This window comes from Mixophyes fleayi, chromosome 2, assembly GCF_038048845.1.
Source record: "Mixophyes fleayi isolate aMixFle1 chromosome 2, aMixFle1.hap1, whole genome shotgun sequence".
NCBI lineage: Eukaryota > Metazoa > Chordata > Amphibia > Anura > Limnodynastidae > Mixophyes > Mixophyes fleayi.
In genome coordinates, this window is record NC_134403.1 from 324643016 (window position 1) to 324931373 (window position 288358).

At 39.7% G+C, this 288358-nt stretch overlaps 1 protein-coding gene across 1 annotated transcript; it reads left to right on the forward strand.

Annotated features, from left to right (window-relative positions):
- The first annotated feature begins 13105 nt into the window (after positions 1-13105).
- WSCD1 (WSC domain containing 1) lies at positions 13106-193522 on the forward strand. The gene is made up of 9 exons (XM_075196776.1): positions 13106-13378; positions 82090-82802; positions 95990-96104; positions 104012-104196; positions 128218-128333; positions 184292-184469; positions 190208-190372; positions 190572-190772; positions 192779-193522. The coding sequence occupies exons 2-9, from the start codon at positions 82364-82366 to the stop codon at positions 193129-193131; spliced, it is 1752 nt and encodes a 583-aa protein (XP_075052877.1). The 5' UTR covers positions 13106-13378; positions 82090-82363; the 3' UTR covers positions 193132-193522.
- The last annotated feature ends 94836 nt before the right edge of the window (positions 193523-288358 follow it).

Here is a 288358-nt window from a genome sequence, read left to right on the forward strand (position 1 = left end):
GTACCAACATGCTTCACAGGCATAACTAATCACTATAAATTTCAAAGTATTAAAAGGGGCGTAATTGCCAGACCACTCTTTTTGGATGGGACAGAGGAAAAGGGAAGACGTGGAGAAAAGGAAGGACATTTTTTTTTTAGGTGGGATGAACCTTGGACTTTATTTATTCCATTGAGCGTATAGTGAAGTTTCCTTGAACTCCATCCAATCAGACCATAATAGATGGAACGCCCTAAATTTATCTTCTGAAGAATATATCAAGTCGTCCATGGGCATATAAAAATCTAAACGATCGAACCATTCATTAATAGGAGGGGCTGCTGAAGACTTCCAGTGGACCGGTATCACAGCCTTTGCTGCGCTACTAAGGTATTTCACAGTAGATTTTTTGTATTGAGGAATGGGAATTTTGGTATCATTTAGTAGCCAATAAGTTGGACAGTTTGGTAGAACGGAACTCACTATTGCATTCGAAAGGAGTATGACAGTATTCCAAAAGGGTCTAAGAGACGGACACGTCCACCAAATATGCAATGGGGTGCCCGGCTCTGATTGGCATCTCCAGCAAAGATCTGGGGTTCCTGGGAACATTTTAGCTAGAGTACTGGCACACCGGTACCACCGTGATAGCACTTTATATTGTGTTTCCACTACACGCACACACACAGAACTGGCTTGAGCACGTTGGAATATGTCGCTCCAAACTAGCTAGTGAATAACAATCGCTAGCTCACGTTCCCAGTCATTGCTGAATTTCAGAAATTTACAGAAGGAATGTTCAATTAATATACTATATATGGCGGATAATGTGTGTTTTGGAAAAAATAGGAAATTCTGCGCTTCCCAAGGGGTGTGTAGGCAGCCAAGGGGAAAGTGTAAAGGGGAATGGTCCCAACCCCTTAGAGATATTAGAACGTGGATTCCCTGGCGTGGGAGGGGTGGGGGGTAAAGGAGAGGATGGGGGCCCAAACCACATAAATATTTGGAAGGCAAGTAGTGCATAAACAAGTAGACCAGCCGGCGTACTTGTGTTTATTTTAGGTAACATCCTGAAATATAAATAGGAAACACTGAACAGAAAGGAACAATGTCATGCAGATCACAATACAAGGAGCCGTATGTCTTTGGACAGGGTGAGTGGCTCATATAATTAAAGCCAGCCGGCTTAAAACAAACAATAAACAAACTGAAATGTTCAATGTAAGTGCCCGCAGGGTATATTTGGAGGATATTGTAAGTAGTCTGTGAACTGTGTTCACTAGTTATGAAGAAATATTCAGTTCCACTTAGGGTCTTGAAACCCCGATATGAGTTCTTTATTACTGTCAGACAGTAAGACAGGATATGTAAGTCCAAAAATAATATTTATCATAAAGCCTCGAAAAGTATCTTGCGGATAGGGTGTGTTCGTCCGCTACAGTGTGAAACAGAGAGGCAGACACCGGGCAGGAATCCGAGACAGATTGAGCTATGGGTTTCTGTCTCGTAAAGGAGAAATAGTGACCACTGTGTAACTGTAGGTCGGTATATTGTAACCACTAGAAAAGTGGGTTCGGCAGGCAGAAATCAACAGCTGGGAAAATAACAGTCCTCAAAATAAATAATAACTGCCTTATGAGTGGAGTCCGTAAACCGGACTGGTGGCTTCTGTGTACAGAAGTTTGAGAACGAGGGATCCAAGGTTTGAGTTGGACAGTATTACAAGAAGAAAAAATGGCAGTGCACTTACCCTGCTCGAAAGAGCGAACTCCGGTTGTCCTAATCCCTTGATGATCCTTACAGTGAATGCCGCACATGAAGTGTGTCTACCCGAAGTGGTAGAAAACAGCTGACGGATGGTTGAAGTTCTGTAGCGCATGCGTGATTACAGAAGCGGGTGTGAGGCGCCGCGGAAGGGGAGCCGAATGCTGTGTGGTGGATATCGATGCCAGCAAATAAATGAATAACCAACGCGTTTCACCCCAATGGGGCTTCCTCAGGGATCAGTAATCAGCAGTTGAATGAGGGATAAGGCAAACAGTGCCTAGATATAGCGCTCAAATTTATCTAAACGCTCCGTGATTGGTCAGGGTCTTGAGTGACGTTATGAAGTCACGCCCATATTCTTTACTGAAGTCTGAATGAACTTCTAGTATATATCAAGGGAATACTCGTTTAAGTGAGAAACAGGCAGTTTAAATAAAAAGATACACTGTTGTTTGAAAAGTACCGTAAAGTGAGGTTAAAGGAAGGTGTTTAAGTCAAAATCAATGTTCAGACCACTCGGTGTTAAAGTTTTCAGCGTGTAGATGTATTTAGCTTCTTCCTGTGAGATTAGTTTAGTATAATGTGTGTTTTGGGTATTGAGGGTTTGTACATAAAGACTTAGGGGTATATTTACTAAGCTGCGGGTTTGAAAAAGTGGGGATGTTGCCTATAGCAACCAATCAGATTCTAGCTGTCATTTTGTAGAAGGTACTAAATAAATGAAAGGTAGAATCTGATTGGTTGCTATAGGCAACATCCCCACTTTTTCAAACCCGCAGCTTAGTAAATCTAGCCCTTAGACTGATTGTCTGAGCATATTTGCCCTTTTTGCCTGTGGAAAATTTGGTCTTATCACTTGATCTTCCTCATCTGACCACCTATGATCATGGTATATGAAGAAATATTTATTGACCACTTGAACTGATAACATAGGCCAGCCAATCCATAATTTAATGTTTAACTGTGTTATGATCCTGTCTGGATTTCCCCTTTACACTAAGCATACCAAATTGTAACAACCTTTTACGGGCATGCTCAGTGGCTCTACAGGGTGGAAGAAGCATAAGTGATGGATGTGGATGAAAAGATAATGGCTTCTCACAGTGAAGTTTGATTGTGATGGTTGTGGGTGAAAAGATAAAGGATTGTCAGAGTGAGTTGATAAAGATTTTGGATGCAAGATGACGTAAAAATATTTACAAGAGGAGATGGTGCTGGATGAATGGTGTACCAGATTTTTCTTTAAGGCGGTACATGGTGTGAGAAAGCAGATGGATGTGGTGTTGGATGAGAATTGATGTGAGGTGAAAGATGAGCAAATGATGGATGTGATTGAAGAATTTTATGAAGAGCTGTATAAGAGGAAGAAATCTGATGAAGGTATAGTAAGTGAAATGTTAGATGCAATTGAGCATGTGGGTGAAGAGGATTGGCCGGTGCGTGTGAGGGATATATCTCAGCATGAAGTGAAATAAATAATAGAGTGTGTTTGTCTATGTGGAGGTATAAGATGAAGAGTATGAAGAGAGAAAACGTAGTGAAAGAGAATGAAATGTTGATTTATTTTTCTGGATGTTGAGGTATATTTAATAAATAATTATATAGTGCAAGTGGATTGATTGAGAAAGAGAGCAAACTGGCATGCAGGCTGAAGTATATTTCCAGTTGTATGTTGTGTGTGTTTAAGTGTTATGGAAGATATTTGAAAAGATCTTTGGCATTCGGGAGATACAAGTGGTATGATATCATTGAATCTTTCATCAGAAGGAATTAATTCATTTCGGTATGAAAGGAGGAAAGAATGATTTGATTTGCTGCATGACAGAGGGAGTGTTGATAATATTGTTATGCTGAAGGAAAGTGAAGTGACTGGCATGTGGAAAAAATGGAAATGAATGGCATGAGACATAGGCAGAGAGATGTGTATGAATGATGTATTTCCTGTGAGAGTGGATGAGTGTCCTACAATAGGATGTGAAGGGAGCAGTGGTCAAAGTGGGCTTGTATACAGTAGAGTATGAAGTATGGAAGGTGTTCTTTGTAAGGAGTTGGCTGTATCATATGAGATATTTATGTGTGGAATAAAGAGTAGATAAAGGGGAAAGGTTATATGAGAACACATTTCTTGGGATGTTGTATGCATGTTATGAATGGGATAAAAGAGGAAAGACAGGGTTGGATTATGCAGATGACTGATAGAATAACTATCTTTTCCTTCGCCTTGACACTTATTTTTATCTACATACACTTGCATATCTGTTTATTCTTATTGTTTCTAACCATAGAACAAAATCTCCACCACTATTTGGGCAACAAGGTGGCTTTGTCGTTAGCACTTCTGCCTCACAGTACTGGGGTCATGAGTTAGATTCCCGATATCTGTGTAAAGTTTGTATGTGCTCCCCGTGTTTGCGTGGGTTTCCTCCGGGTGCTCTGGTTTCGTTCCACACTCCACAAACATACTCATAGGTTAACTAGCTGCTATTAAATTTCCCTTAGTCTCTCTCGGTCTGTGTATGTGTATGTTAGGGGATTCCGATTGTAAGCTCCTGTACCTGGAGATAACCAACTCACCAAAGGCTACATACAATAGATCTGAACAAAGGGGCATAATCACTAGAGATGCAAATAGCAGTTGTACTCTCCATGAAGTCTCATTGTAGCTGCTTTAGAGTAGTGGCTCCCAGGCCCATGGGTAGAAGTGGATACCAGCCCCAAAGGACCAGATGCACTACAACCCAGGAGATGGGGAAACCTTCAAGTAGGCGCAGCGGATACTTTACGAAGATTGTCTTTACGCTGACACTCAAGACAGTCTTTGTAGGTTAGGTTACCCCAAAGTGGCTACATTTTTTTTAAATAATACAGTAACAAGACAGTTTTCAAACATAGCCCCATATTAACACTGCTACATGATAACATTATCACAAGCCTGGACAGCTAAATCTTTATAAAAAATGCCAAATACCCACTTCCCATCACACCTGGTGGACAAAGGACCAAATTGTACTGCAAACACATCCTTGTGCCTGGTGAGAAAGAGGAACCAGGTGTATAGGGATACTCTTAACCCCTCATTTTGCCACACAAAGTTTGACACATTATTTTGGGGGGGGGGGGGACTTTTCTTTTCTTCACACCCAGTCGTCATTCTCTATAAAAGTAACAGATTGTCTGCATAATAAACTTGAAATTGGTTCTTCCCAATACAATAAAGACATGAATTATATGGGATGTACAGACTGACTAGTGATGATGACAAGTGAAGATTTTTTTTCTTTGCATAAGTGCATTGTAAAAAGTACACCGCCCATACAATGTAATGTAAAAAATAGGCAGATTTTTAGCCAAGTTATATACCAAGTTATATACCAAGGGTGCACAGAACAGAAGTGAAGATAAAGAGTAGAACTGTCAGAGGCCAGACCACGGATTAACCCCACATATGTGACATATGTTTTCCCCTAGAACTATTCAAGAAGAATGAGTGGCAGAGGGGCTGTAAGCTCCATTTATAAGGTTGAAAACATGGGACATTTATTGATAGTTGATGAATGTATGTCTAGTCACTATCCAATAACGATTGTCCACTTTAAGTGATGTGGTTCCAAAGCACAATGTGATTTAATAGCAAAAAGTAGCAGAATAACAAGTCAGAATAAAAAAAAGTATAGCCGTTACTATTGCAGGCGTCCTGGATCCAGCATAAAGCCATTCATTCCTGAAGTCTGTGGTCAATGTGACTGACTACTGGTCCCAGAGCCCCTGCTTATATACAGTCAGTGATTCATTGAAAACAATACAGATGATTTGGCATGTTTCCATAGGTTCAGGCTTCAGGAAGGTCCAGCGTAATGCAGGTCATTGGACAGTTCAAATGATGCCATCCAAGGGTGGGAGTTAGCTCTCCAGAAGATGCATACTTAATCTTCCCGCCAAGAACTAGTTCAAACTGGTCTATTAGCATTACACACACAATACCATACATGATCATTTATTCCCTACAATCCATATCTAGCATACGCAAGGTGCGATCTGTTCAGTGATAGAACCAGACATCTGCGGATAAATAGGGGATTAGAATGATACCAGATACGATATCTTTCCTGTGACCTGAACCTTAGATCTCACTAACGTGTATATACCATTATGATATTTCACCATAAACTCTGCTACATTTCAGTACAAATAACTATGCTAACTAGCTAATTACAACTGTATATGTTCGTGTAAATGCGTGTATAAGTGTCTGCACATGTTTCGGTTATTTACGCTCCTCCATGCCATAGTGTACTAGTCGTATAACTTCAGACATAGACAATAGGATTGTTAGATATTAATTTGCGATGACCATATCCAATTATCTGACTTCGACACATGGGACATTTATTGATCCTTGACGAATAACGGTTGATTCACTGTGATTAGCCTGATTCTCCAGTGGCAATAAAATATTCTGCGATCTTTGGGTGATTCTGAAACAATTCAGAAAATTATGAAATTGGATCCACTTACAACTCTCCTTCCTGAAGTGCATACTTAAACCAAGACCCCACCATCACCTGTCCCAACCCTTGCCATACACCTTCCCCCTCCTCAAGTCTCCCACCTATGGTTCTCAATCACACCACACTTTTCCTCCTTCTCCAATTCCTACTCACACCATGTGTCTTAGTTTTCCTTTATACCATCCTTCAATCTTCTTCTCTCAACCCAATTCATCCAACCCATGCTCCCTTACTTTATGAGTTTAATGTGGGAAGTGTAACTGAACTGCTTATTTTGTACATTGCATGATGAGCAGAAATAAATTCACTGGAAGTAACTGTCCACCCCGTATTAATGCCCTTGATCCCTGTTAGATGAGCTAGACACTTTGCCACTTCCATGGCTCTATTACAATACATTCCCTTATTGGCAGAACCTTTTGGTTTATGTAAGGTGTCAGCAGTGTTGGATAGGAATGTTAGAGCACACAGCATTAAACTTAACCAAGTTGCTGGTTTATTGAGAACAAGAATAACAGCAGTGATGTAGGTACACACAGGGTTAATGGCTGCAGCAGTTGTAACAGTTATAGAATGCAGTTAGTCATAGTATGATACAGCAAGTTCATAGGGTCATACAGAAGCAGGATGCTGATGTCATTAATCACCATCCCCTGCACCAGTTGACACTAAAGGACCAATATAGAGAGTGTGAGGGAGGAGACAGCATACAGAGCACAATTTTCCTTAACATCCCTGACCTAAGCTGGCTCCCTTCTGTTGGCCAATGCCAATGAGACTCTTAGGACATTACACCTTTTACCATGACCTCTACCACTGTGGTAGAAAAGATCCACAAGAGAAAGCAGGGGTCCATTAAATATCATGCCATTGGAAGGGAGTGGCCAGTGTGTGGAGGGTCTGACTAGGCCGCTTTTAAAGAATCTCCCTCCACCTTGATTTTATCCATGTATGCCACATGCACCAGTGTTGATTAGGCTCAGATAACTAGATCAAATTGTCGCAGAGGAGAAGTTCAGAAGGAGTTGTGAGATAGGGGCAGGCCTATTCCCCCGTTGTCACACAACATGATCATTACACAATTCTATTACACTCTATCTAGACAAAGGATGCTATATCTACCTAACATGGACTGACCAGTGAATATGATCATAATGCAAGTCTATACTACATGCAGTCTGAAGACCTTACATCTACTAAAGATGCAACTGGCCACTGAACAGGGTACTATTACACTCTATACAGGTTATATGAAGACAAAAGACACTATACCTCACATCATGACATGACCATTGGATGTGATCATATTATTTTGTATTATACACTATAAAGATATATTTCACTACATCTACGCCAAATGCATTCATCACCACAAAAATGCAAAGTACTGTAGCACTGACCAAGTTGACAATATTAAAATATGAAAAACCAGGTACATTGCAAAACAGTTTTCTGGGACAATTCTTCACAATCTGTGAGAGAAAAAATTGATACTCCAGTATGCACATATTAAAAATACATAAAGTTGTACTTGAATGTTTTTTAATTAGCTGACATATTCTAGAACCCATACTACAATAAACTAATAAAAGCAAAAGTCTGCTTGATAGCTATGGATTACAAGCCATTTGTGCTGTTTGCACATATAAATATTATTTTGCTCTTGGACTAGAATAGTTGAATCTATAATTCTACTTTACTTTAAGATATTTTTCGTTACTCCAGGTCTTTATTTAATGTAGCCAGTACACGAATGTCAGTTTTTGCTTCAGACTGTTTTGAATAAAGAATTTAAAAAAGCACAAGCATTTTTAGAAATGCGATTGAAGGCATATAGAACGGCGCTATTCAAAAGATAAGGTTTTTGAAAGGTATTGCACATTTAAAATCCAAAATAAAAAGGTAATTTGAAAGGAGCCATACCAATAGAGACAGCAACAGATGGTCTCTGTAACACTAGAGGAGAAAACATATTTTCTCATCAAATACAGAGGATTGGTTTTTCATACAACACTTTCAGTATTTCATCTATAATGAACTTTTATGCTTATCCACTAAACTGTAATACAGACTATAATACAACCAACTACCTCATGTATAAAATGTATTTTACCCCAACATATTCCAATATAACTGGAAATATTCTGGGAGCTATAAAGTCCGGAAGTTCACATGTACTACTTATATTCCAAGGCCTATTGAGGCTCACCCTGTAAGAACAAGCAATGCCAGATTAATTAACTCACTGTACAGTACGTCTCTCAGAAATAGGCAGATTATCAAGGGACTGGGGAAAGCTGAAGCTCCAAGTCTCATTAACAAAATAAGACCAGCAGATGCTATCAAGGAAACACATTTTTATTTTCAATTTTGCATGCTAGAGGACATTAATAGACTCAAACCCACCCACCAGCAATACTGGGTGGTAGTGCAGTCACGATTATTTTCGTAAAAAAAAAATATTATTACATGTAATTACTTTATTTGGAAATCTTCTCATCACATATTCTTGTCAACCACAAATAATAGAAATGAGGTACATATTGAGGAACCATGATTCTTTAAAGCCTGGGACTATCCTTGGAAGTCAGGAACTATGGTTACTCTTACCCACTTTTTTGCTGAAACGTTGCAAGCTATTAGATGTAAGAAAACCGATTAATACACTAATGAGTTACAAATATAACAAAAAATACGGCTGTTCCAACCAGTGAGATGGCATGATGAAAATTGTAGTCTGTCCCCAAATTTCTATGTTTAGAATCAGGGGCGGAACAGTGTATTACCAGGCTCAATATCAAAATTTAGGTAAAAGGCTCAGCAATGCCACTCTAATCCCCTTAGGGAACGGATATTGTTTCAGGAAATATGATCCAGAAGCATATATCTATCTATAATATATATATATATATATATATATATATATATATATATATATATAAAAATGTGTGTGTGTGTGTATATATATATATATATATATATTATCAGTAAGCAGCAAATCAGGTAAAGGACGTTGTCCTCTGGCGCAAAGCCATTTACAGGCTCCCCCTTCTCCTCTGGGCCCCGTAGTGGCCACACCCCCTGTAGTTCCGACACTGGTTAGAATACAATAAACAGCAAACTATAAATGCAAGACTCAGAAGGTATGCTTAATCCCTATGAGTTCATCAGTGCAATAAAAGTCCCATCCATCAACACTGTCAATAGTGTAACAATATAGGTAATTGAAAGTTATTATAGTCACTGTTAGTAGTGTAACAATATAGGTGACTGAAAGTTATTGTAGTCAATCAGTTTATTTGAAAAACCTGGGAGAAGCAACATTTTTTGTACTTATAATTCCTGCAAGACAAGGGTCAGGACAGTAGGTTACAATAGTAAGATAGGTGAGTGAGGAACCAACAGGTAAGCAGGGGAATGGGAGGGGGGGGGGGGGTGTTCAATAATACATTGTCTGTTCTACAGGAAAGTGATTGCAGTGAACTTATTGAAAGAAAAAAAATCCATCCTGTTGTGGGAAAGGTTTGCAGTCAGTTAGTGCCTTTAGACCTCTTGGGACTAACCATTTACATTCCAGCGCCTCTGATGTGTGCATACAAATATCTAACCTAGCTGTCAAAGTTCTGATGAGCTCTGTATTTGCACTACCCCATCATGATATGTGTGTGAGATTGTGTCATGACAAGTAAATTCTGTTACTGTGCAGACAAATCATTGTAACACCATAAGCACATGGCTTAATTTTGTCTGCATACATCTCTAAGCTAAATTGAAAATGTGAGTTATTCAGATGTACAGGTTATCCGTGTAAGTTAATGGATTTGTCTTAAAAAAAAAAAAGTTTACAGCATTACAGTGCCATTTATAAAAAAGAAAAGAAAAAAAGTAACCTATTTAAATGCTTCCATATCATGACAGAACTTAAATGCTGTCAATATTATTTATTCAAAGTCCAGTGTGAAAAAGACCAGGGGGTAAATGTATCAAGCTGGGTGTTTTCTGGTGGGTTTGAAAAACCAATCAGATTCTAGCTATCATTTATTTAGTACATTCTACAAAATGATAGCTAGAATCTGATTGGTTGCTGTAGGCAACATCTCCACTTTTCAAACCAGCCGGAAAACTCTCAGCTTGATACATTTACCCCCAGGGGGGGACTTGAAAAATGAAGATGTTGCCTATAGCAACCAATCAGATTCTAGCTATCAGTTATTTAGTACATCCTACAAAATGATAGTTAGAATCTTATTGGTTGCTATAAATAACATCTCCACTTTTCAAACCCACCAGACAATCGCAGCTTGATAAATTTACTCCCAGGAATCTCTTTGAATGTATACAGTTTATTTAGATGCTCATTAAATACACAGGTTCAGGTTCAAATTGTGTTTACTCTGTTTTCCTAAATTGTTTTTACTTGTCTTATCTCTGTTTTAGATGTCCCTCAGTTTTATAGTGGTAGTCAGGCATCCCAGCATTGTAAAAAAACAAACACAAAAAGAGTTAAAACATTTTTATTTTTAAATACACACACACACAGTCCTACTTGGAATGTGCCATTTGCCAGATCCTCTGAGGCTGCAGGTGGTTAAAACGGAGCAATGCCACTCTCCTCTTACTTTTTCAGCCAAGCCCCTCCCACATAAATATTCCCAGTCATTCCCAGTTGGCAGGGGTATTAACATCTACTAGGCAGGGTGAGCTCTGGGGCCTATCTGTTTGTACATTAAAATTCAGCTGTATTTTTAAGTAAAGTTGAAATGTATTTATTATTTATAAGAATAATTTATTGTAGATATCTGCTGTTTTGCCTTTTTCATCAAACTCCAAAGCAGTCCCTATAGATGTCTATAGGGACTGCTATGTTATAATTTAACATCTGGGGTTGGCGTTAGCTGATGAAGCCTGTAGGGAGAGCATTTGGTAGACTGATCTTCGAATCCCTCACCGCAACTTACCTCTTCTCCCATCCAGTCACTATCGCAAAGGTGACCACTTTGCGATAGTGACCATAGGAAAGATAGGAGACAGGTCTTCACAGGAACAACAGTTTTATGAGACTGCTGTACCTAGTAAAGATTTTTAATAAATAGACATAATATTTCAAACCTTATCTTTGCGATAAGGATGGAAATGGATCGTGTTACAAATGCAGTTAATAATAAATCTGTCCCTTAAGAGGAGAGAACATGTAGGACTGTAATAGCCCTTAGGGACACCAGCAGAGATAGGATTTCATTTTGGAACTTAATTTCCTGAACAAAGTTTTGGGCGAAGTTCCTCATTAATTTCAAAAAATAAGTCACTTGCTAATCTTTGTGATCTAGCATATTTAGTATATTCTCCTGAAGTTTTATGAAGCTGACGAGTTCCTCGCACACTAGTGCTGATACGCTTTGTGAGGGCACCGTTCATAGAGCATATAAATTTTTATTGAACAACTACTTTGTGCTGCTGACACTGGCTGCTATGTGCAGGCAAATAAGCGCCAGATTCCCAGGGCTAAATATGTGGTCATACAAAGTCCCCATGTGCCATTAACCTCATGCATATTAATCGTCTTACTGAATTCAATTCAAATGTGCACTGGGTACTACACACTTGTGTCTTAAATGACCACCTTCTAAAGCTTATTACATAGTAAAGCTTATACATAGTAAACATCTATGCATTATCACACAGGATTTATGATAAATAAATGTAATAGCTGGTTCATGTATCATTATTATTGTAAAACCACTTCTTTACCAAGGGAATGTTTTTATTTAGGTGGGAGGTGTACATTTTTTGGGATAAAAAAAATAGTAGACCTTAGTCTTTAAACGTTTTAACTATTTAAGGTGTATGTAGCTATGGTCTATAGGGACTGGTCACTTATTTTATACAATCCTCATCTCCTGTTTATCTGGGATGTCTCTATCTTTTTAAGTGGAATAACATATAGCCAATCAGATCTTCATAGTGTTTGTCACCAGTCCACCCATAAGTACATTACCTAGGTCAGAATCCTAATGTGAGCAGGGTAATGTAGGCCAGCAGGATTCAACATAACAACATAGTGGGAGAAGCAGTGTCCCTGAACACAACACAATTTAGTGATGTGAGGCACATGTTCATATATTAAACATGTTTACATATTTACTAACCTAATAAAAACCAACACATTGCCTGTGCACAAAAACTGGATAATGCAATGCCTCAGTGAATCGGGGCCAATGACTTACAGACTTATGGCTACCTAGAAAGAATGTAAGAAGTCAGATTAAGTGTAGATAATAATGTAGAACATCGAATATGTTACCTTATTTACAGCTTATTGTTGAGAAATATCTATCTATCTATCTATCTATCTATCTATCTATCTATCTATCTATCTATCTATATAAAACACATTACACATATTTCTGGATCTGATAGTATTTCCTGAAACACTAAGGGGTCTTAACAGACATCATAATTATAAGATAATGAATAGAAAAATAATTACAAGCTAATTATAGCTAATGACACTTCTGTGCACTTGACTGCATTAATCACTGCATACGCATCTGCTCTATATCTAATATACTTTATAACACTTGATAGAGGGGAAAAATGAAGAAGAAAAAAGCATTTGAACTTAATGCATTAGCGATATGTAAACAAGTGCATTCAATGTATTTCATTATAAAAGTGACCAATTGTGCTGAGATACGCAGAGTGCTCCAGACACACAGTATACAGGTGCAGCGTGGTACCGCAGCTGGAGCACAGCTGTATTGGAGACTGTGTCATCTTCCACTGCATCTTCTGTGCTGTGGTCAGCAGTAGTCGCTAGGACCCCGCAGATGTCTGTGAGTGGATAGCAGCAGCAGTGAAGGGCAGCACTGAGCATGTGCGGATTGGGGCTTCTAGCTTGCTGCTCGGTTAGTTACTGATATAAACAGCTGGAGGTAGTGAAACACACAGAATGAACGCAGGCAGAGAGCACTGTATGGTTACCGAGCAGCTCTCTGCCCACATCCTGAAACTGGAGACAACAGGCTGCTATGGAATACCAAAGGGTTCTGGATTTATCGTCTGATTCCTCATAGCCTATTGGAGTGTTCAGCGCTTACTTTCCCCCCCCTCTTATTTTTTAACAGGTAAGTTTTATGTGGTTACATCTCTGTGCTCTTGTAGATCTGTGGATATTGTCAGACTTTGATGTGTTAACTTATGCATTCGACCGTGGCATGGTGTGATACTGTTTGGAATATTATACTTTACATTACAAGTGACGTAGTGCCACAATATTCCACTTTTATACCCTGTTCTGTAGTGAATAGCCTAGGCAGGAGTTTAATGATGTTTCATTATGTACATTATTGTTCTCTAATGGTGTATATTATTTATGTTACAACCATACTATATTATTAAGTGTGCTCCTAAGTGCACTGGTCTAAGTGAATGTACTCTAAGTGCATGCTTAATTTTGCATCATCTGTTTAAAACTCCCCCTCCCCCACTCCAAAAAATAAATAAATAAGGCACTAAAGTTACATCATCAGAATTTCTCTTTAAAAATAATTGCATAATCTATTACATTAAATCCCAAATACATATTTTCACCTGGAAATGCTGTTTGAAGCTATTAAAACTTTATAACTTAAAATATATTAGTGTCTCAACTCTTAATGACAGCTGGACCAGTGATCTGTTGAACAGTTGCAAAAATACTGAAACAAAGAAGAAAAATCATGATTATACAACACATTCAGAGGGCATAAAATTAATGGGCTTGCTTTGAATAACTTATTTCATTAGTACTATGGTATTGAGCAAGTATACTATGTATATTGTGTTATTGCTGTGGTTTTGTTCAATCAGATCTTGAAGTTCAGTATAACCTGTTTGTTACTGAAGATGCTGTACTTCTTTCTCTTTTCCTGTTAAATCAGCTTATGGCACACTGTAAGTGTATTCATACTCAAAGGCATCACCGTCACAGGGTGGGTAGGGAGATTGTTCCCACTCAGTAGCAGGGTCTGTTAGCTCCTTGTATTTACCATTCCCATCCAGCATTCATTACCTTGATAAGCATTCCCAGGGTTTGAATGTGTGGCTGTTGATTATGCAAAGAACTATATACAGTGCAGGCTGACACTACATAAGTAGAATGCAAATTTTAATTACAGATCCTGAGCGAACCATGAATAGGAAAGAAATTGGTAAATGCAGTTATTTTGTTTCATAGGATAAAATATTTATGCTTATTTTTTTCTATGACCTGTGTTGTGGCTGTTCTGTGTCTTTAAGGGGCTGAAGCAGCAGGGAAGCAGTACAATAAGACAACTGAATGTATTGATTATAACACATTCAGAGTGCTTTTTAACCCCTTATGTGTTTGATAGACCCAAAGGTTATGTAGTCCATGTCCCTATCAGGCCTCTTTAATGCCAAGAATTTTAACTCATTTGTTTCACTTTGCTGTTTATAGTTCCCCTGCATTGTGTGTTTGTACAACATTTCTAGATGTACAGAACATGAGTATGACTATATATTATTATTGAGTGACTAGCCACGTTCTCTTTAATTGACTGGGCATTATTCAGTTATGAACAATATAGCTTTTAAATATAAGTGGTGACTTTGGAAGACCTCCGTGTTGTACTTGCTAAAAGACAAAGGAAAAATCCATAACTTAAGAAATTGTTTTAGAAAAAAAATTGACTTGCTGAGAGGTCATCCATTAAGTCGTTGTTCTAAATCATATTTAATCCCTCCATTACATGTAGGTTTTGATTTACTGGTTCTGGGCAAGACTGTAAATTAACCTTCTTAAACAGTATATGTAAAAAATTATTTGGCAAAATGAATTACAACACAAGAAATATATTACCAATATAAAATGAGCTCAATGTGCCAGTTTTAAATTGCCTTACAGAATACTGGAGAACGGGAAATGATGATAATAATATGCATTAATTTGCTTTTCGCCTTGAGAACAACAACAAATGGTATTGCAATGAGAAAAACACTATATACAGCAATCCGGGAATCTGTTTCTCCCTATTCAAACTTGTTCCTTTGAAGTGAGCATAATGTATATTGTTTACCAATATAATAGATTTTGATCCTTAAATGACATGCAAAGACTCTTTGAAATGTTACTACATAAATATATTGCTTAGTATTTTGCTATGCTACACATTTTATATATAATTTATGCTTTTGAAACTTTAAAAGATGGTCGTATAATCAGAGTATTCCATTCTCCTAGGCCTCCTGTTTGGCACACATATATATTTAAGATGACATCAGGACAAAAATGGTTCATCTTATCTATAGTCTTATTTCATTGAATTGTTACAGAGCCTAAATCTATCCAATGTTTTTTTTTATTTAATCCATTCAGTAGTCTCCAGTTCACCTACACGGTGGCGCTTTTGTGTATCCTTCACCTGTTCTTTCTAAAGTACTTTTTTGTATAAAGTGACAGTCATTCCCTCTCAAACGTCACTTGTCCTCAAGTTTAAGCAATCCTCTTCTGAGAAGTGCTTTCCTACTGGTCCATTAATTTCCTTGCTACGTTTGTTTCTGTAAAATCATTCTCCCTTCTAATCTATACATAATATACTTTCCTTGTGAACAGATCAATCAAATGATGAATGCAACAATCCCAATCAAATGGTAGTTGCTAGCCCATACGCTACTGAAAATGTTGATGCGTGCTGTCCTTTACTGTAGTCAGTGTACAGTACTGTTTAGGGCAAGCACAGTAGTGTTGCAATATCTAGAACAACTCAGGTGGGCTTCTCATGCAGTTCCAATCTTATTTTCTTTTTAGCATATCCAATTGAACATTAAACCAAACACCAATTAAAAACTGTTGTTTGTTCGAAATTCATGCCATGTATTCAACCAACTTGAGATGAAGTCATTGACCTCAATGTTTCTTTTTTTACACTTCTATATTTAAAATAAAAAAAATAAGCTTTAATATAATTGGATCATGTAAATTAAAGTAGCCCTTGCTAATACAATATGAACTTGCATTTAAAAAGCTTTTTGTACTGATTGCTTATAATGTATTTGCTAAATTTCCTCAAAATCATAATGTGATTTGTAATGAATTACCCACAGTGCTGCCAGTAACAGAGAGTGAATTTATTAAAAAATGATTGGTTTGCTTGGCCAATTGCTTAGTTTTTTTGTGATGCATTAAAATTGTAACTAATTGTTTGACTGGGCAGTCAAGTATCTGTTGATGCTCAAATGACCAATCAACACTCTGAAGATGGGTATGTATTCAAACCATTGGAGAACTACATGTTTAATTTGTGTGTAAGGGTCCTAATTTGTTGCTTGAATAGAAGTGCAGCCAATTTGTTAAAATGCTAACAGAATTATGATCAGTAGATAGGTCCCACGTGAAAGTTCCCATTAATTTGACTTGTAAATCTCCTGATTTGGTTGGCAATTTGCACAAATATATATTAATTTAATGAATCCATTCATGCAACTATGCTGACAGTATCTTATGATACAGTACTTTTATGTATAAGATCGGGTAAAACACATCTTTAAAATGCAGTATGTGCTTGAATAGTGTATAAATATAAGTACAAGAAATTGAAAGGAAATGAAAAATAAAAATGTATTTTAAATTAGTTTGGTGGTTCTATTATCTCAGAATAATCAGAATATCATTTCATAATTGGCCTTCCTCTTGGCTTCGGCCTGCTACGTCAGATTTAATGGTAATTCCACTTCTTTGATGTATCCACACTGGTTAAATATTATCTTGTAATAGTTCCCTGCCCAGCAGTTACAGTATTAGACACTAACTTGTAACTTGAATTTTTGTGAAATATTTAGTCATAGAAAATATTCTGTTGTCTTAGAAACAACTTTGTTCTCACTGTTCATCATCATCATCATCATCATCATCTATTTATTTATATAACGCCACTAATTCCGCAGCGCTGTACAGAGAACTCATTCACATCAGTCCCTGCCCTATTGGAGCTTATAATCTAAATCTCGTAACATACACAGACTGAGAGAGACTAAGGGCAATTTAATAGCAGCCAATTAGCCTACTAGTATGTTTTTGGAGTGTGGGAGGAAACCGGAGCACCAGGAGGAAACCCACGCAAACACGGGGAGAACATACAAACTCCACACAGATAAGGCCATGGTCTTAAATCGAACTCATGACCTCAGTGCTTTAATGATGCCTACATTTACCATTACTCCTAATTTGAGACTGGATAAAGACACTAATAGATGGATGTATAAACATTTTATTCCTCATCATGGAATGCATACATGTCTCTCACATTAAAGGCAGCATGGTGGCACAGTGGTTAGCACTTCTGCCTTACAGTACAGGGATCATGAGTTCAATTCCCGAAAAGGGCCTTATCTGTGTGGAGTTTGTATGTTCCCCCTATGTTCGCGTGGGTTTTCTTCAGGTGCTACGGTTTCCTCCCACACTCCAAAAATATACCAGTAGGTAAGTTGGCTGCTGAGAAAATGAACCCTAGTATATGTGTGTGTATGTGTTAGGAAATTAAGTCTGTAAGCTTTAATGGGGCAGGGACTAATGGGAATGACAAATATTTTCTGTTCAGCGCTGCAGGGAATTGGTGGCGCTATATATATAGATGATGATTACCTGTTGATATACCAATAATTATTTTTCATCTCTTGTATATGGGAGAAATGGCATGTTGTTCTCAGGAAGTTAAATCCCTCAGACAGATACAAAACTATTAGTGTATCAGATCTGCTGTAGTGTATTTAATAAGTTAATCTTTTAGTACGAGAGATTATGATGATTTTGTTAAAGAGCAATATTAATTTTTGTACCATTTAAATGGTCCATTAAATTCAATTAAGTTGTAAAGGAAAACAACAGGCTGAAAGTACAAGTTTATTTGTTACTGGGGATTTCCAAATGCAGATAACTTTAATTCATTATCATGTACTTCTTCTGCTGCAATTTCTGAAAAATAAAATATTTAATATTTCTGCCTTCCTTCTACAATTTTTAGCCATGTCTTTAACTTATCAGGAAAAGCTGTTCATTTTTGCTGGTCATGAAACGTCTCTGAATAAAACCGTACCCAATGCAGGAACAACTGCAGAGTTCTCCTATCTAGATGCAGTGGCAACAAACAAGCCTAATTTATTCAATACATACATGACTGAAAATCACAGAAGGATAAATCTTTATAATTAGCAAACATTTCAAGAGGGTATGTACACGCTAATGAATTAAAGCTATCTGAGGGTGGAAAACTATGCAGAAACAGTTTTTGCCTATGGAACGCCTTATTCCAACAAATGTAACCCAGAATTGGGATCAACATAAGTATAGAGATGCTCATGTGCTGCCACCTGAATCTGATGCTTCTATAGGTTTAACAGTCTGGAAACATAATTGGGAAGTTGTGCACAGCCATAGTGACAATAATCTACTGTGGTAGGTTTTATTAATACTTTTTTACCTTGTGGACCCTCAGACTTCTTATTCACATTGTTGACGGCAGAGAAGGACTGCAAAATTAAATATTTCTCATGTATTTATATCAACAGACTAGTATGGGAAAGAATGCATGGATAGCCAATCATGATGAGCCGTCAGCCATGTTGTTGAACTTCATTCGACAGTAAAATCAGTTTGGTCAGCGATCCTAACAATCACATTTATCAACCGACTTTAAATATTAATGTGGTGTGTAAGTGTAGTCATTTCCATTTGCATTCCAAGCATACAGGATCATCCCAATCTGGTTTTATTTTTGCAGTCCATCCACACATGATGCAAAAATGTTCATAAACCTCATCTGAGTGCAATGACATGTGGAGCCACCATAAATCAAGAATCAGAATTAAAAGGCAGATAAGAACCACACAACCCATTCATTTTCTCTATTCATCATCATTATCATCATCATCATCATCATCATCATCATTTATTTATTTATATAGCGCCACAGATTCCACAGCGCTGTACAGAGAAGTCATTCTCATCAGTCCCTGCCACATTGGGGCTTGCAGTCTAAATTCCCTAACATACATACACACACAGAGAGAGAGAGACACTAGGGTCAATTTTGATAGTAGCCAATTAACCTACTAGTATGTTTTTACTATTGTGTTCCTAAAGACCTCAGACCTTATTAGATCCTTAGATTTCTTACAGATTTAGGATAGTGTTTTATCTATCCCAAGAATATTTAAATTGCTAACCATAGTAGCCCTTTACCATCTCTGTTGGAAAGGTACTAGACGTTCGGCAAAGTAACTCTTTCTCAGATTTCCGCTCAATCTTCAAATGCTTATCTTCCTTTGTAGAATGTTTTCCTCCTGTACCTTGTTGAAACTCTAGACACATATGAAGGCTTCTATCATAAACACCCACACATACACACCCTTCTCTGCTCCAAGCAAAACCATTTTTCTGTTGTTCAGTCTAGATCTTAATGACACATATTTGTTCTATGTGACATCTGATCTGACTGCAGTCACATAATTGCAAAAAAGACAATAGAATTCTATGATAATTGGATGGTTCCAAATAATTTATGTTTTACCACAATGCAGAAATCCATCCTGGGGGATCACACATTCACCCAAAAAACCTTTTTTATGCTGAAAAGTACTAGATCTATAGCAGAAATCACTTACCTCTTATTTTTAATGATAGTGTAACGGTATAATGCAGAGAGACAACTGGAAAGGCAGTAAACTAAACATGGTTGTTAGAGATTTAATAGGTTTTCAGTATTTGATTAGATGGTATTTGTAAACACATACTGTTACCATTTTTATGTTTTCTAGTTGCTTTCTCATTTGATTACTCTCCAGTATCGGCTCTATTGTTCTTGTGAATAATAACAAACTGCTGTCAGTGGGAAAACATCACTATTGAAATCATATGTGTTTGTTCATGTTCCCTGCTAAACACTTGAATATATCTCCTAAATAAGAAATTTGTTAAACTGGGTGAGTACTTTCATGAAAGCTCATCGTGTAACAAAACAGTGATGAGACAATCTGCTTACAAAAGTGTTGTTAGAGGGACATTAAAGTGAAAAAAACACGCCTTTTGAAAATATGTTTTGTGAGTCCTTCTTAGAGTGTGTGTGTGTGTATGTATATGTGTATATATATATATATTTCATATATATATTTTATATATATATATATTTTATATATATTTTATATATATATATATATATATATATATATATATGTATATATATGTATATATTTTATACATATGTGTGTATATATATATATATATATATATATATATATATATATATATATATATATATATAATGCATGAGATGTGCGCTGACCTTTGTGTTTTGGTTTGAAAACCGGTGTCAATTCTAACCCAACTTCGTGTTTCGGATTTGCTACTTGTTTTGATGAACAGACGCGAAATGTTTTGGTTTTGAATCTGGAGTTAATTGAAAATTGTGAAAAAAAAGGTAAAATAATGTCATATTGAACTGTTTTTGCTTCTATATTACTATTTATAGCAGTAACATTCATTTCCAGTCTGTTTCCTATCATTCCTTCTATTTCCTTCACAACGGTCCCAGTTTTCACCAATGTTGGCCACAGTCTGCAGCGAGCTGTCTTAATGAAGGATTTTGAAACTTTGCCATCATTGCATTTGCTTTCTTTGATTCAGTTCAAAAAATAATAAACTACATAGTGTTTATATCTTTCTTTCATTGCACCAAACCTCCTTCGCATGTTCAGACTTACTATTACTGTAATTGAATGAGTAAATAAACCACAGGGACACCAATGTAAATCTGGCAAAAGGTCCCAGTTTTAATTTCAACAAAAATGGTGGCAGAGAGAGCAATGCGAGTCAGCTAATAACTTAGCAAAAACAAATAGTGGAGGGTCTGATTGATATCATCATCATCATCATCATCAACATTTATTTATATAGCGCCAGCAAATTCCGTAGCGCTTTACAATTGGGAACAAACATTAATAAAACAATACAGGGTAATACACACAGAGAGGTAAGAGGGCCCTGCTCACAAGCTTGCAATCTATGGGACAATGGGAGTTTAAAATGCAAGGGAACGTGCTACATCATATTGCACATCGGACCAGCTAGAATGCAAAGGTAAAAAGTATTGAGTGGGCTGTGTGATCATTTACACAGCAATGTTGGTCAGAGGGTTGTTGTCTTGTGTTAGCTGTGTAGAAGGTGGTAATAGGGTAGCCTAGGGAGATTAAGATGCTGGTTGAGGAATATCATAAACTTGTCTGAAGAGGTGGGTTTTCAGAGAACGCTTGATGGTTTGAAGACTAGAGGAAAGTCTTACTGCGCGAAGAAGGGAATTCCACAAAGTGGGTGCAGCCCAAAAAAGTCTTGTAACCAGGAATGGAAGGATGTGATGAGAATGGAAGGGAGATGCAGATCTTGTGCAGAGCGGAGGTGTCAAGTTGGTAGATATTTTGAGATAAGTGAAGAAATGTATCTCGGTACAATTTTGTTGACGGCCTTGTATGTTAGTAGAAGGATTTTATATTGGATTCGTTGAAAAACAGGCAACCAATGTAGAGACTGACAGAGTGGCTCAGCAGAGGAAGATCGGTTTTGCAAAGAAAATCAATCTAGCGGCTGCGTGCAAAATAGATTGTAGGTGTTCAAGTCTGACTTTGGGAAGACCAGTAAGGAGGGAATTGCAAATGCGGGAGATGATGAGTGCATGAATTAAGGTTTTTGCAGTGTCTTATGTGAGATATGTGTATATTCTGGAAATGTTCTTTAGATGTATGTAACATGATTTAGATATAGAGTCCAGGTGGGGAATAAACAATAGTTATGAGACAAGGATTACACCTAGGCAGTGAGCTTGCGGGGTGGGATTTATGGTCATGTTATCAATAGAAATAAAAATGTCAGGTAGGAAACTTCTGTTTTTGGGTGGAAATATTATTATTTCAGTTTTTTAAAGATTGAGTTTGACTTGGAGAGAAGACATCCAAGATGAAATGGCAGAAAGATAGTCAGTAACGCAAGACAACACAGATGGTGAAAGATCAGGAGAGGATAGATAGATTTGCGTATCATCCGCATAGAGATTATACTGAAATCCAGTATCTTATTCTTTTTCCAATAGAAGTGGTGTAGATAGAGAATAGCAGAGAACCTAGGACTCAGCCTTGTGGTACTCCACCTGATAAAGGAAGCGGAGCAGAGGTGGATCCAGAGATATTAAAACTGAAAGAGCGACTAGATAGGATGAGAACTAGGATAGGACAGTGCCTTCAAGACCTAGGGATTGTAGCATTTGTATGAGGAGAGAGTGGTCCACAGTGTCAAATGCAGCAGAGAGATCCAGGAGAATTAGAAAAGAGATTAATGGCCTTTTCAGTTTTTGCTGTGATCAAATTATTGACAACCTTGATCAGCGCAGTCTCTGTGAACTGTTGAGAGCGAAAGCCTGACTGAAGAGAATCCAGTAGGTTGTTTGCTGTAAGAAAGTGTGTGAGGCAAGTGTAGGCAATTCTCTCTTTTAGGGCATGGGAACTGAGAGATGGGGCGGTAATTTGAGAGAGAGTTTGGGTCAGAAATTCGTTTTTTTCTAAATAGGAGTAATCACTGCATACTTGAATAGTGATGGAAAAATGCCAGTAGAGAAAGAGACCGGAACCTACCAAATTGTGAGGGTATGGGATCAAGAGGACACGAGGTAGAGTAGGAAGATGAGAGGAGAGTAGAAACTTCCTCTTCATTTCTGGGATCAAATGAAGAGAGAGTGCTACAAAGAAATTGAGCTGATTGCTTGTTGAGGGAGATGATACCATTTCAAGTCTCATCTTATTTATTTTGTCATTGAAATAGGAAGCAAGATCCTGGGCACTGATGGTAGTCAGAGGGTTTGGGGCGGGAGGATTGAGAAGAGATTTAAATGTGTTAAAAAGGCGTTTGGGGTTAGAAGCCTGAGCATAGATAAGAGATTGGAAGTATGTTTGTTTTGCGGTGTCCAGAGCATATCTATAGGAGTGGTAGATACCAGTATATGTGATGAAATCATTAGAGGTACAAGATTTATGCCAGTGATGGTCTGCTTTGCGAGAAAGTTTTTGTAGAGTTTGTGTTACTTTAGTGTGCCACGGTTGGCAGCGTAGTCTACGTGGAGTATGTAGAGTCGCTGAAGCCACTTGATCAAGGGCAGTTGCTAGGGTTTGGTGAAAAAGGGGTACTGCCCTATCAGAGGAGGAGAATGTAGAATTTAGGGAGAGAAGTTGTTGAAGAGAGATGGAAAACTGCTGAAGATCAATAGAGTTGATATTTCTGTGGTTGTGAGGAGGCTTGGGAGAGTTTGACACTGGGGAGGGTAAAGAACTGGGTGTGAGCGAGTAGCTAATAAGATGATGATCCAAGAGGGGGAAAGGAGTGTTAAGGAAATCAGAAATTGAGCATAGTCTAGATAAAACAAGATCAAGACAAGTGTCCATCCTGATGAGTAGCGGATTCAATCCACTGGGAGAGGTCAATTGAGGATGTTAGAGTATTTTGGAATTCCAGTACTTATTTATTGGTTGCTGCTTCTTAACATGTAGATATATTATAATCTCAATAAGTATTTTGAGGATTATACTTTTATTGTATTATACACATTTTGTAGGTAGATGGCATGATCATCTGCTTGTGAAGCAATATGCCAATCATGATATTAAATTAGATAAAATTTCACCAATCTTATTAAACTAGAGTGTCAGCTTTTGTGCCAAAACATTTTCACTTCAAGCATTCTCTTCCTGAAATCCAGAGTAAGCATCATTTGGTAAAATTGTATTTACACCACCTCGTGTATCAGTTTCTTGTAACAACAGTAAACTACATACATGTTTATGCAAGTTATTGCTTCTGAGATCTCTCTGGCTAGAGATGAGCAACATTCTTCTTGTGTTTCTGTTGTTACCCAACTGCACCAAACCACAGAACAAATTGAGTTTCAGCTCTGTTTATAGACCATAAATTCTGCAAATTCTGACGTTACAAAAATAGAGGGAGATTTAATACGGTTTCTCCAGAACATCCAATGAGACCCTCTGCGCCGATGTTATTGGTGGAACCTGCGCTCATTTTTTCTCGCACCCCATAGAGGTGGGTGAAAAAATAAGCGAAAATTCCTATTCTAATTGCTGGCAATTAAATGACTGCTTGCCACATCTCCCCTATAATCTGGAACAGAATTGTGCAGATTAGTGAAACAAGAGCGAACATCGAAGATTGTATCACCTGAATTTTGTATCTTTGCAGAACTGGATTAGCGCAAAATAGCTGATCTCTAGCACTGGCAAGTCAGGAAGAGAAGTCAGCCAAATTATAACAATCATCATGCTACTTTTACATATTTACCAGGACAATTACTATGATTATTTGCAGCAACACACACTAAATATAGAGTATAACCTGATTGTTTAATTTCCAGAATCTATTATAGTGTAGTCACCGTTCTTCCCATTGCTCAAGAGCAGATTCATCAGCATTATAGCTTAGGCTTTATTTTCCTAACTGTACCCAATAAGAGAATTTAAAACTATATCTTTCTTTAAAGTAGATACTCCATTTTTTCTTCAGTGGAATTAGTTGTGTAATAAATGTATACTGTATGGTAATGGTATATTCATATTTTAAGTAACTTGCTACACTGCTTCCAACATATTTTATATGCAGGATTCTGGGTATAATGAGAAATACAGGATAAATGAACCTAACTACTTCGCTTTACATTCTCGTCGCAAAAAAGCTTCTCCTTCTGTTACTCTATTGTTTTTCATGCTGTTAGAATGCACAGATGTGGTTATGCCTGGCACATCTACCAAAGGACAAACCAATTGTAATTGATTTGCCTTTTAAAATGCCCAAACAAATTACGTGAATTAAATTAAGACCTTCATGGAGAAACAATTGCTTAGAAAATCTACTTTGAGCTGGAATTGAGTTATTTTGCAGGGATTTCACATTAAGTCTAGCCACGTCTTTGTTTAACCAGTTATCTGTCAGGTTCTAGAGGACCAAATAAAGGTGGCAGCAGGTGTACTGCAGGCTGTTGGAAGTGAGGCGATTTGAGCATTGTTATGTTTGAGTCTGAAGGACAAATAGTAATGACTTAAACAATTATATCTTCAATCGCAATTTGATTTGCTATGATGTTCGACCAAACAAAGGTAATTTAAATAATGCACTTGCAACATTTATGTTTTTCACCAGTAAATGTAGGTTTGTCAAAATATGTAAATATAGAAACATTATATTTAGTAAAGATATGGAATCAGCTTAATTGAACAAAACCAAGATTTACATATCCGAGTCAAGCTTGGACTGACTCTAAATTGCCTGTGTTCTTTGAAAGTGAAGCAAAACATTATTTTTACATGATCAAATCTCATCTCTCGTGAGATGTGATTGCCACAAACCCAGACTATTGACTTCTGAAAGTTTTGACCTTTTCGTTTCTCTGGGCATAATGTTAAATAATAAGCACAACTACATTTCCCAGAAGCCTGTGCAGAGGTTATATGGTATTATTGGGTCAATCAGTGAGCAGTAAATGCTGGACTCTTCAGAAACAGAGAGAACTTGTCTCAGGTGGTTAGAGATATCTAGGTAACCTGCCCTGCAGCAGAGACCTGCAGGAGGACTAGCATTTCATGTCTGTTGGAGCAAGACAGATATGTGTGTATTTAACTTTCCATGGACAGGTGTGGTGTGCACCTGCTTCTGGTGCCCGCTATATTTTATTTGCTAGGAGGTTGCTAAGGGGCAGCCTAGCGCTATACACGCCCACTGTGATGTAGATATAGCCCACCATGACATGAAATCACCCCCATTGTGCTCCCTGGCACTATTCCGGGATCTTAAATGTTGGGGGGGTATGATATATTGTGATGCTGATGATGATGATGATGATGATGAACTGTGCATATATAATGCTAATTATTGTTATATTTGTGATGCAACTTGATATCATATAACTATGCTTATTGTGTAATACTGATTATTGGGACACTTCTGTTGATGAGAAAAACTAGGACAAGATCATACATAGAGTTACAAATGTATGCAACTGCTTCCATCAACAAAGCAGAGTGTAATGTGAGAAATTGTGGTAGCATAAACAGGAAATCTGTCAAACAATAGAAAATGAAATTATGTGCTCTATATACTAAACAAACTCAAGACAACATTGCATGATTTTATGTGGGTTTTTATTTTGGCACTTTTCATCAAATTTATACTTTTTGTGAAATCCAAAACCAAAAGCTAAACGAAAGTCAATACCAACACTAAAATCACAAGGATGGTTTTGGAAAGAAAAACAGAGGTTTCATGCTCATCTCTAATATTTAGTTCACCTAGTTTGCTTTTGCTTTGGATTTAGCAAATTATTGTGATGTAACTTTAGGCTTCCCTGTGATATAGTGACACAAAACACAAAAGACTTAAACAACAAAGTTGCTCAGCTGCATGTGGTCTTCAGCAGATGGGCTTATCTGCCCTGCTGGAATAATTTGACAGATCAGAATTTGATCATCTAGGAACGTTTTGAAGTACACGCACTTGTCTTCCAATTTGGTGCAAAATCAGAACTGCTGATTTGCGCCACATAGGTTTATTAATGAGTGCAAATTGATAAGGATTAGCAAATGCCTCCTCCTATAAAATTGAGACAAGAAGTATGCTTTCCAGAAAACTTTTTATGTGCTATATAGGCTAAATGAGACCTCATACTTATGGGCAGTTAACTTCTGTATGCTTTTTTTTCCTCCCAACTGTTCATAACATAGTGAGTGGTACTAAATGCTAAATGAAGCTTGTATTAGGAATCATTTATCCCTTTGTGAATTGAAAGTGGCATACCCACTGTCATTACAGAATATATATACCGTATATACTCGAGTATAAGTCGACCCGAATATAAGCCGAGGCACCTAATTTTACCACCAAAAACTGGAAAAACTTATTGACTCGAGTATAAGCCTAGGCTGGGAAATGCAGCAGCTACGGGTAAATGCACAGCCTAAGGTCAGCATCTGTAATCCAGGTGACAGAAGTAACAAAGGCCAGGAGACACTTACAGAATGATTTACTGCCACCCAATGAGGTTATCTTCTGTCAGTAAGAAAGCTTCTGTCTAGCTAGAAAGAGATGCAGGTGCAGTTACTTCCTGTTATTTGTTATTCAACAACAGCAGAGAGGCACAAATGGCAAACCTCTGAAATAAATCCTTTTCCCTACTACGGCCTACATACTGCATGAAAGTTGATATTTTTTTATTTAACAGTTTTTATGAGAGAGAGAGAGATTACATTTTTTAGTGAAGGTGAAATCTTTCAGTGTAAATCCTACACTATTACTTGTAGAGATACTTTCACCATGGTGGCCACTGGATAGGAGTGTGCTATCTTAGCATGCAATAGCTGTATGCAAAAGTCTGGCTGAATTGCTACCGCATTATAGCAAAGCTAAGCGTCAAATGTTTAAAAGTTCACTGCTTCTCCGTCCAGATAAACACTGTAGACCGGCTGCTGTTGAAAAGACTCACACATCCAATACCATTAACAATGGGAAAAAGGGATATTAGTTATTTATTTTTTTTGCACAGTAAACCACGTCTTTGTACTCTAGCAGCTAGACGGGGATAAAAGACAATACTCCAGTTTTCCATCTCTGACAATGTTTATTAAAGGAATCTCGCTACCGCCAACGATGCTGAGCCCCAGCTCGATGTAGGGGTTGGAGCGGTGAATTTCAATCGTAGCATTTGTTCAGTGAGAGAGATATTTCACCCTTGTACTTAACCCCGCAGTGGAACGCATGTGCGTTCCACAGACAAGAAGTTCGGCATTTGCGGAACTTCCTGTCTGTGGAAAGCACATGCGTTCCACTGCGGAAGTTAAGAGCTGAGGGACCGCCGACCAGGTAAGTTCACCCGTGTATAAGCCGAGGGGGGCTTTTTCAGCATAAAAAAATGTGCTGAAAAACTCGGCTTATACACGAGTATATACGGTATATATAATATATATATATATTAATATTACATAGAAATCACCGACCCTGATGCAATCTGATTAGTTTTAAAACCATGTCAAAGGTTAATTCCACCTAAAACTAAAAATTTCATTTTTTGATGGAGTTTGATCAATTAAATTTTAATCTAAAATATTATTTATTAGCATCCAGCTTTCCACCAGATCCAGTGGAGGCCCCAATGTCTGCCATAGTCTGGAGATGCATTCTCGCTCTTGCCGAGGCACTGGGGTCATGGGTATGATTCTAACCATGGTCTTATCTGTGTGGAGTTTGTATGTTCTCCCATGTTTGTGTGAGTTTCCTCCGGGTGCTCTGGTTTCCATCAATACTCCAAAGGCCTATTCATAGGTTAATTGGCTTCTGACTAAATTATTGTGTGTGTGTGTGAATATTAGGGATTATAGATTTTAAACTCCACTGGGGCATGGACTGATGTGAATAATTAAATATTCTCTGAAAGCGCTTTGTAATATCTAGGCGCTATATAAATAATTGTTGATAAATAAATAAACTGTGGCAGACAGATTTGCCAGATTGGGCAGCATGTCACACTGCAGGTAAGCAATATTCCAAATTATTCTTTAACTTGTTGAGCTACATCCAATATTGAATTTTCAGTTTTGGGAGGATTTGAAAATTGTAATCAAATGGGATGATCAGTCCCCTGCATATTATTATACCAGCAGTGTTGTATTAGTTTATATGAGCAGTGTCTACCACATATTCATACCAGCAGGGCAACATAAGTGTTTACAAGTACAATGTCTATGAAAACCAGTACACAAGCTGGAGGTGCCCAAGTGAATATATATCAGTGAGAGCTGCCATTTAAATATTTACTAGCCAGATAGTCCAACCTGGTTATATACCAGCCAGAGTTGTCTGCATGATTAAATAATTGTCTTAGGTGTCCACTTGTTTTAATCTATTGTAATTCAGGTATAGCTGTAAACATAAGTAAACACCATTCCGAGATACCTACATGATTTTAGGCAAAGCAGAGGTGCCCACAATATTATGTGCTAGTCAGATGTACCTGCATTATTATATACCAGTTAGAGGTACACACATATTTCTGTATCATCCTTAGGTGCCCATTATACATTCCTCAGGTATCAGTTTTACTACATACCAACCAGAGGTGAATGCACAATTAAATATAAGTTAGAGATGCATCACTGGTATTTCCTATTGGTATGACATCATTGCGCTGACATTCAACCACTGCTCTACAGAAAAAATATGTAGTCTCTAACTCTGGTACCTACAGGCTCAGAGATACCCTCTTTTGTGTGCTCACCAGATAAAAGCACCCTACACTACAGAAATGAATTAAGAATTCCAGGTATAGGGGAAGATCTCAGACACCATCCTGGCTTCAATGAACTTCAATGAATTTGAAAGATGGGCATCCCCTCTTTCAAATGGTGTGACCCATTAGTAGTTATTGTTCAGTGATCACTTGTGATCACACCTAAACTACAGAAAACACTAAGCAACCCAGGGATGGGGAAGGGGTTTTGTAATACCCAGTTCTCACCCATCCTGGCTCTTAGAAACCAAAGAGGATAGTCTCCTCTTTCAAATGATGCACCCCATTAGTAGTTATTGCATACTTGTCCACTCTCCTGGAATGTCCGATAGATTCCCAAAGTCTGGGTAGGTCTCCCAGAAGAAAGAAGACCGTTCACCCACATCCTGCGGGATGGGGGCCTCGATGACACAATTTGCAAGTACAACTTATTGTCTAGTGAACACCAGACAATAACACACTGCACAACAGAAAGTTTTAAGAAGTTCAGAGATGGGGGTTATAATGCCAAGATCATATGATGCAGTAGGTTGTCTATTTGGGCTACCCATATTATCCCTGCACAAATTATGCATTTCATTTAAGACAGTGCAAACAAGCAAAAAAATCAAATGTAGGTTTTGTTATGAAAAGCTATGTGTAGAATGCTGATTTTTGCTGTTTTGGAAAGGTGAATAAATGTCATAGCAAGAACCACGATGTATTTCTTGGTGGTGATTGCAAAAAAATCCACACATTTGTTTTCAGTTAACTCTCTTGCAGTTTCAATGAAAAAAACAAAACACGTTGTTGACCATTATGGGTAGATTTCCCATGCAGTATGCAAACTAATGGTATTGTCTGCAAATTCAATGTCTTCTGAAAAAAAGCATGGTATAATATTAGGGATGTGCACCGGCGACTTTTGAGGTCTCGTGTTTTGTGTTTTGGATCCGGATTTTCGTTATTTTTGAGGTTCGGATTTGTCTCGCAAAACACTTGACGAAAGGTCTCGGTTCGGATTTAAGGTATTGGATTCGGATTTTTTTTGAAAAAAACATAAAAAGTTTAAAAATCAAGTTTTTGGGCTTATTTTCACTCCTAGGCTATTATTAACCTCAATAACATTCAATAACAAGCATTTCCACTAATTTACAGTGTATTCTGAACACCTCACAATATAGTTATTAGTCCAAAACGTTGCAACAAGGTATCTTTCTGGACTGCGTAGAGGAGTGGGTCACCACAATATATATTAAAAACCCTGAACTTTTATGATTCGCACCAATAATTGTACCTGGACTGCGTAGAGGAGTGGGTCACCACAATATATTAAAAACCCTGAACTTTTATGAATCGCACCAATAAATGTACCTGGACTGCGTAGAGGAGTGGGTCACCACAATATATATAATAAGAAAACCATCAACTGGTTTGATTCGCACCAATAAATGTACCTGGACTGCGTAGAGGAGTGGGTCACCACAATATATTAAAAACCCTGAACTTTTATGAATCGCACCAATAAATGTACCTGGACTGCGTAGAGGAGTGGGTCACCACAATATATATAATAAGAAAACCATCAACTTGTTTGATTCGCACCAATAAATGTACCTGGACTGCGTAGAGGAGTGGGTCACCACAATATCTTAAAAACCCTGAACTTTTATGAATCGCACCAATAAATGTACCTGGACTGCGTAGAGGAGTGGGTCACCACAATATATATAATAAGAAAACCATCAACTTGTTTGATTCGCACCAATAAATGTACCTGGACTGCGTAGAGGAGTGGGTCACCACAATATATTAAAAACCCTGAACTTTTATGAATCGCACCAATAAATGTACCTGGACTGCGTAGAGGAGTGGGTCACCACAATATATATAATAAGAAAACCATCAACTGGTTTGATTCGCACCAATAAATGTACCTGGACTGCGTAGAGGAGTGGGTCACCACAATATATTAAAAACCCTGAACTTTTATGAATCGCACCAATAAATGTACCTGGACTGCGTAGAGGAGTGGGTCACCACAATATATATAATAAGAAAACCATCAACTTGTTTGATTCGCACCAATAAATGTACCTGGACTGCGTAGAGGAGTGGGTCACCACAATATCTTAAAAACCCTGAACTTTTATGAATCGCACCAATAAATGTACCTGGACTGCGTAGAGGAGTGGGTCACCACAATATATATAATAAGAAAACCATCAACTTGTTTGATTCGCACCAATAAATGTACCTGGACTGCGTAGAGGAGTGGGTCACCACAATATATTAAAAACCCTGAACTTTTATGAATCGCACCAATAAATGTACCTGGACTGCGTAGAGGAGTGGGTCACCACAATATCTTAAAAACCCTGAACTTTTATGAATCGCACCAATAAATGTACCTGGACTGCGTAGAGGAGTGGGTCACCACAATATATATAATAAGAAAACCATCAACTTGTTTGATTCGCACCAATAAATGTACCTGGACTGCGTAGAGGAGTGGGTCACCACAATATATATAATAAGAAAACCATCAACTTGTTTGATTCGCACCAATAAATGTACCTGGACTGCGTAGAGGAGTGGGTCACCACAATATATTAAAAACCCTGAACTTTTATGAATCGCACCAATAAATGTACCTGGACTGCGTAGAGGAGTGGGTCACCACAATATATATAATAAGAAAACCATCAACTGGTTTGATTCGCACCAATAAATGTACCTGGACTGCGTAGAGGAGTGGGTCACCACAATATATTAAAAACCCTGAACTTTTATGAATCGCACCAATAAATGTACCTGGACTGCGTAGAGGAGTGGGTCACCACAATATATATAATAAGAAAACCATCAACTTGTTTGATTCGCACCAATAAATGTACCTGGACTGCGTAGAGGAGTGGGTCACCACAATATCTTAAAAACCCTGAACTTTTATGAATCGCACCAATAAATGTACCTGGACTGCGTAGAGGAGTGGGTCACCACAATATATATAATAAGAAAACCATCAACTGGTTTGATTCGCACCAATAAATGTACCTGGACTGCGTAGAGGAGTGGGTCACCACAATATATTAAAAACCCTGAACTTTTATGAATCGCACCAATAAATGTACCTGGACTGCGTAGAGGAGTGGGTCACCACAATATATATAATAAGAAAACCATCAACTTGTTTGATTCGCACCAATAAATGTACCTGGACTGCGTAGAGGAGTGGGTCACCACAATATCTTAAAAACCCTGAACTTTTATGAATCGCACCAATAAATGTACCTGGACTGCGTAGAGGAGTGGGTCACCACAATATATATAATAAGAAAACCATCAACTTGTTTGATTCGCACCAATAAATGTACCTGGACTGCGTAGAGGAGTGGGTCACCACAATATATTAAAAACCCTGAACTTTTATGAATCGCACCAATAAATGTACCTGGACTGCGTAGAGGAGTGGGTCACCACAATATCTTAAAAACCCTGAACTTTTATGAATCGCACCAATAAATGTACCTGGACTGCGTAGAGGAGTGGGTCACCACAATATATATAATAAGAAAACCATCAACTTGTTTGATTCGCACCAATAAATGTACCTGGACTGCGTAGAGGAGTGGGTCACCACAATATATATAATAAGAAAACCATCAACTTGTTTGATTCGCACCAATAAATGTACCTGGACTGCGTAGAGGAGTGGGTCACCACAATATATTAAAAACCCTGAACTTTTATGAATCGCACCAATAAATGTACCTGGACTGCGTAGAGGAGTGGGTCACCACAATATATATAATAAGAAAACCATCAACTGGTTTGATTCGCACCAATAAATGTACCTGGACTGCGTAGAGGAGTGGGTCACCACAATATATTAAAAACCCTGAACTTTTATGAATCGCACCAATAAATGTACCTGGACTGCGTAGAGGAGTGGGTCACCACAATATATATAATAAGAAAACCATCAACTTGTTTGATTCGCACCAATAAATGTACCTGGACTGCGTAGAGGAGTGGGTCACCACAATATCTTAAAAACCCTGAACTTTTATGAATCGCACCAATAAATGTACCTGGACTGCGTAGAGGAGTGGGTCACCACAATATATATAATAAGAAAACCATCAACTTGTTTGATTCGCACCAATAAATGTACCTGGACTGCGTAGAGGAGTGGGTCACCACAATATATTAAAAACCCTGAACTTTTATGAATCGCACCAATAAATGTACCTGGACTGCGTAGAGGAGTGGGTCACCACAATATCTTAAAAACCCTGAACTTTTATGAATCGCACCAATAAATGTACCTGGACTGCGTAGAGGAGTGGGTCACCACAATATATATAATAAGAAAACCATCAACTTGTTTGATTCGCACCAATAAATGTACCTGGACTGCGTAGAGGAGTGGGTCACCACAATATATATAATAAGAAAACCATCAACTTGTTTGATTCGCACCAATAAATGTACCTGGACTGCGTAGAGGAGTGGGCACTGGGCACCACAATAAAATATATAAAAAACCTTCAACAGGTCTGCATTACACTACACATACGGCTGCTCCTCCATCCTCTCCATCATATACATGTTGGAGTTTTAGCATGTGACAACCTCTTGTTTTTGATAATGTCAGTGCATTTTGAATATTTTTCAATTTGCCCCACACCACTGAATGTACTTTATCTATGATACGCATCTATCTATCTTGACTGCGTAGTGTGGTGGCCCCGGTACACAATTTGGTACCGGGGCCACAATAAAATAAATACACCCTCCACGTGTCAGAATTCCACCAAACAAGTATCTGGACTGCGTAGTGGGGTGGCCCCGGTACCCAACTTGATACCGGGGCCACAATAAAATAAATACACCCTCCACGTGTCAGAATTCCACCAAACAAGTATCTGGACTGCGTAGTGGGGTGGCCCCGGTACCCAACTTGATACCGGGGCCACAATAAAATAAATACACCCTCCACGTGTCAGAATTCCACCAAACAAGTATCTGGACTGCGTAGTGGGGTGGCCCCGGTACCCAACTTGATACCGGGGCCACAATAAAATAAATACACCCTCCACGTGTCAGAATTCCACCAAACAAGTATCTGGACTGCGTAGTGGGGTGGCCCCGGTACCCAACTTGATACCGGGGCCACAATAAAATAAATACACCCTCCACGTGTCAGAATTCCACCAAACAAGTATCTGGACTGCGTAGTGGGGTGGCCCCGGTACCCAACTTGATACCGGGGCCACAATAAAATAAATACACCCTCCACGTGTCAGAATTCCACCAAACAAGTATCTGGACTGCGTAGTGGGGTGGCCCCGGTACCCAACTTGATACCGGGGCCACAATACCTCCTCCAAACATGCTACAGACAATTCGTCATTGAGATCCCATTAAGTATGTTAAAGACAGACAGGGTCCAAGTGTTATTAGTTGACTTTGTAAAGAAAAAAACTGTCCCTGTTGCACATAGTCGTGCAATGAAGACTTACTTTTTCATTTAAAGGCACGATCTTTCAAGTGTAGTGTTTGTAAGTCTAAGTCATATTATACTTTTGGTAAAATTGGTTTTTTTGGTTCCTCTTTATGTTAATTAATTAGTAATAGAATTAAAGTAGGAAATAGAATTAAATAGAATTAAAGTAGGAAATAGAGTGGTATAGAGTTGTAGTGTGGTATAGATAGAGTGGTCCACACAATATAATAATAAAACCCTCAACTGGTCTGAATTCCACCAAACAAGTATCTTGACTGCGTAGTGTGGTGGCCCCGGTACACAATTTGGTACCGAGGCCACAATATAATTAAAAAACCCTCCACGTGTCGGAATTCCACCAAACAAGTATCTGGACTGCATAGTGGGGTGGCCCCGGTACCCAATTTGATACCGGGGCCACAATACCTCCTCAAAACATGCTCCAGACAATTCGTCATTGACAGACCCCAGACAGACAGGGTCGTAGTGTTATTGTTTGACTTTGTAAACCCAAAAAAATGTCCCTGTTGCACTTGCACATAGTCGTGCAATCAAGACTGACTTTTTCATTTAAAGGCACGATCTTTCAAGTGTAGTGTTTGTAAGTCTAAGTCATATTATACTTTTGGTAAAATTGGTTTTTTTGGTTCCTCTTTATGGTAATTAATTAGTAATAGAATTAAAGTAGGAAATAGAATTAAATAGAATTAAAGTAGGAAATAGAGTGGTATAGAGTTGTAGTGTGGTATAGATAGAGTGGTCCACACAATATAATAATAAAACCCTCAACTGGTCTGAATTCCACCAAACAAGTATCTTGACTGCGTAGTGTGGTGGCCCCGGTACACAATTTGGTACCGAGGCCACAATATAATTAAAAAACCCTCCACGTGTCGGAATTCCACCAAACAAGTATCTGGACTGCATAGTGGGGTGGCCCCGGTACCCAATTTGATACCGGGGCCACAATACCTCCTCAAAACATGCTCCAGACAATTCGTCATTGACAGACCCCAGACAGACAGGGTCGTAGTGTTACTGTTTGACTTTGTAAACCCAAAAAAATGTCCCTGTTGCACTTGCACATAGTCGTGCAATCAAGACTGACTTTTTCATTTAAAGGCACGATCTTTCAAGTGTCAGAAAGAGAGAGAAGACACAGGAGAGGAGAGTTGTAGCTGGGGACCTGGGGTGGAAGCTCCCAGGCTCCCCCAGCATTGCCTGGAAGTCTGAGCGTGGTGACTGAGCCAGGGCAAGGAATGTGTGCCCTGGATGAGGGGGAGAACTCCATGCCACTATAGTGAACCCAAGAGAGAGGGGGACACTGCACATGGAAGAGGCCCTGGAGTGAGGGCTGCTACAAGAGGCATGGTAGCTGTAGTGTCAGATCCTGAGGCTGAGAGTACACAGAGTGACGTGTCAGAGCACAGGAGACATTATCCCCGCAGAGGAGGGATGAGCTGCAGTTGAGAGGTCTGCTGTTGAAATAGGACATGCACACTTTAACAAACCAATCATTTCAGCGACAGGGCCTACCAAACAACTTTGACTGAAATGATTGGTTTGTTTGGGCCCCCACACCAAAAAAGCTATTCATCTCTCCCTGTACAGACTAAACAGGCTCTACTGAGGCAAGATGTCGTCCTCATCCTCAACCTCTGATTCCTCTCCCCCTACAGTGTCTACTTCCTCCTCATCACACATTATCAATTCGTCCCCGCTGGACTCCACAACCACAGGTCCCTCTGTAGTATCTGGAGGGCAGTGCTGTACTTCATTGAGGAATTGATTATTCATTTTTATAAACATCATTTTTTCAACGTTGTGAGGAAGCAACCTCCTTCGCCGCTCACTGACCAGGTTCCCCGCTGCACTAAAAACTCTTTCCGAGTACACACTGGAGGGGGGACAACTCAGGTAAAATAGAGCCAGTTTGTACAGGGGCTTCCAAACTGCCTTTTTTTCCTGCCAGTAACAATATGGACTGTCTGACATGTCTACTTGGATGGTGTCAGCAAAGTAATCATCCACAATTTTTTCTATTGTGACAGCATCCAATGCAGCGAGAGTAGACATGTCTGCAATGGTTGGCAGGTCCTTCAGTCCGGACCAGATGTTATCAGCATCCCCGCCAGTGCCTCTTTTGGGAAAACTGAGCTTTTTCCTCGCAGCCATAGATGTGGAAGAAAATGAGGGTGGAGCTGTTGGCATGTCACGGTCCTCTTCAGAGGACAATCTCCTGACCAGCAGGTCTTTGCACCGCTGTAGATTTGTGTCCGCCGGAAACAGAGACACAACATACGCTTTAAACCGAGGATCGAGCACGGTGGCCAGAATGTATTCCTCTGACTTTAAAAGAGTGACCACCCTCGGATCCTGGCAAAGCGTACGAAGGGCTACATCCACAAGAGCTACATGCTTGCTGTAATCGCAATGGCTTACCAGCTCCTCCCTCACTTTCTCCAGCTGCTTCTGCAACAGCCTGATCAGGGGAATGACCTGACTCAAGCTGGCAGTGTCGGAACTGACTTCTCGTGTGGCAAGTTCAAATGGCTGCAGAACCTTGCACAACACGGAAATCAGTCTCCACTGCGCTTGACTCAGGCGCATCCCCACTCCTTTGCCTATGTCGTAGGTGGCTGTGTAGGCCTGAATGGCCTTTTGCTGCTCCTCCATCCTCTGCAGCATATAGAGGGTGGAGTTCCAGCGCGTCACAACCTCTTGTTTGAGGTGATGGCAGGGCAGGTTCAAGCTTTTCTGATGTGCCTCTAGTCTGCGGTAGGCACTGGCTGAATGCCGAAAGTGTCCAGCAATTTTGCGGGCCACCGCAAGCATCTCCTGCACACCCCTGTCACTCTTGAGGTAATGCTGCACCACCAAATTAATGGTGTGGGCAAAACATGGGACGTGCTGGAAATTGCCCATATTTAATGCCCGCACAATGTTACTGGCATTGTCTGACACCACAAATCCCCATGAGAGTCTAAGTGGGGTAAGCCACTGGGAGATAATTTCCCTCATTTTCTCTAATATGTTGGCAGCGTTGTGCCTCTTATTAAAGCCTGTAATGCACAATGTTGCCTGCCTTTGCATGAGCAGCCATTTTGTAGATGCTGCTACTGATGCAGCTGTTGCTGTTGCTGCGGAAGGGGATGCATCTACCCAGTGGGCTGTCACAGTCATATAGTCCTTCGTTTGCCCAGAACCACTTGTCCACATGTCCGTGGTTAAGTGGACAGTGGGTACAACCGCATTTTTAAGAGCACTGAGGACACTTGATCGTACTTCTCTGTACATTTTTGGTATCGCCTGCCTAGTGAAGTGGAATCTCGAGGGGATTTGGTACCGGGGACACAATACCTCCATCAACCCTCTAAATCCCACTCCACTGATGGCGGACACCGGGCGCACGTCTAACACCAACATTGCAGTTACAGCCGCAGTTATACGCTTTGCAATAGGGTGACTACTATCGTATTTGGTGGTCATGGCAAACGACTGTTGGACGGTCAATTGTTTGGTGAAAGACTTAGCGGTCTTACGACTTCCCCTCTGGGAAGATGACCGACTAACAGCAGCAACAGCAGCAGTGGCAGTAGTAGGCGTACCGCTGCAGGATTCCTCGGATGAATCCCGTATTGAGGAGGACTCAGTCTGGCTGGTGACTTGGGCTGCAGGACTGAATCTGATGGAGATTGTGGAGGAAGTTGACGAGGAGGGTGTTGCTGGTGTGTATCCAACTGGACCACGGGATTTAGGTGTCCCTGTACCGATGAGGGTCCTAGCCCCAGTTCCTGAACTAACCACTGAACTATGAAGGTTATTCAGGTGACGTATAAGGGAGGATGTTCCTAGGTGGGCAAGATCCTTACCCCTGCTTATTTGAGCTTTACATAAGCTACATATTGCCATACATTGGTTGTCTGGATTTGGATAAAAATAACTCCAGACCGAAGAGGTGCATTTTTTGGTCTTCTGACCAGGCATGACGATGGGCTTTTTCATCCCATGGACATCAGCTGTTTCCCCCCCTGGTGCCTCATTTACAATAACCACATCACCATCCTCATCATCAAGTTCCTCCACAGCGCCAGCTACATCATCAATAGCCTCCTCCCGAGCCACCTCTTCCCGTACAGTGATGGGAAGGTCAGGCTTGACAACCACCAACACGCTTGGACTCGCCTTGGGGATTTGTGATAATTTCTCTTTAGAAGGCAGAGTTGTTTGCTGTTTTGTTGCTGACAGCATAACTCTCTTCAATTTTTTGTAGGGGGGGGGAGGAGGAGGAGGGCTAAGATCCGTGGGTGAAGCTGAACCACTAGTCATGAACACGGGCCAGGGCCTAAGCCGTTCCTTGCCACTCCGTGTCGTAAATGGCATATTGGCAACTTTACGTTTCTCCTCAGATGATTTTAAGTTTCTCTTTTTGCTACTTTTTCTTAACTTGGGCTTTTTGGATTTTACATGCCCGGTACTACGAGATTGGGCATCGGGCTTGGAAGACGACGTTGATGGCATTTCATCGTCTATGTCATGACTAGTGGCAGCAGCTTCAGCATTAGGAGGAAGTGGGTCTTGATCTTTCCCTACTTTATCCTCCAAATTTTTGGTCTCCATTATATGTAGCACAAGATACTGCAGAATGTGTGAACTTGGTAATATTGCAGTACCAATGGACTTATAATGCTGGATTGGTTTTGCAAATTTGGTTATAATTATTATATATATTTTTTTTTTTTTAAATTTTTTATTTTTTTTTACTTTTTTTTTATTTTTTACAAACTTGGGAATAATGGGGAAATAACTATGCCCTTAGAAGCACAGAGCACAGGACACAGCACCACTGGACTGAACAGGACACGGCACAGGACCCAGCAGCACTACGGAACTCAGCAGGACAGAGCACAGGACACAGCACCACTGGACTGATACTGCAGAATGTGTAAACTTTGTAATATTGCAGTACCACTGGACTTTTACTGCTGAATGTGTGAACTTGGTAATATTGCAGTACCAATGGACTTATAATGCTGGATTGGTTTTGCAAATTTGGTTATAATTATTATATATATTTTTTTTTTTTTTAATTTTTTATTTTTTTTTACTTTTTTTTTATTTTTTACAAACTTGGGAATAATGGGGAAATAACTATGCCCTTAGAAGCACAGAGCACAGGACACAGCACCACTGGACTGAACAGGACACGGCACAGGACCCAGCAGCACTACGGAACTCAGCAGGACAGAGCACAGGACACAGCACCACTGGACTGATACTGCAGAATGTGTAAACTTTGTAATATTGCAGTACCACTGGACTTTTACTGCTGAATGTGTGAACTTGGTAATATTGCAGTACCAATGGACTTATAATGCTGGATTGGTTTTGCAAATTTGGTTATAATTATTATATATTTTTTTTTTTTTTTAATTTTTTTATTTTTTTTTACTTTTTTTTTATTTTTTACAAACTTGGGAATAATGGGGAAATAACTATGCCCTTAGAAGCACAGAGCACAGGACACAGCACCACTGGACTGAACAGGACACGGCACAGGACCCAGCAGCACTACGGAACTCAGCAGGACAGAGCACAGGACACAGCACCACTGGACTGATACTGCAGAATGTGTAAACTTTGTAATATTGCAGTACCACTGGACTTTTACTGCTGAATGTGTGAACTTGGTAATATTGCAGTACCAATGGGCTTATACTGCAGGATTGGTTGTGAAAATTTTGTGGTAATTAAAAAATATTAAAGTAGTTTTTGGTATTTTATAAAAAAAACTTTTTTTTATTTTTTTAAACACAGGGGAATATTGGGGAAATAACTATGCCCTTAGAAGCACAGAGCACAGGACACAGCACCACTGGACTGAACAGGACACAGCACAGGACCCAGCAGCACCACTGACCTCAGAAGGACAGAGCACAGCACACAGCACCACTGGACTGATACTGCAGAACACAGCACAGCACAGCACAGCACAGCACTAAACAGCACAGCACTAAACAGCACAGAACTAAACAGCACAGAACTAAACAGCACAGAGGACCACCTAACACACCCTCCCTCTACCCTGATCAATGCCCGAGTGAAGATGGCGGCGACTAGCGGGGAATTTATAGGATCCGAGTATCGCGAGATCCGACAACGGGATTATGAGTCAGAGCCTCAGTTTCACTTTTGAATTTGGCGCCAATACCCGGATCTGTCTCGGATCCGACTCGGATCCGCAACGTTCGGGTGGGCTCGGATTTCAGAAATCCGAGCGCGCTCATCCCTATATAATATGAGTGGGTACTGCATGATATTGATATGGAAAAAAATAGGTTCAGCACAGGGGAGAGAAAAGCCTCAGTGGTGAAGAAGTTAATTTTAATTGCAACAAAAAAATGTATTGTAGTGGCATAAAAGTGGATATGATGACTGTGTTTCCCTGAAATGGGACTATTAAAAATACATTTGTTTAATCCAAATGTGGAATCCAATGTAGAAATAAAAATTAAAATACATTGCACATGTTGGAACGATTAGGAGACTGGCAAATAATATTATTCTATTTCTAGTAATGAAAAACAAAATATTGTGATTTACAGCTTACTAGAGATTTGTGTGCAGACCTACCTCTCCCACATGAAATGTATTATACTTATGAAAGTAATTCTTTTACAACTAGCAGTGAGTGGAGGGTGTGGGAACTGTGTTAAAGAAAAGATGAGCCAGAAAGGGAACCACCATGGAAACCTTATTTTATTGTGTCCTAATGGGAATTACACACAAAGGGGAACACATTCCTTGTCTGTCTCCTGTGTGTAAAAGAAACAAGAAAAATTCTTGATAAAGTGATTGTCTCTTTCCCCTTTTAAGGCAGAGGCAGGAGAGAACATGTCCAGCAAAAGAGTTCAAATAACTCATACAATGTTGTTTGCTCTTGGCTTACTGTCAAATGTCTAAAGATATCAGATAGCGTTACTCAACAATGCTACTGTATTGCCAAACCCTGGGAAATTTGGGGGATTAAATGTCGGAGAATATTATGAAGTCTTACATGGAATACATCTAAGTCTACATAATGAAACTGAAGAGCGTCATATAATTTGCTGACCCTGCTGATTTTTAGAAAATTAATTTTATACTTGCAAAGTTTAAAATACAGGGTATCCAAAACAGCAAAATGAATCCAACCAGTTTCATGTAGGCTCATGAGTTTTATCTAGTTTGTCAAAAATCAGATGCTGCTATATGAATACACTTACGTGGGTTAGTTTCCAATAGACCCTGGATTTTCAGAATTGCTTGCGAAACCAATATTGTAAATTGTATATTGTATTTGGGTCCAGCAACACAGAATTAAATAAATATAATTTAAATTAAATAAATATAACTTTACATGTTTAGCAAATTTTTTATATTTTTTGTTTAGACTATTGGTATATTTATGAACTATTTATATGGTGTGGTCCATCCATTAATGACCCTATGGAAAGTAAAATAACTTTGTTTTACAATAATGTGCAACCAAATAGTCACCCACTAAAGAAAATTTCAGTCAACGTCATATGCAGAAACATTTGGAATGTCTGACTTGTTTTAAACTATTAGGACAGACTACCACTCTCATATTGGCAGATATTTGTCAGGTAACTAACTATTTGTAATGATTTTAATGACATTTACTGACACTGATCTGTTTACATACTATGAAACTGACATTCAGCACTTTCATAAGAGATGTTGTTTTGGCATAGTCTTAAATAGCTAGAAATGTATTCATTTGAATTCACCATCTGTGTTCACTTCCTGTTTCTAAACATGTCATTTTAATTCGTATATACGCACATATTTTTTTTAAAGTTTCCTGAAACGATATATCAAGCCGTATATCCGCCTATTTTGAGAGAGCATTGTAGGGAAACTTACTATAGCAAGTAGGGCCATTATAATAAAAGGCGGATATATGCCCTGGGCACATTGGTGCATGTAGCACAGCACTAGAAATCTTAGTACTGTAGCCTGAATAGGAGGGCAATAGAAGGGCTCCTGTCTTGGTGAGGTAGGAAAGCAGAGAGACCCTTATTTCAAAGACAATAGCTCATCTTATGTTGATTAAGGGTCAAATAAAAAATGTAGGAAAATACTTTATCCTTACTTCATATACATAACACAAAATTAACTCGTCTTAAATGTTAAGCTTTAACCTTATACTTAACATGCCAGAATCGTGACCAAATTTGAAAATTGATCTAGGTCCGTTAATGTCTTAATTTACCTACAGGCATTTAAATGTTGTGAATGTGGAAAAAAGAAAATAAAAGATTATTTTGCTAATAGTTTTTGATTCCATGATAAAGGGCCTTCAAACCCCCAAATTATAATGTTAAGCTTTCACTGCAGCTATATTTAAAAGTAAAGTATTACCTTCCCACTCTAGACAACTGAATCTCCTCACATATATTTAGGACAGTATTCTGATGACGTCTAATGAGGTCAAAAAAGTTGAACCTGCAGCTCTTTGAGCTGCTGTGACATCACTAAGCTTGTATGAATCAAACAAATCCAGACAGTGCATCCCTACATGAAGTCTGGCAAGCTTTTACTTCATATGTATTAATTGCAAGTTGAGGCCTTGCTTGATCTTTAAATTCCATAGTGATGAAACCCAGGGCATCAGATCTAGTGATCTATGGGTCCTATTGAACCAAGCAGATATCTCTCTCCAACCACCATGTAAAAACCTGCATATAAACCAAATCATTATGTCAGGTCAGATGCAGTGTGACCTGCACCAGGGACATAGCAGACAATCACTTTCCCAGTGCAATATATACATCTCACCTGACACTTGCCCACAATCTGAACTGCAAATAAACACAACAGGCTGCAGGTTTTGATTCAGCCAGGCAGAATATAATGTACTCTCTTTGCTCATAGTCTTCTAACACTGTGTTGTTCTACTATGTGTGATCTAAGGCATGAATATACTATTTTTTAAAAAAAGAAAGAAAATCCTTGTAATCCATGTATAATTGTGACAAGTCAAAGTACAGTTAATGACGCCTTTATTTCTATTTGATTGAAATGCAATATATCAAACAGTTTCTATGTGATTTTCTAAATGGATTACAAAATATAGTTAATCAGTTAATATAATAACACTCTGTATTATGAAAGATTTAAATAAACCCATTCTGGCTAACCATTTCCTATGCGAGTTGTGTGTGTATATATATCTACTATATAAATGCCTAGTGGCGTGTGTGTAAAAAAAAAAAAACCAAGCTACAGCGCCACCTGCTGGGCAGAGTTATACACTGACCTATATATTTCTTGAAGGAGAAGTGACAGTTGGGAGTGGTTGGTGGTTGCCGGGGGTGACAGTGGGGAGTTTTTAACACCTTAAGTAGCTTGATGAAGGAATTGGAAGTCAATTAGCACCTGACATTCCAGACAAGAAGTACAATATAGTATCCAACGGTCATAAATATTGTTCCTATAAAAGACTAGACCGATAATTGTGTTGGGGAGGGACTAGAAACTACCATTTATGTTAATTTTCTTTACCTTTGCATTCCACAATTGTTTATTGAGTATTCATTCCAGTGATCTAGGTTAGCACAAATGATGAATACAGATATATTTGCCATATGAGTTTATCTTATGACTTGTACAAGCGCTCCTTTTCATTAGCATGGTAAACGCAGCTGACTAGAATGGATGTAGGGCACATGAACTGAGTCTGCTTGTACAAGTCATTGCTATGTGCCTTACATGGGAAATATTGGCATTTGTTTCTGTACATGCTCCTGGCTACAAACACATAATCCAATATTCAGATAGGAACAGCTCAAAACACTTAAATCGTTAGAGCAGACCTGTTCAGATCTTTTATTTGACTGCTTTAGTTTCTACAGTTTGTGGGAAATAAACAGATGGTGGATCAGTTCTGCTTAACACAGCCTGCTATATTTTCAATAAAACCTATTTGCATGTTTTGCTTTTGCACCTCTGAATTATCTGGTAAATATTCATACATTTGCTAAAGTATTGAAACATGTTTTCAGAATATATGAATTCCTGTTTTTATTGGTCTGTATGGTATCACTCACAGCATAAAAAAGTATTAACAGAATAGGGATCACCAAATCTTTGCCTTAACCCATTTATACTGCATGCACAGCAACAACATGCACAGTAAAATAGCAAGCATAGTTTAGCATAAACAGAATATTTGACATAAGTACTGTAAATAACTTCATATTATCGTCATCGTTTATTTATAAGGCGTCTCAAACCTCTGACGCGCAGTACACTCAGTACAACAAATTGTGGAAAAAATAAATCATACATAGAATCAGAACAAGGACATGCAGGGTTGACGGAGAAGATGCAGACATGAGACAGAGTGGGCATTGCCCACGAGAGCTTACAATCTATAAGGGGAATGTAGAGCAAGTATAGTTATCCTAGAGAACTGGGTCCCAAATGCATAAAAACATTTCTAGTTGTAGTTCGTAAAATCTATGTTTGTATTTTTATGTGTTTGAAATCAGATTCCAAAGACTCCTTAGCTAGAGCAATGTCTCTCAACCCTGGTCCTCAGCACCTGTAGGCAATGCATGGTAACATATCTCCTGTCTGGTGCAGAAGTGTATTACTTAATGACTGGTTCTTTCTAAAGGGTCCATAAGTGCTACTACTTATATTACCTATGATCCTGTGAAGCATGCCCTATTAGCTTTCAACAAGGGCCAGATTTGATAAATTCTGAGCTAGATAACCTAGAATTTACAACAGCTTGTAAACCAATTCCTCTAATCAGTTTTTATGTAAGTCCAGTCAAGAGCATAAGTGAGGACTCTGATTTCAGCACACCAGCTGTGAGATAGCAAAGTGGCAAATGTAGCCCATCAATACTTTTGAGGACCAGTTGGTAAAAGAGCAGAGATGCAAAATTGATTGTTTTATATTTACCTGTATCTCAACTCATTCAGCAACCGGATCCCAGAAGTATTGGTTGACTACACTTGTCATTCTAGACAGATAGTAAGTATGCGATAACTTGCCCAAAATACACCATAGGATAATATATTTATTGTCATCTTTCTTAATATACCATGACAGTTAGACATGTTCTATTAAGCAGGATCTGCCCATCATTTTCCAATTGCATGATTTGACTATCTCTTAAACCACATGAGGTCCACACACCTTATATTTTCTAAGAGGGTTTCATTCACTGATTTTAACATACAGTGGTTATTTACTACTTAAAGTTGTATTCTGCTGTTACATCATCTGTTGCCTAGGTATGGCTTCTCTCAAACTTTAAAATGTCTTCTGGCACATTAAATTAAAATGAAATGAAAATGAAATTCCTGCACATAACACAAAATTACTCTGTCACTTGCAGGTGATGCATATATAAATATGTATTTTGCCAGGTCTCATGTATATGCTTGGATGATTCCTGATACTATTCTGAATGTGAATTAACATAGCATTTTAAAATACTCCTACTAGAGTGAACTCTTACATGCCAAGTGATTGCTTAACCCTTTGATTTGTTCTGTGTCATATACGATCCTGCTGCCACTAACATATATTGCATATATTTTTGTACAAATGATGTCACAATGATGCATTCAAATCAAATTAGTTTGCAATTCCAGGGAGGCGTGTTACACTTACATGTACAGAGCTTACTCTTGCCTGCTCCCGCTCTGCCTTTGTACGCATAACCTGAAAGTCTAAGAAACCTACAGATCTAAGCATGTATTTTGCAGTACATGTGTGTATGTGTGTATGTGTGTATGTGTGTATATATATATATATATATATATATATATATATATATATATATATATATGTATGTGTGTGTATATATTTAGAGACAATTATGCCCCTGCAGCTAATTACCCCCCCCCCCAAGTCATGATCTCCCCTCTGACCCTCATATAGGAAAAAATTATTATCTCCCTGCAGCTTATCCCCCCCCGCCCCTGATTTATGATCTCTCCTCTGGCCCCCATATAGAGAGCAATAATTATTCCCCTGCAGCTTATCTCTACCCCCCGAGTCATGAACTCTCCCCTGGCCCCCATATACAGAAAAATGATTATCCCCCTGCAGTCTACCCCCCCCCCAAAGTCATTATCTGTGCCACTGCCATCCCCCCGTAGAGAATAATAAGGCCACACAGCCTATTCACCCTCTCCCCCAGTTTTTAACCCCCCGGGCAGCCCATAGAGAATAGTGCCGTGTTTAGTGTAACTTACCTTGGGGGCTGGCGGACTGTGATCTCCTCTGCTGTTCGGGCACTCCAGCTGTGATTCTTCTTTCAGTGCGGGTGCGGTCTGTCTGCTCAGTGTGGTCACGTGACATGTTAACATCTCACGTGACCACAATAAACAGCGCACTGCCCTGTGACGGCAGCTAACAGCTAATCAGAAGCTGTCATCTGCCATCTTCTGGATGCTGATTAGAGTTGCGTCGATCGAGGTGAGGAGTCATAAGTGGATTCCACAGACCAGGGGCGGCCCCCATAAGGTAGGCAGTGTTTGTTTTTTGGGGTGGGGGATATCGCTGAGAAAAAAAAAATATATATTTTTTTTTAGTTTGCCAGCGCTGCGCCCCCCGACCCAGCACCCAAGGCTGCAGCCTGATCAGCCTATTGGTTGATCAAGCCCTGCGTGTTACAGTGCAAGAGGTGCAAATTAGTTTTCTCTATAGTGAGTATTTGTGTTAAACCTAATAGTAGTTTCTTGGGCACTTACCAAGAAAACTAAAGCATTCATGGCATCCATTCAATAAATCATATTGGGCAATAAATGCTCTTCTCGTGTTACAAAGACATAACAATTTGCTACAACATCCGCTCATATGTGATTTCCAAATTAGATTAAATTATACCTTGGCTATTCTTGAGAGCTGGCATAAGAAAAAAGCCATCAAAGGTTTTGGTATAATACATCCAAAATGTGTTAACCAAGGCCATGGCAACTAACAGAGAAAACATTTGTAATCTGTTTCACTCGTTTAATGATGTTACTGTTACTGGAGAGGATTGTGAAATTAACAACATTTTAACTATTAATTTCCTGTTACATCAATCATCAATATATATGCAGTAGAGTAATGAGGGTGATCAGGGCAACGAGCTGCTGCCCTCTTCAGCCCAGTGATCACAAACACGTACATCATTAAACCACAGGTGTACTCGCTGGTCACATGGGTTTTACTGATGGGGGTCAAGAACAGATCACTAATGAGGACTTAACACAGAAAATTATATTTTAAGTGATGATGAGAATCATCCAAGGCATACATTGTGCTGTTTTACATGTAAAATGAAAAGTGTAGTAAAAATATAAAGAGAACAAAGCATAAATATCAATAAGTAGAAATAGACAATTATTTATTTGCAAATTTGCTGAATCCATGGGCCTGATTCATTAAGGATCTTAACTTAAGAAACTTCTTATTTCAGTCTCATGGACAAAACCATGTTACAATGCAAGGGGTGCCAATTAGTATTCTGTTTTGCACATAAGTTAAATACTGACTGTTTTTTCATTTAGCACACAAATATCAACTTTAAATTTCAGCGTCCAAATAAGCTATCAAGTGTTTGTGTGCTACATGAAAAAAATTTACAATTTTTAAATTATGTGGAAAATAGAAAACTAATTTGCACTCTTTGCATTGTAACATGGTTTTGTCCAATGCCTCTTTTTTTTCTTTTTTTTCTTCTAACCAAAGCCCCACGTCCGCTGACAATCAAGGATCTTCACCATTTACATTTTTTTGTATACTCATCCCTGCCGATAACCCGCTTGCACTGCTGTAGCGCTTAGAGAACTTTGATATTACATATATTGTAAACTTGGATCCTACTTTTTGTCATCAGTGTATTTTACTGGTCCCTTCCTAATGTTTAAAACCTGCTAACATTTGCCTTGGATGAACTTGCCATTGGCTTTCCAAAAGAACAGATCTGACACTTTAACTCATAGTTAGTACTTTTTAATGTTAATAGTTGTGTACAGTGAAATTAGTTTTAGGATAATTTTAATGAGAACATCTCCTGAAAATAAACAAAGGTATGTCTTTAAATGCATTAAAAAATAATGTCAATTACACAATAAAATATATATGAATGACATATAAATAATGATTAAATAACCCTTTTTTTTTATAAAAGGTTAGATGTCCTGTTAGTAGTAAGCAAATATTTTTCTTTTTTCATAATGGTTTGATCACCTGGCTGCACTGTACTGCATCTATTATAGATGATAATACTTATATTAATAGATCCAAAATGCTGGTAAATCACATTCTATGTGCAGGACAGTGATGACTCCCCCTTAGATCGAGCCTGCTTATTGCTTAGGATTATTTCAGTTACTTGGCAAAGTGCTAAAACAGCATGCCCTATGTATAAACCTCCTAAAATAACTGGGACCTGCTGTGTTTTGAACCTTCTGCTGTGTCCGGAGGGAGTGCCTTATGATCTGAGAAACTTCTGTATAGACAACAGAAACCTGCATTTTCCCATTTACTGTAATATTTGTTAAAATGACAAAGTCATGTGCCCTGTACAGTGGTATAAAAATAAACACAATTGATTTCAGAATGTCAACCTGGTATTTGTGTGATTCACTTGTATATTGTTGAATTTCAATTGCACATTGTTCAGCTTTCAGGTTATAATTTACCTGACAAACTGAATAGGTACCCAAAATGCTTAATGGTTATCGTGTTAACACAGTAGAAGCTTATTCCAGTGAAACAGATCTTGTGTTGACAGCTTGTAATCTTTGTCTTACTCCCGGAGATTGAAAGTATTTACATTTTAGTTCCTTTCCTTCCATATGTTGCTTGTATCAGCCTACTAATAAATCTAGTAATCCTGTGTCAGTTGAGCTCACTGTAGTGGCTGATCTGGGCAAACCTTCTGTCCACATAGGAAACTTCAAACTGAGTACTACTGCTGTATGTGTTGTGTTGCAGAGTATTGTACATTGCTGGCATTATAGGGAGGAACCAACCTTAAATTCACCTTTGGCCATGTGCCATTATCTAATCATGAAATGGCATATAGGGGCCAATTTATTAAGCCTTTAACCATGCGGAAATGGCTTTTCTTGCATGGTTTAGGCATTTTTAAGTAAGATAGCCATTTAACAAAAACCTAACGCAGGACATATCATAAATATCTCCTGCATTATGGTAAGTATAACATTAAATCGCAGTCCCCATGATTCTCAATGGTCTGGGCGAATTTAAAGAGCTCTGAAAAACCTAGATTTTTTGGAGCTTGACCCAATGGCTAACACTACAGAACATAACGATAGCCGTTCTGCATTACGGGGTGAGCATCGCAGGAGAAGGATCTTCGGATCCCTCTCTGGCAGGTTTTGTGCTCTCCCCTCCATTAAATAATGAAAACGACTTTGTGCAGGCCGGCGCATTAATGACTCTGGGTCAGATCCCAGAGTTATTGTTAAAGTAAAAATATCGCCGGTCTCAGATACGCTGTCTCGGAGTGATTTTTTAATAAATGGCTGTGTAATATCATCTTTTATCGTTGCGATAAGGTATGATAATTAACTGCGGTAAATGCAGCCATTAAGAAAAAGAGTTCAAATTAATTATTTCATAATAACTGTGTCACAGCGGTTAGCAGTGCTTCCTCACATTTTGATAAAGTTCAGTTTGTCATTAGTTTATTGTTGTTCTTAATGGAGTCCTGGGTTAGATTCCACCCAGAATTCTATCTGTGTTGATTTTGTATGTTTTGCCCATGTTTGAGTGAGTGTCCCCCAGGTGCTCGGGTTCCCCCAACATTCCAAAGACATACTGGTAGGTTAATTGGCATCTGGCAAATTGGTCTAAATTTTAAAAGTAATCATGTGAACTGCAAGTTTAAAAACGCAAATTCGAATTAGGTCTAATGATGATATGTTAGGGAATTTAGACTGTAAGCTTCAATGGGGCAGGGACTGATGTGAGTGAGTTCTCTGTACAGCGCTGCGGAATCAGTGGCGCTATATAAATAAATGATGATGATGATGATGTTTATGGGTCATTGAACTGATAAAATTCAATTGAATTTCAAAATGGTTCAAATTTTCAAGCATCTCTAGTCAGCAGGTTTGAATTCTTCATAGGGGTACGTGTTTAACAAGCCTTGTGATAGTTTGTCTGACAGAGGAAATCGAATCAGTCTACCTGTAAATAAGATGAAGCAATATATTCAACAGTCATGCACCCTGCATAGTTTGTAGCCTTTGTTTCACTATGACATTTGTATTTACCATGCAGATCTGAAATATGCTAAAGCTACAGTGACTGATGGAAGGCAGTATTTTCGTCTTTAATCATCATGTCTAATTCAGTTTAAAATACATTTTGATAAAGTTTAGTTTGTCATTAGTTTATTGTTGATCTTAATTGTAGAATAGTTGCTAGGTACAGCTTGCTTTTATCATTGCATACAAATAGGTTAGTGACAGACTTTTAAATGGTCTAAAAGTGAGGCATTGTGCCAATATAATGAGCTCTCTAACAATAACAATTATTGAGCCGTAATTATTTTCTCAGGCTGTTAGAATAGTAGAAACATCTATTTGTTACAGCATTATTTTAGGTAATTAGTTAAATTCCAGTGAAATTGCTTAGAAATAAAAGAAAACTGTAAAATTGCACACAAGGTTTTGCGTTGCCCTAAAAGTGGTCCTTGATTAATCTAATTATACCTCAGACGTATTTCACCAAGAGCTGATCTAGGGCGATAAATGCATTCTTTTGGAGAACAGGTTTACAATGGTGGACATTGGTAGAGTGGTTAGACACCGTCTTTGATCTGGAAATATTTTTTGAGCAATGAAGAAACTGTCTAGCTTGAAAAAAAAAAAATCATTTAAGGTAGACACCTTGTTCCTGCAAGGTAAAAATTGCCTAAAGTAGGGGCTATGCAATAATAATGCCCGAATTGGATGGGTAATTACCCCTTAAGTTACTGTGTTACAAAGAGCTATGAGCCAGGTGGACGTTTAAGTAGTTCTAAGAGGCTTGGCTGTAGATTTGCTAAAAATTGTGTTTGGTTTTAAGCTCCACACATCGCCGACGGTTTAGTGCTCTAAATCGTCGCATTTACTATAGGGCGGTTTGAGGCTGCGATGTTAAATGCCTGGTGATGTGTGGCAGATTGAAAACAGCTAACCCACCAGCAGTTTAGTCAAAACCACCGCTGGTTTAGTGAAAACTGCCTTCAAAACCGCGAGAAAATACCTGCTTCTGATTGGCTATATAGCTCAAACATGCTGTTTGAACTGTCTTGCCATTCAGAATTTAAGAGAAGGCACCATTGACAGTTTATTATTTATTGATCTAGGGCAAAATTAATTTATAATTAATTGATGGTCACTGCGGATTCTGTGGAGCCATATAAGAAATTAAGATAATGGAGGCACATTTTAATTTTCATTACATGAGGCAATATTATTGTATTATATTATGGTGGTAATATAAATGTATTATTATTAAGGGGGCAGTACTATTTTATTGCTAATGGGGGTGCTTTCTGGTGTACGCATGTAACACTACATATTGCTACCATAATATATTAATACAATAATATAGGATGGCTGTGAAGGTGCGTTAGTGTGGGTAGTATAGATGGCAGTAGGGTAAGCCCTAATAAAGAGATGGGTTTTCAGAGAGTGCTTAAAGATTGAAAGGCTGTGGGAGAGTCTGATTGGCCATGGTAGGGAATTCCATCAGTGGCACAGGAGAAGTCTTATAGGCAGGAGTCACAGTGGGTTACCAGAGGTGAGAGGTCAGACGCATGTCAGAAGTAGATCTAAAAGGGAGAGTATTTGGAGATGAGATTTGATATGTATGAAGGGGAGGTGTTATTAAGCACTGTATGTAAGTGAATAAGTTTAATTGGATTCTGGAGGACACAGGGAGTCAGTGTGGGGAGAGTGCTGTGGCAAATGATGGATTGAAGTGTGGATAGATGAGTGAGGGGAATGCTAGATAAAAGGAGGTTGCAGTAGTCAAGGTGGGAGATCACGAGAGAATGGATAACAGTTGTGTTAACATCTTGGGTAAGAAAAAGGCTATTCTAGTAATATTTTGAAGGTGGAGACACTAGGATCGGGAGAGGGACAGGATTTGAAAAATAAAGAGGGCGGAGTCAAGGCAGCGAGCTTGGGATGTAATTGCAGTGTTCTTGATGGTGAGGAAGATTTGAGGGAAGGTGGTGGCACACAGCAATTAATGGATTTTTTAAAATTAATATTGTGCACATCCATAAAAAAATAACATTCGGTAGCAAACTCTGTACCTAACAAACAAAAACATACATCAAAGCAAAAAGTACCAATCCCCTATTCAAGCTCACTTTGTTGTATCATATCTCCTGAAAAGCATCACATTTTTGGGGGGAGAAGAGAAGCACTTAACAATACATAAACATTTATAGACACTTTTCTTCTATGAATTCTGTATCAGAAATTTGAATTCTAGATAAGTTATCAGTCGATACATTGGAACAATCATAGGGGAAATCAGGGCAAACCAGAGCTCCATACCTGAGTGGTAGCATCTCTTAAATGATAATTACTTAATTTCCATTTATCAGTTGCAGAAATAGAAGCAGTGTACCACCTTGCCAAAGAAAATTATACAAATGGACATTAAACTAAAAGAGACTATCTGGTCTAAATTATGGCCCTGATTTAGAGTCAGACGTAGGTCCAACTTCCAGGCACATAAATCTGCTTTAATTTACTGCGCATGCATCATCAACTTTATCATTTTTTTTTTCCAAAATAATTTTATGGCATCGCAACAGACAAAGAGGAAAATCCCATGTATTGAAATAAGAAACAAGTAAACTACAGGTTTAACAGGGAATGGAGTATTTTCTGAATGCTCAAAACTGCTGTGAGCATGTGGTCAGTCTGGGTCCCAAGATATTGACAATTATACCCATTTTTATTTATATATAGAAACAGTATATACATAGGTAAACAGTCCATCTGAAAACTGGAGCAGATGAGGAAAAACAAACTAAAAGCTACAGTTAGGCTATAACCAAAAAGTAAAACTAAAACAGAAACTAGTGCTCACCGAAGCTAGAGATCACCGATCCATCAATGAAACTGGATGTGGGGGTGTATAGAGGTCACGTGTGAGAGGTGAAAGAGGCCAGTGCAGGGTGATGTGTAATAACAAGTGAAAGATGTCAGAAAGTGATAGGCGTGTGAGCCGCCAGAAAGTGATAGGCATACCAAGAGGTGTATTGAAAACATTTTTCAATTGCAAGTTTTGTGTGATGTAATGGTGTGTAACTTTCCCCCAGCCTTACAGTTTTTTTTAAATAAATATAGAAAAATGTCTCCATGCTAAAAAAACAAGTGGTAACTATCACCAGTGCCTATTGCCTGTCCCGTTATCACTAATATGGGAGGGGAGGGAGAGCGTAAGCCCCCCTCCCCCCACATGCAAAAACTGCAACCCGCAACAGGTCATGGAAGGCTGGACTGGTAACACTATGGGGTCACCTTGCCATAATGTTCTTCAGCCCCAGCCTGGTCAGCACAGGGCTGAGTTCCTTAGGGCAGTCGGGTCTGCAAAAATGTTGTCTTTTTCATAGGTATGACCACCCTGTGATGCCCCCTTCCCCCACAGAAGTACAATAAGGATGGAAACAAGGTTTTTCTAAATCTGTATTTAAAGCAATTTAATCTATATTGATTTGTTTATTTATTATTACTTAAGTGTGTAGAATTACAGGTGGCCAATGGCAAGCTGGTGCTTGTAGTTCTAGAAGCAACAGCATGCGCATGCAGTTAAAGGCTTCCTGGCTTGCTGGGACTTATAGTTCCACACACTTGCATAATGATCATCTCACTTTTACCATTTAGCCGTACCTCCGCTGCCCAGAGATGGTGGGAAGACTATTCAGCACAGGGAAGGTTTCCCTGGGTGTGATCGGAGGCCTGATTCTCCTAGGGAATTCAGCCTTCTGCTGATCAGTCTTGGGCAGGAGCATATTATTTCAGGGGACTCCCTCTTATGGTCTGACCAGTTCAGTGTGGTGCTGGTTGCTGTTTTTTAGAGAGGGAGACCACACATTTTGTTCCCCCGCATTACTATTAACCAGCTCATCCTAACACAATTTGTGTTGATTACTATTTTTGGGGGTAAATGCATTCTTTTTTTTAAATGTAATAATCTTTTTTAACTTTAACTACTGTCAGTCACATTAAGGTATGCTTCAAGGCTGGGGCTTTAAGCGTATCTTGATGCTGTGCCTTACTTACACAGCTGTAATTACCTTAAAATACATACGTTAGATCAAAATCTTGCGGCCAGAATTTTACGTTTACATTTGGAGTGCAAAATTGCATCCTGCTCTAAATCATGGCCCAAATGTGTAAAGTGGCTACTTGTGTACAGGGGTGCTCTTCTTTCATTTATACAGTGTATGTTCTCTGCTGAATCTTTTGTGGTTTATATTCATCATGCTTCTGCTTTCCAGGTTATTTTAAGATAATCTTCTATGTAAAACTATAGCCTTGATTTAATAAAATAAATCTGCAGGAGGATCGGATTAGGAGGAAAATATGGTATACAGAAATGATTAGAAAAACTGATGGGATTTAATTCCCACATCAGTTTGTTACTTTATGTCCATTGTTTTCTTATAAACCAACAAAGAAAACAATTAACCTAAGCATACCACGCAAGCCATGCTGGGTAATGTGGACCGTTTGGATTTGCAACACGATTTCTATTCTAATGCTGCGTTTCCCATATAGATTGCCAGCATTATGTGCTCATTTGGTCATAATGCTGTTCATGTTATCTCTCGTTTACAGGTCTTGGTAATTTCAATATTAGTCACTCTGTCATGATCTCTTAGCTATCAGAATAATGAATATGTAAAATGAGGAAAATCTGGATTTACAGCCTAGACCAAGGACAGCAAACTTCAGCGTGCGACAAGCTACCTCGTAAGCTTCTGCTGTTGGTTTATGTTGACAGACTTCTACACTCACTAATCCATAAAAAAAAAGCTTGACAAAATAACTGGCCTGTTATAAGTACAGGAACTACAAGGTAAAGTAGCAATATAACATTTCTATAATATATATCAGTGGTTCCCAAACTGTGCGCCTAGGCTCCCTGGGGTGCCTCGGAGATCTCTCAGGGGTGCCTTGGCCAGGGCCAGTGGTAAGCAAGCGGGGGACTACTTGGAAATTATTTTGGCTTAGGGGTGCCTTGAAAAAATTATGGAGACCTTAAGGGTGCCTTGAACTGAAAAAGTTTGGGATCCACTGATATATATAATAAAATTGATCTTATTAGGCACTTCACTAAGGTATGCTGCTCTGTGTGTACTTAGAAATTTCCACAAAAATTCATAGAATACATATATACTGAAAAACAAAATAGTAGATACACTTGCGCTCCCGTTTTTGTCTATCAGAGGATAATGTAGATGACCCCTAATTCATAGAGGATTGTGGAATGCATGAATACATAAAAAGCACAAATTGAAGAAAAACATGGCATAATAACGTTTGATACCAAACTAGGAAAGAGTCCACCACCACGATGTGATGTAGAGTGATTCTCAATAAATGATGCTGAAAACAGCCCATTCCTGTTAAACACCCGTGGTTCTTCCTTACTTTCTGCCCCTTTGGGTATATGCTTACATATGGAAGCTCCAAAACACGCTTGTCAGGATAAATCCTATTCTCCTTCCTATATACAAAGCACGTTCATCTTCCCACTCCAGTCCGTTGTATGATCATAGAAAGAAGCAACAAAGCAACCAAACTAGTGCATTACCTCCATACATAATTTAATCATCAATAAAACAACTTATGAATGTAATTCACCACACTCAATAACAATAGCCCCGTACCAAATATCCAAGTGAAAAACGCCTGTAAAAGATGAAGCTGCTGCAGCTCGAATCAACTGTGGATTAGCAATTACACCTGGGCACTGGTTTTCCGGGTCTCTATCCAACACGTTTCAACCCTGTGTTACCTGGGTCTTTGTCAAGGCATGATAAAAGACCCAGGTAACACAGGGTTGAAACGCGTTGGCTAGAGACCTGGAAAACCAGTGTAATTGGCCAAACGCACTCACACCTGCCTGCTGCCATTCCTGAGCAATCTCTGTACTGGTGGTGCCCTGATCCCACAGCTGAATCAACTTTAGGAGACGGTCCTGGCACTTGCTGGATGTTATTGGGCGCCCTGAAGCCTTCTTCACAACTATTGAACCTATTTCCTTGAAGTTCTTGATGATCTGATAAATGGTTGATTTAGGTGCAATCTTACTAGCAGCAATATCCTTGCCTGTGAAGCCCTTTTTTTTGCAAAGCAATGATGACTGCACGTGTTTCCTTGCAGATAACCATGGTTAACAGAGGAAGCACAATGATTTCAAGCACCACCCTCCTTTTAAGTCTTCCAGTCTGTTAGTCTAACTCAATAAGCATGGCAGAGTGATCTCCAGCCTTGTCCTCGTCAACACTCTCACCTGTGTTAATGAGAGAATCACTGACCTGATGTCAGCTGGTCCTATTGAGGAAGGGCTGAAATGCAGTGTAAATGCTGTTTTTGGGGTAAAGTTCATTGTTATAGCGAAGAGGTTTTGAAATTAATTGCAAATCATCTGATCACTCTTCATGACATTCTGAAGTATATGCAAATTGCCATCATAAAAACTGAGGCAGCAGACTTTGTGAAAAATAATATTTGTGTTGTTCAAAAAACTTTGGCCCATGACTGTACACATCTGAGAAAATCAACAAAACAATAATTTTTCCAGTTCTCTTCATTAGAGGAATGCACGTTCCTCTTCAGGTGTGTTTGGGGATGAGATTTTACAGACAGCGCCTGCTCCCACTTTTGCACAGGTGTGTAAACTTAAGTGGAAATATACTCTACATGGAAAAATTAAAATCCCCTTGGTCACTAATTTAAGCCCACCCAAACCTTACCTGACCCTGGACCATTTGTGTCACATTTGCAAAAGTGAAGTGTTTAATTACAGTGGGGTATTGGGAGAATGTGTGCTGGGAGGAGGGAGGAACAGCAACTAGGAGAAGTGGTGCTGGGAGGGAGAGAAACAGCAGACTGGCAGCAACACTGTACTCACAAGATGAAGCCTCTGTCACCCAACCAGGAAAAGAAGAGAAGGCACTACCCATGAGACTGCTGCTAAACTCCACTTGTCAGCGGAAAGTGACCGGTACCTTATTGTTTCAATCCATATAAAAAGGCTAATCATACTTCTAATAAGAAGAGAAGTGTGTCCCTCAAACTAAACGCAGTTAAAATCATGCGGGTGAGTGACTTACCAAAGAACCTATTATCTGTGGATTCCTGTAAGTTTCAGCCAATGAGTGCAGGAAGGGGTTGGGACTTATACACAGTTATAAGTCAGTGTGCAGAGGCTTCTGCCCTTCCTGCTTCCGGATTCCTCCCGCCCTCCCTACAATTGGTTACATATCTTTGAACGGAGTTGTTGAGAGTAGGAGAACAGTGCAGTCTGTAACTGTGCATATGGTGCTTGGGTGATCTTGTCATAGGTCACTACCCCACTGCGGTTATGGTGTCATACCATGGTTGGTCCGTTTTGTTAGTAGGACCTTTGGGCCAGTTTTGTATGGTTTATACTGGCGGAGTTTATAGGGGGTGTAGTCTTGCCCTTGGACTTGATCTTAGCACCGGCCAATAGATAAGGTATGATCCTGGGTTGGTGGTAATATGGTCTGACCTTTCCACCTTATTGGTTTTGCGTTCCTGACTGCCCTGCTCTCGTCCGCCTTACAGTCCTATTAGTTTAAAAATAAGTAAATACTGTCATTCATTCCAACTTTAATTTTGTGTCCGTGTCTTTATTTGGTCTGGAATAAAGGTTTTATCACAGGTGTGTTATTTGGGAAAACTTCCCTGCTATGCATTTTAGGAGTTGAGTACTGTTTCATAATGGATGTGTAAATTATTTTCTGAAATGCCAAAAGTTGCAAAAGTTTCTGCCAGCTGCAGAAAACAACTTTGGACACTTGGAAAAGAACAAGAGGGTCATTGTTCAGTTCCTCAAGATAATGTAGAATCAGCTTCCACTTGCTGTTATCAGAGGTAACTGCTGTCTATGACAACAAATGGTGGCTCGCATGTATTCTGGAGTAAGATGAAAACATTGATGAAATGAAAGTGACATTTCTCCATCAAGCTGGTCCATAACTATCTTTCTTTATCATACTCAAGGAAGCCGGATGTTCTATGGATTACTATGGTAGATGTTCTGTGTCAGGTGAATCCGTTAAGTCCAATGAGTCACATATACACCCTTTCTGAAATGGAAATACTATAAGCAAATTAAGCTTTCAGCTAGTTCCAACCCATCAAATAGCAGCATCAATCCATAGCAGCAGCACCAAATTGTAATGATATGCAGTAAGCTTTCTTTAACTCTGTAAAAGTCATAAAATTATCATAAATGTTTTAAATATTTCAGTATTAACATACTGTCATTGTACATCAAAGGGATTGTTTAAGGAGATAAATTAAAATAGAATAGCAAATTTTTCATTAAAAAAGTCAACTTTAAAGGCATATAACTTCAAAAATAGTCAGTTTGAAACCCTGTGTTGATTTGATGTGGAATGACCCAATGGCAAAAACTCAAATGAGCCATCATGTTCCAAAAATCAAGACAGATGTTATATGCTGTGACATTTTGGAATGATAAAGAGACCGTTTCCATAATATTTCCGGCACATACATCCCCTTCCCATACCCCATACATTTTCAAGACATACTTGAAAATGAGAGGTGACCCTCACTGTTTTTCTCTAGGAAAAACATTTTATAAAAAAAAATACTAAGCACAATATTATTTTTCCCACTTAATTGTATTCATAATACCTAAATAAAACTTATTAAACTCATATGAAATGACTCACTATCCCAAACTGAGTGCTCCTCTAGATTTAGAGAGCAGTCCCATAGTAGGTGTCGCTGATCGACCAAGACATCATAGGTAAAAGCTCAGATCCTTAGACACATAAACCATTACCAAATTACTATGCATCATAGACAATTAAACTCACCTAACAAGCTAAATGTCCACAGGGCCGGATTAAGGGAATGGAGGCCCCTGGACTAAGGGGGCCTCCATTCCCCCCGTGAGGGCCCCCCACGCCGTGATCTGAACTGCCTGCGCCCCCCCCACCGTGATCCAAGCTGCCAGCGCCTCCCCCCAGGCACTTACCTCCTTCTCCGGCGCGCTGTACGCTCTTTACTGAGGAGATCTCGTGAGAGTGAGACTCGCAAGATCTCCTCAGTAAGGAGACTACAGCGCGCCGGAGAAGGACCGCAGTGAAAGTGCTCAGCAGCACTGATCGCGCCGGGGCGCCCCCGCCCCCGACCGATCAATACTGCTGCTGAGCACTTTCAAGGGCCCCCTGGATGCCATAGGCCCCTGGGCTGTAGCCCAGTTAGCCCTATGGTTAATCCGGCCCTGAATATCCATGGTGATGGTTACTACATGGATACTTGCAAAATCCTATTCATATGTAAAATATTTTAATGTACAAAATGAAATGCAATTGTAAAAATCTAAGGAATTGTCACACTTATTGCTCCACCTTCCCTATCAACCATTTCTGGTGATCCTTTCGCCCTACCTCTGAAATCCACTCCCTCATCCTTTTTCTCTCCCCCTTCTACCTGCAACCTTGATCCTATCCCATCTCACCTCCTTCGCTCCCTCTCCCTTACTGCCTGCTCCTACCTTGCACACCTCTTCAATCTGTCACTCTCCACTGGCATCGTCCCATCTTCCTTCAAACATGCCTTTATCTCTCCCATCCTCAAAAACCCAATCTTGAGCCCTTTTCTCTCGCTAACTACCGGCCTAACTCACTTCTCCCCTTTGCCTCAAAACTACTCGATAGGGTTGTCTGCAACTGCCTCACTAGACACCTCTCCGACAATTCCCTCTTTGACTCTCTCCAATCTGACTTCCACACCCCTTCATTCCACTGAAACCGCCCTGGCTAAATTTACTAACAACCTTCTCTCAGCCAAATCTGAGGGTCACTTTTCCTTGCTCATCCTCCTGGACCTCTCCACAGCCTTTGACACTGTCGACCACCCCCTTCTGTTGCAAAATATCCTCTCTCTCAGTCTCTCTGGCTCTGTCCTCATTTTGTTCTCCTCTTACCTCCCCAACCGCTTCTTCTATGTATCCATTTCTGGTTCATCCCCCTGCCGCCCTTCCTGTAGGAGTTCCTCAGGGCTCGGTTCTTGGCCCTCTACTCTTCTCACTGTACACTACCTCCCTGGGTGATCTCATCACCTCTTTCGGTCTCCAATACCATTGTACGCTGACGACATAAAACTCTACATCTCCTCTCCCGACCTCTCCTCCTCCCTTCTCTCTCGTGTATCTGACTGCCTTTCTGCCATATCCTCTTGGATGTCTTCACATTTTCTCAAAATCAACATTGCCAAAACTGAATTCATTGTATTTCCTTCTTCTTCATCCCATCTCGATCTCTCTCTCACGGTCAACAGCACCATCTCATCTGTTCCCCAACTCCGCTGCCTGGGCATGACCCTCGACTCCTCCCTCTCTTTTACCCCCCACATTCAATCTCTCGCCCAATCCTGTTGATTCCAACTCCGTAATATCGCCCGCATCGGGCCCTTCCTTTCCCAGGATGCCACCAAACTACCATCCATACACTCATCATCTCCAGTATTGACTGCTGTAACCTTCTTCTCACTGGCCTTTCCCTCTCCCACCTCGCCTTTATCAGGTCTATACTCAATGCGGCTGCAAGACTCAACTTTCTCTCCTGCCGCTCCTCTTCTGCCTCCCCTCTCTTCCTCGCCTTTCACTGTCTCCCCTTCCCTTACAGAATCCTTTTCAAACTCCTCACACTCACCTACAAGGCCCTCTGTCACTTCACTGCCCCTGGCATATCTAACCTCCTCTCCATTCACACTCCATCCCGTTCCCTGCGGTGAGCCAATGACAGTCACCTCTCCTCCACACTGATCACCTCATCCCACACCAGAATGGAAGACTTCTCCCGGGCTGCCCCTCTTCATTGGAACGACCTCCATCGCTCCATTCAACTGTCCCCTAATTTGGGCTCCCTCAAACAGGCACTCAAAACTCATAATTTCCTCAAAGTCTACCAGAAATCCTCCTAACCTTCTATCCATACTTGATTACTTTACCCTCTCTCTCCCACTCTCTTGCGCTTAATCCCCTCCTCTAGCTCCCTTTGTGCCTCTCGTCTGTTTACCCTCCCTCTAGGATGTAAGTTCTTATGAGCAGGGCCCTCTTCCCTCTTGTTTCCCTACCTATTCTTCTCCTACCTCACTATGCAAGCTATGTTTGGAGTATTTGAAATCCTGGTAGCATTTGTTTAATGTTCGGTACTATATCTACCCTGTTTGGTCTTATGTGTGTCTCTGTAAGGCGCTGCGGAAACCTTGTGGCGCCCTATAAATAAAGGCTACTAATAATAATAATAATAATGTCTGTATCAAATATAAAAATACTCTGAGTTCATGTCTATTTTCTATAGTGGGTAAATCAGCATTAATATGTAATAAATGTCTGAGGATCAGAGATCGCAATCATGCACCAATGATGTGATTGACCAAACTTCCACAAATTCATTTGAAGAAAAATACTAGGAGAAAAGAGGAGATTTATGTTCCCCATCCTCTCTTATATGGGATGAGTAGTTTACTACCGTATCACAGGTATAGAAATGAGTGCTCTTAAAATCACTATGTAGAATGATACAATGTATTCCTTATTATACAATTACAGCTGTGAGGGCAATTTAGGTAATCTATGTTTTAGTTTTACAAATATCTATATTAGCTTTAACAATGCAGTCCCATAAATTTAGAGCCTGCTTAATGCCTGGCATAGGAGGTTGCTGACATTTAGGTACATCAGGAAATTAACATTTCAACAAAGACCAATGTTTTTAGAATACTAATAGTTTCTGAACTCAAGGAGAAAATATAGTAATCAGAAGTAACTGATTTTTTTTGGTCTGTGCCCTCCTAAATAATAAGACATTAAAACAAATGGTTAATTACAAACCTTAAACTGATTAACCATTTCTTGTAATCTTGTATATCTTGGATACAGCCCTCTTTTGACTTTTCAATTGTGATATAGGAAACAATTTTACTAATGATTTGTGTGGATGAAAATGACTAAAATGTAGCAAAATATTCTGACCTGTTTCATTACAATAGTTCAGACTAATACCTAATTGAGGGTTCAGGCAGCCCTAGGCTAGAACACTTATGGCGCCCCTCACCTTCCATGCCAGACTAATATGCAGTGGGTAAAAATGAACTCACCCTTTATTTAAGATCCTGCTTTCTTCAAGCCCCCCACCACCTATGTTTATGACATTGTGGACAGATTTGGGATCACATTCATCCAGGGGCGGACTGGAACTAAAAATCAGCCCTGGCATTTAAAGTACACAGGCCCACCTCAGTTCCAGCAGGAAAGAAACTGTGTGCCGCCGCACAGCAGTGGCACCGAAAAGGGTGGGGCAACATTGTGTTGTGGGTGTGGCCAACACGGGGCATTGATACAAACCTTATATTATTATTACTATTATTATTATCATTTATTTGTTAGGTGCTACAAGGTATCCGCAGCGCCGCACACAGTACTAACAGTAGACTATACAGGGTGAAACCATACAGAACAATGAACAAAAAGTACCAATACTTCAGAAACTCCGGCCAGTCATATGCGGTAAAGACGGAGCGGAAGAACAGGTATGGAGACGAGGGGAGGGGGCTCTGCTCATACGAGCTTACATCGTAAGGGAGGGTAAACAAATCAGGCACAGAAGGGAGCTAGTTGAGGCAAGAGGAGAGAAGGGAGGACGAGCAAAAGGGAGGAGATGAGGGTTAAGTAGATGGTTGGTAGGCTTTGAGGAAGAGGTGAGTTTTGAGTGCACATTTGAAGAAGCACACCGTATAATAAAATATTACATTTATCATGCCCTCCCAGCCACATCACGCCATCCAACCAGGCACATTATGACACCCCCAGCCCACTGTACTTATATATGCTTTTGGTGCTGCTGACATCCATCAGGGTAGGAGCTTCCTGTAGAGTGAGCAGGGAAGCTCTTAGTCTCACGAGATTACCAAATCTTGTGAGATTTAGAGCTCCTCTGCTTGCTCTGCAAGCTGTGTCCTATCCAGGGATTGGGAGCAGCTATTCGTTCCCTCCTGCTAAACAGAGCTGGATTAACGCTCGGGGGAGGCCAAGGGTTTTTAAGACAGGGGGCCCCTATTATGTAACATGGTTATCATTTTAGATAAATACACAGGCAATACTGTATGCACTACTGTTGGTTGCACGCAGCTCTGCCTTCACAAGCAGTACGTTGTGAAGCGGGACATACCTCCCTTGTAGTCAGACCAAAATTCGGGACTTCCCCACCAGATTCAGGACAGTTGGCAGACTGTCCTGCTCTCTCCTACCTGTTCTTATCACTTTCACCACCTGTGATTGCTGGTGTCTTTAGTTGCGGCTTGTCTGGATCCTGGAATGTTGGAGTCCCTATTTGGAAAAAAAATGGTTACATGTAATTTAGAAAACTGTAACCGCCCTGGTGTTTAATCAATACAACCCATGTTTTATAATTAGGCCTCCCTCCAGCCCCAACATTAAAATACTAGTATTCACATTTAATAAATAAACCTATTCCCCTCCCTCCAAACAACCCCAGCAATAAATTAAATAGCATTTACATTTAGTAACTATACTTATTTCACGCAACCATCACTGCCATTAAATAATTCATATTCACATTTAATAAATTTACGTTGTTTTGTTTTTTTTTCCAAACAGCCCCACTTTAATTTAATGATAGGGTGGTTTGGGGCCTATTAATTGAAAGGTCCAATTGCCTCTTCTTAAATTGCTAGGACCCAACATTAAATTAAAGTGACCCACATCACCCCACAAATAAAATAGTACCAATTAAATGATTAACCCCCACCTAAACTCCACCATTAAATTAATAGTCTACCTCCCACATTATATTAACACTCTCCCCCTTCCCTCATGCCTGAGTAGGTAACCCCAATTGATATTAAGCCACTATAGAGCCCACAAATCATATTATGCCATACAGTTGTGCCCCCAAATCATGTTATGCCACAATAGTGTCTCCAAAGCATATTATGCCACAATAGTGCCCCCGAATCATATTAAGCAACAATACTCCCCCCAGTTGATATTATGCCACAATAGTGCCCCAGTACATATTATGCCACAATAGTGCCCACAAATCATTTTATGCCATACAGTAGTGCCCCAAATCATATTATGCAGTACAGTGTTGCCCCCAAATCATATCACGTTCCTCTTCCCCCCCCCCCCCAGTTTTCTGTTTTAGTGTACTTACCTTCTCATCTTCTTTTCTCTTCTTGTTTCTGACTTCTGTTTTCTTCTCTTGTCTGCTCCTCTGACAGCGTGCAGGACCCAGCCAGATTTGAATGTACAGTGCTGCGTGCGGCACATGTAGTCAGCTGGCTGGTTCCTGAGGAGGAGCCAGCCACCAGGAAGCCTGTCAGTGTCGGTGCACTGACCGTGCACTGACTGCCCGGGACCTGGCCCATCTGACCTTCGGCCCTTCTGGCATTTGCCAGAAGTGCCAGATAGCCAGTCCGGCCCTGAATTCATCTATATTGGAGGCTAGAATTCCTTATTATGTGAGTTCTATTCTTTTCATTACAACTTATCCTACTTACGTTCAGTTGACTCTGTCCATATATGAATTGTACCTGCTCTGGTTCAGCGCTATATTTATAGCTTACCATTTGTAAATTCCTGGATTCTTCTATGTTTGGAGATTTTGGACACTAAGTTACACTCACACAAGCAATTTTAGATCTTGGTTAGTCCTAGGAATTTGATATATTAGCCTAGCGGCTTTCATTTTAATGTAGTGATAGAGACTTTTCTCTCTGATAAGTGTTCAATTGCATTGTTTTATTGTACTAACAGGTATTCGTAAGAGCAATCCTTGCTGTTGTTTTTATATTTGTAGTTGTATAAATGTAATTTATTAATATATGCTGGCTTATATTGATTATTAATCTACCTTGGGTCTAGTAAGATACTTTTAGCATGGCTGTTTTTTATTTTTCTTACGACTGCTATTGCATATATTTCATCGGTCGGCAGCTTTTTGTGTTCAGAGATCCAATTTAATTATTATCTATATATAATTGTTTAAGGTCATTACATCCAGCCTTAGGGGCATATTCAATTAGGGTTCCGGTTCGCAGGATCGCGCCGGAACGGGCTGCGTATACTTAATCCACGTTACCGCAATAACGTGGATTTTTGTTCGCAGCCCATAGGGTTGCGAACGAAAATCCGCGTTATTGCGGTACCGTAGTACCGGCAAGAACGCGCACTTTTCGCGGTAACGCGCGTTACCGCGAACCGGAACCCTAATTGAATATGCCCCTTAGAGTTGTTGTTTAAAATCTTTATTTTTGACCCTGAATATATTTACACATGCATTGTTAACTTGGTCACCCCTAATTAAGCTTATTTTTAAGTAATGAAACTTGATTTTTTGACGCCTCTATTTATAATTTAACCGTTTGATTTATTAACTAAGATGCCCACCTCAGCCCTCTCAAGTTCTCCTTTGTCCTTCTCCAAACTGGTACCAAAAAATTACGTTTGTAATGTATGCTCTATATTTAATTTTATTTGTTATCACTACTGCTGCTTTAATCCTTTCTGCCTCTCTGTTTTTTCATAAAGTTTTGCCATTCAAGATTCCTCCATGCACTTAAAAATGTATTTCTTTAGGAACTAGTGCATGGGAATTGACTGGAATTCATTATGCAAATTTTCTCTTATGCGCTCATGACTTTGATGAATAGACCACACAGTCTTTGGAAAGGGGAAGAAATGAAGGCAGTGCAGTGATGTGAAGCTGGACAAATTTTTGAAGTCATAATTTAGAAAGCTAGACTCTGACAAAGATCCAGGTACAAGCTTACAAGGGCCTTTACTGTGATATGCGACAGCAAAACATTTGTAAGAGAGATATTTGTAGATGGGTGCGACAGACGCTGGTTATATATGGTGATATTAGTGTCACGTTATGAACCTACATATTTTAACAATGCAAACGGCACACTAGGGTCCCCAGCTACATTTCACAGATTTTTTTTAAACTCTTTATTTTCATCAAGAACATAAGTTCTAAACAGTACAAAGAGGGAATATTGAGTCAATTTGAATGAAACAGATCGACATAGAAGGAAAAAATAAAAAAAGCAAAAAAACAAACAAACCCATAACGTTTAGCCTGATACAACAGACAATATACATTTCCTTAAATATTTTTAAAATTAAGGACCAACATCGACGTCCTTGTAGAAATAAAAAGGAATTCTCCTTAGTGATGCAATTATTTGTTTTGAGGTTCCCTGACAATAGGCCTATGGGGATACTAAGGAGATATCTAATGTGATCTGTCGCTATACATTAAAGATCACTGTTATTGGGAAATACTATGTCGCTGTTTTTCCCTTTTCTTGTTCTCTTCTCTCCCTCTCTATTCCTTTTAGGTATTTTTAATCTTGTGATGGAGAAAACGGAAAAGTTAAAAAAAAGAAAAAAAGAAGGGGGAAGTGAGGGGAATAGGGGAGAGGACGGGAAGAAAGAGAAGGTAAAGAAAAAGTTAGGGAAGTAAAAGGTAGGAAAAAGGATTCGGCATTGGCCCCACGAGGGAATGCGACCAGCACATCAACCCTCCGGGAGCACGCAGGTCCCATCTTCAATCTTTCACAGATTTTATTACAATATCAAAGTTTTCAGGGTGTTTTCACAATAAGACAGATAGAGTTTTTGATAATCTAAACAAATTTTTGTTATAACTGTATATTATTGTTGCTATTTAAATGCACACAAACAGTGTCATCGAAAATTGCTGATTTATTTAGTAGCGTTGTATGTTCATGGCTTTATGAGTGACTTTGTTCTTATTTTTGACAGCTATGGAAGAAGGATGTGTGATCATGTAAGCTCCTGTCAGTGAAATACCTTATTATATGTTTGCATTTGATCAGAATTATGAAGTCATACTGTGAATACTACACTATTAGGACACTGATGTTACATTTACAACAATGGAACTAACAATCTGCAAGCTTATCAGATACAAATATATCGTGCTCTGTTAGTCTCAATACTCTCATTTCTTGTCTTACCCATTTTTTTCCCAGGAATATAAAACCAATACCATGTAGCTATAGCTTAAATTGTCGTATTGAATTGTATTAGCTGATGATTAATTGGATGATAATTGAAGAGGAGCTGAACATCAGGTTTTACTTGCGTTCTGCACATTTCTATGTATATTATCTGCCAATGTGGCCACTTTCAATCAAACAGGCAGGCAAAATCCATTCAGACATAATTGAAATATTACATGAGGGTAGAAAATCCAGGGGTCATCAGCCAAATGCTAACCTCAGCCATTTAATAAGGATATGTTTTATCCACCTACTGAGTATGTGTCTGGTCAAATTAAATTTAGTTCTGTTTGTTCAGTACTTGGGCTGCATGACTGATCTGAACACATGTGGTTATCTTAGGTATACTGTCACTAGGGCCAGTGCCAGCTCTGTGGGTGCCCTCGGCAGCGTCCCTCTCTCCTCGGAAATGGTATCTTAGCAGGCGGGAGGTCAGGCATCCTTTGCTCCTCTGGCTGTGACATCATAGCCAAGCGAGGCATTCCCAGCCCATCACAGACACGTAGGACGAGCAGCTTCACTGGTAAGAAGCTTCCTGCTGCTTCTCTACCATGTCAGATGATGGTGCTTTATGTGGCATTTTGTCACTCGCTCAGTGTTTTAGGTCCTCCTAACCACTGACACCACAGCCAGTCATCTAGGTTCGCCTTATGCTAGTGCCGGTCCTGACTCACGCAATTTGAGATAACTGTGGACCCATCTTATCGTCCTCCCACTTATGTTTCAAAAACATCTTTATCTGCTCTCCATGACTATGGACAGACATGGATAAAAGCAATCAGGGCCCATGGTTAGGAGTGACATAAAGAGGGAAGACAATAGATGACCAATAATTGTAAATTGTGTAAAATATTATCTGTCTATGGGAACAAATGATTCTGACTGTTTTACCCCTCACAGAGCTGTCTCCCTATTCCCTTGACAACTATGTTGTTCTGTCATGCTATAAATGTTATTTCCTATCCTTGTCACAATTTTTCTAATGATGCTATGCTACAGAATATATAAGGATTGATAACCATGTGCCAATAATCATATTGTACTACAGTACAGTGCTACGTCATGGTTTACCAATGGGAATTATTTGTACCCATGCAGCATGTTATCTGTGCAAGGGGCTGAGTGGGCTGAGGGCCGGGCATCTCCCACTGGGCCAGTCCCTTAGTGGACTACCTTGGTTAAGTCATTGGGCCACCTGCATTGTTTATCCCTTTTTATTTTCACCCCCTAGGTGAAAATTTTCCAGCCAGTCCCTGCACCTGTGAATATGTTATACCCTATTGCGCATCATTCAGCTTATCCAAATTTACCCTATCCAAATTTTATTAAGTTCCAAACATTCACCAATAATTATTTATTTCTAATTTCCCTTCTTGCTTCAAACCAGAAACACATCACATGACGAAGTACCTAATATCTCCATTATTCTCCCCTGCTAGACTGCAAATCTCTAAATAAAGCCTACGACCCTTTGTATAGCTGTATATCCGTACAATAGTCAATGGAGGGTCAACCTAAATATCCTGGTCGATAAAAGAATAGTTTTATGCATCATGATGGTCACTTGTCAAAGTCACTGCTAAATAACATCTAAGTCTGCCTTTGGGGAAAGAAGCTTATCATGAGGTGTGGAATAAGTGTATTAAATGTGACCATGTCAATCAAAACATAGCCATCTCTTCATCTGTCTTCTTATTTATCTCCTAAGCCTCAGAAAGCAACATTAATGTAATAGCCGGAGGTTTTGCAGCTACTGTTTCAAATGAAAGGAAAAGAAAAATCCCCCTTTTTTTTTTGCTCAGCTCAGTTGTTCAGCTGCCAAATGTTGTTTTCTTGTTCTTTGTGGCCCATCAGAAATGTGGCTTGTTTCTGTCAGCTACAATGAGTTTTAGGAGTGTAAATCAAATCTCCCAAGAGATTGTGCTGGCTTTGCTACCCTGGTAGTGAGCAATGAAAAAGTGTTATTGATGTTCAAGGTTTATTGTTTACTCCAGAGCATGGAGACAACATTTAGAACTCCAGCTGTTGCTGAACCAAATCACCCATGTTGCTCAACCAGCAATCTGAAGTGCCAAGGGCTGCCCATGTTAGGAAGGGGTTAAACATGTTTTGTTTTTTTTTCTAACTAAGCAAACATGTAATCAAACAAATAAAGAAATGATAAAAGCCACCAAGTATATTGGTCACAGTATGTGTGGAGTATAATCCAAATACAGCAATCTTTAGGCACTTGGACAAAGTGCTAAATAAACAGGTTGCAAACTTCTTTTTTTGCACATAATTATTTTCAATCCTTATTTTCATATTGATGTAAAAAAAACCAGTAATTATATAGTATTCTATAATGTTGAGTCCCAGAGTCATAAAATTCTATGGTGGGAATTCTATCCCGCGCAGGAGCCTTGTGCAATGTGAGCGCACTTCCGAATATTAATTTAAGTAACACATCACAGATTGAAAATCCCATGAGGCTCCTATGGGAGCCTGCACTGAATTGATTTCCCCCGTGTTTGAAATTCCATTTGTATTCGCACTCATGGTAAAGTGCTGAATCAACTTGGTTGTTAAACTGTTGGTAAATGACATTTTCCATGACGCTTAACTGTCAGGTTGATTTAAACACATAAAATGAGCACATGGATGTTGGCAACATTTCATTAGACATAGCTGATCACTTTAAGAAGATCTGGGGGTAAATTTATCAAGCTGTCGGTTTGAAAAAGTAGATATGTTCCCTATAGCAACCAATCAGATTGTATTTGTTCTTTTGTAGAATGTGCTAAATAAATGATAACTAGAATCTGATTGGTTGCTATAGGCAGCATCTCCACTTTTTCAAACCTTAAAAAATGTACCCCCTGGACTTGTCATTTTAGTACTCGCCATGTGTAACTTATGTATGATATGGATTAAACACAACAACTGTTGTCAGTAGTAAATATAGCAATCCAAGAATATGCAGATATTGTATCTTGGATACCGTGGAGTTGTCTGAAATAAGCTAAAATAGACCAAAACCAGTGTGTCATTATGTAGTGACTGTGTAGGATGGTATAATAATGTATGATTATCAATATGACAGTGTTTGCGTTGTCATTAATATGAAGCTAAATGATTTATAAAAACATTCGCAAAGAAATACTGTGCAAAAATAAAGCTTTAGGAAACAGGCAAAAATGTCCTACATTAGTAAAAACTGTTACTTTAGGTTAAATAAATGTCCCCTGCCTTATGCTTGGTCTAACCGGCCATAGGATGAGCACCAGTTTTTTCTTTCTAGGAATCAATACATTTATTTGCAGTTAAACTCTGCCCTTTTAAAAAAAGGATAAAGACACCCTGTTATTGCGACGGACACAAGGGATTTAAAGCAATGCCAGTAGGTAATCAGTCTTAGGAAGCTGCCTCTTCTGCCTATCCTTAGTTCAGACACTGCTGCACCTTAATTTACAACCTCATACATTATTAATATCAGAATAAAATAAACAAATTAACTTTGTTTTTACATTAGACAATTTTCTCATTGTCTGGAAGCTAATTTCTGTTCTTCACTGGATAGCAAATTGGTTTTTCAGTCGTTGCAAAGGATAAAAAACAAGTTTATGAAAGCATTAGAGAAACTAAACATTGGCTATTTTATTCAGCAGAGAAAGTGTCAGAGGGAGATCCACTTCGACACGAGGTGTCTCCGGAACGTTTGCTGAGATACCTTGCACCGATGTTCTGCCTAGAATCTCTGCTCAAATTTTCCTTGCACCCTATCGAGGTGTGAGGAAAAATGAGTTCGATGTTTGCACATCACATCGCTAGCAGTTGAATCTCCTCCTAAATGTTATCAGAACATAGGTTATTAGAGTGGCAACATGAGTAACAAGCAGAGAAGGGCTGGCAAATTTTAGTCCAGTGGGCAAGACGTGACTTATTAGCCTACTAGGAACATTTTTAAGGAAAAAACATGCAGGTGGCCCAGTGACCTAGCCCAAGGTAGCCCACTATGGGACCGGCCCACGGGACAGATGCCACCCAGGCTGCCACTGGTGGCAAGGGATTTTTATTTGTGTTTTAAAACTTGTATCACACTTAATACTAGCTTTATTTTACAACCCTGATTATGTTTACAGGTAAAAAAAAACATTTATTTAAGCTGTTTATAAGATGTCTACTTATGACCTAGAGATTTTAGATGAATTGTATAAAGTGAGTTTAAAGTTAATAGTCACAGCACTCACATCACTTTCCCTTCCCTATTCACTACAATAATTATTGACAGATGTTCAAGACTGATGCCGGGTTTTTAATTTGTTGTAAAAATGTTGTTACAAGACAAACTCCTCTTTCTGCAGAGATGCTGACAAAAATTCTGTTTTTCAATCATGAGGGTGTGATGAGAAGCCATAATGTCTGAGATTATGGCTTCTCATTGGTGCTCATGCTCACACCCCCCCTTCCAAATTGGCACACACCCCAGGTTATTGGCCAGAACTGAAACACTAACCACGGAGACCCCTTTCTATGGGCTTCAAGGAAGGGAAGGAGCTAATCAGCTCTTGGTGGTAGTGCAGTTTTAAAAGAACATAATTATTTAATTTATTATTATTATTATTATTATTATTATTATTATTATTATTATTATTATTATTTATTATTATTATTATTATTTAAAAAGAACATTCTTAGAGTATGCCAATGTTGAATTTTTTTATTGACAAATGATTTTTTCTTTTTTCTTTTACATCTGCATTTAAAATGCATCTTTTGCTTATTCTGTTTCTTTCCATGCAGGAAATGTTACATTTCACTAGCTCACAATGCCTTCTTTTTTCAGTGTTCTAAGAGGTAAGAGATATACTACATGAATATCCTATCAATGACATGAACAAATATACCTTGCTTTAAAGCTCAAAAACGCTGCCTTTCGTTATCTGTGGCGCTCTTGTTCTGGATAAAATGAATAGCCTCTTTGCAGCCTACGGAGACAGAAACCCTCTATGAGCTATACAAAAGCTGGAGCCATTTTCTCCACTGCATTTATGCTGAAAAAATTCTCTCTAAGCTTTCATGGTTTCACAGAAAGGGAATAGAGTTGGACGTAGGGAGGGGACCTAGTCACCCCGGGCATGATGCCGGCTTTTATTTCCAATAAGAGGTGAAAGGTCCCCTCAAGCACAAAGAAGCTCTTTTTTTGCTTGGACAATTCTATCCCTGTGAGGAACAGATATGCTAACAGTCTCAGCAAAGCAAACTTGAAAAGAAAACATTACCCAGTCCAAATCATTTAAAACAAGCTTTAGATTTACTGATGAAGACAGATGCGTACACATCCAGAGCTGATTAATCAAAGTTCTCCTCTCATTTTAAAACATCAGGGTTTACAGTTTTGTTTTCCTTGCCGAATGTAGCTGGAGATTTCCATTATGTGATTGATAGAACACTACTTTGGAATTCAGTGGCTAAAGCTCATGTTAATACACTTTTACTGATTAACCCATTTTATTTTGTTGTGAAGTACCACTAAATAAAGATTCCAAGTTGTTTCAATATGATGCATTTATAAATATAGAAGTAAACATTTGCATACTATGACATTTACAGCTGCTATGCGGTATTCTAGTGCTTTCTTTTGTGATCTAATTGAGGTTTTGCAAGAGCCTCCACATTCAGCGTCGGACCTGCCATGAGACAAGGCGAAAACCTTTCCTAAGTGGAACTTTCTGCCAGATTGAAGGGGCGGCAAAGTAGCATTCTTCTCAGATGACTTTGTTCTGCAGGAGGCTGGCCACCTAGCAACAGCTGGCCGGATTGCAAGCATCCCAGAGAACTGAATTGCATCAATTTTTGTACTGTCCTTCCCCCCATACATGGACTTATGAACCTAAGTGTTTATGTCTGATCGCTTTAGATTTGTCTTTAGCGAGGACAATGGCGGATGCAGTGTCAGTTAGGGCAACTTCTGTTCTTTCCTATGTCCCACTCTAGTGAGTTTAAAATAGCTGAAAGAAAGAGGACACATCCTATTTGCCCTTCCTCTGCATCATATTCAGGGAGTGTTACAAAAACAAAAAAAAATCCTGTCAGAAATGCCTTTGACAGTGATTCATCTCATCTCCGTTATCTCTACATTTGAAACAAAAAAGACATCAGTCGTGCAACAGAGCTAGTTTGAGGGTTACTAAGGATACTTGTCATATCCTGTTGTTACACCCTGTGTATTCTTCCTCCTGTTGTGCTCCTGTTATTATGCTGCATTGGGATCTCAACATTCATTCTGCTGACCTGTTTTCATCTGTGAACCTGGTATTTCCCTGTGCATCTCCCTGTACTTGCTGCCTGGAATCTTTCCACGCCTCCTGTTTACCTGCAACTGTGTATACCTGGTAATTTCTACAAGACCATACTACATCATCTGTTCAGTCTCTTCAGCAATAAACTTGTATGTTTATCACCATTATTCATGGCTCCTTAGCTGTATTTCTATATTGATCCGTGACAATTTGTACCCCTTACATTGTAACATGGTTTGTCCCAGAAAACATTTACTCCATTTTTTGCCTTACTTTCCTTAATGACTCAAGCCCTAAGTCTGAAGTATTTGATTTTACACTATTTTTTCCTATTTCATTGGCATATCCAATATCTAAGCGCCACTGGCATCAGCAATTGACCTGGCTGTGGTAGCATTAGTGGGTAAAAATGTATAGTCAGAAACTGACTAGCTCCTCTGCAATATCTTCTTTAAATTAATGTATATTGTAGGTCCCCTCCTTTTTACTCTGGATAAGGATAACATTACTTACCTAGCATATCATTTGACTGTTAATGGCTAGTGATTTCAACCCTGTTATAGCTATGTAGGTTTATATCCTGGATAAGCACCACCATACATCTCCTCTCTTGTCTAAAATTATCTCCCAACTCGGCAAGTCCATTCTGCACAAGATCTGCGTCTCTCATCCACCCTCATTACATCCTCCCATTCCCGGTTACAGGACTTTTTTCAGGCTGCGCCTACTCTATGGAATTCTCTCCCTCGCACAATAAGACTCTCCTCTGGTCTACAAACTTTCAAGCGTTCTCTGAAAACCTACCTCTTTAGACAAGCTTATAATATTTCTCATCCACCCTCTTAACCTCACTACCTTACCCTATTACCATCCGTTACACAATTTCGCACACAACAATTTCCCCCTGACCAACATTGTTTTGTGACAGGACCATTTAGCCTATGAGTCACTTTTACCTTTGCAGCCTGGCTGGGCCCAAATGCAAAATGTTGACTTAGCCTTAGCCTCATATGTCAAACTCCCATTGTCCCATAGATTATAAGCTTGCGAGCAGGGCCTTCTCACCTCTTTGTCTGTTTTACCCAGTTTGTTTATTAGTTTACTATGTTTGTCCCCAATTGTAACGTGCTACGGAATATGTTGGCGCTATATAAATAAATGATGATGATCTAAAGTTAATTTTACCAACTAAATTAAACAAATGTTGTTCAGTTCTCATTATGAATTTAAAATACATTGATAACTAATTCTTTAGGTACCACTTCATACATTTAATTATAGACATGTGTAATTATTTTAAGGAGCTTTGACTTTATATAAAATATTTATGGTCTAGACTTGTGCTTTTAGCAAATTGGTCCTAATTGCAAATGTTTGATGCACTAAGGTAGGCATAATATCTTACTAGGAAAAAATAGTTATGGATAAGATAGGCTAAAGTTGATATACACTATATGGACAAAAGTATTTGACCACTCCTGTTAATTATTGAATTGAGGTGTTTCAATCAGACCCATTGCTAGAGGTGTATAAAATCAAGCACCTAGCCATGCAGTCTCCAATTGCAAACATTCGTGATACAAAATGAAGAGATCAGTGACTTCAAGCGTGGTACTGTGATAGGATGCCACCGTTGCAATAAGACGGTTCATGAAACTTCAATCCTGCTGCATAATCCATGGTAATAAGTGATATTATTAGAAAGTGGAAGCTTTTAGGAACAACAGCAATTCAGCTATGAAGCAGAAGACCAGGTAAAATCACAGAGCATGGTCAACAATTGCTAAGGTGCATGCTACGTAAAAGTCGCCAATGCACTGCTGATTCCATAGCTGAAGAGTTCCGAACTTCCACTGGCATTAATGTAAGCACAAAAACTGTGCAGCAGGAGCTTAACAAATGGGTTTCCATGGCCGAGCAGCTGCATGCAAGCCGCACATCACCAAGACCAATGCCAAGTGTCGGAAGGAATGATGTACAGCACATTGACACTGGACTGTGTAGCAGTGGAAACGTGTTCTGTGGAGTGAGGAATCACATTTCTCTGTTTGGCTGTCAGATGGGCAACTCTGGGTTTGACGGATGCCAGGAGAACGTTACCTGCCGACTGCATTATGCCAACTGTGAAGTCTGGTTGAGGAGGGATAATGGTATAATTCTGTTTTTCAGGGTTTGGGCTAGGGCCCTTTACTCCAGTGAAGGACAATCTTAAAGCTTCAGCATACCAAGTCATTTTGGACAATACTATGCTTCCAATTTTGTGGCAACAGTTTGGGGAAGGCCCTTTTCTATGACATGACTGTGCAACAGTGCACAAAGCAAGGACTACAGATACATGGTTTGATGAGTTTGGTGTGGAAGAACTTGACTGGCCCACACAGAGTCCTGACCTCAACCTCATTGAACACCTTTGGGATGAACTGGAACTGAGATTGTGAGCGAAACCTCTTCGTCCAACATCAGTGCTGACCTCATAAATACTCTACAGAATGAATGGGCACAAATTCCCACAGAAGCACTCCAACATCTTGTGGAAAGCCTTCCAAGAAGAGTGGAAGCTGATATTGCTGCAATAGGGGGACCAACTCCATATTAAAATATATATATTTGAATACAATGTCAATACAGTCCCTGTTGGTGTAATGGTCAAGTGTCTGAATACTTTTGTCTATATATGGCCTGATTCATTAAGAAACGTAAGGCAAAAAAAATGAGTAGGTTTTCTCCTGGACAAAATCATTTTACAATGCAAGAGGTGCAAATTAGTTTTTTATTTTGTTCAGAAGTTAAATGCTGTCTAAATTTCTGTGTACAAATAAGCTATCAAGTATTTGTGTGCTACATGAAAAATCAAAGTTGATCTAGGACATGCTCTACCCCAACTATAAATCTGCCATTACATTTTAAATTTACAACCGCCTCTAATGCAACATGGCCAAAGTGCAAAGTTACTCATTTTGTTGCTTTAGTTTTCGTAATGAACCAGGCCCATAGTGTAAAAAATAGTGGTTTAAGTGCACTTAATAAATGCTTACAATAATTGAAAGAAAAACATTACTTTTTAGTGTTCAATGGTCCTTGTATCCAAACACATTAAGTATAAATATTATTTATTGCAATCATTTTATAACCCATTTATAAATAACGTGTGTCATGCCAGGCTCTTAGGTCCTGTTACTTACCCCTCTGCTGTCTTTCTAAGCTGTCCCTGCACTCCACAGGCTCTGCTGTTTTCGTATCTCTCTGGAGGATGCTGGCCAGTCTGTCTCTACATACTAGATTGTCACCTGCTGTCTCTTAGCCAGTCAGAGTGCTGCTCCAGCTCAGGTGCCCACAGCCTCCAATCAGAGCATAGCAGTCTCAGATTTCCCTCCAAAACCAGAGCCTGGGCACCTCCATTGTGGATGCAAGCATCTAATCCATCTCAGCCAGTCAGGGTGCTGCTCCAGCTCAGCTGACCGCAGCCTCCAATCAGCGGATAGCAATTACAATTAACGGACTTCCTGGAGCCCTAACCTGTTTGCCACTGCCAGGTTGATTACTCAGATGCCAACCTGGTTTCTAGCAGTCTGCAGTCTACTCAGTTCCTTCTGCCCAGACAATGCAGCTTGCATTCCAGTTCCATTCCAGTCCAGTCCAGTACAGCATTTTGGTTCCAGTCCTGTCTTCTTTGCTAATCTGATCCCCGTCTTGCTAATCTTGACTACTGTTGACTTCTTGCCATTCTCCTGTGTCACTCACACTTAATAATCTCCTGAACTCTCAGCAACCACCGCCTGCACTTGTTCTTTCCCTCTATGCAAAGGAACCTAATCAGGCCAGCCAGCATTGCGCACATAGCCACTAGTTCAGCTCCAGAGACACAACTCAGTCTCAATTACAGACAAATCTCCAGGCGTGACAAGGTGGAAATATGATTTATTTTCCCTTTATTTTCTTAATAATTAATCAGATATAAATTGAGCAGAAGTTATGTTATATTTCTGGATACCTGTTTGTTTTGTTGGCCACCAAACATTTCCTCTTCATAAGCCAAGTTCATCATCCTCACCAAAAATATTATAGATAGAGATGAAAGTTTTCAGCATAATCCATGCTACTTCAACTGCCAGTGTTTTTAGTTGCTGAATCTGTGATCAAGTTGTGATAGAGCTGTGGTAGAACTGTGGTAGAGCTGTGGTAGAGCTGTGTTAGAGCTGTGGTAGAGGCTAGAGCTGTGATAGAGCTGTGGTAGAGTTGTGATAGAGCTGTGGTAGAGCTGTGGTAGAGCTGTGGTAGAGCTGTGGTAGAGTTGTGGTAGAGCTGTGGTAGAGGCTAGAGCTGTGATAGAGCTGTGGTAGAACTGTGGTAGAGCTGAAAAGGTTTTGAAGTTCAGAAGAAGCTGTCTTCTAAGTTTTTTTGTACACAAAGGTGTTTCTAAAACTTCTTATTTAAAATAATAAATAAAGAAATAATAATGCATTCAACAAATCTACATTGCAAATCACAATTGATCCTCCAAAAAGTCTTTTTAAATAAATGAATTTATCAAAAACATTATTAAAAGATCTATGAATCTGTTTGTAGATATCAAACATTTGGGCCAAATTAGTGTATTGTCCTTTAAACTAAACTAAATATCTCTAATTATGGAAATCTCACCCAGGAATCAATCCCGAGAGGTAGCCTGTCCACTAACATTTTATATCACATCTATAATAAGTAAATATATTCACAGCACTATCTCACACTGTTCCAATGATGTAATATTAAATGGAAAACCGCAGACAAGCAGCAACATTCAGTGGCAGTGAGAAATTTACTGGATTAAATACTAGTCAGCCCTTCGTGTCCCTTTATCTCTGTGGCCCAAGTGTCAAAAATATAATGCAAGTTTGCTGTATACCATTTTACGCACCATATGATGAATAATATCGGAGTCCTGTTGCAACAACATTGTAACTACATTTTAGTAAGAAGTCAAATCCCACCAATATATATATATATATATATATATATATATATATATATATATATATATATATATATATATATATATATATATATATATAATCTACTATATAAAAGCCTAGTGGCGTGGGTCTGTGTGTGGAAAAAAAAAAACCAAGCTGCAGCGCCACCTGCTGGGCGAAGTTATACACTGACCTACTAAATTCTTAGTGTGTGTGGGAAAAAAAATCAGAAAGGGCTGAAATTTGCTGCAGCGCCACCTGCTGGGCGGAGTTATACACTGACCTACTAAATTCTTAGTGTGTGTGAAAAAAAACTCAGAAAGGGCTGAAATTTGCTGCAGCGCCACCTGCTGGGCGAAGTTATACACTGACCTACTAAATTCTTAGTGTGTGTGAAAAAAAACCTCAGAAAGGGCTGAAATTTGCTGCAGCGCCACCTGCTGGGCGGAGTTATACACTGACCTACTAAATTCTTAGTGTGTGTGGGAAAAAAAACTCAGAAAGGGCTGAAATTTGGTATACTAATATGTTTTTAATTTGTTAATTTAATTTGTTAATTGTTAAAAGTGTTTATAAAGATTTTAAAAACATATATATATATTTCTTGAAGGAGAAGTGACAGTTGGGAGTGGTTGGTGGTTGCCAGGGGTGACAGTGGGGAGTGGTTGGTGGTTGCCGGGAGTGACAGAGCGAGAGGAGTGTGATACTCAGGACCGCTGAGAGAGATCCCTGTGTCTGGATAGACATCTGGATAGATGTGGCGATAAAGATGAAGGATGAGGTGATGGAGAAAAATGATGAGGTGGTGACATGTGGACAAAACCACGTTAAAAAAGGGCGCTTGCGTCAGGCAGTAACACTCTTCACCTGAGGAGGCCTGGCCTAGCCCCAAATGCATGACAAGAACCTTTGTAACACCTTAAGTAGCTTGATTTGACTAGAATGCATGAGTATCATGTACGAGTTAACTTGTCTACTTTATAAAAGCCTAGTGGCGTGTGTCTGTGTGTGAAAAAAAAAACAAGCTGCAGCGCCACCTGCTGGACGAAGTTATACACTGACCTACTAAATTCTTAGTGTGTGTGGAAAAAAAAAACTCAGAAAGGGCTGAAATTTGGTATACTAAGATGTTTATAATTTGTTAATTTAATTTGTTAATTGTTAAAAGTGTTTATAAAGATTTTAAAAACATATATATATATTTCTTGAAGGAGAAGTGACAGTTGGGAGTGGTTGGTGGTTGCCGGGGGTGACAGTGGGGAGTGGTTGGTGGTTGCCGGGAGTGACAGAGCGAGAGGAGTGTGATACTCAGGACCGCTGAGAGAGATCCCTGTGTCTGGATAGACATCTGGATAGATGTGGCGATAAAGATGAAGGATGAGGTGATGGAGAAAAATTATGAGGTGGTGACATGTGGACAAAACCACGTTAAAAAAGGGCGCTTACGTCCGGAAGTAACGCTCTTCCCCTGAGGAGGCCTGATCTAGCCCCAAATGCATGACAAGAACCTTTTTAACACCTTAAGTAGCTTGATTTGACTAGAATGCATGAGTATCAAGCACGGGTTAACTTGTAAGAACATCCAACCTTACTAACAGGACGCAATAAAGTAAGAACTGATCTGGCTCCATCCAAATGAAATACCCAGATCTTGTGTGTGTGTGTGTGTGTATATGTATATATATATATATATATATATATATATATATATATATATATATATATATATATATATATATATATATATATATTGAAATGTTTAAAAACTTCTTTCTATTTTTATCTTGGCTGCTAAGTGGATGAAGGTGGTTAGCTGGCATTTTTAAACTTTGTCTCTTGATAATTAAAGTTAGTAACCATATTACGTTTAATGAATAATGTGCATCATCAGAGATAGTGTATTAACTTTCTACACCTGGATTTCTGGACTAGATATGATCCAATGCTACATAATCCTATTTGCCTTTAGTTTTTAAAGTGCTACAGTTGCATATGTTCATACCAAACATATATACTTTACCAGGGACATAACGTTTTACCTTCTTTGGATTTGTTTTTCATTATGTATCATTTGTTCTTATTTGAAGACTTTAAATCATACTTGCCTGCCTCTCCCGGAGTTTCTGGGAGACTCACCAAGACTAGCATCATTATAACCCTGCTGGGCGATGATGTGATTGCGGATCCCCGAGGGGAGTTTTATAAAGCTGGCGAGTATGTTTTAAATCAAGATTTTTCAATACTACTGCTGGCAGCTTTACTACTGATAATAACAATAATTCTAATAATTGTATTTATTTAACATATTTTTCTTTCCATTTCACAGGCAGTTTAGCGCTTCAGAAACAATCCCAAATAATGGAGCAGATCTTTGGAAAAATTGCGCTGGATTTACAAAGGAGATGTCATACGTAGCTAGAATGCTGTCATGTTACATGGGAACTTTGAAGGGACATGCATTGAGGTTTCTGGAAGATATTCTTTAATCCATAGATAATTAAAGCAATTTTCAGTTGGGGGACCACTTCCCCTTTTTCCTTTTTTTTTCTGTTTTGTTTTTTTTTTATTTATTTTTTTATTTTATTTTTTTTAGAGAGGGCATGGCCAAAACTTTTTTTAGTCTACAGAAATTTCTAAGGCGGGCTCAGTTTTTCCTCTTCTTTCTCACCATTGCGTATTTAATGGCTGGAAGTCTGCTACTTTTACAAAGGTCGTATTTGGTGATCCAACAGAACAATCGTGGAACTTCCAGTGTTCAGGGCTCTGCAAGTGATAGTTTGATGCCTGATGATCGGTATCTGGACAATAGGATGTTTCAGTCACCATACTGGAGTCCTAAAGGATTGGGGGGAGGAAATGTTCAAGGTAGACCACTGACTAATGCAAGAAATGCTTTGCTTGACCAGCCAATTTGGTTGATATCTAGGAACTCGGAGTTAAGGCAGCTGAGAAGAAGATGGTTTCACAATTTTGTGAATGGTCAGGAACTTGGCCAGGGCACAGCATCAAAATTACAGAAGCATACGCTTGTAAATAAAGGTGGGTCTAATTTGTGTAATTATACGTGTGCGTGTGTGTGTATGTGCATATATATATTGTCTGTTGGCGAATATCTTCCACAGCTCTCAAGGTAAAAGTAACCTATTAGACCACATACAGAGTGACAGAAATTAAAAAGATAATTTTTTGGTTGTAAACAGTATTTTACTGCTGGAAGGAAACCTTGCCACAACGTGACATAATAACCATGCAACAAATCTTATTTTCTAAATAGCATTTTTGATCCATTTACCAAATAATTTGCTAATATATCAAAACTGCTACACATTACAAATTGGACATGTGCAATGCTGGGTGAGTCTGCTAATATAATATATTTATAGAAAGAGAAAGATTTTCTGACCTATGGGTTTTGAACTAATGGGAAAATTGTTGGTATGAAAAGATGGAAATACAAAACTGGATTAAGTATTCCCTGGAGTGAATGGAGTGAAATGTAGGGCCACCATTCATTAGGTCCACGTGACAGAATGGACCTCCTATAACACCCTGTCTGTAGTATTGCTTGTGGAGCGGCTGGGCTTGCCTTGCTACCATCCCTTTTTCTTTATCCCAAATACGCCCTCTACCCGCAGTAGGGGGGGGGGGTTGCTGTTGCCACAACTAGGCTCCTTAGCAGCACCTAGAACCACATCCTTCTGGTTAACTCTCGCTGCTAGTGTACAGCCTTGCTGGTACACTTTGGCTGGTACCCCTGGCCTCTTGCCTTCAGATCGAGGTTGCTGTGGATGGTTCCCCCTGGCCTATCACAATGGCCAGAGCTGTATGATAGTGGACAGAACATTGGTACTGGATGCAGGATCCCAACCTCAGAAAAGCCGGATAACAGATTAGATTGGGTCTAATCTGTATGTCATAGGAATTACAGCAGGGAAGTAGACGTCAAAGCGGATTAAGCAGTGATGTTTATTAGCTCAAAAAGTCCTGAAAAGGAAAGTAACTAGTTTGAGGTACTAGTGATATCCAGAAAGTACAGATGGTATAATACATTGCATGGTCAAACAGGGCCATTTTTATACACATTCTGACACATATGTTAGCTGGGTGTAACACCACTCCTTGATCCTAGATGGCTCCACAAAGACTGATAAATCACATTCAATAATTACCATTAGGATGTACTATATCCTTTAACCGTGGAGCTAATTCATTTTAAGCTTTAACAAAATTTACTTCAATCTCTTCATTTCCTTAGTTGAGTGTAAAGTTTCATGTACTAGTTGCATCTTGAGTCTTCATTGTTCAGATAGGTTCCAAGATGCAAGAAGAAAACCTACATAGGACCGAAAGGTAACAACTGGGTTGTTCACTTCACATGAAACGACTTAATTAGCCTGATTAGTCTGCCTTCAGAAGTTGCAAAAAAATGTGAAGTTCCTTCCCTGGTATTGTCTCAGAAATAAATACATTTACTATACAAAAGTGCAACACAATATAATAAAAATCAGTACAGCACTGTGCTACTAATTTAAATATATTTATACAATAAGTTATTTATAAGGGATCCAGCTACAGTCCATTTTGGATCTTCTAACTGCCAGTCAAACAGCAGGCTATTTAATAGTTGCACATGTAAGGTGAAGTTTAAAAGTGTGTTAGTTTGCTCATTTCTTCTCTCGCATTACCTGGAGAAAGAAACTGGAATCCTCTATAGATAGAGAGAACAGCTATTTGTATGTATGTGAAGTAAACTTGCCAACTTCTGTTGATTATGGTAACTAGCATTTAATGTTGAATAACAAAATAAATAAATAATTTAAATAAGGACAGCATGCCCCCCACCCCAAACAAAAAATATATGGGATACCAGCAATCATAGCCTGGGCTGTTTGCAACTGCCAACGCTAGGCTTTGATAGGCTTGGCAGGTGACACTATAACAAGGAATCCTGCTGTGTGGGCCCTCCTCTTGTACTGTCTCACAGGCCTAGCCCTTTCAGCACAGGGATGAATTCCATGGCGATATCCCGCACACATAATAAATTCAGGCCCCTCCCTTACAAAAAACAGCACCTGAAAGCACAGGGGCGCCTCCCAACACCCCTGCTGGTGTGGTTGGGATAATAAATGGATAAAAGAGAAAAAAACACTTAATTGTTTTCTGTGGCACTACTGGTCCCAGCTGGCCCTGTCAGCCATACACTGCTTGGGTATGTAAGTTTCATTACAGGAGAATGAAAACTTCTGTTTTTGTTTCCTATACAAAATATACAACCTGTCATGGTTTTTATGTGAAGCACTGTGTTCACTAGAAAGACAAGTTATAAAACTGTTATCCGTTTATATCAATTTAAACACCATTTATTTTTTAAAGCCGTATTGCTATGGTCCATTTGATATATTTGTTAAAATGACATTTATGCAATAGTCAGTTTGCTAAAGTAATGTTTTAATGCTCTACTGGGTATATTGTTAGATAAATTTCTCTTTTCTATCACTGGAATTGTTTTTCTTTCCATACCTGATTTTTGGAGATGTTCGATCAAATATGAAGTGATACCCACTGTCATTGGCTAAATTTCACAAGGCTAATCTAGTCTGTTTTCCCAAGGCTTCTCACCAACTGAATTGCTTTGAAGTGAATAACATGTAGTGTTTAAGCTGAAATGCTACACTGACACTCCACTCAATCAAATGTTAGTTAAATGGGTTGTAACCTTGTATATTACAGTTGTAAAATTTATTTTAAGACAGTATGAACAAAGCTTTAAGGAGAGGAGATACAACTCCCATAATTCCTTTGTCTGAGCCAGAGGTGATAACAGTGATGTAAATTTGTAAGTGTCACGCCTAGCAGGTAACTGAGGCCTACTTACTGGTATTTTCATCGCTAAACAAAGTGTCCCTCCTAGTTAGCAGAGTAGTATTAGGTGAATAAGGGAGATCAAACAATCCGAGGTCATGCCTTGCAGGCAGAGAGGAACAACAGGGTCAGGCAGAAGTGTAGTCAGGAAGCCGTAGGTCAAACCAGGAAATCTGTTAATGCCAGAAGGAGAACCAAAAGGGAGGGCAGAGGAAACCAAGTCTGGAGCCGAGGAATCAGTCAGAATGCTTGGGAGCAAGCAGGAACGCTGGAGCATATGAGAGCTTGATACTCTGGCGCCAGAGTCTCCTTTAAATAGAGCTGCTTTCTCATTGGTGGCAGTGAATTAGCCGGTGGAACAGCTAATGCCGACAGTCAGTGTCCTGTTGCCTAGCAACGAAGACACGCGCCTACTGCACATGTTCCCCCCCGGCCGGAAACAGGAAGGAGAAATGCCGGAGCTGTCAGAGGGGCAGGCGTCCGTCCCTGACACCGAGTAAATGTGTGGGGACGGCGCCTGACAGTAAAAAGCTAGTCTTACCTCTAAGACCTTCTGCCTGGATCTCTGAAGCTGGTTTTGTGGGGGTAAACGGGCACTGCTCTCACTCTGTAAAGAAGACAATGGTTAGAGGAAAGCTGAATAATGGTTTCTACGACGATTAAAAACCTAAACCCAAGTGAATGTTAATGACAATATTATAAAGGAGCATAAATCGCTAGAACCGATTTACAAGGTCTTCGCCTATTGCAGTCCCCTTTCCAAGGAACATGATATCTTCCTTAGTAGTTAGTTGCCCCCAGGTCTTACTTCATGTTAGTAGAAGTGTATAAAACACAATGCTGCTGGTGGGGTGGGCAGAACATTGAAGGAGGTAGCAGACATCTGCAGTGGTAGCAAGATAAGTCCAAAGTACAGGCCAACGTCAGTGAGTGAGTACAAAGGCACAATCAAAAGACAAGCTGAAATCTGTATTACATTCTGGGGTCAGGACTGGCAAAGTTCCATAGAACAAATCTGTATTACAGGCTGGGGTAAGGTCTGGCACAGTTCAATGCAAAATCCAGTTAACAGGCCCAGTTCAGGGCAGGAAGGGGTTAATAGCAAATCCAGAAACAGGCAATGGTCAGGGGCATGAACAGGTCTCAATAAGAAATTAAATCAGGTAAGAAAGGAGTTGTTATTTCCAGAGGGGATAATCCGGTGTGGGCTGGCAAAGTTCAGCCCGGGGGGCGCACAGGTGGCCGCATAAGATCACACGCTATGCGGCCGCGTCATCGCGTGTCATTTGATGTGGCCGTCTGTGCGCTGACGCGGCCGTATCGCATGTCTTGTGATGCGGACGCTTGTAATATTCATTAAATATTGTATTCAACGTGGGGGGGGGAGGGGCGGCCAAAATAGCTGTCAAACAGAGCGGCCCGATGCCCCCCTGCTCCCCGGCCCGGCCTGCCCCTGGGGATAATGAAGACAGACCACCTTAATTATTTGCACCTAGTGCATCACATTCTAATGGAGATTGTAGGAGCAATAGAAAACTAGTCCTATTGCTAAATATTAATAAATAGTCCAATTTATCCCTTATATAAATCAAATATCTGAGTTGCTCTTTGTTCTAGGTATGGCAAGCACTTTAATGCATAGTTGCCTACTGTCTATGGGCTCCCAAATAAACAAATTGTTTACATTTACTGCAAAGTGGGGAACCACGCTATGAAGCCCCAACCACCCAGTGTACACCTAGTGACAGGGGCATGATAACATCATCACACCCCTGCCACACAATGTGTACAGAGCTGGACCTTGATAATTTATTAACCACACATACTTTGCTCCATGAATATAGCCCTGCCCACCTCTTCTTTACCTTGTCTCGTCGTTTCCCAGAATGAAGGTAAGAAAAGTAAACAATTATGCATTAGCAGACGGGCCCAATCTGCCAATAATGTGATTCTGACATATGCTAGCAGGGTTGATCTGGACTCACAAGCATTTGTTACAATTAACTTTACTGCCCCAGGTGCAGTGAATATTGATAGCCCTGACCAGCTGCTATATGTCTGCTTTTAATATACCAGATTGTTGCAGACACTGTGCTCATTGCGCTCCCCCTATCCTAATTTATTGGATCAGTGATAGTCCCAGAAGATAAAACACAAGTAAGAACTACCCAGTAAATAATAGGGCACCAGTAATACCTTGAGCCAGATCAAAACTCTTTCCTTACATTTAAACAAAACATTTTTTTGGACGATGTATAAAGTTGGTCATGGGTCTTTTGCGTTATATAATCCAGGGCATTTTATGCATTCTTCTCTACATAGGACTTCCTTCTGTTGTTACCCTTTGAAGCTGTAATGATCATTGTGAAGATCATACTTGCCTACTTTTGAATGCAGCTGTCCGGGAGGGGGTCTGTCAAGGGGGCCCCGTCCCCCACCATCTTCAACAACCGCAACAGCTGGATCTGGGATTTTTGCCTGCTCTCTTGGGAGTCCGGGAGAACTCCCAAAAATTCGTGAGTCTCTTGGACATTCCAGGAGAGTAGGTAACTATGGTGAAGAAACGTGGTTCCCAAATCACTCAGACACAGTATTAGGGAAAAATAGAAGGATGATTTATTCTGCAGAACAGGATTAAATACAACACGGTCCCATAACGATAGCAGGTCAAACAAATGAGGAAATCAGTTCAAATAAATCCAGTGAGATATGTTCCACAGCGCATCTCTGGCAGAGCATCACCTCTTGGCCAAAAGTTAGTCACACACGTCCAGCTCCCAGGGTAGCCTCTTTTATCACCTCCTAATCCAACCTTGGGATCTGCCTGTCCAGAGGAGTTGCAAAAGGTCTCGATTGGTGGGCTACTTACACTATCCAGCCCCCTCCTCAACCCCCCCAGGTGTCTTCCCTCAAGTGAACCCTGTGGGGTCTGGCTCCTGGCTAGCTGTAGAGCTGACTAGTGGACAATAGGGAGCAAACAGAAATAACAATGGTAGCTTAATTCACTTAACTCCTGAGTGTTCCCTGTGGAAGTGGAATATAAACCCTGAAGTACTTTTCCAAGGAGATGTTATAGTTACATCACTGATACTTTCTGATAACAACATGGCTAAAAAGTGCAATTCAGTTATGGATTAGATTAAGGGGTTGTAACACCATACACCATGCCCATTGCTTTACAATCATGTCATTTGATTTTAATATTTCATGTGTGCTTATGTAATGCTGATTATTGGGACATTTATGATGAGATTAGATGAAGACAAAAACTCAGAAGATAATTCATAGACAGACTCAAATGTATATATTGTGTGACTATAATGCTGCTGCCATCAACAAATAAGAGTGTAATGTGTGGAATTGTGTTGGAATAAACAGTTAATTGCTCTAATGTAATACTATAAATTAGTGTAAATGCATAAAAATTATACAAGTTAATGTATGAACAAATACAACTCAAAATGACATGATTGTAGAAACCAAACCAAACCATGGAAGTGATTTGATTATTTCTTGTCAACATATACATGGGTGTGGACTTCAGATAGAGATGGCTACACTCTACATCAGCTTTGTGCCAATCTTCAACATAAACTTCATCTCCCATATAAGTAACTGAACAAATTTTGGAAGCCAGTGGAAAATTACAAGGTGCTTCTGATGAGTGTGTTCCCACCTTGACTTGTGTGAACATGAAGAAGAGGTTTCCAGGCTCTATGTCCAGCAGTGAGCATGATACCAAAGAATAGATAACTACTCTGAGCTGGCAGATAACTATAGTGTAAGGATGGAAGGATATAGCAACAAGCCCAAGAGGGTAAGGGACACACTGATGGTCATACAGCATAATCAATCACCACATGACACCAAATTCAAGAAGAATACAGGTGGAAGGAGAACTCTTTGCACTAATGCCATAAACCAGACACCTAAGTCTAGAGCCTATGCGTCACAAAACGAAAGCATTCTCCAGAACCAAGCCAAGAATAAAGTTTGGTTAATATAAATGGTTTAGAACAGCCTGGTTATCATCAGCTGACTGTTACAATAGGTAGAATGACTAGTTCATGTTTCATATCTCCCCTTTCCACGGTCTCTCCTAAATCAGACTGTACCATACCACCCAGATGTCAATGGGGGCTTTAATATTGGTAGCTGATGACAGTTTTGTCTTACAGCTACCATTGTTAATCTGCCACCTCATGTATGAATTGTTCCCTACACCTCTTAGATTGTAAGATCATTTGGGCAGAGCCATCTTTACCTTCTGTCTTTTTGTCATTGTATGTAATGTATTTGCATTATAGTACACTCAGTTTGCAGCACTGAGCAATATATCATCATCATCAGCTATTTATGTAGCACCAGTAATTCCGCAGCGCTGTTCAGAGCAATCACTCATATCAGTCCCTGCCCCACTGGAGCTTACAGTCTAAATTCCCTAACACACACACAGACAGAGAGAGAGAGAGAGAGAGAGAGAGACTAGGGTCAATTTGATAGCAGCCAATTTACCCTTCTAGTATGTTTTTGGAGTGTGGGAGGAAACCGAAGCACTAGGAAGAAACCCACACAAACACAGGGAGAACATACAAACTCCACACATCAACGTTTAAAACATGCACACTGTACAATGGTAGTGTCACTTCACACTGTGCTTTATAGAAGTACAATACATTTGTAAATAGCTTTTTTCCACTTCAGAAATTTGCCCTTATTTTTATAGTATTATCCTTGATAAAGCTTTTGTGAATTATTCATAATAGCAATTTTATATTTTTTGTTAGATTTATGTTACTAGCAAAGACTTCTGGTTACTCCAGTAAATTTACAATGGCAGTCTTACTCATTGTACATTTGGAGCAGTAGGTGGTGTCTTTGTTCATTCTGTGTTTCCAAAACGATTTTTTTATTCTGCAGTGACATAAGTCTCAAAATACATTTCCAAAGATATAACATTATGTGTCCATTTTTTACAACATGTCGGGTCATTTACCACAAGCAAAACGGTAGAGACCCAGGAGTATATTTACTATCCTGTGGGTTTCAAAAACTGGAGATGTTGCCTATAACAACCAATCAAATTCTTGCTGTCATTTTGAATGTACTAAATAAATGATAACTAGAATCTGATTAGTTGCTATAGGCAACATCTCAACTTTTTCAAACCCACAGTACAATGGATTCCAAACTTTTTCAGTTCAAGGCACCCTTAGGGTCTCCCAAAAATTTTTCAAGGCACCGCTAAGCCAAAATAATTACCAAGTAGTCCCCTGCCTTGCTTACCACTGGCTGTGGCCGAGAAACCCCTGTGAGATCTCCAAGGTACCCCAGGGTGACTAGGCGCACAGTTTGGGAAGCACTGGTTTAGTAAATATACCCCACAGTGTAAAATCCTCTGGTCACATCTACTTTTTGCATAAGGGCACCTCGTTAGTTGCATTTTAAGAAGCTTTCTCTGCTCTGCACAGGGGCACACATCCACCCTCCAAACCCTGCAAAAGAACTTAATTCTGCTCAAAACTATTGTTTGTACTGTAGATACACCAATTGAATTAAAGGTCTAATTGTTTATGGTGACAAGCCTATTTTTATGTTAACAAATTACATAAGTGCAAACTCTATAGTGTATAGTTTGCATGCACACACAGGACTTACATAGAAAATTGTCTTGAGTCACCATATCTTAAGAGGGTTTTGCTGAAAATGTAAACAATTACAACCAAAATATATATTGAATTTGCAGTTTAATATGTTATGGAATTTACAGTTATTGCAGAATATTAATTTGCTCTAATTCCGTGTAATGCTACACTTATGATTGTATAGTAATTTGTTTTTTTATAGTGCACTTATTGTTCTTATGAATTCTGGGGTTATCCATTGTTTATTTTTACATATGGTAGCAAATGGCGTTGCTCTGAAGTGTATAGTATATTAGGCTGCCAATGTGGGACTCTGTGGAGGACGAATTCCAGAAACCCTAATATATAACTATAGCAAAAACAATCCTTGTCCCATGGCGCAAATATATTACATGTAACTGCTGGAATTCTAGTTCCATGAGGTAAACCTAATACAGGTCTTAAAAACTCACTTGAAGTGATACATTCAGCCACCTTCTATGAGGTTGCTGGTCGATGATGTAAAGGTGTTTCTTTCACTCCAAACCAAGACTTTTATGAAGCCAGTTGATAGAAACACCTTTATACCATCGACCAGCAACCATTATAGAAGGTGGCTGAATAACATACCAAGAGGCCAGATGATGAGGGTCAGAAGGAACTGTTCCAATATTTCTAACTTTTATATTGCAAGCTGGCTCCTTGAAGGAGAGATTCAGAGAAAGGAGCTATGATGATGGGGTCATAGAAAGAGCCTATTTGGAAATAAAACCGATAAAGAGAGAAGATCTCCTAGTGCTGACATCTATGGAGAAGAACACTAAGATGGATGAGGTTCTTTTCATTACCCAATTCAGTGATGGGGCTAGAACACTCAAAGGGATTTTTAAAAAAACACTGGCATGTTCTTTTAATGGATGAGAAGCTGTCCACCATCCTTCTGGAAAGACCAAAGGTGGTTTATAGGAAGGCGGAAAATTTAAAGGCCATTTTAACCAGCAGTTATGTCCCTATGGATAGAATGGACCCCAAAGAAACATGGTTAAAAGAACAAAGGAAAGGTTTCTTTCACTGTAACCGGTGTCAGGTGCGTAAGATTACCAGAATGAACACCACAAGATCTACCACCACGTTTTCTTCAAGGGTGAATGGGACTAAACATAAAATAAGGGAACATATATCCTGTGACACTTCGGGTGTGGAATGCCCATCTGGCGTGTAGTATGTGGACAGGACCGTGAGAAATTTGAGAGTTAGAATTGCTGAATATTTGCGCAATATCAACAACGAATGTGAGGTACATATTGTATCTGCTCATTTTTACAAAGTGCATAACCATGACCCAACCATATTAAGGTTCATTGGGATTAAGAAATTGGCTAAATCGTGGAGGGGAGGCGATTTCATAGCATCTATCTCAAAGGAAGAGGCTAAATGGATTTTTAATCTTGATACTTTGACACCTAGGGGTCTAAACATTGTCTTTGACCTGGGCTCTTTTTTAGAGACCTAGACCTTATGGCTAGAGAGGCTTACTGATATGCTGGCAGTTATACTAAAGTATAGGTATTATCCACTTTATTACATTAGCAGCTATTCCATATACCTAATTAGACCTGGGGCTATGGATAATGAGATTAAGTGATGACGGCCTTTGGGGGGGGTTCCCCATTCACATAAATACCGCCCCATTTGGATTTACTTTATCTTTGTCTCCTATCCTGAGGAAGCCCCGATTGAGGGGTGAAACACGTTGAAGTGAAGGCATACACATTCTACATCTATTGTTTTTATTATCATCATCCACCGAGGAAAAGATTTTTTCTATTTTTTTTATTGTGGAACTCAAGAGTGAGAGTGCGTTCCACGTGTTTGAGCCGAAAAACAGGAAGTTCGACTTTTGGAATGCAGGGTGCGTTTCAAACTACATTAAGCCACAGGAAATCTATTGAATGTACTCGAGCCGCCGGTGCACCGCGACAGCCAGGGGGAGTCCCTGAATGTTTGGAAGGATCCTGCACTACCGACATTATTATCAAAGATTTATCCATTTGTGTTCATGCACCTATTGGACTTTATTTTTGGACTTTATTTTCTGTTTGGCATTTCCACATATCACCCACTAGTGGGAGTGTAAACTAGGAATTTACCTTATAAGTTTAACTTAGTTTATTGGATATAGAACTTTTTAGGTATTGGACCTTTGATTTATCTTCTTCAATAGAAGACACCATTCCGATGAGAAGATGTCCTCTATTTATTATTCATTTCAATACCTTATTCATTGACTTACTGCATTATATCCCCATCATTGCTCTATTGGTATTATTTACATTAAAGGGATTTGTTTTGTATCACTTTGCATCAGTTTTTTAGACCTGTATTAGGTTTACCTCACAGAATTAGCATTCCAGCAGTTACATGTTATATATTTGCGCCATGGGACAAGGATTGTTTTTGCTACTTTTATATGTCATTACCACCATTTTATTTCCATAATTGGGTGACTCTTCATCTTATTTTTCTAAAAACTTGTGCACCAGTCCCATCAAATATTTGTTTTTGGATTGGTGTTAATACATTTTCTTTTTCCTTCGGTTGCAGTGTTTTTTCTACAGTTTCATTAGCACTGACATATATTTTTTTTTTTCTTGCTGTAGAAAAGACTGAAGAGTTTGAACGTTTGTTTGTAGTGTGCAGATGCAGATTTGCCCATTTTCTCATTGTAGTTAAATAGCGGCATAGTGCTTAGCCTTATTGCTTCACAACACTTGGTCCATGAGTCCTACTTCAACTATGGCATTATCTTTGTGAGCAGCATGGTGTCTTAGTGATTAGCACTTCCACCTCACAGCACGAGGGACAGAGACTGATGTGAAAGAGTTCTTTGTACAGCTCTGCGGAATTAGTGGTGCTATATAAATAGCTGATGCTGCTGTTGCTGTTGTTGATGATGATGATCTTTGTGGATGTTCTCCCTGTGTTTCCTCCTACAGTCCAAACACATTCTGGTAGGATAATGTTTGTGTGTATTTTTACAGACATTAGACTGTAAATTCCACTGGGACAGGGGCTGCTATGAATGCTTGTTTAAATAATCTCTTTACATGTTGGCAGTATATAACTAAAGGTTAGTAATAATAACAATAATTAGAACATGGGGCCTAATTCATTAAGGATCTTAACTTAAGAAACTTCTCATTTCAGTCTCCTGGACAAAACCATGTTACATTGCAAGGGGTGCAAATTAGTTTTCTGTTTTGCACATAAGTTAATTACTGACTGTTTTTTCATGTAGCACACAAATATCAACTTTAAATTTCAGTGTACAAATAAACTATCAAGTATTTGTGTGCTACATGAAAAAACAGTCAGTATTTAACTTATGTGCAAAACAGAATACTAATTGGCACCCCTTGCATTGTACCATGGTTTTGTCCATGAGACTGAAATAAGACGTTCTTAAGTTAAGATCCTTAATGAATCAGGCCCATGGATTCAGCAAACTTGCAAATAAATAATTGTCTATTTCTACTTATTGATATTTATGCTTTGTTCTCTTTATATTTTTACTACACTTTTCATTTTACATGTAAAACAGCACAACGTATGCCTTTGATGATTCTCATCATTACTTAAAATATAATTTTCTGTGTTAAGTCCTCATTAGTGATCTGTTCTTGACCCCCATCAGTAAAACCTATGTGACCAGCGAGTACACCTGTGGTTTAATGATGTACGTGTTTGTGATCACTGGGCTGAAGAGGGCAGCAGCTCGTTGCCCTGATCACCCTCATTACTCTACTGCATATATATTGATGTTTGATGTAACAGGAAATTAATAGTTAAAATGTTGTTAATTCCACAATCCTCTCCAGTAACAGTAACATCATTAAACGAGTGAAACAGATTACAAATGTTTTCTCCGTTAGTTGCCATGGCTTTGGTTAACACATGTTGGATGTATCATACCAAAACCTTTGATGGGTTTTTTCTTATGCCAGCTCTCAAGAATAGCCAAGGTACAATTTAATCTAATTTGGAAATCACATATGAGCGGATGTTGTAGCAAATTGTTATGTCTTTGTAACACGAGAAGAGCATTTATTGCCCAATATGATTTATTGAATGGATGCCATGAATGCTTTAGTTTACTTGGTAAGTGCCCAAGAAACTACTATTAGGTTTAACACAAATACTCACTATAGAGGTTCAAACACTTAGGGGCCAATTTACCATTGGTGGCTAGTGGGCAGCAGTAACTATCATTTTGTATCGCCACACATTGCAGTGATACAGAATGTACTACCGCTGTTATTTACCAGGGCTCTTAAACTAATAATAAACCCTTTACTGGCAGCTGAACACTGCTAGTGAAAGGAGGAAGGGAAGGTCTGTGGCTTTTGTGCATGCTCAGCTAAGGTCGCGCATGATAGGACCCGGTGATGGATCCATAGCAGTTTCTCTTTCTTTATTTTTTAAGGCTAGCGTTATTTGTTAAATGGAGTCAGATAGTAGTCCCCATAGAAGATTTCTCCTGTTTTAACCCCTAGATGTATTTGGAGAAGAGCTGCGATAGTCATTCTCTGGATCTTAAATGATTCGCTCCCTCCCTGGGCTTTAGTGCAGCTTTAAGTACAAGGAGACTCAGCATATTAATCATCATTACGCTGATTTTATAGTACAAGTGTCTTGACTATGATGTATGGTATATTAATTAGATTTTTCCTCATATTCTAGGTACATACATTGGATGTTTTAAAGATAATGTGGAAGAAAGGACTCTGAAAGCTACAGTATTCTACGATCTGAGGAAGATGACTATAAGTCATTGTCAGAGTGCCTGTGCGGAAAGGTAAAACGTGTCCACTGTTATATTGGGGTGTTGCGTAAAGTTCCCTCTAAGCTGAGCTTCAGCAAGTAAAACACATTAAAAACTCAACCTAGATATTCAAATTTACTAAGTTGTAACTGTATGATAAACCAACATTTTTTTACTAACCTAGCTATCTTATTGGACCAGCAGGTCCCTCAAATAGATCCAGTTCCGCTCTCCTCTCTGTTCATACCACTTGGCTGTTTCAAACAGGCAGTGGTGTTTGTCAATGAACGAAGCTTAATCGGAACAGTCTTATGATACCCACACTGTATAAGGCGGAAATTAATATATGTTATTCTATATGCGTATATAGTAATATGTATGCATAAAGTATACTATATTTTTTTTACATATTTTATAGTCTAAATCAGAGATGCACAGCATACGGCTGAATTTTTTCCCATAGAAAAGTTTGTTTGCCCACTGGACCAAGACAAAAATATTTATTGTTGGGTCTCATGGCCCTCTCTGGCCTGCTGGCGGTTTCACCAGAAGCAGAGCCATCTTAATGCATGGGCACGTTGAGCTGTTGCCCGGGAGCCCCAGGAGCATAGGGGCCCCATAGGCTTGCCAATTTTTCAATATATTATTCTCTTTAAAGAAATTTTGCAAAGGTTTGTGTTGAACACTTTATTAATAACAAAGAATTGATAGTAATTTTGTACTGTGCCAACTCCGTCTGTATGATTTACTAACTGAGTACCATTTTTATGTTGAATTTCTTGTTTCTCAACTTCAAGACTCATGTTCTATTGTGTGGATTAATCTCTGCTGTACAGCATGTTTTGTAATGTTGAAACACTCTTTGTTGGAGGTACCAATAAATATAAATGTAATTTTATCGATAATTTACATTTTTATTCCTGTGAGCGGTTGTGTAGGTAGGGTGCACTGCTTTTCCTGGGGGCCTATAATGCTGTTAAGAAGGCCCTGACCAGAAGTCCTCTGTCTGCTGAGATTGGCAGTTGCAAACTTTAGGATGAGAAAGTTAGAAAGTGTGGCAGCTGGTCACATGATCATGGTTTGTTCCTTACTCACATCAGTACTGGGAACACTTGGTTGGCGCACTGTATGAGTAGTAAGCAGACCAAGTCACAACCCTCCCCCTCACCCTCACCATTACACTGAGCCTTATTAGCCAATTGTAGTTCCGATACACCTATTATTGGCTTACAGCAATAGCAGACTACCTTATACACATGGAGGGCCTCTAACTTTCAACAGGGGCACGCATAACCCATAATGTCAGTAATAACTTAAAACAACTATTCTGTAATATATGAGCAGGCATTTAATGTAAAATAATCATGTGTTACAAGGTATAACAAACACATCTGAAAATCCAATTTAACTTCTGGGTGACCAGATTTCCCACCAGCTTTTGAAAGTCAGGTGTAACTCTGGAAGAGGCACAAAACAATTCTGCAGGAAGCTTTCATCTGGCAACCTGCTGTGCTTGCTGCTTTTAATGTGCCCCATGATATACAATGTCTGTTCACATGTGTAAGTGGAACAAAGAATGGTTTTTACTTTTGACATTTATATATGGTTTAGGTTATTAATTGTTGGTACCAGGTATTGCTCATGTTTTTCAGATGGAATCAGTAATATTCTATTATTCTACACCAGTTAAGGCTGACTTGTTTTCTAGTTTGCACCAAATACACAATAGTTCATGACTAATTTTCCGCAGTTGCACATGGTTTTATGGGGAAGTGCAGAGACATGTAGGTTGGGATAGCAGTGTCTGTGTGGTAGCAAAAGTTTAAATCAGCCAATCGGAGAAGTCCAACCTCCTAACACTTTAGGACATGAACTTCTTCACCGCTAAAGCTTTCCACACTCGTGTGCTTACAACTTTTGGGCTTTTAACATATTTGTTTAATGCCTGCTGATACATGATCAGCAGGCAACAAATAAATAGGGGTCTCATCATTTGCAAGAGGGGACTTCCCTCTTTCAAACAAAGTTACCCCCACCCTCTAAGTGTCAGTGATAGAGTCTCTAAATGAGCCTCCCTATTTCCCATAGCACAGGTATGCAAAAAAAATTTTTTGGACAGCTGTTTTGGTTTAGTTGACTGATTCTTACGTTTTTTTGGAGCGCTGAATCCAAAAATGACAGCCGTTTTGTCCTGGGACATCAGGTTTACGAACAAAAGGGTGCTCATTGTTTAAAAAAAAAAATTAACGCAAATATTTTATTTACATGAAAAATATTAACTCATTTGCACAAGTGACGACAAAATTAACACCACACTCAAGTATATTGCTTGTGAAATCGTCTTTTTTTTAAACTCTAAACTTTCTTTTGAGCTTTTCCTCTTGTAGGTGGCTTCTGGAAGATCCCTGTACCACATCCAGCAGTAGTCAGCCATCATCGTAACACTCCATTTCCCTTGATACCTTCTTTCCATTTCTTTTATATCTTGATGGAAACGTTCTCCCTGCTCTTCACTCACTGCTTCCAAATTTTCAGGAAAATAGTCAAGGTGTGAGTTGAGAAAATGGACTTTTAAGCTCATGGAGCAACCAAGCTTGTGGAACGCTTTCAACATTGTTTCCACCATTTCCTTGTAATTTGGGTCCTTTTGGTTTCCCAAAAAGTTTTTTATGACCACAGTAAAGGCAACCCACGCTTCTTTTTGAGTTGGAGTCATTGAACTGATGAAGTCTTTCAGTTTTGCCTCCGTTAAACCTGGAAACTTGGATCCCAAGTACTTAAGGCACTTCCCAAAGATAGCGAATGCCTAAACAAATTGCTTCATTAATCCTAATTTTATATGGAGTGGTGGTAATAAAACCTTCTCAGGGGGTACCAATGTATCTCTGAGAACATTCTTTTCACCAACAACAGCTTCTTGGTGGCCAATTTTTTTGCATCCAGTGATTTTGTCGGTCTCTACTGTCCCATAAACATAGAAAACAAGGGTATTTGGTGTACCCAGCCTGTTGTCCCAGCAGCATACACAATACTTTTAAATCCCTAAATACCAACCAGTTTTGGTTTTGATAACCCACTTTCTTGAGTACCAGCTCCAAGTTCTCATAAGTCTCCTTCCTGTACACCGAATGAGCAACAGGAATGGATGCATAACGGCAACCATTGTGAAGTAAAACTGCTTTTAAGCTTCTTTTGGAAGAGTCAATGAAAAGCCAAAATCCGTAGTATTCAACTTCTGCTTTTTCACCATGAACTCTCCACATATGAAACAGAAACTGTTAGGCAAATTTACACACTTTCTTGGAGGCATTGCACTAATTTTGAACCACACAGACAATAGCAGGATGACGACTGAAATGAAATACAAGATTGTGGAGGAATCAGAGAACAGGTTAATGCATGAAAGAACTTGTCTGGGCAGGCCCTAGCAAGCACACTCAACAATGCAGTGATCACCATCAGGCCCAATAAACATGTATTTTCATGTTTTTGGGAGCACTGGCAGTAAAAATAAATTTGTTTTTCCATGTTCAGTTTTTTTCCCCCAAGAATGATGAATTTGAAATTTAGCGATTTCCAGCTACCTGTTTGACCTAGGCACATTTTGATTGTGAAAAAACCTGACGTCCCAGGAAAAAATGGTGGTCATTTTCGAATTCAACACACCAAAAAATACAAGAATCAGATAAAATTATGAAAACAGCTTTTTGGTTGCAGATCTGTGTAGACTTTAACAGCATGCGTGCGTGCACATGCCTGCTGTGATACCAGCATGTACACTCGTTGCTAATAGAAGAATTCCGACAGTATCACAGTTGGAGGTGATCTGTGGGTTTATTTGAACCATTAAATGCAGAGAACGAGTTGGACTTATCCTTAGCACTTTAGCGGGTCATCTAGAGAACCACTTGTCTTTAGCACTCAAGGGGTTAGGTAAAATATTACCATTCTGTTCAATTTAGCCTAATTTGTGGCTTAATTTTTTTTTTCTTGAGTGAGGTGACATGGAAATTACCTCAAGTACATATAGTACATTTGTTTGAAGTATTTATATTGGGCAGCATGCAGCTAGAATTGCCCTTCTTGTCTAAGTGCACCTGGATGGTCCAATATTTCTGCTTCAACGAACAGCCAGCTTTGAGTTCCTGCAAAATACTTTATGGAGTGGAAATGGCTGTGTGTCCTTCTGCATAACAAGGATCGCCCTCTAACAATCCTCTCTCTCAACCCATTTATTGCATTATAATAATTTCATTCCATTCAATTTTGTATTGCTCCACACAACTAGGCAGTGCCGTGAGTAATACTTTCTTTTTCTCCTAACCACACACACAGAAAAAAATCTACATTTCCCCTTTTGGGTGGAATTCACCTTCAATAATAAATGTAAGGGGAGATAGAATGTGTAAAGGGAAGTATTGTGGTCAATAGGGTAATTGAATGTCAGTGACATGGGCAGAAGCAGACATTACTTTGCAACTTAAGCACCTGGAAGACATACAGGTTGGAAAGCAAAGGGGCTAGAAAACTATCTCAGACTAGCCAAAAACACTGAGCATTGTCAGATGTAGCTGTTTCACACTGCAACAATCTGTCTAAAATGTCATCTAGTGTGTATGCCATGTGATGCTCCATATTAAGATTGGTTACATTTTGGCATTGCATCTCTGAAAACACATAAAAAATGCTCTTTAGTTGCCATGTGGTACTGAGCTTTTCCTTTTAATTTCAATAGGCAATTAATTTAAATGAGGTTAACAATATGTAGAAACGCAACTGAAATGATTGGCCATTGTAATGAATGAATAAATAATGTAAAAAAGTGGGCGTGCACTCTAAAACCCATTATAAGCAACTATACATCCTGTGGTAGTTCCCATCAAAACAGGGGCCAATAAACGCGGGGCCAGTAACACTGTACGGGAAACCTGCATGGTTAGTTCCGCTGTAATAGTGTTACCAGCACTAGACTGGTCAGCACGGTGCCTCTTTAGGGAGGGGGGCCGTAAAGAAATTTGGAGACTTCACCCTCCCAATGACAAGTAACTCCACACTGAAAAAAAATACAAAATGTAGGGGCTCTTCCTAGCTTCCCTAGGCTCTATGTAATGGAAATAATGGAAACATTTAAAAATGCAAAGTTTTTAAAATAAGGTTTCATTAAATAAAACAGCCCCTGAAACCTTTGTTCACCACTTTAGTTCACCTCTATAATCCAATGGGAATTTTCATACCTTTTAATCCAAAATGTCCTTAATTTGAAATGCAGAAACGAAAGCCTTTATTTGTTGTCCAAAATGGATAGCCAAGCCATTCCTCTTTTAATCCAAATGTGATATTTTCATGTAATTCACTGGAAAGAACAATGAAAGTGATTAAGATGACATGAACTGCTCCATTGACCAGAACTCCCCTTAGCTGCTCAGCCAATCACAAGATCACAAGCGGTTTCCCACACTAGCCAAGTTTTTAAATAGTGGAAGAAATTTACAAAAATATAGTTGCAAGTATTAAGTATCTTAGGAGAAAAACACAAAACCTTTTTTGATCCGAGTGCCACATTGGGTGATAGTACACATTTGAACAGGCCATAATAAAACTTAACTTGCCTAAATATGTAAAATATGTAGAATTTACTAAAAAAAATGAGAAGCTCTTTGCAGTTATGACATACCTAAGTTATGCTATACCTCTCAACATTATAAAAATGTCCCTATGAGGGCAGAATGTGTGCAAAGCAATTGTGTACTCCAGAGAGGGCGTGACCATCCCATGTAGTGGGTGTGGTCACATCCCATAGGGAGTGAGCTATGACCCTCCCCTCTAATACATTGGGCCTCCATCACCTTTGTTATAACATTTCTCCTCTCCACCCTGTAATAGCTCCTCCCCACTCCATGTGTAGTAGCACATTTTTCCCTATTTCCCCTGTGGCATCAGTTTCTCTCCCCTTCCCACTGTAGCATCACATTCTCTCCTCTTCCCTCTATAGCATCACATTCTCTCATCTTCCCTCTATAGCATCACATTCTCTCATCTTCCCTCTATAGCATCACATTCTCTCATCGTCCCTCTATAGCATCACATTCTTTCCTCTTTCCCACTATAGTAGCACATTCTCCCTCACTCCCACTGTGGCAGCACAGTCTCCCTTCTTTAACCTGTAGCAACACATTATCTCTCCTGTAGCATTACATTTTCTCTTTTTCCCCCTGTTGCAGCACACCCCCCCCCCCCCCCACTCCCATTGTGGAAACACATTCACCCCCTCTCTCCCCTGTAGCAGTGCATTTACCCTATATCCTCTGGAGCTGCACATTTACCCTCTTTCCCCTGTAGCAGTACATTCACCCTTCTTTCCCCTGTAGCAGCACATTATTCCTCTCTCCCCTGTAGTATTACATTTTCTCTTCTTCCCCATGTACCAGCACATTCTCACCCTCTCCTTTTGTGGCAACACATCCACCTCCTCTCTCCCCTGTAGCAGCACATTTTCCCTCTCTGTCCTGTAGCAGCACACTCACCCTCTCTCTCCTGTAGCAGCACATTCATCCTCTCTCTCCTGTAGCAGCACATTCACCCTCTCTCTACATTAGCAGTACATTCACCCTCTCTCTCCTGTAGCAGCACATTCACCCTCTCTCTCCTGTAGCAGCACATTCACCCTCTCTCTCCTGTAGCAGTACATTCACCCTCTCTCTCAGCAGTTGTACAGGGAAAGTGAGGCAGCGAATCAGAGTGAAACTTATTCATTCAGATTTGCTGGTATACTGACAAATGGTAAGGTATCACTGCTGCTATGAGGGTGGACTTTCCCAGCCACTGTGAGACCTGTTACAGGAGAACCTGGGATGCTGGAGTAAAAAATACTACAGTAGTTTTTTTGTCTCACTCTATCTGTTCTGTTTACTTTGGCCTGCCTGGTTTAAATGAATGAAAGGTGTGGTCCTAAAATGCTAGTAGGTTGTTAGTATCCTCAAAACTGCAAAGTTAGGTGCAGGTTAGGGGCAATTCCAATGATTGTAAACTGGGTGTGCAAGCGAAACTGCACTAGATGGTCAAGTAAGTACTGTGGGTCTGTAGTTTTTGAGGTTTCTAAATTGAACTCAATCTATGATTGATTGGAATTCATTACTGCACCAATTAACTACATACTGCTGATTCCCTCAGCATTACACTATACCTTAACAACGTTAATCTTATCACTATACATTCTTAACTACAAATAAAGACACCGACAACTTTGTAGTGGCAAATAACGTAAACTTTTTATTTATTTATTTTATTTATTTTTATTTATTTGTTTACTATAAATTAACCTATGAAAGGGTGGCGGCGAGGGCGATACAATCAGCTAACAACTAATAGCGAAACCGAACAGTGTATGGCCCACAGGCACTAACCACTGGTCCCAGGCGACACAGTCCTAAACGATCAGCCGGTGCTAAATTTGGCGTCATCGTGACCACTCCCTTCTGGGCTCCCCAAGAGGTACGCGCACAGTGCAGGTCAAGGGGTCCTCGCACAGAGGTACCAAGAGCCAGGGTGCTTCGAAAGGAGCAGTGACGTGCGGCCAATCAGCGATAGCACCGTATGAATTAGTTGCTGATTGTAAAAGCTCTCCTGCCTGCCTGCCAACCTTTCCCATCTCTTTCTTCCACTAAGCCCTAAATTAATGCAAACGGAGGGTGGGCAGGAAATCCCGATGACAAGAGGAAGTAGAACTGCCTAGTCAGTGGTATATATCAAAAGTCTCCTCCTACTTTCCCCCTAACATCCTGGAACCAAACACCTCCCACATTTAACCCTGTAATGTCCGTTCCTGCTTCGTGACAAGCAGCTGTGTTTATCTGCATTCAGCTTAAGGGCTTTTAATACTTTTGCACCATCATAGGTAGCTGCCAATGAGATATTCACTTATTTTTTTTTGTTTTTTACAGAACATATCTTTATGCTGGTTTAGCCTATGGAGCTGAGTGTTATTGTGGGAACAGCCTGCCCCTGAACCAAGCCAAAGAAGAAGAATGCAACAATGAGTGCAAAGGAGAGAAAGGTTCTGTCTGCGGAGGTGTTAATCGTCTTTCAGTCTTCCACTTAGAGGAGCTGCAAGCAATGGTCAAGCAGAGTAAGTTTTGTGAAACTTGTAAATAGATACAGTATGAGCAGTATGAGCTTACTGACCTGTCAATGAACCACTTCACATCAACACACTACCAGATGAGTCAGTTTCAATTAAAGTCAACTGGAAAATGTACCATTTATGAAAGCTAAATGTTCTCAGTCTCAGATTAGTATACGTGTAAAATCTGAGATGAGTGTTTCCTGGTCATTCTGCTATCCTTAACCTCCTTTACACAGACTACTATATACTTTATACAAGTAGCATACAAACACTTTATTTTAGCATGATAACCCTTACTAAATTAGACTTCTGCAGCAAGACAAAAAGTATTTGTAATGATTTTCCTATATTTTATTACCTCATGCTTCCTCTGTCTGCTGCCAGTTTGCATCATAATAGACAGACCCTAGAGTTTCAGTAGTGACAGTAAGGGGCTGATTCAGTACTGTGGCAGTTATGTAGTGTACCTTGCTTGAAATCACTCTGGACATGAACAGAAAAATGGGTGCACTCATGTGGATTTGTGATATTCTGCCACTTACACCTGCTTGTGCCTGGATCAGCAGGATGATAGCATTGTAACGCATACATGCCAACTTTCAAAACTTCTCCCTGGGGAGGTCCCGGGGTCATGTGACAGGGGGTAGGAGGGTCCAGCCCCCACTATAAAATGCTGAAATTCACGGCATTGAATAGCGGGGGCGGGGCTTAATGGCGCGATTAAGCCCTGCCATTCAATTCCATGAATTTCGGCGAATCCAGGAGGCTTGCCTACTGTTCTGGGAGTCTGGGAGGACTCCCTGAAATTCGGGAGCCTCCCAGGAATTCTGGGAGAGTAGGCAAGTATGTTGTAATATAAGCCAAGTAGGGTGGCTCAGGTGGCCCCAATGGCACATTACTTAATTCTTTATGCAAAATGTAACAATGATTTTTTAACGTCACAACCATTGCCCACTCATAAATTCACAAATGTATAAATAGCACAGCATAATATAAAAAAATGACATTAGTACCCAGATTATACAGTCAACAAATTGAAATGTTATATCCCCAAGAGAATATATATGCCTGTTACTTTATTTATTCAAACATGTGCAGACAGGTTGTCATAAAGAATGGCTCAGATTTAAATCATAATTTTAACCACTTGGTTGGAATGTGCCTAGGCTGCCTACCCAGAAGGCTTCTTTTCTGAGCACGGTGGCTAAGTGGTTAGAACTTCTGCCTTACAGCACTGGTGTCATGAGTTCAATTCCCGACCATGGCCTTATCTGTGAGGAGTTTGTATGTTCTCCCCGTGTTTGCGTGGGTTTCCTCCGGGTGCTCCGGTTTCCTCCCACACTCCAAAAACATACTGGTAGGTTAATTGACTGCTTACAAATTGACCCTAGTCTGTCTGTCTGTCTGTCTCTCTGTCTGTGTCTGTCCGTGTGTGTGGGTCTGTCTGTGTGTGTGTTAGGGAATTTAGACTGTAAGCTCCAATGGGGCAGGGACTGATGTGAGTTCTCTGTACAGCGCTGCGGAATTAGTGGCGCTATATAAATAAATGTCTTTAAATGTTCAACACAGGGAAGTACCAATTGAACCTCTTCCAGTATCTGCCAACTTATTTGTGAGCATTAAAAATGTTTGCGTAGTGGATTTTCCTTAATTTTTATTACTTTCTTCTACAGTAAACATTCTTATATTATATATGTTCAGTCATAGTCCTTGAAGTATGACTAGCCTATTCCAGTGCACAGGGGCATTTGAGAAAATGTATGACCCCTTTACTATTACTTGTTGCATAATATTTTAAAGAAATTGGTTTACATTGTGTAGAGCAAGATACAAATGCACATTTAATAATGCCATTACAGTGCCCTCAGTTCCTACTGGGAAATGTCCCAAATCACAGTGCACTAAGAAATCTGGAACACACAGGAGATTCTTGTATATCAGCCGTAATTAAAGAAATTGCTATTTTCAGATCCATTTTATGTGCAAACAAGGGTAACTCAAAAGTCTTCCATACTTACAATGTAAAGCCTGTCAAAGTTTTATTATTCACAACAGATACTAATATATCTAAAAAAATTAATCTTCTCCATACTTTTATTTATTGTAAATGTAGTGGTCTCATGGACCTGATTCATATTCTCCACCATATTATCCAAATTTATATAATTCGCAATCCAATTAAAGAATATTTTGCCTACATATCTATATCAATTTTCGATATGTGAAGTATATCTAGCCTCCTCTAGGAACAGGGCACGCTCAATACTGTACATCAAAATATTAGCATAACTTGGCACGATAGTCGCACCCATAGAGGTGCCTTGTTTCTGGAGGCAAAATTTTTACTAAGCTATCTTGAGTGTTTTAAGGCATGTTGGAATCCTTCTAATAATATCCTGGACGTATATATAGTTAATGGCTGAAACAAAGAATCAAGAACAGAAACAATTGGTCGGAAATTATGTTTTGCTTTTGTGATATCCCCTTCTAAGAGGGCCAGTTCATTATGCTCATCAATAATCATTTTTTACATCCATGTAGGACCCTGGGATAACTTACAATAATATCTCTCAACGCTGAGTTGTCTATGTACTTTCTGACTATATTTATCCTTAGCCATTGCTGCTCTGTCTGCTTTTTTAAAAATAATATTTTTGTTTACCCAAATACACTTTTGCTTCTGTATAGGTCGTATTATATGTCTTTTACCCTCTGCAGAATAGATACTATTAATTTCTTTAAGAACCATATTTGAGAAGTTCTCTAAAGAAGGGTAACCAAAGGTACAAAATCACTTTTAGATTTCAATTTAAACATAGTTGGACTGTTGTCATGCGCAACCTCATCAGCAACAATATCAGAATTCTTATTGCCTGGAAAAAAAAAACATCTTCAATTTTTAAGACCTAATGAATTTATACCAGTCTACTTGGAAATTGAAAAAAAAATTAGATGTATATGATGGTGCAAAACCCAAATCTTTATTAATCACACATCATCTGAAAGTGTCTTTGTGAAGATATTAATCAATAGGTCTGGTAACTCTGTTGCTTCCAGTATATGGTTAATGTAAGGTCTCCTCTTGGTTTTTTCGCCTTCCTCCATACTATGTCCTTGTTGGCTAACTCCCATGAAAAAAAGATGGAAGCTGTGTATAAACCCATTTTACAAGCTTGTATCTGAATTAACAGCAGCCAAGAAGGTTTTATTACCCAAACTATAGTTCTCAATTGCGGTGTCTCCTTAATTATCTTCTTTTCTCTTTCTAAGAATACACAGATTTAAATTAATAGTCTTTATCATATTTAAACTTTTTACATTTATTTTTTAATATTTTCTCTCTGTTTCTGTACAGAAGCATTCTGTTTCTCTGAAAGCTATTGATATGCATCAGGTGATGTTTGTAATTTATATTCCTCAGAGACATTAACCATGTCATCTTTAATTGTTTTAAGTGGTGGTTGCAAATATTCAACAGTTAATAACATCATATCAATACGGCATTTGTTTAAAATTTTCTAGACAAAAAAAAGGGACATAGCTATATCAACAATATTAAGCATTTTTGATGCTGAGACACAATGTAATCACAACTATGTTGGCATGCACTGGAAGAGGTGCAATTACTCAGAAGAGAAGCTTACTAGATAGTTAGGCTAGGCACGCTACACCCGAGGGTATAAATGATTACTATAATCTGTGATGTTTTTATGAGAACATGGCTGCACAAGGGGTTTGAAATGTTATATCCCCATGAGTATAGACATGTCTGTTATATTTACCTTTGTTACAATTTATTCAATTTGTTGACTGTATCTCGTTGTTGTTGTTGTTGTTCATTTGAGAGTGGACATTGTTTGTGACATTCAATTATCCTTATTATATTTTGCTTAAAGTATTAAGTAATGTGCCATTGGATCAATGCTCCATATGATAATATCTTATTGTTACATATGTAATAAGTTGCATATGGCTTTAAGAATTATTTATAGCATATCACTTATCTGTTTGTTTCTGCTGTGCATAGGATAAGTATCAGGTGTGCTGATGCAGTGATCAGGTGACCTCTGACATTCCCCCATGATTGGTTGAATCCTATATAAAAAAACAATTTTGCTTTTAAGCATACCTTCCTATTATCTCAATTTTGGCTAGACATCCCGATTCGTGGGCTGTTAAAGGTGCAGGGCTTAACAAAAAAGTAGATGGATTTTACCTGAATTTGAGCATTTTTGTCAGAGTTTGATGGATACAGGGACGTGGTTTATTTTGTCCCGATTTTTTTATTCTAAATGTTGGGAGGCATGTTTAAAATGTATCTGATGAAGGGAGTTGTTATCCAGAAACATCATGTTTTATTCTGTAAACTTTGCTGAATAAATTTGCATATGAGTATATGGAGCCGATTCCTGCATTGTACTACTGTTTGTTTTGCTGTTGCCATGGTGGTTTGGTGTTGACTTTTTGGAAGGAGTACAGACTGCAGGCGCAAGTGATGACTGGGAATCTACATGTAGATGTCGGGCACCGTCCCTCCTATCGAGCAGGGATGGACGCCTGCCATTTCCAGGGGAAGCTGCATCCCTGTTGCTAAGCAATAGGGATGCAGTTTCCCCCGGCTGTCTGAGCATCTCAAGATGCATGCGCAGTTGCATGGGATTCTATGCTTTGCTTTCTGTCGGCGGTCAGTAACGTCCCTGACCACCGTCCTATCTGCCTTCAGGTGTCTCTGGCACTACTAGGGTGCCAGAGTATCAGGTCTACCTGTCTCCAGTGTTCCTTGTGTTATCCTGCTTCCTATTGATTTCCTATATTGAACCGTCTTACACTAAGACCATTCTCCTGGATTCTGAATTGGTACTTTTGCCCTTCTAGTTTGATTCAGGCTATGCTGACATTCCTGTTGGATCATCCTGGTACCGCATTTGTTGATTGGCTTCACTCGGATTGTCCTGACTACTCTCACCACTACTACACTGGTAACTGTCCTGGAGAACCACGACCTGTGCACCTATTGCAGCGAAGACCAAACCTCCTTGCGGGTCCCTGGCGTATACCAGGGGTGCAATAGACTCTGCGACTCCTTGGTCAGTTACACCAGAAGCACTTAGTAGCTCAATCCAATATGTTATCCTGACAGCAGAGGGCCGACATCTCTAATGTGTTCCGTTGTAGGTCCAATGACACTCGGGAGGGGGGAACCTTTGTAGTGAGTCGCCAACCTGGTGTGACACTTTCCCCTTTGGTGGCTATGAAAAGGGCCCCCAGCAGTTGCTCTACCTGGGTCTCAAATTTCTCTTGGCTCCCCTGTATATGACAGCATAATTTTTATGAAATATAGACACTAGTAAGTATTGTGACAAAGAGGCTTATTTGCTACACCTCTCCTGCATATGGACAGGTGAGGTCCGGGGAGTCTGCAGATACAAGCAGACAGGTTAAGTCTGTGCAGAGTAAACCTCCTAGGCTGAAAACACACAGGAGTAGGACAGGGTCTAATGAAGTACTTAAACCATAAGGAGGGTTTTTTTGTATTTAAACTTGTATTGCATTGCATTGTGCATTTGTGCAGTGTGACCGATGCCAGCTAGTTGACTGGTGACTAGGCCTGTGAACTGTGTCTAGCTAGGTCGAGGGTTACTTGGTGTCATCCTGACAAAAGTCTGCTGTGCTATTTGTGACGTGAACAATAAAAAGCACAGTTTTTCCAAACAAGAAGTTGTTTGTGTTTGTCATTTCCGGGTGTCAGTATTACAGTATGTTAGCATATGGAGAACTTAGCAGCAATCTAGAAAACTAGTGTGCCATAGACATACAGTGATACTGTAGAATATTTAATAGAAATTTCTTATATCATAAACTAATCTTCCCTTAGTGCTCCAATAGCAAGACCAGCTAATTTCAATCATATGCTCTCAATGTATTTTTCAGTAATGTTCTCTTCGATAGCATCACATATTGATATAGTAGCTTAGTTATTTATTGCAATTTTCTTTTTTCCTGGTATTTCCAGTCTCAAGTTATTTCCAACGTTTGTCTCCACTCAATAAATTTTTACCCGATTAGAAGCTTCCTGCTTTTTGATTGAACCAGTATCATTTTTTTAACAATTCATTTCTCATACTCCTCACTCGCGGCTAGACAAATAAATTACTTTTTATATGTGTTAAAATAGCTCAAGTCCCATATCAAATATTTCTAAATGAAAAGTAAACTTTTTTTATTTAATCATTTAGCCAGTGATGCTCAAACTGTCATAAATTTTGGGCGATTATTTCACAAGCCATGTTTCTTTTTCTTAAAGGAAACAGTAAATTAGGCATTATTTTTACATTAAGACCATCATATGTCCCAATTAGTTGCCAAATAAACTAGTACAAATGTAGGAATATGTTACTTTCTTGGATGTATGGGTTCTAGTGGCACTAACTCTATTATACTGGGACCATTAGGGTGATAAACTTGCATGTTCCATAAGCCTAATTTATTTTATTATCATTTCCCTGGCACCAGAGGCTCAGGGATCCTGGGAAGAACACCAGTGCTTTTCACCATGGTGCTAGTAGTCTTTTGGAGGGTTGCAGCTTTTTTGCAGGATTCACCACCTTCCCCACACACACTCATGGAGACTGTAGCCCCATACTAAATATGCTGGTCTTGGTTCACATTATGGAAGAGGACCCAACACTGCAGGTTTCCTTGCTATAATGGGACAAGCCTAGTTTATATAGGCTGGTGCTGGCAAACCATGCTGCAGGGGTTCACCACTCTCGCTGCATACCTCATAACTGTCCTGATTTAGACATTTCCGATTTTAAGGCTTTGTCCACCCTTCCGATTTGTACAGCTTTGTCCCATGGGTGCGAGATTTGAAAGGTATTCTCTGTTCACTAGATGGCAGAGCAGCTGTGAACGGGTGCCGTGCGCACTGGTGAGCATGGTAGTGAAGGTTTTTAGAGGGGAGGACAGAAAGGGGCAGTCTTTTAGGATGTGATCACTTCCCCCGTCTCAATTCCACCTACCCAAATGGAGTTATGTCAATGTTACCCCTCCCTACCGGGCATCAACCTACACTGTATAGCGGGCAGACATCATCAGTTTCCCAGTGAAAGAATTTGAGAATAATTGTCATATCTTTGCCACCGATGTATCTATACAAGATGGAATGATTAAAAACTTGAGCAGCACAGTGGCCTAGTGGTTAGCACTTCTACCTCACAACACTGGGGTCATGAGTTTGATTCCCGACCATGGCCTTATCTGTGTGGAGTTTGCGTGGGTTTTTCTTGTGGGTGCTCCGGTTTCCTCCCACACTCCAAAATCATACAAGTAGGTTAATTGGCTGCTAATAAATTGCCCTTAGTCTATCTCAGTCTGTGTATGTTTGGGGATTTAGATTTTAAGCTCCAATGGGGCAGGGACTGATGTGAATGAGCTCTCTGTACAGCACTGCGGAATTAGTGGCGCTATATAAATAGATTGAAGATGATGATGATGATGATGAGTGTGCAAACACATTTTTATGGGTGCATGTCCAACTTTAAATGAGGCCCTTGAAGGCTAATCCATCCCAAAACTGAAAATTCAGTTTCGGGTGGATCTAAATATTTAAGACATAATTGCAAAGAAAAAATGTTTTGCGAGCAGAAAGCCGGGTTAATATTACCGTAATAATGGTAATATCTATAAGGCGGCGGTACTTCGAGGGGAATTGAATTCCCCCCTCTGTATGTGGAGGACCCATTAAGCTACATTACATGTTACGGCTTTGTATACATCATTGCTGTGTAATTCTGACAATAGCTACTGTTTGATATTAGAAATTTGGTGTATTTCCATATATAATATATTCATGAAATCCACTGTTTTAATAGCACTGCGGTGACACGTGGGATTAGGTGCATCAGACACTTTATATTATCTATTTGACATTTGATGCATTAGTTTATGTTTGCAGACATTAATTACAATGATATCTCATCTACATGTCAGTAATATGTCTATTCAGTAGGAAAAAATAAAGCTAATTCTGTATTCTTGACTGTAATGAGTCCGGAAGATAAGGAAACATCAGGCAGGGCTAGGAGGGCAAGTCGACAACTTTTAAAACAAATAAATAAAAGAGCCAGAGAAAATAAATAGACTGATTTATTCATATGAACTCAACTGCAGTTTATTTGCTTCTACTCACCCATTAGAAAACTTTGCTAAGAATGGGGAATGTGTTGTGCATATGTGTGCATTTTTAATAAGTAATGTTTTTTTTAATATATGTATTATACCAATGGTTTTAGGTTTAATTGAGCCTTTAATTATAACCCCCAATTTATTCATCAGATGCTAATAACTTTTTAATAGTAATACCAATCTGCATGAAAATTGGAATTCGGAGAGATATTGGCAAAGTCCATTTATTCTGTTTCTATGGAATCCATCCAGGCAATTTGGAGATAGAACTCTTCTCCAAAATATTTTCTATTGGAACTTTCTGCATCTAAAACTAAACAGTGAGTGGAAAGTTATCTATAAATTTAAGTTTCTAACGTTCACCAATTTTGAGAAATTAAAATAAAAAAGTATAATTACTTTTGGGCTTTGGTGGATTAGTGGTTACCACTTCTGCCTCTCAGCACTAGGGTCATGAGTTTGATTCCCTACCATGGCCTTATCTGCGTGGAGTTTGTATGTTCTCCCTGTGTTTGCGTGGGTTTCCTCCAGGTGCTCCAAAAACATACTGGTAGCTGAATTGGCTGCTATCAAATTGATCCTAGTCTGTGTTGTGGTTCAGTGTGTGTGTGTGTGTGTGTGTGTGTGTGTGTGTGTTAGGGAATTTAAACTGTAAGCTCCAATAGGGCAGAGACTGATGTGAATGACAAATATTCTCTGTGTAGCACTGCGGAATTAGTGGCACTATATAAATAAATGATGATGGTGATATCTATTGAAGGCAGTGTACCTGTTTGCTGCTATCTTCTATCGGTTTAAAATGCGATGCTGGCAGTAAGCTAATGCTGCATTTTATTCATCAAGACTAAAGATGCTCAGGCTCGATTTCCTGGGAACCGAACACACCCGAACTTAGCAGATGCGAGTACTGAGCCAAGCCGGCTCGGTACTTTCACACACCATCGGAATTGAAAACGAGACAAAACGTCATTGTTATGTCGTCTGATCTTGCGAGTTTTGGATTCTATAAGTGCCACCCTCTACGGCGAGCCAGCGCCATTTCTCAGAGGGACACAGAAGGGGTAGCATGGTTCTTGGCAGTCTCTAGTGCAGTTGGGCAGCGTCATAGGTAGAAAAGAAAGAGGAGGGGTAGCAGTGTTCTTCAAAGTCTCCAATGACATTAAGGAGAGCTCCATTGCTCCATTGCTAATTGTCATTGCTGGAATACAAAATAATAGGATTGGCAGTGTTCTTCAAAATCTGCAGTTGAATTGTACTGTGTCATAGCTCACCCCGAAATAGGAGAGGTGGCAGTGTTTAGTGATGAAACAGATATTTAAATAATAGGGCTTGCAGTGTTATTAAAAGACTCCATTCACATTTTACTGTGCCATAGCTCATACAGAAACGGGAGTGGTGGCAGTGTCCTTGTCACTCTTCAGTCTTCAGTCACATTGTTCTTGTCACTCTCCAGTCTTGGTCATGATGATACTAATCCCTCTACCTCATGTGCTAAAGCCTAAGTTCACGTGCATAGTGGTTTAAGTTAGGGAAACCAAAATGTAACCAAAAAGCTTGTACCTTTTTAAAGAAAAAAACACCTCTCTATTAAAGGTGAACGTTTACTATAGAAGAACATAAAATTGCCAACATGCCATTCTACCCAAACTATTACCAAGCATACCAACATCAGCTAGCTCCCTTCTCTCAGCTAGATCTCAGCACCTGCAATCTACATTGTCATCATATTTACCCTCATCAATGTGTACATAATCCTCAAACAATACTAAATTATCCCTGCTGGAATCCACCATCACAGAAATCTGTGTACATTGATATAATTGCCGGTAATGGCCTTCCTCATGGAATTTGTAGTTCATTTTACGGAAGAGCTGTCACAATTTTTGGGCAATTCTTTTAGATCAGACCAAATGTCAAAATGTTGTGCAGATTCATCTGCATCAACACTGGGTGTCTTGAGAAAGCTAAGTTGTTTCCTAGCAGCAATTTCCAGAGAAACTGAAGGAGGAGACATCATTGTGTCATGTACCACTTGAGTTGTCAGCTTGCTGACCAGGAGCTTATTGCATCTCTTGAGATCTGGGTCAGTTGAAACAAAAGAATATACATAGCACTTAAACCTAGGATCAAGCACAGTTGGCAAAATGTAATGATCTGATTTCAAGATGTTGATAACTCTTTGATCGAAAGTACTTCATCTACAAGTCCAACATAATTAGTGGAATTGCTTTGTTTCATTTCCTCCTTTAATTTCTCTAGCTGCTTTTCAAAAAGTCTAATTAGGGAAATTGTTTGACTCAAGCTAACAGTGTTTGCACTCTCTTCACATGTAACTACTTTGAGTTGTTTCAGCACCTTGCACAACACGGAAAGTATTCTCCACTGCGCTGGACTAAAATACATTTCCCCTAAATTCTATGCTTCTTGCAGCTGCTGCATTCTCCTACATGCTGTTGCAGAATCCCAAAAATGACCCTAAATATTTTGGGACACATACAGCATCTCCTGCATGTCATTGTCATTTTTAAAAAAGTTCTGTACCATCAAGTTGATTGTGTGAGCAAAACAGGGAATGGGATGGAATTTCCCCTGCTGTAATGATCTAACAGTATTGGCGTTATCAGACATTGCATATCCTCTGGAGAGTCCAAGCAAGATAAGCCATGTTGCAATGACATCCCTTAGTTTTTCAAACAGGTTGTCAGCGGTATTACCTCTGACCTGCGCCTAGTCTTGTCTCTGATAACCACCTCTCTATGTGTGTGTGTATATATGTATATATATATATATATATATATATATATATATATATATATATATATAGCTTTGTTTATGTTATAAGTTAATCATGACAGTGGGGAGACATCAGGACAATCTTGATTACATTTGTGTGTTTGATTCACTTTATTACACTTGTGACAATGCATCTACATATGTACTTTCCTGTTCACCTGGAAGTTGCAGCATTTCTCCCACTGAAAGTATAGGAGTACTTTGATAGCCAGAACTTATTTCCTTTTTGCAGGGAGTAATATGATGTGTAGCCCCCCTTACTTTCTTGCTAAACATGAAGTACCCCCCTAAATGCACCCCATAGATCTTATTTAAATAATCATGTCGAGAAGAATGACATGTTGTGTTTTCATGTTGATGTATAACCAGGTGCATTCATGTGCCGAGCCCAAAATTGTGAGGAGACGCTGCCAATCTACTCTCATCAGATCATGAGAAAAATTGCAGATACTGCCATCTTGGCCAGTAAATCCGTAAGATTCCCTAAAAAAATGTGTGCATTCATGTAAATCTAGGCACATCATGGCATACTGTGGGAAGGACATGTGTTGCACTCCCTGAAATGACCTTTACGTCAACAGTTAGACGGCTTTAGCCTTGTTATTGCTCATCAGTGTGTAATATGGGTTTTGTGAGAGATTTAAATGTTTCCCTAGAGACCATATGCAAATAAACCACACCACTCCAGGGGAGGTAACTTCTGGGAAATACCATTCACATGGTATGTGTATGGTATGGTATGGTATGTGTATGGTATGGTATGTGTATGGTATGGTATGGTATGTGTATGGTATGGTATGGTATGTGAATTCCATTTCCAGAAGTAATTTCTCCAGGGATTGCTTTATGAGAGCCAATACCAATCACAGTGTTTAATGCACATTAATCTTGGACAATCTTCCTATAACAGTATCAGCAATTGACTTGTCAGTTGCATTGGACAGGTAAAATTTCTTTTAAAAACCTGTGCATATCCCAACCCTGCACATTGAACCGTTTATATGTTTAAAAAAAAAAAAATTATGGACCTTGTTTTTTCTTTTTATTACTGTTTTATTGAACCAGTTGTAACTTATTTGTGTCCCTCGAAAATAAAAATAAATTAAAATTAAATGAATAAACCCGTGTATAGCATTTTGTGTGTGTTCAATCACAAAAATCCAAAGACTGTACTGTATAACTACAAAAAGGTGGACACTTTAACACTCTCCTTTGTTTTAATTCCTTGATTTTTTTGCACAGGCCAGATTATCTTGACATCTATAAGCCTTCTTGCAATATGACAGGAGACAGTAATTCGTAGGGACATGGAAGACAGGCCAGTTTTTGTCAATTGCCAATAGTGTAGCTCTCCCCTTCTTTAAAATGGGGCTAGAGATGGGCTAGCCACCGTTTCATAAATTAGTGAATCAGACTCAATTGTGTATTTGTGTTTGCCTGTTATTTGAACTTGACAATTTCACAGTCTCATCTAAATCCATGGGGTCCTTCATAAATCATGTCACCCAATTAAGTGAAGTTTAAGTGGACCTGTCACCTGCACAGAGTGAAGGTTGTTTCCAAAGCATGCTTGATACTCATCGCGCGATGCCTGAGGTCTGCACCGGCACGCCTGGGTGATGGGGCCAGCGGTCTTTCAAGGGACATGCCTACTCTTCAGAGTCTTTTACGTGTTTTTGTTTTTTCGTATATCTGTATGATACCATATAAACCAAAACTAAACGTTGTACCAAAACATAAATGGAGGCTTGCTGAATAAATGTAAACATAGAAACTCTTCTAGAACATTTCCAATGTTACATTTACTATTTATTTAATGGACTTCGACTACTTTTAATTTCAGTACAAGCTGAGCACTAACATGGTTAATGCTTTGGTTTTTTGAAGTTCCAATTTTGTATTGCTTCATTGCAGATGAGAAGGAAAATCAATACAAAAGGTAGGGTGAGGGGAATTGGTGTGTATTTTTCTGCTTGTTTTGTCAGCATATGACATTTGAACCAGTAATCAAATATCAAAATATAAAGCTTGTTGTAATTGCTAATCAGGCTGGCCCTTCACCTGATAGAAAAACAAGCATGAGGCAGATAACAGTTGAAGGGCAGCCTTTTTTTTTATAAAAATGCCATATGTTTCCCTACGGGCATTGTTATTGAGATGGAAACAAGTAGCAAACCCCTGGGTCTCTCTCTGTCTCTGACGTCTTACATTGTCTCACAAAAAAGGAGCCATGGCTTGTTACAGAACATCAGTTACAATTATTTACTTCAGGCAGAGATACGCAGGTTATGTGTCAGGATTGACAGAAACTGTTGGCAAACTTCCCAGGGTTAGGGCATTTTGAGCAGAACAAGCAGGTTAGTTCTCATGTTACATTTGGATGTATATGAAATGATCTTTCTAAATTAAAATTGACAAGTCATTTTTTTAAAAAAATGTGTTTAAGAAAGTAAGGGTTAATCATACAATGTTGCCAATGTATTTTGTTAGCTTTAAAATTTTATGAAAGAAAACTCATTCGTTTTGAAGAAATGATATTTGTACTTTCGAAATCTGTCTTTGCCCTATTTTTGTCCTCTATATATTTCTAGTTATAACCACAGTGCCCCTTGTAGGCTTAAAAAGTTATTAACCAATATAAAAGAAAATCTTTACAGATTTGTGCATATTGTTTCCACCTGTGGTGGAAGTGGAAATGTAAGCGAGTGGAATTTGATAGTTTTACAATAGAGGCAGTAGGAGAAGTGGCGGTATAGCATACCACTGTACACCAGCCCACTTCGAACACAGGTTCCCACCACATCATTAGAATTTTAGTTGACATAAATAATAATACTTAACAAAAAAAGCAGAAAAAGATAAATAAGGTGCACAAGGGCAGCCCTTGTGCACCTTATTTATCTTTTTCTGCTTTTTTTGTTAAGTATCTACTATTTCAGAGATAGGTGGCACCTCACAGGGTTATGAATATGGCCAACAAGCCTTTCTAATCCCATATAGGGTTGTGGCTCCTCACTGGTGCGATAGGACCCTTTCCTTCCTTTTTTCTTTTTCTGTTAACTTTAGTTATAATAAATAATAATACGTGTACTTTCTTTATTTAGCAATCACATTTCACATTTACTTAACTCCCAGCTTTCCTAATTTAGCTGGGATAGTCTCAATTTGAAATATTAAAGGTGTGTTATTAGGGTAGGGTAAAGGGGCTGCGGGCAACCCAGCAGTTCGTAAGCACTGCCAACCCCCCCCCCCCCCCCTCCCTGGTGGGACTTGGCACTCTGTCACAAGACATTGACATGCCCCCATGTAATGTGGATATGCCCCCTTCTCGGGCATGCACTGTCCCATTAAAAAAATGGTAAAAGATTGGAGGTATGCTTTATATCATGTCAAACATCAGCGACTCAGTCACCTATCAGTACGGGTGTGGTAGGTATATCTCCACTGACTATGCCGACAACGTTTTCAATGACCAAAAAATAGCGATGAGTGTCACAGCGACGAGATGAAAATATGGATTTACCATGTTACTGATAGTCACTTAAAATGCCGGTTTTAAAGCGGCAATGGTCGGACCGAATGCCTGGATTACATTATACATTATACAGGCTTTGGGTCCGCCCATTGCCTGTAATTATTGTTATTGTTAATATCTCTCCTGCTGCTGCTTGACAGCTTAAATCTCAGTTAAACAATTTCAAACTATGGCTATTTTCCTGACATGTTCATCAGTTTAAAAAGATGGTATCCTGAGATTGCACTCCCCCTCCCTTTCCTGTGTCCTACAACAGAACTTGTCAGACAGCCTAAACCAGTAATGGTCAATATGACACTCTAATGTGACTTCTGGGTGGCCAGACCTCCTCCAGCTTTGAATGTTAGGTTTAAGGCTAGAACACCCACAATGCAATTCTGCATGGAGGCTTCCACCTGGCAACTTGTTACTGTTTACCATGATAGAAAATGTCTGTTTGCATGTGTAAGTGGAATCCTAAAATAGATAACAACTTTGCAGCACAATGGTGCACAACAGGGCCTACCTAAAAATTATTTTGTTGCTTTAGTTAAGTGAGCAGGGATAGCTCTGCTCTTTCCTATGGAGGAAAGAGGGAAAGCACATGGTGCAGATTGCACATCACTCCTACTTTAATCTCAAATGTACTGCTTGTGTTGCACAATCTCCCTGTGCTGTGTGGAAGAGGTCACATGATACAGAGGTGGTCACAGGATGCAAAAGTTGGCTACTCCTGGCTTAGAATAAGATTATTTATACCTATACCACACTGCCTAAAAGACCCAGGTTATTGTCAGGGCAAGCCCTGGCAACAGGGGACTAGGCTTGGTGTTAAAGGGGGTCCCCGCATTTACCCGGGTTGGATGACCAGGAAATAGTACCCGATCTGGGTAGATACCAGTGTGAACGGTGAGACATGCCTTTTTCAACCTGGGTCTCACTGACCCCAATTAAAAAGTTTAAAAAGAAAGAAAAAAAACATCACAAGACGAGTCACTCAGAGCTCCTCTTGTGATGTTGCCATGGAGACCAGGGCAGACCCGTGTTCAGTGTGAACACAGTCTATCCGAGTATTTGGCAGGGTGGGAGGCACTATTCCCCAGCAATATCCCGAGTTCATATACCCGGGATATTGCCTTGACCCGGGATATTGCCAGGTGGCAGCGTGAATGTCAGACGCCGTCCCTGCGCCTCCTCCTCGAGCAGGGACGGACGTCTGTCTCCAGAGCGCCCCGTTGCCAAGCAACGGGGACGCCTCTTCCGGCGACGAGGTGCGCAGACGCGCCCGTCGCCATAGCAACGGGACGCGTCTCTCTAGTTCCTGTCGGCGGTCAGAACAGCTGACCGCCGATCCCCTGCCCACCAATGAGGAAGCTTCACTTCCTATTTAAAGCCTGCTCTGACACCATTAGGGTGCCAGAGCAACTGGTTTAGTTAGTCTCAGTGTCCCTGTATAGTAACTTCTGGTTTCCTGTGTTTTGACCCGGCTTCCTGACCTCGCTTTCGGATTCTCCATTTGTCCCATCCTGATATTCTGGTTTGACCTCGGCCTGCTGACCATTCTCTGTCTTCTGATTCGGTACCTCATCTGCCCGGTTGGTTCCTGACTCTGCCTGTTTGACTACGTCTTTCTCTATATCTCGCAAGTAGCTACCTGGGAGGGCCGCGACCTGCACGTCGTTGCCGCTAAGTCCAAACTTCCTTGCGGGGGTCCCTGGTGAACACCAGCGGCGTGTTAGACTCCGCGCCTCCTGGTGTAGTAGTGCCAATACTTGCAGGTACTAAGGTCACGTCTGTGACAGTTTGCTCTGGCCATGTCAACCGACTCATCTAACGAACCCTCTGCACGTGACCTTCTACTCCACTTGGCTCATAGGGTGGAGAAGCAAGAAGCAGAGCAGGCACAGTTACTTCACTGTATCCAAGGAGTCGCAACTCGTCTTGAGACCCTCCAGGTCTCCATGGCTTCTGCTCAAAATGTTCCCGTGACTACCGCGGTAGTCGCCGCCACCTCCTCCTCTCCTGCAGTGGTTTCCTCTACAGCCCTGAGACTCTCTCCACCGGACAAGTTTGATGGCGAGCCTAAAAGATGCAGAGGATTCCTTAATCAGTGTCTGATCCACTTCGAGTGTAGTCCTGCATCTTTTCCCTCTGAACGCATTAAGGTGGCATTTATTATGTCCTTATTATCCGGACAGGCCCTTGCTTGGGCCTCCCCCCTCTGGGAGCGAGATGACCCTATGCTGTCCAACGTCACCACCTTCATTGAAACCTTCCGCAAGGTTTTTGATGAGCCCGGACGCATCTCCTCGGCTGCCTCCAGCCTCCTGAACCTCCGCCAGGGATCCCTGACCGTCGGGCAGTATGCTATACAATTCCGCACGCTGTCCTCTGAGCTCAGTTGGAATAACGAAGCCTTGGTAGCAACCTTTTGGCAAGGACTCTCAGACCGAGTTAAGGATGAGTTAACTTCCCGTGAGCTTCCCGCTGATTTGGATTCCCTGATTTCTTTATGCAATCGCATTGATCTACGTTTCCGTGAGCGGACTCTGGAACGTGCCACTTCCAGACGGTCCTCTACTCGCCTTGCTCCCATGTTTCAAAACCCTGTCCTTCCTGAAGAACCGATGCAAATCGGCCATTCCCGGCTGTCCGCCGAGGAACGTCAACGTCGCTTCAAGCAAAACTTATGTTTGTATTGTGGAGATCCTGGTCATACCATCTCATCTTGTACCAAGAGACCCGGAAACGCCCCCTCCTAATCGGTGGAAGGGAGGCCGATTTAGGAGTTGGAATTATTACTCCCTACACCATTGCCAGTAACGACTGCCTCATGCCCATCTCCTTGCATACCTCTGTCGGCCCCTTTGAGACCTTAGCCTTTGTGGATTCCGGCTCTGCCGGAAATTTCATCTCTGCCACTCTGGCATCGCAACTCCAATTAACTACTATCAAATTGCCTCAGCCGTTATTCCTCACCGCGGTAGATGGGAATCGGATCTCCAACGGGTCTGTTTCTCACGCCTGCGCCCCAGTTCGGCTGACGGTAGGGGTGCTACATTCTGAAGTCATCGAGTTCCTGGTTCTTCCTCGTTCTGTCAACACCGTCATTCTAGGATTGCCTTGGCTCAAGCTTCATTCACCCCAATTGGATTGGAATCGTGCGATGGTTACTTCTTGGGGCCCACAATGTTTTAAGTCCTGTTTGTCTGGTCTAAAACCCAGCCAGACCTCTCTTCCTTGTCTTTTGATATCTCCACACGTTGAACTGCCACTTCCATATATTGCTTATCAGGATGTGTTTTGCAAAGCTGCGGCCGAGGTCCTGCCCCCCCATCGGCCCTGGGACTGCTCCATCAAATTACTACCTGATAAACCTCTTCCTAAGGGCAGAATCTATCCCCTATCTCTCCCTGAGAATACTGCCATGACCACCTATATTTCTGAGAATCTTCAACGTGGCTTTATCAGGAAATCTTCCTCTCCCGCGGGCGCGGGATTTTTCTTCGTCAAGAAGAAAGACGGGTCCCTACGGCCGTGTATTGACTACCGGCGATTGAACGCCATCACTATAAAGAACAGATACCCGTTACCTCTCATATCTGAGCTCTTTGATAGAATCGCAGGATCCAAGGTCTTTACCAAGCTAGACCTACGGGGGGCGTATAACCTCATTCGTATACGCTCAGGAGACGAGTGGAAGACTGCATTCTGCACTAAAGAAGGCCACTTCGAATACCTGGTCATGCCCTTCGGGTTGTGCAATGCCCCCGCTGTTTTCCAATCTTTTATTAATGAGATTTTCCAAGACCTTCTCTACATCTCCGTAGTAGCTTATCTGGATGACATCTTAATCTTTTCTTCAGACTTGACCAGCCATCGTGTTCATGTAAGTGAGGTCCTGTCTCGTCTACGAGCCAATAAATTGTATTGTAAGCTGGAGAAATGTGTATTTGAGAAGCCACAGATTCCGTTCCTGGGCTACATCGTGTCAGGCTCCGGTCTACAGATGGATCCAGTCAAGCTATCTGCCATCCTCAAATGGCCTAGACCTATGGGTCTGAAAGCTACCCAGAGATTCATTGGCTTCGCCAACTATTACCGGCAGTTCATTCCACGGTTTTCTTCTATCATCGCACCAATTACCGCTCTGACTAAGAAAACTGCCAATCCTCATGTTTGGCCCACGGAGGCCATCGACGCCTTCGAAGCACTCAAGAAAGCCTTTTCTTCCGCCTCTGTACTTGTTCAACCGGATCAAGATAAACCATTCCTGGTAGAAGTGGACGCATCTGCAGTAGGAGTCGGGGCAGTTCTTTCACAAGAGTCCATTTCAGGGGGACTGCTGCCATGTGGGTTCTTTTCGAGGAGATTCACTTCCTCTGAATCTAACTACGGTATAGGGGATAAAGAGTTATTGGCGGTGAGGTCTGCGCTCGAAGAATGGCGCCATCTTCTAGAAGGGGCACGTCATCCTGTTACGGTATTCACCGACCACAAGAACCTCATCTATCTCCGGGATGCTCGGTGTCTCAACCCCCGGCAAGCCAGATGGTCCTCATTCTTCGCCCGCTTTAATCTCATTCTTACTTATCGTGCTGGTTATCTCAATTCCAAAGCTGATGCCCTCTCCCGCTCTTTCGATGTCTCCGATTCTTCACCCACTACTGTACCCCCACCAGTGTTTGAACCCTCCTGTATTGTAGCCATCACCCGTACTCCTCCTGTGGGCTGTTCCTTTCTAGTACCACATCTACGCTTAAAGGCGTTACGTTGGGCTCATGCCTCTAGATTTGCCGGTCATGCTGGTACTGAGAAGACTCTCTCGCTGTTATCACGACACTACTGGTGGCCAACGGCCCGTACGGATGTCCAAGAGTTTGTAGCCTCATGCTCTGTTTGTGCCCAGAACAAAGTGCCTAGACAACCCCCCGCTGGATTGTTACAACCTCTTCCGATTCCTGATCGCCCATGGTCCAGCATCTCGATGGATTTTATTACTGATTTGCCACCCAGCAGCGGCTTTGACACCATTTGGGTCACAGTAGACCGGTTCTCTAAAATGGCTCATTTCGTTCCTCTAAAAGGCCTTCCATCTGCATCCAAATTGGCACAAGTCTTCATCAAAGAAATCTTTCGTCTCCACGGGTGCCCTCTGGAAATAATATCTGACCGAGGTGTCCAGTTCGTGTCTCGCTTCTGGAGAGCCTTCTGCAAAGATATAGGTATTACCCTCAAGTTCTCCTCTGGATATCATCCCCAGACGAACGGCCAGACGGAGCGAGTAAACCAAGACCTGGAGGCGTTCCTTCGTTGTTTCTCATCTCTTAACCAATCTAATTGGAGTCTTCTGCTACCTTGGGCCGAGTTCACACACAACAATCATGTCCATTGTTCTTCGGGGTTTTCGCCCTTCTTCACTGTGTATGGGACGCATCCTACCCTCCCCACGTTCTCTTCCACCTCCTCCACGGTTCCTGCCGCCCATGCCATGACTCAAGATATGGCTAAATTATGGGCTACCACCAAAGAGAACCTCCTGAAATCCGGACGGCATTATAAATCTTCTGCCGATCAGCATAGAAGAGTTGTGCCAGCTCTCCAAGTGGGGGACAAAGTGTGGCTGTCCACCAGGAATCTAAAATTACGGGTTCCTTCCATGAAACTGGCACCTCGTTTCATTGGCCCTTTCCCAGTAACTCAAGTAATTAATCCAGTTACGGTTCGACTCCAACTTCCTCCACAGATGAAGATTCATAACACCTTCCATATTTCCCTCCTCAAACCGCTGGTCCTAAACAAATTTGTTCATACCTCCACTGTCCCTCAGGCCATTTCCACTACTACGGGAATGAATATGAGATTAGCCAAATTCTTGCTGAACGCAAAGTTCGAGGTCGGTTCCAATACCTAGTACACTGGAAAGGCTTCGGCCTAGAGGAGAGATCTTGGGTCTTTAAAGAAGATTTGCATGCCCCTAGGCTACTGGCAGACTTCCTGAAACATCGTTCTGTACCCAGTGATTCCCCCAATTGTAAGGAGAGGGGTACTGTCAGACGCCGTCCCTGCGCCTCCTCGAGCAGGGACGGACGTCTGTCTCCAGAGTGCCCCGTTGCCAAGCAACGGGGACGCCTCTTCCGGCGACGAGGTGCGCAGACGCGCCCGTCGCCATAGCAACGGGACGCGTCTCTCTAGTTCCTGTCGGCGGTCAGAACAGCTGACCGCCGATCCCCTGCCCACCAATGAGGAAGCTTCACTTCCTATTTAAAGCCTGCTCTGACACCATTAGGGTGCCAGAGCAACTGGTTTAGTTAGTCTCAGTGTCCCTGTATAGTAACTTCTGGTTTCCTGTGTTTTGACCCGGCTTCCTGACCTCGCTTTCGGATTCTCCATTTGTCCCATCCTGATATTCTGGTTTGACCTCGGCCTGCTGACCATTCTCTGTCTTCTGATTCGGTACCTCATCTGCCCGGTTGGTTCCTGACTCTGCCTGTTTGACTACGTCTTTCTCTATATCTCGCAAGTAGCTACCTGGGAGGGCCGCGACCTGCACGTCGTTGCCGCTAAGTCCAAACTTCCTTGCGGGGATCCCTGGTGAACACCAGCGGCGTGTTAGACTCCGCGCCTCCTGGTGTAGTAGTGCCAATACTTGCAGGTACTAAGGTCACGTCTGTGACAGTGAAAGGCGTATAAGTCTTATTATCTGCTTTATAGTGGTAGGTGAAAGTAAGTGAAGGTTAAAAATTGCTTACAAAGTCAAGGCAGCCGAAAAATCAATAACTATATTGCAAATCATCTTCTCATCGTCTTGGAAATATAAATAAAAATGTAAAACTAAATTATAGCTGCCTTACCACCTCTGAACTACCTGGTCCTTTGCCTTCATGGATCTCAAGGCATGGTAAGTGCAGTAGTTTTTCTGAAACTATGTGGTTCGTCTCACAGCCCTAGTTGAAACACTTGGCTGTTGGATGCTACTGAATGGAGGTTTGTGAAGGGGGACCAATCAGAAGCCAGATTCATGGACATTGTGGCTTCTGATTGGTCCTCTTGCTCATCTTCCCCTACTCTTTAGCCATTTTAAAATGGCAAACTAAACCATTAGTGCATCTTTAATTTTTCCTTGTTAAATAGTAACTGATATCATGGATCACAGATACCTAAATTTAGCTTGCTCACTCTTAAGCTTTATACAAATGGTTGAGGACTGACTTTGACGATTTCTTGAAATGGTATTATCTTCCTTGACTAGCAATCAGCCCAATTTTATCCCAGCACCCTCTGACACCCTCTCTTCATTTGATACCACTCTACTGGTAACTTCCCGTCATTATTCAAGCAGGCAGTGATTACTCCTATTCTGAAAAAACTAAATTTTGACCCAAACACTCTCTCAAATTACTATCGTAATTCTCAGCTCCCATGCCCCTCCAAGCTTCTAGAGAAACTTGCCTACACTCACCTCATACACTTCCTTTACGCAAAACATCCTCTTGGATCCTCTTTAGTCAGGCTTTCGTTCACAACACTCCACAGAGACAGCATTGACTACGTTGGTCAATGATTTGATCACTGATAAAACTAAAGGCCATTACTGTCTTCTAATTCTCCTGGATCTCTCTGCTGCATTTGACAATGTTGACCACTCTCTTCTCATATAAAAGCTACAGTCCCTAAGTCTTCAAGACCCTGTCCTATCCTGGTTTTCATCCTACTTTTATAATCGCTTTCAGTGTTAATTTCTCTGGATCCACCTCTGCTCTGCTTCCTTTATCAGTTGGAGTACCACAAGGCTCAGTACTAGGTCCTCTGCTGTTCTCTATCTATACTACTTTTCTAGGAAAACTAATAAGCTCCTTTGGATTTCAGAATCATCTCTATGCAGATGCTACTCAATTTATCTATCTTCTTTTGATCGCTCGCCATCTGTGTTGTCCTGCACTACTGATTGTCTTTCTGCCATTTCATCTTGGATGTCCTCTCGCCAACTCAAACTCAGTCTATCAAAAATAGAGTTAATAATAATCCCACGCGCCAACAGAAGTTACCTACCTGACATTTCTATTTTTGTTGACAACATGACCATAAATCCCACCTCGCAAGTTCGCTGACTAGGTGTGATCCTTGGCTCAGAACTGACCATTGTTACCTAAATCTTATTAGAGACTACATATTTTGCCATACCACAGAGGCACTTTTAAGAGAGGTGAATATAGTTTTAATACACAATTATTTGAAATTACTACTCTAGTATAAAAGTATATCACAATATCACACAAGGGTGTGAATACATGTATAAACTATTGAAGATAGCATTATCGTTTGTCAACCTCTCAAATTTTTTGTCTTTAAAGATAATATTGGTTTTCTCAACATGGCCATGTTAGAACATAATTCATCCATGCCAAAGAATTACAAAGATAATATACTTATCACTTTTTCATAGTGTTTACTCCAGATATATATTCCTATTGTAAAAATTTTTTAAACGGCTATCTTTTTTCTAATTTCAAAAAGAAACAAATTACATAATCAAGCAAAATGTTTAGGATATTGAAACACAATATAATAAGGCCATCCCATACATTTAGTATATTTTATATTTAGTCTCCTGAGTACAAGACAGCTGGCAAAGTTGCTATGAGAAATGGCAAGCTGAAAACTCCATTCTGAGTGATGATGATTGATCAAATGAAGTTTTAAACTATGCTAAAAGAATATTACATGTATATCTCTACTGCTTTTATCATAAAACTCTCTAACTTATCGAAACTATCTCTAAACCTTTTATCTTAATTAATGCTGTTACTTATTTTGGTCATTAAGGGAAGGACTAGCTTAGGGCCTGAGGTTGATATATAATGTGACTCTGATGGTTTTTATATAGAATATGTCTGTGTTGTTATATCATAGTTGCCTACTCTCTTGGAATGTCTTTGAGACTTCCAAATTTTTGGAAGTTCTCCCAGACTCCTGGGAGAGCAAGGAAGCCTCCCGCATTGTGCTCTCCTCGTTGGTGAAGTGGGTGGGGATGTGGCTAAATGAGCCATCCTGGCTCCGCCCCCTGTTGTGATATGCCAATATTAATATACTTTCAAAAGGGTGGGGCCTAATGACACAACCCGTGTTGCCATGCCCCCCACGACGGAGCACGCTTATGTTGATAATACTGCCAAAGTTGGAAAGTATGGGGAAAGTATGTGTTATATTGACATATTGAGAACCTGCTATCTGTATTGGATGGGGTGGTGAACTTCATTAAGAGTATCAGCTTCTGGGTTGGCTCGACTGAGGTGGTTTACGAGATGTTGTGTTGACTTTGCTGCATCTTTAGTTATTCATAGAATGCTCAATAAACAACATTTGAAAAGTTTGCAAGTTTACTTATTGTTTATAAAATATATTATTCAGATAGTATAGTAGAACCTGACAACAAAAAACTGAAATAAAGTAATGTACTGACTACAGATTCACCAGTGTAGACACTTCTGGACCTATTTTAATCTGGATCTTATTTCATGTCACTTTAGGGATGAATGTTACCTATCGAGGATGTTTCAGAGCCCCAGAAAATGGGACCCAAATATTTCCTGCCTCCTTCTTCAATCTTACCGCAGAGATGTGCTCAGAATTCTGCTCTGCTAAAGTAAGTGCCGCTTTAGACTACTTAGTATTTCACAATTACTTATGGAAAGGGAGCTACTCGTATGCATGTTTTGATATATATTTTTATAGATTGTAAGCTTGCGAGCCTTCTCACCTCTTTGTCCGTTTTACCCAGTTTGTTTATTAGTTTACTATGTTTGTCCCCAATTGTATAGCCCTACGAAAAATGATGGCGCTATATAAATAAATGATGATGATGATAGATATATATATATATATATATATATATATATATATATATATATATATGGACACACACACACACACTGGTGCCTTTCTTAAACACTTTGGGGCTAACTATAGAAATCTAGTCTGATGAGCAATTACAAAATTATCTTTTTATTATTTTTTGTTATCTTATATTTATACGTACAAAAGGGACAAAATTATATAAATATAAACATCAAATGTATATAATTACATTAATACCCTCAAAATTGCATAACTACATAATTGCGAAAGGAAATGTGAGAGCTTACATTCTAGAGGGGATGGGTGGACACAGAGAGGGTGATTTTTACTGTGAATGCTCTAAATTGTATATAAAAGAATCTTTTGTGGCACATTCACTCCTTATATTACTTACCCTACATTCCTCTCATACTGTGTATATAGATTTTATTTTAGTAAAAGTCTGTCTCATCATAAAATCTATTCATTAGACATAAAAAAGTAAATTAACCAACCAAATGACCAGGGGTCTATGGGTGGAAAAGAGGTCTGTAAATTTCTCTATTGGCCAAATCTCAGTTGAGTAACAAAGAAACGAAAAGAAGTAAAAAAAACACCTTTCACTGTTTAAGCAATAGAAAATATATGACATTTTTTTTTTTATATTGTTGTAATGACTCGCTGCTGTGAAAAGAGGTCAGTGAATGAATGTATGAATACATTCTCTCCGGCTAAGAAATAAGTACAGTATTGGTAATAGATATCTCTTTGAAGACTATAGTACTGTATGAATAAACTATAATTATATCACATTAAGAGTTCTTTCAAAGGAGCTCCATAAATGCACTATGTAGTCTACATTAAAGAGAAAGTAAACTCATTATTGGACATGTATATGAATTATATAATATTGTATTGCTGAGATAAATAAAGTTACAGGAAATTACATAAGTGTTTATTGATAAAAGCCTAACACACCAGTTATTGTTGGGTCTACTAGGCCCAGCAGGATGAGTTGCTCTGCTGTTAGGCAAGGTTAAACCATACATGCCGACTCTCGCGGAATGTCGAGGAGACTCTCAAAATAGTAGGTGATCTCCCTGACTCCCAAGAGAGTCTGTCCATCTCCCAGAAGCCAGGCCAGACAGAGAAGCAGTGGGTGTAAATGCTGATTACACTATTTACTTCATCACTCTCCGCCTACCGCAGACAAAGTTATGATTATATCTGTGTACTGGATAGTTTTTTTTCTAGGGTTAGGCACATTATTGGACATGCCACACAGTACTTGCAAACACTCATGATCGACCTAACTTATTGTTGAAACTTTATGGTGTCTGCATTTACCCGATAATCTGCAAATTCTGTAGAGATGGCTGCATGGTCCACACATTGATTTTTGTGACCGGACAATGGAACATGCAATGCTCCAGTTCATAAATGGAGCTTTATATGTGAGCAGCATGTTTCAAATAATATAACATGAAATATGCACATTTTTTCACATTTTTACCCAGTCCTGATATGTTTAATGTATTGTGTAGTTTTAGATGTTTTTCTTTTTCTTTTTCCCAGGCATTTGGTGCATTCAGTGGCTTTCTTATTAAGATGCATATCACCATCTGCTAATCATGCAGCATTCTCTAGTGATGGAACTGCATATCAAAGTATATTTGGCAGTTCATTTCCTATCTATTTGCATAGAGTATTTAACATAAAAAAGGAAAAAAAGAAATTTATTTTAAATATATACATAGATATATATATGCAAAGTATATTTTCCAGTGCATCCTTAAAGAACATGATAGAAAAAGGATTTGATATATAAATAATATTCAGTCACATTCAATTTTACATATATACGTAGCATAAAATGATTATGAGTCCTTGATGACATTTTAATCGTGAATAGAAAGCTTAAATGAAAGAGCGCATGGTAGTACACAAACTAAAAGAGGGACATTTAAAATGTCAAAAAATAGCATGGAGTGTGCATCAACAGTGTTGGGTATTTTCTCTGTTGTCAATGGATTCGTGTGGCAAAATGGGATCTTTTGCTAAGGAGCACTAGTTTCGCTCCGGATGATGGATGAAATAGGCTGGATAAGGGCAATGTAGATGGGATTTTGTGTGTCTGGATGCCTATAGTTTTCTTTCACCTTTCCAAATGTAAACAATGAGGTAAGAAATACATCTGTTTAAAGCATGTTACCTCTAAGTTGCATAGCAATGGCCACACATTACACATTAGTCCCTGCCATTGAATTACTCATCCCCATTACTGCGGCTGGCTGTCAGTCATTGCAGGTGCACTAATCATAGTGACTAGCTCTATATGGCTGATATTCCTTCAGTGAGTTCTGATTGGCTTTTGCAATTCAGTGCAGGAGAATCGATGCTCTAACCAATGACATCAGCTCGTGGTATTAAACCTTGCTATGAATGTTGTGGTGAAACGAGGTATTAATATCACCCTGACCAGCCTGTCCCTTGTTTCTCACAAAATTTGGATTATAGCATGTACTTTTTATAGCCCTTGCTTTTGTTCCCCAGCTCAACAGAATAACAATGCAGTGTCTAATTACATGTGGATAAGGGGACATTGTAGCTCATTGTAAATATGTATATTGTTTATTGTATCTTGTTAATATTGCATGGAAGCTGTTAGTCATTTTCTTTAAAGTGAAGCCAGTTGGGTTATGGATAAGGATCAGATTGCAGGATACAGGTAGGGGGAAGGCTAATTAGTATCCATTCTTCTCAACATGACTAGTTCAGACATTTTGTTTAGAGCCCAGCAGGGGACCTTGTGGAAGTACAGCTCATCTCCACTCTCCCTCCCACACTTCTGATACAGCACCCACCAATGGTTAAGAAGGATAGACCTAGGGGTTTGCCCAGGGAGGGGAAAATACTGTGGAAATTAGACCATAGATATAAGGAATCACTCCAGGGGGCAATGAGATATTCATCCATAGATTGTAAGGTTGCGAGCAGGGTTCTCTTACCTCTCTGTCTGTATGTATTACCCAGTATTGTATTATTAATGTTTGTTCCCAATTGTAAAGTGCTACGGAATTTGCTGGCGCTGTATAAATAAATGATGATGATGATGATTCTAGGACTGGAAGTTGCAGGGTGGCTGGCTTTAGAGTTGCCATTCCCTACCAATGAAATACAACGGCAGATCCATGGGTCGTCAAGTCCAGATAGCCAGGTGACAGTAACTCCTTAAGCTAGTGGGGTAAGGAACTGATAATGTGGTAAACCTGCCTGGCATTTATTTACTGTGTGTACATAATATTCAAGAGTTGTGTTTATTACAATAAATGTATTGTGTTACTTTCTATCTGCATTTGCCTGAGTGACTGAGAACCCTAGAATGTACTGGGTAGACTACCCTGGCATAGTAAGGCACCCGTGGGTGGCCAGCCAGCGTGAAGTGGGTAGCATTGGGCCAGATATACCCAGTATCTTCACAAATGTGATACTGGACATGAGGTCATTAAATATGTTTTAACATGGCGTGTAAAATTGCACATGGAGCTGCATTGTGTGGCAGAATTAGGATGTGGTGAACATGAGGATGCATTGTCTGGTGCACATTGGCCTTTATTAATGTTTTGTGCATGGGGGTACAATGGGCTATTTTTCTTGCTGATAATTAATAAGTAAATAATATCCTTGACATTACTGTGAAATTATATTGATTAATGGGAAATAATATGGTGGTCTGTGATGGACATTATATGCAAGTTACATCTAAACATTACATGCAGATCACTGATAAATATTATATTCTGTTCATTTACCATTAATAAATGTCGTTTTTTGTCTAGGGAATTGTACAATAAGCTGTAAATACTCCTTACTGCAACATAATTATTTGGTCTTTATTGGGTATTATTTGATATTTGTGAGCAAAATATATGGTCACTGTTGGATATCATCTGCTGATTATTGGAGAATATTATATTGTATTCAACAAAAAGAATACATAACCACATTCCAAATCACAACATGCCCAGTATGTTGGTCACACTTGCCCACACTTTAATTCGATATGGTTTTGATGAGCGCTGCTTTGTCCTTAAAATCCATACACACAGTTCTGGTAACCAACAAAGTCTCCACTCCCACTTTTCAAAAATGAAGGATTATTACTGCAAAGGAGTAGCTTAGAGAGTATTTATGAAATAGAGTACCTTTCAAAACCTGTGACAATACTTTATTACATTTGATGATGGAAGTATTTGTCAGAATGGCATATCCTTCATAATTCTTAATTGTACTGTAATTAATACCACTTTTTGAAAATAATATTTGCATTATGCATATTTTTGTTCAAATTAAAGGGGAATCATGAGTTTTGGAAATATTTTCCTCCTTTCAGTCAGTAGTGTCAACCTTAAAGGAGAACTCGCTTTACTATAAGTATATATACACTATGTCACCATATAGAAGCCGAGGTAGGTTTGTTGTCCTCCTTTGAGACCTCTTATAATAAAATGCATAGAGATCTGGCAGGTCCAGGAATTATATGATTGGTGGGTTTAAATTACATCATTAGTTATGGAGGTCACAAAATGAGAAGCAAATGGGGATAACATGAATTTGATGTCTAGCATTTGCATTCCCCTGTACAAACCTCTCTTAAAGGACCATTTTTTAGTAAATCTTAGCAAACACCCCCCCCCCTCTTCCCCAGTCATAACATACACTCTTCTGTTGTGCAGAACCCTGGTGGATCATTGAAGTATGTGTCTGTCTTTAAGCACTGCAGGAGTCCATCAGTGATGGAGCGGTGTACTGGTCACACTCCCTGCCACCCTTCTAATGTTATCATAGCCATAAACACGGTGGGCATTCTAACTTGGTCAGCTCAGTGTGCACTTACATATCTCTCTCTAACTTGGCCTTCTCTCCCTTGACACCCTCCGCTTTCAACCGTTTTAAATAAAAAGAAGATAAACACCAGTTATATGGAGTGTTTCAGTTTTTAGTGGTATGTTTATTGGTTAACACGGAAAAACAGTTTTATTGCTTGAAAAAAACAATCAAACAAGAATAATAAACACCGAATTCCCCAAGCAATAAAAATGCTGGAAACCAGAAAACTTAATTATGAGGCAGAAATTAATAAACTGTGTCTAACAAAATGTATATTTACAGAAATATAAGTTCTCAATAGAAGCAGAGGGAATCTAGATAGAACCCAGAGAAACAGAGAGAGCCCAGCCCAAGAATCTGGAAAGAGTCCAGAGGTGTACTAATTGTCTGTGATATTAATACATTGCCTCATTCATCTTATTCAGATATCTTGCTTAAGAATTGTTTACAGTGCTTTAACTTGAGTCTGTGTATTCACATCATTATCGCTGTTCATTCATTCATGGCATTGAATATTGCTTATGTCAATTGCATTCAGATCTTGTCTTATGTCTCGGAACTTTAAGTATTAATACTGTGCATTATTGTACAGATAATCTTATTCTTTAAATTTTCTGTATCATGTTATTATCCATTTATCATCTTGCATTACCTTTTCAATCACATCAGAGAGTAAACTTATAATAAATCACTCACTACTTACCAGGTTTCAGGCTATTAGGTTGCAAGGCCTTACAAATATCATCATCATCATCATTTATTTATATAGCGCCACTGATTCCGCAGCGCTGTACAGAGAACTCACTCACATCAGTCCCTGCCCCATTGGAGCTTACAGTCTAAATTCCCTAATATAAATAGACACACATTCACACACAGTCAGAGAGGGAGAGACTAGGGTCAATTTTGACAGCAGCCAATTAACCAACTAGTATGTTTTTGGAGTGTGGGAGGAAACCGGAGGACACCCAAGCAAACACAGGGAGAACATACAAACTCCACACAGATAAGGCCATGGTCGGGAATCGAACTCATGACCCCAGTGCTATGAGGCAGAAGTGCTAACGACTAGGCCACTGTGCTGCCCAAAATATGCCTGGTGACTTTAATCCTTACCTGTGAGTGTGTGTGTGGGTTTCCACAAGTTACTTTTAGGCAGTCAGTCAGGGGTTTCTCAAGTTAACCCTGCTAGACCCTGCTAGGAGGAACCTAACCATGAAGCTTACCATTCCTTTTCCTCATCAGGTGCTTTGAAGTTCCCAGTGACGCAGGAGCAACACTAACATTGCACTTCAGTGTAGTCATTTTACTGAGCTGCAGGAAAAAAAATTGGCTGTTAGGTTTTATCTGTCTGGTGCAATGATGGACATCTTGATACACTTCACGTGTGGCCATCTAACCTTCATAAGCGCTGCACATTACAATTAATAAAAGTAATAAGTTAACACTACATTTAAAAAGACACCTGTCTGTATTAGCGAACAGTATCGGCAGACATATTAATGCTAGATAAACAAGTGTTTTAAGTTGCAACACAAGATCTGGCAATTTAATGTGACTTCTTGGGGACCAGATTTTCCACCAGCTTTGAAAGTTCGGTATAAGGCTTGAACAGGCACAGTGTAGAAAGGTTTCAATCCGTTAACCTGTTTGTCGTTGTTCTTAATGTGCCCACTGATAGGAAATGTTTATTATTATACGTGTAAAGTGTAATTGCAACCAAAAATACGCAATTTTACAGCACACATCTGCATAACAGCAGCCGAATTCCGGAGACCGCATGATGCAGTCTGATCGTCCATCTTCCTCAGATGTGCTGTATTATACGGAGGAGGTCATGTGATACAGGGAACAGCTGCTCCGGATAAAGAGTAAAATCAAGTTCAGACTTATTCTCTGGGAGTGAAACTTGGTGGGACATAAGGAAGGGAATAAGAGCTGAAGCCACTGCCACATAAAACAGAGAAAAGAAACCATGGGGCATAAAGCAGGAGGGAGCTGGGGGCTGGAGACAGTGGTGTAATACAAGACAACTGTCTGGTTACTATGGTTACACATAGTAACCCATCTTCATCTAAAGTATATTTACTTACATAATAAGGCTACTAGCATGGAGAATACTCACACATATGTACACAATTTGGGTTCTATTTATAGTATCTCTGCATGGTGTAGAGATGCCCACATTGGTAGCTGTGTCATCTTTTTCCCACTGTCTCTCAGCCCTGTAAAGTCTGTCTTGTTTTTTGTTTTTTTTTTCTTTGGAGTCTCTGTATCAAACATTTCCATGCCTTGTTTCCTCACTATTATGTTTCCTTTATCAGACTTTGTGCCAAGCAGCTGTAAGTAAGACATCCTAAGGTCACAAAACATTTCCTGGTTCTGTGAAGTACAGAATCATTATTTATACTTGCTCATCTTTAATTACATACTTACATATCTTGAGATAGGAAATTTGTGTATGTTATAGGAAGCCTGAAGGATCTTTATGACGTTCAGGATTTCCCTAATTCCTTAGATTCCTGTCCTGTTGATCTCTGATGATGTGAGAGTCACATATGGATTATAGGCCACTCTCTGATTGCCACCCTCACATCATACCCCTATGGCATGCAGTCCTGTCCTCTATTTTATTTTTCACAATTAGAGGATCTGCCTTCCTCAAGAACTGAAATAGTACTGCTGTGGACATTCATATTATCTGTTTCACTACATGTTGTACTATGCCAACCTACTTCAAAACTGGGGATTTAATGGACAAGTGACTTGTTTATTCCTGCTTCCATGAAAATGCATTGCATTGCTGCTCTCACTTTTGTGATCACATGAAAACCTTTGATAATTGACATATTCAATTGTTTCACTCTACACTTTATAAATTTCCACAGGGCTCCATTTTTTTGTATGTACTGTAGGTAGATCTTGAACAAATGCAATGGTAGGATTAGCCGGCTAGCTATTCACTCAGTCTGCACAAGTAGAATAACTCATTCTTGACTGTGTGCTCACATGAGTCCAGTGAATTAAAGAGAAGTTGTCATATTTGGGACCACCAAATGAACAAAATATGCTGGAAAAGTTGTGTTGTGGTTTTTTTTCTCAGATTGATGCCCACTTTCCATAATAAAGGTTGCCCCCTCCCCTATCCAACATCTGAGTTAGCTACCAACATGTATGGGAAGGATTCTAATTTTTTTTTGTAAGAGAGTAGTGTCATGATGACACTGGCTTTATAAATCCTGCTGTTATGTTATGAAGACAGCAGCAGCTTTTCTCTATACATATATCCTGTGAGGACAAGAGCACTCATTAGGGTAATACTTTATAATATATTCTGCTTGTGGCACTGTAGTCTATATAGTTCATTCCACAGAGAAATCCTTAAGGAAAAAAATATTGGTACCTTTTAGAAGTAGTTAGAATTAATTGGTTTTCAAGCATGTGATTTTCCTTTACTTTGAAACTGAACTCACCTGTGGTGAGTAGCAGATGCCTGTAATATAAAAATCACTCATTAAAGAGCTTGAAGAGAGAAAAGGAGTCATTCTCCTGTTTTGTGCCACTGTATGTACTGTAATGAGCATGGAGGAAAGAAAGCCAGAGAATTCTCTGAGGAGGTCAGACAGAAGATTCTAGCCAAGCATGGACAATCACAAGGCTACAAATCAATCTCCAGAGACCTTGATGCTCCCATTTTCACTGCACATAATGTTCTTAGTAAGTTTAAGGCCCATGGCACTGCAGTCAACATCCTTGGAAAGAGAAAACTTGATTGAAGATTGCAGTGCAGGTTTGTTTACGAATAATAGAGAAAGCTTCTCAATTATCTGTCAAACAGATTCAAGCTGACCTTCAGATATGATGTACATCAGTTTCAACTTACATCATCCGTTGCCAACTCAATGAAAGGGGGTTATATGGTAGGAGGCAAAATGAAGATTTCAAAGACAAGAACACCTTAAGTCAAACATGGAGGATGTTCAATGATGTTTTGGGGCTGCTGTGTTACATCTGGCACTGTGTGCCTCTAACGTGTGCATGACATCACAAAGAGAGAGAATACCAAGCACGAAGTTGAACCTAGCGTCAGAAAGCTGGGTCTCTGTCGAAGGTCATGGGTCTTCCAGTACAATGACCCCAAATACGCTTCATAAAGCACCCAGGAATGGTTTACACCGATACGCTGAACCGTTTGGAAGTGGCCAGCAATGAGTCCAGAACTAAATCTCATAGAACATCTGTGTAGAGGTCTCAAAACAACAGGAGAATCTGGATGAACTGGTCCAGTTTCCACAAGAAAAGTGGACCAAACTGCCAGTAGAGAGGTGCAGCCAACTCACCCATTGCTCTAGGAAACAGTTGATTGTGGTCATTTTGATAAAAGGCTGTGCTACCAAATATTAACTCTAGTCTGTCAATAATTTTGTCAATGTCATTTATTTTAATCTTTTATGATTTAAAAGGACATACTAAAGGACAGAATACAAAAAGACAGAATAAAAAAACAAAGTTTCTGTATGTTAACAAAAAAACATGAGGCCAAATATTGTTGTTCATTATTGCAGCTTATGTTTACCTGAATTCTCGCAGAATGTGGAACTGATCTGTCAGTTTTCTCTACTAATTTGAGGCTCCAAAAAGCTTTTCAGTACCCTATTCCTCGTTGCCTACAATAAATCCAGCCCAGCACATTTGCATGTCTGTCTGAGATGATTTTTTGGGTGACTCACATGGTGAATTTGTGTGCCTTCCATATGCACCTCTGGGGTAGATGTGTCATTGCGCCACGGGGAATGGGTCAGAATAACGCGATTAATGACAAATAACATCACGGACATCCCCTATCTCGCCCACTTCACTAGGAAGTGGGCAGAATGCAAGAGAATTGCCTACTCTCCATGGAGTACAGGAGAATTGCTTACTTTCCTGGGAGTCTGGGAGACCTATCCGGAATGCTGGAGTCTCCTAGGAATTCTGGAAAACTTGGCAAATATGTATCATTTACATAGGTTTTATCTTTGAAACACTCTGCTATATATGGACACCACTGAGGGCAGAGCACATTGCATGCAATAAAGTGTGCCAACAGCATCCCAGCGTACCAATGCAAATAGAGTTGCGTGTGACGCTTCGGACAGAAGGGTAACATCTTAAATGTGTTCAGTCAGCATTTAGTTGTATTTTATATTTAGTAGGCATACTTCCACCGATTTGGTTTTGCAAATTCTTGCACCTACTTGGTCTTAATAATCCACCCATACTGTATGTGAAAGCCACCATTTTGTTCAGTACGTGTGAGGCCATATTAAAGTTGTGTGATAAATCATAAGGGGGAATTTAGTTCTCGGCGATGTGCCATGAAGTGCATCCAGAACGAGCTGTGAAGGCACACGGTGGATCCCGTAGGGGTGCACAGGAAAATCAGCAATGTTCCAGGTACCGTAGTACCCGTAAATTGTGCGAGGTTCCTATGGCTTTGTGAAAAAATGAATCCCCCCCCCATAGATTATTACTGATACAGCTATTACAATATTACTTTATTAGTTACATTTTATCCATTTTTATTACACTTTACTTTCTATCTTTTGAATTGTTTGTGGATTGTCTTTCATATCATTTGGTAAATAGCTCTTATTATGTTATATTGCCATTTCAGCCATTCCTCTAGAACACGTAACAAAGGAAATTTAAAATGAGCAAATAATGTATCATCCAGCAGCAGGCTCACACAGTTCCATAAGATGAATTGCAGGAAATTTAAAAGGTGATATTTCCTGAACTAGAGAAGTCTCTTGAGTAGATCTGTGACTGTCGAACACATGGACTTTGCTTCAAACAATGGAGCAAAATGAAAGCTGTAAAGTACTTTTCTTACCAGGAGAGATGTCAGTGGAAATAGCTACAACATAAGTTCTTTAAATCAATTATTTATCAAGCTATACTTTGCATTGTATTTATAGCTGTTTTATCTCTTACCTCATAGTACCAGAATTTGTTTAAAATATAATCAAATTAAAAACATTAAAACATTCATTGTAAATCGCAATGAAAGAAGCATCTAGCGATTTCCTGTGACTTTAGGAAAATAAGAAAGTGTGTTACTTGTGATTCTCTGCAGTTTCTTGGCTGCTGAGAGTAATGTGAAGAGCTGGGTGAGTAACTGCTGTAACTGTAATCTTCTATTTTTTAATTTTAATTTGATGTGAGGTGAGATTAGTATTAATTTTGTAGAGTTGTTAATTTACAAAGTATTGTATTAATTTGATGTGATTGTCAAGATGCATTTATGTAATGGAGGTTAATGTGGGTGTTTTCCACAATTCTATAGCTTACTTTATGCCTCATCATCATCATCATCATCATCATCATCATTTATTTATATAGCGCCACTGATTCCGCAGAGCTGTACAGAGAACTCATTCACATCAGTCCCTGCTCCATTGGAGCTTACAGTCTGTATGTCAGTATGTTTTTGGATTGTGGGAGGAAACCGGAGCACCTGGAGGAAACCCACGCAGACACAGGGAGAACATACAAACTCCACACAATAAGGTCATGGATGGGAATTGAACTTATGACCCCAGCGTTGTGAGGCAGGAGTGCTAACCACTACGCCACCGTGCTGCCCATGTTTAATATGTGTTATTTTATTTATGTGCATTGCAATTTAGCTTTGTACGTGAGCTGTAGTGAGTAAGACTTGGGACATACTGTTAAGGAAATATTGCAGCATGATGTGAGCAAATACTGCATTTTTTTTGTTATTGATTTTAACAATCACAGAGAAATATAATACTGAACCCCTATGAAGATGGTATGCTATGCAATGGACAATCTTACAACACTTACAAGAATAATATTAATAATAATATAGGATCAAGGGATTGATGGAAGCCGTGTGCCTAGTGATTCTGCTGCCTGATGTGGTGCCCTTCCCATCCCTCATACAAAATACTACGCTCATTTGTAAAATAATAATGCAGTTTATAAAAGAAAAATAATGACACATTGTGATTAAATCTGCCAACAATTTAGACTTTTGCAGCTATAAAATTCGTAGGTGAGAGAAGTATAAGGGAAGATAGGGATGAACAGTGTGGAAGCAATAGTTTCCTAGTCTCCTCAGACATGTATGTATTTATATATATATATATATATATATATATATATATATATATATAGCAGAATACGTAATAAACACTGGCGCTCACAACAGTATTGGACGAAATTAATATATAGAAAGTCCACAAAAACACCTCTTCCACATGTGGAGGCAGCCTTCCTTAGAATTGGTAGGTAAGTCCAGAATAATAGAATAAGTAAAGCAATATACAGTATATGGACAAGATATATTTATACAGATAAGCAATATATTTCTTCTGGGTGTGTAATACCATGGTGATGGGCTATCACTAACACACTGCTTTTACTAATCCTATGCTTATGTTATTCTGTCTTTTTATATTTACAACACTGGACATATACCCTTGGTCCTAGAGGACCGTCCAGCAAGCTTGAAACATTGAACTTCATTAACTTTATTGTTGTTTTCCACTGAACTTGGGATATTATCCTAGTAACACACCATTGTGCGCCGCATACTTGCTTTACTGATATATAGATATATATATATATATATATGGGCTAGAAGAAGGAACATATTTTATTCACCATGGACAACATTTTTCCATACAAATACTTGCTCTGTCCCATAAAAAAGGTTCACGCCCCAAATCCAGTTTTCTGCCATTGTAGCGGCACCTTTGGGCCACTCACTGCTGGTTCATAACTGACTCCCACTGGCGGCACCAAATGCATATTATAAAATATACTAACCAAAATATAATACATAAATCTGTGTCCCAATGAAGTGCACATCCAAGTACAAATATTTCTCATTTTAAACAGCATGCAAAAAAAGATAGTGTTCTCTGTTTGCTATTTTTAGTGATTCAGCCCATTAACACTACAGCACTGTAATTTGTATCAGCATGCATGCACTGTATCTGAATTCTTTTGCTCAGTTGGGTAAGATATAAATGCTAATTATTAATATAGAGCACATATTAAAAATCATAGAAAATGCATGATCTAATGACCTTTGAAGAATCTGCAGTTTTTGTCTTTGTTCTGTTAAGCTGAATTAGGCTTTTCCATTGGTGTCATTACCAGTTTCAGTAAATTAAGATTTTGATTAAGGAAACAAAATCTAGGAAAAAGTCAAGTGTGAACATATTACTCTGTAATCATACAGAAGCAGAAAATCAGAATAATTAGCCTTTTTCCATCGCTGCTTAAGTATTCTTTTACTCCACAACTCTCTGGCTGGGTGAGAAGTCAGTGTGCTAGTATTATCAATATACATCAATAAATGATATGACATTTTGGGTACACATTCCTCTATACTTTTTTTTGTTCACTAAAATGGTAATATTATATTTATTTGTAATTGTTAAGTGCAGCTCAATGTACTGTAACTGTACATTGATTTTTGCAGTTTACACAATGCTAATGTGGTCCATTGTCGGTGCAGTAAAATGTGGAAGGACCAGTGTTATAATGTTATATGCCTATTTTTGTTTTCCTATCTGTACAGATATGTGTATATATACCCACTTACTGTACAAGTATATTACATATATGGAGCAAGTGGTTTTATAGTAGGCAAAAGTTCAATCAAAAGGTCGAAATGTGATCGTTGACTGTATTTTGTGGTAGGGGTGTGCACCGGCCACTTTTCGGGTTTTGGGTTCTGATTAGCTTCAGGTTTTGGGTTATGATTGGTTTTGCCAAAACACCCCACTCAAGGTTTTGGTTCTGATTTTGGGTTTTGGGTTCTGATTTTGTTTTTAAAAAGCATAAAAAGTGCTAAAATCCATATTTTTGGTTTTTTTTCACTCCTACACTATTATTAACCTCAATAACATTCATTTCCACTCATTTCCAGTCTATTCTGAACACCTCACACCTCACAATATTGTTTTTAAGCCAAAAGGTTGCACCGAGGTAGCTGGATGTCTAAGCTAAGCGACACAAGTGGGCTGCACAAACACGTGGCCCATCTAGGAGTGACACTGCAGTGGCAGACAGGATGGCAGTTTCAAAAGCTAGGCCCCAAAGAGCACATAATGCCAAAAAAAGAGGTGCAAGATGGAATTGTCCTTGGGCCCTCCCTCCCACCCACCCTTATGTTGGTGAAATAGGACATGCGCACTTTAACAAACCAATCATTTCAGCGACAGGGCCTACAAAACTGTGGCTGAAATGATTGGTTCATTTGGACCCCCACAAAATGAGCTGGCAAAGAAAAAAAAGAGGTGCAAGATGGAATTTTCCTTGGGAAAAAAAAATTGACTGCAGGAACAGTAAACGTAGTTAAATATTGCAGTACTAATTTTTCTGGACTGCAGGAACAGTGAACGTAGTTAAATATTGCAGTACTAATTTTTTTTTACTGCAGGAACAGTGAACGTAGTTAAATATTGCAGTACTAATTTTTCTCGACTGCAGGAACAGTGAACGTAGTTAAATATTGCAGTACTAATATTTCTTGACTGCAGGAACAGTGAACGTAGTTAAATATTGCAGTACTAATATTTCTGGACTGCAGGAACAGTGAACGTAGTTAGATATTGCAGTAGAAATTCCTTTTTACTGCAGGAACAGTGAACGTAGTTAGATATTGCAGTAGAAATTCCTTTTTACTGCATTAACCGTGAACGTAGTTAGATATTGCAGTAGTATTTTTTTTATACTGCAGGAACAGTGAACGTAGTTAGATATTGCAGTAGAAATTTCTTTCTACTGCAGGAACACTGAATGTAGTTAGATATTGCAGTAGAAATTTTTTTATAACAATGGACTTAGCAGGACAGAGCACAGGACACAGCACCACTAAAAATTCTCATCCATGGTAGAGACATCCTGAGAGATACATGGGATAACCCAAGCAAACATATCAAGGGAAAAAATAAAGGAAGATTATATTTGTGCCAATTATTTGTCTACATGTTCTACATCTAATGCCCATAAGAGAAAATACATTTACTCCAATATGCAAGTAAATGATAGCATTCAGTCATGAAGGTGTTAAGTGTTTTATATATGGTAGAAATATCAACCCCTTTTATCAGGATCAAACTCCAGCAACTCCTGTGGCACGCTTTGTTTTTAGTTTGTGTAGCCTCATTCAGTGATACTGTTTTTCCCCTTTCTACAACATCAATAGGCCGCCTTTTCTTATCTCCAAAACAGATTAAGTCTAAAAACCCAACCTTCCGCTTCCCTGATCAATGCCCGACTGAAGATGGCGGCGTCAAGCAGGGAATTTATAGAATCCGAGTATCGCGAGATCCGACGGCGGGATTTGGAGTCAGAGCCTCGTTTTCACTGTTTCTCCCCGCCGAAAATACCCGAACAGTGCTCGGATCGCCCTCGGATCCGCACTGTTCGGGTGGGCTCGGATTGCGATAATCCGAGCCCGCTCATCGTTATTTTGTGGTTATAATTTTGCATTTAGAGGCGTGATAAAGGCTCTATTTCATGTAAACAAATGTCCTGTACTTCTACATATTTTCTAGCATAGCCAACTGTGAGGGTTTTGTTTACTAACAAAGTGCAAATCAGATATTTGTTTTCATTGTCTATCGTGCACTAGCGAGATGAAAGTCAATGGAATTTTTATTGTTGTAAGGGGCTGGCTGGCAGATATTAGCCTGGGGGTGTGACTCGGCTCAGCAGCCTGTTAGGAACATTTTATTGGATAAAAAATGTAGGTAGCCCAGTAACTCAGCCCAAGTTAGCCCACTATGGAACGGGCTTGGGCCCAGATTCCCCTCTGCCCCTCAGCCCAGCCCCTTATTGTAGTTTGTCATCTGTCTGCTGACTGGTTGTCTCTTTTTCTATACTGACATATCATCATCATTATTTATTTATATAGCGTCACTAATTCCGCCTCTGTATATGTTTATAACTAGCAAAAGTATCCTCTAACACAATTTCCTATGTAGTTCAGAAACCCTCAAGGCTTCGGTCTATCAAGCCCCATTAAAACCACCAAATTCCTCCAACAATCTTTAACTTCCATCATGTTTTACTGTAAGGCTTGATGAGATATGAATGGATGGCGAGCCTCTAAGGGACTCGCCTCCAATATGTGTAGTGTACCCCAGAAAGACAATCTTATTTGTGACATTTACCTAGGACTTCCATGTGTTCTTGTTTTCCTAGTGTGTCACTTCTTTAACTTACAGATTCCTATAATCCAAACTCTTAATGCACCTCATGTACCAATGTTAAGGAGAATAGGTTCTTAAATCTGTTTTAAAATAAAATGTTACATAACATCACTCATTCAGTGTTTTTAACACATGGAGTGCTGGCCGCTGAGAGCAAGGAGAAGCAGAAGGCAGCTCCTTACATGTGAAGCTGCTGACTGTGGCTCCTCCATGTCTGAAATGGACTATGGTGTCAGTCAAGCGTCACTCTCCCAGTCTGAGGAGCAAATGATGCCATACCCCACATCCTGTATGCTAAGTTACGTAAGGCACCACTGCCAAAGTAGAAAGGGGGGCCACATAGGGCTCACTCAGGGATTTCTCCAGCCCTACCTTCAGACAGTTGACCTGTGAAAGTATTAAGAGCAGTTAGGTCTAAAGAAATCCAAATCATAGTTACCAACATTTGGATACCAGTTTCATTCTGTTGCAGAGCAATTGAAACTCAAAGTGCCTTGTTCAAAGCACTTTAGGTAATTATTATAGATGCTCAAACTTGTTTAAAAGCAGTTCTCAAACCGATTTATGAAAGTGCCTGTGAAGAAAATGAAAAATAAAAATTTGTAGGACATTTTAAAACTTTAGATAGGCTTAAAGATTTAAAGCTAAATTTTGAGCAAGGTGAACAGATTTGGCCTTGTTCTATATAAGCTACAGTACAGTATTTTTAAGTTTTCCTTGCAACAGTCAAAGGTTGATCTTCGAACTTGAACTAATGTTAACTGTTCAAATGAAAATAGCTATTAGAAATACCTTAAATGGCAGCAATTTTGAACAGGTATCATGCAACAGTTTTAAGAACTGCAAAAGTGAATTGCAAATTGAACCAGCTCAAATCCACATTCAAAGCCCTTGAATAGGCCAAATTCAATCAAATTTCAAAGTTTCACATTCTAGCTACCATTTATCTAGCACATTCTAGAAAGTGATAGCTAGAATCTACCTGGTGGCTATAGGCAACACTTCCACTTTTCCTTTTTAGAAGGTTTGATACAACTACCCCTTAGAGGTTAACCTTCAGCAAACTCCAGAAAACAATTCTGGAAGAATTTAAATGGTCTGAAACCAGAATCCATAGTAAATAAGCTTAGATGTGTACAAAATTGGATGTGAGACTGCACAGCAGGCGAATCTAACACTGAAAATATGATCATGCACAATAACAGCCCATTACATTTCGTGTTTTGCCTTAGATGCCTCGTTTAAAAAGAAATACTAGCAATTTTATAGTATAAATAGCAATAAATAGCACTAACTTAGCCATAACATCACTAATTTTATAAAATCCATGCATTAATAAAATACATATTCTTTTCTTTCTTTTTTTGTATGTTTAGCAAAACTGTTTAGCCGCAACTTTAGAACCATTGACAAGTGAAGTGAATGACATTGTCTCGCTACAATTGCACCTGTCAAGTGGTAAGATATATTAGGTAGGAAGTGAACAATCGGTTCTTGAAGTTGATGTGTTGGAAGCAGGAGAAATGGGCAAGTGTAAGGATCTGAGTGACTTTGACAAGGGCCAAATTATGATGGCTAGATAACTTGGTCAGAGCATCTCCAAAGCAGATGGAGTGTTCCCGTATGCAGTGGTTAGTACCTACAAAAGTGATCCAAGAAACAACAAATGGTGAACTGGCCACAGGTCATAGGCGCCCAAGGCTCATTGATGTGTTTGATTAGTGAAGGGTAGCCCATCTAGTCCAATCCACAGAAGAGCTACTGTAGCTACTGTAGCACAAATTGCTGAAAACATTAATGCTGGCTGTGAAAGTAAGGTGTCAGAACTCACAGTGCATTGCAGCAGAGGTCTTGTGGAGTCCATGCCTCAACGAGTCAGAGCTGTTTTGGAGGTACGAGGGGACTCACACAATATTAGGCAGGTGGTCTACCTTGAGCTCGGGGAAAGGCATTGAGGGTTATAGATACAGCACAGAAGAAATATAAAAAATGTGTTTCATTTTTGTGACCTTGTTTAAAAATAAAGAAACTCCTTTAATTCATGTTTTAAAAAAGAGTTACAGTATCCATTACAGTGTAAATCTATTGTTCATAAAAGCTTAGTAGTTCATGCAAAATATTGTCCAATGACGTGGCACCGCTTTCTTTAATTACATCTTAGGACCACAGCCAACACAGTCCTTAATTGTGTCTATGCCGACACCAAAGTGCACTATCCAACCCTCCACAATTCTGCAAGCTGTAAAATTGAAGAGACAGGTTCTCAGACTTACTCAGCTGTTTTAACTCTTGATAATGCATCATGACAGCTAAGGACATTTGAATTAATTCATTGCAGTAGATGCTTTTATTTAGATCTTGATCATTGTCTGTGTATTGTACGGTCTGAACTACTGTTCATTATTTAAATATAGTATTGTTAATCAATTATAAGAAAATAAAGTTTAGCAAAACAATATAAAAGTACAGTATATGCATGGATAAATTATGTGTAGAAATTATTATCTGTGTTTATATTAAACACTGAAGCCCTGATTCATGAAGGAATGTTAATCCTGTTACATGCTGTATTTTGTGTAAAATTGCTCTGCGCATGCTCAGAAACAGACTACTTGCCAGTGTATGCAATTCATATTCGAGCGCAAAAAGGGCACTTCCTACTGACTTAAACTTCAGGGGCGGAATGGGGAGGGAAGGGTATGCACCTAGTTAATGTGCAGTAAGGGCGTGCCAAGGTCGAGCATACGCACATTCATCCAATTCAAGCTCTCAGCATCTCTCAGGTGCGTGATTTTCAGCCACATCACTTGCATCAGCTACAAGGCAGGTGTAAGTGTCCACTAATGACAGAAACTTAGAAATATAGGACCGCTTGGCCCATCAAGTCTGCCCATTTTTTTTTATTAATCTATGGTAACCTCAAATCCTGTTAGGTTCTTTAATCTTTGTAAGGATATCCTTATGTCTGTCTCAATCCTGTTTTAATTGCTCTACTGTATTAGCCTCTACCACCCCTAGTGAGAGGCTTTTCCACTTATCCACTACCCTTTCTGTGAAGTAGTTTTGCTCAAATTTCCTCTGAACCTACTTCCCTCCAGTGTCAGTGCATGTCCTCGTGTTCTAATATTTATCTTCCTTTGGAGAATGTTTCCCTCCTGTACCTTGTTAAAACCCTTGATATATTTGAAAGATTATGTCATGCCTCCTTTTTCCCTTCTCTGGTTCAAACTATACATATTAAGATCATTTAGTCTTTTTGGGTAAGTTTTGTGCTTTAGGCAAGGCACCATTTTAGTTGCCCTCCCTTGTACTGTCTCTAATATATTTATATCCTTCTGGACATACGGCCTCCAGAACTGAACACAGTATTCTAGATGAGGCCGTACCAATGACCTATACAGTGGTATTAGTACTTCTTTCTTTCTGCTACTGATTCCTCTTCCTCTGTAACCAAGCATCTGACTTGCCTTCCTCATTGCTTTATTACATTGCTTACCTGCCTTTAATTCACCTGAAATAGTGACTCCTAGATCCTTTCCTCCTCATTAGTTTATATTGTAGTGCCATTCATACTATATTTACCTTTGGGTTTTTGAGACCCAAGTACAGATCCTTGAGGTAGTCCACTGGTAACCTTTCCCTCCTGTGAATGCACTTCATTTACTACACCTCTGTTTTCTATCCTGCAACTGAGTTCTTCTCCATTCAACCATCTTAGAATCCAAATCCCAAGTTTTTAAGCTTTCAGTTGCGTATATAATATATGCCAGAACATCTGTTTGTAATTATTAAGAGCATCTGTAAAAATGCCTTTTTTTTCCAATGTATTTTTATTAAAGATTATATTATTAACAGGTGTTAATGTATTTTTTTTTTAATCGGTGCATTCTAAAGGGACTTTATATGTACATATGCATGTGTGTATCCTGCTGTGTATGCCCTGTTTGCATATGGCAAGTACCATATAGCCAGAATGTACTTATACCCGTATTTAGCATGAAAGTTTTGTTCAGATCCGCTTGTACTTGAATATGAGCATACTGGTGTGCATTGTGCATTGTCCATTCAATTTTTTAAAAAAAAGCAAATTGTCTGAATTTAGTTGTAAATTAAAACAGTATATATGGGTAGTGATGAACAAAAAAGGCACCTTATATTTTGGTAAATACAATAAACTATCCTATTAAGTCACAAGGTAAAAATAAACAGTGGTAATTGTGTATTCTAGACCTAGATTTGGTTGTGGGACTTACCTTTCACACATGTTGTCACACGTGTCTCATTAGTGCGCCCAGTTAGGTGACATCAAGTACATTCTTAAATTTTAATGAGCGCAGTAGCTCCACCAGCAGATGCAGCTTCAAAACACAGACATTTATTACAGGACCCCTATGCCTTTTAACGAATGTGTTAGAATGCTTAATGATTATCTCCACATAGGCCAATATTTAATAAGCCTTTCACTGGAGTTGTATATTTCTGGCTCATTTTGTTCATTAGTTCTAATAAATTAGTACAAGGTGAGCCAGTAGTGCATTGATTAAAATATATTTGAATATATCTGCAAGTTAAATAACAGCCCCCCCACACTCAAATCTGTTTGTTAGGTCTGAAAGCACAAATCATTTAGGACCTGATCTAGCATCAGGGGTAAATGCAACTAGACTGTGAAATGTTGCACTTTGGAAACCCTGTTGCATTTCAGTAGAATGTGGGGGAATAGATTTTGTTTGGGGGGGGGGGGGGCGTGTCCTATCTTAATTAAATTGCAGTATAAAAATAAAGCTACTCAGCATTTTTGTTCTAGATGCAAATGCAGCTAGTATTTTTCCTGCATGCAAAAATGGTTTGTTCAGGTGCAAATTTTCCGGTTTTTCTCCTTAGTCTAAATGAGACCTTTAATCTTTGTCTTTACGTCTCCTGTTAACATCTTCTGTTAATTTATTTAGGATAAATGAAAACAATGGAACTTATGGGGAGACAAAGAGAGTTACATTAATAGAAAGCTGCACCTGATGAAAAAACAGGTGTATTAACTAGGGATGAGCGCGCTCGGATTTCTGAAATCCGAGCCCACCCGAACGTTGCGGATCCGAGTCGGATCCGAGACAGATCCGGGTATTGGCGCCAAATTCAAAAGTGAAACTGAGGCTCTGACTCATAATCCCGTTGTCGGATCTCGCGATACTCGGATCCTATAAATTCCCCGCTAGTCGCCGCCATCTTCACTCGGGCATTGATCAGGGTAGAGGGAGGGTGTGTTAGGTGGTCCTCTGTGCTGTTTAGTTCTGTGCTGTTTAGTTCTGTGCTGTTTAGTTCTGTGCTGTTTAGTTCTGTGCTGTTTAGTTCTGTGCTGTTTAGTTCTGTGCTGTTTAGTGCTGTGCTGTGCTGTGCTGTGCTGTGCTGTGCTGTGCTGTGTTCTGCAGTATCAGTCCAGTGGTGCTGTGTGCTGTGCTCTGTCCTTCTGAGGTCAGTGGTGCTGCTGGGTCCTGTGCTGTGTCCTGTTCAGTCCAGTGGTGCTGTGTCCTGTGCTCTGTGCTTCTAAGGGCATAGTTATTTCCCCAATATTCCCCTGTGTTTAAAAAAATAAAAAAAAGTTTTTTTTATAAAATACCAAAAACTACTTTAATATTTTTTAATTACCACAAAATTTTCACAACCAATCCTGCAGTATAAGCCCATTGGTACTGCAATATTACCAAGTTCACACATTCAGCAGTAAAAGTCCAGTGGTACTGCAATATTACAAAGTTTACACATTCTGCAGTATCAGTCCAGTGGTGCTGTGTCCTGTGCTCTGTCCTGCTGAGTTCCGTAGTGCTGCTGGGTCCTGTGCCGTGTCCTGTTCAGTCCAGTGGTGCTGTGTCCTGTGCTCTGTGCTTCTAAGGGCATAGTTATTTCCCCATTATTCCCAAGTTTGTAAAAAATAAAAAAAAGTAAAAAAAAATAAAAAATTTAAAAAAAAAAAAAATATATAATAATTATAACCAAATTTGCAAAACCAATCCAGCATTATAAGTCCATTGGTACTGCAATATTACCAAGTTCACACATTCAGCAGTAAAAGTCCAGTGGTACTGCAATATTACAAAGTTTACACATTCTGCAGTATCAGTCCAGTGGTGCTGTTTCCTGTGCTCTGTCCTGCTGAGTTCCGTAGTGCTGCTGGGTCCTGTGCCGTGTCCTGTTCAGTCCAGTGGTGCTGTGTCCTGTGCTCTGTGCTTCTAAGGGCATAGTTATTTCCCCATTATTCCCAAGTTTGTAAAAAATAAAAAAAAAGTAAAAAAAAAAAAAAAAATTAAAAAAAAAAAAAAAATATATAATAATTATAACCAAATTTGCAAAACCAATCCAGCATTATAAGTCCATTGGTACTGCAATATTACCAAGTTCACACATTCTGCAGTATCTTGTGCTACATATAATGGAGACCAAAAATTTGGAGGATAAAGTAGGGAAAGATCAAGACCCACTTCCTCCTAATGCTGAAGCTGCTGCCACTAGTCATGACATAGACGATGAAATGCCATCAACGTCGTCTTCCAAGCCCAATGCCCAATCTCGTAGTACCGGGCATGTAAAATCCAAAAAGCCCAAGTTAAGAAAAAGTAGCAAAAAGAGAAACTTAAAATCATCTGAGGAGAAACGTAAAGTTGCCAATATGCCATTTACGACACGGAGTGGCAAGGAACGGCTTAGGCCCTGGCCCGTGTTCATGACTAGTGGTTCAGCTTCACCCACGGATCTTAGCCCTCCTCCTCCTCCCCCCCCTACAAAAAATTGAAGAGAGTTATGCTGTCAGCAACAAAACAGCAAACAACTCTGCCTTCTAAAGAGAAATTATCACAAATCCCCAAGGCGAGTCCAAGGGTGTTGGTGGTTGTCAAGCCTGACCTTCCCATCACTGTACGGGAAGAGGTGGCTCGGGAGGAGGCTATTGATGATGTAGCTGGCGCTGTGGAGGAACTTGATGATGAGGATGGTGATGTGGTTATTGTAAATGAGGCACCAGGGGGGGAAACAGCTGATGTCCATGGGATGAAAAAGCCCATCGTCATGCCTGGTCAGAAGACCAAAAAATGCACCTCTTCGGTCTGGAGTTATTTTTATCCAAATCCAGACAACCAATGTATGGCAATATGTAGCTTATGTAAAGCTCAAATAAGCAGGGGTAAGGATCTTGCCCACCTAGGAACATCCTCCCTTATACGTCACCTGAATAACCTTCATAGTTCAGTGGTTAGTTCAGGAACTGGGGCTAGGACCCTCATTGGTACAGGGACACCTAAATCCCGTGGTCCAGTTGGATACACACCAGCAACACCCTCCTCGTCAACTTCCTCCACAATCTCCATCAGATTCAGTCCTGCAGCCCAAGTCAGCAGCCAGACTGAGTCCTCCTCAATACGGGATTCATCCGAGGAATCCTGCAGCGGTACGCCTACTACTGCCACTGCTGCTGTTGCTGCTGTTAGTCGGTCATCTTCCCAGAGGGGAAGTCGTAAGACCGCTAAGTCTTTCACCAAACAATTGACCGTCCAACAGTCGTTTGCCATGACCACCAAATACGATAGTAGTCACCCTATTGCAAAGCGTATAACTGCGGCTGTAACTGCAATGTTGGTGTTAGACGTGCGCCCGGTGTCCGCCATCAGTGGAGTGGGATTTAGAGGGTTGATGGAGGTATTGTGTCCCCGGTACCAAATCCCCTCGAGATTCCACTTCACTAGGCAGGCGATACCAAAAATGTACAGAGAAGTACGATCAAGTGTCCTCAGTGCTCTTAAAAATGCGGTTGTACCCACTGTCCACTTAACCACGGACATGTGGACAAGTGGTTCTGGGCAAACGAAGGACTATATGACTGTGACAGCCCACTGGGTAGATGCATCCCCTTCCGCAGCAACAGCAACAGCTGCATCAGTAGCAGCATCTACAAAATGGCTGCTCATGCAAAGGCAGGCAACATTGTGCATTACAGGCTTTAATAAGAGGCACAACGCTGCCAACATATTAGAGAAAATGAGGGAAATTATCTCCCAGTGGCTTACCCCACTTAGACTCTCATGGGGATTTGTGGTGTCAGACAATGCCAGTAACATTGTGCGGGCATTAAATATGGGCAATTTCCAGCACGTCCCATGTTTTGCCCACACCATTAATTTGGTGGTGCAGCATTACCTCAAGAGTGACAGGGGTGTGCAGGAGATGCTTGCGGTGGCCCGCAAAATTGCTGGACACTTTCGGCATTCAGCCAGTGCCTACCGCAGACTAGAGGCACATCAAAAAAGCTTGAACCTGCCCTGCCATCACCTCAAACAAGAGGTTGTGACGCGCTGGAACTCCACCCTCTATATGCTGCAGAGGATGGAGGAGCAGCAAAAGGCCATTCAGGCCTACACAGCCACCTACGACATAGGCAAAGGAGTGGGGATGCGCCTGAGTCAAGCGCAGTGGAGACTGATTTCCGTGTTGTGCAAGGTTCTGCAGCCATTTGAACTTGCCACACGAGAAGTCAGTTCCGACACTGCCAGCTTGAGTCAGGTCATTCCCCTGATCAGGCTGTTGCAGAAGCAGCTGGAGAAAGTGAGGGAGGAGCTGGTAAGCCATTGCGATTACAGCAAGCATGTAGCTCTTGTGGATGTAGCCCTTCGTACGCTTTGCCAGGATCCGAGGGTGGTCACTCTTTTAAAGTCAGAGGAATACATTCTGGCCACCGTGCTCGATCCTCGGTTTAAAGCGTATGTTGTGTCTCTGTTTCCGGCGGACACAAATCTACAGCGGTGCAAAGACCTGCTGGTCAGGAGATTGTCCTCTGAAGAGGACCGTGACATGCCAACAGCTCCACCCTCATTTTCTTCCACATCTATGGCTGCGAGGAAAAAGCTCAGTTTTCCCAAAAGAGGCACTGGCGGGGATGCTGATAACATCTGGTCCGGACTGAAGGACCTGCCAACCATTGCAGACATGTCTACTCTCGCTGCATTGGATGCTGTCACAATAGAAAAAATTGTGGATGATTACTTTGCTGACACCATCCAAGTAGACATGTCAGACAGTCCATATTGTTACTGGCAGGAAAAAAAGGCAGTTTGGAAGCCCCTGTACAAACTGGCTCTATTTTACCTGAGTTGTCCCCCCTCCAGTGTGTACTCGGAAAGAGTTTTTAGTGCAGCGGGGAACCTGGTCAGTGAGCGGCGAAGGAGGTTGCTTCCTCACAACGTTGAAAAAATGATGTTTATAAAAATGAATAATCAATTCCTCAATGAAGTACAGCACTGCCCTCCAGATACTACAGAGGGACCTGTGGTTGTGGAGTCCAGCGGGGACGAATTGATAATGTGTGATGAGGAGGAAGTACACACTGTAGGGGGAGAGGAATCAGAGGTTGAGGATGAGGACGACATCTTGCCTCAGTAGAGCCTGTTTAGTCTGTACAGGGAGAGATGAATAGCTTTTTTGGTGTGGGGGCCCAAACAAACCAATCATTTCAGTCAAAGTTGTTTGGTAGGCCCTGTCGCTGAAATGATTGGTTTGTTAAAGTGTGCATGTCCTATTTCAACAGCAGACCTCTCAACTGCAGCTCATCCCTCCTCTGCGGGGATAATGTCTCCTGTGCTCTGACACGTCACTCTGTGTACTCTCAGCCTCAGGATCTGACACTACAGCTACCATGCCTCTTGTAGCAGCCCTCACTCCAGGGCCTCTTCCATGTGCAGTGTCCCCCTCTCTCTTGGGTTCACTATAGTGGCATGGAGTTCTCCCCCTCATCCAGGGCACACATTCCTTGCCCTGGCTCAGTCACCACGCTCAGACTTCCAGGCAATGCTGGGGGAGCCTGGGAGCTTCCACCCCAGGTCCCCAGCTACAACTCTCCTCTCCTGTGTCTTCTCTCTCTTTCTGACACTTTAAAGATCGTGCCTTTAAATGAAAAAGTCAGTCTTCATTGCACGACTATGTGCAAGTGCAACAGGGACATTTTTTTGGGTTTACAAAGTCAAACAATAACACTACGACCCTGTCTGTCTGGGGTCTGTCAATGACGAATTGTCTGGAGCATGTTTTGAGGAGGTATTGTGGCCCCGGTATCAAATTGGGTACCGGGGCCACCCCACTATGCAGTCCAGATACTTGTTTGGTGGAATTCCGACACGTGGAGGGTTTTTTAATTATATTGTGGCCTCGGTACCAAATTGTGTACCGGGGCCACCACACTACGCAGTCAAGATACTTGTTTGGTGGAATTCAGACCAGTTGAGGGTTTTATTATTATATTGTGTGGACCACTCTATCTATACCACACTACAACTCTATACCACTCTATTTCCTACTTTAATTCTATTTAATTCTATTTCCTACTTTAATTCTATTACTAATTAATTAACATAAAGAGGAACAAAAATAACCAATTTTACCAAAAGTATAATATGACTTAGACTTACAAACACTACACTTGAAAGATCGTGCCTTTAAATGAAAAAGTAAGTCTTCATTGCATGACTATGTGCAACAGGGACAGTTTTTTTACAAAGTCAACTAATAACACTTGGACCCTGTCTGTCTTTAACATAATTAATGGGATCTCAATGACGAATTGTCTGTAGCATGTTTGGAGGAGGTATTGTGGCCCCGGTATCAAGTTGGGTACCGGGGCCACCCCACTACGCAGTCCAGATACTTGTTTGGTGGAATTCTGACACGTGGAGGGTTTTTTAATTATATTGTGGCCTCGGTACCAAATTGTGTACCGGGGCCACCACACTACGCAGTCAAGATAGATAGATGCGTATCATAGATAAAGTACATTCAGTGGTGTGGGGCAAATTGAAAAATATTCAAAATGCACTGACATTATCAAAAACAAGAGGTTGTCACACGCTAAAACTCCAACATGTATATGATGGAGAGGATGGAGGAGCAGCCGTATGTGTAGTGTAATGCAGACCTGTTGAAGGTTTTTTATATATTTTATTGTGGTGCCCAGTGCCCACTCCTCTACGCAGTCCAGGTACATTTATTGGTGCGATTCATAAAAGTTCAGGGTTTTTAAGATATTGTGGTGACCCACTCCTCTACGCAGTCCAGGTACATTTATTGGTGCGATTCATAAAAGTTCAGGGTTTTTAATATATTGTGGTGACCCACTCCTCTACGCAGTCCAGGTACATTTATTGGTGCGATTCTTAAAAGTTCAGGGTTTTTAAGATATTGTGGTGACCCACTCCTCTACGCAGTCCAGGTACATTTATTGGTGCGATTCATAAAAGTTCAGGGTTTTTAATATATTGTGGTGACCCACTCCTCTACGCAGTCCAGGTACATTTATTGGTGCGAATCAAACAAGTTGATGGTTTTCTTATTATATATATTGTGGTGACCCACTCCTCTACGCAGTCCAGGTACATTTATTGGTGCGATTCATAAAAGTTCAGGGTTTTTAATATATTGTGGTGACCCACTCCTCTACGCAGTCCAGGTACATTTATTGGTGCGAATCAAACAAGTTGATGGTTTTCTTATTATATATATTGTGGTGACCCACTCCTCTACGCAGTCCAGGTACATTTATTGGTGCGATTCATAAAAGTTCAGGGTTTTTAATATATTGTGGTGACCCACTCCTCTACGCAGTCCAGGTACATTTATTGGTGCGAATCAAACAAGTTGATGGTTTTCTTATTATATATATTGTGGTGACCCACTCCTCTACGCAGTCCAGGTACATTTATTGGTGCGAATCATAAAAGTTCAGGGTTTTTAAGATATTGTGGTGACCCACTCCTCTACGCAGTCCAGAAAGATACCTTTTTGCAACGTTTTGGACTAATAACTATATTGTGAGGTGTTCAGAATACACTGTAAATTAGTGGAAATGCTTGTTATTGAATGTTATTGAGGTTAATAATAGCCTAGGAGTGAAAATAAGCCCAAAAACTTGATTTTTAAACTTTTTATGTTTTTTTCAAAAAAAATCCGAATCCAATACCTTAAATCCGAACCGAGACCTTTCGTCAAGTGTTTTGCGAGACAAATCCGAACCTCAAAAATAACGAAAATCCGGATCCAAAACACAAAACACGAGACCTCAAAAGTCGCCGGTGCACATCCCTAGTATTAACCATCATTAGGTATATGATGCACCTAAGCAACATTTAGAAAACAAATGAGAGCTTCAAAATATTAATTTATATGTTGCTATTATCAGATTCCCTGGATTTGCTTATCATGAAATATTTCATGATATTTGACGATAATATATATTGCTTACTGTGGCAATACTATGTGTTTTATTTTAATTTGTGTCCAGAAATCTTCCAGTGTGTTCTTATCTCTGAACAGTTGTATTGAGAAAAATAAGGCCTATACACATTTTAATTGAACTATCTGTGTTTGCTCATTTTAAATTTTGCTGGGTAACAGCTAAAGGTCAAATTAATTTTGGATAAATAAATTCTTGATCGGTACAAAAATGAAACTTCTGGCAACCTTTTCAATGTCAGGTCTCTGCAAAGGACACAAGGTCACTCCTTTCTGTTGGAAGATAAATGGTTTATCTTCAGCTATGGACAGGGTTTATTACCATTGACAGTGAAACCATGGAATCCACTCTCACTACATTTGATTTTGACAGACACTATAGACCAACAGAAGGCTTTCAATTGCAAAATAAAAAACACCGGGCTGCTTGCATCAATTCCCATATAATAGTTTGTCTAATCTAAGAAGTAGTCTATATACCATTATGGAGTTAGGAATATTTTCTACTTTTAAAGCCAAATGTACACTATAAATGATACATTCATAAAATAGTGTGATGTAAAATGTTCTTCGTTTTCTCTTAATAGTTTGCGGTTTTCACTAAAATGCTCTATTCTGGTGTATTATTTAGGATTGGTATTTTTTTAAAAAAATATATCACCTATTACAGTGGTTCCCAAACTTTTGCAGTTCGCGGCACTCTTAGAATCTCCAAATTTTTTCAAGGCACCCCTCCAAAATAATTACTGAGCAGTCCTGCTTTAGAGGTAGTTGGGTCAAAAAATTGTAATAAGTATTTAGGTCACGACAGAAATACTTATTTACTTGTATGCAAAAATGCCCCCTCAGCATCCAGACACTCTGCCCCCTCTGCATCCAGGCACTCTGCCCCCTCTGCATCCAGGCACTCTGCCCCCTCTGCATCCAGGCACTCTGCCCCCTCTGCATCCAGGCACACTGCCCCCTCTGCATCCAGGCACACTGCCCCCTCTGCAACCAGGCACACTGCCCCCTCTGCAACCAGGCACACTGCCCCCTCTGCATCCAGTCACACTGCCCCCTCTGCATCCAGACACAATGCCCCCTCTCACGTTGCCCCCTCTGCCCTCTGTCACGCTGTCCCCCTCCTCTGCCCTCTGTCCCGCTCCTCTGCCCTCTGTCACGCTGTCCCCCTCCTCTGCCCTCTGTCATGCTGTCCCCCTCCTCTGCCCTCTGTCATGCTGTCCCCCTCCTCTGCCCTCTGTCCCCATCCTCTGCCCTCTGTTACATTGTTCCCCTCCTCTGCCCTCTGTCCCCCTCCTCTGCCCTCTGTCCCCCTCCTCTGCCCTCTGTCACGCTGTCCTCCTCCTCTGCCCTGTCCTCCTGCTCTGCCCCCTCCTCTGGCCTCTGTCCCCCTCCTCTGGCCTGTCCCCCTCCTCTGCCCTGTCCCCCTCCTCTGCCCTCTGTCCCCCTCCTCTGTCCCCCTCCTCTGCTCTCTGTCCTCCTCCTCTACCCTCTGTCCTCCTTCTCTGCTCTCTGTCCTCCTCCTCCTCTGCTCTCTTTCCCTCTCCTCTGCCATCTGTCCCTCTCCTCTGCCATCTGTCCCTCTCCTCTGCCCTCTGTCCCCCTCCTCTGCCCTCTGTCCCCCTCCTCTGCCCTCTGTCCTCCTCCTCTGCCCTCTGTTCTCCTCCTCTGCTCTATGTCCCTCTCCTCTGCCATCTGTCCTCCTCCTCTGCCCTCCTCCTCTGCTCTCTGTCCCCCTCCTCTGCTCTATGTCCTCCTCCTCCTCCTCTGCCATCTGTCCCTCTCCTCTGCCATCTGTCCCCCTCCTCTGCCCTCCTCCTCTGTTCTCTGTCCCCCTCCGCTGTCACGATCCCTTTCACTCTGCCCCGCTCCAGGCGCCAGCCATAGAAAAAAGAAAACAGAGACATACCAATCTACGCGGCGCTGGGACCCAGCAGCCTCCTCTCTCCCGCAATAGCTTGTCACTGACGTCGATATTCAGTGACAGCTATGGGAGAGAGGAGGCTGCAGGGTCCCGGCGCCGTGTGGATTGGTAAGTTTCTGTTTTCTTTTTTCTATGGCTGGCCCGCGGCACCCCAGTGACACACTTTGGGAACCGCCGGACCTATTAAGTAGTTAAATTATATTTAGTGCCTCATGCCTCAGTATGCCACTTAGTGGATTAATAGGATGCATTCTTAAGAATACTGGTTCAGCCCATACAATTTCTGCCTCACTCTCTGTGTAATGTAAGTTATGTGTCATTAATTAGTAAATCAGTATATACTAATAATATCAATATATATAATAATATATTGGGGGCATATATATATATATAATGCCCCCGATGATCATTATAATCATCATCTATTTATATAGCACCACTAATTCCATAGAGCTGTACAGATTTGTACAGGGACCTCACATCAGCCCATGCCCCATTGAAGCTTACAGTCTAAACTTCCTAATGTACACACACAGACAGAGAGAGAGACTAAGGTCAATTTAATAGCAGTCAATTAACCTACTAGTATGTATTTGTAGTGTGGGAGCACCCGGGGGAAACCCACACAAACACAGGGAGAACATACTAACGCCACACAGATAAGGCCATGGTCAGGAATTGAACTCATGACCCAGTGATGTGAGGCTGAAGTGCTAACCACTAAGCCACTGTGCTGCCTGCCCACAGGAAGTGACAAAACCAGTTGGGTTTGCACTGGGTTTAGATCGGACTGAGAGACTCACACTGTCTTTACATATTAATGTGAAGATGGTAACTGCTTTGTACCAAGCTGAGGAAATTGAGTTTAGCTTACACTGAGTGATTTTAAAAGTACATGTTTTTAATCCTTGAACTTGATCCTGAATGAAAAATACTGCACTGTCTATACTCGTAACAAGCAGACCTTAAATCAGTGAATGCAATTGACGTCCGAAACGCAAATGACACTTAAGACTGCCTACGTTTTGAAGGGCAGAACATGGGTGGGAAGTGGCGGATGTTCCTAGGCAATGGACAGTAGGGGCATGCCTAAGTCATACGTGCCCAGGGCATAGTGACGCAGATGCACTCAATTCAAGTCCTGGGTTTCTCTTAAGTACACTTCGTTCCAGACATATCATTTGCACCAGCTACAGTGCAGATGTAAGTGCCGACTGATAGTGCTGACTGGCACAGCATAGTCTTTGTTTGGAAAAGTACATGTATTGGTGCCACTAGCTAGCACTGAACATAAAACTGCATTGAGCATAAAAATGTATTGTACGTACAGTATGCATTAAATGCATCTTAATTTATGTATTTAATGTAAAAGTTGGTTTTTTTTGTTAATCAACTATATTTTTTCTTAATGATTATACTGTTTACAGTTGTTCATTTATTTTATAATATACTTCTTTTGTGACCTTATATTGCAGATATGCTTGTGCATATACCACATTCTGTTGTGTCTGTCTACGTCAGACAAGTACCATTTAGGCAGAGCCTACTTACACCCAGATTGAGATGTGCTCGGTTTGGAATACAGGAACTGCGCTCAAGTTCCGTGCTCTTTTTTCAATCTGCAAGTTGTGTTCCGGTTTTATTCAGGCCTTATATGTTACTGTTAGTTGAAGTGGAGTATTCAAAATGAAAAGTAAAATAAAATACATGAATTCACTGAAAATGTCACAGTGGGGATTGTAGTGTATCACGGTTTATCTAGACTGTACCACACATGGCGTATTGAAAATGATCACTTCAAAGCAAAGTATCACCATTTTATTTATTTTTTTTCTGTAAAAAAAATAAATTTAAAAATCCTGCAAACTGAGCAAATGTTTATTATACTTACACATTAATGGCCAAAGAAGTAATCATGTATGTATGTGTGGTAAAAGATATGCTGCATTTACATCATTCATATAAATGGCTTTTGTGTGTATTTGATGTATGCATGTGTAAATCCTCTGTGCTATCATTATACTTGATTGAATGCAATGATTGCTAGAGCAGCATAATTAGGTTTCCATTTTTGTTGTACATTGACTCAGTTTGATAGTGTATGTCATCAACATAGCTCTAATGAAGTGAACAACAGTCATCGGCCTCTAGAAAGACGTTCAAATGCCTCCCGTATGCACCCCTTCCAGGCACAGATTATCTAAGTAGTAACCTAGCTTAGTGCCTAGGGCCTGAAACTATTTTAAGCACCCCAAAGACAGGATATACCACTGAAAATTGCTGTGTGGTTTTGTCTTTGTTCACAGCGTTGCCTTATGGCAATTTACAAAGAGCAAGACATAAACAGCACATTGTAATTATTCTTAGAATGCATGTGTTTGTGGTCCCTCTTTGTATCCTATATGTGTGATTATTGGGAAGGTAAGACTCTGTAACACAAGTCGTGTACAGGTGTATATCACTCTTACATTTATTGCAATATACAGCTCATTTCACTCTCATTCTTTTTCATGTAAGTCAGTAAACTGGACATCAGGGCTTTCATTATTCAAGTGACAAATATTTTTATTTATTTCCTTTAAGTCTATGTGTGCGTGACTGCATGAAAAGGGCAGCTTTCTATCATCTCTGAGGCTGTGTATGTTTTTTCAGCCTATTGAAAACCCTGTGGTGCTCTGGAAAATCAGGAACTTATTCAAATAAGTGCATATCGGCGAATATCGAATTGCAGGGCAGGTGCAAGGTTGCTTGGCGCCTTAGGCAGTGCTTCAGCCTACCGCTCCTCCTACCCCCCACTACCCACTTCTAAGCCCCTCACACACTTGACATTTGTGAAATAAAAATAAAAACTCTTTATCTCCTCCTGGTTGGCAAGGTTGTAGACACGCTGGTGCAGAATGCTGTCCAGGCTCCACTGCTGCCCAGAAACAAACACAGGTTTTCAAGAGGGTAGGTTTTAAATATTAGATTTCCGAACAGATAAAATAATTTGATATCATACTCCTGTTACACACTGACATGCCCCCACGCTGCCCAGCTATTGCCTATTCTCATATATGCCCCCTGCCAGCTATTCTACCACATACTTGCCAACTCTCCCGGAATGTCCAGGAGATTCCCGCATTTCGGGTGAGTCTCACAGACTCCCGGGAGAGTATGGCAATCTCCCGCATCTGCAGAAATAGGGCCAAAATACAGCGATTCTCCAGGAATTGCGGTATTTGGCCCCGTCCCCCGCTGTAAAATGATGTTGTTATGTCACGGGGGGTGGTCCAAAATGACACGGTGTCTGAGCCCCGCCCCCCGCACACCTACCTCCCCCATGGGAGCTCCTGGAAGGTAATCACAAAAAGTTGGCAGGTATGTTCTACCACATGTCCATCTGCACACCAGCTTTTCTCACACATGCCCCCTGTCCACCAGTTTTTCTCTCAAATGTCCCACTGCCCACCATCCTTCCTCTCAAATATGCCCCCCCTGCGAAACTGCTTTCCTCGTTACTAGCATTAAAAACTATAGTTTTTAATGCTAAAATGCTTTAGGGCAGCACGGTGGCTAAGTGGTTAGCACTTCTGCCTCACAGCGCTGGGGTCATGAAATCAATTCCCAACCATGGCCTTATCTGTGTGGAGTTTGTGGGCTAGATTTACTAAGCTGCGAGTTTGAAAAAGTGGGGATGTTGCCTATAGCAACCAATCAGATTCTAGCTGTCATTTTGTAGAAGGTACTAAATAAAAGAAAGCTAGAATCTGATTGGTTGCTATAGGCAACATCCCCACTTTTTTAAACCCGCAGCTTAGTAAATCTAGCCCTGTGTGTTCTCCCCGTGTTTGCGTGGGTTTCCTCCGGGTGCTCCAGTTTCCTCCCACACTCCAAAAACATACTAGTAGGTTAATTGGCTGTTATCAAAATTGACCCTAGTCTCTCTCTCTCCCTCTCTCTCTGTCTGTCTGTGTATGTTAGGGAATTTAGTCTGTAAGCTCCAATGGGGCAGGGACTGATGTGAATGAGTCCTCTGTACAGCGCTGCGGAATCAGTGGCGCTATATAAATAAATGGTGATGATGATGATGATAGTAAAACGCATCGAACGAGCACGAGTTGATATGTGTCCATAATGTCTGATATTTGTACGTAAAACATCTGTGGTAGAGAGATTACAGCAATGTGTACATACTTGCTTCCTCTAAATATGCTATAACTATTAGCAGTACCGGTACTGTTACAACAGATCAGGTAACCAACCTACAGAGCTGCCTGGGAAGCTGAGTGCCTCCTCAACCTGAAGGCCAACAGTTGGACAGCCCTGCTCTATACCTTGTTCTGTTAATGATCTGAATTATTCATCAACATACTGTGCAGTGCTTCTGCGGATTTCGCCACTTTTTTATACAGTGTGTGTCATATGTTGTATGTGCAAACAGTCATTCATCACAGACTGCTGCTTTCCCAGCTTTTGACATTCTCTACAAGCCTATGATGAGCTTGAGTGCACATTTTTGCTAAAGATAATTAAAAAATATTGCTTGAGATCGTTGAGCTTGAGTTCCAGCAGCTCAAAATATATGAAAACAAAACCAATGAACTCTGAAAGAGAAGACAATGTTCACATTAAGAGATAAACAACAAAATAATGCATATTTTAATAGTGCTACTATTGTTTAGAAATATAAACAGTATAAAGGTAATAATGTAAAGATCCACACATTCACACTGAGCTGTGTATCTCTCCGAACATTTCCAGCAAGTCAAGAGGCCGTGTTTCAGGAATAGTGTTGATCCAAGACATGGGAACCTTTGGGGTAAATAGTTAAGCTATAAACAAGACCTTTTCTCTGGACATCCTTTTTAAGTAGAGATGCTCACTGACCCCCGTGTTTTGGTTTTGGTTTTGCCAAACTGTCATTGCGTGTTTTGGTTTTGGTTGGTTTTGCCATTTTTGAAAAAAATACAATTTTTTAGGTCTAAAATAACCTAATTTAGTGCTCCACTAGTTTCTAGGATAAGTGAGGTAATTCTAAAGCTAATAAATTATGAAAAAAAACAGTTTAATCCCTGGTAGGCCGTCCTCAATGCGAACACTTGCCTGCAAATTATACAGACAAACCTGGTTATCTACCTCCTCCATCTTTGATTATTGGCAATGTAGCCATCGTCTTTGGGTGTATATTACACCCTCCACTTGTAGTTGAATAGAAAAAAAGCAGCCTGCATAGACTGTGGAATTAGAAAGTAAAAATAAATGGACCACGGTAGTTTGGTGGCTATCTATGCCCCCCCCCCGCCCTCCACTTGTAGTTGAAGAGAAAAAAAGCAGCCTGCATAGACTGTGGAATTAGAAAGTAAAAATAAATGAACCAAGCTAGTTTGGTATCTGTCTGCATCAGACCCCCTCTCCACTAGGAGTAAAATAGAAAACTATTCAGCTGTTATAGAGTCTAGAATATAAATAGAAATTGAGAAAGGCAATTTGGTATCTGTCTGCATCATAATCATCAACATCATCATTAGTGCACTCGTCGCCTACACAAATCTCCCCCTCATCCTCTTCTAATTCAAAAGTGGCATCCTCAATTGGTGTATCACCGACTACACTCGGGCTGTTAAGGCACACATCAGTAGAACTGCTGAAAGGACACTTCTTTATGGTTACACTGTCACTAACAGAATGCTCACGATTAGACATACCACTGGTGGATGGACTCTCCACAGGGATTGGTGTAATTTCTGATTCAGAGCATACATTATCCTCTAATGCCTTACTGTTTTCTTGCAGCTCGGCTTTCACGCGTAACAGTAGTTGTGCACCACTTTTAAACTCCAAATTACTTGGTTTTGCTTTGTCACGAGTGTCCGTACAAGAAGAAGGCTCAGTAACATTTTTTGATCTGCCACTAATAGAAAAAGGCGAAGGCCTCATTCTTTCTTTGCCACTGCGTGTGTAGAATGGCATGTTGGCAATTTGTTTTTTATCGGCAGTTAACTTTTTCTCAGTTACACTTCTTTTTCCCTTCAACATGGTAAATTTTTTTTGGGTGTGTGTTTTTTTGACTGATTTTAAAAGACTGTGTAGTTTGACATCGCCTTTCCCAGATGACGTATTGGGAACACTACCATCAGCACTGGTGACAGAACCTGGTTGCTCATTCTGCTCATATGTAAACTGCTTTGAATCCATTCTGAGCCCAAAGCACTTGTAGTGCTATAAATTGTTTTAGATACTGCTGACAAATAGGACTTTTAACAGCCAGAAACATTAATGCAAAAGAATGGGGGACACCCCAAAAGCACTTGGAGTGCCAAATATTGGAAGGAAAAAAAAGACTCCTCTATCCTCCTCTCTTCTCTATCAATTGTTATCAGAATTGTTATCAGAATTGGATGAAAAATAAGGTATATTCTCTGTCCCTGCTCTAATCATCCTGTGACTACACCCTGCTCTGTCCCTCTGTCAAATGGCGATGGATTGCTGTGGAGGCGGGTATTTACGGATTTCAATTATCGCGAGAACCAAGCCCCGAGATCCGACGACGTCACAATGACGTTCGGCCACGATTTGGATTCCGAGCGGGCGGGAGAGTACCAAGCCTGCCCGGCTCGGTACTCGGATAGGCAAAGTTCGGGTGGGTTCGGTTTTTGGGGAACCGAGCCCGCCCATCTCTATTTTTAAGTAACATTCACTTTTTATTTCTTAGATTTTAGAGAAGAAACCTTTCATATTTTGAATACCAATAACGTTTGTTTTCATCAATATAACATAATGTGAACATAAAGGGCCTGAGTCATTAAGGAGAGAAAAGCATAATAAAGGAGTAAATTTGCACTTTGGCGAAAACCATGTTGTTTTGGAGTGGGAGGTAAATTTAAAATGTGGGGACAGATTTATAGTTGGGGTAGGGAATGTCATCGATCTACTTGAAACGGCAGTGTCAAAATAAAGCTATCATGTGTGCTACATGAAAAAGCAGCTAGTAGTTTCCTTACGTGCAAAATAATAAACTAATTTACACCCCTTGCATTGTAACATGGTTTGTTCAGGAGCAATCCTACTCCTTTTTTTGCTTTGCTCTCCTTAATGAATCAGGCCCAAAGCCTATGAAGCTGCCATTGTACCTTCTTGTGCATACCTTGAGCTCCTTTTACACTTATATTCAGTAAACAAATGACATGTACTGTTTTTATAATAGTGATGTCTGGTCTTTTGTAGATTAATAAGCTGCCTGCTGGCCTTTTCTTGTCTCTGTTTATTTTACGGAACACAGATACAGCGGCTATGCAGGCCTATTATTAAAATTAGCTAAAAGGAGCACATAGTGACCTTTCTTATATTTTCTCACACAAAAATCAAGAAAGATCAGTCATATTTTTGCACAGTGGTGATTTAAACTCTCATTAGCTCTGGGTGGTGCTCACACCGTGAGCCTCCCATTCCACATACTTTCTTCATGTTTGAGCATCTACTGCAGCACTCATAATTCTTTATATCCCCTCCAAGCTAACTTTTCATTTACATTTTCACAAGATCACATACCAATCCCCCATTAGTATTAATATATAATGCAAGTCTTGTACTTTGAAGTATATAGCAATAATCTGTTACATTTCCCCAAGTTTACCGGAATATATTACAAGCCTTTCACCTTACAATTATGTTTTTTATTAAAGTTATAATTACACTCAGGGCTGCCATCAAGAACTGTGGGGCCCAGTACTAATTAATCTGGCAGCCCCCCCCCATACATGCCTCCTCCCTCTTTGCTGTACATGCTTCCCTCCACTTCCTCATCACCGTAAATGCTCCTTTCCCCCCCTCATCACAGTAAATGTAACCTCTCTTCCCCCCAATCACAGTAATTGCCCCACCATCCCATCACAGTATTGTTCCTGTCTTCCTTCCCCCAATCACATCACAGTACATGTCCCCCCCAATCACATCACAATAAATGTCCCCCTCTTCCCCTCCCCCTAATTACAGTAAATGTTCCCCTCTCCTATCTCCCCTCCTCTATCAAATTAATGCCTGATTAGCTTACCTTCTCCGCCATGCTGCGGCACCCGGTCACTGATAGACTGGGAGTGCCGAGGAGAAGGGGCACAGCCGATCAGACTAAGGGGCCCGGGCAGATGGAGAAGTCTGTCTGGGCCCCCTAGTCTGTCCAATCCACTCACAGCTGTAGCGGCCGTACCCCCTGATGGTGGTCCTGCTTACACTAAAGCTTGTGAAGCTCTTTGCAGCACTGAAACCTGAGCTCTATCTGTCACTGAATAAGTGAATGTGAGTATAGTTGTGGGCACATGTAGTTGCATTGATTGCCCTTAAATGATCCTGCATAAGTTTAATAAAAAATATTTTATAATAATGTTTTAGAACACACTATACTGATTAAGAATGATAATAGGAAACCATGAGTAAGGTACTTTGCTTAGATTATGTGGACTTTATTATCCATTTCCATTGTATCAACTTACTGTACCAGTCAGCCAAACTGTAGTCGATGGTTTGTAGATAGAAGTAATCAGAGGGTTTGCAATTCACATTGTTTCCTACCCAATACATAATAGTCGGGTTGTTGTTGCTGGTTTTTTTGCTCTACAAACACCAGCTTCATAAAATCACCTGTTATGGAGGGCTCATGACAAAAATTGCTGAAACTGATTCCTTTAAGGAACATCTTTTGGTTACTTTTTGATCAGGACCTTTATAGTCAGACAATATGGCCTGAATAATTGTCAAAATAAAGGTGTGTGATTGTTAAGTGATCCTTAGCCTAGAGTGGTTGTAAATTTATGGTGTCTGACCCAGCTGCATGCCACCATCTTTTATTTGGTACATGTCTCAATTTGTCTATTATTCTGAATCTGGTTTGCTTGCTTTTGACTGTCTTGTGATTAAACATATGCTTATTTTTTGTTTGGACTTTGCTTTCTCAGAGCAGCACAGTATGTTGGACTGTAGTCTCTCTTATAGTTATCTATATAAATTGCTATCAAGTTCCATCTGCGATATGTCATATTTGAAGAAAAAATGGCAAATGCACCCTTTTGCCTCTGGTGAAGCTTTTTTACCATAGACAGTGTGTTAGGAACCCCTCCAGCCAGTACAACAACACCCGGAGTCTACTCCGAAAGTCTGGTGTTCACTGTTGCCCCTAGTGGTGGGGACAGGCTTGGCTGCAGACAAACGGAGGGTCGTGTGATGTGTAGAACCCAGGAGCAGAGGGTTATGGCAGACAGCGTATCCAGAGAACAGGCCGCGGTCAGGGGTCACTTGCTTGATAGAGCCGTCAGAAAACACGCCAGGGGTCAGGGTCACGAGCAAATCAGCAGTATCCGAGGTTCAAGCCAGAGGGTCAAGGGCACAGGCAAAAAGACAAATCCAAGGTACAGGCAGGGGTCATACACGGCAAACAAAAGTCCAAAGGTTTAACACCAACAGCACAACAGCAGGCAGCAACACAGATGTCTGGAAGCTATAACCGGCAGGGAGGCTAAGCCCTCCCTGCCTTAAATACCAAAAGTGACCAATCAGAGCCTAGCTCTGAAATTGCCCTCAGCCTATGCCTAATAAACAAAGCAGAAAATAATTAGCCCACAGGCTTGTTTATAATCCTGCGCACGCGCCCGGCTGCCTCATAGTGCCGGGACGCGATGCTGAACAGAATAGCGTCCGACCCCGGAAGTGACGTCCTGGTCGTCATAGCGACGGCCGGGATGCAGGTAGGAGAGTCGCGGCGGCTGGGCACCGCCGCGGCTCGTAACACAGTGGCGGTATAATTAACGGAGTTGTCCTCCTATATCTATCACCATTTCAGGATGACAGAGGGGAAATACTTAAAAAATGCTTTAAAGCCTCTCTTTGAAATAGAGGGGTCCAATTCAATTAAAAAAAATTTACATTTTTAAACATTTTATTTTTTTTATAATATAAGTAATCTATAACTGGAAGCCCAAGTCTTGGCTTCGACTTTCAGAGCCCATTCATGAGCTTGCAAGCTGTCTCATGCATATGTAGATGGACCAAAGACAGGCTGGTGAAGCAGTAAGTGTCCTCTGAGTATCACTCAACTGCCCCAGCCACATTATCTTGTTAAACAACGCTGAAACAAGATGTTTGCAGTGATAGCAAATCTATAATCACACCGCTTGATCAAACATAGATCTCCGTGTCTTCAATGATGTTGAAAACCTTGTCCCCAGTGATGTTATATCTGTCCTATGCCATTGGTTATTTTTGTGTGTCTCTTACAAATTGCACATAGTTTAGTAAATGTTGATGCTTTATACATATTGAATAACAATAACAATATCATTGAGAGGAAGGGATTGAGAAAATATAATGAGATTATTGGACAGGTAATATAAAATGCTGACTATTTACTAGCATAGATGCAATGTAAGGATGGGTACACACCACAGAAATTTTTTCCTGATGCGATATCGTTAACGATTTTACCAAATACTGAAAAATTAAAAAGTCATTATGTTGATACATGTGTACACAATAAACACGTTTTACAAAATTTACCTGAGATCTGTGCTCACGCTGTCATAACCATCAGCTGAAAAGATCATAACTCTGCACACTCTATAGAGATCTATGGACACTGTCTCTCCATCACACTGTGCTCCCCCTTCAACATCACACTGTGCTCCTTTCAACCTCACACTGTGCTCCCTAATGATCCAACTGTGATCCATTAATACCACACTGTGTCCCTTCAACATCACACTGTGCCCCCCTTCAACCTCACACTGTGCTCCCTTATGATCCCTCTGTGATCCATTAACATCACACTGTGTCCCTTCAACATCGCCTTTTTTGATCCCACTGTGCCCCTTCAACATTCTACTGTGTCCCATCACCATCACACTGTGACCCTTTACCATCACACTGTATCCCCTTCATCACAACACTTTGCCCCCTTCATCACAACATAGTGCCCCCTTCATCACCACACTGTGCTCCCGTAAAACCCCACTGTGCCCCTTAACATCACACGGCGCCCTCCATGCTGCTTTTGCTCCCCTCCACTTGTTTCCCCTTTATCACATTGTGCCATGGTGCTTCTGTTCCTTTACTTACCTTTCTATTGACTTCTTTCTTCCGTTTTCTTATCATCTCTTTTCTTCTTTCCTGTTTGTGAGTAGTGGCTCCTCTCTACGCACTCGTCACTTAAAATGTCGGCGTGATGACGTTACGCCAGACAGTCAGTGCGAACAGAGCAGGGAGGAGGGGAGGAGAAATTCTGGGCTGGCAAACAGAAGGAGGACGGCAGGCTGAGGGGAGTGCCTCTCAGGCTTGGCACCCCCGCCGCGCTTACACTGCTTACCGCGTTTCGCCGGCCCTGAACAGATTGGTAAAACATACTGTAATCAAAACAACAGTCTCAATAGTTGCTAGAGATTTGCGACTAAAGGTTGTTTGTAAATAGCCCCAATGTCTGTTTGAGCAAGTACAAAAAAAATGCAGCATAAAGATTGCTATATATTCATATCTAAACATTGTTAATGCGCATTTACTAGACCTACAAATGTAGTTTTATACAGGATATTGTAGGATTAAGATGAGAGATCAGGAATATAGAAGCCTTTTTGGTACTCTTGAATAATACCATGTATTTGAAAAAAAATCTGTAACAGAAGGATGAATGCATTAGGGATGTGCACCGGCCACTTTTGGTGTCTCGTGTTTTGTGTTTTTGGTTTGGATTTGCTTGAGGTTTTGGGTTCGGATTTGTTTCACAAAACACCTGACGAAAAGTTTTGGTTCGGATTTAAGGTTTTGGATTCGGATTTATTTTGAAAAAAACATAAAAAGTGTTAAAAGCAAGTTTTTTTGGTTTATTTTCACTCCTATGCTATTATTAACCTCAATAACAATCAATAACAATCATTTCCACTAATTTCCAGTCTATTCTGAACACCTCACAATATTGTTTTTAGTCCAAAACGTTTCACCGAGGTAGATTTCTGGACTGCATAGTGGAGTGGTCCCGGTACCCAATTTGGTACCGGGCCACAATACCTCCTCCGACTTTCAAGTGTAGTGTTTCTAAGTTATAAACCCTACAGTAGTTAGAGCACGTCAATACCTCTTGTTTTAGACGACCATGGTACTGAGCATTCATCATTGAGATCCCATCAAGTATGTGAAAGACAGACAGGGTTGAAGTGTTATTTGTTGACTCAGAAGGACAGAGCACAGGACACAGCACCACTGGACTGAACAGGACACAGCACAGGACCCAGCAGCACCACTGAACTCAGAAGGACAGAGCACAGGACACAGCACCACTGGACTGAACAGGACACAGAGCACAGCACAGAACAGAACTGAACAGCACGAGATATAGCAGGACAGAGGACCACCTAACACACCCTCCCTCTACCCTGATCAATGCCCGAGTGAAGATGGCGGCGACTAGCGGAGAATTTATAGGATCCGAGTATCGCAAGATCCGACAGCTGGATTATGACTCAGAGCCTCGCTTTCAGTTTTGCAATTGGCGGGAATGCCCGGATCTGTCTCGGATCCGCAACGTTCGGGTGGGCTCGGATTTCAGAAATCCGAGTGCGCTCATCTCTAGAATGCATTGGTTACTTGTCCAATATCAATATGCCCTGACCCAGAACAGAATCCCATGCATTTAGAATATTCCCTGCACCTCACATGCTTACAAATATATGTGCTGTAGCTACTTTAATAAAAATTGAAAAAAAATGTTAAAACTGTGTTTTCAATCATAAGAGCCAGAAAGTTAAACAAAGATTATTTGATGAAAATTGCAGCTATTGTACAGATCTGACATTTCAAAGCCATTGTTGAAAGTACAATAAATGTATTACTGTTAACTGCAGCATTTTGTTGTATATTAAAAAAACACAACCTTCTCTGACAATTGCTTTCAATTGTTATGTGCAGAATGCATAAACAGCTACTGGAAAACAATATCTTATTCTCTCGGTTCTTCACGTCATACGAGCTGTAGAAAAAAAAAAGAAGAGAAAAAATGACAACCACAGTATCAGTTTATCAGACCATTTTCCAAAAGCACTCTAATAGTGCAATAAAAATCATGTCCTTTGCTGAGAGGAGAATCTCATTAGTCAGTTGCTAGTCTTATTATATAGGTGGTAGAGCTCCAGGCTTGAATAAAAGAAGGAAAAATAATGTTCTTTATAACTCCAGGTCCAGATACGCACCTTAGAAAAAGGTACATTAAATTGACACAAGGAATAATAAATACAACGTGCAGTGCTTCTAAATTAAGAACTTAAGAGTCTTCAGCATCAGAAAGCAGGCTGACGGCTTTTGTTGTTGGGGGGAGTCATTTTTGATATATGGTAATTGACTGCCTTGACAGTTTTTTTACTTGTTTACAGGCCTTGCTGGCAACTGTATGTGGCTGTCAAGCCTCTAAAAACAGATGGGGGGAAAAAAAACGTTAACTCTCTGCAAGCTACTGTTTGCATAATAAAAAGTCGTGACTGAAGGAAAGAACCATCTTTTGATAAATGGTTTAAGTATATGAACCAAAGAAATGTTCACCATGAAAAATTGACAGGGGACTCAGTTCCTAAAAAGACTTGCATCAGAATGTTATCAAGGTAAGGAACTTAAGATATAAAACTCCAAAATAAATGCACATGATTGACAGTTGTGTTGCCATAGCTACAGCTGTACATATATAGTACTATAGGAAGAGACATTGTACATCCTTTGCATGCGCCCTATATGCGTATGCATGTACACAACTGACTACATCTTATCTGTATAACAGAAGTTAGATTAAACATAGTGGGTAATAAATGCTGATAGAGGAATGTAAATATCTGATAGTGTCATATGTTGCGTAAAATTGCTCTGCGCATGCCAATAAATGGACTATATGCCAGGGAATGCAAGTACATCCTAGTCATCTTTGAATGCAAAGGGCACTTCCTACAGCCTATGATTTCAGGGGAGTAAGCATGTAGTCAATATACAGTAAGGGTGTGCCAAGGAGAAGTGAATGCACATCTGTCCTATTCAAGCTCTAGGCATGTCTCAGCTATGTGATTTTTAGCCGTACACCTGTGTATAGAGTGTACTTATACATGTAGAGCCTGGGTCACCCTAGCCCCAGCTTTTGTCCTAAGAGTGTGCACACGATGTACATGTTTATAAGGAATGACGTTATAAACACTAGTATTACTTGTTTTATTACTCTTGGTTGAATACCATATAGACCTCTAACTCTCAAAACAATAAGTAAATAAGTCTAAAGTACTGTAAGACCTTTTCTGTAGCAAATATATGTGCAATAGTGTATGTATTTCCTCTCTAGTCTTGGTAATGCATTTGCATTTCCAACAGTAGATACAGTGTATTTTGTCACCCTTTTTACTGACTATGCAATATATCCTTATGTTATCACTTTAGCATGTTTTATTATACAGTATGTCGTGTCAACTTTACATTAGCTCCATGCACATTGTTTTATCCTTCTTTCATTGGGCTTACTTAGCACTACCACATAATCATACTACATTTCTCTTCCTTTTTCTTTCACTAACATATCTAGCACAAAGTTCTGTTAAAGTTAATAATTCATTTTTTACTTTAGTTCACTGTTTCAGAGCTCTGCATAACAATTCAGTGCCTTAGCACATCCACAGGGGTGACTGGACTGCATTAGAATACACTCGCTGCTCAAAAATATTAAGGTGTTTTCTACCGTTTGAATTCACACCTGCTCTTGTCCAATTATGGCATATCTCCAAAAGAGGTTCTCAGTACAAATGATCATAGACGACAGCTGCAAGGAGCCAATATCTGTGGTCCCAAGAATAATTCCCACTGATGTAGTTTGTTGGGGTGTGAAGGAGCAATCACTCCAGAATGCGCCACCCGCGATGATGATATTGTGGCGCAGTGTGATTTGGAGCATCTTTAAATGCAGACGGCACATGCGCATGCGCCGATTGGCATGTGCCCAGTAGCTAATTACATGATGGTTGCTGCGTTTTCAGACATGTATTGTACCAGCGTGCAACTGGGTGCAAGGTATCTCAGATCTACAGGGGGCCAGCAAAGCTGTACATATCTTCCCCTTTTTACTTAACATGTTTTTATGATGTAAGAAATAGGAGCGGCTTAATTAACGTGTCTTAAGAACAAGGGATCCTGTACTGAGATTCCGCCCACCTTTGGGTGTGAACTGGGAGAAACACATGCATTTCTCTCTCTTTACTTGCTGTACACACAGAAAGACTCATCAATTTTGGAAACTCCATGGATAAGAAACTATTTATGGATTATAAATAGGAGGAGCAGCAGCATAAGGCAACATGGAGGAATGGTTTGGGTGGTACCTGGGTAAGATAATTTGATAAAGTGTGGACAGTATTTATGTAGTTTGAATGGAATTGTCTTAAAAGCATGTGTTATGTTAGTTTTTAGTTGCTTTATATGAGTCTAATTAGAAGGTGATTAGATTATTCTTAAAAGTTTTGAGGATTGCATGGATTTCAGTGTAAAGTTTTGCATAGACTGTTTGTTAAAGAATATTAATGAGATTTTGACTTAGTTAGTATTGGAAAGTTAAGAAAATGATTGATACCTAGATGGCGTTGTATTAGAAAGTGATATAGTTGAGATAAAGGCGTTTTATACTAAAACAGTGCTGTACATGAAGATATTGTGGATTGTGCAATGCAGTTTTGTGCATACATGCCTACTTTTGAGATTCCCCTCCTGGAGTGGAGATATCAGTGAGGTGTCCTGGGGGTGTGGTCACTTGATGGAATTGCATCATTAGGCCCCACCCCCTCTGCAAAATGACACAATGTTTGGCCTAATATAGCACGGGGTGGGGCTATGATGAAGCCATTCTCTGTGCATCACTTCACTAAGGCCCGCCCCCCCAATCAAGTCACTAAGGAAGTGACAGGATTCGGGAGGTTGCGCTGCTCTCCCGAGAGTCCGGGAGAACTCCAGACATTCAAAGGTCTCCCGGACATTCCATGAGGGTAGGCAACTATGGTTTAGTGTTAGATAAATCGAGTGGACAAAATGTCTCTTGTGTCAGCCATGTGAGAAACGGTTGTGTTGTGCTTTGTTCCAGTCTCCATTTTGTAATGTTGTCTTTTGTCTGTTCACCATCTTACAAATGCAATGTGGTCTATCCTCTCTCATGCACGCTCTACTCTCGTGCACGCTCTACTCTCTTACACGCTCTCTCACATACACGCTCTTTTCTTGTGAACACACTGTCTTGCTATTAACATATATGCACACACACACACACACACACACACACTCACTCACACACACACACACACACACACACACACATTTGAGATACATACATTCAAACACATAGAAAAGGCTTGTTTACACATAGATAAAACAGCTTAAGTAGGCATTGCATTGTGTTTTATGTAAAATATATTATGCTTTCCACACTGTTTTATTATTTGTGTAAATACTGTTACTGAAAATACCTATTGTTAATAAGAATACATATTATCTTAAATAAGACTTTGTGGAAATCTTTTCTTGATATGATATGCATTATTCCCTGTATTATCTTGTGGGAAGCAGAGTAAATAGAGCAGACAATGGAATAAGAACTCAGCTTAAACTAGAACCTACCCTTTGTGAGGGATAATGAAGGTAAGTATTAAATGGTCATTACGATATTAGCATCATTAGTATATTTGCGTCATCATTGGACCCTCGTGCTTTCAGATAGCAATAGCAGATTATGCAACGCTATAAGCACCCTTTTACACGGGGGATAGGGGAGCTGGTGGGACACTCTCCAAACAAAGGATGGATACCTAATTAACCAAACCGACAGCAATAAAAACTGAAACAAAATATACAATATGTGCGAAAGGTACTTTTACATAACAGAAAGTTTACCCTACATACATGCCATCTACAGATATCAGACTATATAAAGCATTGATCTTTTATTATGGCACTAACATAAGTCATGCAGAGGAAAGGTGTACTGCTGCTGCAGAACCATGTCTGAGCATTTTTCTGTTTCTCCATAATTATTAGAAACGGAAAATCATAAAGGATATAAATTCCATAGACCTCATGTGGAAAGGTTTCAGACAGGTTGCCTTTTCTATTTTTTAAGATAGACCAGCAAATCTTGAAAGTCTAATTGGAATCTCAAGGTTGTCACCAGAGATGTGAGAATTATCCAGTTTATCCGTGGTGGATCAGTCTGTTCGTGTGTCAGTGGGATTTCCATGGTGCCCATTTGATCACAGCACTCTAGAACATGAAAGTCAGATTACCTGGTGCAGTAGCCTATGAATGAATGATAATAAACTTAGTTTAAGCAGGGTAAATAGTCATGCTGCTTTAAAGATGTCCTCCCCAGGATAATTCTCAGTCCTTGCTTTAGTAAAAAGTCATCAATATTCTCAGGATACAATTCAGTTCAGCAGTTCAGCTTTTCGTTAAGACTTATGTACAATGCATACAAAACTATATAAGTACTACAGGGCAGAATGGGAGCTGGAGCAATTCCGCTCTTCAGGTATATAACACATGTGCAAAAAATGTATAACTTGTTTGTCAAGTTCTGCTGCAAAGCAGTAGAGATAACAACAAATGAAAAATGCATCTATTAAAATAGGTGGGATTGTGCATAGTTTTGTAGAAAGGTTAGCATATATAATAATATTTTACATTTATCACAGTAAAGTCAAATTACTTTACCAACACAACTATTATTACTTTAATGTATAAAGACCTGCACTGCAGTGCAGTACAATAGTATAAATTTGCAGTTTGAGAGAAATACATACAAACTTGCCAATTCTTCTTCTTCTTCTTCTTCTTCTTCTTCTTCTTCTTCTTCTTCTTCTTCTTCTTCTTCTTCTTCTTCTTCTTCTTCTTCTTCTTCTTCTTCTTCTTCTTCTTCTTCTTCTTCTTCTTCTTCTTCTTCTTCTTCTTCTTCTTCTTCTTCTTCTTCTTCTTCTTCTTCTTCTTCTTCTTCTTCTTCTTCTTCTTCTTCTTCTTCTTCTTCTTCTTCTTCTTCTTCTTCTTCTTCTTCTTCGTTTCTGCAGCGCCGTACAAAATAGAAAGTACAACACGAACAGTGGACCATACAGGGTACAACAGAACAGAACAAGATGAGTAGAACCAAGACTCCAACAGCTCCAAGCATAGCAAGTACAGTGATGTTGGAGAAGAAGAAATGGAATTGAGACAGAAGGGAAGAGGGCCCTGCTCGTAAGAGTTTACATACTAAATGGAGGGAGGGTTATGTCTAGTAATTCTGAAGTATTGAGTGCCCCAATACCCTTCTACTCCACTAAAACACCCCTGACAGCCCTGTAATGGACAGGACACCCACACCTACCAGTAGTCATGACTGCCGGGATGGCGGCTTAGTCATCTGAAATTGGTCCTGAATTGCCTATTTGGGAGAGGGCGGTGTGGAGGTGAGTATGCTAACAACAGCATACAATGTATAATAGATAAATGTATCACATGTATGGACATCACTGATGTTTGTATTGTTATCAAAAAGCTGTCTTTATTCCTTCTGGCGCTGCAGACCTGATGCAGCGCCCTATAAATAAAGACTAATTCATTTAGCAAAAACGCATGTAAATGAATGTACACCAAGACACACTAATCACAGTAGTTGGCTAAAGATGGGCAGTGCGTAGGCTTAGTGTTAGCACTTCTGCCTCACAGCACTAGTGTCATGAGTTTGATTCCCGACCATGGCCTTATCTGTGTGGAGTTTGTATGTTCTCCCCGTGTTGGTGTGCGTTTCCTCCGGGTGCTCCGATTTCCTCGAACACTCCAAAAACATACTGATAGTTTAATTGGCTGCTATCAAATTGACCTTAGTCTCTGTCTGTCTGGGTGTGTGTGTATGTTAGGGAATTTAGACTGTAAGCTCCAATGGGGCAGGGACTAATGTGAGTGAGTTCTCTGTACAGCGTTGCAGAATGAGTAGCGCTATATAAATAGATGATGATGAAAGTCGACATGAGTTAACCTTTAAAGCTTCGTTTAGTGTCTTCATTCCTTACTGCACATCAATTATTTATTTAATAAAAAAACAAAACACACAAATGACCTCTCGAAACAGAACAAACTCTACTCTACTTAGGAATGGCTGATGTTATTTTATGTTGCATACTTCTAAACTGTCCCGATTTCAGCTGATTTTAGGACTCTGTTCCGCTCTCCCATCCCGGGACATGTGTGTCCCACAGGTGGGGAGTTGGGAGGTATCCTCTGTTCACAGCTGCTCTTCATAGCAGAGCAACGGCGAACAGGGGTAGCACTACTCCTCCTGATGTATGCTGCATTGTTTGGAGGGGAAGGAAGGGTTCTAAGGGGAAGGAAGGGTTCTAAGGGGCTAGATAGCAATCTGTAGGTCTGTGGCAATTCCCCCATTGAGATGTAGCCATTCCCCAATCATGATGTGGTCACACCCCCTGTCCTGATGTCGGGTTCTGAAATGTTGTGAAGTATAACAAAGTGACCAGGTGACTACACAATTCATATTGGTAAAATACAGCGAAAAGGCTTCTTCACCTCTAGAGATTCTTTCTCTACTATATGGGTTGTGAGTGGTCAGATGGGGGTTTCCCCCACTGGGAACCACAGGAGAGCCACAGAAGAGGTGACATCCGAACACTGATGCAATTACAGTTCTGGATCGGATGAGTTCTATAGCTGACCATTCAGAAACCATCTGTCATTCTTACCATTACATCTGATTCAAAATTTTGAAACATCACTTTTGCGACTATTCAGCACAGGCTTTCAGTACAAGTATTGCACTGCCGAATTGCCCAGATTAGGATAAGTACCAATGAACTATTCTAAGGAAATGGGGAACGGCATGGTTGTATAAACCAGCTGTCCTCCATAAAGTGGAAAACACCTGTTTTTATTTTTATGAAGCAATAATAGAAATTGTTTGCTATATGTACCTAGTCATTCTAATGGTGACACAAATGTACACTTTGATAGTTATTATCTGTATTCTTTTCCACTTTCATTATTTCCCTGGGATAGCATTTAAACATACAAATATACTCTTGAGTCATGGCCCACAAAAACATCAAGCATCTATAATGTTATTAAAATAATTTTTCAAAGTGACTGGACAGCAGTAGACAGTGGTGTATCGTGTGCTCCGCATTGTATTTCTTACTTGTTAAAATCAAATTAAACAATGCTTTCTTTTTTACTTAAATCCTCTCAAGTCCACTTCAAGAGAAAGAGGATATAAATGTGAAAGTAGGTGATTCTGAACATTCTTATGTTTCTCCAGTGGGGTTTTTGGTAATTTACCTTGCAGGCTTTTATCTATTCTACTGTTATTGGACAATTACAAGTATAAATTACAGGCACTAAATGGATATATATTGCTTACCATTATAGGGCTGTAACTGCTTTTGATTGAGGTATTAAACGGTTAAACAGCTAAGCTTATTTAGAATGTGCTGTATGTGATGATTAGTTATAAATATTGCCTCTACAAGTCTCCCTTTGTCCTCAGATCACAGGTGGCAAATACGGAACCAAAAGATAGGGGCTATGTAATATTTTTTTTGCGACACATCAAAGTTCAATTTGTAGTAAATACTTTAGTCATGAAAAAGTATATTTAAAAATAAGTATTAACTTACCAAACTTGTTTCATTTAAAATTCAAACATAATTCCTTTGCAAAATGAGTCATTCAGGAGAGCAGAGCATAAAAAAGGAGTAACTTTGCACTTGGTCAAAGCCATGTTGTTTTGGAGTGGGAGGTAAATTTAAAATGCGAGGACAGATTTATAGTTGTGGTAAGTCATGTCCTAGATCAATATTACATTTCAGTGTGAGAATAAAACTGTCAAGTATTTGTGTGCTACATGAAAATGCAGCCAGTATTTAACTTATGTGCAAAATAATAAACTCATTTGCACCCCTTGCATTGTAACATGGTTTGTCCTGGAAAACATTTACCGTATATACTCGAGTATAAGTCGACCCGAATATAAGCCGAGGCACCTAATTTTAACCACAAAAAACTGGGAAAACTTATTGACTCGAATATAAGCCTAGGGTGGGAAATGCAGGGAGAGGAAGGGAGAAGGAGAGAAAAAGGAGGGAGAGAGAAGAGGTGGGGGAGAGAAAACACAGACGATATTAAGAGGAATTGAAAACTAGCAGAGTCAATCTTCATAACAGTTACATTTATTAAAATCTGTTAAGTGTTTCGCTATGCTTTTTCAAGGCCTTTTTCAAGACTAAATAGATACTTATAGCATAACAGCTACAGATAATATACCTACCGGTATATTAGTATGTGCAGCTCCTTCAATTCCAAGACAGTCTGTCACAAATAGGAGGTAGTGGAATATTTAACCCCCGCATATTGTATTGCATGCATTAGAGGCAGTAGGTTTAGAAGCACAGCAGTTATTCATCTGGGAATCTCTATTCCTCCTCGTGCAGATAGATACCTTGGATTATCAGTTGAGATATTTAACTATTAAATTTACAAGAGGACAATTAACCCCCCTGGAGATAACCTTTTAAACAAATGAAATTAGCGGTGTTCAGCCTTTTACTTACCTCCGCAGTGAAACGTATGTGCGCCTCCACTGACAGGAAGTTCGGCATTTGGAACGCAAGTTTGCGTTCCAAATGCCGAACTTCCTGTCAGTGGAACGCACATGCGTTCCACTGTGGAAGTTTAAAGCTGAGGGATGGCAGAACAGACGTTCACTCGTGTATAAGCCGAGGAGGACTTTTTCAGCACAAAAAATGTGCTGAAAAACTCGGCTTATACACGAGTATATACGGTACTCCTTTTTTTGTCTTACTATCCTTACTGACTCAGGCCCATTGTCTGTATTTCTTTGACATCTTTGTGATACATCCTGACTAGGATTGTAACATAGTAACATAGTAACATAGTTGATGAGGTTGAAAAAAGACACCAGTCCATCAAGTTCAACCTATTTTGGATCTCCTGCGATCCTGCACTTATATTTGAAATTGATCCAGAGTAAGCAACCGCCAATCTGTTTCAATTGTGAAAATCCCCCAGACTCAATATTGCAGTCCTATTTTTTACCCTATATACACTACTATCCTTCATTTTAATTAACGGTCGTATCCCTGGATACACGTTTCCGCTAAAAATTTGTCTAACCCTTTCTTAAACATATCTATTGAATCTGCCATCACAACCTTCCCTGGCAATGAATTCCATATCTTGGCTGCCCTTACTGTAAAGAACCCCTTCCTTTGCTGGTTGTGAAATTTCCTCTCCTCTAACCTTAGGGGGTGACTGCGTGTCCTGTGTATAGTCCTTGGGGTAAAAAGTTGCCATGAAAGTTCTCTGTATTGACCCTTAATGTATTTGTACATAGTAATTGTGCTACAAAAATGTTCTATAGTGTTGTATATACTGAGGTGCAGAACTGTATTAGTAAAGTAATAATTAGAGAAGATATTTTCTATAAGGTTGCATTTAATGTAATTATAATATATTGGTAGTGTTGCTGGTAAATCATACTTTCCTAATATATTTCTTTATAATGTAAAATTACAGATGTTTGATTGGATATGGGAAATTGCTCATTGCTCATTTGACTGCACAGATTGTTATGTGATGCATCAGAGCTGTTGATGGAACAGGGATAGCTATGTTTTTATCATACAGTAAATGTGGAGACAAGCAATAAGCACACTGGAGGTTATTTATGAAGTACACTGCAATATATTATGGTTTTGCACTAGCGTGCCTCCCTGGTCCATCCAGCGCAGGTCAAAGTGCCCGTCTCCTCTACAAGGGAAAAGTGCCCCTCATTGTGCAGAGGGGCAGAAAAATGTTTAGGAGATGCACAGTGGAAAAGTGTAACGTCAAAGTCCAACCCCCTACTCTTTTAAAACCACCCTTTTCGATCACATCAAAGTCCAACCCCTTCTCCCTTAGCACCACCCCTTTCGAGCACATCAAAGTCCAACCCCTACTCCCTTAGTACCATTCTTTTCGATCACGTCAAAGTCCAGCCCCTACTCCCTTAGTACCACACCTTTCGATCACGTCAATGTGCAACCCCTACTCCCTTAGCACCACCCCTTTCGATCACATTAAAATCCAACCCCTACTCCCTTAGTACCACTCTTTTCGATCACGTCAATGTGCAACCCCTACTCCCTTAGTACCACCCCTTTCGATCACATCAAAATCCAACCCCTACTCCCTTAGTACCACCCTTTTCATTCACATCATGGGTGGTGAATGGGTGCTGCATACACCTGCCATGGTAGTAGCAACTAATGGGTATATAAGCTCTTCAGTGCCCCTATTGTGACATGGCTGTACCCTCATTGTGCTATTGCAATCTCTTTTTATGTGTGCACTGCATGCAAATATAGTGATGAGCAAGGGTTTAGGGATTCTTTTATTCAATTAAAGTCTATTTTAAAGTCTGTGTTTTCTTTTTATTAGTTTAGTTTAGTTGAGCTCTGACCCTGCCATTTATACAGTGCCCCTGAAAATGCATCCTCTACACCCCTTTATCTCAACAAAAATCTCACTCTGCGCGGGTGTGGCTGCTTCCTACTTCTCTAAAAACGTCTTCATTCCTCACCTCTGCTTGTGTAAGCTTATGCTTCTTTAGCCACCCAACTCGGCTCTGAAATCTAGGCACACTTGTGCAAATTGACGCACAGAGTGTTTCCAAAGCTTTTCTCAATTTTGCGCTTCATAATTAACCTCCAGTGAGAAATGACTAGTAGTACCTGTATTTCTAAACTGGTTGACAAAGGTGAATATATATTCTTTTACAGCCAGAATATTTTATCTGACAAATATTGTCACAGAATGACACACTGGCACAATGGGACAAATTTTAGAGCACACTTCATTTAGATGAAAGCTGTCCCATCTAATCATGCACTCTACAATAGAATAGGCACAGGCAGTACAGCACAATCCAGCATGCCCGCCACAAGGGGGAGCTAGATTATGTCCACTGCCCCATCCAATTGTGTTCCACTAACATAAATATATTTATTATATTATACACTATTATACACACACATACTGTATGCAGGTGTCTCTACAAACCCACCATACCTGCACATTGGTCAATGTCAATACCCTATAACTAGTCTCTCCCAGCCCCTTACCTGTAGAAAGGGGTTAGGGGGGCCAGAAGAGAATAGGTCTCCACAAAAAGGACCCAATGTTCAGAGCTGACCACAGAATGTCATTTGTACCCATCACATGGAGGTCTCAACGTGGTAATAATTGGTATGGATGGGAAATGTATCAACAAAGCAACATCAGGAGTGTGCTTAGTTGGTTGTATATGTTCACAAATGGTAGAAATTAGTCTTTAAAGGTGCATATAGATTACTTTTTTCTTGTCTTTTTCGAGTCCTTTTGTAGCATAATTGAAGCAAAATATCTAATTTTATTCTACTCTAAGACACGTCTAAACTTGCCAGCTTTTACTCTCCAAAGAATCATTTACACACCTCTACTTTCCAACTGTGAACTCTAAGGAAGAGGAAGGAAGTGACAGGTTTAGAAGAGAACACTATGGAGAGAATGTGAAAGAAGTCTCTGCATATTAATGTGAAGTAAACAGTATTCTTCTTATTAACAGCTCTGTGTGACTACATGTATAATCTACAAGTGATAGTGATCCATCATCTCGCTCTGCAGGGTGACTCACTGACTCTTAGCTCATGTTGGCATAGTCTTCTCGCAGAAGAATTCTCAATGGTCTAAGCCCTTGCAGTATGTGTTTAATTTACCTAACTCATATTGGTAACTAAATATGTGTTTGCAATTCCATCACTCTATAAACCTGTTCTGTGGTCCACAAAAATCTTTTAAAATACTAACGAACCAGTATATATTCCAAGGGGCCTATTCAATTTGGCCGTTTTATTCTAAGAATAACGCGGCCTGCGCACTACTACCGTTAGTACTGAAAAAGTGCGCAGCATTATCGTTAGTACAGTAAAAGTGCGCAGCATTACCGTTAGTACAGTAAAAGTGCGCAGTATTACCGTTAGTACAGTAAAAGTGCGCAGCATTACCGTTAGTACAGTAAAAGTGCGCAGTATTACCGTTAGTACGGTAATTTTAATGCTGATTTTTGCCTGCCGTTAGTACAGTAAAAGTGCGCAGTATTACCGTTAGTACGGTAATTTTAATGCTGATTTTTGCCTGCACCTCTCTGGGCCGCAATCAAAAATCCGGGTTAAAATTACCGTATTAAAGGTAATAGTACTAACGCCGCGTGAATCTTAGACTAACGTGGCTGAATTGAATCTGCCTCCAACAGTGCTATTTTATTAAGTGTCTGGTATACCATTGAACTTGGAACAAATAGTGGTCTTCGTTTCTAAACTGACATTTTCTTGTCTAATCATCTATGTTCGTATTGTCTCTTCATAGGAATATCCTTTGGCAATTATCCGATGGCCGGAATGCTTCTGTGGTTACCCTACAGTTCAGTTTAACCTTTTTGAACACTTGGATGACTCTCTTTGTGCTGGATCCCTGAATGACAGCAGTGGATCAGATGTCCTAAGGGAAGATAGTTACTATTCTGTGTACCAAACGCCCATACAAGGTGAGGATTTTTTGTTTTAGCCTTTGCAGACTAGAGTTGATCATTGAGGCTTAAGCATGCACTAAAATAAACTGGTATATTTTATTAACTTGCCCCTTGTGTTATGGCCCAGCACTGTTTAGGAATGCTAACCATAAAAGTTAATACAAACATTAAGGGTATCATAAATGTTAAACTTTGCCATAACATCTATAAATAAGCATGAGACATCTGAAGAATTGCAAATGAAAATTTGATTTATTTTCCCTAGTCTCTTGTGACTACCTTCAGGATCTCTCTTTAATGTCACTTAGCAAAATCTAATGTCCCAAGGGCCTTATTGTGGAAAAATGAGCTCAATATCAGTGAGAATATGTGTTAGCTTTTATATTTTGCAATCACAAAAACAAAACCTGTCTAGCACATGTCACTGGATTACAAAGTAAAATGATATGTCGTAAATGAAAATATTATTATTATCTTTGACTTATAAGGCGCCACAAAGGGTCCGCAGCGCCGTACATTACATATACAGAAATCAGAGAACCAAGACACAACACGATACAAAAATATATACAGACGCAAGTGACAGGGTAAAGCAAATCAGATTATTTCTGGGACAGATAGTGAAAGGGATGGTAGAAATCAGCGAGAAGAAAGCCGAAGTTTAAGAAAACAGTGAAACCAGGGCTTGCGAAGCAGGCCAAGAGGTACAGAGGAAAAGTAGAAGGAGCACACAAGGAAAGAGGGCCCTGCTCATGAGAGTTTACATCCTAAAGGGAAGGGGGGGAGACACAAATAGGGTGGTACTAACTGGGGGAGACAGCCAGGACAAGGAAGTAATGAGGAGGACTGATAGAACTGTGAAAGTATGTAAAAGGGAAAACTACCCAGCTACAACATAAAATACAGTATCAATGTGTTAGGAACCCCTCTAGCCGGTACAACACAACCCGGAGTCTGCTCTGCCAGTCAGGTGTTCACTGGAGCCACTAGTGGTGGGGACAGACTTGGCCGCAGACTAGCAAAGGGTCGTGAAGTGCGTACCGACTTGGGAGAACCCGGGAAAGTGGAGTGAAGTCCAGGCGAGGGTCGAGGGCCGGCAGCAGACAGGGAATCCAATACACAAGCCGGGGTCAAGGGTCACAGGCACGGTAGCAAGGTCTAGATACAGGCAGGAAGGTCAGGGTCACGAGCAAACGGGCAGGGTCCAAATCCAGGCAAGGGGTCATACACGGGAAATCCAATAGAGTGTCCACGGGACATGGACAGGAACAAAGGCAGGTACAGGAAACAAGCAGGTCAGCAGGACTGTGGCAGAGAAACTATAACAGGCAGTGAGGCTGCAGACCTCACTGCCTTAAATATTGGTGGCCGCCAATCAGAGCCCAGCTCTGGAGCAAACCCTCAGGGGGGTAATAATTGCTGGCCAAGCCCCCCTCCTTAATTAACCCACCGCTGTTCATTACAGCACTGCCGGGACGCAGCGCTACAGTAGACGCGCTCGACCGTTGCCTTGGCAACGGCCGGGCAGATAGCGGAGATGACGTCCCGGTCGTCAAGGTGACGGACGGGACGCCAGCGGGAGCCCGAAGCGAGCCGCGGCGGCCGTGAGCACCGCCGCGGCTCGTGACACAATGTCTCTCTTGTCTTGGTTTGTTGGTGTAGGAATGTTAACGGTTAATCATCCAGCTCGCCCTTGCAAATAGCAACCAGATTTTGAGTGCGCGTGTCACTTGCACAGCTTGGAGGCTGACATTTTTTGACCAATATTCATTAGAATGCATCGCTTGACTCGGATCCAGTCATATCACAAAGACATTTTTCCCTCAGATAGATCACAGGTACTTAGTCAATAGGCTGGTAGGCTGCATTTGTGCCTAATACTGTATCTCGCTTATTTTTCACTGCTGAATTGAATGGATGCATTCTCATGAATATTGGTTCAGGCGACAAAACGGTTGCAGGCACAGTATATAGATATAGTTTTATTAATACTGCCTAGCTTTTCAAGAAAGTATTTGCAATAGATTTGCAGCTTATTCCAATAAATAGATTGACCTCATAGATGGTAGCAGTGCTCCGTATTTAGTTTTCTCCTGTGTGTTTGAAGCACAAACTTTGCCTTTGTCCTCACATCAAACGTATTGATTTTTTAAATTATTACTAGATGGCATATTATCACCTCCATGTTTTCCACAGATGAAATACTCATGCACAGTCTCAAGTCAGAGCCACCCCAGTGAAGCTGTTTAATAATTCATGCATCCTTAGGCATAGCTGCTTGTTCTCTGTATTATCATATGAATTCAGCTGAGCTTGAGCTGAGTTCCTGGTCCTGCTGGCAAAAACAGTTAATTCACTAATAAACAATCTCAGTGGGTCACAGGTGTCTTGTTATTCTAATATGTTGAAACTTAAAAATGTACTCCTTCGTTTTGCAGTGGTGTGATGATGACCCTAATGAAGCAGTCCATTTTTTGAATATAATTTTCTATGTAGACCACAAAATACACTGATAAATATGCAGTGCGAACAGCACACATTTTATTCCAGGTGCTTGTATTTTTATCTAAGCCTGTCTGTTTCTCTCTAACTGAGGGCTAGCTAGATTAAAAACATCATTAAAAACAACTATTTAATTTGTTTTGCAGTTGAGGATAGAAACGCTGCATGTTCCCCAAAATACAAAGGAACTAAACCTAAATTCCTTGAATGACAAAGCAATTTCACATTCATGGTTAAGATTCATGGGATCAGAGGCATTATGGTTTCGGAATAGTCTAGGGATCCAAGGCAGTTCAGTCTGGATATCTGTGTGTCTGTCTGTGTGTCTCTCTCTCTCTTTCTCTCTCTCTCTCTCTCTCTCTCTCTCTCTATATATATATATTTATTTATTTATTTTTTATACTCTATACTGTCCAGGAGACTCCCAAATTCCAGGTAGGTCTTCCAGACTCCAGGGACAGCAGGCACTTTTCCCACATCCTGCCCTCTTCCGAGTGAAGTGGGTGGAACTGCGGCCACCATGAAGCAATTCATGCAAATCGCGTCATTTTAGCACCACCTCCATGGTGAAATGATGTGATTGTGGCATTTCATTGTAGGGGTGCTACCCAAAGGGCAGGATTCGTTACACACCCCCCTCCGCACTTGCCCTTCGTCTCCCCTCCAGGATCTTCTGGAGGAGCGAAGAAAAGATGTTTGAACTCTAACCGAAAATACTTAAAAAATAGTACTTACTTGGTGAGGATCTCTCCCTTGTGCCCACATTTCTCTGTCCATTCAGAATCCTGGTTGATATTGAACTCTAGGGAGGAGGCCCAGTACTCTGGAAGGGGTAAGCCTAGTGGTGTGTCATGCACTGCTTCTCCTCATTAGCATAATAACACATGAAAGACCCTGTATGAGTACTGCGACTTTAACATGCTATAAATGGCATGCAGAAGTGGTGCAATGACACAGCGACGACAGTACTACATATTAATATGCTGGTGGGGGCCCTCCAACCAAGTTGGAACTGTGCATTGGTATTTATTTATAAAGTTGTAGCACTCCCCCATGCCTGGAATAGCTGTTTGAATTTGTATCATGATCTGACAACACTTTGAAGGAGCTGGATGCTCCTGGCCAAAGAAAATGGCATTTTACCAGATGTGATTTGATCATGTCACTCACACATCAAATCAAGTATATCCATAGTGCCTTTTCCTTAGATAGTTATATTTTTATAGTATGTCATTGGCAAATTTTATTTATAACTGTCAACCGTTTCCGTTGTAAGAAAATATTCTTCTTCTGATATGGAGAATGAATGTCTTCTCATAGTTCCCTGCTCTCCATACAGGCTAATTATCCCAGGTGACTTCTCAACACAGCTCTCTATTTTAGTGTGGTATCTCGATCTCTTGATATGAGCCCAGCGCACCACTGACTGAATATACAGACTCACAGCCAGTTGCCCCTTATACCCACTGAGAAGTTCTAGCCAGAGGCTTATAGGGGTCCAAGCACTGAGCTCCTGAAAACTTGGGGACCTCCAGTACTTATAAGGAGTGGCCTCTCCACGTCATATCCCAGCAGCTCCTCCCAGTCATGACAGCCCATGTGAGGCACACACCACATCCTAGTTGGGGCCAAATGGTGCGATTCACCGAGCCCCATCTCCACATGGCCACCTACCCCTCCCCCCCCCCCCGCATTTCCCAGAGGCAAACTTGCCAAAATTGGCAAATATGAGTCCTATGGGGGGAATTGAATTGGCCACGTTATTACCGAAAGTAATGCGGCTTGCGCTCTGTTACCATTAATACAGTAATGTTAACCCAAAAAAAATCAGCATTCAAATTTACGCTACTAATGGTAATAGAGCGCACTATTACCGTAGTAAAGGTAATAGAGTGCACTATTACCGTAGTAAAGGTAATAGTGCGCAGGCCGTGTTACTTTTGGCATTAACGCGGTCAATTGAATTCCCCCGATATGTCTAATATGTACTTTAACAAATCAGTATTTCTAAAAGTTCACATAAATATATAAAGGTTTCCATGTCACAACTGACTTGAGTTGTACTTACAAAAGTAGTGTCCTCTTACTGTCCTGCTGTTAGAAACATTATCACAGGAGGGTGCAGTTTAATGGCAGCAGCCAAGTAATGTTTGCTGACACACAGGGAATATAAACCTTTTGTTGTACTGTGATGAACGCCTTTGCTAAGGATTAAAGTTAAACCCTGCAGTGGTGCCTTACAACTATCCAGATGCGGCTGTACTATGCTCTTGTACAACCCAAATAAACATCTCTCTTGTCGCAGTAGATGGGTTTTCACAGTTTGATCAAAATGTGCACTAACAACCTCATGTTTATTTCAGATATTATATTGTATATTGATATTACAGACTAATATATGTTTGTTATTGTGATTAGTATGTGTTTAGATTGTGCTCCTGCAATCTTGTCCTGTATTATGTAAAGTGAGTCACAGCAGAGATGCACCTTTTTATACATTTGACAAATTTGGGTTTGCAGACTAAATGCCCCTTTATTTTTTCTGTTGAGCACATGAGTGCTGGGGTTGCCTTCATTTGTCCCAGCAAACCTCCTATTTAATCACAGGTGTTTTTAGCTTTTAGCTAGGTCCCCCAGCATAATCTGGAAGGCATAATAATGGAAGGCACCCATCAACCTGACAAGCCATCACCTGTGGCTCTCCGATCTTGTTTTCTACTTTGTTAGAGCAAAGAATAAAGCAGTCCAGGGGCAGCCTATTTCCGCGTCACATAGAGAAGTCCCGTTGCATAATGAAGGAGGAAGGACTGCAGTGTGCTCTCTCTCATTCCTGTATGCAGATGCAAGCTACAGAAATTAATTGTTATTGTAGGTAACGATCTGTATGAGGTCACCTTGTCGCTGTACATGGACATTCACGATTTGATCAAAATGTGCACAAAGAACCTCATGTGTATTTCAGATACTATATTAACATTATAGGGTTTAAAAGACAAATGTCTATTATGATTACTATGTCTATAGTGTCTAAAGTGTTCTTCTGCATTCTTGTCCTCCTATGAATTTTATTTTCACTGTATGAAATAAATTAGATGTAATTCTCTTTGGTCTTCAAACATTCTCAAATCGGTTCCCAGTTCTTTTTTTTTTGCACATTTTAAATATGTTTACAGCGTTTTTTGTCCATGTTGCATTTTAGCTATAACAATTGTTTAGAGATACTTTAAGGTTGTTTACTTTGTTTCTTTTAGATACCAGATGCACTACAAGAAAGTTTTTACCAACAAAGTCCAATGTATTTGTTGCTTTGTCGAGCTTTCCTGGAGCAGGGAATACATGGGTCAGGCACCTTATAGAGCACACTACCGGATTCTACACTGGAAGCTACTACTTTGATGGGACTTTGTATTATAAAGGTACGTGGTAAAGTTACTAAGCTAGTTGTTTGTTAATGAGGTTATACCCTAGGAATCAACAGCAATAGTCACTGTTGAGCATAGAATTACCCATTACTGTGTTGCAGACACTTCTATTCATTTGCATTATGCTCTTTCAATTTAGCAAATTCTGCAATTGTGTTGTATATGTGAAGTCTTTTCTGTTTGTTTTACTCAGGTTTTAAAGGAGAAAAAGATCATTGGAGGAGTGGCCGGACAGTGTGTGTAAAGACTCACGAAAGTGGCAAGAGAGAGATAGAAATGTATGATTCCTCTATTTTGCTCATTCGTAACCCTTACAAAGCATTGATGGCAGAATTCAACAGAAAGTGCGGAGGGCACCTTGGATACGCAACAGAGAGGCACTGGAAAAGTAAAGGTGATTATATGATTTTAGAGCTGATCTTAAAGGTGCCTTGTTTGCATAAGAGAAAAGATGAGTGTGCACACTTGTATTTCCATGTCTGTGTTTTAAATTGCACACAACTTGTGTTTCCGGACACCTACTGTACTTCACTTGCACACTAATGCCACTGATTCACCTCTCCAAACTCAAGGGGTTTCAAGTACAACTCTAAATACGGACATACATTGTACGCCTGTCCAGTGGGTCAGTTTTGCACGGAAATGCATCTTTACTTATGTGCAACCCGTTGAGTACATTTATGATGGACTGGTTATAATATGAAGGGAGCAGGATAGTATGATAAAAAAAAATGGTTCTCAAAGGCCTTAACATCGATTTTTCTATTTTCATTATCTCTTCACAGGTGAATAAGTCACTGAATTTTTTTGATATAAAGTTCGGGGATCTCTTATCTGGGACGCTGTTATCCAGACAGTTCAGAATACCTGAAAGGAAAAAGAAGCAAACATAATATAATTCAAAAACATTACTAGAATGTGCTGCCTCCTTCAGTCACTGTGAGGAGCACTAATAAACAATTTAATAAGTAGGGTCATACCAGAGGCATAAAATAATTCTATATCTAATGAATGATGCTCTCTTTATATACCATTCTTCTTTATTATACCACTAGGTATTTTCTTAAGACAAAAGTGCTTTTATATGCATGCATTCTATCATTTATTAACCTCTTTCTAATGCCGCACTCACTATAACACCAATTTGGTAGTGTAAGGGATGAAATCTTTTACAAATACAGTGATTCTGATTATGTGCACACATTTTGTACATCTATTCAATATGTTTCAATTAATGATTAGGTAAAGTATGTCACAATTATATCGACTAATATTTCCACTTACCTTCTACCAAATTCAACCAGTAAATAAAATACTGCATTATTCCATGTCTCAGCTTGGTCTTCCTGGCTTAGGTACTAAAATTGCTGTACAGAGAAAGGAATTACAACACTTAGACTAGGAGAATGCAAAGATTGATGTCATTATGACAGAAACATGCTTTTATCATTTTTTTCTCTTATTTCTGGATTTGACTTAAATTTTGTCTCTGCTGTCTATGAAATTACAAATACATTTGGTAGTTTTTCAGTATTGATTCTAATATACTGGTTTTCATGCAACATAAATAGTGAGTGCCAATGGCAAACAAATGACACCTTCTTGAGCTGCAAGAGAATATTTAAAAATTGGTACTTGTTAATTATACGGGCTCCACTTAAACCATGAACTTCATCAACCTTTCATTTGAGGGATTTGGTTATCTTGAGCAAGCGGGGAGCTGACACTGCTGGCCAATTAACCCCATCCTGACAGAGCCACAGCACCGCCCACCAACTGTTGGTCATTGTGAACAGTGTGGGTGGCTTAGGGTAGAGTGGAGAGATAACAGATATTTAGATAGGTGCGACAGTCAAGATAATTGAGTGATAGATGGGTGGGTCCATGTTTAAAGTGGCTTCCATATATTTAACAAGTACCCCAGAATCTGTTAACTCCACTTAATCTGAAATATAACTATAGAGGTGTGACAGGTATAGTGAACAGCATGTCAAATCACACATACTCAGTGAAACTGTTTATCTAAAGGATTAGTGCTCCATATTAATGTCACATAGTATCCACACTCTAGGGCAGTATTGCTCATCCCTTTTTTGTTTAACTGGGTCTGCAAATATCATTAGTCATTAATATTGTAACTGAAAAGAAGAGGATTCTAATATAATATGTTGCATATCGTGTAGATAGGGATCTCCAAAATCAGATTCTGGGACCTTAATTGCGGTTCAAACCCACCAGTCATGCTCCTGTGTTGTAAGAAAACATTCAATGAAAATATCTATATATAGAAATCAAAACACAGAATATATATATATATATATATATATCTATATATATATATAAAACTCAAATATAGTAATGAAAATCCATATATGAACTTTCTTTTTTTTTCTCATCTAGAATGGCCAGAATTTGTTAACAGCTATGCGTCCTGGTGGGCTTCACATGCCTTGGACTGGCTCCAATATGGCAAGAAACTTCTTGTAGTCCACTATGAAGACTTGAAAATGGACCTAATTGGAAGGTTGAGGGAAATAGTGGCCTTTCTCAATTTACCTATTAATGACGATCGTCTCCTTTGTGTGGAGAACAACAAGGACGGGAATTTCAAGCGTGTAGGCTCCAGCCAGGCAGTCAAGAATCCTTTCACACAAGAGATGAAGGATTTGATCGATGGATATATCAGGACGGTAGATAAAGCACTTAGGGCCAGGAACTTTACAGGCTTACCAGAGGAATATATGCCAAGATGATATCTGGAGAAAAGACAGTCTTTTGATTTTCTTGGACTGTATACATTACAGACAGCTGCAAAATCTCTCTACAGTTCTATGTGTTTCAGAGAAACTCAATGTTTAAAATAGAAATAAAGTAAAAAATAGCAGAGAGCTGGCTATGAATTAAGACTGAAGCTATTAGCATATTTTCTATGTGTGTTCCTCCACTGTACCAATGGCCAGAAGTTGTACAGTTGTATACTGTATGTTCTAGAACTGATTCCTTTGTTGATGTGTGCTGCCGTTAAGCAATACCTTTCAGGAGTAGTTTCAAATGTTACAGTGCCAGAACTTACAATCTGTCAGCATTTCTTTCTGTAAAAAATGAATAAAGGTGGGATCAGAAAAGGGCATATTTTCATTAAAACATGTGTTATGTGTATTTTTTTTCCAAGACACAGAAAATTGAGTTGAGGGTCACAGCTGAGAGGTTGTGTAAAATGTTGTTATTTTCACAATCGGATGACAGATATACTGATATACATTATTCAACTGTGGGTAAGGCAGTAAAAACACACACATATAATATGAAGCCTGACAAAATTGAAACATCAATAAATAAGCATAACATGGTCACACAAATCAAAGACTATGTATAGTAAGTCACATAAAAAAATATAAAAAACAAAAACAACAAATGTACTTTACCAATGTATTTCCGAAACAAGAGAAAGTGGTAAGATGTGATTCAATGTAGATGGAAAACATGAAAATGAATAACAGATCGGAGAACTTAGAAAGCGGATATTGGTGGCAGGTGAGCAAACAAGCAGAGAGATTGGAAGTAGTGCTTCTGTTTTTAGTTAATTAAATTTCTGCACATCAGTTAATTTTATCCCAATTGTTCATGTTTCTCACGTATCAGAGAAGAAAATTGCATGAAATGTAGAATTTCACGTGGATTCTTTAAATCTACTGAAATAAATTGTTCTTCTAATACATCAAGTTCATTGTTGTGACTTTCCTCCACAATTTGATCTGTAAAACAGCTTAGGACATGAGAGTCAGCAATAATTGTACACAATCCGAGCCAGTTCACTCATCTCTAGGTAATTGATGACTTTATTTTTCTACTCTGCTGGGAAACTGCTTTAAAGCTCTAAATAAATCTTAATTTCAAAAGTCCAAGTTAGAGATAACTGATCCCTGATGCTTACTATGGCTCTCCTAATGCATATTGTAATAAAGCTCTCAAACAATGTTAGATTCAAAAGTGCAGGGCACAGACAGAGCAGTGGGGCTGGTGTAGATGGGAAGGGCAGAGAGGCTGACACAGATGGCAAAGTGGCTGATGTGGACAGGGGTAGGGCAGACAAGTGAAGAGCAGAGATGCTGGTACAGAAAGATGAAGGGCAGAGAAGCTGGCACAAGAAGGGGAACGGTAGAAACGGCAGACAGGGAAAGGGCAGAGGGAATTGCACAGACAGGACAGATATGGTAAGAAAGACTGACACAGAGAGGAGAGATTTAAGTTTCATAGAAGAGCGAACATACCTTATTTGCCTTCCATACTACCTACATATATAGGGGGGTGGTGGAGAGGATCTCAGTCACTGTGGACAGGCCTGTGTGAAAATAGAGGTGTGGTCAGGGGATGTGCAGCAAATATGGCACTGGCTGACCTCCATCAAGATGAACAATGCCAGAAATATGGCCCGTTGCGGAACTGGCTCCTTAACTTTTCATTATTTAATTTTAAACTCTGCTTTCGAGCCGTTATTGAGTAGGGGGCGGGTCCCATGGGCAGTGGGACTCAGCGTGGATTTCCCCAATACCCTGGTGAGCCAATTTCTGAATAAACCTTAGTTTCAAAAGTCCAAGTTAGAGAGACCAGGTACTCCCTCTAAAGTTTATTATGGCTCAATTAACAGTGCAATGACTACACCATTCATGGATAATTCAGTTCACCAATATAAAACTAACAGTCATCCCAAGCAGGGGCAGATCTTGCAAAATTTGTCAGTGGGTGCATGATTGTGTATCTACTTACTGCTCTCAAGCTACCTGCTCTGCTCTTCTGTGCATATGCTGAGGCCAGTTCATGAGCAATGGAGCTCTGTTTGGGCTTTCAGTTCCAATCATCACAGTGTTTGGAAATGTATCACTGGGGCTCCCCCTCATTGCTGGGCCCCATATCAACCACATGGGCTGCTCAGGCAGTAGTTGAGCCCCTGATCCTTAGGCTGCTTCTCCCAAGAGGCAATGTGAGACGTAAGTACACTGTGGCTACAAATACATCTGTCTGCAGACACTAGGGATGTTTTTCCCTCTTCCGTCCCCCTTATCCTCTTGGGTTCTACAGTCAGTCACTGTACTTCTCATATAGTGACTGCATGAAGAAGCACATGCGGATATGAGTCATGTACTCTTGTAGTCAATGATTAATGGGACACTTTTAATTGAAGGCCTTAGGTGGCATAAGGGGCTGGATCAGCCCTGTGTCCTTCCACCCCTCAAAAGCAAAGCCAGACCATTAAAAAATTGTATATCATTGAAATTGATGAATATACCCAAAAGCAAAAATAAATTACAGTTTAGGATCTATTCATTTTTCAATGTTATATTCTGCAAATAATACTAATACTGAAGGTGTTTCTTTTGTAGTTAAACAGTGCAATATTTAATGGGCATCACGGTGGTTCAGTGCTTAACATTTCTGCCTCACAACACTGGTCATGAGTTTGATTCCCTACCAGGGACTTATCTGTGAAGTTTGTATGTTTGTCCCGTGTTTATGTGGGTTTCCAAGCTTCCACCCACTCTCCAAATAAAAAACAAACATACTGATAGGTTAATTGACTGCTGACAAAATTAACCTTAGTCTTTAACTGTCTGTGTATGTGTGTTAGACTAATCAACCTGGTGGGTTAATTGGCTGCTAACAAAATTAAGTGTTAAAGAATTTAGACTGTAAGCTTCAATGGGGCAGAGACTGATGTGAATGACAAATGCTCTCTGTACAGCGCTGTGGAATTAGTGGTGCTATATAAATAAATGGTGATGAGGGTGATGATGATGACTCTCTAGATAGTGTAATATTAACATGCACCTCTTGCCTTCACAGCCATTTTATTTTAGTCAATTTGCTAGGAACTACTAAAATAACGTTGCTCCCCAATGATATCACTGGTTCCTAGACAATTGACGCTACACTTTCCTTAATATTGCTCTTGCACAAAAAATGTCTGTCGTCAAAGCATGAAGACAATATCTGAAAACTGTTTGTGAAAAAAGGACACCAACACAAATAGAGATGGATACATTATACAATATATACAATTATACAATATACAATATAATATACACTCAGTGCTTGTAAGAAAAATACATTCTGCTATTTCCACAACATGTGACGGCATTGCTAGGCTCTGGCACCGGTGGCCCAGACTTCGCGGACCACTTTGAAAATGTATATTTTTTTCAAATTATTAAATGAATTGGTTTTCAGCAAATTAATTGTCTGATATAATATATATATATATATATATATATATATATATATATAAGCACTGTAATATAAGAATTAACCCGAGATGCCACAAACAGAAGCCAGAGTCACTGTGTGTAACAGTGAGCATCAAACATTTTTTTTCTGGACTTTATACACAATATTTCCCCAAAGAGCAATGCTGTACTTCATCTGTTGAATAGCAATGTAATTTATTTAAAAGTGTACAAATCTGTTTATTAATGAAAATATAAAAACATCACAACACAGGTTGCAAGGTTAATGCAGCAGATTTACAGTCATTTACAGTTCTTTGCTTTTGATGCTCAACAATCTTTTTTTGAGAGGCATGTAGATCGCTGTTACATGCTATATTGCAATACCATTCAACTCTGAACCCGCACATAATACTCAATAACTCTTGAAAAAGATTGTATATTATCTACGTGATTACAGCAGTCAAGTTGTAGAACATTGTGTTTTCAAATGTAGCCTTTTTCCTTCTGTATGAAAATAAACTACAGTACAAGGAAACATAGAGTAAGGACTGTAACAATACAGTGAAAGCAGTTAATATCATTGCTAGGTCTAATTACTTTCTATTGTTTCAAGTTATTGCTCCAATACATTTTTATTAGATTTTACGGAGAGTGTATAATCAATCTTAATCAAGGGTATTATGCTTTACATTTCTGTGTAGGTTTTTATTCACCTCCATGGAAAATGTACAGCAAGTACATATGTTCATAAGCTCTGTATTCCACTAAATGATACAGCACTATATAAAACCTGTACAACCTTTGTTAGCCTTTGGTGGGCTTCACAATGTTTTTAGAGACCACACTTTTAGAGACCATGGGCCTGAGTCATTAAGGAGAGCAAATCATAAAAAAGGAGTAACTTTGCACCTGGATAACACCATGTTGCATTGGAGGTAAATTTAAAATGTGGGGGCAAATTTATAGTTGGGGTAGGGTATGTCCTAAATCAACTTTAAATTTCAGTGTAAAAATAAAACTATCAAGTATTTGTGTGCTGCATGAATAAACAGCCAGTATTTAACTTATGTTTAAAATAAAAAACTAATTTGCACCCCTTGCATTGTAACATGGTTTGTCCCGGAGAACATTTGCTCCTTTTTTTGCCATACTTTCCCTAATGATTTAGGCCCCATGTTTTTATTGTAACACTAATGTCTGTTGCGGTCCTATATAATCACATTAGAGACCAAGGATGACATGTTCATACAGTCCAAGAAATAAATAAATCCATCAGTGGTTGGACATCACCATCCATCATGGAAATAGAGCTAGGGGGAACTTTGGTACTGGAGAAAAGAACCCACTACTGCTTCAGACACAATCAGCACACAAGTTACATAATCCCTTCAAGATCACAAGTGACAGACCATTCTTCTAATATCATATCTGACTAGCTTATATTAAATATAGATTTATTTTGTCAGAATGAAGTCAGAAAAAGAAAATGTTTCAATAATTAATCTGCAGATTCAGTGTAATGAAGCCAATATTTATCATTCTGGGGCTTTACAATGTTCATGTAGTGGGAGGAGGTCGAGCATTGCACTCTCTACATATTGTATCATCTACTGTGAAGACATGATTGACACCAGCTAAAAAGAGGGTGACCCGTGTCATTCGGAGGATGGGAAACATGTTTTTAATCCACTTTTTAAAAAGAAATATGCAGGCATTAGTTTCACTTAAACATAGGAAATATTAAGCTTTAGTTTATACACTGGTCAGTGCAATATGTCAATAGAGCACAGTGGCATAGTGATTAGCACTTCTGCCTCACAGCACTGGGGTCATGATTCCCGACATTGGTCTTATCTGTGTGGAGTTTGTATGCTTTCCCTGTGTTTGCGTGGGTTTCCTCTGGGTGCTCTGGTTTCCTCCCACACTCCAGAAACATACTGGTAGGTTAATTGGCTCTCTATGTCTGTCTGTGTGTATGTGTGTATGTTAGGGAACTTAGACTGGAATTAGTGGCACTATATAAATAGCTGCTGCTGATTATGAATAGAGCTAATTAAATGAACAATGAAAGTCATTTATTCAGCTTTATCACATTGCCATAAGTATTGAATTTACTTAAACTTTTTGGTGGTGTGACCATTACTAGTGCTGAGTTTCCCAGACATAGGATCACCACTGTTCTACTAGTTGGAGAGACACAATGAATAATTTTAAGGTGTTTAATTTATATTTAGAATGTTTATAGCTATTTGTGTAAGGGACAAGATGGATTAAGCACTCCACCATACTGTATATTTACAGCTAGGGACATAGGTAGAACTTTGGTGGTCCCATAGCAGTGTCTAGCTAGGGGCAACTAATTTTTTCCTTGCCCTTCCCTCACTTAACTAACCAAGCTCCTCTTTGCTGTTCTGCATTTCAGAACACCAGAGTTCTAAAATGCAGAATTCTGGTGTTCTAAGCAAAACAAAATCTAATTTTGGAACTCCAGAATGCCGGCTTGCATTTACAATTAATGGGTTTACAATTCAGCAGTCATACAGCAGGGGGCACATCAAGCTCCCTGTTGACTGTGCACAGATGGTTACAGCAGAGGTTGAAACCTGTGCCCATTAGCGTGGGTGCAACTAACACCTCTAGAGCCACTGAAATAGGTGCAAAGACAATAGAGGAATGGAGTCAATGAGCAGAGAGATCAATGAGGAATTGTGCTGTGTAGCTGGTGAGCAAAAGTTATAGGTAATGAGAACAGGAGGGAAGAGGGCCCTGCTCACTAGAACTTACAATGTGAAGGGAAAGGGGTAGACATACGGTTGACACTTGGGGGTGAGCCAATGTAAGGGGATCTGAGCACAAGAAGTAAGATTGGGAGCGATGGAGGATGAAAGAGGGTAAGGGTATACTACATGGGAAATGGTTAAATTGAGGACTGGTAGGCTTTTCTAAACAGGTAGGTTTTCAGCGACTTTTTGAAGCTATACAGGCTAGGGAAAAGTCTAATAAAACGAAGGAGATCACTCATGAAGTGGGGGACAGCACAGGAGAAATCTTGGAAAAGGGATTGAGATGTGGTTACCAGAGGGGATGAAAGGCTACGGTCATTGATTGACCAGAGGGGGCGGGAGGTAGTATGTATGGAGATGAGGTTGCAGATGGTAGGAGCAGTGGTGTTGGAGAGGGCATTGAAGGGGAACCAGTGTAAAGTTTGGCAGAGAGGGAGGCAGATGTGAAGCATCGAGAGAGGAAAACAAGTCTAGCCGCAGCATTAAGTATAGAATGAAAAAGAGTGAGATGAGAGTGGGGGAGGCCAGTAAGAAGAAGGTTGCAGTAGTCAAGATGAAAATTGATCAGTGAGTGGATAAGAGTTTTGGTGGCATCCTGGGAGAGGAAGGGTCTGATACGGACAATGTTGCAGAGCTGGAAGCGACAAGATCTAGCAAGAGATTGAATGTGAGTGGTGAAGGAGAGGGAGGATTTAAGAATGACTCCACACTCTCCCTTGCTAAACAATATTTCTTTAAGTCCCTCATTATTTCTCAGTCTTCTAATACCTGCCGCCTCTTTGCCACATTCACCTCTCTTCTCTCCCTCTCCTCCTATGCTGCTCTCCCTCTCTGCTACCGACTTCACCTCCTTTTTCTCCTCCAAAATTGAGGCCATCAGACTCGATATTTCCTCCTCTCTTCCCTCTCCTGCCTGTCTCTTTGCTTCACCTTCCTCCAACAACCAACTCTGGTGCTCCTTCCACCCTACTAAGGGTGATGAAGTCCACTTCCTCATTCTTTCCTCTCCCCCATCTAAAGGCCACCTGGATCCCATCCCCTCTCACCTCCTTCAATCCCTCTCCCTCATTGCCTACTCCTACCTAGCACACCTCTTCATCCTGTCTCTCTTCACTGGCATCATCCTCTCCTATTTTAAACATGCCCTTATCTTTACCATTCTCAAAAACTTAATCTTCATCCCTCCTCACTTGCTAACTATCGCCAGATCTCCCTTCTTCCCTATGCTTCTAAACTACTCGAGCAGTTTGTTTTCAACCATCTCACCAGTCATCTTTTGTAGAATTCCCTTCTTGACCCTCTCCAATTCGTTTTTCACCCCCTCCACTCCACTGAAATCGCCCTGGCCAAAGATACTAATGATCTCCTCTCGGCTAATTCCAGGGGTCACTTCTCCTCTCAGGGTTCTGTTGTCGGCCATATACTCTTTTCTCTATATACTACCTCCCTTGTTGCTCTCATAGCTTCTTTCGGTCTCCAGTATCACCTTTACACTGATGACATTCAATTCTACATCTTTTCTCCTGATCTTTCCCCACCTCCTCTCTCGTTTATCTGACTGCCTTTCTGCCATCTCTTCTTGGATGTCCTCAGGCTTGCTAAAACTGAACTCATTGTCTTCCCTCCTTCTAGATCCTCATCCCACTTTGATCACTCCATCACTGTTAACACCACCACCATCTCTTCTCCCTGGGCATCACCCTTGACTCCTCCCTCTCTTTTGCCCCCACATTCAATCCCTTGCCTAATCCTGTCACTTCCAACTACACAACAGCCTTTTGTTCTATACGCAATGAGGCTGCGAGCCTTATTTTCCTTTCAAGGCGCTCTTCTTCTGCCTCTCTTCTCTGCCTTGCCTTACACTAGCCCCCTTCCCTTACAGAATCCTCTTCAAACTCCTCACTCTCACCTACAAGGCCCTCTCCCACTCCACTGCCCCACTACACTATATCTCCAACCTCCTCTCCATTCACACTTCCTTCCGTTCCCTGCAATTAGCCAATGACTGTCGCTTCTCCTCCACTCTGATCACCTTTCAAGAATCAAAGACTTCTCCCGAGATGCCCCATTCCATTGGAATGACCTCTCGATTGTCCCCTAATTTGTGCTTCTTCAAACGGGCACTCAAAACTCACGCTTTCCTCAAAGCCTACCAGCCATTCACCTAACCCTCTCTCCATGCTTGTTCTCATCATATTACTCACTCCTCCTGCGCTTGATCCCCTCCAATGACACCCCTTTGTGCCAGCTGTCTGTTTGCTCTCCCTTTAGGATGTTAGCTTTTATTAACAGGGTCCTCTTCCCTCCGTCTCTATACCTATTCTTCTGCTCCAACTTCACTATAATTTCTGTGCCTGGAGCTTCTGAAATCTTGGTTTTACGCGTTTATTTTTCTCTACTGTTTTCCCTGTATGGTCTACTGTTTGCATTGTGTACGGCGCTGCGGAACTCTTGTAGCACCTTTTAAAGAAATTATAATAATAGTAATAATGGCTCTCAGGCAGCAAAGTTGGGGAACAGAGGAGATAGTAATGTTGTCAACAGTGATAGAGAGGTTGTGAGGGGAGAAAACTCGATGTAGGGAAGACAATGAGTTCAGTTTTGGTCATGTTAAGTTTGAGAAAGCATAAGGGCATCCAGCAGGAGATGGTAGAGAGGCAACTAAACACCCAAGAGAGGATGGAAAGGGAGAGATCGGCAGATGAGAGGTAGAGATGATTGTCGTCTTCATACTCCAGGAACTGATGAGTTCACACAGGGAGGAGATGTACAGAGGAAAAAGCAGAGGACCAAGGACAGTACCCTGTGGGGCTCCTACACGAAGGGTTGATGGGAGGGAAGAGTGAACCAGAATGAATCACCAAAGGACAGTAGCAGAAAGGCCAATTGTGTGCAGGGTGTGGAGTAGGAGAGGGTGATCCACGGTGTCAAAGACCGCAGAGAGGTCCAGCAGGATAAACAGGGAGAAATAGACAAATATTTTGACAATTGAAACGCGTTGGTGGTAGTGGGGGAATCGATACCCAGCAAAAGATACTCCATGTGTCCCACAGAACCGTGAGGACAAGCTGTCAACATCCTCTCCTTTCATTCTGCAGGGAATTACTTTCCTTACATGCTTGTGTGCCCTCAAGTGGGGGTAAGAGTACACCTATACTGGGATCGGAGACTATATATGAAATTGGATGTTGGGCTTTATTTGATGCTTTTAACCAATTGTAATTTGGTAATAAAGAATATTGGTTTATTTCAATTGGTGCTTTTAAAGTGAACTGTTATTTAGTAATGGAGACATTCATTTTTGGTTCAATTCAGAATCTAAATGTATGAAGGAATACAATATGGTACTTCTTCTATATATCACTTTTAAATGATTGATTTAAATAAATTTCACCTACGGGAAGGAGGAAAAAGATTATGATTTAATTGAGATTTTAGCAAATACAACAGTGGAAAAAATCTTGATTACATTTCCAGTATAATTAAATTAAGTATAACTGTGGATGAAGTTTTGTATAAATTTCAGAATGACTATGTGTTTCAAGTGATACAAAGATAAACAAGACCATCACAGTGATTTTCAAATTTACTTTATTGAAACATTTTTTTATACAGTTTACACTATGATGTTTTTTTATTGTTCAATTTTTCCACGTAACACCAGAAAAAAGAGTAATAATAATATTTATTATCAAGAGAAGAATTACAGCACTTTAAATTAACTTTGAACCTCAACATACTGGACATTATTTTATATATTTTTGTAAACTAATGCCTTTGATATTGTAATAATTGAGGATTTCACTTATTCACAAATGGTATTTGCATAAGAATTGACAGTCTTCATAAGGGCAATCTACACTTATTTGTGTTTTTTTGTTTTTTGGGAGAAATGGCCCCTGGATTTGGCTGAGAGAAGATTGTAGGTGACTTTGGTGAAGGCAGTTTATGTGAAGTGGAGGGGGCGGAAGCCAGATTGGAGAGGATCAAGGAGGGAGTTGTCAGAGAGGTAGCTACAGAGACAGTTATAGAGAAGCCGCTCAAGTTTTTTGGAGGCAAAAGGGAGAAGAGAAATTGGGCTGTAGTTAGAGAGTAAAGTGGGTTCAAGCTTGTTTTTTTTTAAGAATGGGTGAAACAGGAATGGATTTAAAGTATGAGGATTGAAGAGGTGAGCAAGGTGGGAGCAGGCAGTGGGGGAGTGGGAGGGAAGGAGATAAGATAGATTGGGATCAAGGGGGCAGGTTGAGGGTGTAGAGGTTAATATAATAGAATGAACTTTGTCACCCATACTGGGGCGGGAGGAGCACTGGAGGTGGTGGCAGGAGGGAGAAGAGTTTGGGCTGGTAGTGGTGGCAGAAGAGTGATGGGAGGAGGATATTTTGCTTCTTCAATTTTGGAAGTAAAAAAGGAGGCAATGTCAGTGGCATTAAGGGAGGATGAGATGTGAGGAGGTAAGGCAAAGGAGTGTGTTAAAAGTGATAAAAAGGTGGCGGGGATTGGAGGACTGTGAAGACAGACTTGAAGAATGAATGTTTAGCGAGGAAGAAGGCAGAACTGTAGGATGAGTGGTTGAACTTGAAATTAAGGATGTCTGCCAAAGAACAAGATTTCCTCCATTGGCGTTCAACGGTACTTTTTTGAAGGAACCAGGTAAATTTGGAGTGCCAAGATTGGGGGTTTAGAGTGGTGAAGGTTGACAGAAGAAGCGGGGGCAGCAAAGTCAAGAGCATTGGTGCGGGTGTGTTTAAAGAGGGAGGCCGCTTGGTTGGGGCAGACCAGGGTGGATAGAGGAGAGTTGAAAACAAAAGAGGAGAAAACAAGGTCAGCTGGGTGACAGTGGGCGGAGAAAGAGGTTCATAGGTCCAAAGGAGGAAGAAATGGCAAGATGTTTGATGGATGCTGGGTCTGTGGGGTTATTGATGGAGATGTTAAAGTCACCTAGGATGATGAAGGGGAGGTCTGAGGAGAGGTAAATGAGGTGGTAGTTAAGCCATTGCTAACTACAGACTCTATATCTATAGGTCCTGTTTGCAAACAGGCTTTCAACTATTTCAAACCTGAATTAAATAATTAATACTTCTGCTATTGATTGCATTCTTTAAAGAACCATGGAAAGTGACTATTGAAAGCCAGAAATGTGATATACCTGTAATTACTGAAAGAGAAATTGTGGGAATTTGTAATCATACATATCTTCTTAGTAGCTTTAATATCAGCAGTAGATTGATAATCTATTCTCTATATATACACAATTCTAGCACAATTTAAGATTGTATGCAAAATGGGCTCCAATATGTAGAGTGTAAAAAAAAATGTGTAAAATAAAATTAGATTCACTTAGTAGGCAAAGTAAGATGCAAAAGTAGGGGGTCAAAAGTTAAAAAGCATACATTTTCTGATCCAGTTCTCAGACCTCTTAGCAAAGCAATAGTGTAACTAGCTATGGTAACTGAAACGCAAAGCAAAAATTTATTTTTATTTATTTTTCCAATTCCACAGATTACACTATGTCAGGGTCCTCGTGATTTTATAATTGTTTTAGAGCTTATACTAGGCTTAATGTTAGGACATGATTGGATTTGCGCTTGACTAAAATGACATCTAGGGTTAAAGTTGGGAGTAGGTTCAGATTTAAAACTTGTCTAATATTAAGGATATGTAAGCAATGGGAGGTTATTATTTACTTACATCTTTTATTTCTACCAGTGGATCTTTGGATTTCACAGATGAGACTGTCCTCTTTAAAACAAAAGGGTTCTGTTCTTGTCTTTCCTAGTCAGCCACAGGCTGGGATAAAGGGCATTTTAGGATCTCTATTATGCACATTTCTAGAGTGTGTCACATTTGGCCACCCTGTCCTGGTATGCCCCTGGTGTGCCTCAGGTAAATACTTTTTTTACACATTTATTAAAATGACCTGCCGCTGATTGCACACAATTTTTCCGTGATGGCACTAGTGATACAATATGTCATTTTTATCACTAACTGTATAGATATATTGTTCACCAAAATGTGAACATTCTTTTATATTAGTGTTGGTAAATGTAACTTGTGGAAGTCAAATAATTGGATGAAGTAAAGCAAATTGATTAATATTGTTTTACCGTGCGATTGCATTTAGTACGCCACGTGTTACAACACAATAGCATGGGTTAATAACAAACACATTTACATTTGCACTTACACTCGTAAATAACACACATTTATTTAGGTTCCAATCCACATGTATTTATTAGTAAAATGTATTAAAGATTGTTTATACATAAATGATAATATATTAAAAGTGTCTAAGGCTCAGAATATAGGAAATGTATCATGTTTAGTGTCATTTGATCTGCACATTACCATCTCGAATCCGCTACTTTTGGCTTTGCGATCACTTTCTGCGATCAATAGTTATGAAAGATTAATGATCAAAATGACATTGTGTTTGGAAAACTGATAGGTTGGTAGAATCTGGTTTAAGTCAGTTCCTTAGGCACAGCATGTGTTCAGCAGTTGGGGATGTGGTGGTCACACCTTATCAGAGGAATCGTTTGAATTAACCTTTGACAAGCAGGCAACTGGATCATCATTAAACCTGAGCCAATGAAGACCCCTAGACACGATACTTGTGTACATAGTGACATCATCAGTAGTTTGTTTCTATACTGAAACTGAATATTATCAAGCTGCTTTCCCCAGCTAGCTCTCTGATCCTGACTACAGACAACATGACTTTATCTTATCCTGGGTGAAGCTCATTAGAAAATGTAATGTGTTCAGTGTTTTTATACTTTCAAGCTTTATTGTAATATCTTTTATGCATAATTTTGGCTTGCTGTAAATCCTGCTATATTTCGCAATTAAATATATTTGTGCTTTGCAACCACAATAATCGCATTGGACAATGTTTTATTGGTAAGCTATAAAATGACTTTAATAAGCTCTTGTATTCAGGTGTATATAATAATGTCCCAGAAAGTCACCTTTACCGTTCTAGAACATACAGGTCCTCATTTACAGTTGGACACATTGTGCTTTGAGTGTAGACATAACATTTTGTAAAAATAAATGTACTTTTGTGTGTATGTTGAGTAGTATTTGCGCCAGGCGTACATCGAGATACAAGTGTGTATTCTTTCGTTGTAATGTAGAAATGTGACTTGACAGTGTTAGTAGTAAATGCTAGTAGTATTATCATATTTGTACACAATAATGTAGTGCAGTGTCATATACACAAGAAAGAATAGTGTCATGACAGTTATATTCCATTTAAAATTAAATTGAATACAAACGCCTCCACATGCATTGTCTACCACTTTAAATATTAAATGGAAATCTTCTTTGCATCAGTAATATAAATGGAAATGACACTTAGGTCATGTGAATAGACAGCAGGCACTTGATATAATATAGCTGTGACACTAATTATTTAAGTAGCATTAGCTGGGATTTCAATTCACAAGCAGACAATCCTAAGGGCCTAGCTAGTGCTGCTGATGGTCATCATCATTGTGCATCTTTACACAATCCCTCCATCAGTACTCACAAGAGATATTCCTCCTAAGAGGCGTATCTGGGAATACCTCCAAGTCTAATTATGTGACATCGCCAGGGGACTTGCCTCACTTACACTTACGTTAACAAGCCCTTACTATACTTCACTAACACTTGCCCGCCCCCAGTCTGCTGCTCCAGGGGACACAGCGGAATACAGTGGACACAAGTCTATGATACACATAATTCTAGGTACAGACTTATTTTGGTGTGTGTATTACTACAGCTTATTCAAGCCACAAAAAACGATATATGACCAAATCTAAATGAGGCCCAAAAGGTCTAAGTCAGTGATGGGCAACAGTTGGCCATAAGGCAACATGTGGCCCTCAGAGGCTGCACTCGTGTCCCCCACCTCTTTCCTACTTTATAGTCAGATTTATTTGTTATAGCTTGTAACTCTTGTTTAAAATGCCTGCTGATATGTTATATCAGATAGGTGTCTTTTTCTTTGATTAAAAGCGTTGCTTTAACTTACTGAGTTTAAGGGTAATGTGCGGCTCTTTTGCAAAGTTAGAGGGCCGTCCATGTGGCCCTTGAAGTCTATCAGCTGGGCCATCATTGGTCTAAGTATTTTGAAATACATCTTCAGTAACCTTTAATTATATCAATGTGTCAGCTTTGTCTTTTGGTTTACTTTAGATTTAAGTCAGTTTTTTACACGTCTCTTGGTTCTTAGGCTCATACTATATCAAATTGCCAGCTAAATGTGACTATAGGTTACCAAAGTACAGACCACATGGCCCCTATAGCATGGATTATTTCCCTGAAAACCGCACAAAGTAATTCTGGTGCTAAAGCCTTATCCTCAGTCGAATTAACCTTGACTCTTGATAAATTACACTCTTGTCCTTGAGTGATCTACAATACATGAGAACATTTTTATGAATACAGTTTGATGTACTCCCACTGTAACTTTTGGTGCTCTGAACACATTGTAGTGGCATGATAAATAGTTGCAAATTAATCGAGATAGACAGAAGTCTTAAATTAGCATATATTTCCTATTCACAGCTTGCATATAAGTTAGCAGACAAAAATCTTGGACTGTCATTAATATTGTATAAATTTTTTATCAGAGTGCTGGAAATGGCATTATGCAATGCCAGTATCACTCTAAATACAATATGAGGGATAGCAATTTGCTGTGGCCAGTTAATAAAAAATGGTGCTCCAGTTTACTCCCACACTCCAAAAACATACTAGTAGGTTAATTGGCAGCTACCAAATTGACCCTAGTCTCTCTCTTTCTGTGTGTGTGTGTGTGTGTGTGTGTGTGTGTGTGTATATATTAGGAAATTTAGACTGTAAGCTCTAGGGACTGATGGGAATGAGTTCTCTGTACTGTGTGAATTAGTGGTACTATATAAATAGATGATGATAAAAGTTTTATTTTTGCTTTCAATTTTATTCTCCATCTCCTGCCTCAAAAATAACCTACCCTATTTTTGCCTATTTAAGAAGCATCAAAAGTGGCTTCAGTAAAATTAATTTAGTAAGTACAAACCCGAATCTGTGGAAACTTAACATGATGTAAAACAAATTGCAACTAGAATAGAAAAATAAATAATGTGTTATCCTATCAAATATAAATTTCAAAGTACTAAATCTTATACAAAAATGTAATTACTATTAGGAAATAAATAGGTAAAAATATCAGTAAAATAATATACCTGATCAAAGTTGATAAATAAAGTTGATAAATAAAATCAGTATATGAGGATGATTATAAAGGAAGATCAAAATTTGCTCAGAAACTGAGATAAGGAGCTACAATCTATCTCAAAGCAAAACTTGTCTGCAGGTTCCTGTGTGTTTTTCCCTCCTAGGATAGGCCAAGAATAGCCTTCATGTATGCAGGGTACCCAAATATCAGTCCATTCCTAAATCGGTGGGTAATGTGCTATTTATTTAAGTAAACCTTTAGCTACCTTTAGCGCCTGAAAACTAGTAACTATAGCAACTATCCTAGTGGTAATAGCAAATCTTCACTTCGCAGCTCAACTCTTTGACCCACATTTGTGTGTCTTTGTTGGCACTCAACATTATCTAGATATTATCCCCAATGTCCTAGCACCTCTGTGTAGCAGTTATGTAGGGGTACAGCACCCCAGGTATCTAACCCTCACTATTACCAGGGCCGTCTCTCCCATTGGGCACAATGGGCAGGTGCCCGGGGGCCCTGCAGCCCAGCGGGCCCGTCAGAGGCAGCGCAAAAAAAATAATCCTGCAAAAAAAAAGAAGAAAATACTTACCTTGTGGTCATCTGGCGATTTGGCTCCATCCCTGGTCTCCTCCTCCGTGCGGCACTCGCAGTGCATGTTGGGCGTGACATCATCACGCCCGCCTGACATCCATTGCGGAGCGCAGCACGGAGGAGGAGACCAGGGGGGGAGTCGAATCGCCAGCTGACCGCAAGGTAAGTATTTTCTTCTTTTTTTTTTACAGCGCAAAAACAATTTTCACTTTTTTTTCTTTCTTTACGTGTATATATATATATATATATATATATATATATATAGGGTCCCGGTGCACTGCTTTGCCCGGGGGCCCATAATGTTGTTAAGAGGCCCTGACTATTACCTTCATATTACCATTACATTTACATTGCTAATGACAAGGGGTGTGTAGTGAAGGTCACACATGACTTGAGAAGTACCTTGTTCATCCAATCATGGTAAAGATTTATTACTTATCTTACTTCCCTAGCATTGTAGATATATCCTTTCATAGGACTAAAAAAAGTGTTGTAACATGTAAAGTGACACCTTATGAGACAAAATAAAGAATATTAGAATCATACTGTTAAAACACTATGAAGTATTATATTACATACATTACAGTATTTATCCAAGTAACAAAAGGGACAGAAAGTATTTTTTAGGAAAAAAGGGACAAGAGGTCCTTGTTGTAGAACATCATATTTCCAATGCTCTGGGAAATTAAAATCTACTTGTACCCAGAACTGAAAATTCAGCTTTCAGTGAGATATCACAAGTCAGACCCCAGAATGCTGCTTCCTTGGGGTCTAGTGTTCTATGCGATCTGGCCAAGTTATCTTGTAGTTTTTCACCCAAAATAGAAAAGTCATTAGATTTATGTTCTAGGATTCCTAAACTGCAGAAAGGGTATGTACAAGGACTCCATAAAGGACTTACGTGTCTCTGTGAGTTTAATTACATACTAACATCAAAATTTTGTTTCTTGCCTAAAGAGCAGCTCAATCTGTTAACTGTCCAAGTTATGCAGGAACAATCAGAAGGTTCATGCTGCTCTTCTTGTGAAATCGGAGCTGCATTCACCCAACAGTGGTGCGTCCAGCATTAATTGAAGGGGAAGGAATTGGAGGGAGGCGTAGTACAGTCTAAAGAAATAGCCATGCCCCTTGCATGCTGGCCATGGTAACAGCGGTGGTCCACACAACGGAATTTGATTTGACCCTGCCTGTCAACTATAAGATTCCACTTTTGCAATATTTTTCAGGTTTTCAGAACTACTACTCTTATACTCTGTACATTTATACCTACCAACACTGCACTTATCAATTACCCATCTACCAATAAGAATATTTACCATTACCTTTTTCTATCTCCACTATATGCATCCTTTTCTGTTATCACTAATACAACATAAACCACAGTTAGATGCCCTTCTAGATCTGCATACCACCACCATTTTCCCTTATTCACAATTTACAGACTCACTTCCATCTACCATCAACATACCCCGACTCATGCCCTGTGCCACAGGGACAACTACCTACAAGCAGTGCTTCAGACAGAAATGTATAAAAAATGATTATGTCTGCTGGAGGGCATTTTAGCATTTTTTAATTAGCATTTAGCAACAAAATAGCAACATTATTAACCTTACCGTCGTTATGCATAGCTCTGGTTTCCACCATGCAACCACATTCCATAGTAATCATATATATAGGACATGCAGGGTAGATGGGTGTAAGATAGTGCCCACTCAAGGAGGCTCACTAACACTTGAGAGCCGCAGGAGTCACAGCTGTCCTGCACCCCATACCTCCAACTCAAGAGTTGGACTAGTTTAAGCACTTTTAATTTTAATTGAAATGCATAGACACTGTGTGCTAGCAATGCTCTCTCCTGTCCACATACTTCTTAAGTGTGCCTACATGCTGGAGAAGAGGTGGCCCATTAGCTGTGCACTTTTCCAATTAGTGAGACCCATTGGTGGACCAGTGTGAACCTGGATCTCACTACCAGTCCTCAAATAATATATGCAGAAGGAAGTGCATGGTGAAACGTGTCAGCTTGTTTGCTCCAGCAGTAATTTTAGGAAAGGGAAAAGCAGTAGCACAGGAGAGTTTGCAGTTGGCTGGATGGTGAGGTAAGAATTGTATTTATTACCTATTATTCTAGGAAGAGCCCTGACAAAGTTAGTGCATTAATAGTCAATATTTGTTCATTTTAATATTAAAAAGTTGTTAGCGTCAGTGATACTATGACTAGTATCTAGGACTGTACACATCATGTATTCATTTGTGGAAGTCTGATTTCGTCATTGATGCATAATTTGGAGGAAATTAGGAGATTTAGCCGCACTACACTTGTACTAGAGACTGGTAGTTTGAACTAAAAGTACTAAAGTATTGAAAGTAAACCTTTTTTATGTATAATCATCAGAATTTCACTTTTGTTACATACTCCGTTGAATGGCCATTATGGACTGTATTTGTAAATTCACATTTTGTAGTCTATAATTAGAGCTGTGACCATACTTGTCAGCTATCTTCATTGCCCCTCAGGAGATCCTGAAGGGGAAATTCATGAAGCTTGTGCAGGGGGCCTGGCAACAAGTCTCATCTCATCAGGGCCCTGTTCCCCTCTGTCCATTGAAGCAATATGCGGAATCATGCAGCAGGCCACAATGAGACAATCCGGGAATCTAAAGGATGTTCCCGGAGAGTAGACAAGTATGGCTGTGACAATGACGGTCAATCCATTCTGCTTTGTGATATGGTTGGATTAGGATTTTGAATATTTAAGGCCAAATTCTGCCAGTGAACTGTACAAACTTTCATCGCCAAATGTAAATGAGGCCAATCTCTACTCTCTCCAATCTCATTTTAACTGGTAATATAAAAATAGACATAATTAAAGAAAATTAACTCGTTCTGTAGGCAATTCAGTGCAATTGTTCTATAAGGCATGTCAGACACCCATAGAGTGCCATAGTTTAACACAACAAAGTTTCAGCATACATTATAATTACTGTAGAGTCTCCTGAAAAACATGTGCAGATCAATTTGCTGAATTCATCCTGTATAATTAGATTGGGGGAGCAGCATTTAGCTGTATATAAATGGGATAGAAAAACAATGGTGTTGAAAAGCTTCATAATTATATCTGGATCCTAATGAAGTCCCTAGATGGCTCAAATTAGATATGGAAATGTATGAATATGTAGAAAAGTACTGTACAGAATTATGTATCGCTACTTATGAAAAATAATCTAAACTCTGTTGGGAATTATTAAGAAGAAGGGAGGAACGGTGCAAAGAATTACTGAGAAACAGCTTTTTTACAGCAATTTTCTGAAAGCAACTGGAGTTACTCGGAATCTATGCTTTGTTATTTGGAACTTTAACATAAAATAAAAAAAAATCTATATTATATTTTTTTGCAGGGAGACCTCATCAGCATGCAGGGGTCATTGCTATGCCAACCAATTCTTTCATCTGCGGCATTGATCTATCAAAAGAACATTTATTATTGGTGACATAACCAAATTATTTTAAATAGTTGTATCTTACTTAGCATATCTTTGCTTAGTATATCTGTACATATGTACTACGTATATGTAGCAAGACAGTTAGCAAATCAATTGAATACATACTTTATATAATGGATAACTTCAACAAAGCTAAAAATGTAGATTAAGTTAGAGTTTAACGAGTCATAAAAAAATATATTGTACTTACTTCCCATACATGCAAATTGTGCATTAACTGCAAGTACAATTGTTACATTATAACCATAAGTCAATATATGACAGATAAAAACCCAAAAATAGTTGTAGCAATGTGAAATTATAATTGAAGTTCGATGACTTAATAAAAAAAACAGATCAAACTCTTGCTCTTAAACATAAACATAGAAACATAGAATTTGATTGCAGATAAGAACCGCTTGGCACATCAAGTCTGCCCAATTTTTAAACTATGGTAACCTCAATCCCTATTTTATCCTTGTTTCACCCCTACTGGTGTGTCTACCCTGTTGCATATCTTTGTGTCATCTGGAAAAAGGCAAACTTTTCCTTCAATACCATTTGCAATGTTACTAATAATGATACTAGAAAGCACTGGTCCGAGTACAGATCCTTGGGGTAGTCCTCTGGTAATCTTTCCCTCCTGTGAATGCACTCTATTTACTATAACTCTCTGTTTTCTATCCTGCGACCAAGATCTTATCCATTCAACCTTCTTAGAATCCCATCCCAAGCTTTCAAGTTTATTTAACAGTCTGCGATGTGGGACAGTGTCAAAAGCCTTATTAAAATCTAGATAAGCTACATCTACGCCCCCCCTCTCCATTGATCTATTACTTTAGTCACCCAGTCAACTAAGTCAATATCATTTGTTTGACACAACCCCCCTTCCCCCCCAAGTAAATCCATGATATTTGGGATCCTGTAAGTTGCTGGATTTGAGATATTCTACATCTCTTTATTTTAAGAGTGTTTCCATCAATTTCCAAACTACTGATGTAAGACTCACTGGTCTGTAGCCGCTTGTCTCTTGTTCATTACACTCTTGTGCAATGGGACTACATTTGCTCTTTTCCAGTCCTCTGCAATTACTCCTGTAGCTAGTGACTGATTGAATAATTCTGTTAAGGGTGTTACCAGCACCCCTTTAAGGTCTTTTAGTATACTTAGTTGTATCCCAACTGGCCACATTGATTTATCCAGTTTCAGTTTTGAGAGCTCTGTTAGGACCTTCTCTTCTATAAATGTACTTGTATCTACCTCATTTTATGAGCATACTTGCAACTTAACTGTGGCCCCTTTCCTACTCTTTCTGTAGTGAACACTGAGCAAAAATAATTATTAAGATGATCTACTTTTACTTTCTCTCCCTCAACAAGCCCCTCACTCTCTGTCTTTAGTCTTTTTAGTCCTCTTTTTGTTTTTTTTCCTTTCACTTATATACCTACAAAAAAGTTTTTTAAAAAACCCTTTTAGCTACACACTGGGCCATTTTCTCTTCAGCTTGTGCCTTTGCACATCTGATTACCTTCTTAGCCTCTTTCAGTCTAAGAAGATACACCTCTTTGTTTTAATTATTCTGAGTCTACGTATAATTCTTAAAGGCAATCTGTTTTACTTTCATAATACTTGCTACTTATTTTGCAAACCACACTGTTTTCCTTTTTCTTATGATTTTCCTAACCCTTTTGGTACAAAGGTCAGTTTGCTGCACTGCTTTCCCGTTCTTCCACTCTGCCAAAGAGTCACTTACTCTTACTATTAGGACTACAACTCCCACAATAATTATCCTCTTATTTAAAATGAGGGCTACAATTTGTGATACCAAGCAACTCATTGTTACTTGTCATTATCAATTTCATCATCATAGTTGTTACAGCAATCTATGCCGCTATCTCATCTTTTATGGTTGATGCAGGTCTGCACAGATGAGGTGATAATGAAGAGGATGCAGTAGGTTGTTAACTGAGCCTGTGGTTCAATGTGCAGAGGATGCACTGCTGCAACTCAGAGTTTACGATTTAGGTCCAGCAGCTCCAAATTGCTCCTGAACATTGGTGGTGTCAAGTGGCATGAAAAACCTGGTGTCTGCATCAATAGGGCAGCAGCAGCAGCATGTTAGAAAAGAACAACAATTTTAAACAGTGAGGCTTTTAGGGTACATGAGACTAGCACAGCAGGGTAAATCAGGGACTGTAATAACAGAGGGCATTACAGTGAGTACATACACATCAGGTTCTGGCTTTTTCACTTCATCACAGTCTTCACTATGAGATATTATATTTCAGTGTATGCGATTATCCTAACTGTGAGATTTACCAACCCTCCCAGCTCCAGGATCTCTGAGGTACCCTGACAAATTCTGCAGGGGCAGTCCGAATTATCCTGACTGCAGGGACAGTGGGTGGTATGTCCTGCTTCTTGCTGCTCCCCTCATGAAGGTGGAACTGTGTGCACCAAATAGTGGTTAGTTAATGGAGTTTCATTATAACTATTAACTTTGTCCACATATATATATATATATATATATATATATATATATATATATATATTCACCACACAACATCACTTTACCACACAGCATTATAATTCTGGTTATAGATCTGGACCCATATATGACAAGAAAAGAACACACTAAAATATTATCAATTACAGTCCCTAACAGGAGCAGTTCTGAAATTTTGGATATGCAGTGCCAATTATCATGCATGATGTCATCTGCCCTTTTTAAATAATATAACATAAAGTTTGCACATGTAAATAACAGCATTTGCAAGGGTGGAGCATTTAGTATTTTCTCACCAGCGGAGCTGGGCAGATTGGGCCACTTAAAACTAAATGCAGGCTGGGGACACTCCTGCGCTCATGTTATAGCGACATGCAAAAGAGAAATTTTATTTTGCAAGAATATATATTATAACTATATTTAAAAGATGGAGAAGATGTAATTATGAGGGTGATGCATGGTTTGTATGCAGATGCACAGGAAGGGAGTTGAAGGGTGGTATAGTGCTAGAAATGCATACAATGCAACTGGTAGAACATAGTGGGCCTCTACATGATTGGGCATGCTGGCACTTATAGTATTACAAGCTTCAACATTCCCATGGCTTCCAGGGCATGCTGGCATGTGAGGAACCATAAGTACCAGCACACCCTTTAAAAGCAAAAAAAACAGTAGTCTAAATAAAGACACCCCTCCTAGTAGGGAAAGAGTAAGAAGTTGGTAAGTATGATTTATGCTCTGAGAAAAGTAATCAGAGCAGAACAACAACTTAAATCAGGAAGACTACTAGTGAAACTACAGTATTATTGAATATTACTGTCTACGAATTTGAAAATCATAAGAATCGCGTCATGGAGGCTCCAATCCACTTCACTGGGAAGTGGGCAGGATGCGGGAGAATGACCTGCTCCCCCTGGAATCCAGGAAACCTACTCGGAATTCGTGAGTCTCCCGGACATTCAGGGAGAGTGAGCAACTATGTCATAAATTTATTATAAATAGTGTTTTGTTTGACTCATGTTTTGCTGCTGCATTAAATATGCCTTAGATGTACTGTATTATTTAATTATTAAAGTTAAACATTACATGCTGTTTAAATAAAAACTAGAAATCAGACACCATTAAGTGAAAGTATATGTATTTATTTGTTTCTGCCTGGCAGAAAGAGGGACACATAACTGATTTTCCTTAATTTCCTTATTCTTAGTAATATAGCTGTGATTTCAATTAAATGAATTAATTAATATTTGCAAATGTATTCTATCATATTCTTATGATATTTTATTTAACATGTTTGCACTGCTGTATTCTCAGAGTGCTGCAGGATCTGGATCTTCTTCCAGGGCAAAGTAACAGCCGTCATGAGGAGGCAATGGTACACATTGCATATCGCATAGCCCAATGCTCGCAAGATTCCAGCGTCACAGGAAATTTCCAGTCAGTCCATGTCCTGCTCCATAAGCAAAGGAAACTCTCTGGTTACAGAAAGCTTTACTTGGATTGCCCATTTAAATGTAAAATTGGTACTGTATGTCCACACCTGAAGAAAGCAAGCATTGCCGCTAACAGGAATTTTTTTCCCCATTGATATCAGTGGGTGAATTGGAATGTGAGATGGACTTTCACAGAAATATATCAGTGTACAGTACTGAGACCTTTGAATACTTGTCTGACTAAAGTATTCTAATATTCAATAATCAAAATATATCAACTCGATCAAATTATTTTCTTTTTGTAAAGTTGATACATTACACTGAAAACTGCATGCTGTAAAAAGAGAGTCTAGCTATGTTCAAGATCTATAAGTTGTTAAAGTCATTGGGGGTCATTTGTGAACAACAAAAATTCTGATGGGAAGTAATTTTTGGTGAGTTACTGAGCCTAATTTATGACACTGCGCATATAAATGTTTATTACCACAGCTATCATATTTTTTGTTTATTTGCATAACTACACTATGTTAGGCAGCACTTTCCAGATGTAGGTGGAGATAACAGACTTGATTCCATATCCCCCTCAGCCCTCCATACACACATACACTGGGTACACCTCCAGAAAACGAGACACTTTCCCCAGTGTGGCATGACCACACACCCTTTTGCTAAATTTGTCTTTATTACCTCCTCTGCAATTTTGGGAGTATTATCTGTCATATTTAATATAATAAATAATTTCATTGGGTGCAAAATGCTGAAGTATGCTGTATTATATGTTTGAAAACACTGTAAGCATCATTCATGTTCATTTAGACAGGATTCATACTGCTGAATCACAGTTTTGTTGGGTATTAATATTACCGCATATTTTGCTACTTCTGTCCGCATATTGGAGGACACTCTGTTGAATTAAGGACTATGCAATTTCTAGTTTCAGCCTATTCCAAGTGCTCTCTCATTCCCATCTATCTCTCAAAAGATTAATGCTACACATTACAGGCACTCAAGGGAAGCATAAATTTAGGAGTTTACTGCAACTCCTTTCCCAGTGAAACTTTCCAAATAACCTTATACTCCTAGCCTAATCCATTATTCATTATACTAAAACATGTAAATATAGTTTACAGAAGGTTAATGCAAAACACCTTTCCCCTGCAGAGGAAATTTTTTTTTCTTTTAATTTTTCACTATACTATTAGCTGATTATAAATATTAACCTGTTCACTTCCACAGAACAAACAGGGTGAGCAAATCTGATCTTAAGTGTTGAAATGAGACTGTCAGCAGTGCATGATTAACTCCCATGCTAATGGAGAGCCTTCAAAGTGTGTTCTGAGAAATAAAAGATTCAAATCATCACTGTTTCACTTGCCTCTTGAATCCACGATGAGACAGTAATCCAGATGACCTGAATATCATTAAGACTATTAGTAACTTCAAGTCTTGTGAAGATGCCTATATGGTTTAAGACTGTAAAGCTGCAGTCAATGTCAAAGATTCACAAAAAAAAGATAAAAAAATAAAACTGCTAGACTGGTGTGAATAACAGAGTTGTAGCTGGCAGCTACTGTTTGATGTATCCAAGTTCATAAACACTAATCTGAAATGTGATAAGTACTTTTGATATCGGAAAATAGAAAAACTCGACAGGGTTCTGGAAACATTTTACAAGGTTACATTCCCAAATGGAGATAGAAATGTTCTCACATCACTATGGTACGGTATATTATATTTGTTCCAACACCAAGACTACTATTTGTTGAGATAAAAAAGACCCTTTTACAGGATGAAAAGGGATATCATTATGAAAATAAGCTGACATTTAGGAGTGATTTATTTTTTATATCAAAGAAGTGTCTTTATTTTCTAATACAGTTCAACCAGTAAGCAAAGACAGACATCAGTAATGCACCATTAATGAACCAGGAGCATAGTGTGTGTGTGTAGCAAAACTGTAACTCATTAAGATGGGACTTCTGTGAACAAAGCTAAAAAGTCTTAACTTAGTAATATTGTGAAAAAGCTGACAAGAAAATGATTTCTTCTTTTTAAAGAAAAAAAATATTAATAATCTGTGTGTTCTGTGTGTGTCAGACTTGCTAAAACATAGAAAGAAAAGAGGAATATGCAGTTTCTTAGCTTAACAAAAATGAGCTGTATGCTATATGGTAGAGATGAGCGGGCTCGGATATCTGAAATCCGAGCCCGCCCGAACGTTGCCGATCCGAGCCGGATCCGAGACAGATCCGGGTATTCCCACCAATTGCAAAACTGAAAGCGAGGCTCTGAGTCATAATCCCGCTGACGGATCTCGCGATACTCGTATTCTATAAATTCCCCGCTAGTCGCCGCCATCTTCACTCGGGCATTGATCAGGGTAGAGGGAGGTTGTGTTAGGTGGTCCTCTGTCCTGCTATATCTCGTGCTGTGCTGTGCTGTGCTGTGCTGTTCAGTTCTGTGCTGTGCTGTGCTGTTCAGTTCTGTGCTGTGCTGTGCTGTGCTGTGTTCTGCTCAGTCCAGTGGTGCTGTGTCCTGTGCTCTGTCCTTCTGAGTTCAGTGGTGCTGCTGGGTCCTGTGCTGTGTCCTGTTCAGTCCAGTGGTGCTGTGTCCTGTGCTCTGTCCTTCTAAGGGCATTGTTATTTCCCCATTATTCCCAAGTTATAAATTTTTTTTAAAAAAGTTATAAAAAAAATAAAAAAAAAATAATTATAAAAAAAATATCCAAAAACAATCCTGCAGTATAGCAGTATAAGTCCATTGGTATTGCTATATTACAAAGTTCACTGATTCAGCAGTATAAGTCCAGTGGTACTGCTATATTACAAAGTTCACTGATTCTGCAGTATAAGTCCAGTGGTACTGCAATATTACAAAGTTCACTGATTCTGAAGTATAAGTCCATTGGTACTGCTATATTACAAAGTTCACTGATTCAGCAGTATAAGTCCAGTGGTACTGCTATATTACAAAGTTCACTGATTCTGCAGTATAAGTCCATTGGTACTGCTATATTACAAAGTTCACTGATTCAGCAGTATAAATCCAGTGGTACTGCTATATTACAAAGTTCACTGATTCAGCAGTATAATTCCAGTGGTACTGCTATATTACAAAGTTCACTGATTCAGCAGTATAAGTCCAGTGGTACTGCTATATTACAAAGTTCACTGATTCTGCAGTATAAGTCCATTGGTACTGCTATATTACAAAGTTCACTGATTCAGCAGTATAATTCCAGTGGTACTGCTATATTACAAAGTTCACTGATTCAGTAGCATAATTCCAGTGGTACTGCTATATTACAAAGTTCACTGATTCAGCAGTATAAGTCCAGTGGTACTGCTATATTACAAAGTTCACTGATTCAGCAGTATAAGTCCAGTGGTACTGCTATATTACAAAGTTCACTGATTCTGCAGTATAAGTCCATTGGTACTGCTATATTACAAAGTTCACTGATTCAGTAGCATAATTCCAGTGGTACTGCTATATTACAAAGTTCACTGATTCAGCAGTATAAGTCCAGTGGTACTACTATATTACAAAGTTCAATGATTCAGCAGTATAAGTCCAGTGGTACTCTCCTGTGCTGCATATAATTTTTAAAGGCTTTGCCGAGTGTGTGTGGCTTAGGGGTACGCTCTCTTGTGCTACATATAATGGAAAACAAAAATTTGGAGGATAAAGTAGGGAAAGATCAAGACCCACTTCCTCCATGCTGCAGAGGATGTAGGAGCAGGAAGCTGTGCAGTGGAATTCAGACCATTTGAAGGCGGACGTATTGTGGCCCCGGTACCAAATTGTGTACCGGGACCACTGCACTATGCAGTCCAGAAAGCTACCTCGGTGAAACGTTTTGGACTAAAAACAATATTGTGAGGTGTTCAGTGTTCAGAATAGACTGGGAATTAGTGGAAATTATTGTTATTGAGGTTAATAATAGCGTAGGAGTGAAAATAAACAAAAAAAACTTGTTTTTAAAACTTTTTATGTTTTTTTCAAAATAAATCCGAATCCAAAACCTTTAATTTCGAACCAAAACCTTTCGTCAGGTGTTTTGCGAAACAAATCCGAACCCAAAACCTCAAGCAAATCCGAATCCAAAACACAAAACACGAGACACCAAAAGTGGCCGGTGCACATCCCTACTATATGAATCACTTATGAGCTGGAAGTGTAGAAATAATAGCAGAGATGCTCTACGTGAGATCACGCACCTACTTACACAGATTGCCATCATTCAATGGGATGATTTAGATGCATTAGGGATGCTGCTTATTCAGTACATATAAAGCACGATTACAACTCCAACATGCAAACACAATATTTCATGATGATGATATAATATGGTACATTTACAGTGACACACAGCCTTATTGTCCCTGCAAAGGATTTTACAATTACCTGAGGTGTGCAGGAGATCAGGGGGTAAATATATCAAGATGCGATTTTGAATTTCAAGCGATTTTCTCGGGCGAGTGTAAAATCGCCAATTTATTAACCGGCGATTGGATTTAAAATCGTCAGGGATGTGTTGCTTTCAAAATTACAGTTTTCAAAATTGCTACAAATTGTGGTCCTGATTTTTTTCCCACTCTAGCTGTACAAATCACCAAATGTACAAAGCTGCGATTTGGAAATTCGCCCGAGTTTAAATTCAAAATCGCCAGATACAACACACTGCTTTCTATAGGTAAAATTGGCATCACTGTTACACTGCAGGGCAATGTTAATATCACAGGAGGCACAATGGAAGTTTAAATAAACCATTTCTTTTGTTGTAGAGGGGCAGAAATGATTATAAATTTTCTTACAGGGAAAAATGTATTTAACAATAAATTAGTGGCCCAAATGTAATTATAGTTTAAATGATGATGATGATGATGAAATATAAGTGTTTATTGCTTGTTTGTGTTTTTCTTATCGTGGCTTACTATTTCGTCAACAGTGGGTCAATATTTATATTTTTTAATATGTCAATGCTTAAATTTCCTGATTGTGTCATTTAAAGTACAGACTTGTGACACTACAAGTGCCCACGTGCATGCTGATACATATCTATTGTACGTTGTTGCAGAAATATCAGCTTTGATGCAACATCAGAATACATATCCAAGGTCACGAGCAGGCAGCACAGGTTTAGTTCAGACAACTAAAGATAGAGAACCTATTTCTTGGCTAATGATCAGTAAGGCAAACCAAAGTAGAAAGAAACGCTTCGATCAAAATATAAAGGGCCTGATTCATTAAGGAATGTAAATCTCGATATGCGCCATATTTTGCTTAAAATTGCTCTGCGCATGCTCAGAAACGTAATGTACGTGGGTATTTCTTAGGTATGTGATTTTCACCCAAATCACTTGCATCAGTAAAAACAAATTCAGGAAAATAAAATTTTTAGCGCATTTTTTTATACTGTTAACAGGTGTTAATGTCTTTAATATTTTTTTCGATCTGGGCGTTCTGATGGGACTTTACTTTGCAGATTTCCATTGCGAGTCTCCCTGCAGTGTGTTTGTCTGCATATGGCAAGTTCTATATCATGTACTTAGACCTATTTTCACGTTTCTTCAGATGCGCTTGTACTTGAATATAGGCCTACTTGCAAGCAATTTCTGTCTAAGAAAGATGCAAATTGCATTCACTTTGCATTCCTTAATGAATCAGGCCCAAAATGAGTAAAATGCACTTACAAACACATATATTAGAATAAAATATTTATTAATACCACATTGACACATAAACACCTTAAGATAAATTAAAAATCACAGTACGTAACATAAAGATAACATCTATCGATAATTCTCTATATCCACAGTTAGAGAATAAGCAGATATATGTTTATGAAGATTGATCTAATAAAGCCAGTTGGATTACAATCAATCAAAGCATGAAACAAAAACAGTGGTAGTTCTTATACACAGTGTGATTGCATCTGAACCATCAAAATTCTAAATATTGTTTATCCAACAGATCTCTTGTAAGATATACAACTCACAAAGGGTTATCTATCTTCGTGAAGCAGAGTTCAACATGCTCACAATGGGACTGATTCAAGATCAGATGGGCGCAGGGCCTGATTAAGGGTTCAAGCCATCGTAGGTTAATACACTCATAGAGCCCCATCGCCTTCCACGTAAAGCTAATAAGTAGTATGTAAAAACAAACTCGTCCTTAATTTAAATTTCCGGCTTCCTTCACCCCCTTTCCCAGGTCCGTGAGCTTGAGGATAAGCAAGTAGAACTCATTGTCTCAGCCTTTACCATGGAATTTTATTAATGAGTATACTGTTAAGAGTTGATCATTTATTTTATAATTTTATAATATAATTTTTTTTTATGTGTTCTGATGTGAACTTATATTGCACATATACTTTTGCGTATACTGCAGTCTGTTCTGTCTGTCTATGCACAGCAAGTACTGTTTAGAGAGAGCGTAATTACACCCAAATTCAAATGGAAACATATTGTGAGATACGCTAGGTTGGAACTACGCACCAGTTTAATGCTCTTTTTTTAAAACGCAACTTATCTGCAAGTTTGCGTTCAGACTTGAATCAGGTCCTATGAGCACCTAGGCCATTCCTTTCTGTTTCTGGTTCACATTATCTATCGATGGCTGGTGCACCCTCTGTACCTATAGGAAATAAATATTATCTTTCAAGGTAATAAAAGAGGAGTTACTCTTGTTCACTGGTGCGACATAACCTTCGTTTATCCCTATGAGCGCCGATGTTAGCTGAATAAATGTCCAAATAGAATATATCTATAAACAGCAACTATGTTCCATTATGATGTTCCTAAATACTGACAGCTTAGTTACCAAAAATTCACTTGTCCTTATGCATACTAGTAGGTAAACTGGCTATTATCAAATTGACCTTAGTCTCTCTCAGCCTTTTTGTGTGTATGTGTATATGTATGTTAGGGAATTTAAACTGTAAGCTCTAATGGGGCAGGGACTGATGTAAATTATTATTTCTCTGTACAGCCCTACGGAATTAGTGTCGCTATATAAATTGCTGCTGTTGTTGATGATTTATTGATCCAGCAAATTGCAAAGAGATGATAAGGTAAAAAGGAGTTTTGGCACTAGTAGCACGATGGCTGTGGTTAGCACTTCTGTCTCACAGCACTGGGATCATGAGTTCAATGCCTGACCATGGCCTTATCTGTGTGGTGTTTGTATGTTCTCCCCGTGTTTGCGTGGGTTTCCTTCGGGTGCTCCGGTTTCCTCCCGCACTCCAAAAATATACTAGTAGGTTAATTGGCTGCTATCAAAATTGACACTAGTCTCTCTCTCTCTCTGTCTGTGTGTGTATGTTAGGGAATTTAGACTGTAAGCTCCAAAGGGGCAGGGACAGATGTGAATGAGTTCTTTGTACAGCACTGCGGAATCAGTGGTGCTATATAAAGAAATGGTGATGATAATGATAGTCTAGCTCAATGTGCACTTAATCCAATGGGAACTATTAGTCCCTTACCATCTGCAAGAAAACTATTTGATCCCTTAAGAAAAGTCAGAGAGAGCTAGTCTACTTTACCACAGGTTGGTCTAGAGTGGCTGTATCAATCTTAGGTATAAGGTGAGTGGAATTCAACACATTAGCTTTGTTGAGAAGCACAGCAAGAGGTAGGGGCCAAAACATCTAGTTGGGTGTGACTGTATCACTATAATTTAACAACTGTGGAATTTATTTGACTTGCTGATTGGAAGAAAGGAAAATATATATTGCATCTGTCTGATGCTCTTCTCTCGGCATCAACAATGCAATCAAGGATTGATCAAGGCCTGATTATATTTTTATTCACCTTCCTTGAACCTGACAGAGTGTCCTTGGACCTTCTGCTAGTAAACAACTTATCTGAAGTGAAGTTTTCATGTCATATAATCATGAAAATATCCAATTTGTATATGGTAATACACATTACTAAGAAAATCCCATAAATTCATGTTTTTGACAGTGAAGCAGCATTTCAAAGAAAAAAATCTTAGGAGAAGTCTAACAAATCAGCTTAAGTATTTTTCATAAGCCGCTTACACAAACAGAAATAGTCTATAAGTTATATGTCTGCCTGTAAATGCCAATAATTGTTAGTCATATATTTGTAAATTTCCATACATTTGGCTATCTGCAAGTTAAAATAAATTTCTAATCACAGACCTAGAATATTTGATTCTACAGCAGATGTGAAAAATAAGGTATAACCTTATGGGGACTCAGACATTGTAATCAGATATTGCAAACAATGATAATTCTCTTTAAAGAAATATGTAGCTTATTAAGTTTGCTGCCAGATTTTTAACAAAGGAAATTAAGTATATATTACTAATTAACGCAATAAACCCTTAAAGCCTTGATTTTCCCTCAAATGCACATTCATAGCAGTAAAAATCCTTCTGGGACTTACTCACCAGTGCATCCAGGAGACAAGTGACATGTTAAGCCATTCTCCAACACTGTGGACAGCAGCCCTTTTAAGTTATTCTTTGACATCTCACAAATGCAATACACTAATGAGCTCATTAGCTCCTTAAATCTCAAACTAGTAGGAGGTATAAAGTAATACCCCCGTATTTTATTTCCTGATTACACAATACATATTCAACGAAGGTTGCTAAGTCTACAATAAATTATGAATTAGATTTCCTATCCACTAAGTACCAGGAGGTAGGTAGGACATCTTACATCTACACTTTGATATCTTTAATTGATTTTTCATATACCTAATCTTAGTGAAGATATACTTTATAATGGATTCATAAGAGATGATTGAATTTCTAGATATATGCCCCTAATATAATGTGGTACATGGGATCAGTACAGTACAGTACATCTATATTCCCTTCCTTCCTTCTGAATCATTAGACTTGCATATACTCAACAGTCAAATTATTTTATTTTCTAGCCAGGGGTGCAGAGTTGACATTTACACATTGCACAGACCCATGACTTACTCTTACACCACAAGAGTATCATATTATTTTAAAAGTAAAAATAACAAACTAACAAGCTCCTTAGACCATTGAACTAGATCAATTTAAAGTTACAAACAATTCTTCCTTTTGTTTGGCATCTCTTATAAACATTTATTTACAGCATACTGTCCCATTGAGAGTATCTCACAGCTCCTGATTACTTCATGTAATCCGCCAGACTAACAAAGATCAATAAAATCAGCTGTTGATCTGCTATGGCCAGTGGGGATATTGACACTTCTTCTTCTATATTTAAAGGCCATTCTCTGAGAGCTGCTGCTACTTCTAAGGCAACAGCCCTACCAACTATAATGCAAACGTACATACAGTTGTTCATGTCTATTGGATACCCTCAGAGTTTAAACAGCTTTCATTTCTCCATGCAGTCGGAGGTGTTGGTAATGCTTGCCAACTTTATTTTAGCATTCTAATATGTTCTTGATATTTTGCCCACTCTTTACTGAAAGCAATTCCATTGGCAAAATCATTTATACTAATGTGTTTTATTTAACATTCATAGAATATTAGGATAAAAAGACACCCTGCATACAAACATATTTGTCTTCCTTTTGATAAAAGTGAACAACAAAGGGTTAAGAAGTAAAACAGCAGAGAGGTAATTTTATTTTCAGCAGGTAACACTTTTCCACTGCAGTGGTTCATCACGCTTCATCAGGCAGACACTAATGCGATCAGACAACTTGGAGTGAAACAGGTGTTAGAATACATATTCCAGCACTTGGGATCTCTGCCTCTAGAGATAGCAAGATCACAATGCAACAATCATAGTGTTAGTGCAATCAGCCTTTCAATATAGCCTTCAGTCTGTTAATGCTAGATCACCACTGCTACACACACATTCCTTCTGATCACCTTATGCTGAAACTTGTTTGGGCTATTTCTTATTGCTGAGCTACAGATTACACCATATATTTAAAGCAAGCCACTGCTGCAACTCAAATGCAGAATAATGTAATGATGGATCAATTTGAGCATAGCTACTTAATGACCATCACCTAGCATATAGCATCTATTAAAATCTTCTTTATTGGCTTTTTTGACAACGCTTGTTGCTTTTTTCTTGTCCTTTGTGATTTATATGAAAATGCATTGCAAACAGAAAGTCATATATTGATATTGAGGACAATGGAATAGCATCAGCTGTAGTTTGTAAACATTTAGGTGATGAATACGGAAATGAGCATTGGCTAATGGTCATTGCAGCTTGCAACATAACACTTCATCAACACATAAAAACACAAGCTAATGCAAATCAGTGGAAACGAAAAACTTGTAGTCATTAAATTACCAGATGCAGACCTTCACATATTATAAATGTACACTCACAGCTTACTAGATGACCTATGACCCATAATTAATTAGTTTAACAGTATTAAAAACCACAAATGGTTTAAGCCAAGCCTTAAAAATATTTCTTTTTTCTATTTTATTTTCCTAATTAAATTAGAAATGTAATTTAGATCCTTGTAGTGTCTTGCTGTTAAAAGATCTTTAGGGAGTTCAACCATGGACCTCCGTGAGGCCGTGTTGTTGCTTAAATAGAGTTTTATACAGTCTTTCTTATCACTGAAAATACATACTGTGCTTTTATTACAATTTACCACTAAGTTACGTATCACATCCAGGTGACATGATAGATAGTTACTAATGTATAAGGGATTTCTTTCTCTGTCCACAATTACTTACCATTCGGTCATGAGTATTTAGCTACTGCTTGATCTCTCATCAGGTATGCCTCCCAGACATATTGTTGTACTTGTGTTTTCTGGGACATTGCAGCATTCTGGCTTGTGCTGTCTTGTCAATTATATCTTGTTCTTCTGATAACCTTTACTTTGTCTGAACGACTGTGATTTTGACTTCTGCCTAAATCCTGAGTATGAATCTCTGAATGTGAATTTTGACCTTATCTTAGTTTTTGTCTGTCCGTTCTACCAGACAGTGTAGGGGCAAATGTGGGTTTCTAGAGGGAGGTATATACACATTTTTATATATACCCATCCCCTTTCTTGCTCACTGGTTCCTCTCGTGCCTCATTACCAGCCTCATTGCACCGTCTAGTGCATATAATTACCACTCTCTTTGCCACCCTTATACCTCTCATTGACTCATCTCATATCCTTCATTAACACATTTATTGTCTCTTCTCATATCTTTTATTGTCATCCCCATTGACTCCTATCATAACACACTTTCTCTTTCATCAAGTTTGATTGACACACTAGAAAACCATTCTCACAAGGCATTTCTGGGGCAATAATCTCATATACGTGTTAAGTACCAGCTGCTTAAAGCAGATTCCTACTGCTGTCTCCTTGGGTCATCATGAGACTAATTTAGAGTAAACTGTTGGTGTTGGGGTGCGTGTTTTAGGGCAATAGGAAACCCCTTTAAGTGTGTGCCTGCAGTGCACTTACTACCACCTTTCTTCACTGGGACATATCACTCACTAGGCCACATTCCACCACAGTCTAGTGCAGTGGTTCCCAAACTTTTGCAGTTCGCGGCACCCTTAGAGTCTCCAAATTTTTTTAAGGCACCCCTCCAAAATAATTACTGAGCAGTCCTGTTTTAGAAGTAGTTGGGTCAAAAAATTGTAATAAGTATTTAGGTCACGACAGAAATACTTATTTAGTTGTATGCAAAAATGCCCCTCTGCATCCAGACACTCTGCCCCCTCTGCATCCAGGCACACTGCCCCCTCTGCAACCAGGCACACTGCCCCCTCTGCATCCAGGCACACTGCCCCCTCTGCATCCAGGCACACTGCCCACTCTCATGTTGCCCCCTCTGCCCCCTCCTCTGCCCTCTGTCACGCTGTCCCCCTCCTCTGCCCTCTCTCATGCTGTGCCCCTCCTCTGCCCTCTCTCACGTTGTCACCCTCCTCTGCCCTCTCTTACACTGTCACCCTCCTATGCCCTCTCTCACGTTGTCACCCTCCTCTGCCCTCTCTCACGCTGTCACCCTCCTCTGCCCTCTCTCACACTGTCACCCTCCTCTGCCATTTGCCCTCCTCCTCTGCCATCTGTCCCCCTCCTCTGCCATCTGTCCCCCTCCTCTGCCCTTTGTCCCCCTCCTCTGCTCTCTGTCCCCCTCCTCTGCCATCTGCCCTCTTCCTCTGCTCTCTGTCCTCCTCCTCTGCCATCTGTCCCCCTCCTCTGCCATCTGTCCCCCTACTCTGCCACCTGTCCCCCTCCTCTGCCATCTGCCCTCCTCCTCTGCCATCTGTCCCTCTCCTCTGCCATTTGTCCCCTTCCTCTGCCATCTGTCCCCCTCCTCTGCTCTCTGTCCCCCTCCTCTGCTCTCTGTCCCCCTTCTCTGCTCTCTGTCCCCCTCCTCTGCCATCTTCCCTCCTCCTCTGCTCTCTGTCCTCCTCCTCTGCCATCTGTCCCTCTCCTCTGCCATCTGTCCCCCTCCTCTGCTCTCTGTCCCCCTCCTCTGCCATCTGCCCTCCTCCTCTGCTCTCTGTCCTCCTCCTCTGCCATCTGTCCCTTTCCTCTGCTCTCTGTCCTCCTCCTCTGCCATCTGTCCCCCTCCTCTGCCATCTGTCCCCCTTCTCTGCCATCTGTCCCCCTCCTCTGCCATCTGCCCTCCTCCTCTGCTCTCTGTCCCCCTCCTCTGCCATCTGCCCTCCTCCTCTGCTCTCTGTCCTCCTCCTCTGCCATCTGTCCCCCTCCTGTGCCATATGTCCCCCTCCTCTGCCATCTGTCCCCCTCCTCTGCCATCTGCCCTCCTCCTCTGCCACCTGTCCCCCTCCTCTGCCACCTGTCCCCCTCCTCTGCCCCGCGCCAGGCGCCAGCTATAGAACAAAAGAAAGCAAACAGAAACTTACCAATCGCGCGGCGCTAGGACCCTGCAGCCTCCTCTCTTGCGCAGCTGTCACTGACGTCAATATTCAGTGACAGCTGCGGGAGAGAAGAGGCTGCTGGGTCCTAGCGCCACGCGGATTGGTAAGTTTCTGTTTGCTTTCTTTTTTTCTAGGGCTGGCCCGCGGCACCCCTGTGACAGCGCCGCGGCACCCCTGGGAGCCGCGGCGCACACTTTGGGAACCGCCGGTCTAGTGGGTAGACAAGTTATGTTACAGTAATTAAATACTGAATGTCAACAAATGTAATGAGCAATATATTTTCATGGTGATTTGGCCATTTAATTTGATAATGCTGTGACTTATTCATAATGTTTACCATGGCTCTTAAGTTTTAAGTGCGTTTTGGGTTTTTAATTAAGCGAGCTTCTGCTAATAGCAACATATCTGCAATAAAAACAAATCTATTTTGGTGGTGACGATAATGCCTTTAGTCATTTTACATGCAAACTTTACTAGTGAACAGAAGAATTACTTGCACTTCAGGACATGGCACTATATTCTTTCAATGTTTCTGAGCCCTGAAATGTCCCTTCACCAAGCAATAGTTTATATTTTAATTTTAAATGTGATTCCTGCCAGAGCTGTGTTGCTGAGTGCCAAGCAGTGTTTCATTTGTCTTCAGGTGTTTGTTCTGATTTCACCTTTTACCTTGATTACCCAGGGTTACCAACTCATCCCTTTAATTACAGACACATACACTGTAAACTAAAGAAGTCCTGTGGCCGATTGTAAATGGTGTGCATCTTACCTGGTATAATAAACCACATAATTTATGTGTAATTTAATAAAGGGTTGAGATAGGAAGAAAAGTACATTATTAAAAAAAAAGAATACAGACAAGAGTAGACTTTTATGAAGTTATTATTCGGAAAACTAAATTCATGAAAATTGTAGAAATGGAAAAAATAACTAAATGAAATTAAAAAATTTTAATATGAGATGATGTAATTAGACATATTTATGAATTAGCATGCTTATTTAAATGTTAACCACTCACTGACATCTATATGACGTTTATAGATGCTCGTAAATATTGAACCAGATTTAACTTACAATCATCTATCGACCCTGATTTGAACTTGCAGTTTGAAATTTGTCTGCCCTGTTCGCCATTTGGAGTTTGTTGTTTTCTATTGGCGGTTCACTATCCTTGTTGGTGGGTCCCTTTCGTGGTTGAGGTTCAAGTTTGCAGTAAAATGAGCCGTGATTATGTGTGAACTAGAGATGCTCATGTTCGGTTCTCTGAGAACTGAGCCCACCTGAACTTAGCAGATCTAAGTACCGAGCCGAGCCAGCTCGGTACTTTTGGGCGCCCTCGGAATTGAAAATGAGGCAAAACAACATTTTTACATTGTTGGATCTCGCAAATTTTGGATTCTAGAAGTGCCGCCATCCACTGCGATCCAGCGCTAGTTCACAGAGAGACACTGAAGGGGTAGCACAGTTCTTGGCAGTCTCTAGTGCAGTTGGGCAGCATCATAGCTAGAAAAGAAAGAGGAGGGGTAGCAGTGTTCTTCAAAGTCTCCAGTGACATTCTACTGAGTATTAGCTCACACACAAATAGGAGAGCTCCATTGTTTCATTGCTAATTGTCATTGCTGAAATATAAATAATAGGGCTGGCAGTCTTGTTCTAAATCTGCAGTCACATTGTACTGTGTTATATAGCTAACACACAAACAGGAGAGCTCCATGCTCCATTGCTAATTGTCATTGCTGAAATAGAAATAATAGGGCTGGCAGTCTTGGCCTAAACCTGCAGTTACATTGGACTGTGTTATATAGCTAATACACAAACAGGAGAGCTCCATTACTAATTGTCATTGCTGAAATATAAATAATAGGACTGGCAGTCTTGTTCTAAATCTGCAATCAAAATGTACTGTGTTATATAGCTAACACACAAACAGGAGAGCTCCAATGCTCCATTGCTAATTGTCATTGCTGAAATAGAAATAAATCTGCAGAAAATGTTATGCAACTGTAATTTTTATTGTTTGATGACACATATTTAGGGGCTCATTTTGAGTTGTATGTAAATATTGTTTTTTGTATGGAAGATACACATTTCTTCACTGCTCATGTGCAGCAAAAGTATTTTGCACATATCAGTACATAAACTTTTGACTATGGTTGATTTCCTTAACCTTTTGCATAAGGAGGTGGAAATGGGTTAAGGTGTAGGCGTAGGCTAAGTACAGTAAAAACTTGTTCTCTTAATTGTGACAGAATTAGATTTGGACATATCAGCAGATACACTTTTTTGGGGGGTGTATCCTTTGTGGGTGCTGGAGGGCTGGTGCAATGATATGTAATGATGAGAATGACCATCAGTAGCATTATTTAGCCACTTCTGATTAGCTGCTTGGGTATTGACCCCTTCAGCTGATAGTACTTAATCTCATGGCACCACAGCTATAATATATGAAGTCTATTTGTATTACTTAATTGACATTTTCATTTGGACTTCTGCAGGAAAGAAGAGTCTCATTTGATTTTTAAAAGGAAAAAAACTAAATGTTTAAATGTAATTTAAGTTTGTATTTTGTATTTGTGTTTGCATTTAATCCAATTTTATATGCAACTTTTGTGTTCATTGAAAACACTTCGAAGAGACTAGTAACTCTTGTTTATGTGCCACTTCATTATAATATTATATTGTGCAATGGTCAAAGTGGGGGTGTACACAGTGGTATGCCATATCGCCACCTCTCCTACTACTTTACCCATTATATTTTCCATACATGCACTTCTAAATTTCCACTTTGACCATTGATATTGTATATAAATAAGGTAATGCAACTATAGAATTTACTTCTAACACTGTCATGTCACATCTCAAGGATGCAAACATCCGATCAAATAATGAATTTGTCTTTAGTGCTTATCAAAATACCAAGAAAGAACACTGTATAAAATACTAAACTTTATAAAAAATGTCTTTCTTTAAGTATGATAACCTATCCTCTGCTGGAAGTTTAAATTAATGTGATTACAGTATGTAAAAATAAGTGAGAGAAACAGTACATGTACATTGTGATGCATTAAATCAACAAATTTTCATAAAATGCCATAAACCATTGAATTTAAAAAATTATTCCATAAAAGATCCATTTTTAGGATTAGTTTATTAGAATTCAATTTAAGAAAGGAATGTGTTTGTTTTGTAGGATAGATTCAGAATAGCCATCTGGCTTGGATCTTCCTCACAGACTTTTCATTAAGTATTTATTGGGAATCTTTGCCAAAGCAGGCTGTCAAGTGTTCATTTCCAGTTTTTTTTTCTTTTAAAAAAAACCAGCTCTCCTATTACTACCAGGAAAGAAAAAACTAACCTGTGCAGGGTACACACTTAAACATCCCACATATTTACATAGTTTAATGCACAATTGCTATTTACTTAATGAATTGAACAGATTAAGCATAAGATAAAATAATGTATGTGGCATGTAGAAAAGTTTGGGCACCCAGCTAGCCAGTTCTTGACAACACCACCATTGGCAGAAAGCGCAGCTTCCAGATGTTTCTTGTGACCAGTTAAGAGTCTTTCTGCTCTTGCTTTAGGAGTTTTCCTGACTCTTCCTTCTATCTCAAAAATATTCTCAGGTCTTCTTGAATGTTCTGCATGTTTGACAGCTCCCCGTAGTTGTTCAATAATATATATATATATATATATATATATATATATATATCTATAATATAAAAGCCTAGTGGCGTGTGTTAGTCTGTGTGTGAAAAAAAAACAAAAAAAGCTGAAGCGCCACCTGCTGGGCGGAGTTATACACTGACCTACTAAATTCTTAGCATTATCTAATATATAAAAGTAAAAGCCTAGCGGAGTGTGTTAGTGTGTGTGTGTGTGTGTGTGTGTGTGGAAAAAACTATTTTCTCAGAAAGAACTCAATTGACCTGAAATTTGGTATACTGACATTATTTGACAAAAAAATTACAATAGTGAAGTCAGTTAACTTCCATCATCCACCCCTTCCCCCCGTGGGAGGGGTAGTAAAGGCTAAATTTACGAGTTGAGGGGTCAAACTCATTTTCGTGAGGTAATTTTACCTCATGAACACACATTAAAAAGGGCGCTTGCGTCGGGCAGTAACGCTCTTCCCCTGAGGAGGCCTGGGCTAGGCCCAATGCATGACAAGAACCCTTTTAAGACCTTGAGCAGCTTGATTTGACTAGAATGCATGAGTATCATGCACGGGTTAACTTGTGTATATATATATATATATATATATATATATATATATAGGGACTGAGAAGACCATTCAAAAATCTTACCTTTCATTCCTATAAGTGCTTAATGGTTCATTTTCAGGTTCATTTACTTCACTGAATATGTGAAATTAGCTTCTATGGTTTGTTGGTATTTAGTTGAATCCATTCTTTCTTCCATCCAGATGCTATTTCCTGTGCCACACAATACTGAAGCATAATAGATCAGCCTCATGCTTAACCTCTGGCAAGGTTTTCTTTTCTTCAAATGCTTCACCTTTCTCTAAATGTACCTTTTGCAGTTGTGGCCAAAATGTCACATTTGTGTTTCATCAGTCCATAGCAGTTTGCTCAAAAATCTTTCATATAATTATTGGTTTGCATCCCTCCTGGCTTTTACAATAGGGTCATAGGTAAGTTTTCCTTCTGACAACTCTTCCATTAAAATATTTTTTATGTAAACAACGCTATACTGTGAACCAGTACTCCAGTTCCAGCTAAACCTTTCTGTAAACCTTTGCAGTGACATGTGGGTTCTGCTTTGCACATGAGACCAGTTTATCAGAGTTGTATCAGATTTTTCTGAGACTCCTAGATATTTCCTTGACTTCAACAGTTCCCCATAACTTCTATTTCTTAATGATGTCGCTGACAGTGGAAATTCCAAGCTGGAGGCATCTTTTTATAGCTTTCCTCTGCATTGTAACAGTCAATTATCTCTTATTTTCGAGTCCTCATTCACCTGCAGAGAGCAGCTCATAGTTGTTGAGAATAGGCACAACATCCCCAGAGGTTAGAAAGGTCAATTTTTTTATACAGCACTGGATTTGTCTTCACCTGGCTTAATAACCAGTCAAATTTTGAGGCCTTAAAAAAGTATTAAGGAATCAGTTTGATGGGTGCTCAAACCTTTGCACGTTGCACATAAACTGTTCTTTATTTATTTATTTTTAGTTTGCAACTTTAAGAAATAATAATTGGGCATTAAATATGCCGAGATACAGTATGTACACTGCAGAGGTTGTTTTAACTTATTTTCACTTATGTATTCATTAAAACATGTAATTTGGTATGGGTTGCCCAAACTGTTGCATACTGCTTAATATGATATATTCCTGTAACTATATCTTTATTTTAATGTAAAATAGGGCAAAAAAAGCAAATTATTAAGATATAAAGTTTGAAATGAAATGAGAATGTGAAATTCATCCTGCCACGGGACCCTTGCAGCTCAACTAATAGGGGTGCGGTCGGTGGTAGGGGTATAGAGCTTGCATGTTAAGTCCCTCTTTAAATAGCTTTCAACCCAGACAGTAAAGGCAAGTAACATTTTACTGATGGAGAATGGGGTAAAATACCATGTGGCAGTGGCAGAAGCACCATTGGTGCAGCAGGTGCAGAGCACCAGGGCCTATGGAGATAATGGGGACTGCTGCACGGTGAGCTGTGGGCCCCGGTTCCTTCTTTCCAGCTTCCCTGTACCAGGGCCCATATTTCGCTAGTTTCTCCTCTGCCTTGTGGAAAAAATCTGTTTATAATTTCTGTCTATAATTGTGATGCAGACCTATGTAGATAAATTAGTAATTTACTCTAATTTTTCTCCACCCATGCCATCATAATCCTTTTAAACTATGGGGGAGATTCAAGGTTGCTCCAGAACATCCACAGAGACACCTGGCCCTGATGTTATGTCTGGAATCTCTGCTTATTTTTTCCTTGCATTCCTAAAGAGGTACGAGGCAAAATTAGAGGATATTTCTACCGTAATTGTCGGCAATGTGTGCAGCCAGACATCGCTGGCAATTAAACCACCGCCTATGTGTAGGTCCAAGTATTTAATATTATAACTAGCTATAATAAATAATTATATAAAAATTAATCAAATCTCATTGAATGTATTATGTGACCCATTTTATAACAAGTTCAAGAGACCTAGGGGTGGGCACAGGGACACATACACGTAGGGGGGGGGGGGGGGGGGTCCATGACAAGGTTCTGTGGCTACTAATGAATCTGTAATATTTTGGAACCCGGAAAAATTAGTACACACTGCTGACAATTAATCATACTGCTCCAAAATGTGTCATTGTCATGGAGCTGGTCATGTGATATGTGAGCAGTGCAGCTGTCAGTGTGCTATACAGCATTGTCATTTCTCACCAGCCCACCACAGTTCAGCTACTTAACATAATTCCTATAAATTAGTTTTTTGCAGTACAGTAAAAGTTGCAGTACCATCAAGTCTACAGCTGGTCTTTGTGACCTGCAGTAACTTGGAATACCTAGTTTAAAGCTTACAATTCACCTGTTAGAAAATCACCACATTAAAACAAGTGTAATAGTTTACTATAAAAGTTCTCTCGGTCCACAGTCATTTTAAAATGTTTGGGAAGGTAAATACCCAAGGGCTCACATTTCATCTACAGAGAGTCAGCTGAACAGAGCCAAGAGAACTCTGAATCATTGGTAGTAACCTCCACAACTCTTTGTTCCAAATCGGCAGACCATTGAACCTTCATGTGAAGTTACTGTAATAAATAAACACATTTTTTAAGGAGAGGTGGGACCTGCAATAAATTTTGTGAAGGGAACCAAATTAGTTATGGGTGGCCCTTACCAGGCTTCATAAAAATTTTTGGAGTAGGACCTGGTGATGCCTGTCCACCAGCTCCGCAAGCCCCCGCTATGCTCTTCTGAGCATGTGTGATTTGTCCCATGCACAGTGATATCCAGCTTGGGACGTCATTGGGCATGCATCAGTCACATGTATGGTCAGAAGTAGCCCTGGTAGTGCTCTTTTTATGGACGTGCAGGGGTCTGCAGAACAAACCCAGGCTTCATAGCATATGTGCCTGCCCCTGCTGATGCTAAGAAGAGCAAAAGGGGGGTTCAGGAACATGCTCCCATATTGCCTGGCGCCCTGCAGTGGCTGTAGTTCTTCCACTGAAACAAACTTTCAAATAAAAAATAGTGCTTCTATCTGTTGAGTAATTTCAAGTTCCATAATGACTGGAAATAAATGTATTACACTTTCTTTAATACAGTGTTATGGATTATTTGTTTGACCTTTTATTGGACACAGTTTAAAGCAAGCAGCAAGACTGAAAATGTTGATATTTGTGGCTTAGCAATGACAAAGTTATGCACATTGGCTTACATTGGTTTTCTACAGGAAGTTCCTCATGCTATATTACTCCTCCTCCTGAGCCATTTTGATACCTCCGTTGTGACTGTTGTGAATGGAAACTGGAGGTGTTTGTTTTATTTTTGAGTTGTTGTTGTTCTATTGTGATACTTTATAAAACATCACAGATCTTGCTCATTCGTTATTTAGTTTGTTTATTAGATTTTCATAAATCTTGGAAGATGCCTCTTTTGTGTTTCCTGCTACTAGTGGTGGACGCTTGAACAATTTAGAATCAAAGTGATGGAGAAAGTGATGGAATTTATAAGAATTGGTGTACAGAACAATTTCTCTTGCAGTTTGTAGATTGTAAAGTAACTTGTGTTTATTTACGTATTTAATTTAAGAAGTAATATTTCTTAAAATATCTGTTAACTGTAAAACTCCTGAAAAAGTACATTTTAAATTAAAATGTAAATGTATTTTTCCAGATTTGACTAGAGCCTACACATGTACTGTACCTCAGAGCTGTAGCTTAAAATTTTAGCTCCTGGGACAACAGAGAAAAATGTTGCAATCTTAGCCCTCAATTTTAACCCAATGAACCTAAAATATTTATAAACTGCACCCCCCTTCAGCGCTGTGCCCTGGGCAGTCGCTCATATCACACAGCTGAAGTTACGGCCCAGCTGCTCTCTAGCTCAGCCAGAGCAGATAGTGTTCAGCAGCATAAACCTACAGAATGCTCACTTTCCAAAAGTATAATAGTCGTGCAATATTATTCACTGTGCCTAAATAATTAAAGAAACAATTTAACTTTTTGTATGTTTTTTTTTTCTTCTTCTAACAAACTTCCAGGAGTGAAAAGTCTTCTATTATTAGGTCACATAGATAGAGGACATGCAAACAATGGAAAATATATGTGAAAACTGAGAAAATTAATGACGTACAGCTAACTGAGTGTAATGAGTGTATGAGAAGCTTTATTTGCTTAAAGATTTGCAAATATACATTATTATACACTTATTATGTGTCCCTGAGGTATTGCAGTGCTATTCTCAGGACCATAATGACGTAATTGTAGCCTGTAGGCCTGCAAATATTGATGCACTAAGCAATATCCTTTTTCTTCTTTTTCTCTTTTTAAACAAAGATTCCTTTTACAGAGCAGAATGTATTGAAACTAGCCTACAATAATGTTTCCCTACTCAGTAAAATAGGGCCATATCTGCTAAAACTGTATGTCACTGCCTCCCTTTTCTCTTCACTACAGTGGATCAAGCTGGAGGTCCCACCATCCATGCCATGAAAGGTGTTCAACAAGGCCCAATTGCCCCCCCCCCCCCCTCATTCCTCTTATTCCTCCTCCTTCATACTCCTCCTCTACCAATCTCCTCTTTCATCCTCTTCCTCCATCCACTTCTTTCTCCTCTTTCATCCTCCACCAATTTCCTCCTTTCTCTTGTTCCTCTTCCTTCAAACCCCTCAATCTTCCTATATCCTCCTCTTTTTCCTTCTCTATACTCCTTTGTCACATACAATCCCCCTTTCTCATCTGCCTTTCTCCTCTACTCTTCCTGTGTCACTAACAGCCCTCCTTCATCCTTCTACTTCCTCTTCTATCATCCTCTGTCACATACAGCCAATATTCATCTTTCTCTTCCTTCTTGCATAACAGTTCATATGGACATTAGATGCACTTCTTTATACCAGACGTATTCAAATCTGTAAATTACTGTAATTGGACAGAAACATTGTTGTGCCTAATTCATTTTGAAATGCAACTTGTTTAAAAAAATACATGTAACTTGTGCGCAAGTACGACCGCAATCAAATATAAACGCACCTGAGGGATGCGTTCAAATGCACATACAGACGTAACTCACTTAACGTTTCATAAAATAAAACCGCAATGCTAATATATGTATGTATATATATATATAGAATATAGAATAGCATAGAAATGTAGACCTATCAAAGGGGCAGCAGTCTTTTGTACCTGATTTTGGAGAAAAGTGGGACCCAGCAGGATACAAAACTTTCCAACTTTATGATGAATGCAAGACATCTGTTTGATCATAATTGCCATCTTTATACAGCACATTGATAGTAAGTGACTGGAATAGTAAATAAGTTACTGAGTCTGATCATTGATGTGATTAACTGCTCACGAGATTGCAACTGACAGTATAGGTGACTCAGATCCTGACTGCTGTCTGAATGTTCAGTGGGGGTCCATGGCGGATGTGGGAAATATGGGGAGAGCAAGGCACGACTGTTGGATATTTTGCATTAGAGATGATCGGTCTCAGTTCTCCGAGAACCGAGACAATCGGAACTTCACCGATCCGAGTACTGAAACAGCCTCGAAAGTGAAAACGAGGCAAAACATCATTGTTGCTTCGTCAGATCTCGTGAGTTTTGGATTTTATAAGTACGCCTCCTAGGCAATCGGTGCCAATTCAAATAGAGACTCAAAAGTGGTAGCTCGGTTCTTGGCAGTCTCTTTTGCAGTTGGGCAGCGACATATCTAAAACAGAAAGATGAGGGGTTGCAGTTTTCTTAAAGTCAGTTATAGGTCACACAGAAACAGGGGAGGTCCCAGTGTTGTTGCCAGTCTACAGTTTACATGCCATTGCTCCATTGCTAATTGTCATTGCTGAAATAGAAATAATAGGGCTGTCAGTGTTCTTCAAAATCTGCAGTCACATTGTACTGTGTTATTATAGCTTACACAGAAACAGGAGAGATGCCAGTGTTCTTTCCAGTCTACAGTCTACGTGCCATTGGTCTATTGCTAATTGTCAATGCTGAAATAGAAATAATAGGGCTGACAGTGTTTTCAAAAGTCTCCAGTCATATTCTACTGGGCCAGACCTCACCCAGAAATAGGAGAGGAGTCAGTGTTTTGTGCTGAAACAGAAAAACAAATAATAGGGCTGTCAGTCTTCTTAAGAGTCTCTAGACACATTCTACTGTAGCATAGCTCACCCAGAAATAGGAGTGGTGTCAGTGTTTAGTGCTGAAACATAAATTAAAATCATAGGGCTGGCTGTGTTTTTTAAAAAGTCTCCAGTTACAATCTACTCTGCCATAGCTCACTCAGAAACAGGAGAGGTGGCAGTGTTTAGTGCTGAAACAGAAATTGTAATAATAGGGCTTTCAGTGTTCTTAAAAGTGTCCAGTGACATTCTACTGTACCATAGCTCATACAGAAACAGGAGGGGTGGCAGTGTCCTTGTCACTCTCCAGTCTCCAGTCACATTGTTCTTGTCACTCTCCAGTCTCAGTCATGATGATACTATACCTTCTACGTCATGTGCTAAAGACTAAATTCAAGTGCATAGTGGTTTTAAGTCAGGGAAACAAAAATATTAAATAAATGCTTGTACCTATTTAAAGAAAAAAACACCTCTCTAATAATGGTGAAAGTTTACTGTAGAAAAACATAAAATTGCTCATGCCATTCTACTCAAAATGATAACAAGCATACCAGCATCAGCTAGTTCCCTTCTCTCAGCTAGATCCCAGCACCTGCATTCTACACTGTCATCATCATCACCCTCATCAGTGTGTATATCATCCTCACACAATACTAATTCATTCCAAATGGAAACCACCATTACAGAGGTGTCTGTACTTTGATGTCATTGCGGTAATGGTCTTCCCCGTGAAATTTGTAGTTCATTTTACGACAGAACTGTCACAATTTTTGGGCAATTCTTTTACACCAGACCAAATGTCAAAATGTTGTGCTGACTCATCTGCATCACCACTGGGTGTCTTGGGAAAGTTTTTTTCCTAGCAGCAGTTGCCAATAAAAACTGAAGGAGAATGAGTCGTTGTGTCACGTGAGCTGTCAACTTGCTGACCAGGAGCTCATTGGATATCTTGACATCTGTCATTTGGAAAGAAAGAGAAGACATAGCTCTTAAACCAAGGATCATGCATAGTTGCCAAAACGTAGTGATCTGATTTAAGATGTTGATAACTCTCAGATCCTGGCGAAGCGAATAAAGTACTTCAGATTTGCTTAGCTTCATCTCTTTCTCTAGCTGATTTTCCAAAAGTCTAATTAGGGGAATCACTTGACTTAAGCAAACTCACTTCACAGGTGACTACTTAGAGTGGTTTCAGCACAACACAGAAATTATTCAACTCTTCTTGCAGCAACTGCAATCTCCTACATGCTGTTGCAGAATGCCAGAAAATGACCCGAATTTTTCTGGACACAGACAGCATCTCCTGAATGTCACTGCCATTTTTGAAAAAGCTCAGTACCACCAAGTTGATTTTGTGAGCCAAACAGAGAGTGTGATGGAATTCTACCCGCTATAATGCTCTCACAATATTGGTGGCGTTATCACAAATGACATATCCTCAGGAGAGTCCAAGCGGGATAAGCCATGTTGCAATGACATCCCTTAGTTTTTCAAACAGGATGTCAGCGGTATGACTCTTAGTGTAGCCGGTGATACACAAATGTAGGGTACCACTTTGCATTTGGAACAAGATGAGGGAAATATTTGTGTAGCTGACGACGGCGCTTATGAGGATGTTGATGAGGATGATGATGAGGATGATGTTGTTTATGTAAGTCCTGCCCCAGTGGAATCAGTTCTTGCCAGTGATAAGAAGAAGGCCTTTGTCATGCCTGGGCATAGAACCAAAATATCCACCTCTTATGTGTGCAGTTATTATTATCCAATCCTGACAACAGTTGTCTAGCCATTTGTAGCGTTTGTAAAGCCACACCGACAACACCTTCCTCATCAATATCCTCACTAGTGATCATAGTTAGTCCTGCATCCAAGTTGCTAAGGCTAGATGACTTCTCCTCTATCCAGGATTACTCTAAAAGAATTATTGAGCCTTGGTCCCGCTGCTGTTGCTGCTGGGGGTGGATCTTCAACTCAGAAGTAGACTAAGAAGAAGACTACTAGTAGTTTACAACAATTGATTGTTAAACAATCTTTTGCAAGAGGAAGAGAGTATGAAAGCTGTCACCCAGTTGCAAAGCAGATCACAGACGCCATGGGCGACTATGCTAGTATTAGATCTGCGTCCAATATCCACAAATAATGTAGCTGGTATAGACAGTTAATTGAGGGTTTGACAGTTAATTGTGATCCTGTGTCCCCGTTACCAAATTTCATCATGACACCATTTTACTAGAAAAGCAATTCCTCACCTCTACCAAAAGGTTCCATAAAATGTGTCACGCCTGAGGATCTGTCTGTACTCAGTCTGGGTTGTGTCTCTGGAGCTGGACTGGTGACTACGTGGACAAAGCTGGGTGGCCTGATAATATTGCTCTGCATGTAGTGAATGGACTTGTGCAGATGGTAATTACATAAGCAGAGGAGAGCAAACAGGAACTGGATTGCTGAACCGGACTGGAACCTGAATGCTGGACCGTACTGTAACCAAAATGCTGTAACTGGAATGCTGGAAGAGGATTGCTGTAACCGGAATGGAACCGAAATGCTGTAACCGGAATGGAACAAATCCTTCTTGCACCACTTTTCCTTTCAGTTACCACTGTGTGGCCAATGTTACTACATGTGCTATAAGTGCTGCAGTGTTTTTTCAATCACCCTTTCAATTTCTTCACTCTCGTACATGTCAACACATTGTTTTTCCCTGGGTTCACCATCTCCAACTGTGTTATATTTGTGCTCTGGGTGATGGCAGATTGCTTGTCTTCATCTTCCAAATCTTCATCTGCAGGGGTCGGTGACACACCCATTTGTTTTCTCAGGTCTCTTAGCTATTCTTTAAACTGGACATATTTATCATCCTGCCTCAGGGCCTCCTCTATATTAGTCTTCTGAAGTGCACTGATCTCTCCTGTACAAGCTCTTTTAAATCTGAGATATCATCCGATGGGTCACGTTTTAATTTAAGTACAGTCTCCTCAACTGAATTTATATATTGGTTTAAATCTCTGTTCAATACAGCGTATTCCAAGATGATGGATTTCATGCTGCCCACATGTTCCGTGTCACAGTCTGTCTGAAGCAGATGTAATGCCACTCCAGTTGTAATATCCATTCCTGTGTCTATATAAGTTTGCCTTCAAGGATGAGAGGGAAGTATCCAGATAGGAGATGGAGTTTAAAGATGCAGCATGAGCAGACAAGGTTTAATAATGTAGAGTTCATTGACAGCACTGTTGGGCTTAAGGCAACTAAGCTATTGGTAGCTTGTTTTGTGGGGACCCAAACAAACCAAGCACTTCAGCACAAAAGTGGCACTGCTCGTCGCTGGAGTGCTTGCTTTGCTAAAAATGTACATGTCCTTTTTAATAAAATACATATATATCAATTCCATCTTGCACCACTTTTTTTTCTGCTGTGTGTTTCCTAGATGGGCTATGAACAGCTGTGTGTTTGTGTCATTTCTCTGTTGCTTAGCATCCAGCCAGGTAGCTTCAGTCTTTGTCCAAAAGTGGATGGAAATAATAATGTGACCTTTGAGGTGGTCAAACTTGACTGGAAATGACTGTAGATTAGTGTTATTTAGGTTAATAATAATGTAAGAACAAAAAAAAGAGCAAAATTCTGTGATTTTAGCATATTTTAGCTATTTTTCGAAAAAATACAGATCCAAAACCAAAAACAAAACACGCGAGGGAGGTTTTGCCAAAACCAAAACATGAAATTAATCCAGGTCCAAAACTCAGGGGTCAGTGAACATCTCTATCAGTCAGTGAACAAGCTCCTCTCTGGTCCATTCTCACTGACAGTGTTGGGTGTGATGTCATCACGTTCCAATACTGTCAGTGAGGAGCGACGCAGAGAGGAGCCAGAAGACAGAAGAAAGAAGAGAGGAAGAAGAGAAGACTGAAGAAAGAAGAAAGAAGGTCATAGAAATCTAAGTAGAAACAGAGGGGGGCAGTAGGGGAAACAGGGTGAGGAAGAAGGGCGCATTGCGATTGAGGGGCACAGGGTGATGAAGGATGGCACAGGGTAATAAATAGGGGTCACAGGGTATTGTGGGGGAGCACATGGTATTGAAGGGGGCATAGGGTGATGAAAGAGGGCTACAGGTTGATGTAGGAAGGCACATTGTGATAATGAGGGCACAGTGTGATAAAGGAGGGCCACAGGTTGATGAACAAAGAGTAACAGAAAACAATGCAGATCAAAACAAAATAAACATAGAGAGAGAGATATAAATGTAGAAGATAGGAATAGAAGATGAGCAAACACAACTCTTAGAGCTATGTGTGCAAATGCTAGGAGCTTAGGAAATAAAATTCCAGAGCTAATTGCTTTAATGACAAAGGATGATCTGGATATTGTGGTTATTATGGAGTCATGGTGCAATGAAATCTATGACTGGAACATAGCTATACCGGGATATAATTTATTTAGGAAGGATACAGTGGGAAGACTCAGTGGAGGGGTACCAATGTATGTGAAACAAAGCATAAATACTAATTTAATACAAAGTATTGAAGCAAAAACTAAAGCCCATTGGGTGACCATAGAAACAGGGGACAAGGCAATTCTTCATAATGGGGTGATCTATAGACCATCAGGTCAAGAAGAGGAATTTGACAAGAACATATAGCAGGACATCAATAAAATGGCATTAAAAGGAGAGGTAATAATCATGGGAGACTTTAATCTGCCTGATGTGAATTGGGAGTGGTCTTTTCTAAATTCCACTAGACGTAGGGATATTCTGAATTTATTGCAGGGAGTATTCCTCAAGCAAATGGTGGGAGAGCCCACTCGCAGAGACACAATATTGGACTAAATTCTTACAAATGGTGACAGAATATTTGATGTAAATGTGGTACCTAGGTTCCAGTGATCATCAAGCAGTATGATTTAGTATACAGACAGACCGACTCATACCACACAAAAACAAAGGTGTTAGATTTTAGGAAGGTTTTGTAGAGATGGGAAAATGTGTAATTGAATCTTTGGTAGAGTGGAAAAACTTGAAAGGAGTGCAGGAGAGGTGGTAAAAATTTATAAGTGCAACACTTGAAGCAACAGACCTTTGTATCAAAAGGGTTAAGAAAAGCATAAAGAAAGGAAAGAAGGAAGCCAGTGAGGTTTGCTAAAGAAGTAGCAATTATTGTGAAAGCAAAAAAATGGCCTTTAACAAATATAAGGAGACTCAGAATAATGAAGATAAAGAGGTGTATTTTGTTAGACAGAAAAAGGCAAAGAAAGTAATCAGATGTGCAAAGGCACAAGCTGAAGAGAAAATGGCCCAGTCAGTAGCTAAAGTGGCATGTGGGGAGGCTGATGGGCATGTGGTGAGATCTGGTGGTATGTGGAGAGGTCTGATAACATATGGGAAGGATGAGGGGGCATTTGAGGAGATCCAATGGGCATGTAATAAGGTCTGAGAGATTGTGGATGCAGTAGCAGTGTGAGCTACTGTGAAGAGACTATAAGTAGCCCTTTGAACCCTCCTCTGCTGTGATGTGCAGAACTGTACTGATTTTAGGATTATTTTGACCATTTTGGCACTGGTGGATATTTTCTTTTTTGCTTAGGATATATTTTCAATGTATGTGTGTGCGGTATGTATGCACATGTTTATACTGGGTGTATGTATATGCACACACATATACTAGATAAAGTTGTCTCTTTGCAGTATCTATAGTTTTTGGCCCTTGGTCTCTGACTGATTGGTCACCCCTGCCTTACATAATTTAATATGTTTTAGATTATACTATAGTGTTAAAATGCATCTAAAATTAATTTCACACTAATCATTTCATTTCAAAGTGGAAGTTCCATACCAGCACTTCGAAATTTCCACTTCAACCACTGATGAGAACCACATTGTTGTGTGCAGCTGTTGGAGTAATTGCGTGCCATGGTACCCTTAGGTTTGTAGTAAAGAATCCAGCTTCATGATTTCAATTAGAATGTGCTAAACAGTCTGTTTTCAGAACAATGTTTTAAATAATGGAGCCCAACTAGGTGGCTGGGGCTGGTTCATAGTAGCAAATGTTTTTTGGAGTGATCATAGGACTCTAACTAATGAGGCAGGATTCTCATGTGCTCATCCTCTGCACATCTAGATGGGCCTTATATTTTTCTACAGATAATGAAGCTTTGTGAAACTAAATAGACTAGTCAGTGGAAACATGACATTTTTCATAGTCTTATCGAGTGGTCTTTGGTCCTAAAACAGGACTTACTTTACTTTTACCGTTGTGGAAGGCAATAGTTCGAATATGAGACCAGAGCACCCGCATGGAGTGAACAGATAATTAAACAGTATATTAACCTATGAGTGGCTAATCAAACTGGTAAGAAGAACGCAGTGTCTGATCCTGGATTATTCTGTGACAGCAAAATCACTAGTAAGTGGTGCAGAGAGCAGAGATAATAATTGTCCCTGTTGAGGTCCACTTGTTGCCCACCCTGCTTTAGAAACATACATTAAGTCTATCAATATATTTAGATACACACACAAGATCTTGCTCTGCACATTGGGCCTCATTTAGATTTAAGAGCAAATCCAGCTAAAGGGTGAGAATTTGTACCAGCTATAGGGAGGTGACTGCAATGAGAGAATCATGGAGGGGGCGATGAGAGAAATGGAGAGGACTGCAATGATAGAGGCATGGGGGGGGCAGCTTTGAGAGAGACATGGAGGAGACAATGAGAGAAACATGGAGAGTGCAACATGGAGAGAGACACATGGAGGGGTCAATGAGAGGTAATGAGAGAGACATGTAGGGTGCAGCTATGAGAGAGGCACGTGGTTAATGAGAGAGATAAGGAAGAGGATGGAATGAGAGGGCTCTTGCTGAATTTGCCAGTCAAATATGGACTGAAAATATTATCTAATATTGTTAGATTAGTTTGATTTTCATATTTTCATTTTGAATAGATATAACTATAGTATTTAATGTATTAAAAAAGAGGCCTATAGAGGTTTTTTTTTAGTAATATAACTCTCCATTTGTTTTTTACTTTACTCTTTTTTAAACTGTCCTTATTTTGGCTCTAATGTATAAGAACTGTATATAAAATCATAATTTTGCCCTCAAATGTATCCTTTTGGCCTCCAAACTTAATATCCATACTGCATGTTTTAATACTTTTTGATGTTTATAACTTTGTATAGCAAGCTGTGCTTGATGCAAGACTGCATTCCCACAATCTCCCAAACATCCGATTTCTGCTGTGGAGGGGTGTGACAAGGCAGAATAATACAAAGCCACAATAACTGAGCTTGCTGCTTCTTATTGGTCGTCATGCTCACCCCTCTCAGCACCCATATTAGAAGGGTGAATGATAATAATTCCAGTAGCTAACCTGGAGGACAGCTATAGCGAGTGATACAATTAGGTGTAAATCCTGCAGATAGACTTAGAGTTTAGGGGTGGGGGAGCGCGTCAGAGCTCAACTCTAAATCACAGTGTTAAAATAAAGCTACTAATATTTGAATGCAAGAGCAAGCAGTATTTTCAGTGCACGTTGTTTGCACCATTTAGCTGGACTTGTACCTAACTGTAAATGAGGCCATTAATGTCTATCTGAAAATCAATTTGGAAGTAAATCATTATTTATATATATAATGGTCCACTTAGTGCTGGGGAGGAAGCATGAATAGCTGGATCTGTGTTGTGGATGGGGCGACCGACGCCAGTCAGTTTATAGTGTGGGGATCGTGGGTCTAGGGAGAAGCAAGGTTACATGGAATTGTAAATACTTATGTTTGTGTGATTGCTGGAACTACAAGAGTTGCTGTCTGCTCCATCCTGACATCCCCGAATAAAACTGTAGCAAAGTGGTTCAGCAAACTTGTGTCAGCAGCGTTTGTTTGGTATCCTTGTCACAATATATTGTGAGATAGTAACTAGTAAAGTCTGAGCCTACCTGGAAATGAGCTAGAACCCCACTATATATATATATATATATATATATATATATATATATATATATATATATATATATATGAGAAAATTGCTGAAGCATAGACAGTATTTTTAGGTAGGCAATATGGGCCTAATTCATTAAGGATCTTAAATAAAGAGTATTCTTATTTCAGTCTCCTGGACAAAACCATGTTACATTGAAAAAACAGGCAGTATTTAACTTATGTGCAAAACAGAAGACTCATTTGCACTAGGGATGAGCGCACTCGGATTTATGAAATCCGAGCCCACCCGAACGTTGCGGATCCGAGTCGGATCCGAGACAGATCCGGGTATTGGCGCCAAATTCAAAAGTGAAACTGAGGCTCTGACTCATAATCCCGTTGTCGGATCTCGCGATACTCGGATCCTATAAATTCCCCGCTAGTCGCCGCCATCTTCACTCGGGCATTGATCAGGGTAGAGGGAGGGTGTGTTAGGTGGTCCTCTGTGCTGTTTAGTTCTGTGCTGTTTAGTTCTGTTCTGTTCTGTGCTGTGCTGTGCTGTGCTGTGCTGTGCTGTGTTCTGCAGTATCAGTCCAGTGGTGCTGTGTGCTGTGCTCTGTCCTTCTGAGGTCAGTGGTGCTGCTGGGTCCTGTGCTGTGTCCTGTTCAGTCCAGTGGTGCTGTGTCCTGTGCTCTGTGCTTCTAAGGGCATAGTTATTTCCCCATTATTCCCAAGTTTTTAAAAAATAAAAAAAAAGTAAAAAAAAATAAAAAATTAGAAATTAAAAAAAATATATATAATTATAACCAAATGTGCAAAACCAATCCAGCAGTATAAGTCCATTGGTACTGCAATATTACCAAGTTCACACATTCTGCAGTATCAGTCCAGTGGTGCTGTGTCCTGTGCTCTGTCCTGCTGAGTTCCGTAGTGCTGCTGGGTCCTGTGCCGTGTCCTGTTCAGTCCAGTGGTGCTGTGTCCTGTGCTCTGTGCTTCTAAGGGCATAGTTATTTCCCCATTATTCCCAAGTTTTTAAAAAATAAAAAAAAAGTAAAAAAAAATAAAAAATTTAAAAACAAAAAAAAAATATATAATAATTATAACCAAATGTGCAAAACCAATCCAGCAGTATAAGTCCATTGGTACTGCAATATTACCAAGTTCACACATTTTGCAGTATCAGTCCAGTGGTGCTGTGTCCTGTGCTCTGTCCTGCTGAGTTCCGTAGTGCTGCTGGGTCCTGTGCCGTGTCCTGTTCAGTCCAGTGGTGCTGTGTCCTGTGCTCTGTGCTTCTAAGGGCATAGTTTTTTCCCCACTATTCCCAAGTTTTTTAAAAATTAAAAAAAAGTAAAAAAAAATAAAAAATTTAAAAAAAAAAAAAAATATATAATAATTATAACCAAATTTACAAAACCAATCCAGCAGTATAAGTCCATTGGTACTGCAATATTACCAAGTTCACACATTCTGCAGTATCTTGTGCTACATATAATGGAGACCAAAAATTTGGAGGATAAAGTAGGGAAAGATCAAGACCCACTTCCTCCTAATGCTGAAGCTGCTGCCACTAGTCATGACATAGACGATGAAATGCCATCAACGTCGTCTTCCAAGCCCGATGCCCAATCTCGTAGTACCGGGCATGTAAAATCCAAAAAGCCCAAGTTAAGAAAAAGTAGCAAAAAGAGAAACTTTAAATCATCTGAGGAGAAACGTAAAGTTGCCAATATGCCATTTACGACACGGAGTGGCAAGGAACGGCTTAGGCCCTGGCCCGTGTTCATGACTAGTGGTTCAGCTTCACCCACGGATCTTAGCCCTCCTCCTCCTCCCCCCCCCTACAAAAAATTGAAGAGAGTTATGCTGTCAGCAACAAAACAGCAAACAACTCTGCCTTCTAAAGAGAAATTATCACAAATCCCCAAGGCGAGTCCAAGGGTGTTGGTGGTTGTCAAGCCTGACCTTCCCATCACTGTACGGGAAGAGGTGGCTCGGGAGGAGGCTATTGATGATGTAGCTGGCGCTGTGGAGGAACTTGATGATGAGGATGGTGATGTGGTTATTGTAAATGAGGCACCAGGGGGGGAAACAGCTGATGTCCATGGGATGAAAAAGCCCATCGTCATGCCTGGTCAGAAGACCAAAAAATGCACCTCTTCGGTCTGGAGTTATTTTTATCCAAATCCAGACAACCAATGTATGGCCATATGTAGCTTATGTAAAGCTCAAATAAGCAGGGGTAAGGATCTTGCCCACCTAGGAACATCCTCCCTTATACGTCACCTGAATAACCTTCATAGTTCAGTGGTTAGTTCAGGAACTGGGGCTAGGACCCTCATCGGTACAGGGACACCTAAATCCCGTGGTCCAGTTGGATACACACCAGCAACACCCTCCTCGTCAACTTCCTCCACAATCTCCATCAGATTCAGTCCTGCAGCCCAAGTCAGCAGCCAGACTGAGTCCTCCTCAATACGGGATTCATCCGAGGAATCCTGCAGCGGTACGCCTACTACTGCCACTGCTGCTGTTGCTGCTGTTAGTCGGTCATCTTCCCAGAGGGGAAGTCGTAAGACCGCTAAGTCTTTCACAAAACAATTGACCGTCCAACAGTCGTTTGCCATGACCACAAAATACGATAGTAGTCACCCTATTGCAAAGCGTATAACTGCGGCTGTAACTGCAATGTTGGTGTTAGACGTGCGCCCGGTGTCCGCCATCAGTGGAGTGGGATTTAGAGGGTTGATGGAGGTATTGTGTCCCCGGTACCAAATCCCCTCGAGATTCCACTTCACTAGGCAGGCGATACCAAAAATGTACAGAGAAGTACGATCAAGTGTCCTCAGTGCTCTTAAAAATGCGGTTGTACCCACTGTCCACTTAACCACGGACATGTGGACAAGTGGTTCTGGGCAAACGAAGGACTATATGACTGTGACAGCCCACTGGGTAGATGCATCCCCTTCCGCAGCAACAGCAACAGCTGCATCAGTAGCAGCATCTACAAAATGGCTGCTCATGCAAAGGCAGGCAACATTGTGCATTACAGGCTTTAATAAGAGGCACAACGCTGACAACATATTAGAGAAAATGAGGGAAATTATCTCCCAGTGGCTTACCCCACTTAGACTCTCATGGGGATTTGTGGTGTCAGACAATGCCAGTAACATTGTGCGGGCATTAAATATGGGCAATTTCCAGCACGTCCCATGTTTTGCCCACACCATTAATTTGGTGGTGCAGCATTACCTCAAGAGTGACAGGGGTGTGCAGGAGATGCTTGCGGTGGCGCGCAAAATTGCTGGACACTTTCGGCATTCAGCCAGTGCCTACCGCAGACTAGAGGCACATCAAAAAAGCATGAACCTGCCCTGCCATCACCTCAAACAAGAGGTTGTGACGCGCTGGAACTCCACCCTCTATATGCTGCAGAGGATGGAGGAGCAGCAAAAGGCCATTCAGGCCTACACAGCCACCTACGACATAGGCAAAGGAGTGGGGATGCGCCTCAGTCAAGCGCAGTGGAGACTGATTTCCGTGTTGTGCAAGGTTCTGCAGCCATTTGAACTTGCCACACGAGAAGTCAGTTCCGACACTGCCAGCTTGAGTCAGGTCATTCCCCTGATCAGGCTGTTGCAGAAGCAGCTGGAGAAAGTGAGGGAGGAGCTGGTAAGCCATTGCGATTACACCAAGCATGTAGCTCTTGTGGATGTAGCCCTTCGTACGCTTTGCCAGGATCCGAGGGTGGTCACTCTTTTAAAGTCAGAGGAATACATTCTGGCCACCGTGCTCGATCCTCGGTTTAAAGCGTATGTTGTGTCTCTGTTTCCGGCGGACACAAGTCTACAGCGGTGCAAAGACCTGCTGGTCAGGAGATTGTCCTCTGAAGAGGACCGTGACATGCCAACAGCTCCACCCTCATTTTCTTCCACATCTATGGCTGCGAGGAAAAAGCTCAGTTTTCCCAAAAGAGGCACTGGCGGGGATGCTGATAACATCTGGTCCGGACTGAAGGACCTGCCAACCATTGCAGACATGTCTACTCTCGCTGCATTGGATGCTGTCACAATAGAAAAAATTGTGGATGATTACTTTGCTGACACCATCCAAGTAGACATGTCAGACAGTCCATATTGTTACTGGCAGGAAAAAAAGGCAGTTTGGAAGCCCCTGTACAAACTGGCTCTATTTTACCTGAGATGTCCCCCCTCCAGTGTGTACTCGGAAAGAGTTTTTAGTGCAGCGGGGAACCTGGTCAGTGAGCGGCGAAGGAGGTTGCTTCCTCACAACGTTGAAAAAATGATGTTTATAAAAATGAATAATCAATTCCTCAATGAAGTACAGCACTGCCCTCCAGATACTACAGAGGGACCTGTGGTTGTGGAGTCCAGCGGGGACGAATTGATAATGTGTGATGAGGAGGAAGTACACACTGTAGGGGGAGAGGAATCAGAGGTTGAGGATGAGGACGACATCTTGCCTCAGTAGAGCCTGTTTAGTCTGTACAGGGAGAGATGAATAGCTTTTTTGGTGTGGGGGCCCAAACAAACCAATCATTTCAGCCAAAGTTGTTTGGTAGGCCCTGTCGCTGAAATGATTTATTTGTTAAAGTGTGCATGTCCTATTTCAACAACATAAGGGTGGGTGTGAGGGCCCAAGGACAATTCCATCTTGGACCTTTTTTTTTTGCATTATATGACCAATCAACAGTCGTTTGCCATGTTCAAAAAGTAAAACCAAATGTAAAAAAATTCAAGAAATTAAACCAAAAGTAAAATGCCGTGTCATAATTTAAAACAAGAGGTATTGACGTGCTCTAAAACTACTGTATTGTTGTTTATATTTTATAAACACTACACTTGAAAGCTTGAGTCTTTCAATAGAAAAGTAACTGTCCATTGCACGAATATTTGCAACAGGGACAATTTTAGGGTTAAGAAAGTCAACTAATAACACTTCGACGCTGTCTGTCTTTATAAACACTACACTTGGAAGTTGGAGGAGGTATTGTGGCCCCGGCACCAAATTTACTACCGGGGCCACTCCACTGTGCAGTCCATATTTAGGTGTCAGATATTAAACAACGGTGACAGTTGATGCCCAATTTTTTAATTATATTGTGGCCTCGGTACCAAATTGTGTACCGGGGCCACCACACTACGCAGTCCAGATACTTGTTTGGTGGAATTCAGACCAGTTGAGGGTTTTATTATAATATTGTGTGGACCACTCTATCTATACCACACTACAACTCTATACCACTCTATTTCATACTTTAATTCTATTTCATACTTTAATTCTATTTCATACTTTAATTCTATTACTAATTAATTACCATAAAGAGGAACAAAATAAACCAATTTTAGAAAAAGTATAATATGACTTAGACTTACAAACACTACACTTGAAAGATTGTGCCTTTAAATGAAAAAGTCAGTCTTCATTGCACGACTATGTGCAACAGGGACAGTTTTTTGGGTTTACAAAGTCAATCAATAACACTTTGACCCTGTCTGTCTGGGATCTCAATGACGAATTGTCTGTACCATGTTTGGAGGAGGTATTGTGGCCCCGGTATCAAATTGGGTACCGGGGCCACCCCACTATGCAGTCCAGATACTTGTTTGGTGGAATTCTGACACGTGGAGGGTTTTATTATTATTATATTGTGTGGACCACTCTATCTATACCATACTACAACTCTATACCACTCTATTTCATACTTTAATTCTATTTCATACTTTAATTCTATTTCATACTTTAATTCTATTTCATACTTTAATTCTATTTCATACTTTAATTCTATTACTAATTAATTACCATAAAGAGGAACAAAATAAACCAATTTTACAAAAAGTATAATATGACTTAGACTTACAAACACTACACTTGAAAGATCGTGCCTTTAAATGAAAAAGTCAGTCTTCATTGCACGACTATGTGCAACAGGGACACATTTTTGGGTTTACAAAGTCAAACAATAACACTTTGACCCTGTCTGTCTGGGATCTCAATGACGAATTGTCTGTACCATGTTTGGAGGAGGTATTGTGGCCCCGGTATCAAATTGGGTACCGGGGCCACCCCACTATGCAGTCCAGATACTTGTTTGGTGGAATTCAGACACGTGGAGGGTTTTTTAATTATATTGTGGCCTCGGTACCAAATTGTGTACCGGGGCCACCACACTACGCAGTCAAGATAGATAGATGCGTATTGCGTATCATAGATAAAGTACATTCAGTGGTGTGGGGCAAATTGAAAAATATTCAAAATGCACTGACATTATCAAAAACAAGAGGTTGTCACACGCTAAAACTCCAACATGTATATGATGGAGAGGATGGAGGAGCAGCCGTATGTGTAGTGTAATGCAGATCTGTTGAAGGTTTTTTATATATTTTATTGTGGTGCCCAGTGCCCACTCCTCTACGCAGTCCAGGTACATTTATTGGTGCGATTCATAAAAGTTCAGGGTTTTTAATATATATTGTGGTGACCCACTCCTCTACGCAGTCCAGGTACAATTATTGGTGCGAATCATAAAAGTTCAGGGTTTTTAATATATTGTGGTGACCCACTCCTCTACGCAGTCCAGGTACAATTATTGGTGCGAATCATAAAAGTTCAGGGTTTTTAATATATTGTGGTGACCCACTCCTCTACGCAGTCCAGGTACAATTATTGGTGCGAATCATAAAAGTTCAGGGTTTTTAATATATTGTGGTGACCCACTCCTCTACGCAGTCCAGGTACAATTATTGGTGCGAATCATAAAAGTTCAGGGTTTTTAATATATTGTGGTGACCCACTCCTCTACGCAGTCCAGGTACAATTATTGGTGCGAATCATAAAAGTTCAGGGTTTTTAATATATTGTGGTGACCCACTCCGCTACGCAGTCCAGGTACATTTATTGGTGCGATTCATAAAAGTTCGGGGTTTTTAAGATATTGTGGTGACCCACTCCTCTACGCAGTCCAGGTACATTTATTGGTGCGATTCATAAAAGTTCGGGGTTTTTAAGATATTGTGGTGACCCACTCCTCTACGCAGTCCAGGTACATTTATTGGTGCGAATCATAAAAGTTCAGGGTTTTTAATATATATTGTGGTGACCCACTCCTCTACGCAGTCCAGGTACAATTATTGGTGCGATTCATAAAAGTTCAGGGTTTTTAAGATATTGTGGTGACCCACTCCTCTACGCAGTCCAGGTACATTTATTGGTGCGAATCATACAAGTTGATGGTTTTCTTATTATATATATTGTGGTGACCCACTCCTCTACGCAGTCCAGGTACATTTATTGGTGCGAATCATACAAGCTGATGGTTTTCTTATTATATATATTGTGGTGACCCACTCCTCTACGCAGTCCAGAAAGATACCTTGTTGCAACGTTTTGGACTAATAACTATATTGTGAGGTGTTCAGAATACACTGTAAATTAGTGGAAATGCTTGTTATTGAATGTTATTGAGGTTAATAATAGCCTAGGAGTGAAAATAAGCCCAAAAACTTGATTTTTAAACTTTTTATGTTTTTTTCAAAAAAAATCCGAATCCAATACCTTAAATCCGAACTGAGACCTTTCGTCAAGTGTTTTGCGAGACAAATCCGAACCTCAAAAATAACGAAAATCCGGATCCAAAACACAAAACACGAGACCTCAAAAGTCGCCGGTGCACATCCCTAATTTGCACCCCTTGCAATGTAACATGGTTTTGTCCAGGAGACTGAAAAAAGAATCCTCTTCATTTAAGATCCTTAATGAATCAGGCCCTATATCTCTATCACTATCCCTAATCCTATCCCTTTCCCTAACCTTATCTTTAACCATATCCCTAACCATATAATCTTTTCTACATTTTGAATTGTAGACCTAATAATGCTGTTAACATTTGATTTGTCTATGTAATATTGTCGACTTTGTGAATGTCGACCAAATTAATGTCTAGCTGCCGACCGCATACCTTTGAAAATGTGAGAATGAGTAGTAACGATGATGATTTATACACAAAAAATTAAGGATGAGGAAGATAATTGTGAATCTAAAATGTTAGAATTTATAATACTTGAACAAGATAGTGAGGCGAATGATGCATGTATCCAAGTATTATTATTATTATTATTATTATTTATTTATAAGGCGCCACAAGGTTTCCGTAGCGCCGAACACAGTACAAACAATGGACAGTACAGGGAATAACAGTACAGAACAATAAACAACTAGTACCAAAATTTCAGAGGCTCCAGGCAAAGCACAGATGTAATGGAGTAGGAGCAGAAGAGAAGGTAGAGAGACAGGAGGGAGAAGGGCCCTGCTCAAAAGAGCTTACATCCTAAAGGGATGGGAAACAGACAGCCGGCACAAAGGGAGTCAGAGGGGGGGGAGCAAGCGTGCACCCCCAACAGAGGAGGAGCAAGGGGATGGGAGCGAGCATGGAGAGAGGGTTAGGTGGAAGGCTGGTAGGCTTTAAGGAAGAGATGGGTTTTGAGTGCCCGTTTGAAGGAGCACAAGTTAGGGGACAAACGGATGGAGCGTGGGAGGTCATTCCAGTGGAGGGGGGCAGCTCGGGAGAAGTCTTGAATTCTAGAGTGGGATGAGGTGATCAGAGTGGACGAGAGGCGACGGTCATTGGCCGAACGCAGGGACCGGGCGGGAGTGTGGATGGAGAGAAGGTTGGAGATATAGGGGGCAGTAGAGTGGGAGAGGGCCTTGTAGGTGAGGGTAAGAAGTTTGAAAAGGATACTGTAGGGGAAGGGGAGCCAGTGAAGGGCAAGGCACCAGTACCACCTTATGCCCATGATAAGTGCATTATCATGCCTGGGAAAAAGACCAAAAAATCCAACTCTTGCATGCAGAAATACTTTTATTCCAACCAAGACATCTGTATTCTTTGTGATGCCACAATAATAAGAGATAGGCTCCTCCAACTTTCATCATCATCATCATCATCATTTATTTATATAGCACCAGCAAATTCCACACAGTAATAAAACAATACTGAGCAATACAGACAGGCAAAGAGGAAAGACATGCAAGCTTACAATCTCCCTTTTATGTTATTTGCAGTGAGTTCAGGCAAGTAGTTTATAAAAATGTGGAAAATCATGTATAGTAATGAACAGTTCAGCGTTGGCTAGCAGCAGAATGGATGCAATTTTCACTGTCAACACCTTCATCATCAACCTCCTCCTTATTAGTACATAGTCCAGCATCAAATTTTCAAATGCAAACTGACTCCCTTAATGAAATGCTGCTGGGGGTGAAAATCCTATACAGAAGTGGAAAAAGAAGAGCAAATATAGCTTTAAACAACAATTGTCTGTGAATCTTGCGTTTGCAAGTATGACAGTCAGCATCCTGTTGCACAGCGGATCCCTAAAGACATGACAGCAATGGTAGCGTTGAATGTTCGTCCAATTTTCACCATCAATGCTGTAGGTTTTAGCAGAATAGTTGAGGTCATGTGTCCATACCACCAAATTCCACCTTGATTCCATTTCTCCCAAACAATAATTCCTCAGCTGTACCGGGAGGTTAAACAAAAAGTACTTCAGTCCCTAGAAAATGCCATTGCACCAACTGTCGACTTAACTACGGATATGTGGACAAGTGGTACTGTTCAAGCAAATGACTACAAGACCATGACAGCCCACTGGGTAGGTATATCGCCCTCAGCAGCAGAAGTGTATGTATGATCATCATCATCCTCATTGTTTCAGCACAGTAGAGCTAACACATAGTGCCATGTCATTCACAGCACCCTGTTTATTGTCAACTAAATAGTTCAGATGTCAATGATACACCCTTACACAATTGCTTGCAGATTGAAACACTTGGGATTTTAAAAGCACCCTGCTATTTCTCCACTTAGTAGTTCAGATGATACTCTATATACTATATACTATAATATACTATTACAACAACTGGCAGCCATTGCAAGGGGCGAATGCAGAATTTATAGAGTGGGGTTTATATGTTACATTGTCAGAGTGTATGCAAGGGGTGTGGCTATCATTTGGGATAGCGCTAGGCTGCTCTCCAACTCTTCCAATCCCTTTCAAACGCACAGGCAATTTTAGCCAACAGCTTCTCATTCTGATGTGACAGTCCCAATTTTGTATAACTGTGCCACTGAGTCAGGACTTCAAGGGTAGTTGGGAGGTATGTCCCGCTTTACAACTGTACTGATTATTAAGGGTGAGCTGCTTGCATCTAGCAATAATACATACTAGTATCTAACGATAGTACACAGCTGGCCCTCAATGAGCAGTACAGTGGAAGCGTGACATACCTCCCAACTTCCCTTGTTATCGGGACAAAATCCTGACTGAGCGGGACAGTCACACAAAATTGGGACTGCCCCACCAGAAGGAGGACAGATGGCAGAAGGTGCTGATCTCTCCTACCTATCATGAAACTTCCACTACTCTCCCTACCTGAAACCAGTGCTGACATTAAGGATCGATGTTTCTGCCAATTTTGTGAGTATCACAGTCCCTCTTCAATGCAGAGAATGGACTTATATACTACAGAATGCAGCAGCACCCGATTCACTTTCAAATGCAAAGAATAGCCAATGTTATTGGGGAGGGAAAAGGGTGTGGAATGGGCGTATGCATGTAGTCAGTGTATAGTAAGGTCATGACAATCTCAAGCACACGCAACTACGTCAGATTCAAATTCTGGGTATCTCTAAGGTACATGATTTTCAGTCATATCTTTTGCTCCAGCTAGTCTAAGTGGGGATTACTAGTGATGATTGCTGAGTTTGCTTGCAGTAACGTGTTTGCAATCAGGACAAACTGTTAAAATGTATTTCATGTACAGTAGACATTAAGTACATCAAAATAAATGCATTTCATTTAGGGACATTTTTTTTTTTTTAAAATGATATTTTGTCATTAATTACGATATTATTATAAAGTGGCATTAATTGATTTTTTTTCTGTGCGTTCTTTTGAGAATTTCTATTCTTCATATGTATTGAACGTATCCTGCAGTGTCCTGACTGGTAGAGACGAGCAGACCTATTCAACATCACACAGATCTTCACATCCGGTCCGTGTTGAATTCAGGTGTACGCATAACTGATTTATGTTCTTTTTTAAACAAATGCACATACTGTGTCCCTTAATGAATCAGGATCTAAATGAATAGTATTCATATTTAATAAATAGACCTATTGCCTTCCTACCACCAGCTGATATTAAATAGCATTTATATTTGACAAGTAGACCTATCCCCCCCAATTAGCATCAACACTAAATTAATAGCATTCAGAATGAACAGATAGACCTACTTTCCCCAATATGCCCTGACATTATGTGAATTGTATGTTAAAATCAATAGAAATTAACGATAAGAAAAGCTCCCGAAATGAACAATTCAAGCAGTTATGAAACATTAACAAATAATCACAGAATTTGTTGGGATGTGTAAAACATATTAGATTTAAAATCATCAACTTACATTTCTTTTCACTATCACATCTTCATTTTTAAATATTTCACTAAAGAGATTCTTTATGATCTTAAATAATTAAATAAAATATAGTATCATTTTAATGAATAATGTACATTAGTGTACACCATTTTTGAGAGAGCTTTCTTCTTTTTTCTTTGGTTTGCAATTAAATGAATTGTAACCACATTTAATAAATATCCCTATTGACCCGTGAACAGCACCAATATTAAATAATTAGTATTCCCATTTAATAATTGAACATGTTTCCCAACAAATTGCCCCAATATTAAATAATTGGTACTCACAATTTATAAATAGCCCTACTTCTCCCTTAACTCAGCCCCACATTAAATTAATAGCCCCAAACCATCCTAGCATTAATTAAATAATGTCATCACACCACCTTAAATTAATACTTATTACTATGACCCACTATTGAATGACATAATACCATCATCAAATAAATTGCCTACCACAAACAAATTAATATTTCCCACTCACTATTAAATGATTAGACTCTTCTGTCTGCCTCTCTGTATTTCCTTGCTGTCAGCACAAAATTCTAGCAGACTGATCTCAAAATAAACTGTAGTTAAATCGCAGCTGTTGCAATAGCCTCTTTCACCCTGTCCAACCAACTTCAAGCAATTTTCTCAGCACAGAATTGCAGCCAAACTCCTATCCATGTGATATCACTTTTAAAATGACATAGGTGAACAGAGGAGGGTTATATATATAGATGATATCAATCCAAAATTTACGTGAGCTGACTTTTTACAGAAATTACATATTCAGATACGACTTTAATGCGCAGAACCAAGTGGTGTTTTGCTTCATCTCAGATCCACAACATCAAATATCCTCGGCCTAATATTGTGTAGGTCCCCTTGTGTCGCCAAAACAGTTCTGACCTATTCAGGCATGAACTCCACAAGACCTCTGAAGGTTTCCAATGATGACTGGCTCCAAGATGTTAGCATCATATCCTTTAAGTCCTGTAATTTACAAGGTGGGGCCTCCATGGCTCGGACTTGGTTTACCAGCACAATGCTCATTTCGGATTTAGATTTGGAGTATTTGGAGGCCAAGTCAACACCTTTAACTCTTTATCATTTTCCTCAAACTATTCCTGCACAATTTTTGCAGTCTGGCAGGTTGTATAATCCTGCTGACAAAGGCCACTGCCATCAAGGAATACTGTTGCCATTGGGGGGTGCCATTGGGGGGTGTACTTGGTGAGTAACTATAAGTAACATCCAAGCTTTCCAAGCTGAACATTACCCAGAGCTTCACATTGCCTCTGCCAGCTTGCCTTATTCTCATGTTGCCATCCCTTCCCTAAGTAAATGACGCACATGCACCCAGCTGTCCACATGATGTAAAAGAAATGGTGATTCATCAGACCAGGCCGTGTTCTTTCATTGCTCCATGGTCCAGTTCTGGCACTCATGCGCCCATTGTAGGTGCTTCCAGCGGTGGTCAGGGGTCAGTATGAGCACTCTAACTTATCTGTGACTATGCAGTCCCATGTGCAGCAAGCTGCAATGCGCTGTGTGTTCTGACATCTTTCTATCATGGCCAGCATTCACTTTTGCAGCAATTTGTGCTACAGTTGCTCTTCTTTGGACCAGACAGTCTAGCCTTCATTCCCCACGTACATCAATGAGCCTTGGGTGCCCATTACCCTGTTATCAGCTTACTGCTTGCCTTTCCTTGGATCACTTTTGGTAGGTACTACCCATTGTGTCCTGGGAACACCCCACAAGACCTGTTGTTTTGAAGATGCTCTGACCCATTTATCCTGCTTCCAACACATAAACTTCAAGAACTGACTGCTCACTTGCTGCAGGGCCATCTTAACAACATCATAGGCCCCCGGGCAAAGCACCGGGGCCCCTACATATATATATATATATATATATATATATATATATATATATATAGAGATATATAGAGATATATATATAGATATAGATATAGATGTATAGAGATACAGATATATATATATATATATATATATATATATATATATATATATATATATAGATAGATAGATAGATAGATAGATGTACTTGCTCAGTGACCCTTGAAGCTTTTTTTTGCAGGTTTTTTTCTTTAAGGATTATTTATTCTAATTAAGAGCCCTGCCTATGGGGCCCCCTTGTCTGTGGGGCCCCCGGGCACCTGCCCATCGTGCCCAATGGAAAAGATGGCCCTGACTTGCTACCTAATATATCCCACTCCTTGACATGCGCCATTTGTCAGTGGTTTTAATGATGTGGTTGAACTCTGTATATATACACACACAAACACACACTCATATTCAGGCATGAAAAAGGGCCCACAGAATTTAGAAACGTCACTGGATTAAATTGATGTTTTTTTTTATAATATCCCCGGAGTGTCGGGATTTCATTTATACATTTACTCTTTGAATTTGGTACTGTATTGTGTCTTGGAGCAGGAGTGCTCAGCACTATAACCATGAAAGAACAATTATATATATAAGTATATATATATATAATTGTTCTATCATGGTTATAGTGTTGAGTACTCATTAAAGCAACTGCCTACTTTCCTTTTTATGTCAGGCAGCAGAATATGAAAAAAAAATATGGAAAAAATGAATTGTTGTAAAGGCCTTTCCAGGCCATTGTAGACACATACATTTGTGATAAAATCACAATGCATAAATTCATGGAAACTGGAAAACCCCCTTTTCCATTTTATAATACAATTTATCAAGCACCAGGTATCTGGTTGCATATAGAGAGCTGTTTGACTTTTTGTTCATCATAATGCCTGAAGTACATGTAGTGGAAAATGCTCTTGCAAAAGTTAACAGTGTGGTGTAATACAATTTAATTTTCAGGAAGGAACAAGAGGAAATTATGCCATTCATAATTCAGTTTAATAATGAAGCATCAAAAATAAGACACATTTCTAATAAGCACTGGCATATTCTGAACAGTGATCCCACTTTAATAGTGATGTTACAGGACAAGCCCAAGGTCATATTTAACAAAGTACCAGATTTCAAATGAAATACAACCTGTGCTTCCTAAAGTTAATGAACAGAATATGGTACAATTTCATAAAAATAAAATAGTTTACAGATACTGTTTTTTTGCAAATGGCTCAATGATTTAGCATGTACTAAATTAAACTTTATTTTCTCTTATATTTCCTTGCAAGCAGAGTCATAATAAAGTAGCATAGCCATGGCTACCTACAGAAAGAAAATATACTATAAAAACAAATCGCACAAATTCAACCTAATGACATATTTGGTTGTCAAAAATGCCCAGAAATAAAGCTACCTTAATAACTTATTTTGTAAAGAAACACTTTAAACATTCTGATATTGCCTGTTGTATTCACCATATGGCTTAACAGACCTTTCCATCCAGTGTCACTGTAAGTATCCCTGTTGTACTAAAGGCCTGTCCAAACCAACATTTTTTCTTTTCTTGTAAATGTTAGCAGTATATTTTATTTTTTTGCAAAACACAGTACTAGCATTTAAGAGCATTTTTTTTATTTCTATTTTGTAGTGGTAAGGAGCATGTAATATTCTGCACATATTAGGTCTTGTACATATGTACATAGATACATGGACATATTTTACATAAAAAAATGCGTCCAAAAATACCCACTTTCATATGTATGCTGAGCTACAGAATCTGCTGCATGAAGATACGTTTAAAGTGTATGATATAATTTTTTATGGTACTCTCTTAGCCAGAGGTGGTCAAACCCAGTGCTCAAGAACTGCCAACAGTTCCTGTTTTCAGGTTTACTTTACTCATGCACAAGTGAGATTATCTATTTCTCTGAGTCAGTAATTAACCCACCTGTTTCTACAGGCAGAAATCCTGCAAACATGACCTGTTGGTAGCTCTTGAGGACTGAGTTTGAGCACCTCTGCTCTAAGTGTATGATCAAGTGGTAGAGATATTACTCATCATCGTCAAGTTGATGATTTGTATTGAACATGTAGAGCAGTAATATCACTAATTCCAATTACTGCTTATTTCAAAGTTTTCAATACCACTCACAAGTATATATGAGCACTATTTGTAGTTAGCCTATCTGAGTCTATAGTGATGCATGACAGAGGACAAAAGCTTGCAGTGAGGCAGAAAATATATAATTAACAATATTGTAAGCCCTGTCATAGTATGTGAACTTTTGCAAACATCATATTTTCCAACATGACTCAATAATCCTGGCACACATTGTCCTGCTCCTGATCTTCCTATTCAAGCTGTAAATTGTGGTAGCCTAGGATGAATTAATTAATTGATGTTAATATTCTGAAAACAATTATTTATTTAGTGCACATTACTGCAAATGGAAAATAAGTAGAAACATATCACTAGACAATTATTCCATGCTGGAAGTTACCCATGTACATTTAGGAAGGGTTAAAGATGCTTTTTTGACTGTATTTTAGGATTAGTGACCTTTTAATTGAGAATGTTTGGAATGAGACACAGGGCACATTCAATTCCCTAACCACAAATTCAGGAAGACAGAATTAAAGATAATTGGTTTCTAAGAGTCTGATTTTTAAAGACATTTTTTATTTCTATCAATTTTTGTTAGCTTCATATGTCAGCTGAATTTACAGTGTTCTATTGGAGTGAAATTGTGAGTGTGACTCTGCAATGGTTGTACATGATGTGATGGAAAGTAGCAGACATCCCCAGGCTGCTGTGCATAACATTTCTCATAGGAACTTTGTTATGTATTCATCTAAATTACTGGTGGAAACAGCCCATGAATCACTTAATGGACATGGTACAGGACACTGATTTGTATTGTATTGCATTCAAACATTCAGGATTCAATCAGATCTATCAGCTTTATTTCCATTTTTCAAAAGTTTGTCTCTCCCACTTTCCAGTACCCTTTGCTGAAAGTCCTCGCCTGAACTAATTAATTCATTCATATTCATTTATTTAGCTGAAAAGCACACCCAAGGACTGATGCGCAGTTGGCAGCAACTGTGCAACAAATTGTAGGCCCAATTTGCATTCTTTAAAACAATCACAATTGTGATCATATGCAAAGCGGCAACTATCTTAAGATGTATGCTGTTTGTAACATTAGCATATGTGCCTGGTTTATGTCATGCATATGTCGGATACACTTATGTCCCACATGTTTTTAACCATTTATTTTATTTGGAACAAACGCTGTTATACATGAATAAAACTGCTAAAACCTCTCTAATTGAGCAGAAACAACTCCCTGTGTTCTATAAAAAAAATTGTTGTGCTTAAACACACAAGTAAAACAAAATATATGTCTGAGCAATGAAGAAATCATCAATCAGTGTAAGCAGACCATAGGCAAACAGCCAATAATAAGAGGTATGCTAGTGCTTCTGGCCACCACCAACACCACCACCATTATCCACTATTTACACCTGCCCCTGACCACCCACTAATAATATAGCTTTCTCAGTACATTTGTGTCTTGTCTCTGCATCTGTTTGAAATTGCTTGAACACACCCATACTTTACTCTGCCTACATTAGAACGCAGCCCCTCTGGCCTATCCAGGTGCTAGCCGGCATAAGTGGCAGAATCATGCAACTCTGCATGGGTGCATATGCATGCTTCCACTTTTTTGGGCATGCACAGAGCGATTTAATGCAAGATATGTTATGAAAACTGTCATTGTACTCACTCTGCATCATTCCCCTAGGGTGAGAGAGAGCATGCTGAGATGGAGGCTGTAGGTAAAATTCTCTGAGCACAAAAAAGTGTTGATATTTTGTGTTATGCCCATGCTATGTGTAATATTTATATGCTGGAAGAGACTTATCTTCCCAATCTAGTAGTCAGGTAAAGCCTGTGTGTTATCCAGCACTCCAAGAGAGAGCAAGTTTTAATGTGTGTTTTTATTTTGCCATTTATCTGATTGGACAAAATAAATCTGCATTTTTTTATACACTTGTGCCTCTTGTTTGGTGCAAGATTCTGCTGTGGGACTGTTGATGGGATCAGTCTTTAAGCATACTTGCCAACTCTCCCGGAATGTGGGGGAGACTATCGTCCCGGGCGAGTGTGGCAATCTCCCGAATTCTGCCCACTTCACTAGGAAGTGCCCCACTTCCTAGTGAAGTGGGCAGAATTAGATCCCAAATGCCACCATTCCCAGTGGATTGCGGCAGTTGGGCATGAGGGGGGCGGGACGGCCCAAATCGCGTCATTTAGGCCCCGCCCCCTGTGACGTCATGACGCAATCGCGTCATTTGACAGCGGGGCCGAAATGACGCGATTTGGGCCGCCCCGCCCCCCTCACGCCCACCTCCACTGGCTGGCTCCCGGAAGAGAGCCGAAGAAAGTAGGTAAGTATGTCTTTAAGGTTATGTGACCTGCTGACAGCCTTCAGATGTTCATGTTTTCACTGGCATTAATCACAAATTACTGGGCAACACAAGGATCCACTGTTCCAAAAAGTGAAACAGAATAGAATGATTGCACATTAAAATGCTTCAAGCCAAATAAAAACTGGTTAGAATAAAAAGGGCCTATCAGACTTAGACCTGTACTCAGAATGCTTGATGTATGAGCAGAGTCATCAATACAACTATCTTATATCGACAAATACTTTATTTTCCCACAATGCACTTGACATTCCACTCCTTATTAAATTGTTTAGCAGTGCTCCTCCAGTGATTGCAGTACGAGGCACTGATTATATCTGTGTGTAACATTATCAAACACCAGGGGGTAAATGTATGAACCTCCGGATTCTTCAACTCCGGCGAGTTCAGCGTCTTCAGCGCTTAAATTTAAAGCGGCGCTGCCTTGTAAAGAGAAACTTCCCTTTACAAGGCAGCGCCGCTTTAAATTTAAGCACTGAAGACGCTGAACTCGCCGGAGTTGAAGAATCCAGAGGTTCATACATTTACCCCCAGGGGGTAAATCAGGCCTGTCCAACCTGTGGTCCTTCAATAGTTGTGAAACTACAAGTCCCAGCATGCCCTTCCAGCTATCAACAGGTTGTCTACTGGCAAAGCATGCTGGGGCTTGTAGTTTCACAACACCTGGAGGGCTGCAGGTTGGACAGGTCTGGGGTAAATGTATCAAGCTCCGATTTTGTAAATCCTGCAATTTTCTCAGGAGAGTTGAAAGTCGCTGATGTATTAACCTGAAATTTCATGTAAAATCGCCAGAGATGTGTTTCTCTCAAAATCGCTTCTTCAAAAATCGCTAGAGATCGAAGTCCCGACTGTTTGCCATTCTAGCTATACAAGTATCCAAATCTATGAAGCTGCAATTAAGCAAACTCTCCCGAGTTTGTTTTAAAAATCGCTAGATACAACATGCTGCTTCCTATCTGCGAGATTAGTAAGCACATCACTGTTACACTGCCTGTCTATAGAGCCGCAGGTCCCTGCGGCTGTCAAAAGTTAATGAATAAATAAATATTGGGAAAAAAAAATGTGTAAGGTCCCCCCGTCCGACCACTATTAACCCTAGTGCTGCCAACCTACTGCTGGTTGCATGAAAATCTGAGAGAAATGTGCGTGGGGTACCTCCGATTTTCAAGCAATCAGAACTAGGCAAACCAGCCGGGGTGATTGGCACTATAGGGGGACACACGGCAGGGGTCCCCCTGACATAAGGACATACCAACCCCAGGCTGGATTCCCTAGAGAGTCTGGTCCACAAAAAAAAAACGTGTAGGCTCCCCCTCTTGAAAGCACTAGGGCTCTTCCTACACTTCAACAAAGGGGAAACCCAGAGAAGGAGCAGATGAAGATTAAATACATTAAGCTGCAATAAAATTAAATTCTACTGACAATACTTTTCGGAAGAACTTACAGCTTTTATTATAACTGTTCCTGAAAGGTCCCTCTGTGTCAAACATGAAGTGTTTGCAGTGGTCCGAGTCCAAGTGTACATGTACGTAGAATGGAAAAAGAAGTGGTGTCAAAAATTCAACCGTCCCAGCTTGAGTTCAGTTGGTTCAACTGTATTAAAGAAAGATTTTTTAAAGATATGGTGATAGCTGCATAAATTATGGGACTCTAATTAATTTGTGGAATCGACTGTGGGAAATTTGTAGCTCCTTCTGTAGTTTTGGGTGCTTCTTTGGGATCAATGTGTAATAAATACATTTTAGCTCAGAACAGCAGACGCAGTCTTAAAACAAATAGTTTATACTAATTAAAATGATTGCATTGTAATCTGTAATTGCTGTGATAATGTCAAGCCCAGACTAGTGACAAATGGAGTAGCGTGACTTTAAATTCACAGGTTAATTTGTTACTTGTCATAAGCATCAAATAGAGCAGAAAATACACAATGATGGCTTTTGTAACATCATTTTTCTTTTAGAATGAAATATTGATTTTGAGTGTTGGTACTAATTAACTATATAAGAATTGGCAGACAACTTTAGAGCTTTAGCACCAGCTCATCTGCAGTACAGTACAATTTAAACTTGTCAGTATCATATACAATATTGCACTTATTGATCAGCAGATTGTCTATATATTTGTACTGTCTGTTGCAAAGTACATGAATTCAGAAGTTTGTATTTACTGTATGCATTTTTGCATTATTAAGTAATATTTTAAAATATTAATATTCACAATGGGATGGCCAAAAGTTGTAGCCTTCTTTAGAGAGTTATTTTATGTGCTCCTCCTTGTAGGGCTGCAAAGTGCCAGTAAATATACAATGACTATGAGATTATGTAAGGATGTGTACTTCTTACTTACCATCTTGAGTGATGTTCCCATCATGTTGTAAATGTTCCTGTTGCTTGCAGCTGTAGACACATTTTGATATAGCATAACAAGTAGGCGTCAGCAATTTTTATAAAAGTTTAAATATTAACCCCTTCACACCCATGCAATTGGTTTTTAATCTTTGTTGCAATATATAGGCAGCAGCAGGAATCTTGCACTCTTACCGGTTGGGCAACAGCAGGGAATCAATTATCATGACTCCTATTCATATGATCGCTTTGATATTCAATCAGTGCCATCACAGTAAAAGTGTGTTTATACTCTCATCTATTTTAGCTGCCAAGAGAGAGAAGCATGCTAGTGGTTACAGTATAAAATAAAAATAATATATACTATATTGCCTTTCTTCTAATAAATTTAACCTGTCCAAAGTTAATCAACGAGGTAGTAATTAGATGCTTCTTTTAGGTGTTAAGATAATTGCTAGTTTATGTGTTAGGTAAGTTAGAAAACAAAATGGTAGCCATTTTCTTGTAGCACACCTGTAAGGATCTGTGTGCTGGAGAGTGGCAGACATTTTTAGTACAGATCTTTTTCCTGCTAGATAAATATGTCACTGAACCGACTATCAAACAAACAGCAGAGGTAACAGCCAGGTTGCAAGGTATAGAGGAGATACAGCAGGAATGGGAGTGGGGCAAAGACCAGAAACAATTGAAAGAGAGAATGGAACCACAGACAAAACACAAGCAGGAATGAGAGTTTGTGAGAATGCACAGATTTGATGCTAGGTGTTTTTATTTTTATTTCAAAAAAAGTATTTAAAATTAATTTAGTTTTCAAATTCCATTCACTCAGCAGTGACAGATTGGGACAATTTTCTGGGGCTTGAAATAAACAGATAAATAGATGAATGGGAAGAATTCATTTCATGCATTCATTCATGAATTTTCTATGCTATACCCACATTTATCTAATGCCCGTAAAATAAAAAGCTAATTAATTAATTCAGTATGCTATGACATAAAAGCCCTGTTTGAAAAAACAACAGCAAATTTTGCTCAGTTAGGCTTTGAAGTAAAGAAGTCCTTTCCGTTGAGGCCAGGCCAGGAACAAAATTGTTTCTGTCATTATGTTGCTAACTACCTCCAGTCATGAAGAGGTTAACAGTTTGCAAACTTGCTGCCTAGCAGTGTGAGAGTGTGCCCGGCTGGGGAGCCCATGAAGAGGGCAAAGACAGGAAGAGAGAAGAAAAGAAGAGAAGGCAGGAAGAAAAGAAGATTTGACATACCCATCCTTGGATCCAGCACAGATAGGTCCATCTTCTTTCCCTGACCGTTATAATAGTCCACGTAGCCTAAATTTTTTCCTACTTCACTTGTTATTCATACAATACATCCCTCAGCACTCTTTTAAACTGATTAGACTTGTTATTAACATGGTTATGTGGCAAATAGGAACATACTAGAAAAGTAATTCTCTGATATTGATAGTGCTGTGTAACCGAATCTGGCATATTTATCAAGTAGAATATATCACTAGCAATGACTCTGGCAGTCAACATTTTTGCATTCACTAGTACTAGTACCTTATACATCCCGCCTCCTTCCTTGAAAGGGCCCTAATTCCCTACCTTCTACCTGCTTATTTAAATTACTTTAAAAACAGTTGTCGGCATTGTTCAAATAATTCGTCCTCAGTCTTTTTAACTTTCCAATTAAGTTTTGCATCAGCTATGAGCTCACCTGTTTTGTATTTTGTTTATTGAAACAGTGTTCGATTTTGTACTGTCCACATTATTTTCATTATTAAAAAAATATATAATGGAACTTACGGGTCAGTTTGTATTGTGGTATCATGTTTAAATCTCCACCAGACAAAAGCACAGTTCATAACACCCACAAATATAATGCTCATGAAGTCTTATTACATAGTGAAATAATGCATATAGGTTATCTGTTATGCAAAATAAATAAATACAACAGTATAACCATAAATAGTTTATCAAATTCCAAGCATTTTTTCCTATTGTATATTTATGATTTGGAGATCTGCCCTCTTCTAGTGATAATATTGATGAGTTAATTTTATGTGACTGTATACTCTTGGTTGAAATGAAACGCAGACTCTGCTCTGCTCTACGCCTCCAGGCATAATCTCTACAAATTGTTGATTCTGCTGTATAATAAGAGGAACATTTTATTTTTAAATTGGAAACTGTTTTGCCAGTTTGCAAAGGTTATTGTCGCTTGTGATCTTACCAGAATCAGTTACAATTACTACAAGAGTAGCCCTAAGGATGTAAAAGGGTTAAAATAAAGATTGTAATTGACAGTTCTACAGTGCTTCACTCTCAGATTGACACAATGCATTTTCCCTTGACTGGATGTGTGGTATTTGAAGTGACCTAAACCAAAAATATTTAATCACTTTGTCTGTGGATATTTAATACGTTCTAGAGACGACTACTTTGCCTATTCATAAATGAAGTAGTGCTTTTTTATGGGAAAACCTATTTTTCTGCCTTGCTTTCATTCTGTCAGGAAAACACTACAAAATCAAATCAAATATATATTACACATACAGTATTGTATTTATAAGTGTATGTTTCTTTGATTTTAATGAAGGTGAGGGTGAGAATTTTGCAGAAAAGTTTTGACTCAGACGAAGAAAAAAAACATTATTTTAAATGGACTATTCATGTGGATTTAATTTTCATTCTGGGAAATAAATGTTTATAAATTGCCCTTTATATTTGATGTACAACATATATTATCAAACATTTTTAAAGTGATAGGGCATGATAAGTTAATCACAAGAGCTCAGGGAGGCAAACCTTCACCACGGATTACTGTATAGAGGCTCACAGTGAAAATTAATGGTTTATTTTTGTTTCCTCTCTTTAGTTTTAAGCTCAGTTCACACTTATCACACATTTGTGAATCATATGCTCTAAATATACTAAGTTAACCAACTGTTATTTTGTTTTACTCTGATAATGATATACAATAACATCATGTCATAATTGATTTGCAAGCAGGCAAGTTTATACTTACAATCATGTAATTAACCATTAAAACATTAGTGGAGTATAAAAGTATAAAACAGTGTAAAACATTTATTTCCTGCATACTATTTAGATTACTATTACGCAGCATCTATGTGAAATATTAATATGAAATAAGGGCATATCTTGATCTTTTAAGTGTTTCTATTTTATAGGCAGGGCCATCTTTTCCATTGGGCACGATGGGCAGCTGCCCGGGGGCCCCACGGGCAAGGGGGCCCCATAGGCATGGCTCTTAATGAGAATAAATAATCCTGCATAAGAAAAAAACCTGCAAAAAAAACCTACAAGGGTCACAGAGCAAGTACATCTATCTATCTCTATCTCTATATATCTATATCTGTATACATCTATATATCTATATCTTTATCTATATCTAGGGGCCCCGGTGCGCTGCTTTGCCCGGGGGCCCATAATGTTGTTAAGATGGCCCTGTTTATAGGCATATCATTTATCCATCATGACTGCTTTAATTATGCCATGCAGGTATATATAGAATTCTAAAATATAAATAAGGTTGTTTTTTTCTTCTACAGACAATATAATATGCATACATTTGTATTATGTCAATAAAAATACTTATAATAAAGTATTTATGAATATTTCCTTTTATTTAGCATCCACAAAATCCCCTGATGGACAATGTGACTGTGAATTAAATTTTATTGTACAAAACACAAATTGTTCAAGAGGGAATCTTCCAAGCACCGCTTAGAAAAACAGGCAGAGTTGATTACAGATATGCTACATTAAAATTAGACTTGTGTATAACTGAGATTAAGGTAGTTTGGCATTTTCATAGCAAGTCCAGTGAAGCATAAAAGAAATGCAATTGAGCTGTTATAAAAAAAAACTTACATGTTTATAATTGCTCATTACTTCATTATCTATAAAAAAAATGGCAGCCTTCAAATAAAGACAAAAAGCATTTAATATTAACACCATGTTCTACAATTGAATTGTGATGGGTATTTTATTTGTAATTAGGGTGTATTAAACTAAAGGAATTGGACAATCCACTCTCTTATAATAATACCCATTAGTTAGCGCTTTTGTGTGGCTTGTCTTGCAGATCATTGAACCCTTAAGCTAGGTACACACCTAAGCAATTATCGTACAAATCACACGATAAACGACAGTTTGGTTCGATATTACATGAGTGTGTATTCTCCCATGAAGATGTTTTATTGTACCAAAACACATTGCATTATTTGATCTGGTTTTATAAACTTCCTGAAGATCATGATCAATGATGGAACGATGTTGGATAAATTTTGAAGTGTGTACACACTCACGACCACCTGCCCAACACTTCTGCCAACAGTTTTACCAACAGTGCCGCCTTTGTGTGTGTGCATATTTAAATCTGTAATGTTGTATCCTACATACTCTGTTGTGTAAAGGTACAACATAAGCTGTTTTCATAGCAAATCAATAGTAAATGTTCTACACTACATTGGGTATATATACTAAACTGCGGGTTTGAAAAAGTGGAGATGTTGCCTATAGCAAAGATTCAGATTCTAGCTGTCATTTTGTAGAATGTACTGAATAAATGATAAATGATAATTAAAATCTGTTTGAAACATGTTCACTTACTCAAACCCGCAGTTTAGAAAATATATCCTTATATGTCATTTATTTGTTCCTGTATTATAGTGTAAATATATGTACAAATACATATCCTCAATTGCGTTGAGACATTCTTTGTCATCTTTTCAGCTACACCAGTTCCATCACCGGAAGCCTGTGCACAAATGTCTGACCCCTTTCTCCTTCTGCACTTTGGTCTGAAATGACAATGATTTCTATGTGAAGAAGGGAACCAAAATATAGTTAAGTTTCATGATTAATTGGACACAACATTTATTTTAAGAAGTCAATGGACTATTAGCATATGCTCACCTTGGACACTGCTTGAAATCACATGGTGCTGATGTGCCTCTTGAGTATGTGCTGGTATATTGTTATAATGGTCCATACCAACTGTATTGAAAAATTGATGTTATATATTCAACTATAGGCACAGTGTACACAGCATGACATTTGACTTTTTTATGTTTGTTATTTGCCTTGTTTGAATTCCTCCTTAATTTTCACATTGGTTTCTGCATTGCTTTTATTTTTTTATCGGTTGATCAAACATTCTTCTTTCTATAAAGAAATGACACTTAAGTACAAAATCATTATTGGAACTGTGACTTGCATCGTAAACAAATTTTTCCCAAGTTTGAATTAATTTATATAATATTTGTTAATATTTTTATTAACTTAATTTGTTCCTTGTTTTTTAGATCAGACCACCACGTCTGTATCTGTAACTTGTTTCTTCTTTTTCCCAGTTTGTTTCATAACATAACAATCAATGGTTGCAATAATACTTCCTTTCTGTAATTTCTATTTTTTGCAATTTTTATTAAAGTAATTACGATCATGTTGGTCCAGAGTTGACCTTCATCTCCATCTCCCTCTGACTCATTAGTTTTGCACTTTTCCCATCATCCGATGGCATCACTTGTTCTCCTTTCCCTTCCAATCCTTCATCAATATTTTTATTTCCTTCCATCTTGTGACGTACCCCTGGTGACGGTCTAGCTCCTCTATGTTTATCTAGCATATTCTTTTGCAAAAGTGAACATATATAATTGGTATGGACCAATCACGGCAGTTCTAGCAAATTTGTTGGAAAACGTTCATTTGCCATTGGCATTCGCCCACAGCAGTTATTTTTGCAGAACATTGCAGCTTATGATTCCAGTTTTGGTACTCTCTGCATGGATATCTCAATTTATGTCCTTGTTATACAAAGGTAAGTACTTTATTACATATGACTGTTTATATATGTTTATATATGACTTTTGTGTGAATAGAAATATTACAATATATGTTTTATCTATTTTCAGAAATTTCATCATGGCATCTATTAAGAATGTAGAGCACATGAAGGATTTGATTGAGGCCTACAGATCCCATCCCTGCTTGTGGCAAAGCAAGTCCAAAGACTATACAAACAGACAGAAGAGGATATAGGATTATGAGAAAATGGTGAGAGTCAGCCTTCCTCACTATCCGGATGCAACAGCAGATTCGGTTAGAGGAAACATACAAAACATGTGCAATGTGTTCCACTAAGAATTAAATAAGAGGGAGGCTTCTAAAAGATCTGGAACAGTGGCTGAAGATATGAATGTGCCAGAGTCATGATACTTTGTTATCCTGAGGTTCATAGCCGATCAAGAGATCGCCAAACCATCTACTGGAAACTTGTCCCAGGGGAAGTCAACTTACTCATATGTCCCTAAAGAAACTGAAGACATACTGTCAAGTGGCATAGTAAGTAAACACACAATCTTGAATTCTTAAAATATTTATGAACATATTGGTAACATGAGTACTTCAATCTAAGATAGAATGTCAATGTGGATAGATTATAACATGTCATTCTGCCATGACATGGTACCTTCGCCATAAATATATTGTAAATACTCCTTCCTGTTTAACTTGGCATTTTCACTGGTATTTCTCATTTAAAAATACTTCAGTGGAATTAACCCTACCTCTTCTGCAACACAACCTGTACTATGTTCCAAAGTAGAAGCTGTACTGTGCACAGTGGGACTTTTATGCCAAAGATAGTTATGTAGGACACAAAATGCCATCAGCACCTTGTTTATTTTGTCAAGGTGAAGATTAACAGTGGTATGAAAAATCCTGAAGCTGTTACTTAATATACCAAATGCATTCTCTACTACTTGCTTTACACTTGATGGTCTGTAATTGAATATCCTCCTTTCTGATGTGAGGGGTTTTCAGGGGGAAAGGCTTTAAAATATTAACTTGCTTCATCAGTCACAAATACAAAATTAAATCCTAATTTAGTCCATTGTTTTTAAACTTGTCATGGAAGGGCGTCTGTTCCAATGCCTCACCATCAGACACTTTGCCATTTTTTCCAATATCCACGTAGAAGAATTTATGTTTTGCATCTACTATGGCCATCAGGATAATACTGAAGAATCCCTTGTAATTGTAAAAATACGAACCTGTTTCAGAGGGATAATTCTGACATGTTTCCAATCTATGGCCCCACCAGCTTAGAAATCCATATTTCTTCAAATTCTTCTGCGCTAACTTACCATTCCTCAACCATTAATGGGAACTATAAAATAATGATTGTTCTAATGTTAAATCAATACATGCATCTATTGTTATAAAACTATTTTACTTGATATTTTTATTAAACAGTCATCAGCCTACATTGAGTATTCTGATTTTGAGTAGAGGCCTGTTCCCACCCAGCCATGTTCAGAAGCCACTAAGAAAGAAAATGCCACAGGGGCAGACAACACAAAGGACATGACTCGTCGGACATAACTCGGAGGATACTGGACGAGTGTGAATCAATACGTGCAGCCATTGCAAAAAAACTGAAACACCTAAATCCAGAAAACAGGGCAGAGGCGGAACGTTTGATTATGGAGATTATGGAGGTCCTCTATAGGGCCAACAGAGGGGAACTTACCCAATACACAGGGTTGAAAGAGTTCCATAGGCCTGCCCATCCACTTATTTGCCACTACCTCCACACAGGCAACAGCAATTCATGGACACTCCAGTACATCTTCTGTCTATAGGACCTCCACACCAAGCAGTAGAGTCAGTATGTTGCAATATAAAGGAAGCCCTTCATCATTAAAAAATGTTGAACAGTACCACTATAAGCACCTTTTTATTTTTATTGGTATGCATTTTTTTTTCAAAGTTTGTGCTCAGCTTATTTATAGGTGCTATATATATATATATATATATTAGTGATAAAGGGAGTGATTTTTCATAGGGATTAGCTAATCCGCTGACGGAATGTAACTAGTTCTCCATCCATGTCCTCCACCTGTATAGAGATACACAGGTGGAGGACATGGGTGTGGCAGAATGGTAGTAGTGTGTGATTTAACTTTCATGTTTTTAGAAAGGTTTTAAAATGTCTTTTGCGGTTGCAGCAGGCTGAAATGGTATGTCTGGCTGTAGTGGAGAGCACCTGATGAGACTTCTTTCTCTGAGGACCAGTTGGGAGTGTCATGTGTCAATCAAACTAAGGCTGTGGAAGGAGTCTTGAGTATAAAAGACTGTATTGTGCATGAGGGGTGGCGTGGTCGATGTCAGTTAGTGGCTGGTGACCAGAGAAGGAAACTGGGTCTAGCCAGAGTTAGGTTGCATAATGTCATCCTGACAAAAGTTTGCTGCATTAATGTAATGTGAAAATAAAGCACCATTTATTTCAAGCTAGAAGCTGTTTGTGACTGATGTCTGCCAGGTATCAGGGCCACAAGGGGTGTCAGGATGATTACTATTGTGACCGTGTGAGGGATCAGATACCAATTAGCCTCAGCCATTTTTGTCAAGCAGCAAAAAATGGATAACTTCAAAATAAACACCTTACCGTCCAGCTCTACCTAAACATATGTCAAATCTGACTACCAAACTAAAGCAAAACATAGTGCAGTATAGTTCAATCACAGGCAAAGTAGCAAGGTTTTCTCTTAGCGAGACTCACCAGCCTCAGTCCCCAGAGAGATGGAGACTGTGCTGAGAAACAGATTTTTACCTGCAGTGCTCAGGTGCACATCCTAATTAGCAGCAGGTTAGTAGGTCACCTACCTGAAAGATCTGGCTAAAGGCCTAATGGATGTAACCCCCACTACTCTTTCCATCCATAAACCCCAGGACCCTTTTCTGGCTTTTCCACAAGCTTTAAGTCTTGCAACATCTCAAAGCTACTAAAAAAAACACATTCTCCTGGGGTTTTAAATGCAGTATGTTAGAAATCTAGTAAAAACATACCTGTTACAATGACTCCACCCTTGATTCTGTCACACTATATATATATATATATACATATATATATACATATATATATATATATATATATATATATATATATATATAACAGGAAGATCATGTATCTGCAGGAAATTCCTGAAGTCATTAGGATTATTCTCCGCTATCTCCTGTAGCTGTGGCATATATAAAAACGACTCTCTCCTCAGCTACCAGTCCTTGGTCCAACAACTGCGATTTTTGTTTCTATTTATTATTTGCAGCATGGTGACAAGCAGACAAGCATGCAATTTATAGGGCAGGCTTATTATAACAATAAAACCTACCTAGTGTACAGTTATGAACGGCGTGAACCAAACATAAACTATATACAAAACAACACAAAGCAATGAATGGCAATGTTGTTATTTCTTCTTCCTGGATGTTTGTGTGTGTGGTGAGGTTCAGCCCATTATTAAAATTAGGTTTCATATTGCTGAAGGGTAGGCAGATATCTGTAGAGTGTGTACAGAGTCACAACCTTTTCAGTAGATGGTCATGAGAGATGCAGATCTCAGATCAGATGATAAATCATGTAGGTGAGTATGCATGAATCAGCACACTCATCAGGACTTTCAGTTGTTGGTAAAATCGTTACAGAAATCACATCTGAAGTAAGATTGCATAGATTTATGCTGGTCTGTTTGCAGCTGACATTTCCAGGAAGAGGATCAAACCAAGTTTGGGTTGGTGATTCAAACCTGTCCAGACTGGAGGTGTGTAATTATTGTAGAATATGATTAATTAGGAGACATGGCTAATACAATTAAGTGCTGGACAAGTTACAGATCTCCAATCCATAGGTAGAATGCTCTAAAAGAATGTGATATGTCAGACCAAGTATCTTCTTCTCCTATGATGACTACAGAGATCAGGTAATTATGGGAGTATAGAGGTCGGGATCCCTGTTCGCACTAAGTTGGTCTGCACCGTTGAAAGAGTGGGTGTAGTCAAAAGCTGGCAAACCCATCTAATTTATAAAGATAAAGATGGGCCAATATAAATTCTTCTTAAAGGGTGAACTAAATTAAAATATAAGTTGTTTTATATAGAAAGGTAATTTGTAAAATGTATAAAAGCTTACAAGAATGAAGCTTATCAAAATAACAATTCCAGAAGCTTATCAGAAAGAAACAATGGTGCTCATTCCTTTTTAACTCACATATATTGCCTGAAATTATATATTTGTTTATAAAGTGATATTAGTAAACTTTTTGTTGTAAGGTGCCTCTATGGGGTTGTTGTCACTTTAAAACGCAAGTAATGCTACATTAGTATAATAATAGTTATCATAATAAATATATTCTTTTGCTAGTGCCCTTGAGACCTCATTTCCCTGGTCTCAAACCAATTGAAAAACATCACAGTGGTTCCAATCTGATGACAGTGGATTATTTGTGGCTAACAAATGTCATATACAATAAAATCCTAAATAACCATATTCCTGTTTGTGCTTCTGTTATGTAGGCAATAAAGAGAGTCAATTTTTAACATAATTATAAACATAAGGAAAAACTATATAATATGCCTGGATTATCTAATGAATTATGCTTAAAGGGGTAGGAAACACTCAGTCACACTACAACATTTATTGCAATTTGGCGGGTGGACAGGACAGTAATGAGTTATATCTGCTGAAAGAGATTGTCCCACGATTGGAAGCAAGTGTCATGTGAACTGCTGTCATCCTACACTGGGATGACCTGTTTGACCATGTATGTCCCACTGCTGTCCAGTCCCCCAAGGATTAATGTTGCAATGTAGCTGGGGGTTTCCTACTGCTTTAAGTTAACTTGTCCAGCATGCTGTCTGTTCTATCCTGCAGAAATAACAGCCTGTTCTCTTAGGATGGTGCTTCTTTCTCATACAACAATGCAAAGCTAGAATAAGTGCATGCAGCGATGTCACTAAACTTCATTTTAAATGATTCTGCACCTTGAAGCAGTGCCTGAACATCAAGTTCTGTACCTTGCTTTGGGCTTATCCTGACAATGACATTATCAGAGGCTAGCTGCTTTGTTATATGGCCTTGGAAATAGATGAACCCAACGCAGTGGTGGAACTACCATTGGTGTGGCAGGTGCAGTGCACCAAAACCTATTGAGATAATGGGGCCCGCTGCAAGGCAGATGCAGAGGGTCGGGGGCCCTGGTTCCCTCCTCCCTGCCTCCCAGCATCGGGCCCACAACTCACTAGTTCCGCCTCTGACCAAATATATACTAAAATTATGTATAGAATTTTAAGTAGACAGTAATTCTAGTTAATATCTAAGCTTAGAAGTACACACTAATACTTTTATGAATGCATATATAAACCCTGCATACTTGCATGAGGCTGACTGACTAGACACCAGTGTTTGATCAGCTGTTAAATTAACAATAAGCAGTATGCTACACCTGGTTTCTCAGCTAATGAGCAGCCAGAACAGCTGGGGATGAATCTCACCTTTTCCAGCAACACTATCTTGTTGACAGCTAGCATCCTGTGTTTTCTTGGCAACCCTATCTTTCACACAGAGATGTATAGAGATGAAATTAGATCATATGTGGTTTGAATCTTTATAAAAGGTCCTTACAAATGTATGATCTTGGTCTATACTATATAGCCCAAAAAAAGAAAAGACTTAACTTTTATTATTTAACACACAGCTAACAATTGCTTTCCTATGTCTGCATGCCTGTTATAATGCAAATCTGTATTTACTGATATGTTCATTGTATAGATCTTTACATGTGATAGCTGACTATAGCTGCTTATCTCCCCATCCACATTTCCACTGTCTGGTTCCCTTGTCCAAGCTCTTACTTCAGGGCTGCTGGGAAACAATTAGAATTAGACCACCTAGCTACATCCTTTACATAATAGCAGCGCTGGAGCTGTCAGTGGGAACAAATGAGTAGCTAAACAAGAAAATGGTTGTAAAATGGGACACAGAACATTAATTTATAGCAATTGGCCATTTTTCTTACTAAAAACACAGCTTCCTCCTGGAAAATTATTATGAAACATAATTGAATATGCAGTTGTACCAGTGCTAAATAAATGAAACCGAGAGTCTACTAGACTGACCATCTAAATCAGGGATGGCCAACCAGTCAGAGACTAAGAGCCCAAATATATATATAGATACTGCAAAGAGCCAACTTTACCTTTTATAGGTGTGTGCATATACATATATACAGCATAAAGAAACACATACATTCCATACACACATTAAAAATGTATAATAATGTCTTGCTAAGCGAAAAAGAAAATATCCAACATTGCCACAATAATCATCAAATCAGCACAGCTCGGCTCTGCACTACACTTATCTTGCTGTTGTGTCCAGAGGGGGAGGGTTCAAAGGGCTAATTATATTCTCTTCAAAGTAGCTCATGCTGCTACAGCATCCCCAATCGCTGTGGAGGGAACTGTTAAAATGGGAAAACAAATCCATAAATGGCCATTATGCTTCAGACCTCCTCATATACCCCTCTGGCCTCTTCACAAGTCCATCAGATCTTCCCACATGCGGTCAGATATACTCACATGCCATCATACCTAACCAAATGCCCCTTGCATGGCCACCAGACTTCTCCAAATGCCCATCAGACCTCCCCACATTCCATCAGATCTCATTAAATGCCCCTTACATACCTATAAGCATCCCCACCTGCGACCAGCTCTCATCACATGCCCTTTGCATGCCATCAGACCTCCCCACATGCCCCTTACATGCCCATAAACATCCACACCTAGTCTTGTCTGTGACACTGCACCTGTCTCTACATTGTGCAGAGGAGATTTCATAATGCCACTGATCCCATTCAGTTGAGCATTTCATTGTGTTCCAGTCTGCCCCTGCTGGCATCCAGGGCACTATGCTGCATTTAGGCTGCCAACTAGGAGCCACATTTTAAATCTCAAAGAGCTGCAGGCTGGCTACTACTGATCTTAATGATTGAACATGTCAATTAATATGATACATAAGAAAAGGGTTCAAACATTTTTCAAGTTTCTGAATGGTTAACTTGACCTAATTGTAGGTGTTTGCAGGGAGTATACAACACAGACAGCTGGAGAGCAGATGGCTGTCTAAGATGTGACTGTATTGCTCCTCTGACTCCCTGTTCTGCATGTCCCACCCTCGCTCTGCCACTGAGTACCAAACAGAAATTGCCTTTAGTTCTAAGCATAGAAGCAAATAGTGTGATGATCCTTTGTGTGTATTTTTTTTTCTTATTAATTTTGTTAATAAAATTAGTAAATTGGTAAATTAGTCTTATCAGTGGCATTATATTTGGCCCATGCATTTTTCAATACTTTACTGCATGAATGTGACTGCTGAGAGTTTATTACATGCATCTAACACACTTTGTATAAAAAACTTATTCTCCCTTATGTTACCTTTCACTCTTCCACCCTCTAATTTTAAAATTTATTTTGAAAATAGGACCTCAAGATCTCTATGCAGTACTCAAGGTGAGGTATAACTGGTGACCTATAAAGTGGCACTGCCACCTCTCTTATGATAGCTTTCACAAACAGGCAAAGGCACACTAAGCATTTGCACTCATACACCAGAGATAGAAAGGATAAAGCTTGAGGTTTAAATAGGCAATTGTCACCAATCAACTCAAAACAGATTTAATTATATTATGCAATAATACAGTTTAACAAAGCTAAAATACAAGACTAACTATTATAATAGGGTATGCTAGAAATCTCTAAGTTAAATTAAAAATACTTTAATTTTAATTTTCCAAATTAATTTTTGCATGTTTCTAGGCTTTATAATACATACTAAGGTTTCAATATAATATCTTCAACCATGAAGTAATGTGTATTTTAAACCATGAATTGGATTTAAATTCAAAATATCAGCTCATAATAATATCTGTTTATAATTTTATTATAATTTTTTATTTTAATTTCAAGTCTATATGTATCTATCTATCTATCTATCTATCTATCTATCTATCTATCTATCTATCTATGTTTTTTTATGTTTATTTTGCAGACTAAGCATACTAAAAATAATGAAGTGTGATGAAAACAAGTAATCTTGTCTGCAGCAGATCTATTTGTGACGCATATCATACTCTATCTGGTGTATGATGTAGTAACCCATTTCCAACCCAAAATATTATTATTTCCTATTCACCTTTAAAGCCTTACCAAATAAAGGATGAGTAGAACCGTGACTATCAGGTTCTGTGTTAAAATTTAGTTATTGACTAATAGCAAATAAGTGCTCTACAATGTGAACATTTTACCAATTGGTGGAGCTATGCTGTTGTTTTCTATGGATAACACTGTGGTTGACCTTGACAAAGACTGAGACAAATAAACTGCTAGAAATACCTTAAGCACAGCGATTTTAATTTATACTCATTATTTAAATATAAGACAGATATAATCCAGAGTATGATATATTTATGAATATTAATTTACTGGGTATATTAGAAAATAACAAGCATTACTATAAAATATTTGTTTGTGTATTGTAAATGATGTGTAAGCAAATAATTGTACTACACTATTCTCCACCAGCCATATAATTTAGCAATTGATTTATTTGCAACAGATGTTGCATAATTATTTGCTTATATACCTTAACAAAACTAACAACATAATAATTATGAATAAAGAAGCAAACAAAAGAAATCATTGTGTTTCTTCAATAATCAGCAACATAAAATGGAAACAAGTAAAGAAAAGTAAAGAAACAAACTAAATAAATCAGTGGTAGTAAAAGCCTTCTTTTTTTTACAAAAAAACAAATATCTCTTTCCCTCTCACGCTATATATGTGTGTGTGTGTGTATGTGTATATGTATATATATATATATATATATATATATATATATTATTACTATTGTTAAAGTTGGAATGGAAAATTACTAGTCTTTGTGTGCCCTGTCTGCAAGTGGACTCTTTGCTTGTATTCAGTTTTGCGCACCAGAGAGAGACATAGGAACCCTCTGCCTCCCTACACTGGATCACAGGCACATACAAAGAAAATATTATCACACCAAATTGTTCTTTAGAAGCCACATCAGCAGGTTTATTAATGGGGTATGGACCTACAAAGGGTATTTCTTAGTAGATTTTATATAAAAAATAGAAAATTGATTTGGAACAAAACTGTCACATATAACTTATTTATATACTTACACAATCATACATATAAACATAGTCCTCAGATTTACAGTGACTAAGAGGTACCTCTTTACCCTCTAACACTGTTCCACAATATCTATCTAGCAAGGATAACTAATACCAGAACTACACACACAGTTCTTTCACAGATACTTTAACTTTATAAACACATAACACGGAAATACATTTGAAAGTCAGGCAATATGTCTCAAACCAGCAAAAGGGCAGAACACAATAGTCTTCAGGTCTCTCCATCTTTTCTTCTAATAAAGAATGACTCAGTCCAGTCACTGAAAAGTGAATTAAACATGGATTACTTATCAGTATTGCTCCCAGCCTCTGGATCCCAAAATGGCTCCTCTCTGCACAAACTCCATTAACACTTTATCTATCCCTTGCCAGCTGCCCTCTGCTCTCCTGCAGAGCTGTCACGATCTGCCTGCAGGTCCTGCCTCCAGGACTATTAGACTTTATTATTTGTGTTTCTTTTTATGTGTTGCAGCAGTACCTCTATTCACCAGAAGTGCTGCTATTGTGCCTGATTCTAGTCCCTTAGGAGTTAACATTGCTGCACTAATTATCCCTGGCACCTGGGTGTTCCCTATGTATACCTGTGTCTCCCATCCCAGCATTCATTGCTGTGGTCACATCCTGCTGTTCATTGTTGTCACTTCCTCCTGCTGTGCTCCTGGGTTTATGCTGCTTGGGATCTCTGCATACATTCTGCTGACCTGTATCATCTGTGAACCTGGTATTTACCTCTGCATTTCTCTGCACTTGCTGCCTGGAATCTTTCCATACCTCCTGTTTACCTGCAACAGCCATAAACCTGGTAATTACTGCAAAGCTCATTATAACATCGTCTGTTCATACCCTTCAGCAATAAACATTGAATGTTTTTCCCCTTATTCGTGGCTCCTTAGCTGTATTCCTGCATTGATTCATGACAAGACCTCTCAGACTTTCCTAAAATATCCGCTCCGGCTGACATACAGGGGGGTCTCTCCATGCCCTGCTTGTGCGGACCCTCCTCTCTGCTACCCCTGCAGCCCTGTCCTACCGGCACACACTGACCTCTCCTTCCTTCTCCTCATCTTCCAACTGCTCTCTAGCCGCTCTAACTGCCAGCAGGAGAGGTATCACATGTGCGGCCTGCTCGGGTCGCAAGTGATATATATGTATATATATATATATTATGCAGATTAAGTACCATGTATTTAAATAATTAATGGTGCGAGCTTATTGGTATAGAAATATTGCAGAGCTTCTCACAACAAATTGAAACAACACAGTCTGATTAGCTATATGTAACAGAAATAAGCAAAGACTAAAAGCAGCTGTTCATGTGTATTACTTTAAAAAATTGTTCTCATTAAGGCAGGAAGTAAAATCCTTACAAGGGGTAAAATGGAATTTGCTTATCTGAAAGTCCAATTTATTGGGGTTTGAAGAACTAGATGTCCATCGTAACTCTGTTTTTGCCTTAAAGGGTGGAACCAGAAGTGATGTTAGTGTAAAGGATAAAGATACTGCCCAAAACTGGAAGTTCCAAAGAGAATTGAACCACAACGGGGTGGGGGGAGGGGTCACCCTACTCGTTTTGTTCTTAAACTTCATCAGGAGTGTGATCTTTCATGCTGACAAATGTACTTAAATAATGCTTAAGTGGGTGCAACATTCCACCTACCAATATTTACAATTGTGCTATTGATGCTAGAGTTATTGAGGCTTGAGAGGAAAATGCCATCCAAAGTCAGAATGGGTAGTAACTTATTTAAAAGAATTGGTGTCTTAAGTGGAAACTGTTTTGTTAAAACAATATTGTAAGGGGGTTTAAACTATGAACAATAAAAGGAAAAAAAGAAAATAATAATGTAAAAACATGAGTATACCTGTGTGGTAGAGGAATCTTATATATATTGCCTCTCTATTAACTGTAGGGCAATTAATCGCAATTGCTATATTGGGTCTCAGTCATTGATTGTGCACTTGGTCTAACTTTTGCTCCAAGTCTGAGTAGAGCACCCCTTATTTGAGATTGACTTTATCGTTATCATCATCAACAACATTTATTTATATAGCACCAGCAAATTCCGTAGCACTTTACAACTGAGAACAAACAGTAATAAAACAATACTAGGTAGTACATACAGACAGAGGTAAGAGGGCCCTGCTCGCACATTTACAATCTTCTTTTTCCGTTTGGAGCTGCACCCCAACATAGTGATTCCAATTGTTGCTGCACCCCCGCATAATGTTTTGACAAGTGCTGACCTAAAATTACAATTGTTTATATGAACACCAAAGTTTATTCAATATTGTTCATATTGGATGTCCAGGATACATGTACACATTGTTTATTTCATGATATTTACTATTGTTGATATTGTGATAGCTATAACTGTTTTATTTTTGCTGTATAAAATTCTCTTTTTCTTTATATTAACTAATCATGATGGCAATATTTTTATTTCTAATATTTTTCTATGTATTTCATATTTCCATTTTTGCTATGAAAGAATCTACTCATGCCATACTTTGATTACCATTGAGGAGCATTTTACCTGAGATCTTCATATTTTTTTTTTTTTTTAATATATTTATTTATACCTAGTTCTCTATGGTTGCATCTCTATTTTTAATACAGAGTACAGCTTGAAGTAACTAGATTATCATTAACAATGTATTTGGTGAGTGAAGAGGATTCAATGTCTTTATGCCTATACCTTTTTTGCCGCCTTTATTTTCTTTTCCTAACATTCATTAAATACTTATGGTAGCAAACAATATAGCACACACACACACGCACACACACACACTCTCAAAACACATACATACTTGTTTTTTTTACAACTCGAGGACCCATGTTTGGGACATGGCGTATAGGGACACCCCTTTCCTAATGCCCTGTTGACAGAACAATCATAGGGGTATGTGTAGCAGCGGTTTGTCACTAGAGTTAACACATGTGATTTACACTTTGACTTTGCATAAAGTACTGACACGGACTGCAAGATGGGGAAAGTTTCATGTATTTTGACTGTCTGAGGACATCCACATTCCTGCATACATAAATTAATAAAAAATGACAATGGTGGACAAGTTTCAAGTATTTTGGCCGTCTGAGGACATCCACATGCCCGCTTCCACCGACACCTAACCATGGAGGTTACAGCCCTGTTCAACCACTGCGCATCATTTCAACAGGTTTGATCCCTCTTTAATGCTATCATGTGGTTCTTTATGTAGAATTTCATCCCCGACCAGTTCCGATCTTTAAGTAGGCATGGTTCAGCCATGAGGCACGCAACACAATCACACTTTCCGGGCACCTGGCATGTCTTTATAAACATCATCAAGTATTTTTCCACAGCCTTGACCTCCTCTCTGTCTCAGGGTTTCCTCCGCACTTCTGTGCAACCTGAAAGGAAGTAGAGTGGTCCATTATGGGTCTGCAAAATACAGAGAAGGCAAAGTTATGTTGTGTCACTCACCGGACCGTGAGTGCCTCTTCCCGGACATTTAGGAACCGTGGCCGTCCACCATCCTGAGGGTCTGCGCATGCGCAGCCCTTTTCTATACTTCAGTGTATACCCCTTTAACTTAATTGGCAGATCAGGCAACCTCCCTATATTAAGCACCTGTGGTCACTACCACGTGGCCTGATCTTGGAGTCTCATTCCTCATGAGTCTCTGAAGGTGTTCCTGTATTACTTGTGTATTCAGTGCTGCTGATTCCTGTGGTTTCCAAACCACTTCTACTACTGTGGTTCCATACCACTTCTACCATCAACTGTATCATCAGGACTGTTTGCTGATTCCTATCCGCTGCCTCCGTGCACTACAGTCTTCTACACCACTTCAACGTTATTTTATATCAATGTGACTGTTTGCTCATTGCTATCCGCTGCCTCCGTGCACTCCAGCTTTTACCTCACTCACCTGCTTCTCATCAAGTCTGTTTGCTGATTTCTATCCGCTGCCTCCGTGCACTACAGTCTCCTGCTTGCAACTCGCCTGTGTTCAACATCGTGACTGCCAGCTGACTACTATCCGCTGCCTCTGTGCACTACAGTCTCCTGCTCGCAACTCGCCTGTGTTCAACATCGTGACTGCCAGCTGACTACTATCCGCTGCCTCTGTGCACTACAGCCTCCTGCTTGCAACTCGCCTGTGTTCAACATCGTGACTGCCAGCTGATTACTATCCGCTGCCTCCGTGCACTACACTCTCATCTCATCTTTGCTGTGACTTCCTCGAGACTGCCGCTTTTCATTACCATCTTCTACACTTCGTGATCTACAGCTCCTGCCCTGCGCTGCACTCCTGTTTCCCATCGCTGTTGGTTCCTGTGGTTGCTACTGGTTACCTCCGTGTGCCGCTGAGTCCTGCCGCTGTGGTCAGCGCTATCGTCCATCTCCTGCTGATCCACTCTCCACGCCTTCACGTGTTCCACTGGCCTCTACCCTCCTGTCAGCATTGGATTTGTATCTCTTCTACTACCCTCTGCTGGATCATCTCCATTCTCCTGGGTTTCCTATGAGTCCAGTTCCACGTGTTGCTGACTCCTGTGGATTCGTGTCCCTGTCGGTCTACTCACCTGTGCGCTGCACCTGCTAGACCGCTGCTTCTCCTATCCAGGGACTTCCTATCCAGTCGGTCTCCAGCCGCTCAGGTACCGCTGCAATCCCATCTGACTGCTACTGCTGAACCACGGTATGCATACTTCTCATTGACTGTGCTGTGTATTGCATATCTTGCTGGACTGTGTTTGGTTCTCTCTGGAGTCTGCTATCCGCTGAGTCTATTGCCATCATTGACTGTGTTATCATTGTGCTGGACTACTTCAAGAGACTTTCTAGATTGCAGACCTGATCAGTCATTTACATATATATATACCTATATTGTGCATATTACTGTGGATCGTGTATAAGGTGCCTGTGTATATCCTGTGTTGCAGTCTTCCCCCGTGCACCTCCTCACATATATGTGCAGTGGTACAACTTGCTGATGTCAGACCACTGATCCCTGTTTCCGGTATCACCTGTTCCATTATCCTCTCACATAGCAGTGGTACAACTTGCTACCGCAGACCACTGACTACCTGGATACCTCCACTTGGATTCCATTCCTTCACTCAGACAGCGGTACAACTTGCTACCCGCAGACCGCTGACTCTCATCACCTCCTTGTTTCTGTTGGACATTCCTCCTCACTATAGCAGTGGTACAACTTGCTATCGCGGACCACTGACTACCTTCACGTGTCCTTGTCCATACAGTTCCTTGTGTATCATTACCTCATTATTACCAGTGTTGCTAGTCATAGACTTTCCTGAGCATCTCATCGGCCATCATTTCATGTTCCGTGATCACCCAGCTACCAGAGTACCCTATTACCATCTACATTGCT

Bases quoted from the DNA above. Each gene is read 5' to 3' on its own strand.
- WSCD1 (XM_075196776.1), top strand. From the start codon at position 82,364: ATGGCCAAAACTTTTTTTAGTCTACAGAAATTTCTAAGGCGGGCTCAG. The intron at 128,334-184,291 runs GTAAGTGCCGCT...GTCTCTTCATAG, and splicing joins CAGAATTCTGCTCTGCTAAA to GAATATCCTTTGGCAATTAT. The intron at 184,470-190,207 runs GTGAGGATTTTT...TGTTTCTTTTAG, and splicing joins GTACCAAACGCCCATACAAG to ATACCAGATGCACTACAAGA.